This window comes from Molossus molossus, unplaced genomic scaffold (assembly GCF_014108415.1).
Source record: "Molossus molossus isolate mMolMol1 unplaced genomic scaffold, mMolMol1.p scaffold_m16_p_5, whole genome shotgun sequence".
In the NCBI taxonomy this organism is placed as follows: domain Eukaryota; kingdom Metazoa; phylum Chordata; class Mammalia; order Chiroptera; family Molossidae; genus Molossus; species Molossus molossus.
The window spans coordinates 10116604-10357889 of NW_023425388.1; the positions used below are offsets into that span (position 1 = coordinate 10116604).

At 50.1% G+C, this 241286-nt stretch overlaps 1 protein-coding gene across 1 annotated transcript; it reads left to right on the forward strand.

The window, feature by feature from the left end:
- Positions 1-2268: 2268 nt before the first annotated feature.
- On the forward strand, positions 2269-194413 carry KCNJ6 (potassium inwardly rectifying channel subfamily J member 6). The gene is made up of 4 exons (XM_036243632.1): positions 2269-2339; positions 3219-3373; positions 149293-150213; positions 194088-194413. The coding sequence occupies exons 1-4, from the start codon at positions 2269-2271 to the stop codon at positions 194411-194413; spliced, it is 1473 nt and encodes a 490-aa protein (XP_036099525.1).
- Positions 194414-241286: the final 46873 nt, after the last annotated feature.

Below are 241286 nucleotides of genomic sequence, written 5' to 3' on the forward strand. Positions count from 1 at the left end.
CAGTGCCATGGCTGGGTAAAAGCTCTTATTCCATTTCACCAAATTGCCCTCCAGAAAGGCTATACCTGTTTACCTTCCACCAGAGCCCAACACAAGGACACTCTCTGATCCACTGGTCCACCAGCCACATGAGCAACCTAACTAGATGCCAAGATGTTTAAAGAAACCGAACCAGGTCCTTCTCAGCTATGAGAACCTGTGCCCAGCTGAGCCAATCAGCCACACAGACCAGGCCAATTATAAAGAGGAGATTAGTATCATACGTTGGGCAAAAACTTTCTTATGGTGGAACTCAGGTGATATGAGTTTTCAGAAATAAAGTCCCAGCCATTAAACCAGTGGATTCTCTCAAGAACCCTGTGGAGAAGGGGACAGGCTATTGTCCCATTCAGTAGATTATGAACCAAAGACCAAGTTTACATGGGTAGGTCGTGCAAGACAACCAGGACTTGTAATCGGTCAGGAGTCCCCATGTCTGCCCTCGAACTCTTCCCATCTCTGTTCCTTCATCTTGTGAGCATCCAAGATGTGTCCTAGAGAAGAGATTTGAAGAGAGCCAGCAACACTGTGGTAGTATATTAGCTGCTTGAAATACTATCATGACTTTTGGACTCGAGGAGTAGGGAGCTGGAGAGAGAGAGCACAACCCAGCTCCAGCCAGAGGCAGTTTCCTTAACAATAGCTGTGTAGTCTACGTGGCTGTGCTTCAGGGCCAACACAGCTTTTCCCTCTGAGTTCACCAACTATTACTAGTTTCACCTGCGCAGAAACATCATTCAAGAGACGCTTTGATGTCTACTGAGACCGTACACAAAAGATAAAAATAACTCTTCCTCTTGGCCCCTCCCGAGTGCATCTCAGCAAAACATTCCTCAGTAGCATGAGTCATCTATTTCTTTATTAGCTGATTTCCCCCTTTAAAAATAAGAAAAGTACACTCATTTGAAGGTTGGAGGTTTTTACTTCTTAACAGAGTGGGGGATAAAATCTTTATTTTTTTACTATGTGCGATTTTTACCTGTCCTATTTTTAAACACTGAGAAATACTTTCTTGTCTAAACAGGATATTTAAAAGTTTTGTCTACATTCAACTGTCAATGAAAAAAAAATAGTGAAAAGATGACAACCATCATTCACATCTAAAAGTTTTGCATAATCTAATAGGAAAAGAAATCTCTTTCCCTGGCCACGACTTGCATTTCAAAAGGCCAGTTGCGTAGGTATCATAATGACTCAGTTCTGCCAATGCCTCTGGTCTCCGGTGCTTGGGCATCACCCACGGTTAAGAGGTGGAAAGACCGAGGCTCAGAGGAAATAGCTCTCATCCCCCAGCAATGCACAAAGCTCGTGGGTACTCCATTCACCAACTACAGCCTTTCTGGAGCAAAACATACACACAAACAAAACAAACAGTAGCACATTATTGGCATTTTTTTTTTTTTTTAAAGAAATGAAATCCACTGGGAACAACTGTTGAAAGGCATTTTGCTGAGGCCCATCTGGAGTGGAATTTTCTGTGACCAGCAAAGGCTCTGGAGCCAATCAGATGGCTGGAAAACAACAGATTCCATGGTGGCCAGGCTAGAGTCAGCACGGAAGACGCTCAGGCAAACAGTGCTCCAGGGCAACCTTGGTCAACCAGGCCATACAGCTTCCACAAGTCTGGGGCACACACACACACACACACACACACACACGCACACGATGCTCCTCCTGAGCCTCCCTGGCGATTTGAAAGGGCAGCCAGTGTGCACAGCCCACAACAGCAAATGCGCGCAGCCCAGTGTCCAAGCTTCGCTTTCGTGACAGCAGCAGAGTCTTGCTAACCCGTTCCCAGGAGCTCAGGGAGTGCTTCCCCATCTAATCGCATTGGTCTTCACTCCCTCTGCAAACAGGGGCTGAGTCCTACTGGGTCGCAGGCACTGTGGTAGCTCAGGAACCAATGGGAAGGGTGTCTTACTGATGAGTGGAGCAGAGGACAGTGGCCGCATTGCTGAAGCTGTCCCTGAGATGACCATTGTGCCGCCGTGACATCTGCACAGACCTCTGATGGAGCCAAGGGTACAAGCAGAGGTGCACCCTGGCAAACATGGGCATCCTAGGTAGCCCTGGGAAAGGACAGAGGCTTGGTGGCTGAGGGAGCAGGGGGCAGTGTGACAGTGAGGTGTGGCCCAGGGAACAGGGGTGGGGAGGGGCCAGGGGCCGACCTTGGACCCGGTGCTGCAGGACCAGCACCTTAGGTTTCGTCTCAGTGGGAGCCAGTGCACGATGGTAGACAAGGCGGTGGAACGGACAACTTCGCTCCTAGACAATGACCGTGGTGCTGACGCAAGGGCGAGGTCAGTCAGATAGGCAGTTGTGAGGGACAGTAGAGCTTACTTTTAGAACCACCACTTCCTGGGACCCTAGCCAGCACAGCCCTGCTGAAGCCACATGCAGGAGGCTGTTTCCGTATGACCTACATCCAGGGCCTCCTTACGGGGCCTACGTAAGTGAGCTGTGCATGCCGGTGGTTCGAGTGGGGAGCCAACACAGTTCAGGGCCAACCCTGGGCATGGTGTGACAGGTCATTCCTCCCGCCCTAGGCAGCGCTGGCCCGGGCTTCTCTCTCCCCATCCTCAGGACTTCTCCTGGTGACCTGGGCTCTCATCCAGTTAGTGTCCCACAGGTGTTGTTCTGCCTCCTCGCTGGGCAGCACCTTGGACAGGGCCAAGCACAGTGACAGCTTGGGGTCCACCCCCTAAGCAGGAGTCTGCAAGGTGCCACTGTGGGCCTCCTTTTAGAGCTGTCTTTAAAAGACCTGGAGAACCTAATCAGCCTCCTAGAGTGGAGAGAGCCCAGTTCTCCCAGAATGATTAGTCCCAGGGCTTAGATGCTCTGTGTCAGTCCCTCAGCAAGATGAAGCCCAGGCTGGTCCCTCTGGGCATCCCCCGGCCTCCACACTAACCAGATGCCTTCTGGCCCCGGCCCAGCCCTGCCGCTGGCCGCCCTGGGAGAGAGCCGGCCGCCGTGCCCGCCTCCGAGACAAGTTCCCAGCAGTCCCCGCAGCAGACACCAGTCTCTTTTCCTTTTTGAAACGCACGTGCATTTTCCCAGGCAAAGCCCGTGCCCCAGGCACAGTCTGCACTCGCCTGTTTTCGGCAGGGATGTGGCTGCCAACATGGTGTCCTCACAGGTTCACTCGCTCCGAAGGCTGTCAGCTTGTCTGTTCCCGACAGATGCCAGCCCCTGCCGGAGACGTCCCGAATGTTCGCCTGCAAGCCTTCGGCTAAGCTTGTCCGCCTCCAAGCCCACGTGCCGCCCTCACCTCAGGAGGGCAAGGTCTCCAACCAGCCATGCTGGGCCTCCAGGTTCACCTTGAGGCCCAAGAAAGGTCACCTCCGCACCTTATGGCCCACAGGAAGATGCATCTCGCACCCTGCGGCCCCAGCACCACCCACTGAGGCACAGGTGAACCCACTGTTGGGCCAGGGAGAAGCCCCCAGTCCCACGCCAGCCTCATTATTACAAGTGGAAATGAGGGTGTGAGTCGTGGGGCATCACCAAGGGCTCAGAAGCATCAGCGGTTACTATAGGCCACGAGGCACTTAGTAGACCTTTGAGAGACAGCCCTGCCTCCAGCGTGATTTCATCCCGGGAATTCCTAAGAAACTGTGAGTTTCTGTCCCGGAGCTGCCCTGGCCTTCCCATCCTTCAAAGCCGGAGCCACTGTCCGGCTGGGAGTGGGGGTGGTCTCTGATGCCTTTGCCTCCACTTCACAGTCCCTCTGGACCTGACCACACGCCCCACCCCCACCAGCCCTTACACAGCACTCAGAAGGTCGACATGCTGGGAAGGTTGATCTCTTTCACAAGATGGGAGGGACGAAGGCAGAACTTTTTGCATTTTTAACTACAAATGCCTTCCAAAGAATGACCTCCAGAGGGTGGATGGTGAGCAGTAGTGGAAGGTGGTGGAGGTGGGGGATGGGAGCAGAGATGCTGGGTCGTGGGGAGGGGACCTGGGGAGGAGAGTTGCTAAAGCAGAGATGCTGTCTTCAGGCAGAACCAAAGCTGGGTTGTTCAAGGGTCTGGTAACGCTCCCCACCACCGGGAGCACACATCCCCAAAGGGACTATTACAGGGTGATACTAAGACCACCTGCTCCCCACTCTACCCTGGGCAATTCTAGGCCCCTCCCACTTTGGGGAAGCTGAACCTGGTGGGTCGTGATCATTAGACCTTTGAAGACAGAGCCATGGTGCCTCATAAATCCTTATTGGAGTTTTAGGAAAAAAAGCTGACCTGGCATAACATGGAAGTTGTGTGTATTTTTCTTCCTCATATATAATGTATAATTTTAGTTAGAAATTCGTAAATATGACACTGTGAGCACAATTTAAAAATGAAGTGATCCTCTCTAGGTTCCTTTGAAAAACATGAACTTGGGATCATCACTCCTTTGTTAACAAAAAGTGATTTGGAGAAAATGTGGCTGTATCGGTGCTTTTTTTCTAACTACCTTACTTCGGGGACCAAGAGTGGTCTGACAAGTGGCCAGCCAAATTGTCCCGGCTGTACCTGAAGCGTGCGTGTGGGCGCGGAGGGCGCAACGTGGATCTTGTTCCCTAAGTCAGCATTTCCCAAACTTTGTGCCTAGGAACCATCTGGGGTTTTTATCAAAATGCAAATTCTAATCAATAGGACGGGGGGCGGGGGGCTGGATTCCACTTTTCCTTGGTGATGCTGGTGTTTCAAGACCGGAAGTGACGTCCGCGACACTTGCCAAATGTCTGTTCCTTTGACGAGTTCGGAGACGTCAGGGAAGGAGAGAGAAATAAGCTTCTGGAACAGAACTTCCCAGACCATTCCCTGTACCGTTTGTTTTGAATGGTTAAGCCAGAATGATAAGGCTTCCTGAAGCTAGAGCTGAGGAGCGTGGCTGGTTTGATTGCATCACAGTGTAACAGATCTCTCTCGGTTTCAGGGGGCATGATGCCGGGGGTCTGAAAGAACTGGGAGCGCAGAGGGCAGCACCCAGCTCGGCTTGTTTGTAGCTATTTTTGACACTGCTCTGGGTTATGTGCACAGCGTCTCTCTGCCAAAGCGAATGACAGGAACGTGGAAGAGGTTGTTTATTGAGGTATTTGAGAATTAAATTCTACCTTTTACAATCGTTTTTAAAATAAACATCTTGAAATGGTGGGACCAAGGAAATTTCGGCTGCTGTCCTAGGAATATAATTCAGAACCAAGGCAGCACTTGGACAGAAAGGTCAAAAAGCAGCCATTCCAAATGAGGGGGGGCAGTTGGCAGAGCTGAGCAAACACCCCCACCCCGCCACCAGTGACGTGTGGCACAATTTGCCATTTAAATGGGGTGTACTGGAGTTGTTCTGACAAAACACGTCAACATTTTTCTCAAAAAAGAAGGTCGAAGATAAAAGGAATACTCAGGAACTTAATGAAAAGCTCCAAAAGGAATAAGCTTGGTGACAAAGAATGCAAAAATTCCTGGGCTTGCTCCCTTTCCTGAATAGCGGTTTCTTCTTCAAAACTCCTTCATAAAAATATTACAACCTCATTGCGTTGCGAGCAGTAGACAAACCAGGGGTTGCTTCAGACATCCCAAGCCTCATGTCCATGCTGTACCCCTTTTCCTAACTTGTCTCCTCAACTTTCCCCAGCCTTTGATTTCTACCATTGCCTCCACCCAGTTCCCTCGATTATACTAAAGTGAAAATGACCTAGAGGAGACCTAAATGAGCAACATGCCTTCTAAAGACATTTGCCCAAATCACTCCAAACTTCCCTGCTCATTATGTCCACCAGATGTTTTTTATTTTTATTTTTATTTTTTTATTTATTTTATTTTTTTATCCTCACCTGAGGACATTTTTCTATTTTTTGTTCAGGTAGAGTGGGAGGGGGAGAGAGGAAGAGAGAGAGAAACATCGATGTGAAAGGGACACATCGAGTGGCTGCCACCCGCACGACCAACCAGGGCCGGGGACAAACTGCAACCGAGGTACGTGCCCTTAGCGGGAACCGAACCCGGGTCTCTCGGGACCGCAGGCCAACGCTCTAACCGCTGAGCCAAACCGGCCAGGGCCCACCGGATGTTTTTTAAAAGCTACATTTTCAAAACTGGTGCAGGAGACATACGGCAGAGCACTGATGTCCACTAACTCCGGACGAGAGAACACGGGCAGTCCGTGTCCTCCCTTAATTTTTGATATATTTTATAATAACTATTAAGAAATGAAGTGAGTGACTTTATTATTGACCAGATTGATGACAAGGTTGTTCCTTCAGAGGAGGTGGCACCTCCTGAGTCTCCCTCTCACCGTTACCTGCACTTAATCGGGATGTTCTGTTTGACCTGCGGTGGTTCAGCGCCCTGTCTGCACATTAGCCTCTCCTCGGGAGATGTAAAATACATCCGTGTCTGCTTCTCACCCCCAAACTAATTAAATCAGAATCACAGCGAGGAGCAGCCTCTGCACTGGTATATTTTAAAAGCTCTCACATGGTTTCAGTGGGCAGCCAGTGCTGAGAACCACTGGTTTAAAGAATAATCACAAGGCTGCTTTGGAAAAGAGCCTTCAAGTTCTTAAGCGCTGAAGCTCCCAACATGAAAGTATTTTCTTATTGCCAAAAATTATTTGAAAATCATGTGATTTTTATTCCCATCCCTACCATCCTATATTCCCTCTCTACCCCACACCCTCAACCCACACACCCCCATTTCCACCATCACCATCACCACCACCATCACCATCACTATCACTATCACCACCATCCCCATCACTATCACTATCACCACCATCACCATCACTACCTCCACCATCACCATCATTACCACCACCAATACCACCATTATCACCACCACCATCACCCCCACCACCTCCACCATCACCACCACCATCACCATCACTAGCATTACCACCAACACCACCATTATCACCACCACTACCATCACCACCACCACCTCCACCATCATCACCTCCACCATCATCACCTCCACCATCACCACTTCCACCATCACCATCACTAGCATTACCACCACCAACACCACCATTATCACCACCACCACCATCACCACCACCACCATCACCCCCACCACTTCCACCATCACCACTTCCACCATCACCATCACTAGCACCATCACCATCACCACCACCACCATCACCATCACTACCTCCACCATCACCATCACTAGCATTACCACCACCAACACCACCATCACCACCTCCACCATCACCACTACCACCTCCACCACCACCACCTCCATCACCACCACCTCCACCATCACCACCTCCACCATCACCACCTCCACCATCACCACTTCCACCATCACCACTACCATCACCATCACTAGCATTACCACCACCAACACCACCATTATCACCACCTCCACTATCACCAACACCATTATGACCAACAACAACAACAATAACAAGAATTAAAAGGGATAAAATACAGAGCTAAGGTACTTATCTTGAATTATCAACTTTTGTATTGGAGCATTCAACCTTTAAAATTTATACAGGAAGGTGTATCAGGAGACAGAGCCGGAAGCTAAAACAGTTGCAACCTGGACACATAACTGGTATAAGAAACCCTGGAATTAGTCCCACTTATCCAAACAGCCTACAAGTAGTCCATCTATCCATCTCTCCTTACATAAAATTAAAATACATGTTAAAGTTTATTATCTTGAAGCTTTTAGGAACATCTTTCTAAGCAATGGTTAAAAACCCTTGGTTTTCCAGCCAGTGTGAATTCTGGATAGGTGTGAAGCCAAATTTTGATCAATGTATAAAGATATTTTTGCTACAACTAAGATGATACAGTGTAGAGGGTGGGCAGAGAGAGAGAAATCCCGTAACTTGCTTTTGTAAAACAGGTAGGTGTTCACTTTTTAATCCACCCAGCATGGGCTGCCGAGAGGTCTGCCCACGAGCCGTTCTCTGAGAACAAAGAGGAGAACACCCCTGCCCTGTGCCTTTGTCCCTCTTGTTCCCTCCATAACTCGCCTCTCTGGGGTAATTGAACATTATTTACTGAGATTCAGGAGATCAGGGTATGCCCTCAGAATTCCTTGTGTTTCATTTCAGGGAGAAATTTCTAGAATTTAACAGACTTTCAATACACAATGTTTGACAGGAAACATTTTTCTAGAGTTGCCCCCACATGCCATCTTGCTATATTCAATTTTGAAAAGCTTTGGGGGGGAACGCAGTAGGTTACAGCTTCCCGTGGGTTGGCTCTGTTTGCTGTCTTGCCTGGATGGGGGCCGATGGGTAGAATTATAATGGTTCTCTCCTAGCTGTGCCGCCATGGGGTGCTTCCCGTGACTGCGGGACATGCAGGGGAAACCTTTCGACACAGGCTCTCTTTCCTACCGCCACATTCTGCTGCTTTGTACGTGATTACATTTCCATGGCTCTCCCTACCCCCGAAGTCAGAAGTCTCAGGGTGTGTTTCAGGGTGTGTGGGAGGTCTGAGTCCAGTCACGAGTGGGCATGACATCCAGACCCGCGCTTCTGGCCAGGTCGGGGCCTGGAACTCTGCGTCAGATGCTGTCGGTTAAATGCTCTCTGGAAGAAATGGGTCTCCCCTGGTGAGTTCCTGAACAGAGTCGCAGGTCTCAAGCCCTTGCCCTAGAAATGCGAACAGACTGTAAAACATTTTAGAGAAACGTGTGAAGCCCCACAGTCTGATTTTCCGAAACCCGGCACCAGGCCAGGAAGCAAGCAAAACAAATGGGTTCCTGCCGGCTGACCCAGCGTTGTGAGTCGAACTGTGTCCCCCTGCAAGGTGCGCAGAAGTCCTCACCAGGTACCTGGGCGTGGCCTTCTTCGGGAATAGAGTTTTTGCAGATGTCATCAAGTTCAGATAAGGTCATCAGGACGGCCCTAACCCAACACGACAGGTGTCCTGTAGGAAGAGGGGAGACTCTGTGATGAACCGGAGGGAAGAGGCCATGTGAGGATGGAGACAGAGGCTGGAGGGATGTGTCTAAAATCCAGAGAACACCAAGAATTGCCGGCAGTACCAGGCGCTAAGGGAGACCCAGCAGGCTGCCCTGCCGCCCCCGTGGGATCTGCCGGCACCGTGACGTGGGCTTCTGGTCGCAGCGGCAGGAACCCACGTCTGTGGTTCGCGCCGCCCAGCTCGTGGTGCTGTGTTGCAGGGCAAGAGCTTCCTCTCAGGGTCAGCTGGCCCAGAGCAACACTGGGGGTGCAGCCGCCATTTCCACAGCCCTGCCCCCCGCTCTGGCCCCTGCTTCTACACTAACCCACCTTCTCCAAGGACCCCGACACGCGTCTTCGGAGAGCTCGTCCTCGCGGAGCCTGTTTCTCACGGTGAGGAGGAGGCTCGTCTGCCTGCTGAAATGATATGTAAGGAACTGCAGGTAGGACTCTCTTCATCACAAAACTTACAGCGTTCGGAGGGGATCCACCTGCCCAGACCTGCACCCCACACAAGCCCCCTTTCCTGGGAAGCAGCAGAGAAACTCAACCCCCTGACTTATGGCTTCATGTGTGTTGGGACCGCTGCCCACTCAGCCCCTCCCTTCTCCCGTATAGACACACCTGGGCTGGGGGACGCTGACGCAGTGATGACCTGTGTCATCGGCTGCCTGGTCCCCACCCCTGGCGCGGCGTCCTAACCTCACGGTCTCTGCCGTCCCTCCACCCCCCAGTGCCGCCCTAGGCTAGTGCCTGGCTCTCTAACGGGTTTGCAAGTTCCCCGGCCAAACTTGAGCAAAGTGGGCGCAAATCTCCTCTGCATTGCGATCTCCAAATGTATCCCCTGCCCCCTCCACATTCCCGGCTTCAAGAAGACGGCGGGGTGAGGGCCCACACTCTGCTCGCCTCGTCAAGTCTCCACCTTCCTCCCGCCCCCAGAGGAAGGTTCTTCCTCCTCGTTGGTGAGAAACTGCCCCGTCATTGCTCCTCCCCAGATCTGGAATCCGTAAGCTCTGTGCTCCTTCGAGTCCCCCCACTTCGTGTCTGCTACCTGAAGCCAGACTTGGGAGGACGTAAAAGATCGTCCTTCTGGCTCTCACATTCCAGAGCCCTGCAGAGCCTGTTGTGATGGCAGAGCCGAGGACATTGCCATTTGTCTCGCATGTTCCTGTCTGTCGCCCTTCCCTGGGCCAAGGAGCTTCAACCTGTGGCTTGAACAAGGACACGGCTAAGGGCATAAAGGTTTACCAGCACCCCAAAATCACACCCTGTAGAAGGGCTGCCTGCAATACCTTCGCCATCTCTCCCCCATCGACCCTGCTGAGCCCAGGAGAGCCAACCCCAACCCTCCCCCAGATTTCCTCACAGTTCCCCAGACATGCAGCCATGGCAACAAGAAGGTGAATACATGGCCTGGCTGGCCTGGCCGACTGCCGCTGCCCCACTCAGCATCAGAACGCCGACTGTCCAACTGAGGCTGCCACGGATGGCCAAGCAGGTGGAACACTGTAACGTTCCTCATTCCCTGCCTCCTCTATTTTCTTCCAGTTCACCTGACTTTCCTTCCACATTTTCAGGAGGAAAGGAAAGAGAAGCTGTATCCAAGTCATCAAGGCATTTTTCATGGTGAAGTGTTTGAAGTCAAGCTCCTTGTGACCTCAGGACCTTTGCACTTACTATTCTCTCTGTCTGCATCACTCCCCTCCCCCGCAGGAAATGTGCATCCTATATCTTCTCAAATGTCATTTCATCAGAGAGGTGATGTCATCCTAAAATAGCCACCATCCCATCACTCTCAATCTTCTTACCTTCTTTTAATTTGTAGCACATGCCATTTCCTGAAGTTTACATCTATAATATGAAGCTTTCAGTTCCAGTTTTTATCTCCCACCAAAATGTAAAGTCCAAAAGGATAAGAACTTAATCCCGTCCGTGACTGTGTTCCCAGGACCTGGAACAGTGGCTGGTGTAGAGTGGGCACTTAATAAAGATTTGTTGAATGAATGATGACAGCAACCACTGAAAATTATAATAAAACTTGAATGGGGATTAGTTTTGCAAGAAGCCACATTATGATTGATGGATAAGAGTGAGGAGAGTATCTTGGCAGACACAGGACCCTGTGCGGACTCTGGGGTAAGGCAGATGATAAGACAGTACAAACCCCACCACCACCACCACCGCCCTCCCGTCCCACAAAGCTACAGGCCAGTTCTCTCTTTGGAGACTTCCACACACAAACCTCCCCAAGGGTCTCGGCAGCGGGGACAGAAACTCCTTGGTTACGAGGAGACTGCTTCTGAGCACTCCAGCAAGCTCAGTGATGTGAGGTCCTCAAGAGGGTGGGACAGAAGGAACTGGTTTGGGGACGAGAGTGGTGGTCACACTGGACAGAGGGAGAGTAAACTTTAGAAAAGACTAGAAACCCAAAGTTGATTCAGGCAGGGGCCACCATGAGTGAATTCGAACTCGTTAAATCAACAGACCCCAGCACGGTGCTAGGGGCTGGGGGTGAGGCAGCGGAGAGTCACGATTCCAGCCTGCAGGACACGTGGCCGGAGGTTCCAGAAACGGCTGGATGTCGGGGTGAGCTGGACTTCGTGAGGCGGAGCGCAGCACAGAGATGGCCCGGCGGCCGCAGCTTCCCTGCCGGGAGGCCCAGCCCAGCTCCCTCCGGTGGGCTCGTCCGCACACCCAACCAGAGGTTCTATTTAAAAGTAACCCCGCGGCGTGATGCCTCGTTAAGTGGCTTTCGCTGACTATTTTTAGAGAATATTAATCATGTTACCTTTGAATTTGAAATGGGACAGGTTAGCTCTAATTACATGAGATTCTCTGAGGAGCTGGCGAAGATCCAGGCGCTCTGCCCGGACCCAGTTATTGTGGGCGTCTGGGCTCGCTCTCAGGGAAAGGCCACTGGTCAGCAGCAGAGGGGCCTCTGGGGACTGTACACGGGTGCTTGATGTCACCAGACAGGACTGCGGACCACAGGGGTCGCAGTAAGACAGTGAGAAGCCACATACCTGGTCACCATTAAAAACATGACCCGGTCTCGGGTGCAGAGTCAGGTTACCCTGGCGTTCTGATAACAAAAGGGGAGGATCTTTTTTCATCACTTTTTCTTTCCATTTTTGGAGGTCTGAGGCCAGCAGGTCTGTTAGAAGAGCCTCTAGAATGTTCTGAGGACCCCTCCTTCACCCCAGTCTGTCCTGGGAGAATGCTCCCAGACCGTGGCAGAGGGTATCGGGGCCGTGGGAGCTGAGAGGCACCGGAAGCGGTTTCTCTGAGGATGAGACGCTCCGGACCAGTGTCCAGGGGACCAGCGTCCAGGGGACCAGTGTCCAGGGGACCAGCGTCCAGGGGACCAGCGTCCAGGGGACCAGGGAGAGCCGCAGGGAACTGCAGCAGCCGGCGCAGAGGCGGGCGGGCGCGAAGCGTGCACACACAGACACAGACACGCACACCGTGCCTCGGTCACACATGCGTGTGCACGAATACACAGAAGTGATACACACGTGCACATGAAACACACACAGCACGCCCGTGCACACACAGTGCCCGTAGACCCCACAAGCACGTGCATCAGAGGCCATGATTACGGAATAAGGGGACTAAGTTTTCTCTGCGGCCTGGAACATTCCCTGCAGGAAGGCAGCTTGCAAACTCTAGTTCCCTCAGGCAGAGTCGGTTTTTATTATCGCCAGACTCCAGCAGTGTGGGCCCAACGGAGCGTCGGCCACAGAGCGTGTCCTGGGAGAGCCACAGCCACGGCCCCACGACAGACCCGTTCTCGAGCAGGGGCTCCTCGGTCCTCGCAGCCTTGCCTCTCGTGCATCCCCTGCAGTCCATGAGGCGCTTGGCCAACTTGAGAAAACGCAGGGGCATTCCACCTGCCTGCCATCAACCACCGTCCAAAAATGGGGAATGTAAAACTCCAGACATAAACAAGTGTTAAATTGCGCGTGGCTCTGAGCAGTGTAATGAATCCCATGCCATCCTGCTCGGTCCCGCCCAGGATGTGGCCCATCCCTCTGTCCAGCGCATCCTCGCTGGACGTGCTCCCTGCCCGTTAGTCCCTTAGTCGTCGTCTGGGTTATCACAGAGAGAGGTCGCAGTCACACAACTTTTATTACAGCTAATTATAATCGTGCTGTTTTATTGTTAGTTACTACTGTTCATCTCATACTGTTCCTGATGTCTAAGCTAAGCATCAGCATTGGATATGTACATGTAGGGGAATACAGTATATACAGGGTTTGGTACTAACTGGGATTTTTGGCAACCACAGGGTGTCTTAGACTGTATCCTCCACAGTGAGGGGAGATGACTATCATGTGGACCTTGAACCATGTGGTTAACCCTTGCTCCACAGTATACTTCCTCCTTCTTCCTTCACTGTCGTCGCCCCCAGTTGTCAGAACCACATTCCCACCCCTGACATTTTACCAGAAAGGGCCCTTTGTCGGGAGATGTGAATTGCAGAGGACTGCGCTCCCCACCTCACACCCGATTGGGAAGAAGATAGTGACCTTGGCTCAGAGCCCTTCCTGTCCATGGGAATCCGGGATTTCCCAGAACCAGGACCAACTGTCATTGTTTCCCCCAGAAGAGGAGGGGGTGTACAAGGTGTTTGGCAAAGGTTGGTGTGACTCTTTTTTCCCAGACAATGCCTATATTTTGTCGCTTTGAAATAAGAAATAAGGTGTAAGTTTCAGGATCCCAAGAAGCCTAAAGACCTGTCAAAAGGTTCTTCTGCTGTCACTTTGAGCTCTACAAAGAATACCAGGCCACCTCCCAATCCAACGTGCAGAAGCTCTGCTTCTTCTTGAACATGGTCTTTTCCAACTGGTGTTACTGCCCGTCTCTCCTCCCAACCCAGCACGCACATGCACACACACACACACACACACACTCACACTCACAAACACACGTCTTTGCAAGTCAAGCATTGATTTCCCCCCCCCTCTACAGCTAGTTATTTGTTTCAAATTCTATGATTTCACTTTGTCTGAAATGCTAGAAAGCAAACAGAGCCCAAATGTCAGCAAGAAAAAAGGGAGTTGTCACTGTGGGTGACGGGCCTTCCGGAGCAGCGGGTGTCTGTGGTAGCTGACCACTCACTGCTGCCCATCGAGCTGCCTTATTCCGGCTCAGGGCAGCCACATGCTGCAGAGCTTAGTGTTAAGCAGAGCACCTCTAGGAAGCCATTGAGAACATAGGGCCCTCGCCGTCCCAGCTTCCTGCAGAGGACACCCATGTTCTGCTGCCCTCAGAGTCAGCTGGGCCAACCCCCTGACTTGTGCAAATTTTCTATGCAGCTGGTCATTACCTCCAGGGCACTTTCTAGACTGTGATCAATTTGAGGGAAGGGACAGTGTCTTGTTCTTGTTCTTGCTCATGTCCCATCCCTCAGTACTCAGCTGAGTACCAGCCCTTGGCCCCTAGCAGGACGTAATTGTTTGTTGATGGACTTGCTGTTGAAGATTGGATTCCTTTTGTCTTTCTCAATCATTCCTCTACAAACCTTACTGAAGAGCAACATGAGCATAAAACACGATGAATACACAGTGCTAGCCCTCAAAAAGTTCAGTCTGGCACTGGATTCAGGCATACACACAACCAATTCTAATCCTAGGGGCAAGTGGACACAGTGAGGGTATCAGGGAGCATCATGGAAGAGCTACATTTTCAGAAGGGGCGTGTGAGAAAGAAAATAGCCTTCCAGGGGGTCAATGCTGGTCCTTCATCCTCCCCAAACCTCCTCCCAGCACGCTATTACCACCCTCCTTTTCTTCTCTACCCCATCCCCCCATCCTGCCCCACCTTTTCTTTTTCTTTTGTGATTCAGTGGTAGGCACAGTCTATTAAATATACTGAGTCCCGATAGGATTTCAACTACACAAAACTACAAACAAACAAAAAGCATGATTGGAGCAAACGAGTTCCCTGGTTTCTGGTGCTAGGCACAGGCTCTGGCAACATTCTCGCAGGGACACCTGCCATCATCCTCACCAGTCCTGGCTTCTTGCCGGGCTGAGATTTGCTTGAGAAAGGGAACGCTGGTCGACCAGCAAGCTCCCGGAAGATATGTCTGGAGAGGTGTGGATTGAACCTGCTCTGCCACTTGCCTTGCTCAGAATGATGCTCAGTAAACCACTGCAATCCCACAGAGCTCTTTGCTAAGGCATTCCAAGTCACAGTTGAAGAAAAAGGTAGAATCGAAACAGATCTCTAAGAAATACTAGATCTGTTCCATTCTAAAGAAGGTTTAATTCTTTAAAAGAAATAAAAACATAGATGCAACAATGGTCATAATGGATGTGACGTTACAGCTCCAGGCGAGTTTGAAGCTAGCCCTTTGCTGAGTTTTCTCCCTCGAGCCTCGGCTATTGAGAGCTGAACGCTCACTGCTCTGTTGGTGCAAATGGGCAGGGGCCAGGAAATCTCAGAAAGAGCTCAGCCCCTGGAGGAAACCATGTCACCATCCACTCCTTTGAGGACATGTTTTTACTTCAACACTTTCTTTAAGGAAATTTCATGATCCCTTTCCTTCTCTTTCACGTTCTCTTCTCCAACTTTTGTTTTCTCTTGCAAAATGTCAAACTCGGTGCATGGACTGCTGCCGTGCCCCAGAGAACGAGGTAGACGATGCACACTGCTTCGGCTCTGCAGCCTGGAGTTCTGTTACGGTCACACTATAAACAACGAAGTGTGCAAATCCACTGTCGTGGGAAATAAGGCTTCCGGGGCAGGACAGTGAGGCAGGAAGCAGCCTCGGAGCACACCTCTGGCCAGCCCGGCGGGGGTGGGGAGAAGCACGCGGGCTCTAGGAACATTTCTGTTTCACCTCTGTCAGAAAAGCCAGCTCACCTGTAGGTTTCGGTTGCAAGGGCCTGGGAGACTGATCGGAAATTAATGTCACTCACTCCACCTTGGCTGTGATAAGCGAACCACATATCCCAGCTCTTTCCTTTCATTTGGAAAACAAATCGTTCATTGGCTTTTATACTTTGGGGGAAGAGGCAGCTCACAGACCAGCGATGTTTCTCATCCAGCAGAGAGCAGCTCCGATGCCGTTAGATAAAATCACAGCATGTGCTCAGCTCTCCCCTCCGCCGACTGATGTGAGAATCGCAGGGCACGCCGGGGGCAGAAAGCAAGGGTAGTCCGGCTTAGACTTTCCGAGTTGTCAGGAGAGGCCTGGGCAGGAGAGGTGAGCAAGGGGGCTCATGGCTTAGTCATCAGAATTGGCTCGGGGGTTGTTGGTTTTCCAACCAGCTTGGGTCTGTTTGCCTTTTCTGTGATCCTGCCCCTGTGGAGCAGCTGCCGCATGGTCTAGCACTTTTGTTGTAAGGACCTGGACCACACAAGATAAACACAGTGAAGCTAGTGAATTTACAGAGGGGTCGAGCTTTGAGCACTTGCATTTAATAACTAGTTGGGTAGTTGAGGTGAGGGTGCGTCAGGTCTGGTATTGGGGTCAGTGGGACGGGATGCCCTCTGTGTCCCCTCGTTACCAGTGGAAGTGGAGTTCTTGCGATGTCGCAAGGAAGGAACTTCCTGAGACTCACATGGGAGGATGAGTGATCTTCATTTCTGTGGAATTAAACCCCTGGGTTTCCAATGTCCCATTTCCCTCTGTCCCACCATGGGAAACGTCCAGCTGTGGCTTCAGTGGGGCAAGAATTACGGCCACTGCCCAGAGTCTTCATTCCATATTAAAGCACAGTCCAGTCCAGCATGTGGCTGGCTTAGCTCGTGTTCCCAGCTGCAGTCCATTGCAGTGGGGGGGGGGGGGGGGTCTCTGCATGGCCATGGGCCTTGTGGCTGCTTAAGGCCACGTGGCAGGTGAGCACAGGCCAAGTGAGCTCATTGAACAGGAGAAGGCAACAGCAAACAAAAGCAAGAGAGAGAGAGCTCTTTGTCTGGGGGTTATAACCAATTAACCTTTCAAGATTTTGCATGTTTGCAATGACTTCACCCCCTAGCCAGTTATCTTTTTCCCAGGTTAGACTGACAGGCAAGCACCTTCCTTGTGTCATCCCAACTTCACTGTACATGCGTCCATCTCCCCTTTGTTGGACCCCTTCCCCCAGTGATCTGCAGGGAATGGACTGGTGGTCCCCTGGGGAGCGTGAATCTGCAGCTTCCTGGTGAAGCTGCCCAGGTGACCATGCATACAATGTCTGGCCTCCCTTTGCTTTCTTCTTATCATTAATATTAATAACTGGCTAATTACAATGTTAACAATATGTTTGGGCTCTTGTTTGGTCTTTCCAAAATATGTGATTTCGGGAATTAAATTATCCAAAATGCTGCTCTGAACTTGGATTTGGTCAACTTACCTGGTTCACGGCTGGGTTATCCAGATTGTGTTCACATAGGTCTACCCGAGTACATTTCATAGTGTGTGTTTGTTCCGTTATCAACCCACAGGGATGTAAAACCATGACTGGGGTGTTGAGATTTCATATATTTACAGATAGATGTCTCTGAGGATTGTTGAATCCTGACTCTCAGTTATTAGTTGGGTGACTTTGGGCAAGTGATGTAACCTCAGAACACCACAGTTTGCTCATCTGTAAAATGGAAATAAGAAGAATTTCTATCTCAAAAGGTTTGGAGAGAATGAAGTGGGACCGTATGTGTAAAACATGTACCTCAGAGCTTCATGTGGTTGGTGCCCAGTGCTGGCCCGTCCCGTGCATTTGTGCCAGGCCCTGAGCTCAGGGGGGCCCCACACTTGGTCTAACACTCTGCTGGCATCATCTAGAGATTCTCAAAACCCTTTGAGCAAGGAGCCCTGCGTTTCTATCTTACAGTGGGGCCCGAAACTTAGGTAGCCAGTCCCGAGCCTAACAAATGTTAGTTCACACGCATTGCCAAGCTCAGCACAGTCAGAACTTATGGCCCTTTCCTCATTAACTTTTAACTGTATAGCCAGCCAGCAGCACCATGAGGGCTCTGGATCATTCAATAATAAAAGAATAACCTAGGGGCTGAGAGGCCCTCCTTGCACAGAAGCGCCTGTGAGCGAACGTGGGGAGCCCCGTTTTGGGGAAGATGAGGCGCGAGCTGCCGCAGGCTCTGGCCCTGAGCTGTCGGCAGTGAAAAGGCCAAGGCTACCCTTCAACCTTTGAGCCTGATTCAAAGAGAACGTTACTCAGCCTAGATTTGCAGATGAGCATTGACGAATGAGGCTGGTCAGAAGGAAAAGCAAAACCGTGCATCTGGCCCGAACCTCAGGAGCAAGCAGCCACCAGCAATTACCCCAAGGAAGCCAGAGCAGAAGGTGGGGCCACTACTCCACCCCGCCCCCATCTGGCTCTCCAGTCGGGTGGAGACAAAAGCACTGGGCTGGAGGGAGAAGACAAAGCAGGATGGGGTGGGGGCTTCACATTCGGAATTCATCAGAAAGGTGGAGACCCCCCACCTAGAGCGGAGCTTGGGGAGACAGAATGAATGAGGCAGGCTGTAGTCCAACCCTTGGAAGGCAGGCTTCTGCTTTTAAGTTATTTTTCTCTTTGCAAAAGGAATGCCTGTTCATTCATTGGAAGGAGTTGTGATTCACTTTGGAGAATCAGCAGTGGAGACGGAACAGGCCCCTTGGGCCGGGGCTGGGCAGAGGCGATGGGAGAAGCAGGCATCTCTCACCAGTGGGTCACTGCTGTCTGGGACCTTGGGGATCATGGGAAGGGCACTGCTGGGCCCCAGTGTGACTTTGGCATTCTTGAGAACAGAAGGAGGGTTTGGGTCAGAGGATTGCCAAGACGCAACATGTTTTGAAAGGACCACCATGGCTGCAGTGTTGAGAACAGATTTTCAGGGACAAGGACAGACGCAGAGAGGATGGTCAGGAGGCTGTCGTAGAGACAGAGGTTGGACCAGGAGAGAGGTGGTGGGAGTGGAGGCTACGGCTGTCTGATACATGAGTCCGGAGGTCAAGGGAGGTCTGGGCTGGAGATATAAGTCATAAATTTAGCCACCACCCGCACATAATTGGGTATTTAAACCAAAGTGAGAATGGAAAAGAGAACAGGAGTGTGGCTGAGCCCTGGGGCTTTGCAGATAATAAGGAAGAGGAAGGAAGGAAAGAAGGAAGGAAGGAAGGAAGGAAGGAAGGAAGGAAGGAAGGAAGGAAGGAAGGAAGGAAGGAAGGAAGGAAGGAAGGAAGGAGCACAACAATGAGAAGCCAAGTAAAGACAAGGCCTCAGGAAGAGGGACCGATCAAGTGTGTCACCTGCCGCAGACGGGTCAGCAAGGACAGGACTCCTTTGCCAGCGGCGACCCACTGGGCGTGTCAGGAGCAGCTCACAGGCGGGGAGAGGGCACCCCTGGTTAGCTTGAGTTTGAGAGATGGAGGCAAGGACACCCCAGAGGCAAGCTTGCAGGGGTGAGTCTTCTAAGCAGCTCTGCCATCAAGTCGGTGAGAAATGAAGGTAGGAGCTAACAAGCGGACAAGGACGAGAAAAGATTTTCTTTTTAGGATGAAGCAATGACAGTGGATGGGAAGGAGCGAAAACTGCTAAGAAATGCTGAGCCCTGATGTCCATTGGAAGGCAAAGGGGAGGATCTAAGATGCAATGTGAGGACGGGCTGCCTGGGATGAGGACCTGGGAGGATCATGGCTACTGACAGGACCCGGGCAGAGGAGACAGGCAAAGACATGGGCAGGTGACCTGAAACTAATACAGAATAACATTGAATGTAAACTGTGATTAAACACAATAAATAAATAAATAAATAAATAAATAAATAAATAAATAAATAAACACAGGCAGATGTCATCAGGAGACCTGTGGGCGTTTCCTTATCAGGACATCAGCTTTATCAGTGAAAGAGGAAGCTGAGTCTTCAGCTGGGAGTGAGGATGGGGAGCAGGAGCTGGGGGTTTGCGGCAAGAACAGGAGAGTGGGAAAGTGGATAGTTTGCTTGTATTTCTGTCTCTAGTTCCTGTGTAGTGGGTTCTTCATAAAGGTTCTTGAATGCATAAATAAAAACATAGATGTGGAGGTTAGAGAAATGACTCCAGGCCACATAAGTCTGCAACCCTAACAGTGCTGTCCTCGCTGTATAGGGCCCGTGTGTTTCGTGAGCCAGTTTAGGAGGTCGGGTCATTGCATGGTTGGCCCCATCTACTCTGCACTGCCCTGGCTGGCCCAGTCCAAGCTTCCCCACCAACTACCAGCACTGGGATTTCTGGAAAATTAACCTGATTTAGTATCGGTTTTCTCATCTGTAGACTGAGACTGATAATAATACCTGTCTCATAGAGTCACTGTGAGGATTTACTGGAAGGATTCATGTAAAGTGCTTGGTACATGATAAACCAGGAATAAGTAACAAGCATCACCATCACTCCTGGTTATTATGATATTAGGAAATGACTGTGGTGCACAGTTGGGTGGTGATGTTGTCCTGGTGAGTGGTGATTGGAGTCATCACCATGTTCCAGGGTCTGGCCCACAGGCCCTAAGAGCAGCAACAGGGTTTTGTTAGGGACTGTAGAGATGGTTGAGCTCAGGGAGCCAAACTCACATTAACTAAACTCACAGCAGACTGATGTGCAAACCAGAAAACCAACTCAGGCAACATCACTACCAGGAGGACAATCTACTGAAGGAGCCAGGTTCCAATCAAAAGTCTGTTCAAAGAGTCTGGTCAAGTGAAGTGAATGAATGCGCGTTATCAGGCTGCGATAGTCATCTCTACAGATCATGTCTCTTGGGTAAACTGACACCTTCCTGTTGATAATCAGGGTGCCCTGTTTCCTAATGAATGCCAGTGACACAAAGGAAGACTGGCCCTTTGAGTTTCACAGATCCAGACTTCAGGAGGCCGGCTTGCATAGGCTCGTCCCCACATTCTCTCTAGAAACAGTATCAGTTAAGGCTCCTTTAACATCGAGACAGCCTTGATCGGACCTCTAGGCCTGGGTTGTGCTGCTCTGTCTTGGAAGATATGCTCTTCCTCAATGACCCCTGAGGGTGACATTTCACATGTCAGGTAGTGAATTAACCAGCTTAGCTCTCAAAGGACAGCCTCAGATCTCCGCCTTGCCCTGTGCTGACTGATCAGAGCAGCCCTTGGGACTTCCATGCCTTATCCATACTTATTTTGGTTTGTATGTAAGCATTTGTTTGTTTAATAATTTAACACCCCTCCCACCTCCAAAAAAAAAACTAAACTCTATTTTCTTAGGGAATTGCCTTTTATTTAAAAATACACACATTTAATTTTTTTTAATGTACTCCATATGTTTATAACTTATTTATTCTAAATCCATCAAAACATTTTAACAGTTGCCTAATGCCCAGGGATCATTTTGATGTTTTTTAATAGGTTTTTAAAAAGCTTTTCCTTAAAAAATAAAAGAAGAAACAGGTGGTTATACTTTACGAATGGGAAATCAACCCAAACAGCAAACTTCTGTTGCTTTGGACACATTTCATGTTACAGACTCACCTCTCTCTGTCAGTTTACCTAGCAGCCCCCCTTCTGTCTGCCAGTGTACCCATCTGTTGAAAAAGCACATTGTTCTTTGAATGACATTTCCCAGTTTGAGGAGGGAGCCATGACTCCCGTGTGAAGACTACCCGGAGTACAGGTCCTGCTGTTATTCAGGGAGTGACTGTGCTCAGACTCCTGTCCCCTTGTGGACGGTCGAGCTGGCCTCTGGCTCTCCCCTGGCTCTCCGGGCCCTCCACCTGAACATTCTGCTAGGAAGATGGGCGGGGGGCACAGAGACCACATCAGCCTTGCATTGCACAACACGATTCCCGTCCACCCAGAACCCTCATTAGTCTGAGCTCTAGCATTAGTCTGAGGTTGTAGAGAAAGGCAGAGCAGAACAACAGGACCAGAGAAGTGGCCGAAACTCCCATCCAAAGACAACCGTGGCTGCGATGTCCCTCGAGCATGTCTTCAGGCCAGAACCCACAACTTGACCAGCTCGGCCTGTTGTGATTCCCTGTGTTAGTTCTCTCAACGCAAGGCTGTCCTCCACTGAAGCTCGTGTGTCCATGGATGGCCAGTGGTAGACAGACATTCACAGTAAGTGGAGTCCTCAGTCAGGAGGGAAGATAACAGTAGGAAATGGAAGGTAATGAACAAGAAAGATTTGGCAAAGTAGGAAGAGGCCCTGAGCACAGCAAAGAAATCTGGGGAGACAGAGCTACTGGTACATCCCCTAAGACTAGAAATTGGTGTCAGAGTGTGTGAGAAGGACAAGGAATTCCTCTAGATCAACAACGAGGCTCTCGTGCGTGTCCAGACCCAGCTGCAGGGCCAGAAGCAGAACCCAGCCGAGCATCAAGTGTCACAATGTAAGGGCAGAGAGGCCTCGGTGGGCAAAGGCCTCGTCAGATCACCCTTGGAGAGTCGCTCCAAAATTCACCAACTTCTTCACCAATATAACACCTGATAATAAGGAAACGCGCACATTCAGGCATTTCCTGTGTGCACATTCTCCCTCAAATGATTTAAAACTCATTTAAATCCCTTCCTAAGATCTGATTTTGAAAACAAAACAAAAAATTCTCGAATTGCTCCCGTTTCTTTTTAGTGCTCTCTCTGGAATATCGCAGAATCCTTCTGATAGAGCTCTGAAACCCAGGAAGACAATTTTCAATTCTGGCACACTGAATTTTTTAGATCCCAAGAGGCAAGTCCAAGGATGGGTTTGGGTCTTTGCCAGCTAGGTACTTGGGCCTGAGCCAAAAAGATAAATACTGGGCTTCAAGTAAAGCAGATGCTTGCAAGGTCTGTTCCACTCCTGAGATCTCTGCTTAACGGTGGCTAATGCTGACATTATTGCTTTCAAATCTTTAATTTATCCAATCAGACGTATAATGCCACACGTCCATCTGTGTTTCAGCAGGCCAGAGAAATGCCATCAGTTGCGTGCCCTGTTAGCTGTTGCCACATGTACATGAGCAACAGAAAAGGGACAACTCAGCATCGAGCCAAGCCTCCTGCCCTCTACACTGCCAGGATATAGGAAGTTACTGCGTAAGAGGTCCATTTTGGAGATCTGTCGTCTTGGTTTTTCCTCCCCACTTCTTCCCAGGGACCTGTGCCATCCTCTGTCTTGGGGTACCTCTGTTTGTGCTGGGGCTTTGCTTTTGAACTCCTAATACCCAGAGCACCTCACCTCTCAAGCCTGCCCCTCAGAAGAGCACAGGCTCTTCTTTAAACTGCTTAGTGTCTACTAAAGGGGCCACAGCCATCTGGTCAACCAACATGCTTATGGAAGACAGAGTAGGTTTTCCAGGCTCACCCCTTAAGTGACCCTAACTAGAACTTTGCTGCCTTATCTGGCAGTATGAGTGACACAGTAGATTTAAAGCATATGGAAGGAATAAGGTGCCACCTTACCTGAAGGGTGAGAGGAACTACAAAAAGGTAGCTAGAACTTATTTACTGTACTTCCTTCAAATCACTACAGGTCATCAGCCAGCTACATCATATGTATAAATTGTTCCAACTCTTGATGGGGCTTAAAATGAATAGAGGATGGTAAACCCCAATTATACAAACATGTGAAGGCCTGGGGCAAATGTCCCTATCAGAAACCAGTTTAACGCGATGCAAGAATGATTGAGACTGGCAACCCAGGAAAGTAGTTGTACAGCTCAAACACAAACTAGCTGATTTACCTGATGAGTTTATCTACTCAAGTCTGTAAAAACACCTCTTGGATTATTTCTATAAAGTAACACATGGAAAGCATGGACGGCAATGCCTGGCATATAGTAGGTGCTCAATAAACATTACTAAAATTAGAAAAGGGACCACTCATATGAGGAATGTGCCTTGGAGTCCATGGCCATGTTGAGAGCAGCCCTGTATCAATAGTAGCTCATCATGGGCAGGAACTCCTATCCCTTCCCTGTATGTGATTCATTCTTTACTCCCGAATCCTCCAGGCAATTAACTCAGGCTGGTTTGACAAACCCAAGAAACAATCCCCAGCCTAGCACTTAGCTCAGGAACCGCAAAGCCCGGTCTCCTCCTCCCCCCTCCCAGGGCCACGCTGGGTTCTCGCACCACCCGCAAGGTGCACTTTCCCATCCATCCCTACTTGCATGTTCCCATCTGCTAAGATGTGAGTGAGACACCAAACACAGCTGTTGGGAAGCTGTCACTCACAAACAACTTCCAAGAATGTTCTGTACTGTGAATTCTGAACCGGTATTGTGATCCCACCTACTTTCCTTCTTTTTCAAGATTGCTGTGGCTGTTCATGAAGAACACTTTGTTTCATTTGAAAATTGTCAGCTTTTCACTCTGTTCAGGACACTGCCCAGGTCTCGAGCTCTGTGAATTCACACAGCGATGATCCCCAGCTGGTACAGTCCCAGGGCTCCGAGGCTGGTCCCCCGGATTCCCCATGTGTGCCCAACTCCTTCTTCCCTTTGTCTAGCCACACGAGGGCTACTGCCTCGGGACTTTGCAATCTCCTCTGTGTTTTCCCCACTGACCCCAGGGAGACTTCTCCTCCTTTGTCTGGAGCTCAGCTTTTATCTAGATCCTTTTTCTGACAGCAGTCCCTGGCTAGCAAGAGAGTTAATATTTTATCTCGGTTTCCCAAAAGCTCTGCTTGATAAAAGTGTGTTTTACTTCCTGAAGGCACACTGCTTCTTACAGAGCATATACACACTCAGTTGAATCCTGTGATGTTTTCCTTAGAAGGGGCTGTAAGAAGCTATTTTAGAATTATGTCCTGGACAGTACAAATCTCTGTAATCACAGGTCTCATTCAACTCCCCCTGAACTTGGTGGCACGCATGTCTCACGTATATTCGTATATTCGTATATTCCGGGCGGAATGTGCCTCCCTCCGCTTCATTTCTCGCACTGTTTACAAAGTAGCATGTCATCCCCCTCACCGTGGCTCTGGAGGCAAGAAGGCCAGGTAGCAGGAGACCGCAGGGGCAGGAGACCTGGGCTTCAATCTTCCTTCTCCCAGCTGCCTCGGGCATCTTAGGGAAGGGACGGTCCTCATCCCTGCCCCAGTGTGTCCACTCACACAAGAGTGAGCAATGTCTGCTGCCCACCTGCCCTCTCCTGTCCCCGCCCACCTCCAACAGGAAGGCCAAGCGGTACCGAACGCGAAACCACCCTGGGCTCTCTGGAGACCGTAGCCACGTAATCCAAAGTGCAAGGCAGCATCGGTATCTCAGGGCTGGAGACCTTGGGTGACCCTCCGCCCACCTGCCGTGTTTCCTTTCTGTCCATCTCTCTCAGTCGCTGCCTGCCTGTGGTTGAATATAGTTACCATGTAGCCTTTGTTACTTTTATCATTTTGTTTTTCCCCATCTGCTCTGTGGTTCTATAGATGACCTTGCTCTTTGCAAGGTCTGACCTGCCTCCCAACCTATTCTCTCTCCTGTTACCATTTGGTCCATTTCAAATGTGCTTTTTGGAAGCAGGTAAAATATAAATCTCACATACACAAACAAATGTTTGTATAAATAGGAACATAGGAGAGAAACAGAATGGTTGGACCCTTCTTCAAATAAAACTATAAAAGCAACTCTTGATATTAATCTCAAAGAGAAAGAGAAAGGATCTGTATCTTACAGTAATTAAAAAATAAAAACAAAAAGTCACCTGTATTTCTGTCCCTGCTGCAAGCATAGTATCATGGGCCTTCCCGGGGTCGATGGCCCCTCGCTGTCCTCGCTGGCAGATTGTGTCCCTTGCCTCTGAACACAGTGCAGCCTGTGGGATTCCTCTCTGCGTGTACCCAACACACCTCAGGTGTCGTTAGAGGACAACTTTTTAAAAAAGTAAAACCATGACTCTCATACAAATATAAAACATAACATACAGATATCACAACAGATTTCAAGAAGTCAAAGAACCACAAGTTTATGCAGAGTAGTGGAATGTGGGAAGGTCTTTTCCTTTGGGGAGGGAGGCTGGTTCAACCTCCATCTGACACGATGGATGTGCAGGTACACAAGGGTCATTTTGCATCGGCAATGATCACCGCATCGCACGCAGGTCTCCATGGTTCCCAGTGATAAAGACAGCTCCATGGCAGTGAACATCTGGAATCAGAAAGCTTACAAGGGTGTGCTCTAAATAATGCCTCATTTCCCACTGAAAACATGCAGTAATCTTCAGTCGTTATTTTACATTTCCACGCAAAACTTGGCTCTGGTTCTGAGCCCTCCATTGGCTCTCTGGAGGGCCTGGGCTATCTCCAGCTCCCCCGGGGACCTCCCGTCTTGACCACGGCCCTGTGGCAGGTGCATGTGCTTTCTGTACTGAGTTTCTGACCTGCTCTCTCTGGCCCAGTTTTCCCTTCCACCCAGTGGCTGTTGGGCAGTGAATCAATGTCCAGTCATTACATTAGAATTCAACCCTGGCCTCAGTGTCTGGTGAGGGCCAGGTCACTCCTATAACAAGAGGGGCACAAATGTATATGAAAACCCTGGCCAGGTGGCTCAGTTGATTGGAGAGTGGACCCATACACCGAAAGGTTTCGTGTTCGATTCCCGGTCAAGGCACATACCTAGATTTCAGGTTCGATCCCTGGTCAGACACATACGGGAGACAGCCAATCAATGTCTCTCTCTCTCTCTCTCTCTCTCTCTCTCTCTCTCTCTCTCTCTCCCCCTCTCTCTAAGATCAATGAACATGACCTCAGATGAGGATAAAAAAGGTACATGGAAGCCCTGGCCAGTTTGGCTCAGCAGTTAGAGCGTCGGCCTGCGGTCCAGAGAGACCTGGGTTCGGTTCCCGCTAAGGGCGCGTACCTCAGTTGCAGTTTGTCCCCAGCCCTGGTTGGTCGTATGGGTGGCAGCCACTCAATGTGTGACCTTTTCATGTCGATCTTTCTCTCTCTTTCTCTCTCTTCCTCTCTCTCCTTCCCACTCTATCTGAACAAAAAGGGGAAAAATGTCCTCGGGTGAGGATAAAAAAAAAAAAAGGTACATGGAAGATGAAAGTTTCCATAAAGTAAGAAGCATGGCTGTGGCCTCCCAAAGTCTTGCTTTCTCTTTCCATCCATGTACAGAAACCTCAGGATACTCCCCCAGCACACCACATCCACTTTTTAATTACAATTGCTCCCTTGGTGTATGAGTCAAGGTTCAACCAGAGAAGCAGAACCGGTAGGAGATTTATATTGAGAGACTTGTTAGAAGGAATTGGTTTCCGTGCCTGGGAGGCCGTCACGGAGCCCATGGAGCAGGCTGTCAAGAAGGGAAGACTTGCCCGGCCGGTGTGGCTCAGTGGACTGAGCATCAACCCCTAGACTGAGACGTCCTGGTTCAATTCCTGAACAGGACACATGCCTGGATTTTGGGCTCAATCCCTAGTAGGGGGTATACAGGAAGCAACTGATCCATGTCTCTCTCTCACATCAATGTTTCTATCTCTCTCCCTTCCTCTCTCTCTAAACAAATCAATAGAAAACATTTTTAAAAGGAGGGGGGGGTGGCTGAAACTCCCCGGCATGGGCTGAAGCTGCCATCCACAGAAAGACTTCCTTCTCTCAGAGAAACCTCAGCCCACCGCTAGGGCCCATCCTCTGACTGAGTCGGGCCAACCCAGGTTACTAAGGGTACCGTCAACCAGTATAAGCTTCAGTCACATGTACAACACACATTCACAGCAACACTTCAACTCGTGTGTGAGTGCATCACCACGGACAGTAGCCTGGCCACGATGACACGCCCCTCGGGGAAATGAACTACTGAGTTAATGACACAGATCAGGTCGTGCTGAGGTGCAAAGAGAAACTCATGTGTAGTAGTTACACAGCCGGGGTTCTCGGCTCGGCTCTCTGGCCGGAGCCACTTGGCCTCCGGGTACGCCCGCTCCTCCATCTGTAGCATGGGCGCCCCTGGGCTGAGTAGGGTCCCTGTCTGCTGAGCCGCGCAGGGTGTGACGCTTTATGTCTGTGAGGGGTTGTGATAGGCGTATCGACAACACCTGGAAACGCGGTGTGTATTTTCAGGCTTACTTTGAGTAAACCACCTTAACTAACCGTCTCATACTGGGCGTGGCGGCAGAGAGGTGGACTGTGGGACTGGCGAGGAGCAGGAACAGAGCCACCTGATACATTGTATCCTTTCGTCCTTTGACAGGCTCAGGGTAAGAGGAGGGCTACCAGGGTGAGGAGGAAAACTGAACCTGTCTGTGGCTTCGCTTCCAGGACAGGCAAACACTAACCCAACAGACACTCCCCACGTCCCCTGCTCTGAGGCTCAAACACTGGGAGGCTATGCCCCCTAAGAAGGGCAAATACTAGACCCTTAATTTGGAGAATTTGCATGTTGCAAAATGTGGCCTTCACACTGTTGGGATAAAGAACTGTCGTCTGTTTGTTTCCTTCCGTTTTCTTAATCATGGAAACGTCAGCGAGCACGCCCCCCACGCAGCTCTGCTGGTCCCGCAGGGGGCAGTGAGGGGGCGGGGCCTGACCAGGTTGGAGAACAGTCACCCCTCACTCTCTGGGCGCGGAGAGAATCCACTGGCGAATAAGTCCTAGTCTGATGAATCCACTTACCCTTAACGTAAAAAGCATCACTCCCTTCAACACAGACCCTTGGCTTTTAACCCAGCCATGAAATGTTAAGACACACCACAAAAACAGTATGTTATCCCCACTAGGGATAAAAGGGGGGGAAGAGGGGACATCTCTAATACTTTCAACAATAAAGATAATTTAAAAAAGAAAAGAAAGCGTGTTACCCTGTGTTAAAGTGGCCACAGAGCAGGCTGTAGGGTCACGTGCGCCGGTTCCTCCCCAGCTGACTCCCCGTTTCTCCGATGAGTAATTCCATAGGCGAAGGATGCGCGTCTACCTCTGCTGTCCAACGGAGGGGCTGGGGTCCCTCCCGAAGGGGAGCCAGGCGAGTCCTGAAAGGCCAGACACGTCGCTCCTCCCTGTCCCGCCCCTTCCTCCTCCCTCTTCTCTCTGCCCTGGGAAAGGGACTAGAACTGGAGGTAGACGGTGGCCCGTGGGAGTCAGAGAACAGTATCCAGTCACCGGAAAAGGTGCACGATGCCTGTTCCACTGTTTCCTGTACAATGGTCACTTCTGTGCCTCACGTGACTGAAGTCGAGTAAGTCTTGGCTATCTCGGCATCACATGGAAGCCACAGCTTTCTCCCAAAACACACTCGACAACAGTTGGAAGGTATGTTTGCATTTAAGTGTGCACATCACCCGGTCAGTGCGAGTCCGGCCTTTCTAACACCGCCACGGGGTTTTCAGCCCAGAGTTAGGTTCGGGGTTGAGACCAGGGCTCTATCCAGGAGCTAGTTCAGGTCCAGTTCTAAGCAGGGAAGGTGAGAACACCTTCACTTGAAGATTCATGGGCATAGAGCACATCTTTTTTCTGCTTTCTTTTTCTGTTTGTTTATTTGGGGGAGACTGAGGCTGATGAAATCCTAGGGGGGCACTCCTCGGTCCCTTTGCTTTGATAAAAGTAAAATAAAGCATTGTCTTCTCCATTTTAGGAGAACATGGCCAGGCACATGTTTACTGGGGACAAGGGCCTTTGGAGAGGCCACTCTTGGGACAGTCCCAATTATAGCCATCGGGTCACGTGACCTCGGCAGACTGACTTCTGTCGGGAACTAATTCCCCCACCCTCAACCCTGGCCGTATTTGCCAGTCTTTGCACTGTAAGATGCCTGACCACAAACAGGCTCACCAGCACGGGGAAGTGGTTGCTCACCCCTGTAAGCTTTCGCCTCTTCCCTGATTTGCTCTGTAGTGTGATTCAGTTCCTGCTTCGCTGCCAGACATCAGGTATGGACCAATGCTCAACCCCCAGACCAACCTCGACCCTTCGACACATGTGATATTGGCCATGAAAAGCCCACATCTTCAAAGGGTCTCTCCAGGCTCCAGCCAATCCAGACAGTTTAATCAACCTCCAAACTGCCAATATAGTCTAAGCTCCCTTTCCCCACCCCCCTGCCAAAAATATCACAAGCTCCACATTTTCCAGCTGTTTTAAAATGAGACTTTTATAAATCATAGAATAATTTATTTCTTACACAGGTCAGAGCAATGCATGTAAGTAGCAGCTGAACAGAATTTTAGAAGTGAAACTTCTATGTATAATTGGTTACAAACCCATTAGCTCTTAATTCCTGCTAATTATACATTGTGTCACGTGTAGCAAATTGCCTCTGAAAACCTACTTTAACCATATTTAAATGTTATTTTCTTATGCACAAAAATCAATTTTAGATGTCACCCACACACTGTGAATAAAGGAAAATTGAGTCTAAAACATTAAAAATACGACTGTCTGGCACCAGATGTACTTCCTAAAAAATAAACTCCCGAGGACACAATCATAAAAGAGACGCCTTTTCAAGTCTCTGCACCCCTATAACCAGAGCTGTGCTACATCTGCATTGGTACCTGTGATGTGTCATCAAAAGGAAGACATTGAAGGTATGCATACAGCCAGAGAGCTACTCAGTTTCTCCTCATCATCACAGCCACGGTCTTGGTTACTTTTGAGGCTACAGTTCAGGCACTGATACAGGTTCTTATGAGCTTACACAGAGACAAACAAACAAATCAGACATTGCTCCCCTAAATTGCTAATGAATCAAATAATACAAAATAAAGCACAATTTTTAAAGGAAAGAAAAAGGAATACAAAACATGTTTGCATCACCCCTCAAGTTTACCGGATTGACCTTCCACAAGTTTTTCCCAACTGTTCATGTCAAGTGTTGACATGCCCCGTGGGTTCTTGCTCTGCTATTAGTTGTCTTGAAATCATCTTGTCAAAATCTCTTTTGCCTTTTTCAGAGTCTCTGTTCTCCCACCTGGAAAAGTCTTCCAGCTGTGGTTATTCTTGTGTAAATCTGACCCCTTCATCTTTGCCTCAACTCCCGGTTTTTTAGTGACAACAAATAACGTCACATGCCAGTCAAGACGTCTGCCCTCGCTCTTTCCAATTAAACCTCCAGGCTTCTAAGGGAATGACTCCACAACCTACATGTTCCACATTACACTCTTTCAAAAACATCAACTGAACCTGCCAGACGGCTCCAAACAGAAGAGGGAGAATCCCGACTTCTCATTTCTCTGACAATCCCGACCCAGTAACCACAGTCACAAAGTTGAAGTTCACCAGGTCAGTGCCCAGAGCAAAGAAGGATCCCCGAAGCTGGCAGATGACGTCTCTAGGCTTTTCGTGGTATTTTAGCTTGAACTAGGATTGTCATTTTCTCTGCAATTCAAGCTACCTAATAAAGTCTTCCCCTTTTAGAGCTGAGTTAAATACTTGGTCCTCACAGGGGTCAAAGCAAAAATGTGTGTGTGTGTGTGTGTGTGTGTGTGTGTGTGTGTGTAAAGGTCACATTTACAAAATGAAAAAGATAAATTAGGCTTCCTTGCCTTATAAAAACAAGACCCATGTATATGCTCTTCCAGAGACCCACCTCAGAACGAAAGATACACACAGACAAAAAATAAAGGGATGGAAAATCAGTATTTCATGCAAATGGAAAGGGAAAAAGCTGGCGTGGCAATACCTACATCTGATAAAATAGACTTGAAAACCAAGGCTACAGGAGAAGACATCCTTGCTTGCCTAACGAGGCTCGCTGGCTGTTCACTTACATTGGGACCCCTCCCTCCTTGTTCACTGTGCGTTTAAGGTAGACTTGGGTGTCAACTTCACAAACGGCCTCTGTGGGATTTAACTGTCACACAGTGTGAGGTTTACCAGATTGGAATTAAGTAACATAGAGCCCTTTTCTACAGCGCTCACAGGAGATGCTCCCACCGTGGCACGTCTGGCATCACGTGTGTGAATGAAAGCCAGTTGGAGAAGGGCGACTTCCGAGCCTCCGTCGAGGTGTTGGGGAGCAGCCCCAGGGCCTGGACACTGGCTCGTTTGGTTGGAATAGACATCAGGCCTGCTGCGGGGCTCGAACCGCCTACTTAGCTGCACTGGCCTGCAGCCCTGCGACCGCAGGCTTGGAGTGTCGGCGCCTCCTTCCCTTTCCAGTCCCTGATTCACCAGAAAGCCCACCGTCGGCTCCTCAGAGAGGCTGGTGGACCCCACTCGCCACTGGACTGTGAAGGGGTCCCTGAAGCCCCAGTGTGGTGCCTGCCAGGCTCTCAGCAGGGTCCCCGCTCGGTGCCCGCTGCCCTGTGCCCCACGGACAGACAGGAGGCCCAGGAGGCACTCCATGCGTTCAGGAGGTGCTTGTTGAGACCCGGAAATGTGCCAACGACTCTCACTGCGGAGACAGAGTTCAGCAGGCTGTCGTCCTTGTCCTCCAGATTTCATAAACGGAATTGTGTCCCCAAAATCCATCTGCTGAAGTCCTAGCCTCCAATTTCAGAACGTGACCATGCTTGAAAATAAGGTCTTAAAAGAGGTCATTAAGTTAAAATGAGGTCCTTAGGATGGGCCCTCATCCTGAATGACTGGGGCCCTCAGAAGAACACAACGTGTGTGATGGGAGCCTGCAGGGAGCCTGGTGGAAGGACCCGCAGGGCAAGAAGTGGAGAGAGTGAGAGTTAAAGGACAGAGTCCAGAGTCTAGGAGATAAGCTAGGGCGCATTCTGTTAATTCAGAGGAGACGCTCTTGACATTTCGACAAAATAAAAATGGTAACAGAGAGAGCCCAAAGCCCCAGGACTTTATAACAGCATAAGTGAGATTTTGTTTTAGCACTTTTTTAGTTGACTACAACTTTCTATTGAAACGAGAAAACTTCAGACTCGAGTGATTTAATAAGACCATCTGCTGGTCTGCCGAGCCCCACATGAACTAGAGGGAGGGCGGTCAGCATCTCTATCCCTGCCACTGGGTTCAACAGTCACTGGCTTGTCGGAAGCCGAAAAGGAAAACCCAGGGCTGCTCAGCCTCAAGGCAGGTGGGAATTACCTGTGGAGCTTTCGAAGCATTGTATGTATTTCGGGAAAAGTAATGAAAACCCAAGTTAAAATAAAAAATATAAAATCGCAGTGAAAATATTCCCTAGACTCCTGTTCTCAGTCTTCTGTCCAGAGGCATCTGCTGCCAGTTACGGGTCTTCTGTGTATCTTTCTAGAAACTTTCTATTCATGTGTGTTCACACACACGTGTGCATGTGTGTGTTTGCATGTGTTTAGTTATATAGCCTATAAAACTTAAAGTAGATTTATGTCCCTTCTTAAACACAAGTGGAAGGCTACCCATACACTCCCTTTCATAAACAGTGTCTTCATTGAACCATATATCGTGGAGATTTTTTCATAATAATTACCAAGAGCTATATTTTTGTCTTGTATTTATTAGAGTTGTTCTTTCCAGTAAGCCTTCAAATCTTAAAAATATTTCTATCATTCTGTATCTTTCATTTCCTGTTCTGTGTTTGCTTTGCTGTGTTGTGTGTGGTTTTCGCAATTTGCAATTTTGCTAACTTGGCAGATCAATAACGTCATTTTAGTCTCCTATAATCTATACTATCCTCACATCTCTGTTCTTTAGACAGAACCTATTGCCTCCTCACTATCGATGCAGGTTCTTTGATCTTCATCACCTTACCTCTTCCTCCTTCACACCCTGGTTCTGACTAGTGATGCTATTATTCCTACTTGTCTCAGGTTAACATTTATTCCCTTCAATAATGTTCTTATAGTCCTCTACTTGATATTTTCGCTTTAAATGTATCTGATCCTCCTGCTCTGTAAGGTGGGAACTTAGCCCTCTTTCACTCCCTTCATCTTCTCTTCCTGCCCACCACCTGGATTTGTAGTTGGACTATTATTTTAGCAATGCCATAGTTTTCACGTCGCTATTCTGTTCCGTAGTCATAATTTGCAAGACTGTTTTGCCCTTGATCTCCGTGTAAATGGACTCGTCCCTCACAGCAAAGTTTTGTCACTGTTTTTCCTTTCTCTTCTTGGGCAGCTGAGGTTTGCTATCTTCATGGTGGCCTCAAAAAAGGTTCCTGGTGAACTATTTTTCCTGAGTGCTGGCGTCTTTAAAAAATATATCTCAGCTATCTTTCCGCTTGAACACTAAGTGGCTGGGTATAAAATCCTTTGTCTCTCTTTCTTTTTCTGAAGATTGTAGACAATCTTGTAGACACGAATGTTTCCAGAGAGATCAAAAACCCGTCCGGTTTTTCCCCTTTTCGGTGTGTTCTTTGTGCTTAGAAACCTGTAGAATTATTTCTTTTTCTTTGAAATCCAGTAACTATATCGAGATATGTATCAATGTCCAGGAATCGTCTTCCTCCCCCAGGCATGTATGCCCTGTCAGCATTAAGAATTGAGCTGTATCTGCAACTTCTCTTAAATGATATGAATTTTTTTATTAATTTATTCTGTTTTCTTCTCCAAAGACACAAACTCTGTTGTCATCTTTGCATGTCTTTCATGCCCATTATGTTCTGTTCAGTCTTTCTTTTAAACTATTTTTTCTTTTTGCTTGTTTGTTTGTTTTCTTTTTATTTTGCTCTATTTTCTCAAGTCTGTACTCTGTGTCCCTGGTTGTATTTTCCAAAGGAGTGTCCATTCTCATTTGGCCAAATCTGATGTAGCTTCTATTATTGCATGGGTCACATTACTTTTCTCTCTTCTAGGTCATTTTTTTTCATTCTGTTGTTTTATCATTCTTTCCTCTAGCTCTTGAATCTCTGCTTTTATTTCTTGAAATACTGAGGTTATTTTTTCACTGTTCTTCGAGTTTATGAAGCATCATTTTGTTTATCTTTTTATCTGTTGTCACAGAAGGCTGTCTTGAGTTTTCCACGGCAGCCTCTGGTTTGTCTTTGTCTGCAGTGATTGGAATAGATCTGCTCATTGCTCACGAGGAGGGGTTTTCCTGGATCCGCTCTCTGTGAAAGGACGTCTTGAAAGGCTCGGGAGAGCACTGCAGGCGAGCAGGATTCTCTCTGGCTCAAAGGGAAGCTCTCACACTGGCTTCTGTCAGAGGGCTCAGCCCTCGCATCACTACAGCTAACGAGGACCGGCAGCCACAGAGATGCTCACCATCCCAGTTACTCAGCCGCACCGAGAACCCACTTCTTACAGATCCGAGCACGTCTGCGTTTCTCTCTTTCCTCTGCCCCCCTCTGTGAGACTCAAACACTGTCCAGAGGTGTTCCCACAACCAGTCCTACACCTGCAGCGTGTTCTGAGCCCGGGTCCTGCCTGGCTGTGCCCACAAGAGGGAGAAGGCCCAGCGCTGCCATCTCTGCCGGGTCAGGCAGGCCTCCTCGCTGACCGCCTCCACCTGGCCCAGTTTCTGCTCCATATGGTACATAATCCTCTGCATGTATAGTTTGGGCTCATAGACAGTTCCTAGTTTCATCAGAAATGAAGATTTCTCTTCTTGATCTCTTTGTTGTTTTCTGAAGGAGACAGAGAAGCCTTTGTCCTACTGTCTCAACATTGAGACATGGTTTAAAGAGATGTCTACTGTCCCCCAAAGATTTCAGCTCAGGGGGTCAGCCGTGGAGCGTGGCACTGGATTCATCCATGTTCACACCCTAGCCACACGCCTCCCTCATCACAGAGTCAGACCACTGTTCAGACCTGAGGCCAAAGAGAGGCAGCTTGTCCTCACCAAGCAGATCTGTCTAATTATTTGTAATTTTGAAAAAGTTCAAACCAATAGAAAAATCACCAGCATCATACAGTGCACACGGTGGTTGGTACCGTCCCCTAGATTCCTCAACTGCTAACACTGTCACATTTGCCTTGTTCATGCGCTCTCTTTCTCTCTCTCTTTTGGACCCCTCGAGAATGTTGTAGACACCCACATACTTCACCCCTAACTATTCCGGCGTGTATCTCTCAAGAGCAAGGACTTTCTCCACGGTGACTTGAAGTCCACCTGGTCCACAGGCTGACTTGCTTGTCCAGGGAGAACTAGAGAGTCAGGAGCAGACAGGCTGGCTCTACCTGGGCTGCTTCCCACGTGTGGCCAGGAAGTGATGGCGAGGGGCGGAGAGGGCGAGAGCTGATGGCAGGGTCCGCGGGGGAAGGGTCTAGGCCGCAGGAAGGACACCGAGTGTCTGAGCTGCGTAGGCAGTGGTTCCGCCCCCGCCCTCGCGCTAGGGACCGTGGCCCAGTGGATGCCAGAGCACAGCGCACTGCAGAGACCCGCTGCTGATACGTAGAAAGCAGAATGGTATGACTTTAAGATGCAGGGAGCTTGAAGAGCTTCAAACAATGTTTGGACACCTCCACCCTATGCTTCTGGCCGTGGCTGCTGACATGGAGAAAGCAGCACCATCTGCCCGGTGCCCAGTCCCAGGGAGGATCAAACCATAGGAAGGAATTTTTGCCTTGAGCTCCCTGAATGCTCCCTCCATCCCTCCCCCTTGCCTTCTGCTGTCCTCCGGGACAGGGAGCCCGAACAGCTGCTACCTGCCAGAGACCGAGGCGCCCAGCCGTGCTTGGCCGATAGCCCACCTTGTAACTAATGGTGGCTGGAGTCCTTTTTCCTTTCCCACTGATAATTATCAGACAACCGGGGACTGCTCGTCAGTGAGCATCCGTTATTGGGAGTACATGGTCCTGAGAGATTCAGCACGTTGAGCGGGACTGGGCTTCACGGCTCAGCGGCACCAAGAGGGCCGTGTGAACACAGCACGAGCTTATGCAATGACTGGCCCCCAGGGACAGAGGGTCCCCGGCAGATGTTGTCACTCTCCACGTCTGCCTTTTGAGTTGGAGTTTGCAGTTGAATTTTTTGGTCTCATAAAGCATACGGAAAGCTATTTTTTCTGCTCTATTTAATTTTTTTTGTCACAAAAGTGCTTAAATTATACAAACGATGCAAATCCATTTTCAGTGACACAGACTCAGATCTCAAGCATCCTCCTCTCTCCTCTGGTTTTATACACGAAAGTCCCAGGTACAATCAGAACAGAGCCATGTGGGGGTCATGGTAATTCTCCAAGAAGACAGAGCGAGTTCCAACAAAATGTTTATTCCTCTGTTTTCTTTAAAGCCCTGGGACGTGAGAGCCACATTCCACTCCAAAGTCTTCCCCTGAACTCCATTCTCACTGTAATGTGAGCGAGGGTACCCATGGTGGCAGGGGGTAGCGTATGGCATGCAGCAGAAAAACAGGGAAGGAAACAGATAGAGAAAAAAATGAAAGGGAAAATTAACTTCTTGCTGTTTGATTTCGTTGTGGTCAAAGAACGTAATCTGTGTAACTGCAGTTCTTTGATGTTTGTTGAGGTTTGTTTTATGACCCACTATCTTGGTATACATTGTGTGAACTCCTGAAAAGAATGTGTATTCTGTTGTGGTTGGGTGGAGTGTTTTATGATGTTGATTAGATATAATTGGTGATGCTGTTGCTGAGTTGCTCTATCCTTGCTGATTTTCTCTCCAGTGGTTCTAGCAGTTGTTGAGAGGAGAGTGCTGAAGTTTTCAACTCTGTTGGTGGGTTTGTGGGTTTCTCCTTTCAATTCCATCAGCTTTTGCTTTATGTATTTTGTGTCTCTGTTGTTTGGTGCATACACATTTAAGATTGCTATGTATTCTTGGTTGGTTGACTCTATCATTATGTAATGTTTCTCCCCTGGCATTTTTTGCTCTGAAGTATACTCTATATAAATAGCCACACCTGTTTGCTTTTGATTCCTCTTTGAGTGAAAGATCTTTCTCCATTCTTTTACTTTCAAACTACCTATACTGTTACAGAAAATATGATGTCTACTGTATTTACCTATCTATTTGCTCTTTCCATATCATTTCTCCTTTATCATGTTCCAAAAATCCTTCTTTTATGATTTTCTTTTTCTTTAATAACTACTTTGTTTCATCACACTTTTGGCGTAAGTCTGCTGCTGACAAGTTCTCTTTGCTTTCTTTCATCTGAGAATGCCTAATTTCCCCTTAAATTATGGATGGAATCTTTTGTTGGTATAGAAATCTGGATTGATGGTTCTTTTGTTTCAAGAACTGAAATATACTGTGCTATTCCTTTTGGCCTCCATGGTTTCTGATGAGAAATCCACCGTCATTTGGGTTATTTTTCCCGTTGGTAATGTGTCATTTCTCTGGATGTTTTCAAGATTTTGTCTAGTTTTCAGAACTTTGATTGTGATGTGTCTTTGTGTGGATTTCTTTAGGTTTATTTTGTATGGAATTCACTTAGCTTCTTAAGTCTGCAGATTAATTTTTTTTTAATTTGGGAAGTTTTCAGCCACTCTTGTTTTGAACATCTTTCAGTCTCCTCCTCTTTCTCCTTTCTTCCTGGTATTCTGACACAACAGCTAGATCTTCTGTTATAGCCCCACATGTTCCTAAGACTCTGTTTGAGTTTATTTTCTATCTATTGTTCAGATTGAATAATTTCTGTTATTCTATCTTCAAGTTCACTCATTCTTTCCTCTATCCTGTACACTCTGCTACTGATCCCATTCATTGGTTTTTATTTCAGTTATTGGAGATTTTAGTTCTAAAATTTCCAACTGGATCTTCTCTACACTTTGCAAACATTTTGCTGAGGCTTACTGTTTCTTTGCTGAGACTTTTTTAAAAAATGTTTCAATATGTTGTAATTGCTTGTTGAAGCATTTTGATGATGGCTGCTTTAAAATCCTCAGACATTCTAAAGTCAGGGTCATGTCAGAGTCAGTGTTTGTCTTTTCTCACTCAGTTTGATGTCTTTCTGATTCTTGTTGTGGCAAGTGAATTTTTCATTGAAACCTTGACATTTGGGGCATAATTTTATAAGACTCTGGGTCTTATTTAAGTCTCACATTATAGAAGGCTTCCACTCTGGTGGGTGAGCCGGGCTCCCACCTCACACTGCCTTATGTAATGTCAGTCTCCATCGACACCAGGGTGGGGAAAGATCCTTGTTACTGCTGGGTGGGAATGAGAGTACCGGCTTTCCACGGGGCCTCCAGTGATATGACACCGGCTGGAACCAAAGGGGCACCTCATTAATGCCCCCACAATGCTCTCCACTACACTTTGGGGGAGTTACTACTGAGTAGCACTGGAAGTCCTGACTCTACACTAGAAATCTTCTGATATGACCCCAATGGAGATGGAGAGGACTAATTACTGCTAAATCTGGAGAGAAGTCTAGGTTCCCCATGTGGTCTCATGGGGGGCTCATTACCCCTCAGCAAGGATGAAAATCTGGGCTTGCCACTCTGTCTTCTCTGACCTACCCTGTCAGGAGGTTTGGGGTGCTTTGTTATATCCCTGCAGGGTGGGAGTCCAGGCTCCCCACGCCTCCTCTGTCCCTGAGGTGGTGTTGCAGTTTTTTCTGTGGTATTTGGCTGGAGTAGAGTGGTTATTATCTATAAGATTTGTATCTTCCTAAGCTGTCTTTTTCCTAGTCTTTTGGCTGGAGAGGGCAGGCGTTTTTGTCTGTACCAGTTGACATTTCCAAGTTGCCAGCTTCTCCAGTATAATATCCAGTCTGGAATATAAGAAGAAAAAAAATGAACAGAAAACTCACTACTATGTTGTTCCTCGGGCCCCAAGGTCTCTGGCTGGTTTCCTTCTTCTCTCCACTTTTCAGATTTGTTTTCTATATAATGTCCAGAAGGGTTTAGTTGTACTTAGTGGGAGGACTGGAGAAAAGTACATCTACTCCACCTTCTCAGAAGCTGAACTAGACAATGAATTATAAACATAGAGGAAGAATGGACAGAGGAACCAAAAGAAAAGGAGATTGGAGTGGTGTTTTCTTGTTTTCTTTTCTGCTCAGAGATCTGTGCTGCTGAGAATCAGTTATGAGGTACGTAGTGAAGGGGTGACCGTCCCTCCTTTCCCTCCTCTGCGCAAGTAGAAGTTCAAGCCTGAAATACATGGCAAGAAGCACAAGAAAAATGAGATGATTTATATCAATAAATGTTCCTCATTCTCCAGCCCAGTAAATGTCACATTTGGTTATGAAATTGAATTTTGCAAAATAACATTTTTTAAATATGCTTTTGGCTTAGTGTCTTTTATAACTATTGACACAGATGACGGCTGAAGAGTCGCAGCTCCTTGTTACCTCCTCCATTCTGGCATGCACCAGTCACAGGCTGACTTCCCGGTGATTGCAGCCATCGGGGCTCTCAGACCCCTCTGGGCTCCCCTGTGACCCAGTTCAGGAGGGATGGCGTTCTGTTTCCAGGACAAGCCTTCACACCACTTCCCTGGACATTGACAACACTCAAGGGTGGCCTAGTTTTGGACAGAATTGTTATTGTGCTCCACTGGGTTCCCATCTGATTGGGGAATTTCCACATGGGTTATCCAATATTGGGCAGCTTGGTCTTAAACTTCAGCATTCTATTAATCTCCTGTCAAAATACCTGATCACAGCCCTCCCAAAGGCTGTGCATTATCATAACCTCACAAGGCTGAGCCATGAATGAATGAATGAATGAATGAATGAATGAACCCAGTCAGTTCTCGAGGGAGAACATCACAAATGACCACACACAGCAAAGCGCAGCCCTAGGGGAGAAAGCTGGCTCCGGTGAAAACTACAGGCACAAATTAAAAGGCCCAAGAGTCTCGGGCAGTGAGCAGTTGGTTCCTCCGGGTAGCCATGAGCCTCCCACAATGCCTTTGCGCAGTGCTCTCTGGTACAACATTGTATCATTAGGCAAACAAAAGATATTCTAGTGATCATATCAGTCTCACCACTGACCTGAGTCACTTCTTAAAACACGGTCAACCCGCCAAGTCAGGTGATTGTTTTTTCTAAACATCCCTTATATGTCCAGTAACTAACCAGTCACTATTTTGCCAGTCTGTCCCTATTATCAATCCCACTTCATCTCCACCACTGCCCCCACCACCCACCTCTGATTGAAAACAAGAAACAACTCCATATTAACAAAACCAAAAAGAATCAGGAATTTTTTCCCCCTCAAATTATGAGCACATCCCTGAAGCAATATTAGAAGGATTCTTACAGGTCGTTTTATTGCACCACTTCTGGGAGCAGAAATCCTTCTGGAACTTTCTGTACTAATGATCAGTCAGCACCCCACATCAGGAAACTCGTAACTACTCCAGGAAACCCTAATCATTGTCTTCTTTCTTCAGTTTTGTTTGGGGATTTTTTTTTTTATTCTCCCTTGGAAACAAAGGGATTGATCCTTTTTTCGTTTTCCGGTTGTTTCTGAAGTGGTCATAACCACTGCCTCTGGCTTGCTCTGTTACTTTGCAAGTCATGGTTCCAAGAATGACATGCCCTGTGACAGAAGTATGCACAGATGCTGGGGTTCGAAGAGAATGGTCGCTAGGAAAGGGGTCGCCAGGGACAATGTCAACAAGAGGTCAAATGTAAGCTGAGTCCTCAAAAAGACAAGTAGGAGTTAACTTTGCAGGTGAAGAATGGTGGCATGGAACGTTGCAATGTGTTTAGATACCAAAAAGGGCTCGTTTGCCTGGACCATAGTTTAGAAGCCAGGAGTGATGGGAATGGGCCTGGGGAGGGACGTGGAAGCCAGGCCTTAAAGGGAGAAGTCCTGACTGCTGTGGAATGGGGCAGAGCTAGGGGTACAGAGCAGCTGCCGGAGGACTCAATAGGCCCAGAACTTGGATGGTGAGCAAACTAGAAAAGTGAAGGGAAAAGAAAGGAAACAATATGTCACCTGCTCACTTTCTTCTTGTGAACAGAGGGAGTTTAGTAAATCTTTTGCCTCACGTGAAAGTAGGGGGGAGAGGCATCAACCACTGGAAGGTTTAGGATTCCCGTAAGATAGCCCTGCTGGCCCAGAAGAGAAGCAATAGATTGAGTGAGGTAAAACCAGGAGGAGAGTCCCTGCCACCTCCAATCTTCAGCACCTGGCCGTGGAGTCCTGGGGGCACAGGCCACGCCTCGTGTAGATGTGTCCTGAGAAAAGGTCTGCTGATGGTGGCGGCAGCGGGAAGGGCTCTGAGTGTCTCAGTGGCCCGGGTTTCCTTGGTACCTCCCTACAGTCTCGCTCAGTATCTTGTTTAAGGAAACTTCTTGATGTAAGTCTGGTGATCATGCTTGTCCTATATTTTATGGTATTTCTAGGAGCCCTAGGAAAGGAGGAATGAGTCACTCCTCGGAGTTCCAAGAATCCAACCACCTGGGCATTCAGGAAATGTGCCTGAATATTAATGCCGGAGTCTGGAGGGGCCACCGGGTCTCACGCAGGGCAGGACACTTGCGGCTGCGGCGGTGGGGTTCTGAGAAATTCTGGCAGCTCTGGGTCCAGCAGTTTTCTCTCGGTCCCACAAGCCAGTCCTCTTGACAGAAGTTTACGTGTTCCACATGCTTCCAGGAAAACAGCCGGGGTGATGCTCCAAGCAAACCCCGTTTTCCCACCTGAAACCCCCCTGTGAAGCAAGGTGAACTGACGTGATGTCAGTACAAGCACAGCCTTGAGTCATGTTTTACTTTCTGTTTGTCAGACACCCTCATGCCTCGATGTCTTCAGATCCTCCCTCGTCCGGTTAACATGGATAGAGCGAAGGCAGCCCAGGGAACCCAGCAGGGTGACCCCTACGTGAGGGACCTCAGGAGGGGTGCCTGGGGGTGGCCGGAGCTCCCAGGCTTTTGCACAGAAGATTATAGCACCAAGAGCATCCTGCATGGCCTGCCCAGGACGGATTTTATCTTCTCCTCCCAACACTCCCCATCAGATTTTGTTTTACCCCAAATCACGAAAGCTTTAAATCACCCTCGGAGCCTCTTACTGAGTAAATCAAGGATAAAATCGTACCACTTTCTGATGGACGAGTTCTTAATGAACCACACCAGCGTGTCCTCGGCTTCCAGGAGAGAGTACGCTCCCTGGGTTTCCCCGCGGTGCTCGGGCCTGGCCTCTTCCTCCTCCCACAGCCTCCACCCCCAGCTCCAGCCCCGGGCCCCTGAGCCCTCGGCCTGGCCCCGGGCCCCTGAGCCCTCGGCCTGGCCCCGGGCCCCTGAGCCCTAGGCCTGGCCCCGGGCCCCTGAGCCCTCGGCCTGGCCCCGGGCCCCTGAGCCCTCGGCCTGGCCTCTTCCTCCTCCCACAGCCTCCACCCCCAGCTCCAGCCCCGGGCCCCTGAGCCCTCGGCCTGGCCCCGGGCCCCTGAGCCCTCCGCCTGGCCCCGGGCCCCTGAGCCCTCGGCCTGGCCCCGAGCCCCTGAGCCCTCCGCCTGGCCCCGGGCCCCTGAGCCCTCGGCCTGGCCCCGGGCCCCTGAGCCCTCGGCCTGGCCCCGGGCCCCTGAGCCCTCGGCCTGGCACCGTGGCCAGAGAGTTTACACCCGAGTTTTTTAAGCTGGTTCCCTGCGGCTCTTCTCACACGTGGCCTCTGTTCACCTGCCACCTGCTGTTCCTCAGACACCAGTGCCCCATCTCATGCCGTTCTGTGCCTGCCATGCTCTGCCTTGGTCCTCCCCTCCCCCGTCACTCTTCTTACCCTCTGGACACGCTGACGCGCCTCCTCGGGGAAGCCTGCCCGGGTTCCGTGAGTTAGAACTGTCACGAGTTTGACACCCCACGTAGCTCCTTACCAGCCGTGTGACCTGGGGAAATTTGTTCAGCCTCTCTGGGCCTCAGCTTCTCCATCTGCAAAGTGGGAATGGCAGTGCTGATTTCATAGGGTCCTTGTGAGAATTAATGAGCTGGTTAAATAATGCACTTACGGTGCCAGCTACCTGTCAGTTTCTTGCCAGACAAAAAGCTAATTCATGGTCCTTGAATCCTCTGACCTGTGTTTTCCAGCAGCAACTCAAGGAAACATATATAGGGCCATATTATAAGGACATTTGTTTGATTGTCTGTCGAGGACATGAGGTTTTCCTTCTAAATAAGTCCTCGGGTGACCTGCCGCAGCAGCATGTCCGGAAGCAGGTGGCCACGCCGGTGCATGCGCAGAGAACCTGGGAGCGAGGTGGGGGTGAGGGCCCCTGTTCTACCCTGCAGGTGAGCTGCAAATGAGGGCACCAGGCCACGAACGGCACTGCCATCCCCCACGTTATAGAACCGCTTCTTTAAATGGTTGTAACTTGGAAAAATATCACAGCTTTCTGATAAATATAAGCACACATTTCAGAGAGATAAAAATATCTGAGAGGCAAGTATGACTGGTTTGCATACATCAACCCCGCTGACTTTCCTCTCTCCCCTTGAAAGGCCGCTCCAGGGAGCAGCGAGCAAGCCGCCGCCCCGCTCTACATGCAGCCCCACTCGGGCCCCGACTCCCCGCGTGAGTGTGAGGGGCCCGCGGGAGAGCACCCTCCAGCCTCTCCAGAAGCTTTGAGCCACGAGTCTCTCTCTCTCTCTCTCTCTCTCTCTCTCTCTCTCACACACACACACACACACACACACACACACACACCCCACATCTTAGCTTTGAGCTACAGTCAGACTCTGCTATAATCGCCCTCATTAAAAACCCCTGGATCATTTCACAGTCGGAGAGCAGTATGTATCTGGCACGGTTCCAGTAGAAAGCCACAGTCTCCTCAGCCGAAACAGGAGTATGGGTATAAATCACACACTCACATGCATACACGTGCACACACATGAACACACATGTACACACATGTACATGCACACACCAAGCAAACCACTGAGTTTTATTTCCATTTCCATTACAGACAGACAAAAATAAAATTAAATACCCGCTGAGGGTCAGTACTTTTCCCGAGGTGTTTGATGTGATTTCAACAAGACACTTAGGATTTCTTTTTCAACATCTGTGGGCATATTTTGTTCAAACATGTCATCGTGATTCCTCAAACATTAAATGTTCTTCTATTAAACATGTGACAACACAATTGTTAGCAGCCTGCCTCCTGGAGCAAAAGGACCCAGCTCTCCCCAGAGGCTCGTCCAGGCCCCGGAAGGGTGTACTCCGGTGGAGGGTGTTGGAAGTGGAGCTTGGGCTGCGTGGTCACCAGCGGCAGACACTCATGGTGACTAATTCTCTGGGGACAGGCAGCCTTTCAGCGGCAGGGACTTCTGGTCTACCATGCACTGCCTCTCAGCCATCATGGTTGTGCTGGTGGGAACCTCCAATGAGGCTGTTGGGAAGCAAGACGCGGCTACTCCAGAGGTCTTGGAATCTCTTATCCCCGTAACTAATTAGGTAACATGATACATGGCCACATTTGAGCATGAACATTTTTAGAAAGAAAATTCAAAAAGATGGTCAGAAAGAGTAGGGGAAAACTAGAGATTAGTGGTGCCCAGTGGAGTTCTTAGGGTGTATTTGGGGAGCACGGGAGGAAATGGACACTGAGGGGTCTGGGCACAGGTAGCGGTGACTGCCACGGCAGGAAGTTACCTCTAACTAGAGTGTGAGTGCAGAAGACACAGACATCCAGGCAACAGCCCTGGCTGAAAGACAAGGATGGCATCCGTACATGCCAGGGAAGAACTCAGGGACTTGGAGCAGGGGGCTGGATCTCATTTGCCTCAGATAGATCTCTGAGGGCTGTTTCTAGACCCTCCCTCAGTGTTGCAGGTGAGACTGGAGGCAGGAGCATTCCAGCCCCTTTGAGATACCGCAGCTAAGGGAGGTCAGATTCAATATCCTGAAAAGAGGAGGTGAGGTGTTCCACATTTCTGTCTTAGGCACAAGGTGGGTGGTGATCCCATTAACCAAAGACAGAGAATAAAGAAAAGAGCCTGGATGCGAGGGGCTGGGGTGAGGTGGAAGACAGTGTTGGGGAAGAGAGTGGTTTTGCCATGTTGGTTTGGAGCATCCACTGAGCATCGGGGCGGGGCTGTCCAGGAGGAGCCGGACTGTGGGGAGGTCAGAGCTGAGTGAGTGAATGCAGAGGCATCAGCCATTTGTGGGAAGCAGGGGTGCCGCTGGGGATGCGGCTGCTTGAACAGAGGGCGCGGAGAAGACCAGCAGCACCGGCCATTGTAGCAGGAATCGTGTCTCAGTATGTTCATGTGAGGTGGACCTTGAGGTTTCTGGGGCAGCAGATTATCGATAGGGGAAGAGACCAGTCTGATGTAAACTCTTTGCTTGGCATAAACATCAGTTTTGCCAAATGCATCACCCACGGGGTTGGACTCGACAGTCTCTAAAGGAATCTCTTCCACGTTTAAGATGCTACAATTCTAAATCTCTTCCCAGTGTTGCAAATCCAGCATATTTGCTTTGGAGGAAACTCTTGGCTTTAAAAAGGGAAGAGAAATTGCTTGGGATTGAGAATGAAATGTCAATGCTTTAAGGGGAATGTGCCAAGCAATTGCAAACCTCAACTTCCCGATAATGAGGGAAGGACATACGGAGTTTAAAGACACCCCGTAGAATGACTAAACTACTCATCCAGAAACATATGTCATGATTTCCACCATAAGTTATGCTATAGACAAGTCAAACTGCGAGAGTGAAATTTAGGGTTTCTAAGGCCCCTACCCCATCAATGTTGGTAGTTTCTATTTAACTACAGGGAAGAGAAAAATGTTGATGTGTGGTATTTGATGTCTCCAGGACTAGGATATCCAACACTCCTGAATGCAAATAGGCGCAAGGACCACCCAGCACAAAGCTGGGGTACAAAGGGTGGCAGGGTCCTCGGTCACCAGAGGTAAAGTGGTGATGCACAAGAGGTCAGGGAAACTTGACAGGGCTTTGCAAGGATGTCATACTTGGAATCTAGAAGTCTGTGGTTTGGGGAGTCTCAGCACTGGGACCATCAGAGGACCACGCTGAGGGGTCAGTGATCCGGAGTGAGGCTGACAGGCACGGAGCCAGAGAAAGAAAGGGGAGCAAGCCACCGAGCTGGATACAGAAGGGATGGAAGGGCAGCACAGTGCGGGGGGAAGTGGGGAACTTGTGACAGCAGCAGAGGCAGGACGAGGTCCCAAAGGCCAAGGATGAGCCCACTGAGTTTTCACCATGGAGCTGCTTCTAGGCATGGATTGTCACAAACCACTAGGGTCCACCTGTCTCCAAGGAGCCTCTGGGTGCTCTCCTGTGGTCCCATGGGTGCCTGGCTCTCTGCCTTGCTCGGCTACACGCGCTCTTGGCCTCCCGCAGCCAGGCCGTCTCCCCGCATCTCATGTGAAGCACACGGCAGGCTGAACGACCTCGGCTGAATGCCCCGCAGGCAGGGTGGCGGATCACGTTCCTCGGTTCCCTCTGTTCTCACTGATGAGTGTGAGTCAGAGGCGCCCTGGTTCCAGCGCCAGGAATGCAGGGCTTATGGACACCGAGCACTGACATGCGACGCGCCAGGTTGTTTGCTGACACTCAGAGCAGACTCGTGCAGTTTGGGTAGTGACGCTAGACGAGGAGAAGCGGCTTCTTTAACTGGACTCCCACACCCAGGCCGTGACGCGTCACCTGGAGGGCTGGCCGAGCAGCTGTGATGTGCCCAGCACGATGGCCGAGGGGACGACAGCTGCCACCCTTGGCTTCGCAGCGCTCAGTGCTGATGGCGGGGGAGCTGGAGCACTGCGCCAGGAATCCCGGTTACCCGTAAAATAAGGGTCAGAGAGCCTGCCGGTGCGGCTCAGTGGTTCAGCGTCGACCCCTGCACCAAGAGGTCGCTGGTTCGATTCCCGGTCAGGGCACATGCCCAGATTGTGAGCCTGATCCCCAGTGGGGGGGGCGTGCAGGAGGCGACCAATCGATGTCCTCTCTCATCGATGTTTCTCTCTCTCCCTCTCCCTTCCTCTCTCTCTAAAATTAATAAAGGAAAAGGAAATTTTTAAAAAAGAGATATCTTTTTTTTTTAAAAAAAAAAAGGGTCCGAGAAAGAAAAATGACAGTATAAAATAACAAGAGACCACTATTTGACTATCCTTTGGCCAAGACGGAGGGCGACATGTACTAATGCCATTGGCCAGTGACAGGAATGTTAGGAAATAAACACATTAACACACTATCGATCTGAACTTTGTGGGGACAACTGTCAAAATTCTTTTTTTTTTTTAAATCTTTATTGTTGGATGTAGAATGTATTACAGATTTTTCCCCATTGACCCCCTCCTCCCCACTCCCGCCCCCCTCCCACCTTTTCCCACACTATTGTTGGTGTCCATTGATTATGCGTATAAGTTCTTTGGTTTATTTCTCCCCCCCCCCAACCCCTTTCCCTTTGAGGTTTGTCAGTCTAGCAATGAATTTGTACTTCTTAATCTCTTCATCTTTTTCACCCATTCCCCAAACCCTCCTCCCAATTGGCAACCAACAAAATGTTCTCTGTATCTATGAGAGTGTTTCTGTTCTGCCTGTTCATTTTGTTTGTAGATTCCATTGTTGATAGATATGTATTCATTGCCATTTTGTTTGTTCATATATTTTATCTTTTTCTTCAAAAAGACCCTTCATCATTTCATATAATAATGGTTTGGTGGTGATGAACTTCTTTAACTTTTTCTTGTCTGGGAAAGTTTTTATATGGCCATCGATTCTAAATGACAGCTTTGCAGGATAGAGTAATCTTGGTTGTAGGTTCTTGGTTTTCATCACTCTGAATGTTTCTTGCCACTCCCTTCTGGCCTGCAAAGTTTCTTTTGAGAAATCAGCTGACAGCCTTATGGGAACTCCTTTGTAGGCAACTAACTGCTTTTCTCTTGCTGCTTTTAAGATTCTCTCTTTGTCTTGAACCTTTTGCATTTTGATGATGAGGTGTCTTGGTGTGGACCTCTTGGGGTTCATCTTGTTTGGGACTCTCTGTGCTTCCTGGACTTGTATGTCTGTTTCCTTCACCAAGTTAGGAAAGTTTTCTGCCATGATTGTTTCAAACAGGTTTTCGAATTCTTGTTCTCGCTCTTCTCCTTCTGGCACCCCCGAGATGTGAATGTTGGCACACTTGAAGTTGTCCCAGAGGCTCCTTACACTATCCTCATTTTTTTGGATTCTTTTTTCTTTTTGCTGCTCTGATTGGGCATTTTTTGCTTCCTTATATTCCAAATCGATGGTTTGCTCCTTGGATTTATGTACTCTATTATTGAAGCTGTGTAAATTATTCTTTATTTCAGTTAGTGCCTCCTTCGATTCTAACTGTGCATCCATGATTTCTGACTGGTCCTTTTTTATGCTCTTCAGGCCCTCCCTAAGTTCACTGAGGTTCTCAATAAGTTCATTCAGCATCCTTATAAGCAGTATTTTGAACTCAGTATCTGTTAGGTTGCTTATCTCCATTTCACTTAGTTCTTTTCTTGGGGTTTTGTTCTGTTCTTTCATTTGGGACCTGTTTCTTTGTCTCCTCATTTTGGCTGCCTCCCTGTGTTTGTTTCTGTGTATCACTTAATGAGAGGTATGGGGCTAGCTGAGACCAGATGCTGCTCGTTTGAAAGAATTTAGGAAAAACCTGAAGCAGGATCCAAGCCAGGCCAACCCTATGGTTACGCAAGTGGCAACAGCTTGGGTGGGCCTGAAAGTTGGGTGGGGTGGGGCGGGGCCTCAGGGAGTCACCAGGGCGGGGCTACCAGTGTGAGCCAGGTTGCTGGAGTCCCAGATATGGCGACTGTCTGCTGCCCCAGGGAAGGGCTCACCAAAGGAACAAAGGCCTCTGACAGCACGCTTGTCCCAGAGAAAGCCCCCTCTCCAGCCCTTGCTCCAGTGCCAAACAGCTCAGTTCTTCCCTGGATGTCTCTGGTGCCCTCGAGCTGCCTCCCCTCCAAACTTAGAGGGAGAGAGTCCGATAAGTCCGTGCGCGGGCCCTTTAAGGAGCTGCCTGGGGCTCCAACTGCCTCAGCCTCCCTGAGCCTCAGTTCCCGCTGGTTTTTCCAGCCAGAAGTTATGGGGATTCTCTTCCTGCCACTGGAACCCTGAGCGGGGCGTCTGGTGTGGGACAGGGACCCCTCAGTTCTCAGGAAGGACCTTCCCAGCCAAGGTGTCCTGATTTTTATCCGCCACAGGTGGGTGTGGGACCAGCCTGTCCCCTCCGCCCTCCTACCAGTCTGGATGTGGCTGCTGCTTTAATTCCGTAGTTGTAGGACTAACATTCAGCTTGATTTCAGGTGGTTTTGAATGATGGTTGTTCTGTAGTTTAGTTGTAACTTTGATGTGGTTGTGGGAGGACAGATACTGTGTTTACCTCCCGCCATCCTGACCGGAAGTCCAAAATTCTTAACTGTCAAACTTTCTGACCGAACCTATCTCACCCTAAGATGTGTTATCCTCAGTAGTTAAAAGGCCAAGGGCACAAAGACGCAAGTTCAAGGATGCTCGTCACAGCATCGTATAAAATAACAAAACACTGGAAGCAAGTAAACTGGAATCTGGTTGAGGACACTGAGGTTTAACCCTTGGTAAAAGCTTTGCCGTCATCTATGTCACTTTACTGACATAGAAACATGGGTGACAGGGCACTGACTGAAAGAGCAACTTACAATGTTGCACGCAGAGTGCGGGTATTTACACCAATGGGATGGGCGTCTGTCTGTAAGTATTCACAGGTAGAGCGAAGGAAACAGAAAGGTGTTCGCCAGAATAGAATAGTGTGGTTATTATGAGAGGGCTATATATTCTGATTTATAATTTTTCAATATTTTCTGGGTTTTTAAATAATGAGCATGAGTTCCTTTCATAATCAGAAAAGAATAAGGCTTCAGAAAAGTAAAAGAATAGTGGCCAATATTTCAGCTCCTGTACCTGTCAGGGACCTGAAGAAATGAATGAAACACGGAGAAATTGTAGAATCTTGCAGTAGAGACAGCCATTATTCTTCATATCTCCAAAGTAACTTTTTAATTAGGACAGATTTCATTTCTATACATATCCTTGGCCTTCCAACTCCGTGGCTGATCACCAATATATCCCAGTTGAAACAAAATGGTCTCAGCCCAAAATAGAGAAGGTTATCAGCCCACCGAAAGTGATGACTTTTGAAAGATTTCAGGAGCTCAAAAAGGTAAGACAAAGAAAAATGTATAAAATCTATTTAGCTTTCAGGGAAAAAAAAAAAAAAACAGAAACCAAATGACTACAAAAATACCAGCTCCAAAAATACCAGAAAAGCTTCAACGGAGAAAACAGAGAGCAAAGGTTTGGCATCGGGGTGTCAGAACTTCCGTGTCAAAGAGGTGCTGAGCGGCCGTGCGTCACCAATTATATATATCCGAGATCACTGGGACAGAGGCTCCTCTGCAGCCACAGTGGCGAGCGGTTTCATGTCCTAGAAAACCTCTTTTCTGTGACTAGCTGATCGTGTAACTATACGTGAGGTTTTTTTCCATTCCTTTCATCCTCGGTACCCGAATTTTAATGTAGGGAAAAGAAGGAGAGAGACAGGGCTGCAACATTGTGTCCCCTCGTTTCTAAGGTGTGCTTTATCCACCGCTGTCTCTTTTCTTCTTGCCCCCAGGAAAAGCACAAAGAAGACACTGCAGCGATGGCCAAGTTGACAGAATCCATGAGTGAGTAACTTGAAATTTATTCTTGATTTTGGGTTTCGAAGGGAAAACCACAAACTCTCGCGCCAACCACCCCCCTTGCGATGATCTGATTTGACTTTCACTGTTGCGCTAGCCAAGGTCTGGTTGTCATGTAGGCTACGTTATGCATGGTTCAAAAATTCATCTTGCGCCCTGGCCAGTGTGGCTCAGCGTTGGAGCGTTAGCCCGCGGACCAGAGTCCCAGGTTCGGTTCCGGCTAAGGGCACATGCCTCGGTTGCGGTTTGTCCCTGGCCCTGGTTGGGGTCATGCGAGTGGCAACCAGTTGATGTGTCTGTTTCACGTCAATGTTTCTCTCTCTTTCCTCCTTCCTTCCCTCCTGCTCTATCTGAGGATACATGCATAAATGTCCTCGCACGAGGATAAAAAAAAAATTATTCATCTTGCGTGCAAATTCTGCACTGAAACAGTTACTGAATGTATGGAGCTAGAGAACCAACGTGGATTGTATTTCCAGCACTACCCTCGGGATCAGAACCCAAATGTAAACCTGACTCTTCGAAGGTTCAGACTGAGTCAGCTGAAATTTTATGGGCAGATGTTGCATAGGCTGGATAATCTAAAGAGAGGAAAGAATGGTTTATGATCATTAAACCTTTTAGGTGCTGTTCGGAAATTCCAAACAGAGCTATTTGTAAAATGGAGTGTCTGAGGTGTAAGCAGCTTGTAAGGATTTAGGTGGGGAGTAGATCAATGGTGTAATACTCTAAGATCTTAAGCTAAATAAACAGGATGCATATTTTTAAGAAAAGGAAGAATTAATTCAAATAAATCCTCTCGCAAAGTGAGAAATGCAATTTTGTATGTTGGAGTTTAAATATAAAGACCATGTGGATATGAAATAAACAAACAATGCAGACTTTTTTTGTTGAAAATATACATTGTCCCTGGTGACAGATTTCATATCTAAAGTTACCAGGGAAGCTTGCGAACACTCCATTGTTGTCAGGGCCATGAATGCCTCATTAAATTTGACCTACAAAATTCACCGTGAATCTTGCCCACATTTAACTGGGTACCTGCTTTCTCCTTCTACTATCCTTTAAATCATGAAACTGTGAAAAAACAAGTGTTCTTCTGTACTGAGTCTATGAGTCCTTATCCCCATAGGTTCACCCCCTCACCGAGAAAAGGTGTTAAAATGTTCTTTACATTTCGTTTCTTTATTTCTCACTCAAAATTCGTGCCCAGTTTCATATGTCTTGAACACATACTAATTTCACCATTTACACAATGACCCAAAGGGATTGGTGAAGAAAGACCATCTGCCCGCAGTATCACTCTCTTCCACTCACTTCTGTTGCACCCCTGCCCTCTCTGCGCCCCCTTCTTTCTACCTGAAAAATGTGCGAAGGATTTGCCACGTGGTTTAAAGACCCCCAAACTGGCTCTCTGGACGGGAAAGGCTCCTAACTTCCCAGACATGAATGAGGGAAAGAATCTTTAAGTCATAGAACGTGCTCTTCTCAGACCCGAATGAAACGCATGGTGAGGGTACCAGCACCACTGCAAAGCTGACCAGCCTGTGCTGTCCAAGTATGGACTGGGACCACAGACAGCTCAACTAATTCACAAGGCTCAGCCCATCAGCAGATTTCCTTCTAATCTCTAAATCCAAAGACGCCAACACAGAAGACCCGCAGGGTCTCTGAATGCTAGGAAAATGGCTAGCTTGGAACCTAGCATCACTGTCAGTGAGTGGAGTTTTGAGTGTATAAGCGAATGAAACCAGGGTTGCACGTGAGTTGTGATGCTGTTTTCACAATAAGGCTCCTGTTAGAAATTCAGTGAATGTTATTTTTAATTCACCTAACTGACTTGTAAAACATTGAAGGCACTATAAGAGATCTTCTGGTCAATATTTTCAATAACTGTTATCTTAATTTTTCTATCTCTGTTGGATCCAAATGCATGTAAATGAGAGCCCCTCAGTGGACTGCTGATCGGTCGGTTCTAGGTTGCAGGCTGCTCCTGCAATAACTGTGATAACTCTGATCTTTAAATCCATTGGCCTAGAGAAATTCTGTCCAAACTGAATTCCAAACTCTTGGGTAGAGGAAAGGGCACAATCGTTCTTCTAAGTTGCTTTGTCTTTATGAAAAAGATCACACAGATGGGTTCAATTGCACAAGGAAATTTAAAATTGGAGAACAGACCTTGGAATCGCACCCAACTTTCCAGTTCACTGATCCTTACAAAGACAGAGAACATTATAAAATATATAGGACATTCTCTAACTCTTCTAGGTGCTCACTGTGAGATCTCATCAGACAGTCAATACTAATAACTATTTCATCGACATTAAACTCATGCATAATGTTACAGACAACTCCACATGTATTCCAATAGGAAATCTACAAGAAAATAAATGCATAAATATGTAAGGAGATTCTACCAGTAGTCTAAGCGAAGGATTGACATACAATTGCTACACAATACATTTGATGGGAATATCAAATCCGAGGCCGCCAGAGGAAAGGGGCACAAACAGAACCACAAATGGCCAGGACGCAGTGCACTGAATGGTTTTCTCGAGCCAGGAAACACTCTGCTTGTTCAACTGCAGAGCAAGAACAATCTGGGTTCTAGACCTTCTCCGTGTTTAGCTAGAACTGAAGAGACAGAGCGAGTGTCCCATCACGGTGGGATATCAACGGCTGTCGGAGGCTGCCCTGGCGTGGGGCGGGTGACCTCCTTGTCTTCTGGAACAGGGGCGAGGGGCGTGTCTTTCTCCCATGTGCCTTAATCAACTTGAGTCACTTTTTAAAAGAGCACGCAAGAGACACAAATATATTAACAGGCTTTTTAGTGTTCCATTGAAATCAACTTTAATAAATATAAAGTAATACTTCAGAATAGTTTTAGGTCACATTGTTGAAATGAGGAGGGGGCCTCATGAGGAAGAAAAAACACAGACAAAGGAAGAAACTAGATGCAGAGGAAGAAAGAGAGAGACAGCAGAATTACACCTGAGAAAAACACACAGAAAAAAAATATACATGTAAAAGACCCAGACAAGGAGCTGTTAAGGAGCAAAGAGACAAGTCACAGGAGCCAAGAGAAGACAGGCGGCCAAGGGAGGGGGGCAGGAGGGGTGACAGAGAGGCCCTGTGCGTTTTCTGTGAGTCACTACACACTCGAATGAACCGCTGTAGATTTTCGAACTTCCAAAGGTGATTGATTTCTTACCACTGCCCTTTGACACTTTAATCTCTGTATCTTGAAAATGAATATTTTCACACTTAGACCACCAGAAGCCCTGCTCCAAATGATGCAGCTGGAAACCCAATTGGAGGACGCGGCTGTGAGTTTGCCTGTCAGAACCAGCACTGTCCTTCCCCAGCCCCTAACTGCGGGCGAGCTGACAGCCTGACCCCTTGGAGACTCCTGGCACTGCCTCTAAATAGGCAGACAGGGAACCAGCCAAGCAAACCAAACCCTGCTCTGTGCTGTCCTTAGAGGTGACATGGGAGTGGGCAGGCTCTGTCCTGGGTGCTGAAATCTAAGTCTGGTAGGGGCCGGGGAGATGCCCAGAGGAATTGTAAACAGCCTTGAGTCAGGGTCTACACGGAACCTTTGTAGGCTGTTCTTACACAAATGTTTGTAATAATTCGCTTCGTGGTCACAGCTCCCAGGAACATGTCAAATACAGCAAAGGAAGTCTCACCACGTGGGTCCTTTACCCACGCGGATTATAATCGAACATCCGGTCTTGTGCGCGGTGACAGGAAGAGTGGGGACAGGCGGGGAGGCTTGGTGGCGATGCTTCTCAGGCTGCGGGGCCCTGCGGAGGCCCTCCGGGAGCCCCTCTCACTCCGGTCCACGCGTCCCGTGCCCGCAGGGCGGCACCGTAGATGACGGCCACCCCAGCACAAGGCTGGCGGTGCTCACTCTGGGTCTAGACCGAGCTGACTTCCTCTCGCTTTCTGTCCCCATCTGCCCAGCCTCTGGTGGGCACGTGTGCCCCAAGCTTTCCTTCACCAGCCAGAGTCCCTTCCGGTTCATCTACCAGCTGTGTCCACCTTGATGCCACAACCACAGCATGTCTGGAAAGAGAAGAGTCACTCGTCACTGTTTTCAAACAATCAGCGGAGCGGCCCTTTCCCAGCCAGGAGAGGGCTGGGCCACGGGGGCCTCCACCCCCAGAGCCGAGGGCTGCCCTGTGCAGGCTCACAGGCCTGGGCCGTCTGCTTTGATGTAGACAGAATTCCTCCTGCACGTAAAGAGATGGCTCAAATTCACCCCAGACTCGAAATGTTCTAATGTCAAAGGAAATGGAGAGAAGAAACCAATTACAAATGCCAATTACATTAGGTTTATTCAAATGCCGTGGTTTTCATTATTTAGTCCCTCCTTATGGAGCTGCTATTACGACTCTGGTGTGCTTTAAGGGGTGTGAAAAGACGAGAGAACGGGGTCCCTGCCCGCTCATGTGCAGTATTTCGGGGTGCAGGAGGCCGGAGACGGAGAGGGAGAGCTCCAGCCCAGGGAAATGCGCCTGACCAGTCCTGCGGTTGGCGGTGCCCAGCAAGGGGCTCCTTCCCACGTGCGTGTGCCCCACAGAGCACACCAGGCCGCATGGGCTCCACCGGGCAGCCAGGGGGATGTGAGCACCCGGACCCGGGGGCCTGGGGGAGGACGAGGGGTGAGGACGTGATGGGGAAGAGCGAAGCATTGGTATGGCAGCAGTCAGGGCTGGGGCAGTGACACCAGAGGGCTGGGCACACTGGCGAGTCAGACCAGAGGGGGCTGAGTGCACTTGGGGTTTCCTGTGGGTGATGGCGCAGCACTTAGGGATTTTCGGTCGATCAGCATCTTCCAACAGTTGCATGAAGGCTTCGTGGGCTGGATCGCGGGTGGGGGCAGAGGTAGACAGGCAGCCAGGGACGGGGAGTCTCTGAAGGCCAGGCAATTCGTGGAAGAGGTGGAGAGAAGGGGGATGTGGTGGGGAGGGGGAGGAAGGATGTGGGGACACGCCCATGCTTTGAGCTTAGGGGAAGGGACCTGCTGAAGCTCCCTGAGCCCGTTGGCTGGACATGCAGGCGGGGAGAGGGAGCCATGGGAGAGCCTGACGAGGGGGTTCGGATGTGATGGGGTTAGTCGAGGACGTGCACGATGGTGGGGCGCAGGCGTCAGTCATTTGGGGTCACTGGTAGTACACCAGCAGGGTGGCTTAGAAAAGAGTCCTTGGTCTCAAGGTGTAAATGGGGCGGGGTTATGCTGCAGTCATGTTGAAACAGCTCTGTTGTTCAGCACACACACATACGTGTACACACACGTGTGTACACACACATGCACCCTCAGGAACTAACGCCACACCAGGCCCACCAGATGGGGCTCTGTAAACACTCCTTCCCCTGCCACTAAAGCTCAGACACTAAATGTCGAAGCCGCTCAGACTTGCACTCCTGCGGGTGGTTGCAAGGTCATCTAAAAAGTGATCCAACTAAGAGTCAAAGTCGTGGTCCCTGACTACCCAGTTCCCACCAGCACGGGCGTAAACCATCGCTTGGTCACTTCTGACTGTTGTCTCAGTGCCTCGTGGCAGCCGCCTAGCGAGGCATTGCTGCATCTCATACCGGGGCAAAGGGCCCCCTAACACCCTGGGCCCCCCCCTTGCGGTCCCCTCCTTCTCCTTCCACAGCCCCTCTCCTCCTGTGTCTTCCTCCTCAACAGAGCCCGTGGCTCGCTGTGGCTGCCAGTATCTCTTTAAGACTGTCTTTTGACCGTGTCCCCCCCTCCCTGTCATGTGTCCCAGCCTCCTTTGTGCACATGAGCCCCTGCAGGTGAGCTGACCCAGGTAAGCTGCAGGGCTGGGTGCTGGCCAGCACAGGTACAGACAGGAGTGTCACCAGTAGAAGTGGAGTTCTTGGGGCCTCCCTGAGGCCCCCACCCAAGAATGGGGGTTGATGGAAAGCTTTATTGATGTAAAATTAAGGAGGTTCCCCTCCAAGTCTTTTCATCTCACCATGGGAAGAGTCCAACCGTGTCTTCAGCAGGGCCAGAATGAAGCCACTGCTCAGAGTCTCTGCCCCATACTAAAGCCCAGTCCAGCCCAGCTGTGGCCGGCTCAGCGTGTGCTCCCCGCTGCAGGCATCGCCTGCGGGGTTCTCCGGCCACGGGCCACGTGGCTGCTCAGGGCCCCACGGCTGTGGAGAGAACAGGTGTGCGCCCGGGCGAGGGCGGGTCACTGAGCGAGAGAAAACAGGAGACAAGGAGGGAGAGAACTCTGTCTGGGGATTTAACCTTCCAAGAGTTCGTGGGCTGGCATTGGGGTCCACCCTCTAGCCAATCCATTGTTCCCCAGGCTAGACTGACAGGCAAGCACCTTCCCCACATCACCCCGACTTCACTGCGCATGTGCCCATCTCTCCCCCTCCTCCCCCCAACAATCCGGTACCGGATGGAGGAAGGGGGGTGTTCATCCCCTGGAGGAACAATGCTGTGTGAAGCTGTAGCTTCCTGGTGTGGCTTCCCAGGCGACCATGCCCTCAATGTCTGCCTTCCCTTTGCTTTCTTTCCTAATTATTAGTAAATAGCTAATTATGGTGACAACAGAAGTAGCCCTCCCCTTTACCCCGAAGTTCTGCCATGTGCTTCTGACACGAGTCTGGAAGCCCGGCCCAGAGGCTGTTCCCTCGTTCTCCCGTGACCCCGGGTGTCCTGTCCCTCCCGCCCACTCACACTCACCAGCCGGCTCTGTCCTCTGGGCTCTGGCTGGCAGTGTCCTCTCTGCCGCTTCATCCCTGGGGTTGCTGTGCCCGGGGTGAGGGGAGGGGCCAGCTTGCCGGAGCCCCAGGATGCGGATCCAAGCAGAAGACCGTATTTGACCTTTGGCCCCCACACGGCGCATCATTTCAGTCCCGCCATTGGGCAGACAAGCATCCCTGGTCCAAAGCCGAAGGGAGCCAGCGAGGCGTCCTGGCTGTGCTCCCCTGCAAAGCAGGTATTTTTTTCACCGTGAGGCACATGCTTGTCCTTACTGGAAAACACCCTTCAAGTTCAAGGATAATTGCTCCCTGCTTGAGATTATGAGCGTGTTCAGTTGGAGCTGGAGATCCTAGCTCTGAGGTCAAAGGGCCTGACACAGACTAGCGTCCTCGTGCAACTTGGTGGCCTGGGCCACATCTCCATGGAAGTGAGCTCCCCCTGTGCCTCCTGCCCTGTCCCACAAGGTGGGGACTTTCGAGCTTCCGTCATCCCTAGCCGCCGGGACAGCGATGGTGGGATGTGGGATGAGCCTGGGTGGCAGCCCCGCCCCAGGCTCTGGTCCCCAGGATCCGTCCATTCTGCTGCCACCACTGCTTAGTGCGGGACCCGCCAACCCGGACCACACCTGGAGGCCACGCGGAGCGTCCATCTGCCTCCGCCACCTGACTTTGGGGACAAACAAGCCATTGGTGTTTCTCTTTTATTGATGATGCAACGGAAAGATAAAGCCATCTTCCAATGTGGTCATGTTTACGAGGACACTGGGAGACGCCCTACAGTTCTGGGGACTGGCAGAGGTGGGAAGTGCTGGAGAGGGGGGGTGGGTAGTGGTGCAGAGAGGAGGTGGAGACCCCGTTTCTCCCAGAAGCCGGGAGGCGCGTCATACTTTCCAAAGTAGCGTTTTCTAGGACCTGCCCTTTGGCTCGCTCAATAATAATTTTTCTTGTTCACTTTGCCTCTTCAAGCCACGGATGTTGTGAAGCCCAGGGCCGGGTCAGCCGCGTCCTCTCAGACCCCTCTCAGGGGGCACCAGTGTCATTGACATTTCACTGCAGCGACCTCCCCTCTCCTCCAGGACCACAGGGACTTCGGTCCCCCGTCCTCCTCCTCCCCTCTTACAGGAGGCACTCACACACAAAGCAGATGTTCGGTGCATGAGTTGTGACACCAGCCCAGCTCGGCAGCTCAGAGGCAGTACCTCGAATCAGGCTGCCACTGGCGTCCTCTGGGGCCATGGACTCCCCAAAATCTCTCTCTCTCTGTCTCCAACCCCACATGCCCCCGAGCGAGGGCCGTGCTCCTGGGGCCCTCTCTGCCAAGCCAGCGGGGTGTCAGGTGACACCCAGGACTCAGGAGGAGCCATCGCTCCCTCCAAAGACCAAGTGCAACGCCCAGCACCACTTGCCTTTGCTGCAGCCCAAAGTCAAACAGTAAACAAGCCCAGTTCGAAACTCTCTTGCCTCCCACTTCTTCTCCTCGCCCCCCCTGCCTCCCTCCAGCTGCCACCCGGCTCATGTCCTTCCCCTCCCTCCTCCCACGACCTGCCACCTGGCTCGGGGAGCCTGCGCACCCTCCCACCACCTGCCACCTCCTCGCAGCCCGCCCCTCCCCCTCCCACGCCGGTTCCTCCCTTCCCCACGCCAACCACCAGACTGCGTCTCTGTGCCTGTGGGAACAGCAGGTTCACGCAGGAAGAGCAGGGGGCAGAGATGTGTCCACCGGGCTGGGGAAGGCCCGTGCTGGCTGGGGGCCGGCACTGAGGGTCTCAGGCTTTATTCTGTGCCCTCAGGTGGCAGAGAGAAGGGCCCCTGCCCAGAGGGTGACAGTGAGAGACGCCAGGGTGTAGGGACAGATGGCCCATGGGCGGCACGTGTGGCCAGCCCGGAGCAGGAGAACGTGGTTGTGAGCCTCGGATGTGCACACTGGGGATGTGAGTGGGCCGAGCGGGGAGGAGAGCAGAGAACAGTGGGTCCTGGGCTCCAGCCCCCGGAGCTCCCCCAGCGCCCCGGCGGCTTCTCTGACCTGGGCGGGTGCGAACCCCTGGGAGGAGGAACGGGCTTTTCCACCTGTGCAGGGCTCTTTGCCTCATTTATATCCCCCGCGAAAGGGAACAGATCCCTTCAGGGGATTATCGCCAATGATCTGTCACCCACTTGTTCCCCAGCACAGGGTGGCTGTGCCTCCCCCCCAGCCCTGCTCTTCCTCCTGGTGACAGGGGTGTGACTGTGGCAGTGGCGCCCTGAATTTACAGGGGGCGCGATGCCAGGGAAGCACTGGGCAAAGGGGGATGTCACGGGGTGGGAGAAAGTCACCTCCCAGACGTCCCGAGATTTGGCCTCGCCCAGAGGACCGAGCTGGGGGCGGTCGGCAGGGAAAACAGCGCCGCCTACGCGTCTCGTGTGCGTTCCGCGTTGAGTTCATCTCCCTCGCGCGGTGTTAAATTCCGGGCTCAAAGCCTTACAAGGGGAGCATCTTGGTGCTTATATATTGACTCAGAGAATCGCTCTGCAGCCCAAACTGCATTCACAAAGGTTTCGACACAGCGAAACATCCCTGGCACACGTGGGGAGGGCAATCTTACCTGCCAGTCAGCGTGATCTTTCCAGACACAGAGCTGGGTCTGCCGCTCAGCCACCCCTGGCTGGGAACCCGCCCGCAAATGCCTTAATCCTTCTCTTCTGAGTCTGCATCTGGGCATGACAACTCCCTGGCAGTGTCTCCAGAATGTACATGGAGCTGAGGCATGCGTATCGACATGCTGACAGGTGTGTTCATGTACACAGTATATGGAAGCAATTGCCTTTAAATATGTATACACGTGTATAAGCTGTAAGGTCCATTGAAAGTTAGCATATGTACACTGAATATATGCATTCATATATTGAAAGCTAATGTATAACGCATGACAACCTACAAATAAAAGGCCTTTCGAAGTGAGAGGCAACAAGCATATATTTGAGATCAGAGAACAGCTGTTTGGGAAGCAGCGATTCAGGCAGGAGCCAAACTGCTTGATGAGGAGACAGAGCGACGGGTACTTAGGCGGAAGGGAAGGGGTCAGTGTCACCCACAGAAAGAGGGCGTTGCTGTCAGTGCAGCTAACAGCACAGTGATGCTAACCCTAAGGAATGTGTTTAATTTTCAGTCTGCTGGTCCTCACATCTGTTTTCTTATTATCCTTGCAAACAGTTCTTTGGGGCACAAGGTAACTTAGGCCGGGTGCAAAGGTCATTCTTCCCTGTTCTAACGCTCCAAGGCTTGAGGTGTGAGACAGAAGACATGCGGGACAGGGCCTTGGGGATGCAGCTCCGGCTCCGTTTAAAGGGGCTCCGTTTACTTTTTTTGGACACGCATATAAAGCGTTTAGCATAGCAACTGTCCCATAGCAGGTACTCAGAACCAAACTGAGACGTATCATTCCTGTAGCTCATTTTACTTACAGTTTGGCCCAGGATAAGGCTATCCATGTTGTCACATTCTGTCCCTTGTACTACAGTCAACTCTCTTACAGGCCCAAGTGTCAGGGCACAGCTCCATGACTTTATAAGTTGGCCTCAGGTGCTAAAAGTCTCGTTGCCCTATTTCTGCTACCTCGGGGGTTTGGGTAAGCGGCGTTTGTTACCTGTAACTTTGCTCTGACGGGGATGCTGCACCTTGCACGTGGACGCTCGCTGTGGCCAGAGTCGACTGAGGGGTTTCCAGTCAGTACACAGAGACTTCGCTCCCCACGTTGATGGAGTTGGCTCCCCGGACTCACTGGGTCCAGCTCACAGGCTTCCTGACGTCACACCCACGCCAAATGGCCCGCCCTGCTTGGTCGCTAGGGAGTCTCTCTTTGTAGATATTCACTTAGTTCCAAGTACGGCTCTAGCTCTCTCCCAGGAGTACATTTCCCGCCAAGTCAAAGAAGAGCACCCAGTGGTCAGTGTGCCTGACTACCAGTCCCCAACCCCAGATTCTCTTCTCCACGTGGTGAGTCCCTGGCCTACAGGGACTCACCTTAGCTGTCCTTGGTCCCAGCACGTGTTCTCAGCAGGAAGGCTCTCAGGAAGATAATGGGTAGAAAGAAAGGCGTCTAGATGTATTTTTAATCCAGAACACTCCCCTCCCATGTCTGATTCCCATGCTCTTTCTGTGGCTTTGATCAAAGCAAAGCAGGTGTCTGATGCATCTCAGAGACTCTCCCATGGCGAAGGCTCCCCTACCTGTTCCTGCCAGACATGTACACGTTATCCCAGAACCATCGTGGGAGGAAAACATCATTTCCTTAGTAAATCAGGAGTTATGTTCCTCAAAATTGTTGTACGTGATTCTTCCCTGTGTCCTCCTAAAATAGAATCTGAATTTTTTCTTAATAAATCAAGGGTGAGTCTATCACAAATAATTAACCAAATAATCGATAAGCACTTACTAGAAGGCAATGTGTGTGAGGAGGGGAGGTAAGTTCTAAGACAAGAAAGAGCTGTTAAGGCTGACAAGACAGTTCAACACTATGGACAATAAGGCAAGACCTCTTCTTATCTTGTCATAGGAAGTAGATAACATTCCAGATGGCTGGGAAACACCTACAGATCTCCACTTTCTTTTTTTTTTTTTTAACCAAGACACAAAATCAGATGACATTTAGCTCACAACAACCTATTTCCTGGAGGAACCCCAAGGTCATCCCCTCTCTGTCTTTCCACATTGGAACGACAAGATCATTATAGGGATAACCCTGAATCTGTTCATTGTAGAACAAGTAACAATTTGAATATTTCTGTACATGATTATGATTGATCCTGGGGTATCTCAACATTGCAGCTGAGATTTGGAACGAGAGAGACTCTTTCTTGGGGATCCAGGAAGGCTTGGGGAATGGTCAGGGCTTCAAGGGGAGGAAGCAGGTAACAGAGCTGCAGGTTGGGGGAGTGAGGGCGGGGAGCATAGGGGCTGAGATGGGGTGGATGCTTCTTGACTTAGAAGAAAACTATGGAGGCTGAGAGCACATGGGGTGTTTGGAGAACAATGATAGAACATGTTGACTAAAGCTGGACATTTGAAGTAGGGAAATAATAAGAGAAAAATCCAGGAATGGCGGGTGGGGTCAGTGAGAAGTTCGTATGCTATCTTATAGACCAGCATTTTCTTAAGTATATTCCTAGGAACATTGGTCCCATAATATCCCCCAGAATAAATGTTTTAAAAGCAGGGTTGGTGAGGGAGCTGGTGATTGGATAATTTTTGGGAGGTTCTTGTCCCTCTCAAGACCCCCAATGCCTATGAGTATAATAAAGGCTTTAAGAGGTCCAGCATCCAGGAAATCTGCGTAACTCCTACAGTTGGCTGAAAATAATCAGCCTCCATAGGGCATCCACACCCTCATCCCCGGAAGTTGTGACTGGGACCTTGTATGGAGAAAAAGTGGAGGGAGGTCCTTGTGAATGTGATGAAGCAGAGGATCTTGAGGGGGGAGACTACCCTGTGTGACCCAGGTGGGCCCAGAAATGCAGTCACCTGTGTGCTCATAAGAGGGACGTGGAGGGAGGTCGGAACCCACACGCCGGGACTGGCCTTGTGAAGACAGAACAGGGAGATGGGAAGATGCTGGCCTTGAGCACCAGAGCGACGCGCCCACAAGCCAAGGACTGCCAGCTGCTGTCAGAGGCTGGGAGACCCATGCAGGACTTTCCCCTAGAGACTCTGGCAGGCAAGAGCGTGGCCCTGTTGACACACTTGGTCTCAGACTTCTCACCTCCCATGTGAGGAAATAAATTTCTGTTTTGAACCGCCAGGTTTTGGTCATCTGTCATGGTAGCCCTAAGCAAGTGACACAAAAAGTCGTGTGACTTGAATAACATTTTGCTTCAGAATTACATTGGTCTGAGTGATATCATATAAATTATAAATGTCATTATAAATATTGCCAAGGTTTTAAATGTGAGATTACAAAGAAAAGACTTAGCCTATACGAGATCCAGTGGGTTTAAAAACTGAGAATTGTCCTGACACTCAGACCCTCTACCCAGGACCTGCGCTGTTTTGTATAAGAGCCCTTTGCGTATCAGTTCTGCCAAAATTATCTGCCGTCACACGAGACAGCCAAACGTGCGTGAGAAAGGGCTTGGCTCCCAGCTCCGAGGCAGACTGGCCATCCCTCGCTGAACCCCAGTCTGCTGGTGGGGTTAACGTCCTAGCAACGAGAAACGAAGCCACGGAGATGGAGCTCTTCGAGAAATTCCCCACTCACTGGTCTACCCAACCAACTCCAGCGGAGCCGTGGACGCCAGCATCCAAAGTGAGGAAAGGCATGTTCTTGTCTCCAACATCCGCTCTGCAAAAACGTACCTCCCAGTGCTAAGGAGGAAAACAGTCTAGGGGTTGCTTTGGGCACCGTCCCCCACGCAAAACAGTAGCCAGTGATCATTTGGAGGCTATGGAGCGGGGGCTGTGAGGGCTTCCAGCATCCAGAACTCCAGGTTGTAGCAGCTGGTCCAGGGAGACTGGTGGCTGAGCAGGACTGGGGGGACAGAATCTGGCACCTAAGCACCCCACTTCCCCCTCCACAAGGAGTGGAGACAATGCCCTATCCCAACACACTCCTCAGTGTGAAATGGTGTCTGAGGGCCACTCCCAAACTTTCAAACCTTCCCTACCGAGGGACTTGCCATCCTTCATGTGTCCCAGAATGTCCTTCCAACAGCTGGGGCCACCGGGCGGCTAGAGCATCCAGGTTGCAGTTCAAGTCAGAAGCCCCCTTGGAAACATTGTAACGTGCATTTGTAACAAATGGGCAAGGTGCTTCCTGGGTCCCTGTGCCTGCTTTCCTCTGTTTGAGTCTTTGCATTATCACATTTCCGGTTGCTCCAGACTTCCGCCGGCCTAATGAAATCTCTAAAATGATACAACTGTTTGACAATATAAATCCAACCCCGTAACAGAAAACATTCCGCATTTCCTCTGTCCTTGCTGTGCATCTGCCTCTGGCTGAACACACTGGCCGCCCAGACTCCGTGCGGAGGAGTGAGCGATGCCGCGCTGACCAGCCAGGCCCAGCCGGGCAGCATCTCCCTACAACCACACACCACACATGTAGGAGAAAATAAGAGCATGACAAGGGGAAAGCCCCCAACATGCATCCCTAATGCAGTAGGCATAAATCTTTGGTAAGTGGATGACTGAGAACAGAGATTTTGTTTAAAATAATTACGCTCTGAATTCCCTGATGAGTACGGGTTTCCTTCCGGGGTGACAAGCATGATGTAGACAATAGAGGCAGTGGTTAAACACCACGTTGGAAGCGTATTCAATGTCACTGCATCGTCCACTTCCAAATGGTTCATTTTATGTCATGTTGAATTTAACCTCAATTTAAAAAAAAAAATTATTGCTGCCATGGCCGGTTTGGCTCAGCGGTTAGAGTGTCAGCCCATGGACCAGAGAGTCCGGGTTCAGTTCCCACTAAGGGGACATACATCGGTTGCGATTTGTCCCTGGCCCCAGTTGGGGTCGTGTGGGTGGCAGCCAGTCGATGTGTCTTTCTCACATCCATGTTCCTCTCTCTCTCTTCCCCCTCTCTCCCTCCCACTGTGTCTGAAGATAAATACAGAAATGTCCTCAGGTGAGGATAAAAAAAAAATTATTGCTGTTCATGTTATGTCCTGAGGACAGAACAAATTTAGTCACATCTTCACAAAACCACGCCACAGCCCAGCCAGTGTGTCTCAGCACTGGCACCAAGAGGTTGCCAGTTCGATTCCCGGTCAGGGCAGATGCCCAGGTTGTGGGCCAGATCCCCAGTGGGGGCGTGCAGGAGGCAGCCAATCGATGTTCTCTCCCTCCTTCTCCCTTCCTCTCTGTAAAAATCAATAAAGAAAAAAAAATGTTTTTAATGCGCCACCTCGGTTGCGGTAACTAAGAGGCTGAAAAGTTTATAACCCAATAAATCACTGTGCACCAGGAGTCTCTACTCTGACGAACAATTTGAGAGAACGCCCGTACGTCCAGAACAGTCATTCTCGCCATCAGCGTATGACCGTCTGAGCCAGAAGGCTAACCGTGGCGTCTGGACTGCTCAGAGCCTTCCTGTGAGCCTGGAGCCTCACAATGGAAGGAATGTCGGGTCCTTAACTTCGAGGCACCGTCGTCTTTTCCGAAGAGAAAAACCTCCTTGTGTTTGGGGGACACTGACCTGACTCCGGGTGAGCTCATCGGCTGCAGACGGGAAGACTGCACAAACGGAAGCAGCCCCCAGACCTCTGGCTGGGGGAACAGGTTTTTACGTGAAAATCGGGGTTGGAAGAAATCGAGACGGATGAGTAGCACCGAACCACAGGGCTAGAGGGCAGGGGACCCATTTGACAATGACTGCGCCCAGGGCCTGCTGGGCGGGGCGTACAGGCAGACCCTGCCTGGCTCGTCCTGTCGTTAGTGGGCTTTGTGGTAGAACAGAGACTGTATCTGGTCTTTGTCTGGGGTCCTGCCGCAGAGCTTCAACACCCCGTGGGTTTCCCGAGCGATGAGAATGTCTGTGTCCTGTCGGGGGCCACTCCTCATGGCCTCTCGGTAGCTGCAGGAGCGGGGCTGGTCAGCAAACTCCTGAGCCCGGCATCTGTTGGGAGGATGGGCTGGAGATGGAGTTTAATCATGTGGCCAATGATTTAATTAATCATCTTCGGTAATGAAACCCCAATAAAAACTCTGGGCATAAAGCTCAGTGGGGCTATGTGGTTGATGAGCCATTGACATCCCAAGACGGTGATATACCTGAAGCCACGGGCAGAGGGCACGGCTGCTCTGTGCTCCTTCCCCAACCTCACCTATGTGTATCTTTCCAATAAAATAACCTAATGAACAAAATAAACTGAGGAACAAAACAGATCCAGAGACATGGAAGCAGGGAACAGACTGAGGAACCTCAGAAGAAAGGGGGGGAAGGGGAACGGGTAGAGATTAAACCAAAGAACTTACATGCATATACACGTAACCAATGGACACAGACAACGGTGTGGGGAAGGCAGGGCTGGGAGGGGGACCGGGAGGAGGGGGTCTTGGGAGGGGGACATCTGTACCACTTCCAACAATAAAGATAAACTTAAAAAAACTGTACCACTTCAAAATATTTCCACTCCTGCCTCACCCAACGACGACTAACTCCCTTCAACAGGTACAATTTGGACAGTTTAACTGTATGAACCAAAACTGGAAAACCTCCTTCAGAACTTAGTTATGCAATTTATTTTCATTCATAATTATAGTATCTGATATATTCCAAAGGCCGTCTTCGGTGCTTTTCCCCCAGGCAAAAGAAATATTACTTTCATTCATATGAAGTTAAAAATGTAAGAGGGGGTTCGATCTGTTTTTCCTCTCATCATGGTTTCCAGATTTTTCTGCTGGGAAAATGAATTTAGAAATTAATTAATGACTTCATTTAATTGGTGACTTAGCTGTCTTGACGGCCAAATATAAAACATAAAGAATCGACTCTGGGCGATGTTGAACGGCGTACCTGCATTCTTTTAGGGGCCTATACTTACATCAGAACCAACAGCATCAAAAGACAACGAAAGGCCAAATTTTAAGAAGAAAACTGACAGATTTACTAAGAAGAATAACCACATGATTTTATAAGTAGTGTGTGATTTGAGAGGGAGTAAGGTTTTAGACCTTTTTCTTTAAACATAACATTTCCTGTCAAATTCACCTAGTGGGATTTCACTTTCCTAACGCTGTCAAACCGTGACCTCTCGCCCTAAGCAGCCTAATAATAAGGACGGGGGAGGGGGAGGCGGGGGGGGGGTTGCAGATGCCGGGAGATAAGGCATCTAAGAAGCAAACAGAAACACAACCTTAGGTTTGGAGACAGTAACATCCTGATTTCAGTTCTAAAATCGCAGATAACTTAGCAGTTTGTTTCTCAAATTATCTGATCCTACTTTTTATTTGCCGAGGGCTTTCCAGGCAAAATGTCTACCAGATTGAAAGAGATTTGGAATATCTCCCTATTTACTGCCCCCAAACTCCAGAACAAAAGCAACTATAAGCAGAAAGTGAAACAATAACCCTTGCAGGCAAATGTCCAGCTGGTCCAGTGTGGGGGAGACGGAATGAACTGGAAAGCTGTTCAAAGACCCAGACGATACTGAAAGGGTGTTTCTGGGAAAGGAGGTACTGTCCCATAGGTGGGGACACCACCTGTGGCCTCGATGCTTTTTAGCTCATGAAATATGTGCTTTATCACATCCGTTAATATGTGTAAGTTTCTAACAAAGCTTCCAAGTCTGACATCCAACAGTTTATACCTTTCACCATAAGGATTCATAGCTATTTGCTCCCTGTCGAAACTGCGAAAAGATTTAGTATCTATTGTTGAGTGCTGGTACCCATCCTCTACTGGAGAAAAGTTGGAAGAGAGTGAGGGAAAGGTTGGTTGGTTGGTTGATTTTAATGTTTTTTTCATTGAATTTTTTTTAGAGAGAGAGAGAAATATCGATGTGAGCGAGAAACAACAATAGGCTGCCTCCTGCACGCCCCCTACTGGGGATCGAGCCCACAACCCAAGCATGTGCCCTGACCGGGAATCGAACCGAGACCTCTCAGTCCATGGGATGACACTCAGTCCACTGAGCCACACTGGCCAGGTGAGGGAAAAAGTTTTTAAAACTCAGACTATTTCTCTTAAAATCGCCTCCACTTCTCAGTGGACTGAAAAATACACTGCGACCCAAGAACAAGAGAAAACATGCTGAGTACACGGGAGCCCTGGGAGCAACTGGGTGGGGGAGGGAGTCCTCTTGTGAAGGAGAAATAACGTTTTTAGATGGACTATTCAGGTTGCTATAGAGACCTACATTTAATGGCAGGATGGGGAGTGGTGAACCCACCAAGAGCTGCTTGGCAGTCGAAACCTGTGTTCAGTAAAGCTTCCTCAGGGTGACAACGTGGGACTCCGTCAGCATACGGGTGCTGCTAGTAGTTAGGGGTCCCAAGGAAGGGACTTGGTGCTCTAACCTGGTCTGTGCCGTTTAGTTGCATCATCAGACCCCGCCCACCTTGCAGATGACATGTTCCACCCTGCAGACACCCTAGGGACCAAAAGGCTGGTTTCCATGGAGATAGTGAGCAGCTTTGCTGGTATTCCCTACAGAAGGGAGAGAAACGCACACGCACACACATGCACACACTCGCACCCTTGTCAGTTAGACAGACTGGCTGTAACTGCTGTATCATCACTCCCTCACCAGCCCTCTGGGACGCAGCGTGATGGGGAGCAGGCTCACCAGTTGCTTGCTAACCCTCTGGGGCTGCTGTAAGGACCCACCTTGTCCTGGGCAAAGGCGATCAGATTCAATGCTTTCCCCGGAGAGCCAACTTCCCGTGACCTGCCTCAGGGGACCAACTTGCCAGACCCCTGTTCTGGAGACGAAGTCCTGTTCCCTATGGCTTGTGGGGATGACGAAAGCAGGATCCATGGTCACGTTACATGGTGCCAGCACATCCTCACTGTCTCCTCCGCTTCCTTCGTGGCCGAGTAAGAGGACCCCCCGGGTTACTCCCAGCTCCAACGCCAGGCTGACCAGCTTAGCCAGACACTCGGAGATCAAGCGCCTGAGCCTGCTCACCGCTCCCAGCTCTGAGGACACTGGCTGATGCTTGGCCTAGGTGACAGGGCCCAGGTGACAGGGCCAGTGATAGGGCTGGTGACAGGCCCCGAGGAGTCCTGGTGCCAGAGTGACAAGCCCTGGTAAGATTTCATCAGAAAGTTTCGCACAGCTGATGCATTTTATTCACAATTCAGCAGGTAATTCAGCATTCTCACCGATTTCACGGGCTGTGTCCCGCCAGTCCTCAGCCGTCCCCATGTGGGAGGCTGCTCCCTCTCCACCTGGGCCATATAAATAGCCCTGCCGTTGCCTCTCGGGGGCTGGCAGTGCTGCGGGGTAGCCTCCTGGGACCTCTTTCTATTTGCAAAATGTTTTAGCAGTGTTGTCTCTTGGCCAGTCTCCCCGGCTCCCTGGGGTTTCAGCGCGTAATTGGCTCTGGCCCTCCTCGGGGGCGCGCTTCTGTCTTAACGGTGAACGGACAAGTCTGAGGCTGGGAGGCAGCCCTCCCGAGTCCCCTGAAGATCACTTCATTCCAGTGCTTCCTTGTTATGTCAGCTTCAAAGCACATTTCACTGGCAAAACAAACAAAACAAAAAATACCCACAAACATGGAAAATGAAGGACAAGCTCCAGAAAACAAGTATAAATAAGACAAACCCCCCCATAGAAAAACTGTCTAACGATACAAACACGTCATTCACAGACGAAGACATGCACATGAGCCTGAGTCAATAGACTGTGAAAAGATCAATATGAGAAGTAATAAAACAAATGCAAATGAAATCACCAATGTGACCTCTTTTGCCTGCTCTGTGGGCCAAGATTCTAAAGTGTGACCATGCCAGGTGGACACAAGTAGGGAAAACAGGTGCTTTTCCCTGCCTGTTACTTGGCCAGTTAATTATCATAAATCTTGGAGGCAGCACGGCAGTGTGACTCAAATCTCTCTTGCTGTTCTCCTGACGACACTTTATTCTCACGCTACCACTGCACCAGTGCGAGAGAGGTAGGCTCATGTTCCTCTCAGAGTTGCTTGTGATCATGAAGAATTGGAAACAGACTCAGTTTCCTCCGTGAAAGATTATTCATGAAGCAGTCATTCGATGGAACGGCATGAGGCCTTTATGAGGGTGATCTATACTAATGTACTCAGTGCATGGGAATATCTGCGCCAGAAATAGTAGCATGAAACAGATACAGTGTGTCGTATGATCTTATTAGGAAAACATTGTTTGCGGCTGCATTACTCGTAAAGAGAGATCTAGAATGATACGTGGGCAGGCAAAGGTAGGTTTATAGTGGGGAGTACATGAAATACAGTTTATTCTTGCATTATGGTTTGTTTAATAAGTATTGTATTATGTATTACTATTAACCTACTTTTGCCCACCCAAGTATTTATGAAAATGTTACATTGTTATTTCTGAGGGTAAGATACTGGACTAGTCAGGGTAGGATAGGCTATGCTGCATTAAGAAATAAACTCAAGCAAGTAATGATCCAATCTGGTGAAATTTCATTTCTCACACACGTAAAGTCCAAGTGATAGGGGTGGCTGGTTGTGGAGGGAATTCCTGACATTTTCTGCTTGGCTGTCTCAGTGTGTGGACCCCAAGGTCAGTTTGGGGGACCTCTCCATCCTAGTGTGACAGAAGAAGAAGAAAGACTGTTAATATCACAAGGAAGGCTTTCAATGAGCCGCGCCCAGAAGTAGCACACATCCCCTCCTTGAGGTTCACCTGCGTCCGTGAAGCCAGGCCGGCAGCTCACCTGTCTCCACAGGGAAGAGGGAAGGATCTGGTGAAAATCCCAAGTCCCACATACACCAACATTTTGACTTTTTTATATTTTTTGTGCATTCCTTGAATTTTCCAAAAGAGCTTGCTATTATCTTTATAGTCAGAAAAAATTACAGGACATTTTTTTTTTAAAAGAATAACAGTATCTTCATTAGAGAGAGAGAGAGAGCCCTGACTGGTGAGGCTCAGTTGGTTGGAGCATTGTCCCATACACCAAAGGTGGGGTTCAAATTCCCAGTCAGGGCACATATCTAGGTTGCTGGTTCAATCCCTGGTCCGGGCACATAAGACAGGTGCCAATCGATGTTTCTCTCTCTCTCTCTTCCTCTCCCTAAAGTCAATAAAAAACATATCATTAGGCAAGGGTCTAAAAATGTTTAAAAAGAGAGAGAGAGAATAACAGAGGGGTGGGAGGCAAGACGATTTGGAGAGCTAGCCCAAGAGAACACGGGGCTCTCCACGCAGAGCCGGTCGACCCTGGCTCTTGTGTCCCAGAGGACAGGTGTCCTCTCGTCTGAGTGCTCTCGCCTTCAACGGCAGCCAACAAGAGCTTGCACAGATCTTAGCCCGTGAAAATTCATCTTTCTGTTTCGACACCTTAGATCTCCAGGGCACAAAGCAAGGCGATATTATTGAATCTGATTTTTAACACAAGGAAAAGTCAACTGCATTATTAAGGGATTAGTGGCTGTCTATGTAAAAGTGCACACAAGGCCAGGCATAATCTCAAAAAGTGAATGATTTGTGTATTTCTGGGATGGAGCGCTGGGAAAGCGTACTAAGATTGCCATTCAATATCAACAGTCCATCTTTGAGTTGTTCTTCTCACTCGGGACCTCTGTTTAAGTCAGCCTGTAGTCCTTTCAATCCATGTCCAGGATAACCTGGCAAAGCTAACTTGATAGGACCTGACCGAAATAATCAGCCCGTTCAGGGTCACACACAGAGTTATAGCAAAATTTGTTTTTTATCCTCACATTTTTCCATTTCTTGTTCAGATAGAGTGGGAGAGAGAGGAGAAAGAGAGAGAGAAACATCCATGTGAAAGGGACGCATCGAGTGGCTGCCTCCCGCATGACCCAACCAGGGCCGGGGACAAACTGCAACCGAGGTACATGCCCTTAGCGGGAACCGAACCCGGGTCTCTCTGGACCGCAGGCCGACGCTCTAACCGCTGAGCCAAACCGGCCAGGGCGCAACATTTTAAACACAATGCTCCTGTGTCCTGCAATAGATGAGTTCCACGGATTTCAGAAGACATACCGTTAAAGTGTATTCTAAGGACATCTCACCACCAGGTTGTTGTTCATTATTTAATTCATAGGAGAATCCATGCATTTCACACTCATCTTATTATACAGCAAGTGTGTGACCACTTAGGATTCTGCAGAGAAAGGTTTTTGCAGAAGGGAGAGTTACAAATGTCCAGGAAAGGCCTGCAGCCCCCAGGGCACAGCCTGCGCTGGGGCTCCGGTGCGCCTGGTCCTCGCGCTCTGCACTCCCTTGGCGCAGGCTGCCGCGGGGGCAGGTGTGCGTGTTGTCTACGCGAGGCCTCGGGGCTCTGCGGAGACAGCCGGCTGGTGAACCAGAGCTGCCACATCTGGTTTCAGCCAGAAAGGAGGCACCAAGGCTGCCACAGGGGCTCTGGGCCTGCAAAACAAAAGCGTGCTGGGTCACGTGGATATATTCTCCAACGTGATGGCTGCCATTGAGCCCCCCACAATTCTTGACCTTCGGGGTCACATATTTGTGACTTGGGGCTTGAGAGACTCCTTCCAGGGCTAGATGGCTGCATTTCCTTTTACGGGTTTAATTTAATTATAGCATGTACACTTCGGTTCATTTTTCTCAAGGCCCCAACAATTCAGCAGTTGCTCTAATGAAAGTAATTTTTCCAAAGACGATAAAACATTAGTTTAACTACACTCGGAGCTCCTGGATCCAGGGGAAGTGTAGGTCATTAGAAGTTAAAGCTGTCCCCAAATGCACAGATACGCTAGCAACTGCAAAAGAAGCCCATTCTCGTAAGGATTTCCTAGGGAAAATGAAGAAAGAAATGGGGAGACAACCTTTCTAAATTGTTACAGAATATTTTTAAAGAAAGTATGCTGAAAAAAAAAAAAAAAAAAAAATATATATATATATATATATATATATATATATATATCCAATAAAGTTATTTCCATTTAGCCCTGGCCGGTTTTGCTCAGTGGTTAAAGCGTCGGTCTGCGGACCAGAGAGACCGGGGTTCGGTTCCCTCTAAGGGCATGTACCTCAGTTGCTGATTGTCCCCAGCCCCGGTTGGGATTGTATGGGTGGCAACCAGTCGAGGTGTCTCTCTCACATCAATGTTTCTCTCTCTCTCTTCCTCCCTCTCTTTCTCCCACTCTATCTGAAGATAAATGCAAAAATGTCCTCAGGTGAGGATAAAAAAAAGTTATTTCCATTTACTACTCTCAAAATCATAAACCAATGTAACCTGCAAATATTATATACACTTTTATAGAAATGTTGGTCAGCTAGTTCCCTTTGCAAACATTGAACACAACAAAAGTCCTAGTTAAGTTAAAGGCTTAGCTTTCCATATTTTATTAATGGGTTACCATTTTCATCTTGGCAATTTATGACCCTTAAAAAGGCAAAAGATGTTAAAATAGTAAAATATTACTTTATTTCTACTGATTAGAGAAGAGTTTTATAATTTGTGAATTTAGATCAAAATCGTTCTAGTCAGTGACTAGAAAGTGGGGATATTGACTGTTTCATTCAAAACTTGAGTTTATAAGGTAGGTAGATCCCTACCTGTCAAAGCAACTTGCAAGGCCCTCCTGGAGTTGAAAAACTGTGATTACTAAATAGACCCCCTTAATAAGATGGGGGTGGGGCAGTAAGACCTTGATCATGAAGACCTGGGGCAGAATCCTGCCTTTCACTGAGTGATCTTGGACATGATCTCTTGTTCGTGTCCATCGCCTGATTTTCCGAAATGTGGAGGAGAACACCGGACACCCGGGCTGTGGAGAGAATCGGGCCACAGCAGGTGCCTGACTCTGGCGCTTGGTGAGGCTCGGTTCTCTTTTGCACCGAACATTGAAAGATCCTAATTGAATTCCAGGTTCCCTGCTTGCTCCCTACTTGGTGTAAACCACTTCTCTCTCTGGATCCCACACGTCTAAAAACAGGGACCAGCATTTCAACATTCCACCAGCCATTGGCTGGGCTTTTCCATCTCGGCCACGACAGCTCCTGTGGAAGCATTTCATCCATTCGCTCAGCCAGCGGGCCAGGCTCCGCGGTAGAGGGGGACGTTGTTTGCGTGGATCGGCGCAGACCAGGTGGCTTACCCCAGGAGAACCGAGGCTCGCACAGTTCTGGAGGCGAGAGGTTCCCATCCGGTACCACCTGCAGGGCAGGCTGTTCCCGGTCCGTCCAGCCCGGGGGTGGTTGTCGCTTCCTGGGGCTGATCGCTGTGTAGCAAAGTTCTTCCGTGTCTGTCTCCACGTCACGCGATATTCTCCGTGTATCTTTACATTGTCCCCCCTCTGTGCATGCGTCTGTCCAAATGTCCCTCTCCTGAGAACACGATTGACTGGATGAGGGCCCCGTACGACCTCGTCTTACCTGCATACTTCTGCAAAGACCCTATTTTCTAATAAGATCACATTCGCAGATCCTGGGAATTAGGACGTGAATATATCTTTGGGGGACACAGTGCACCCCACAGCAGCGGGGGAATGGAGCAGTAGCAAAGGCCCCGGGGCTGGCACTCAGAGGCTCTGAGAACATGCGGATCAGGTTCAGCCGAGGGCAGAGACCGACCCTGGGCTCGCCTCTCTGGGGCTGGCACTCGGGCGCTGACTCCCAGCAGAGGAAAGAGGTGGCACCCGACCCCGGCAGAGCACGTTTTCCCTTTTGCCGTCACCGTCATCTTTATTAAAATAACACAATTTTCAAAATTCAAGCAGGACGGGACCGCCTTGGAGCCTCCGTATCACCCCTCAGAGACGGCTGTTTGCTCATATAACTTTTTATTGAAATACAGTTCACACGCATAAAATTCACTTCTTAAGCGTACTATGTAGTGTTTTTTAAAATAGTCACAGTTGCCCTGACCAGTTTGGCTCAGCAGTTGGAGCGTCGGCCCACAGACCAGAGAGTCCCAGGTTCTGTTCCCGCTGAGGGCACGTACCTCGGTTGCAGTTTGTCCCCAGCCCCGGTTGGGGTTGTGTGGGTGGCAGCCACTCGATGTGTCTCTCTCACATCGATGTTTCTCTCTCTCCCTCCCACTCTGTCTAAAATAAATATAAAAATATCCTCAGGTGAGGATTAAAAAAAAAATAGTCACAGTTATGGAATCATCATCTCTACCTAATCCAGGAGGTTCCCTCACCCACAAAGAAACTGTATCCATTAGCAGTTAGTACACTTTGTCCCTCCAGGGCAACCACAGGTCTACTTGCTGCCTCTGTGCAGCTCCTGTTACAGATAGTTCACACAAACCGAACTGCGTGCTACATGGCCTTGTATGTCTCGCTTCTTAGCATAATGTTTTCGCGGTTCATCCACGTTCATTCTTTTTATCGCCGGACAAGATCCCAGCATGTACATCCACCACAGCTCACATACACACTCATCAACTGACGGGTGTTTGGTTGTTTTGATTTGGGGGCTATTACGATTAGTGCCTCTGTGACCTTCATGTAGTAGTTTTTGTGAGGACCTGTGTTTTCAGTTCCCTTGGACATGCACCTAGAAGTGGCATTGCTGGGTCCCATGGAAACTACGTTTCACTTTTTGAGGGACTGCCAAAATGTTTTCCAGCCCTGGCCAGTTTGGCTCAGCGGTTAGAGTGTCCGCCTGCGGTCTGGAAAGACCCGGGTTCGGTTCCCGCTAAGGGCACGTACTTCGGTTGCAGTTTGTCCCCGGCCCCGGTTGGTCGTGCGGGTGGCAGCCACTCGATGTGTCCCTTCACATCGATGTTTCTCTCTCTCTCTCCCTTCCTCTCTCTCCCTCCCACTCTATCTGTACAAAAAATGGAAAAATATCCTCGGGTGAGGATAAAAAATAAAAAATAAATAAAAAAATAAATGTTTTCCACAGCAGCTGCCCAGTTTTCCAAACAACGAATGAGGGGTCCGGCTTCTCCGCACCCTCGACAACACTTGATCCCGTCTGCCTGCTGACAAGCACCCTGGTGGGTGTGCAGCAGGCTCTCACGGAGGTTGACGGGCATTTCCTAACGCTGTGGAGCATCTCTTCAGGTGCTTGCGGGCAACTCTGACGTCTTCTTTGGAGGAACGACTGTCTAGATGCTTGCCTGCTTTTTCTCTGGGTGCAGAGCATTTTCGTTCCTCCAGACTTTGAGTGCAGAAATAAAATTCAAAGAGTGTGGTCAGGAAAGAAGTGACGGGCAGACAGCATCAGCAAGCGTTTTCCGCCCGAAGGATCCCCACTCACCGAGGCCACAGCCCCTCCTGCAGGCCCCTGGAGAACACAGCTCGCCAAACGGTGAGCCCGGCGCAAAAGCTATGAGAGGAACAGGCCCAGGGAGAATTGTGTCATTTCTTCCAGTGGAAACGAGCTGTTATCTGTTCATTTGAATTTGAAGCAAACAGGGACCAACCACTCTCTGCCTCTGGTCTGTTGTCTGACATGAGGAGGCTCAGACATCACCGAGGGGTGGGGGTGAGGTCCCCACCCGTTTGAAGGAGACATCACCAGCCCCGTGGTGCCATCCACTGCAAAATCACCTCAAAAAGCAAATTTCCATGATGAAATACTGTGCATCACAGTCCAGTCAGGGGCAGGAATTGTGATAATGCTGCAAGTATGGTTCAGGCAGACTGACCACAACCCATGAATCACTTGCTCGCACGATGGCCCCGGCATCCCATAGACTTACTTCTCTGGAGGAATATGTCTTGTTCTACTAAGTACCTTTGGAGATCATTCAAATGCTGTGTTGAGGTCACATGCTGGATTTGAGGACACAGGTGGTCAGTTGGAACCGTTGCCGGAAGGAAAACACTAAAATGGGAAATAAAGCTTCACAGTTGGTTCAGTGTTCAGTGGTCACTGTGGCCAAAGACACCGTTGATTTATTTTCTTATGTTTTGTTCCCCAACTGGCCCTGGAGAGAAAACAATACTTTTCAGTGTCACTGTCAAAGGCTTAAAGCTTTACTGGGTCCTTATGCTGTGGACCAAGAACATCACCTATTTGAAACTCAGCACCTTCAAAGGTTTTCAGAAATGTTACCAAGCCTGGCAGAATTAAAAGCCCTGCCGAGACTCCTGGGTGAAACGAGTCAGGGGTGAAGGGGCTGAGTGAGTGGGCTGGGGCCGAGGATCCCACGGGCCTCGGGGTGGAAGAGTCTAGTGTCTACCTCCAGAGGATCACGTCGGTGCCGGAGGGGTTCCCTCACCGTGGCAGACACCTCCTGCCTTCCCGCTGCATTGGCTTCCGAGGTCTGTCTTGCGTGGGTCTCACAGGAACCTCTGAGTGATTAATTAGAACATTCTTTCCCAGGGGAAGCTACAAAACACCGAAATGCGTGTGGTTCCTGGCCACTCAGTTTGCGGCAGAGTGTCACAGCCGCAACATGAAGCTGATCGAGATGGATTCTTCATAGCTCCTGCGGTTACAAATGGGAAATGGGTCGGCCCGGCTGAGTTCCCTGTGCAGGCTCAGGGGAGAATCCACTGTCTTGCCTTTTCCAGCTTCAGCCGTTCTCAACCTGTGGGTCGCGACCCCTTTGGAGTTCGAACGACCCTGTCACAGGGGTCGCCTAAGACATAACAGTAGCAAAATTACAGTTATGAAGTAGCAACGAAGATAACTTTATGGTTGGGGTCACCACAACATGAGGAGCTGTGTTAAAGGGTCGCGGCATCAGGAGGGCTGAGAACCCTCTTATAGAGCCTCCCACACTCCGTGGCTCATGGCTCATTCTTCGTCTTTAAAACCATCAGGGTACATCTTTCTCTTCTCTCTCTCTCTCTCTCTCTCTCTCTCTCTCTCTCTCTCTCTCTCACACACACACACACACACACACACCTCTGTCCTCACAGCACCATTTCCATTTTCTGACCATCGTCCTTCCCTTGGGAAGGCCCCTTGGGCTGACATTGGGCCCAGCCAGATCATCCTGAATGGTGTCCCCATCTTGAGATTCTTTACTGAACCCCATCTGGAAAGTTCCTTTTGCCCCTACGGTAGCCAGTCACGTGTTCTGGGCATGAGGGCCTGGACTTTTTTCAGATGGCCCATTATTCAGCCAGTCGCAGACGTCGATGTCGAAGCCGCGACCGCCGGTGTCCGGGGAAAGAGCCGAGAAGGCGGTGTGGACTCGGCCGCTCACCAGCCCCTGGTTTGCAAGCAGCGTCCCTCCAGCGAAGGGCGAGCCTTGATGCGGGGACCCTTGATGCGGGGACCCTTGATGCGGGGACCCTTGATGCGGGGACCCTCTCGGAGCGCCATCTTTGTAGCTGCTATTTCATTAACCCTTTTGTGGGATTATCTCTTCCATATTCACCACAAACAGTGGCCAGGAAGAATGATTTTGAAATGATTTATGTTGAAGGAACTTTAAGAAATAAAATGCTGCCCTGGCCGGTTTGGCTCAGTGGTTAGAGCGTGGGCCTGTGGACCAGAGAGTCGCGGGTTTGGTTCCGGTCGAGGGCATGTACCTCGGTTGCGGTTCGTCCCAGCCCTGGTTGGGCCATGCAGGAGGCCACCAGTTGATGTGTCTCTCACGTCAATGTTTCACTCTTTCTCCCTCCCATTCTATCTGAAAAAAAAAGAGAAAGAAAATGCTGAATCAATGAAGGTTGTTCCATGTTATCCTTTGTCCTGGCCACAGCCCTGTGGATGAGGGCGAGGGCGTGAGGCCCCACTTCAGGGTGCAGAGAAACCAAGAGCTAGAAAGCCAAGGTGGAGACGAGCCTCCGGGGCTCTGCCTCTGATGGCGGGTTGAGGGGACCACCAGCCAGCTCGCCCCAAAATGCTGCTCTGAGTGTCGGTAGGACGGAGTTCTCCAGAAGGTGTTCAGGAGGAACCTCGGGGGCGGGGCCTCAGATGGAATTCTCCAGAAGGTGTTCAGGAGGAACCGTGGGGGCGGGGCCTCTGCAGAATCCTAATTGTCTTTGACTTTTTGATGCTGTGGATACTCAAACAATGTTCACTTGTTATCAAACTTCAGACAACATATGAAGCAGAAAATTGGAATGGCTTGAAAGATTACTCAAGAAAATGAGGTGTACTATGATTCAAACACCCAGGAGCTTGAGGCCAAATGGGTCAAGTGTGAATACCCCGAGCATACAGAAGAGATCCTGGCTATCCGAGTCTCAGAAGCCGGAAGGTTAGCAGGAAGTAGTTGCCATAACAAGAGTACTCACCAAAGAACTGGCTACTTTTAATAACCGATTCTCCCTTAAACATAGCTTTCCCTCCCTTCATCACCAACATCTCTCTTCCCCATCCCCCATCAACCCTCAGCCAAGGCACTCAGTCCTCTGGGGGCCTGTCTCCCTGAGTCGCGTGGTCCTTCATAATCCACGGCAAGTGCATTACAAAGTGAAAGGTGGAATCTTGCCACAGATGTAGGGTTTCATGAAGTCATTGACAGAGATCAAGCTGGGGACATCCTCCGTCTCAGGGGAAGTTGTTGACGGACGATGACCTGGCGGAGAGGAGTCCGTGCCAACCGGAGAGGAGGCAGTGACGGGGACATGGCAAGCAGGACGTGCCTTCAAAGAGAAGGACGTGAGCATCGGAAGGTTATCAGAGGCCTTGGGGAAACAAAGCCCCTGCGTATTTTTGGAGAACTGACCCTCTTTATGACCTTCCTGATAAGCTCAGTGCATAAAATAAAAGCCATCTGATTGTATTGACATTGAGTGTCGCCAGGAAAATCTGCTGGATGAAAATAAGTACTGAATTCCTGTGTTTTCTCTCCAGAACTCATGCCTCACTGTACTATAACCAAAAGCATGTTCGAGGGACGATAATATAAACTTATTTCATAGTTTTTGTTTCAGTTTTCAAGATGAAGTCCCAACAATGATACCTTTTTTCCTCACTGTTGAGCCTGAAGTTTGGTCCCCATTTTATTGAAGTGGATTTCTTCATGGTCTTTCTCCCCTGATGAGGGTTTCCCACACTCTGACGTGCCTGCCCACCGTCCGGCGTGGAATAAGTGGGCAGCTCATGCTCTGCCCAGGTAGCCCTACCCGGGTGGTCCTGCCCAAGTGGCCCTGCCCACATGGCCCTGAGGAAGTCTCTACTCCAGCAAAATGGACACACTGTGTTCCAGCTGTGTCTGCCTTCCGCTCGTGGTAAAGGCTCCATTTCCAGTTTCTTCTAGACTTGAACTGAGAATTATCGCTACGTAATGAGCCTGTTCTTACCAGAGCCTAGGACGGATTTGTCTTGGTGCTATCCTAGGGGCAAGGAGTTCAAGGTTTAATAGATAAAGGTTTTTGGGTGCCTTTCTTGCTAAAAACTGCATTTTAAAGAGTTCAGGGGAAGCTGAGTAGAGTTCGGTGAGAAAAGAGGAGAGTAGAAAATCTGTCACTGCCAAGACCCATGTCACACTGGGCTGACATGTCTCCCTGCTTCCAGCTTCTCCCGACTCCCCTCTTTTTCTTCTTCTCGTCCTTCCCCCTCAAAGTTGCTGGGCCCTGAGCCACCTGTGATGGATGGATGGCTGACATGCTTCCCCTCCTAGAAGCACCATGATGTTTTAACAGTTTCATTAGGATATAATTCACATACCGCACCATTTGCTCACATGAAGTGTACAGTTCCTTGGTTTTTAGTATATTCTTTGGTACATCCAACCAACACTGGAGTCGACTGTAGACCTCACATTTTTATCTCCCCAAAAAGAAAGTCATACCCTGAGCTGTCATCTCCTCTTGCCAGCCCCGCCCAAAGCCACCAGTAACCTGCTGTACGTCATGAGAGACTTGCCTGTTCTGGATATTTCATATGAATAGAATCATACATTATGTGGACTGGACTGTCTGGCTTCTGTCACTGAGTGTGTTTTCAAGGGCCACCTACATTGTAGGATTCTCTGTACTTTATTCCTTTTGATGGCCAGATAATTCTCCATTGTGTGGATGGACCAGGTTTTATTCATTCACTCATTCGTTAGTTGATGGACATCTGGGTCATCACCTTTTAGCTATTGTGAATAATACTGCTCTGAACATCTGTGTACAGGGTTTTGTATGGATGGCTGTTTTATTTCTCCTGGGGCATCATCATTATTTAGCCACATTTAGGTGCACAGGTCCCCAAAAGTCTCCTTAAGGAGATACCAAGGGTGAGACTCATGGGACATGAGGCCAGTGGGGAAAGGGATTCCAGGCAGAGACAGAGCCTCTTCTGGGCCTCTCCAGACCCATGTGGATGGCTACCTGCCTGGACCACAAACAAAAAGTAAGTGGTTTGGAAAACAGGCTCAAATCCTGCCTCAACCACCTGGTCAAAGGCCAGTTACTTCCATCTCCAGACTTCTGTTTCTTCAGCTTTAAAACAGCAGATGCACTTGATGGGACTGTTCTGCTATTAGATGATCAAACAAGGAGCCCTTAGCACAGTTCCCAGTATCGAGTAGTTATTTCATAAGAGTTTGCTCTTGGTGGTCAATTAGGAAGCTCTGAACTATAAGTGAGTAAATGGCTGATAAGTGACTTGAATTTGGGGAGACTGTTAACAAGTCGCACATACAAAAAGTCCACAGTTTTGTTTTTCAAAAATTTGGTTGAAATAATAGCATCCAAAAAAAAAAAAATCCAAAGGTGATTAGGCCAGTTCAGCGGCTCTAGATTTTCAGTGCTCTGATGGGCTCATTCGCCTTTGTTTCTCTTGGCCTTCTCCTCTTGGGGGTAAGAAGGCAGCCACAGCTCCACACATCACATCCTTCTTCAACTGAGTTCCAAGGCAGGATGAAGCAAGAACAGTATTCTCCTCTCTCATCTCATCTCCACCCACTTTCTCTGCGGCCTCCCCTCTCAGGGAGGCGGAGAGCAGATACCCAGCACTGGCAACCTCTGCTGTGGATGATAGACCAGTAAGGGGAAAAACAGGCAGAGAAATGTCTGCTGGTGACAAGTCAATTGTGTCGCCATCTTGTTTTTATTGTTATGATTCTGAATTAAGGAAATGCAACCATATAAATTATTGACTCTGAAACGTTATGGTCTCTTGACCGTTGAATCTCAAGGGTGGGTTTTACAGATCACCATGGGTACACGAGGAATCTCCTTTATTTCACTCTTTATAACCCACACCTCGTAGCTGCAAACACGCACAGAGGAGGATCCAGAGAGGCCACCTGATTGCCAGCTGCAACCATTCAGACAAATACCTAAGGACTCGGTGTGAGGTAGTGAAAGTCACTTGAGGGCAGGTGGTCTCCAAGGAGACCTGACTGAGGCAGGTGTGGGATGGGGTCTGGGGCGGGTCCTACTTTGACCACCTTAAGTCTTGGAATTAGAACCAGGACAGACCTCAGAGACCATCTCATTCAAGCACTTCGCTTCATACAGGGAAGAACTAAATCTGAAACAGACCCAATTCTTCCAAATGAAAGGAAGCTTGTTCTGTCCATAGCTCCTCAGGCCGGGCTACTGGCCTTGAACCTGCTACCGTGGACTCCAAAATAGCCAGCACTTTGCCCCTCCTGGAGGTCACAGGCTCCATCCATCTGAATAGATCCATTCATGTTCAGATCACTTTAATTTTGCTTAGTTTCCAACACCCCAAACTCCCCAAAAGGGCAAAGAAAGGCCACTGATCCAGCTAAAAACAAATGACATCACTGTTGTTCATTGGTCTTGGCAGCACTTCCGCCTTTTCGCCTCCCAGCAGGTCCATGAAAAAGACACGAGGAAAAATCTCTTTGCAGCCCTGTGTGAAGTCAGACACAGAGCCCCCTTTCCGGCCCCATAAAAATGGCCACTTGCAGTCCTGTCTCGTCGTAGCCGATTCCCGCTCTTTCCCGTGTTATTCTTTGCGTTGTTAATCCTCATCCAAGGACATTTCCCATTGATTTTAGAGCGGGTGAGAGGGAAGGGGCGGGGGGGGAGAAAGAGAAACATCAGAGTGAGAGAGACACATCGATTGGTTGCCTCCTGCACGTGCCCTGACTGAGGCCAGGGATCAAACCTACAACCCAGGTACGTGCCCTTGACCAGGAATCAAACCTGCGACCCCTCTGCGCATGGGCCGGTGCTCTAACCATTGAGAAACACTGCCATGTTATTCTTAAAAAGTCCTCCCTCTGCCTCAGTCGCCGCTAGAACCTAGAATTTGTCCACATCTTAAATGCAAGGGACATTTTATCACATTACATCAAACCGGAAGAAATCCCAGACATGTGATGCCTACGCTGTAACCTAGTGCCTCCAGAAAATCCCTTATCCCCTCACACCTCAGTTCCCTTGTCTATAAAATGGAATCATACTGGCTCCAAGAGACTATTTATGACCCCAAAAATTATATAATTTTCTTTCTTTTCTTTTTTTTAATCCCCGGGACATTGTGGCTGACTTTCGTGTGGTGATCCCAAGGAGATTCTCTTTTCCTGAACAAGGGAGACCTCCTGGAGGGTCACCGTGGCCTTTTCCTGTGCAGTGTCCGGCACCGCAGCACCTGCGCCGTGCAAACTGCAACTCAGGAAACTTCCATCGAGCGACCTTCCATCTTCCCACGGGCGTCGGGGAAACGTCTCGCGTGAGCTAGTCTTCCTGACGACAGAATCCACCCCTGAGCGGGCCAGCCCGGTGGTTTCGTGCTATGATCTTGATGGAAGTTTTCTGAAAGCTGTTACGTTCCCCCACCTTTTTTTAAGCAGAGTTTAGACCACGTATAATTTAACCTTCTCTCTGCGAGCTCCTGTCTGTCTCGTGAACGTGTCTGAATTTTAGTTTTGCTGTTTCCTGCTTCATCTCAGCCATCGCTGCCTCTGAGCCCTAGAAAAGGGGGTTATGTGACCCTTGCCCAAACCCCACCTCCCCCGCAGACAGATTGCATTCCTCCTACGGCTGCCCACTGCCCTAATCTCTTAAAAGGTTATTAAACAGCAGGTATGAATGCCTCCCTTAGCAAAACAAATAGTGTTGAAAAGTCACTCGTAGTAATGAGGAAATGAAAACCAACATGAATTAGGCACTTACTGTCACCAGTCTTTGGACAACACCTCATCTGTATCATTCCACCCAGGTGCTATAACAACTCTTTGAGGTGGTATTGTTTTACCATGTCCACTTCTTAGAGGAGGAAAATGAGGCCTGAGGGGTAAAGGAATTTTCTCGAGATCAACCAGCCAAAAGGAGAAGATCTGACCGACTCAGAAGTCACCCCAGAGACATAGCCCCATTAACCGAGGTCTGTGACTAGGGGTCATGGCCTAGAGACTGAGAAATAAAATGAACCTAACTAGCACTGAAAAATAATGAAATAGAGTCAAAAGGAACAGAAAAATATTTCTGTGTAGGGGACATGGTAGAAAAGAAAGAACTGTCCCAGGGAACTTTTGGTTTGGGTCCACACATGCATGTACACCACACACATGCATGCGCACACATATGTGTGTGGGTCCACTGAGTCACAAAGCAAAATATATTTCTTACTGTGAGGTATTGTCCAAAAAAAGTTTCAAAAACAAAGCACTTAACTATAAAACTTGCTTGTTTTCTAATGAATGGATTACCCTTTATTTGCATCTACATGTATGATTTCCTGCCTTCCAGGTGTCTGGGAGGGTGATATGTATTTCCGTCAATAAACTTCCTTGTCAAACGGCAGATTAAGCACCAGCCCTTGCCTGGGCTGAGTGGGGACATGTGTAAGGCCTGAGGCTCCGGAATCAGACTAACCTGCGTTTAAAGCCCCCATTGGCATACTTTGGGCAACCTACTTAACCTCCTGGGCCTCTGGTTCCCTGCAACTAGCACCCCCCTGGCATGGTTCCAGCCAGGATTCCATGAGACGATGCCCGTTGCGTGTTCAGCAGTGAGCCCGGGACTTGGGAGCCCCCTGGCATGGTTCCAGCCAGGATTCCATGAGACGATGCCCGTTGCGTGTTCAGCAGTGAGCCTGGGACTTGGGAGCCTCCCAGGCTCAGCAGCTCTTACTGCTTTAACCACAGTCTTGACCCCAGAGCCCATGTCCCCAGGAAGTGGTGGCTTTCCATTCTGGGGTGTCTGCCTGCGAAGCCCACAGCTGGGGAACATGGGGAGCGGGAGGGGACTCACGGGGTAGCCCCTCGGTTGCACGGACACCCATTCACAACCAACACTTCTCGATGCATAAGTGAATCACTTTGTTTGCCACGAGGAGCCAGCCTTTCAGACAGAAGGAGCTGTCCGCCAACACATTTGGGAACATTCTAGAGATAACTCTTAAACCATGACAATTCTCTAACCCTAGGACGCTGCCCGCTTCCTCAGGATTAAGCCCTCTCATCCTGGTAAATGAATGACTTTGTCCAGATTTAATGGGGTAGCAACATGGGGTGGACAGGCCTTCCATAGCAAGGCTCCTAGTGACCCTGAGGGAACAGGCAGGTTTCCCCACAGGACACCCTCCCCCCGTGGGGCCTCGGCACCTTCAGAGAAGCGGCTCGGGGCCTCCTGAAATGGGGCAGATGTCCACGTGGGAAGCAGCCAGCTGTCCTGGAGCGCTTCGGAGTTTACAGACATGCGTCTGTGCACGTCATCTCGTGTGACCCCGACAGGAAGACGCCCCTCGATGGAAGTGGACGGATGTCTCGTGGCCAAGAAGACACAGGGGCGCAGGCAGAGCAGTAGAGCAGGGGTGTTGGTGGCCTTGTGGAATCTGCGGGAAGCTACTTACCCTGAGGGACCCACGTTCCTTATGCAAAATGCCGCGCTAGCTACACCTGCTGTGAGGAGTCAGTGTCACAACAGGCATGAGACCCGTAGCAGGCAGGAGAGGCTCGATCGGCCATGGCCGCTGACACCCTCTGGTCTCCCCTCCCTTCCCGGCTGGGCTGCGGAACCCGGGCTCTTCCCACGATGTTCATCAGGGTTTGTCTTGCTGCTGGCAAATGTTGAACACTGCGCCCTTCAAAGAGATGGGCAGAGAGACCATTGTGCTTTTCACAGAAGGCCACAGGGGCACACACGGAGAGGGGGACTGAGCTCAAAGGAAACAAAAATAATTAACTTGGTGATTGATCTGGCCGCTGGTGGCCCAGCCAGTGTGTGAGCTGAGCTGCAGAGCCAGACCCCGCCGAGACCGCGGGCTTCGCCGGAGACCCAGGCTCACACCAGAGACGACCAACCGCAGAGCTGCTGCTGACGGCAGGGTGGCAGCTGGCGCCTCCGTCGTGGCTCGCGGACCGCAGTGTTTCTTCACCTGCTGTCATCTGTTCACCTCTGAGGAGCCCACTGGCCCAGCAGGATGCGCGCCGGGGGATCCACGGGCAACTGAAACACGCCACGTGACCCAGCCACTGAGGGGTAAAGCCACGTCCTTGCATCGATCCAAAGTCCCTGCCCAATTCATATGCGGAAAAGACCGTGGGAAGAAATAGGGACATTTTCAAAGCAGACTGAAAAAAAAGTCCATGTATGCCACCAGTTTGAAAAGCAATACTGATGGGCCCATTTACCGGCCCGTCACCTTGGAGAACAAACTCCGAAGGTGGGCGATAAGACCTCCCGTCAAGGAAAAGCCTCTTCAGACATTACGCAGCTATGGCCGAAGCCCTTCTGGAATCGGGTGTTCTTTTACGTGCCCTGGTTCTTTTATTAGTAGTTTATGCCAAGTAAAATATCGCTGGCCCAGGCTGCCTGCCCAATTGCAAAGATATTTCAAAACCTTTCTTTCTTCTCGTCAGAGGACAGTGTGTTTGTTCCCCATCCCCCACCCAGAGCCTTAGCAACCGTGCCTCCAGCTCAGTGCCCAGGACTCTCCGGTATGGACCACGAGGACGGCGACCGAGGACAAGCAGGTGATGCTCGTGCCTGAGTCTGGATTCACAAGCCCCAGATCCAAGGCACTGGAGAGTAACATTATCGTTTTTCTTCCTTTTAGAATATACAAGGAAATGTTTCATTATTTTTTTTTCTTTTTTTAATGTAAGGTTCATCAGATCTGCCCTGGAGGCATGAAAACAGACTAGAGGTGTATTCAAGGACAGCATCCTCCTGTGACCTCGCGGCTGGTCCAGAGGGCGCATGTGGCCGAGGACAAGGTCCCCTCAGAATGTTCCAACAGCACCATGAAGCCAACACTGAGTGATGAGGCACCCAGTTGGATTGTGAGGCAAATCTAAAAATAGACAGGAAAGATCTAGCAAAGGAGAAATCACAACGTAAATTGGCTTTTGCAATCCAACTGCGATAAACAGTGGGAAGTAATGGAAATGTAATTGTGCAGCCTTGGATGAGGTATTAAGCTTTGAACAGAAAGGATTCACATTAGCAAACACCAGGGCAATCCTTGGAGGGGACGGGGGCGATTTGATTTGATTAGCTTTACCCTTTCCGCCTGTTTACAAAGTTCTCTCCAAATGCTTGCCAAGGGGAGGGGGGAATGACGTTCTCCAGTAAAATATTACCCTTGCATTTCAAAGATGCTAGAGCCACAGTCCCCTTCGTCACATGTCGTCACCTACGGGTGTCAGAAACCCACACTGGTTCTAAGTCCCTCGATGTCGTCATGTGCAGCGAGAAGCTGCCGGACGACTCACTCCTGATGGCCAGCTTGGTCCCACCGTCTGGGGCGAGGTGCTTGATTTCTCTAAACCTCCGGTTCCTCATCTCTGACGTGGGGACAATAGCTGTGCCTGGAGCAGAGGGCCCCTTTGAGAACTAAATGAGAGAATGTGTGTAAAGTATTCGGTGATGCTGCCTGGCGGGAAGAGGGCACAAATCAAGGCTGATTCCTGGTTTCCAGGTTCATGGGCATTAAAGGGCTGACGAGCTGCAGCACCCCCCACCCCCACCCCCACCCCCACCCCCGCGCTTCCCCATTTCCCTCCATCGGCCTTTGATGAGAGCATCTCAGGAACTGAGATCTTCTCCCCGAGGCGGGCAAAGCTGAAGGAGGCATGCCTGCCAGTCACAATTCAAGGGATCGCAACCCAAGAAGCCACAGAGGGGACAGATTTCAAATGCAGTTGCCAGCGGGGGAAAGACTACACTGGTCACAGTTGAGACTAGACCGCACTTTATGACACGCTCCCAGGAACCTCAAAACGGTCCTTCCCCACCCGTATTGACCGCCAGCCCTTCCCGCACTCACGCTCACACACCTGGACTTGGGTGGCCTTTGAGATGTCACCAGTGCTATGCAGGTTCAGAGCTGTTTGTCTCCCACTCAGACCACAGACCATGGATACGTGTCCCAAGGTGCTCAAGACCCCACCCTTCTGAGCCAGAGGAGAGTTACACCTACCGATCGCTGAGGAATGCTTTGGGCTGCAAATAACAGAGAAGCTTATGGAGAGTGGACTAAACCATGGAGAGGGGTATGCTTTTCTCACATCATCTGAAAGGAGGGAGGAGCGATTGGCATTAATTCAGCCATCCATGCTGCCATCTCAGCAGGTTGACCTTCCATCTCAACCTGGTCCTCTCTGGGGATGCCTTTGTCTGCTTCAGCTGTCATATATAAGGCCAGAGGCTGGGGGCTTCAACAGAGACTCATTTCCTCATGTCTCTGGAAGCTGGGAGTCTGAGATCAGGGCACCAAGTGGTTGGGTTCCGGAGAGGACTCTCCCTAGCTTACCGACAGCCTCCTTTTTGCTATGTGTTCTCAGGGCCTTTCCTCGGTGAGTACTCACAGAGCCAGGTCTCTCTTCTTCTTCTTATAAGGCCAGTAATCCTATGAAATTAGGAGCCCACTCCTGTGACTCGTGTAACCGCAACTACCTCCTAAAATCCCTAGCTCCAAATACAGTCACATCTGGGGTTAGAATTTTGACATATGAATCATGGGGAGACACAATTCAGTCCATATCAGGGTGTAAAAGTGCCCTGAATTTCTGGTAGGAAGAAGAGAAAAAGAAGTGCAAAAAATATATGTCCGTTTTTTCAGGAAAGAACTCCTTGACTTCCTCTTGTGTCCCATGGTCATGCTTAGCTATAAGGAAGACTCGAACACAAGAGGGAGGTGACTGGGGAGGAAGAGGCTGGAACTGGATGTGTACTCAGTGTGCTAAGGTTGATGTACCTGTTTATCATGATTTTCTTGAGAGTAGTGAAATTGTTGTAACCCAGGAGAATCAACCTCACTCAGACACAAAGTAATTTTGAATATTAGGAGCTTTATTACCTGCGCAGGGACTGCAGCCAACCTACACAGAGGAGAACTGCAGCCCCGAGCTCAGGGGGAGGGTTGCTTATATAGGGCAGGGGTTACTCAAGAGGTTAGCAGAGCAAGCAAGCTACGTGTACAGAAGCAGATATCAGCAGTTAGTAGCTGTACAAGTTGTTTATTTTATATTTCTTAACATTTACTAGACCCTAGCCTTGAATGTCTCATTGCCCTGTCTGGCATCTCCTGAATAGTTAAGCTTATGGTCAATACCCTTATGGTCATGGCTGATGCATACCTTCCTCTTCAAGAATTTTTGCAAAAACAACTCGGGTTCAAGGAACCCAGGAGAGGTTCCTTCTTCTAGCAGATGGAGAATTACTGGGTTATAACAAAATGATAAAGCTTCCAGATGAAGCTCTAATCATTTTGATAACTCTGCAATGAAGGTCATTTTTTTTTTCTTTAAGGTATTCTTTTTTTATTATTAATTTGTTTTTGTTATAGATGTTTCTCATTTTTCCCCTATTGACACCCTCTTCCCCCTCCCCCCACCCCATCCCCAGCTTTGTTGTCTATGTCCATTGATCATGCATACATGCATGTAAGTTCTGTGGTTTATCTCCTCCCCCCTAACCCTCCTCCTCTGAGGCCTGCCAGTCTGTACCCCACCTCGATGTCTCTGGGTTAATTTTGCTCATCAGTTTGTTTTGTGCACTATATTCCACAAATAAGTGAGATTGTGTGATATTTGTCTTTCTCTGCTTGGCTTGTTTCACTTAGCATAATATTCTCCAGGTCCTTCCATGCCATCTCAAAGGATAAGAGAGCTTTCTTTCTTACAGCTGCATAGTATTCCATTGTGTACATGCACCACAGCTTTTTTATCCACTCATCTACTGATGGACACTTGGGTTGTTTCTAGATCTTTGCTATTGTAAATAGTGCTGCTATAAACATAGGGGTACATATATTCTTTCTGATTGGTGTTTCAGGCTTCTTAGGGTATATTCCTAGAAGTGGGATCACTGGGTCAAATGGAAGTTCAATTTTTAATTTTTTGAGGTAACACCATCTTGTTTTCCATAGTGGCTGCACCAGTCTGCATTCCGACCAGCAGTGCACTAGAGTCCCCTTTCTCCACACCCTCGCCAACACTTGTTGTTTGATGATTTGTTGATGGTGGCCATTCTGACAGGTGTGAGGTGATACCTCACTGTTGTTTTAATTTGCATCTCTCTGATGATTAGTGATGTTGAGCATTTCTTCATATGCCTCTTAGCCATTCGTATGTCCTTTTTGGAGAGGTGTCTATTTAGGTCCTCTGCCCATTTTATAATTGGGTTCTTTGTCTTCCTTTTGTTGAGTTGTATGAACACTCTATATATTTTGGAAATTAACCCCTATCTGATGCATCATTGGCGATTATGGTCTCCTATATAGTGGGATCCCTTTCCGTTTTGATAGTTGTTTCTTTTGTTGTGCATGTAGTTTGATGTAGTCCCATGTGTTCGTTTTTTTCTTTGTTTCTCTTGCCTTAGGTGTTGTATCAGTGAAAATTCTGCTGCGTATGATGTCTGAGATTTTGTTGCCTGCATTTTCTTTTAGAATTTTTATGGATTCATGAGTTACATTTAAGTCTTTTATCCATTTTGAGTTTATTCTCATGTATGATGTAAGTTGGTGTTCTAACTTCATTTTTTTTGCAAGTAGCTGTCCAATTTTTCCATCACCATTTATTGAAGAGACTGTCTTGACTCCACTGTATGCTCTTGCCACCTTTGTCAAATATTAATTGAGCATATTGTCTTGGGTCAATTTCTGGGTTCTCTGTTCTGTTCCATTGATCTATCTGCCTGTCCTTGGGTCAGTACCAGGCTGTTTTGATTACAGTGGCTTTGTAGTATAACCTTAAATCTGGTAATGTGATCCCTCCTACTTTTTCAAGATTACTGTGGCTATTCGGGGTCTTTTTTGGTTTTATATAAACTTTTGGAGTGTTTGTTCTAGTTCTGTGGAGTATGTCATTGGCATTTTGATGGGGATTGCATTGAATCTATAGATTTCTTTGGGTCTATGGACATTTTAATGATGTTAATTCTTCTGATCCACAAACAAGGTATATACCTTCACTTTTTTATATCTTCTTCTATGTCTTTTTTCAATGACCTGTAGCTTTCTGTGAAGAGGTCCTTTACTTCTTTGGTTAAGTTTATTCCTAGGTATCTTAATTTTTTTGCTGCGATGGTAAATGGGATTTTTTTTTTTTTTTTTTTTTTTTTTTTAGTTTCTCTTTCTGTGATTTCATCATTTGTATATAAGAATGCCATCGATTTCTTGACATTAATTTTGTATCCTATTACTTTGCCAAATTCACTTATTAAGTCTAATAGATTTTTGATGGAGTCTTTAGGGTTTTCTATGTACAATATCATGTCATCTGTGAATAACGACAGTTTCACTTCCTACTTTCCAATTTGGATACCTTTTATTTTTTCTTCATGTCTAATTGCTGTGGCTAAGACTTCCAGTACTATGTTAAATAAGAGTGGTGAAAGTGGGCATCCCTGTCTTGTTCTGTTCTTAAGTGGAATGCTTTTAGTTTTTGCCCACTGAGAATGATGTTGCCTGTAGGCTTTTCATTTTGGCCCTTATTATGTGGAGATATGATTCCTCTATTGTCACATTGCTGAGCGTTTTTATCCGAAATGGGTGCTGAATTTTGTCAAAGGTTTTTTCAGCATCTATTGACATGATCATATGGTTTTTATCTTTTCTTTTGTTTATGTAGTGTATCACATTTATTGATTGCGAATATTGTACCATTCTTGCATGCCTGGGATGAAACCCACTTGGTCATGATGAATAATTTTTTTAGTTTATTGCTGCATCTGAGTTGCTGTTCTGTCTTCTTGGATTTTTTGGAATAGTTTGAGGTGAATGGATATTAGATCTTCTTTGAATGTTCAGTAAAACTCCCCTGTGAAGCCATCTGGGCCTGGGCTTTTGTTTGCTGAGAGTTTCTTAATTACATCTTCAATTTCCTTTGTTGTTATTGGTCTGTTCATGTTTTCTGTCTCTTCCTGGTTTAGTTTTGGGATGCTGTGTGTTTCTAGAAATTTGTCCATTTCTCCTAGATCATTCAATTTGTTGGCGTATAATTGTTCATAGTATGTTTAGATTATCCTTTGTATTCCTGTGGTGTCAGTTGTTACTTCTCCTCTTTGATTCTGATTTTATTTATTTGGTTTCTCTCTTGTTGTTTTTTGGTGAGTCTGGCTAAAGGTCTATTGATCTTGTTTATCTTTTCAAAGAACCATCTTTTTGTTTCATTGATCTTTTGAATTGTTTTTTTAGTCTCTATGCCATTTATTTCTGCTCTGACCTTTACTATTTCCTTCCTCCTACTAGCTCTGGGTTTTTCTTTTCATTTACTTTCTAATTCTTTAAGTTGGAGGGTTAGACAGTCAATTAGGAATTTTTCTTGTTTCTTGAAATAGGCCTGTAGTGCTATCAACTTCCCCCTCAGGACTGCTTTCGCTGTGTCCCATAGATTTTGTGTTAAGATATTCTTGATAGATGAACAGAAGAATCCCTCTTAAGCACTTTTTATAACAACCCATCTGAAAGCAACATTTCAGTAAGCTGGCGATCTGAGTGATGCTCCTCTAGATGATGTTTCTAGTCCTGGTGGATTCACACGTGCATCTAGGTCAGCTATCCAGTTCGCTGAGGCTGCTGAGCGCACTTGTCTCTGCTCCCCACAGTCTTTCCTCCTCCCCGGGCCAGCCTGGGCTTACGCACATGGTCCCTGAGCAGGTTCCTAAAGGGCAAGAGAACAGGCACCTTCTCTTCTGCCACATTCTTCTAGCCAAAGCATGTCACCAGCCAGCCCAGATTCAAGGGCTGGGAGCAGACACTACCTTTTACTGGTGGTACAAAGTCATATTGCAAAGATCCCAATGTGGAGAGTGTGGTCATTTTTACAATCTGCAGGTACATTGGTCACATGACAGGACATATGCCAACCAAATGAGGAGGTAGAAAGAATTGTGTTGTGTTAATAAAAGCTGTGCAAATTAAAGTGAACATTCTGTACTGGATCAAAAAGATCAAAAAGAAACTGCATATTCCACAACTAGTTACTGGAATTGGGCCACAACTCTGTTGAATCTTCATTTATTCACCGTTCCTCAAAGCAAAAACGGCAAGCACTTTGATGAACAGCATTTGTCTAAATTCCTACAGGACTCGGGAGGAAAACTAGAAATCCGTGAGCACCCTCATTAAGGGATCAGTAGGCACTGGCTGGGCCAAGACCGCAGGAGTCAGAGCCTTGAACAATATAGATCCATCCTCTCGTCTTCTCCTCTCTGGAGAAATGTGAAAGCCAGGCCGTAATCACGTGAGATTTCTGTCCCTGACCGGAAAGAAGAGGTCTCTCTACGTGGATCCTAATGACACAGGAAGGAGGGCAGAGGTCATCCAACCCCATGATTCTTAATTAAAGTCACTGCGGATGGCCTCATGACCTCGAGGAAAACATTTCTGACCTTTCCATGACCAGGCCCAAACTGGTAACTTCAATGAATATTCCCCAGAGTTCTTCTACCAGTTTTTCTAATTCCATTTCGGAGACTCCCAGGCTGACTTTCTTTGGAGGCTAATCCCCTTGTGCTTTCAAAAGTCAGCAGGATCAGATTCCCATGGGCGACAGGCACCACCTTCTCTGTTTTGTTCCCAGCATGACTGTGTCCATTAAAATCCAGCGCAAGTTCCCAAAGAAATACGTTCATGTGTTGGGGGAGGCCCTGGCCGACCAGCACACTCACGTCCTCTTGGACGTGCCCCGTGGAGATTCCACGGCTGCCAGACACCACCTCCTCTCGCAGGAAAATGAACTTTCTCCACATTCTTGTGTTCACCTTTCTACTCTCTACTGCGAGCATTCAGCAAGGCTCCAGACTGTTTGTCTCTGTTAATAGTGCATGCTGACTCACGCACACGGTACCTGTGTTAGCGACATATAAGCAAAATGTAACAATGGTGAGAACCCCGTGCACTGAGGCAACGCAGTTCCCGGCACCGTCTTTCCCGGGGGTTCAGGCGCAGATGCCTGCTAATTATGGGACTCCAGCGGTTTCCTTATGGGGGGGGGTTCCCCTCGGCCTGCACGTGCTCGTCTAAAACCTTTTAAGGGTGTTTTGAGCGTTTCTATAATGATCAGATCTGGCTCGTAACCTAAGTTTTCCTGGTCTTCCTCACTCTTGGGTGCCTATAGGGTCATGGTAACAACGATGACATTGTTTTCACCACAGGTCCATGCTGGGTCTCAGCCTCTGTCAGTGCCCTCGGGCTGTCCCAGAGACAATCAATGACTCAGGAAATCGCTGCCCCGGGGGCGCTCTGTGGTCTAAAGGGGCGCCTCCTTTGCCCCTCTGGTTTTACTAAAACACCTGCTCTAAAGGGGGTGGATATGAGTCTGTGGGTTCTGAGGCAGTAGGGCCATAGGACAGCCCCAAACTGTGCTCAGAATCACATATCCCCTCCAGGGCCGAGGCTGCGATGAGCTACGAAACATATAGTGAGTTTCTAGAGGAAATTATTAAAGGTGCCTGGAAGAACGATTTTATGAGAATCCTGAGAGCATTTCTAAGACACAAGTCATAAAAAGCAGATGGAGAAACTGGGGTGCTGGTTGGGAATTTCAGCATTGACGTCTGCCGGAAATCCGCACATCCCCGGAGCCTGGCAGGTACGCGGTCTGTGCTGAGAAACACGGCCCAGCCCAGACCTCTGGGCAGCAGCAGGAGTGACAGACAGCAGCCCCGGGGACATCCGTGACCCAGCACTGTTTGCAAGCTCATTGGGTGTTGAGATGCTGGAGAGGACCGTGCTAGCTAGAAGGAGGCAGCTGTCCTGAAGGGCAGGTGTGAAATGCGGCACCTGCAGGCGTGGGTGTTGGTGTCCTGGGGCTGCCGTAAGAAATCGCACAGACAAGGTGGCTGAGAACCCCAGCAATGTCTTCTCTCGCAGTCTGGAAGCCAGGACGCTAAACTCAAGTTGTCTACAAGGTCGTCCTTTCTCCTAAGCCTCGGGGGACAGTTGGCCTTGGCTCGTGGCTGCATCACTCCAGTCTCTGCCTCTGTCTTCATGTGGCTTCTTCCTTCTGTCTCTGTGATCCTTCCTCTTCTTATAAGCACAATTCAGGGACCCCCCGAAGTCTGGGATGCTCTCATGTCAAAGACCCTGTCTCCATAAGGTCACATTCTGAAGTTCTGAGTGGACATGAATTTGGGGCACTATGCATTCCCCTACACATGGCATTGTGAAGCCCAGACCTCCTGCAGCATCAGGGGCAGAGGGATGGGTCTGGCTGAGGACCAGAAAGTCTGTGGACAAAGCAGTCTTCCCACAGGTCCGTACAAGGGGGACAGGATTTTAACCTGTGAAGCTAGGAGCAGTGGCCCTGGGGTGGGAGATCACTGATGGTCCCCAGGACAAGTGCAGGCCAGGCCACAGTTTGGACACATCGGAGCCCTGTTTACCAGCAGTGCAGAGTTTGTGTTTGGAAGCAGAGCTCTGAGTAGGAGGGTGAGCGAAAGCTGGAAAGGAAGGGGGTGCACTTTGAGGGTCTTCGATTATGCACTGGTGCGGACTCTGAGGGGGACAGCTGTATCAGTCTGCTCATGCTGCTATAACAAAAATCCACTACAGACAAACAGGACATTCATTTCTCACAGGTCAAGGTGCCAGCCGACCCCATTTCTGGTGAGACTGTCCTCCTGGTTTGCAGACGGCTGCCTTCTCACCGTGTTCTCGCTCGGCCTCTCCTCGTGCATTTCGTGAGGAAAGAGAAACAAAGACAGAGACAGCTCTCTGGTGTCTTTTTAGAAGGACACTGACCTCATAGGATTAAGGTCTCACCTTTATGACCTCTTTTAGGCTTGTTTCCCAGAGTGTCCAACCCCAAATACAGCCACCCTGTGGGTGAGGGCTTCAGCGTATGGGTCTGAGGACAGAAAACATCCAGTCCACAACAACAGCAAAGACTGTGGAGCAGAGGAAAGACACGTGTTCAGGTTGCAGGCCGGGCAGGTGCGTAGGTGTTTTGATGCATCACCTCCTTCCAGAGTCCCCTGAGCAGGAAGGCTGGATCTGAATTCTGTTCTGCTTCTTACCGGCCAGCGATCTGACCCAGTGACTGAGCCTTTCTGGATCCGTTTTCCCACCTGTAGAGTGGGTTCATGGCAGAGCTACCTCTGCTGCCGTCGGATTAAACAAGGTTTATGTTTATGGAGTGCTTCGTCCGGTGCCTGGCTCAGGGGAAGCGTGGCAGAGGTTGCTGCTGTCATTTCTTCCTCATCTCGTTGTCTGGAGCACCCCCTCTGTGAGTCATCTCGTGGTCGTTAGCAGTCAGTTCAGGCCTGATCCGCGGGGAGACCGGCCTCCAGGGCTGCTGTGTCGAGGAGGTGAGCACGCTCCTGTGTCCACCCGACCCTGGGGGACTTGGGAACACCTTTCTGTCTGCCTCCTCACCCAGCCTCTGCCAAGGTTTTGGATCATTCTCGTGCGCGAAAACATTTGTCACACGATCGAGGCAGCTCAGATACTCTGCAGACGAGGGAGATCACACCTGACATTCCCCAGGGGAACATTTGCCGCAGGGAGAAGCTCCCGTCACGACCCACAGTACCCAAGCCTTCGTGAGAGAGCAGGATGGGTGGCGGGTGGGGAGGGAAGCAGGCTGTTCGGAGCCTGGCTGCCAGGAGCTAGCGTGTGCCGTGTGACAGACTCCACGCGTGACGGAGCCGTGCCTCAGCCGTCCCCACGACACCTCCCTCCCTCACACAGTTACAGCTCAAGCCTTTTGTTGGAAGATGAGACAAACAGGCTTCATTCTTCCTTTCTCGCTTTTTAATTAATAGACTTATTTTTTAGAATAGTTTTAGATCTACATTGAACATAAAGGATAGGTAGTTCCCTCATGCCCCCCCTCACAGTTTCCCTGTTATTAATACCTTGCATTAGTGCAGTGCATTGGTTACAATAGCAGCAATGTTGATGAACCAATATTGATACACTTTAATTGATTTTTTTCTTTTTAGAGAGAGAGAGCAGAAGGGAGAGGAAGAGAGAGAAACATCCACCAGTTGCCTCCTGTATGCACTCCAACCAGCATCAAACCCAAAACCTGGGCATGTGCCCTGACAGGGGATTGAACTGGCAACCTTCTGGTGCACGGGATGACGCTCAACCAACCGAGCCACACCGGCCAAGGCATACGTTGTTATCAACTAAATTGCAGTTTACATTAAGGTTCACGCTTGGTGTTGTACATTCTGTGGGTTTTGACAACTATGTAACGATGTGTCCAGCATGTATAAAATGCTCCGTATCATCGGGGTATTTTCACTGCCCTAAAAATCTTCTGTGCTCCACCTGTTGATCCCTCCCTGCCCCTGGACAACCCCTAGCAACTGCTGACGTGCTCACTGTGCCCATGGTTCTTCCTCTTCCAGAATGTCATGTAGTTGGAATCACGCAGCGTGCAGCCTTTTCAGATCGGCTTCTTTCACGGAGTAACAGACATTTCTGGGTCCCCCGTGACTTTTTGTGGCTTGAGAGTTCATTCGTTGCTGAGTAACACTCCCATTTTTTCTTTATCTTCTTCTCCCAAGGTCATAATTTTGATCCACGCTCTGTCTTGAACCCTCAAAGAGGCTGAATGACCCCAGACCAACAGAGGATTAGCAAGCATTCAGGGACGCCCCCATTTCTCCCTAAACCAACCCCCTACACACACACACACACACACACACACACACACACCCCTGTGCGATGACACTAGAGGTCTCCACAACCTGGTCGGTTAAGAATCCAGCTGTGAGCCACCCTGAATCATGGAGCCGACAGAACCACATTCAAAGGCATACACTGTTACATTTTTATTTCAAGAGTAGAAGGTTATAAGTATATATGGCTTTAAATTCGACTCCAAACTGTTCACCTGGGTACCACATGCAAACCTTCAAAGGTGCCGGTCATCCCAGAAGCAATGGCTCACGTGCTTTCACAGAATCCCTCGCCTCTTCGGAAGCAGCTCCTTCCTGCCTGCAACACAAGCTCCTGGGACCCAACCGGTCTTTGAACTTCCTCTGGTCCCCTGAGCGGGTGTTTTTTCAGTCTAATTCTTCTCTCCCACACAGCCTCCATGACTCTCCCATCAAATGAGCACTAGACTTCTGATCAGAGGGAATTCTCTCCGAGATGTGCAGTGGGTTCTGCGGGCAGGCAGGTCGGGGCAATGACTGAGCTTTTTACACGTCCACGGTCCCCACGTGGCTGAATAACTAGCTTCTGCCCGTCACACTGCTGCACCTGGAAGTAATCCATCAACAGGATTCAGTGGGTGCACTGGGGAGGCTCGGAGAGTGCCAGCCCCGGACAGGGCTGACCTACCAAGCTTGGGAGCAGTGGGAGAGGGTGAAGAGAAGTGGGGAGCTCTGGTAAGCAACAGAGCAGGCGTGGCCCCGGCGGCAGGGAGCAGCCTGCAAGGGGTGCTTCTAGCTGGAGCTCAGAGAGGGTCCTCAGAACTCCACGACGGGGTCAGGGAATGGGGAGGGAGGGAGCACAGACGTCCAGGACGAAGAGGGGACAAGTCCAGTGCTGTTAGCCCTGCTGCAGACGGTGGTGCCACACGGATGGCTGGAGAGGAACGAAGACAATGATTGCGGTGTGAGGCGTGTGAATTTCCAGTTTCCACGTTAGGAATGCAATTTCAAAGAAAAGTCGGCAATCACCCCCTCCGAAGAACCTGCCTCCTTTGCGTATACATCCACCACATCTTTGTTCGTTCATGCGTGGATGGACACTTAGATTGCTCCCATATCTTAGCTATTGTAGATAATGCTTCAACACAGGGTTACTCAGCCATAAAATAAAGATGAAACGTTGCCACTTGCGACAACGCAGAGGGACCTTGAGGGTATTATGCTAAGTGAAGTAAGTCAGACGGAAAAGGACAAACACTATCTGATTTCACTCATATGTGAAATAGAAAACAAAAGAGAGACAAATGAAAAAATATAGCGAAACAAAAACAAACTTACAGACCACAGATTGGTGGTTACCAGAGGGGAGGAGGGGCAGACGAGGGGAATAAAAGGGGTCAGATGGAAACTAATCCTTTGGTAGTGAGCACGTGACATAGTATACAGATAGCAAATGATAATGTTGTGAAACTCATATAATGTTATTAACCAACGTTACTTCAATTTTTAAAAATAGTAATAGAGGAAAAAACCACCCTGGCCGGTTTGGCTCAGCGGTTAGAGAGTCAGCCTGTGGTCCAGAGAGACCCGGGTTCGGTTCCCACTAAGGGCACGTACCTCGGTTGCAGTTTGTCCCCAGCCTTGGTTGGTTGTGTGGGTGGCAGCCACTCGATGTGTCCCTTTCACATCGATGTTTCTCTCTCTCTCTTCCTCCCATTCTATCTGAACAAAAAATGGAAAAAAACAGTCCTTGGGTGAGGATTAAAAAAAAAAAGAAAGAAAGAAAAGAAAAAACCTACTCCACGTGGCTGCACCGTCCTGTGTCATCAGGGGAGGGAGGGGAGCGGTGAAGGGGGTGGGACAGAAGGCAGCGATCATCATCCACAAATAGTTCCTTAGCACCAACTGTGTACAATCCGCTGTGTAAAAACACCCCACGAACACAGAAACTTAGGGGCCCTGAGACTGCCCTAGAGAGGCTAATAGTTTGGTAAAGCAACAGATGCACACAGAGGATAGGTTTCCTCACTAGTGGTGACTTTGCTGGTGATGATGAAAAGATCTTCCGAATGAACTCACTCCTTTTCCTGAGAAGGTGTGGTCATTTCACCACCTCCTTGTCGCGTTACTGCTGTGCCACGGCATATACACAGCAGGTACAGTGTGACACTAAGAAACACTGGCAAATGTCTGTATGCTACTAAAATATGTAAATTCTCTATTTGTCTTGTTTTCAATGTACTTAATCAAAGTTATCAAGAATACAAATTTTGAGGGATGAAAGTAAAAGATGTAAAAAAAAAAAACTTTAAAAGATGATGGGAAAGCCAGACAAACTCCCTGAAAGTTTTGGCTGGGAGACAGCGAAGAGCAAGAGAAACATATGCTACACAGATGAAAACTGAAAAATACTTAGGTGGCAGCACCATCTCAAGACATGCCACCCAAATCTCTGCAGCTTTATACTTTAGTCTTTTAAAATTAAACCCATTTCGCAACATTGCTTGTTTTTTTTCCCCATGACTAGAAAGATCAGAGAGTAGGGTTTAAGGCTATGATGCTTCTAAAATAAATAGTAAATGCCTGAATTTTTTTTAAAAATAGGTAATTTTCATCTTCCGCAACCTGTAAATTGGTTGAATTTCTACTGTAAACTGTGTTATGCAAGTGTGCATGCACATGTGTGCATGTGTGTTTGTGTTCCTATCAAGGAACCCTAAATGTACAAACTAGAAGATTTCTGCTTCACCAACTGGGTATTAACATAATAATATCAGCAACTGATAATAAGTTCTCAGCGTGCTCTGTCTCCACTGGGCGTCCTTTGGAGATGAGGGCATGAAACTTCTTTTTTCCAATGTGATTTTGGAGCATGTTTTAGTTTTTGATTCTTTGTTTTTATTATAAAATGTCTTTAAGAGTAGGATCACTGTCTAATTATAATTTACAATTATAGGTGAATTAAAAGGCAAACAAATGGGATAAGATGTTTCCCATTCAGAATTTTACTTATGGGCTATAGATGGGTGGATAAGAGTTTCCTAAAGCATCCCTCATGCAATTCTAGTGTTGCAATACCCGTGGAGTGGTGGGGGGGGGGATAATTACTCCTTATTCAAATAAGATTAGGAGACATCTCATAGTATGTTCACGTTTGGAACACTCACGCCCAGTAGCATTGTGAAGGCTATGAGAACTCCTAAAATAGACAGATCACTTTAACATCATTTCTCAAATGTATTTGGCCAGAGAATGCCCTGCCTCTTTTTTTTTTCCCAAAAAAACATTCTTTGGGAAGTTCAAAATGATGTACATAGAACTAAATCTACCTCAACTAAGAAACATTAGTTATAATCTAGGTGGTCATTACTACATTCTTTACCATAAATCAAAATTGACCCTCTGAAAAGTCTCCTCGGTCCTGAATCCCACTTCGGAGGTTGATGAGAAGATACTCATTGCAGCCCATACTCACCAGAAGTTTAGATCCAGTGTATCAGTCAAGGTTTTCCAGAGAAGCAAAACTAGCAGAAGACATATACTTAGATATGTACTGCAAAGAATTGGTGAATGTCACCCAGCCGGTGTGGCTCAGTGGTTGAGTGTGAACCCCTGCACCAAGAGGTCACCAGTTTGATTCCCAGTCAGGACACATGCCCAGGTTGTGGGCCAGATCCCCAGTGGGGGACATGCAGGAGGCGGCCAATCAATGTTCTCTCTCATCAATGTTTCTATCTCTCTCTCCCTCTCCCTTCCTCTCTCTCTAAAATCAATAAAAAAAAAAAGTAATTTTTTAAAAAGAATTGGTAAATGTTCTTGTGGAAGCAAGTCTGAACAGGAACAGCAAGCTAGAACTCAGGCTCACGCTGAAGCTTCTGTCCACACACAGAACGTCTTCTCTGAGGGAAGTTTCGGCTCTGCTTTCAAGGACTTACAGCTGAATCAGGCCCATCCAGATGATACAGGAGAATCTTTTTTACTTAAAGGCAACTGATCATGAAATGTAATCACATCTACAAGATACTTTCATGGCAACTTTGAGATTAGTGGTTGAGTAACTGGGGGATGTAGCTTAGTCATGTTGATAGACCTAAGAGATCACCATCTTTGCCTACTGGAATGACCCAAATCTTTATTCTTTTTTTTTAAGACACATTGAATTTTTTTTTCTTTTATTGAATTTTTTAGAGAAAGGAAGGGAGAAGGAGACAGAGATAGAAACATCAATGAGAGAGAACATCGATTGGCTGCCTCCCACATGCCCCCCACTGGGGATCGGGCCCACAACCTGGGCATGTGTCCTGACCAAGAATCAAATCAGCTACCTCTTGGTGCATGGGCTGATGCTCAACCAGTGAGCCAAACCGGCCAGACCAAATCTTCATTTTTGAAGAGTTTGGACCATTATCAGTCCTGCAGGTATTGGGTTTTGCAATTTTCCATTGACTCTAAGCCCAGGGCCCAGCAGTACCAGGAGATGCGTGAAAGGATCTCCTGTGTTGGACATACTCTTCATTACCTCCGTTGTGCAGTAGCAATCCAATTTCCCCCTGATAATCAGGACCAAGTGCTCCCATCACTACATTAACCCCCTCTCCTGAATCTGTGGGTTCAGAGGCATGAGGCGTCCAAAGTGGCTAGTGGCAGTCACAACTTCCAGTTCCATGGAATTGTTGTGTACCCTGGTGGAGCATTACTTCCTTTAAGAGTAAGACCTCTAGCCCAGCAGAGCCTCGGGGTGAGGGACGGAAGGAAACAGTTTTCCAGTCATTAACTAGGGGTAATTAATTGCAAGTGAATCTGTGAGCCCAGGTTATGGGAGAATCCGCACCATGTATTGGGTACTGATTTTGAGTTTATTTCACATCCCAGAGTACATTGCCCTACCTGACTACTGGTGTACTCTTTAGAAGGCCATCGCATCATCGGATCAGGCCAGCTGTGTCATGATGACGGGGGGACATGGTGAAACTAGCAAAGTCCACGAGCATGGGCCCACTACCACACTTCATTTGCTGTGAAATCAATTCCCTGGTAAGAAGCGATACTGGAGAAGACCATGACAGGAGATGAGACATTCTGTAATCCATGGGTTGCAGTTTTGGCAGAAGCACTGCATGTAGGGAAGGCAAATCCAGACTATGCATCTATTCATGTAAGAACAAGGTCCTGCCCCTCCCACGATGGACGTGGTCCAATGTAATCAATCTGCTTCCAGGTAGGGGGCTGGTCACCTCCCTAGATTGGCGCCATCCTGGGAAATCTGCACTGACCCCATCCGCTTCTCGTAGACTGGACAGTCCGCAGTGGTTGTAGGCAGGTTCGTCTTGTGAGTTTCTGACTCTCACAACCTCCTTCGCTGCCACGTGGCCGCTTTGTTCCTGAGCCCACGGGACAACGACAGGAGTGGCTGGGGAAGAGGATGGCTGGTATCTACAGAAAATATCATCCTACCCACCTAATTATTAAAATCTTCCTCTGCTGAGCTCACCCTTTGGTGAGCTATTGACACGGGACATAAACAGTTTCACATTCTTTGTCCATTCGGAGAGGTCTATCCACACACCTTTCCCCAGAGTTCCTCGTCACCAATTTTCTAGTCACATTCCTTCCAAGTCTCTGTCTACCCAGCCACCCTATTGCCACGGCCCATGAATCTGAATCGCCTCACCCCTCTGGCCGTTCCTCCTAGACAAACTGAACAACAGGTGTCTGATTAAGCTTATACCACCCTTGTAGATACCCATCTCCTATGTATCACTCCCGTTGGATAGTGGAGGTATGCTGTGTGCGCCCGGTTTTATGGTAATAACCAGTGCATGATGGGCAGCTGAGTACACCCGGTAACCTGGTGGCCTGTGATTAAGTGTTTGGTCTCTCTTAAGTAAGAGAACGACATTTTTTTTTTCCAAAAGGAGAGTAGTTATCCACAGAGGGTGGCATAGTTTTGCTACCAAGTGGTAAGAATCTGCACTGTGATTCAACCATAGATGCCTGCCAACAGCTTCAAACGGCATCTCTATCTGCCACCGACACTTCAACCGTGTGGCTTCAGATATGCTGGCTCATGTGGTCCACGTGGCAGAACAGCTTGTGTGGCAGCCTGGGCCTGCTGCAGCGCCTTCTCTTGTTCTGAGCCCACTTATAATTAGCAGCTTTTCAGGTCACCCAGCAAACAAGCCAGAGTTCCATACCCCACAGAGGAATATGTTGTCTCTGGAATCGAATGAGGCACCCTAGGTACTGTGCCTCATTTTTGGTTGCAAGTGGGGCCACATTCAACAGTTTATCCTTCCCCTTGGCAAGGATATCTCAGCATGCCCGTCCCCCTGGACCCTGAGACAGTTCATTAGGGTATAGGTTCCCTAAACTTTTTGTGGGAATTATTCCCCAACCTCTGGCATGCAAATGTCTCACCAACAAGTCTAGAATAGTTACTACTTCTTGCCCAATCAGCGTGTCATCAATTTAATGAACCAGTGTGATGTCCCATAGAAGAGAGGTGTAATCAAGGTCGAAGACTGTATTAGTCTATATGCCCCTGAGGTAGGACAGTGACACTGTGTGGTTGGCCTTGCTAGTTGAAAGCAAACTGTCCCTGGTGGTCTTGATTCACAGGCTTAGAGAAAAAAGCATTTTCCAAATCAGTAGCTGTATACTAGGTACCAGGAAATGTGTTAACGTTTGTTGCTCAAAGCTATGCAAAGAACAGCAGCTGCCATTGGAATGGGCTGGGGCGCATGGCAATCCGCTGTCAGTCTCCCACACGTCTGTCTGCTGCACAAAGGCACGTTGAGTGGGAATCACCACACCTGCATCCTTTAAGGCCCTCGTGGTGGCACTTATCCCTGCAATCCCTCCAGGGATGCGACACGACTTAGATTTACGATTTTTGTAGGTAGAGGCAATTCTAGTGGCCTCCACATGACCTTGCCTATAATAGCCAAAGGATCAGTGTAGGGATTCTGCCAATTTCTGGGTATATCTATTCTTATTATGCATTCTAGAACTGGGAAAATAACCACAGGATGGGTCCAGGACCCACCGAGCCCACTGTGAGATGCACCTGACGTTGGCCACCTAACCTCTGTAAGCTCCATTATGACTAGGGGACCACAGTGATGTTCTGGGTCTCCTGGAATCATGGTCAGTTAAGACCCAGTGTCCAATAACTTTGACATGTCTGGTTATTTCCTTTGCTCAATGCACAGTAACCCTGGCAGAAGGTTGTAGGTCCCTCTGGAGAAGGCTGGGAGAAAGTCTAAGAGTATAAATTTTGGGTAATGTGCCTGGGTCCTTCCTTAAGGGGACATGGGCTCCCCTTCACTGAAGAGGTTCTGAGTCTATAAACTGGCCCAAATCTGGGAATTGATTGAGGGGCCATGACTCTCTGTTTTGGATTATACCTAGACCTCTTCCATCTATACAGATCAAGTGAAAATTCAGTAGACCGTTCATCTGTTTCTTTTCTAGAGACACCATGATCACTGGCCAGTGCCATAGATCCCTATGAATCAGACTATGACTGCTGCTTGGGCTCCACTGTCCATCAGAGCAACCATGACCACCTTGCATTTTGCAATTAAGCACCAACAGTGGGCCCCTGCCCCCCAATTTTTCTCATTGCACTTGGGGGTTTAAGTTCAGCAGCAGCAGTTACCACCGTCCCTTCTGCACTAGAGAGAAGCGAGAGCATGGAACTCTTCAAGGATGTTGGAGCTCCTCGCACCGGTTTATTTCTCACACTCACGGTGAAAGATGTGTCCTGTGGTCACTCCTGAGTGAGTGAGCAGGTCTCACATGTTCCTTCCTCTTGAGAACTCCGATCTACCCTGCGCCATTGGTTGCCTTCCTCAGCTGAGGCAGCTCTGACATTTCAACTTCATTTCGTTTAGGCCACTTTGAGTCCATGCTTTAGCCAAACAAAGAAACAAACCTGTAGGGGCCCTTCCTAACCCTCAAGATAAAATACTGTGTAGTAGGCCTGTGCCCATGTCAGGATGGTCTTAAGGAGAATCAACAGCGTCTTGCAGGCAGCTACCTTGGGGTGGGGGGGTCATTCCAGGTTCTTCAGGCAAAGCAGGGTGAACAGTGGTAGGAGGGCTGCTTCCGCTGACGAGGAAGACTGGGCAGGATTTAGGGATCTGATGCCGTAGTTTCTAAGAATCTGCTCACGTGGCCCCATGCCAGTTCTGAGATCCAGTTCCCTCCCAGGCCATTCCTCAACTTGCAGCGGGTCTCGAACTCTGTTCTCTGGACTCTGAAACTTTCCAGGGGGAAAGGAAGCTTAAGGCATCAGGCTCTGGGTTCTAGCTACTATCTCATCTACTGATGTTTGCTTTTATCTGTTTCAAACATTGAGTTTGTCTGAAATAAAAATGTTCTGCTACAAAAAAAGTAACATAAAGACAGGACCAAATCAGCTCTAAGTCTTTCTGAAGTAAGAACGTCTGCAGCTGTACGAAGCTGAAAACAAGGCAGTGTACCTGGCAGGGGTGGGTGTATACTGATGGTCAGAGGCATAGATGCATTAGCACCTTCCTGTGCCCTACATTTCCAGGAGGAGTAGAGGGTTCAGTGTTCATCTCTAACCTCACATGAGCTCTTAGGGAAAATGACTTACATGCAGGGCTGTGCCAACTGACAGCATCGATGCAGCTGAACCTCAGCCTGATGCCCTCACTCCACCCGCATCACCCACGCACTTGGGACCATATCACCCACTGGTTAGTCAGCTGGTCAGCACTGGTCTGACCTTGGAACAAGCCAACCATTGTACACTGTGTCTGGGCCTGATGACCCCAAGTTCCTATAAGGTCACTACTTGAATTGTGTTAAGAAAACCAGAGTCCAGAAACGAAAAGCTGAACACTGTCTTTAACCAGAATGCAGGTCAATCTGATACCATCTTCGTAACATTCACAGTCACTTCCTGGGATGGAGTGTGTCAAGCTGATTCATCATGACTGATAGTTTCCCCTAAATACTACACCTGCACACAGGTAAACTTCCACCTGAGCTGTGGCCTCACCTTCAAACAGCTGGGCTTCTCCAAAACGTGTTTCCACACCGACTCCCACTGGGCCGCGCTCTGCCTTCTCCGTGTCACCCACCTTGTACCAAGAGGCAGTCGAACTGAAAAGCACAGAGGAAAGTCCTGTGTGTGAATCCCAGGCCAACTTCACACCAGAAGCACGGATACAGCTCTGCTCTGAGCCTGTCACCTCGTGGGCTTATTGGCGAGAATAACAACTACATCAAGGGTGTATACACGCTAAATGAATCAAGTGTGACAAGCTCGTAACACAGTGCCTGTGACACATCACAGAGATTTGTTTCTCCCTTTACGAAACAGCAGGGAGACAGAGCGGCCCGTGGGGCCACGTGTTGTGTAACTCCAACACCACCTTCCATCTTGCAGGTGCCACTGTTTTATTTTGGTTGCTCAGTTTTGTTTTGTTTTTTTCTTCTTCCTTACTTTTTTCTTTGGCTTGATAGTTGGGTAAGAACATGAGACTGCCAGAAGTCTTAGAAAAAACAAGTGCAGTAACTCCTGGACTACTCCGCCGCTCTCCTATTGTGTTACTATTAATGTGCGAGTGCGGGAGACTTGATAAAAGCACATGGTCTCTCGGAGGGCCCCCCGGATGTCCCAGATGTCCCTGGCTGCCACATCACACAGTAGAGAGCCCCGGGTGTCATGTCGCGGAGACGTCCCTGACTGCCGTGCCACAGTGGCCTGTGGGGTGGCCTCAGGGACTAACCCTCCTCACCCAGCCACCCAGCAGGAAGTGCAGGCTGACATATGGCCGAGAAGAAAAAGGCAGCTAACTCGCCATGACTCATACAGACACTTGAAAATAAAAAATTTATACACAGCCACCTACGGTATTTTAATTTAAAATTTTACCAAGTCCCTCGCAAATATAAATTTCATGAAAGCCCACATTTCTAAAAAGGTTTTCAATCCTCACATATGACTCCCCAACTCCAGACTTCTGTGTCTCCCTCTAAGTTCAAATCACTTTCCAAGCTTCGGTGTATAAAATACAACCTCCCATTTCAGCTGAGATCGAATCAATTCCCTCTTTTAGTGCAAACATGAACATTGAATTTAGAATCTCATCTCAGGATGTTTTAAAAGGCAACTTCAGGATGTGGGAGGGAGGGCCAACACGCCTTGGCCACCGTCTCTCACTGGCGTTTCTACCTTGCCTGCCCTCTCCCCACCTTCTCATTTCGACTGGAAGTGGGGTGGGGGGTGGGGGAAGCGGGGGGGGGGGGGCAGGTCACCAATCTGCTCTGCTTGCTTCCTTCTCTGTGAAGAGTGAAATTTGAACTAGAAGGTTCCACAGTCCCTTGCAGATCTTAGATACCACAATTCTACTCTCTGTTGACCCTCTTACCCCATCCTGTGTTGTCATTCGTCGACTTGAAAGCCAGTCTGGGAACACAAATGATGACACACACCTGGAATTTCTCTGGGGTGAGGACAAAGTGACTTAAATCCTTCTACATCCCTTCCTTCTAACTTGGACGAGGAAGTGTGTCTCTTGAAGTTATCAGATAGTGAGGTTCAGCACTAAGATGTGGTGCACTGGGGACGGGGAGACCCTCAGAATATCAAAGGTGACCCCATAGGAGTCACGTCCCGTTTGTCTAGATTCAGCCTTCACTTCCTTTGCAGCAACTGAAAGGCAAGTGAACCGTGCTTCTCCCCTTCCTTGGGAGCCCCCCTCTCATTCCCTCATGTGCCCTTTTATTGGCACCCACTGCCCAGGGTCCCATCAGAGTGCCCCGTATTGACTTCTCATGCCCCGGGCTTCCCGGCCTGTTTCTGGTGTCAAGTGTATGGGGCCCGTTGGCCACTTCTCCTGACTTCTGCTCCAGATGGACTACAATGGGATCTAATAGAGGAAACGCATGATTAAATCCAGGCAGTTACCATGTTACCCACCAGCATGCCTTCTGTCCCTGCACCCACCCCATTCTAGCCTAGTGACAACCCACCTGTCCCCAAAGGGCCCGTGTCAAGCACTGGAGACAGGTTCCCAGACTGAACGTTTAAGGAGCACAGGTAGACTTTAGTGTGCCCAGACAGCGTTTCGAGAGAGGATCCTACTCCACGCGGCCCTGAAGGCAGCCCCTGAGCACATTTGCATTCACCCCTACCTAGTCCTTCCCGGAAAGTATCTGCCCAGAACTACACTGCTCTTTCTCTAGATATAAAATTCATGAGCATATTGCGTAGTATGCAGAACGAGGGCATCACGTGTAACATCAGAAAACTTCGCAGCTTCTAAGCAACAGTGTGCTGGTAAACATTTACCAACAGGCTCTCTGGGAAAAATAACGTACACACACACCTTTATAATAAGCTTTACTGACCTAAAGGATGTATATAGCACACAATTCACAAATAATGTACCTAATAATTATTCATGTAAATTCCACATAGCCAGTTAATTTTTTTTGCTGAATACTGATTTCTAAAGCCAAACTATGGTTGCAGTTGACAAATGAGTATTGTTCCAATATGAATGTTGGTTGAGATCTTCAGTCAGTGAAACAAAGAAAATAAAGATGCATGTCAGAACTTCACTCATTCATTAATGACCTAAATAACTTCCTTGCTAAATCAAATAATAGTTTTTGAATACTGGAAGAATATTTCTTCAGGTGTTTTTTGTTGGGTTTTTTGTTTGTTTGTTTGTTTGTTTTGGGGGGGTTTTGTATTGACAGTATAACAGGTACAGACAAGAGACACTTTTAAATTGAATCTACATTATTCATAATTTCCCAAGACTTCCTTAAATCTAGACGCGGATTTCTCACCTTCGCTTACTCTTGACATTGCGGGTCGGAATCTGCCCGTTCTTTGTTGTAAACACTACCCTGTGGGTGTGGAAGGTTGACCAGATGCCAGTCCCACCACCACCTCCCCTCTTGTGACCATCAGATATTGCCAAGTGTCCCCTGGGGCCACACTTGACCCTGACCCTGACAATCAACGAAACAAGAAAGCAAGCTTTGATTGGTTGTGTTTGACAACTTCCACAGTATAAATGCTCCCACCGAGGCCAATGTCCAGCCATCGAAGTGGCCTCAGGAACACCATTGTGCAGGGTTTTCACCTCGTGGACACAACAGATGTAAAATAACCTCAAAAACAGAGGGGGTAAAATAAGTAAGAAAGTGATGAGTTTGAGAATTGATTACCCTTATCCTTAATATAATTGGTTTAAATTGTAAGTTTACATGATGTAGTCTTAACAACGAGCTCATAGGCCTGAAAACTTTGCAATCAGCTCTCACCGCCAGTACAGCGGCTGCAGCGTGGCCTCCTCCCCGTGACAGGAGCCGCGTGGGAGTGACGTCTTTGCACCGCCTCTAGGTCTGCACCTGGGAGCAGAGCACCTGGTTGGTTTGCATGGTCTGCTTGTCCCGATGCTGCCCCAGAGAAGGCATGTTCTGAAAGTACTTTAAAGCACAGGCAGATCGCCGGGTGGCCAAGCGCACACTCACCCTTAACGTGCAAGTGCCAGCAGACCGCCTGGAATCTCATTTTGGAAGGTCTCATCAAAAAGTAACAAATTCTGCCCGGCTGGTGTGGCTCAGTGGTTCAGCATTGACCCACGCACCAAGAGGTCACTGGTTCAATTCCTGGTCAAGGCACATGTCCAGGTTGTGGGCCAAATCCCCAGTGGGGGGCATGCAGGAGGCGGCCAATCGATGTTCTCTCTCATTGATGTTTCTGTCTCTCCCTCTCCCTTCCTCTCTCTCTAAAATCAATAAAGAAAAAAATGGTTTTTTACAGTAACAAATCCCTTCAAAAATATTCTTCTGAACATTCCAGGCTAAAGTATTCTTCTTCTTTTTCTCTGTCCTTTATCTGTCATGCTTCCCAGATTCTCTCTGTCAACATAAGAAATGTCCAAACCTGCAGAGACTTTTTATAAGAGTTTATTTGAGCCAAACTGATGATATGCCAGAGAGCAAGATTTCAAGTGCTCCTAAGCGTGGAAGTTCTGCAGCTTCTTTTATGCATTTGGGACTAAGGAGAGGACGTGAGGAAGATGAGTGGAGGTGGAAGAAAGCCAGGCGGGGATGGGTTACAGGACAGTTAACACGCTTGTGTGCTCTCCTGAGGGTGGTTATGGCCTAGAAGAGGGCCTGAACGAAGGCATTTTCAAAGGTGTGTTAACTTAGATGCCCAATAACAATGGACAGGACTGGTTCAAGGCAAAAATAAACCTTTTATAGGCCTCGGGCATGACTATCCACCATGACCTGCCCAGTTAGGATAATCAGGTCACCCTGTGAGGTTACTTTCCACAGACCCTCTTTTTTGTTTATATCTGCTAATGGCCCACGGGGTTCCATTTTCTCCACCTGCTACTTCAGAAGGAGAGTGATTTTTCCAGCCAATTGCTTCTCTACTCATTTTTACTACAAGACACCTCTTGCAACACCAAGTCACCATTCTCAACCACCATTGTCTTCATTAAAGGGACAGTGTCAAGTGTCAGTTTCCAGAGGTGGCATTTGACCTGTGATTCGGCTTTATTTAATTTTATTTATTAAACTTACCTTTACTGTTGACTGTATTACATATGTTCCCCCTTTTTCCCCTGTTGACCCCCTCCTCTCTGCTTCTGCCCCCCTCCTGCCTTCTCCACCCTATTGTCTGTGTCCATTGTTCACCCATCCCCCCAACTCCCCTCTCATCTGGCAACTATCAAAAAGTTCTCTGAATCTATGAGTTCGTTTCTGTTCTGCTTGTTCATTTTGTTTATAGATTCGATTGTTGATATATATGTATTTATTGCCATTCTATTGTTCATACTTTTTTTTTCTTCTTTTTCTTCAAGAAGACCCTTCAACATTTCATATAATACTGGTTTGGTAGTGATGAGCTCCTTTAGCTTTTTCTTGTCTGGGAAACTTTGTATGTCCATCAATTCTAAATGATGCCTTTGCAGGATAGAGTAATCTTGGTTGTAGGTCATTGCTTTTCATCACTTTGAATATTTCTTGCCACTCCTTTCTGGCCTGCAAAATTTATTTTGAGAAATCAGCTGACAGTCTTATGGGAGCTCCCTTGTAGGTAACTAACTGCTTTTCTCTTGCTGCTTTTAACATTCTCTCTTTGTCTTGAACCTTTTGCATTTTGATTATGCTGTGTCTTGGTGTAGACCTCTTTGGGTTCATCTTGTTTGGGACTCTCTGTGTTTCCTGGACTTGTACGTCTGTTTCCTTCATCAAATTAGGGAAGTTTTCTGTCATTATTTCTTCAAATAGGTTTTTAATTTCTTGCTCTCTCTCTTCTCCTTCTGGCACCCCCATGATGTGAATATTGGTATGCTAGAGGTTGTCCCAGAGGCTCCTTACACCATCTTCATTTATTTGGATGCTTTTTTATTGTTGTTGTTCTGACTGGGTGGTTTTTGTTTCCTTATATTCCAAATCAATGGTTTACTCTACTATTGATTCTCTGTAAATAATTTTTTATTTCAGTTAGTGCATCCTTCATTTCTGATTGGTCCTTTTTTTATGCTCTTGAGGCCTTCATTCATTTCCTTGAAATTCTCGGTTAAGTTCCTTGAGCATCCTTATAGCCAGTGTTTTGAACTCTGCATTTGTTAGATTGCTTATCTCTGTTTTGTTTCATTCTTTTCCTGGAGTTTTGTTATGTTCTTTCATTTGGGACATATTTCTGTGTCTTCTCATTTTGGCTGCCTTTCTGTGTTTGTTTCTATGTAGTAGGTAGAGTTGCTATGTCTCCTACGCTTCATAGGGTGGCCTATTGTAGTACGTGTCCTATAGGGTCCAGTTGCACAGCCTCCCTGATCACACCATGTGGGCCCTTGAGGTGCACCCCTTGTATGGACTATCCACCCTTCTGTTATAATTGAGTCTTGATTGCTGTTGGCACATCAATGAGAGGGATTTACTCAGGCTGATCAGATGCAATGACTGACTGTGCCCACTGACCACTGACCTCTGACTGCCTTGGAGGATCAACTGTGCAGGGGGCCACCACCCAGAGTAAGACTTACTTCAGCAGGGCTCTGGTACCCACTGAGTCCACTCCTTGAGTGTGTCGCTTGTGGAGGTGGTTGGGTGGTGGTGCTTCGACCTGGTCTGAAGCTGTCCACTGGGTGTGCTGCTCTGGGACAAGGTCAGTCACTGCCTGTGTTCTACCAGGGCCACCAGGCATAAGCTACTTGTGCTGGGCTTGGAGGTGCCCAGGCAAAGCCAAGTTGTGAACCAAGGCAGGCTGCTTCTACTGCCAGGCCTGGGGCCCCTTCGGAGAAGTATGGGGCTCGCTGAGGCCAGCTGCTGCTTGTTTGAGAGAATTTAGGAAAATTTGGAGCAGGAGCCAAGACAGGCCAATCCTATGATAAAACCACTGGAACAGCTTGGATGGGCCCAAAAATTAGCTGGGGCAGGACCTCAGGGAATCACCAGAGTGGGACAAACAGTGTGAGCCAGGTTGCTGGAGTCCCAGATATGGTGGCCTTCTGCCTGCCCTGTGGGGGAAGGGCTCACCGAAGGAACAACAGCCTCTACCAGCACGTCTGTCTGGGGGAAAGCTGCCTCTCCAGCTCTCCCCCTGATGCCAAACATCTCAGGCTGGAGCCTGGAGGGAGAGGGTCTGAGTAAGTCCATTCACGGGCTCCTTAAGAAGAGCTGCCTGGGCCCTGGCCGGTTTGGCTCAGCGGTTAGAGTGTCCACCTGTGGTCCGGAGAGACCCGGGTTCGGTTCCCGCTAGGGGCATGTACCTCGGTTGCAGTTTGTCCCCAGCCCTGGTTGGTCATGCGGATGGCAGCCACTCGATGTGTCCCTTTCACATCGATGTTTCCCTCTCTCTCTCTCTTCCTCTCTCTCCTTCCCACTCTGTCTGTACAAAAAAAAAAAAAAAAAAGAGTTGCCTGGGACTCTAGCAGCCTCAGCCTCCCTCAGCCTCAGTTCGTGCTGGTTTTTACAGCCAGAAGTGATGGGGATTCTCTTCCTGGCACTGGAATCCTGAGCTGGGGGCCTGGTGTGGGACAGGTACCCCTCAGTCCTCAGGGAGAACCTTCCCAGCTAAGGTGTCCCCTTGATTTTTATTTGCCACAGGTGGGTGGGACCGGCTAGCTGGTCCTCACCTCTGCCCTTCCTCCTAGTCTCCATGTGGTTTCTGCTTTAATATCGTAGTTGGAGGACTTCCATCCAGCTCCATTTCAGGCGGTTCTGAACGATGGTTGTTCTGTAGTTCAGTTGTCATTTTTGATGTGCTTGTGGGAGAAGGCAATGCCGCGTTAACCTACACCACCATCTTCTCAGCTTCATTTTCAACACGACCTGTGTTATAATAATCCACTTTGTTGACTAGAACCTCATTCCACTTCTAGTCAAACGGGGCTCTTGAGTGTGTACAGTTATGGCATGAGTTGGGGGAAAACAGGATTTCAAACAAGCAAAGACCCGTTGTTTATTTAAGACATGTTCACTAACCTTCCCGTGGGCCTAGGACTGTCCACGTGGACACTGTGCCTCCCCTCCTGCAGTGAGTACTCACATGTCTCCCCAATCACCCTTCAAACGCGTCGTCACAAATGATGTGAAGGGTGATGAGAGGGAGCAAACACGAAAGCCCCCAGTGTGGTGTCCGGAAGAGACGCTGTAATTGAGCAGGTCACATGGATAGGATGGTCTAGCTAGGAGCCCTAGGCTGAATTGGGGCCCTTCCCTCCCCCGTTGCCCACTGTGCCCGGAGCACCTCAGGAAGGCCTCAGAAGCCTGAACGCGGCTGTGCCGGCCTGATTTAGACCCTGTCCCTCGGCTGGTCTGCCCCAGGCTGCAGCAATGATTTTTTCAGCCATCGTGAGCCAGAGGAAAAGTAAAATCCTAGGCATGGCTGCGCATCTGAAGTGGCAGAGGATACGCTGAGAGCAGATGACCCCTCCACACCGGGCGTCATGGGGTGCCCAAGGCCGAGCCGCTGTCCGCTGGCCTTCCTGGGGGCCCACCCCACATCTTCGTGGCCAGTCCTCTCCACTCTCATCCGCGGATGCACGCAGCTGTGAGCGTTGGCAACATATGAGTATCAGTCTTGCCGGGGTCCTTGTGGCCTCCTGTGTGAGGAGCAGGCTGTGCCCTGGCAGAGGGGTGCCATCCCACGCGGTCAGCAATGGACGAGGGGCCGCTGTCCCTGTCAAACCTTATCTGACTCGGGTGAAGTGTGAAAAGGTTAGTACAGTGAGCATGCATGACTGCACGCGCACACACACCCCACAGGCATTCTGCACACATGTCACATGCACACCACACACACATGCCACACATACCACACACACAGATACATCACACATACAGTACACAGATGCCACACTCACACACACACACCATGCACACACACAGATACATCACACATACAGTACACACATGCCACACACACACCACACACACACCGATACATCATACATACAGTACACACATGCCACACTCTCACACACACACACCATATACTCACACACAGATACATCACACACACAGTACACACATGCCACACTCACCTTCCAGGCAGACAGAATAGCAAGCTCCAGGGCCCCCCTAAGAGGAAGCTGGGGGCCTGGCTCCGTGGGCTCAGGCGACGGCAGCGTGGTGAGCAGGAGTGAGTGCTCGGGAACAGGGATACAGAGGCAGCATTTCCCTTGATCCTGGGCGTCTTCCCTCTGACTTCATCTCCAGGGTCTCAGTGTTCTGCCACTTGGTGCAGTTCACTTCCGGTGACAGAGGGGCACACTCAAGGACAGTGAGGGGGAGACGTCAGGCCCTGAGGACCTGCAGCAAGCGGTCCAGAGAGGAGGGGGGACCGCCAGCCATGGGCCCTGGGATGGGTCTAGAACAAGTGAGCTCTCTGGGGCCCGTTGGCCCTGCCTGCCCCGGGGAGCGCGAAGCTGAATGGAGAGGGAATCCCCCAGCCTTGAACTTGGGCCAGTTCACCCCTGGGCTGAGGGTCAGACGGCGGCCAGGAGGCAGTGAAGAAAGAGCCGAGTCCGGCCAACCTCGGTGGGTGAGCCGTGTGCCCTCAAAGCCTCAGTCCTCACCTATAAAACCCTCACACTACCTCCCAGGTCCATCAAGTCCCTTACTCACCTCCTGTGTGCTAACACTGCCGGTAAATATTGGGGATTGTGTGCACTGGTTGTTTAACTGCTGATAAGCTTGCAATTAGCAGCGATAGGGGCATTTATACCGTGGAAATCAGCAAACACTTCAAACTCAGGGTTTTTTCTACACCCCTCTCCAGAGACTTGGTTACCAGCCTGCCACTGTGCCTCCTCTTGCTTTGAGAATGGAAGGAGGTGGTAATATTTACAGCATCTGGCACACGGCAACTCCTCCCCAAACAGCTGCTATTATTCCACACACGCTCACCAGTGCAAACCAAGGACCTCGGAACACCTTGTGCGTCTACAGACAATACAGTTCCAGGACCTGTGAGAAGTGACACTGGGTCAGCCTTGCAGACATCTGCAAACAGCCACCTCCGTGGTGACCCCTTGCTCCGTACCCTCGTGCTCTCCGTCAAGGACTTCGCATCCAGGGGCACTAAGGGGAAAGGCAGCCTTCCACCATGGCCAGGGGAAGCAAGCCCCCCAAGCCCAGACAGGGTCTCCCCCCTACCTGCCCATTAGGACCTGGCACCTGCCCCTTGCCAGCACAGTGCAGCCACCAGCCACTCACAGGGCGTGAGCAGATGCAGGGAGATGGAATCAAAACCTGATCTGATCCCCCGATCTGAGATTCGAAGGCTTCTTGTTGTTGTTTTAATGTGGAGTCATTTGCTAAGGGAAGCGTTTTGCGGTAGGCTCGGATTTCAGGTCGGGTGGCCTGGGCTCAAGCAGCCAATTACTAAAGGTGCGACCTCTCACAGGTGGAGGTCACGTTCCTCGTTTCTGCAATAAGGAGCGGTCGCCCGTGACAACAGCGAGGTTACCATGCTGTGCTGGAGCGCTCGCCAGGGGCCAGACACCCCCTTCGGCGTCACTCTGTTCGTAGCCACAGAGCAGGGCAGGGCGACCCCCGCCAGCCAGCTGCCCTCTGAGTATGGGGTAGAAGATGTGGGTGCAGCTCACTGAGTGTTTATTTCCTTCTCACTCTTCACCGAGTGACCGTGTAGAGCCACTGAGCAAAGACTCGGGTCCATGCATTGCACGGGAAGCGTTCCGCCAACACGAGGTCTGCGGTGTGGGTAGTCCCCGGCAGACCCGCAGACCCCCCCCCCCGCTCGGCTGCGCACTGGGCTCGGGGCCTGCACCGCGTCCTCTCTCCATCCCTCCCACTGCCGGCCCGCCCCTGGCAGCACCCACGGCTGTCAGAGAACCAGGAACTGGACGTCACCGCACCGTGGCTCCTGATATGACCAGGAGCTCCAGGTGACACCGCCACAGGAGGCAGGTCCCGCAGTCACGACTGTCTGAGCCATGACCCGCTCAGGCCCCTTTCTCCTTCATCGGCCGCCCGGGGACCAAGTCCGCTCAGATCTGCGCCTCTAAAGCCACTGTGTTTGTTTTCAAGGAAACCTGGCCTCTCCATTTTCCTCTTCTGATCGACTAAAAAAAAAAGAATAAAGAAAAAAAAATGTCTTTCAGCCGCAGATGAAAGGCTCCCAGGCAGCATTTGAAGACTTGCCAGACTTAGAAACAAAGAAACAAGTCTCAGGAAAGCACCTGCCGTCCGCGAGGGCACGGCTCCTCCCGCCTTCTTCGAGAACCTTCCCAGGCGTATTGGTGGGTTTCGTTTTCATGCTGCCGCTGAGCAGAGATGTTCCAGAAACAGAGCCGGGGACTGTGGAGAGTCAGCGGAGTTTCCCTTTGATCTGCTCGTTCCTGATTGTAATTCTGTTCCCTCCACGGCGTCAGGAAATGCTATTTATCTTGACTTTCAATCCACTAAGCCAGTTGCAAACTTTGTTTCTTAGATTTACAAGCGGGTCTCCTGCGGGCCTTGGGGACTTCACGCCTGTCTCTCAGGCAGACGTGCCATGGAGGGGGTCTCTCGGCTGAGCGCATGCTGGCGCCGGCCGGAGAACGTCACTCCGCTGTGTGTGGAGAAGCCCGTCCTTGTCCTTCGGGAACCTTTGGAAGCCCTAGGACACCGCCGGCTCCCATCCCATCTCCACTGTGGCTCAGATGCGCTCGCTGGCGCCCGCCCCGTGGCCGGCAACGCCGCAACCCTGAGCTCTGAGAGGCGGCTGCGTCCCCGGGAGCCCTAGACGGGAAGCCAACTGCTCTCGGCCTGAAGGAAGAGACCCGGGCCTTTCTCCACCAACACAAGTTTGCAGGCAGGAAATATCCCAAATTTCAGGGTAAGGCAAACCCAGCCAGAGCATTTCACCCAGAACAACTCCCTCCCTCCCCTCTGCGCTGCCATTCCTGGTGGGCACAACCCTTTCATGTGCCTCATCCCCAGGACCCCGAACAACCCGTCACACAGATGAGTAAACTGAGGCACGCGATGGCATGCAGTCCAGGTCCGTCGGCTACAGCACAGGCTCAACACAGATAAGCCGGAACCCTGGGAGAGAAGACAGTGTTCCTTCTTTCACTCGAACCTTCCCTTACTCGTCCGTCGGTAAGGTATGGAGCAGGTGCCTCCTGAGCCTGAGTGACAAGCATGAAAAGATACCTCAGTTCCTACCCGGGCTCCGAGCTACACAAGCAGTGCCGCGGTCGCCCGTTTTGTTTGGCTCGGGAAACAGCGGCGGAGAGCTGGACTGCTTTGTCTTGTTGGGCTCCCAGAAGCCCTGCTCTTGGAGAAGCCTCACTGTCCAAGACACAGAAACACAGGCGACAGTCTCAGTAACTGCCTGGCATGGGCTCCGTTCTCCAGGGAGTCCCTTCCTCTAGCTTGTCTGTCTCATACTCAAAACAGAGAATGAGCTCGCAGGTGACACCCATGTGGCCCTCCCGGCTGTGGTAGCTTATGTCTTACCTGAGCCCTCCACACTCTGTTCCCAGTGGAACACACCAGCCAGGGCGGACGAGAACACCCCACAGGAGGGAGGGCACAGCAGTCCCCTCGGGGAGGGGGACCGAGACCAGCCCTGCCTGACCAGAGGGCACCGGTGATTCCGTAAGGCTCACCCAGTGGCAGTGCTCCCTTGTCCTGCGGGTAAGGGGACTTCACAGGGTGGAAAGCACAGGAGGAAGCAGAAGAAAAGGTCTGGATTTCCCGGGCAGCGTCAGGAGCTGAGCCTGTGAGAACGTGGTGTTCCTTCCTGGCTACCAGGCAGCCCACGGTCCACCCTGCAGACTCATCCCTCTGTTCCTGTTCTGTGTGTAGGCTGGGACATACCCTCTGTGTGCACAGAACACCCGGCAGCCCTTTGCCATTTACGCCTGGCTGACACGTCTCACGCCAGAGTCTATCCTCCGACAGAAATCTGTGCTTCCCGGGAGGAAACACAGACGTCCCCTCCGTGTGCTGATTACAGGGCACTAGGGAACATCCAAGACACAGCTGTCACCGGAGCCAACAAATGCCATCTGGGGCGCGGACTGTTCCCTGGTTGTTTGAAAAGTTCAGTGTCGTGCCTGCCCCTCCGGGGCTGCAGGTTTGCAGAGATCCAGGCTCCCTCCTGGCCGTGGTGCTGGCCTTCGCCCTGCGCGAGCACGTGTTTGCCAGAGGCGCTCTGTGGCCACGACACCCTGCCAACTCAGCCCCCGCTCAGGGGCCGCCTTCCCCCTACTCCCTGCCCCACGATGTAATACACACCAACCTGGTGGCATCCGCAACTCAGGTGCTAGTTCCTCCCCGTTTCCTGGAGTCCCCTGGCCTCCCACAGGGCACCAGACTCTAAAACCGCAGGTTTGGGCCGCCCCTTCTAGGCCAGCTCGCTCGCCGTGCAGACCCGGGCCCAGAGGAGCTGAGGGATGAGGCTCCCGGAGGCTGCAGGAAGCCTATCAGGCTGCCTGGGGCCATGGGGCTTGTTCAAATACACCTGTGGCCACCGAGCCACGTTCCCTGGGAAATGAAGCCTTCTTTGTCATCAGGATGTACCAACACCGTTGGGTTCTGGTGGTTCTGGTGACCCAATGGCAGCGTGTTCACCGTGTGTGGGTCCCGGCCTCCCGGCCTGTGCTGCTCAGCCTGCATTCACTCCTGACTCCGCTCCCCCCTCCCACCTTCCCTCCAAGTCCCTCTCAGCTTTTCCCGCCCCCTGGGATGATCCGGCTCAGGTTCAGACTTGCAGGGAGAGAAGACACTGGGTGATCGGCCACCACCCAGCAGAGTCATCCTCTCTTGACAGAGCTCCATGCCAGGCACCCCATAGGCTGCTGGTCAGCCTATAGCAGCTGCCTGTTCGGTCAGGTGTTCCTCTCCGGCTCAATCAGCTGTGAGCAGCGTGTGCAGGCCTCCCGGGACGCATCAGGCCACGTGTCCTGGGAAATCCCCGTGAGGAGGGTTGCAGACGTGGCCGGCTCTGGTGTCCACGGTCAGGTGAGGACACAGAGCGCCACGCCTGGCGGTGCAGCGCTTCTCTGCCTCGCGCCTGGTGAACGAGGGTCCTGGAGACTCCCGGAGGCTGTTCTTTAAGGCCAGGACTCTCCGTAGTCGGGAAAGGCTGAATTGAATTTGCAAAGGAACAAGATTACTGTACGTTGTAGATAGATTTCCGTGGCTGCCCTCTCTCTAACTGTGATAATATGTTCTTCTGGATTTGATCCATCCTGTTCACATGCTGGACAAGTCTCCCTTCCCTCCTTCCTTCTCTCCTTCTTTCTGCGCCAAGGATACATTGAGGACTTACCCTGTGACACCCTGTGCTAGGACCTGAGGGGATAGAATGAAGGAAACGCAGTTCCAGCCTTCAAAGACCTGGTGATAGTGAAAGGGCTTGCGATGCGTGTGTCGTTTTTCCACCTTCTGCTGAGGATCTGGGAGGAGGTGTTTTAAAAGGTGCCACAGTCACACTTTTAAACTCTAACTGAATTGCTTCTAGTCGGGACCCTCCTGTGGCACCGTAAATAATACATTTAAAGGCGAGACCATCTTTGGAACTGGACTCTCCCTGGACAGTTGGATTCCCACCAACTGGGTCTGCTAAGCAAAGAAGCTTCTGGAACTCCCCCCTGCACTCGGCCAGTACAGGCTCACTCCAAACACGGGTTGTCTGCCGACCCTGCCTCACTGCCGGGGCGCTCCGAGGTGTAGCGTGGAAACATGAACTTTGTCATAACGACACCCAGTGCCCACCTGCCTCCTGCTCTCCCGGGTCCAGCATCTCCGTGAGGGAGCCTGGAACCAGCCCGAGCTCATCAGCTGTTCGAAGGGAACACTTGCCGCATTTTGCTAATGAAATGTCCAGCAGCCTGGGACCGTTCCCACGGCAGCCACGCTGTGAGTCCATCTCACACAGCCCAGCGACACTCCCAGTCCAGGGCGTATGGACGGTAGGAAGAGAGCTTGGACCCGGTGAGAGCTTGGACCATGAGCACATTTCCGTGAAGGCAGATGTTACTGAATCCTGTGTGTCTGGCTCTGTCTCGCTTTTTCTTGAACCTGCTTAAGCAGTTTCCTCCCAAAAAAGACTACTTCTTCCTAGCTCTCAGGGAAGTTCTCTCCTTCCAAAGGGTACCATAAAATCCAAACACAAGCAGACGTCTCTCATTTCAGAGGTTTTGTAGTTCGTTTGTTAATTTTTTTTTAACCCATAACGAGGGTTTTTTTGAGTAACAAGCTCACACTGAGACAGTCTTCTGGCTCTTCCCAAGTTTTAGTTTCTAATAAAACTTTTGCATGAATCTATGCTCTGCTACCAATAAAAGAGCAAACTTGTTTTAGCCTATACATGTAAACGCTTTATCCCACAAATCAAGGTTCAGATCTGTGACTTTCTAGCCCAGCTCTTGCCCCTCCTAAAACAATGTCTTGTCGGTGATCCACGCACACTGGTTTGGAGCTCTCTCCACAAAAGATGCGGCTGGCAGGTCACTGCCCTTTGCAAAGTGTCTCCAACTCTGGGACTCTGGTTCCCAACAAGGACAGTGCTCTGCCTGCTTCCCACAATAAATCACCTCCTTGCGACCAGAGAGAGGACTTGCTCAGCACCATCTTCCACCCTCCGGCACCTGTGAGACTCCATCCTTCAGCTAATAGAGCAGGAGTCACTTGGGACCATAACCCATAGACATAATTTTCCTAGTTCCCTGCAGTGCGATGAGCTTCAGCGTGAAGCTTCCCTCTTTGCTGGAGTCTGAATCCACTTGGACAAAGGCCAGGACGCCCTGCGTCTCGACTTTGTCTCCACAGCACAGGGAGTTACAGCTGCATTCCAGGCACGGATGCTGTAAAAGCCCCATCTCACACGCCCGGACGAGTCCAGTCTTGTGTGTTTATGAAGCAGCTCCTGCAGGGCCCCGGCACGGTGCCACGTTCCGGCCGTGGGTGGAGCGTGTGTCTTCAGGCTACACTGGTGTCTGCCCAGCCGTACTCACACACTCACCCTCTGCTCAACGGTTCCCCAAGCAGGGTCGCTCTTGGTGCAAACCACCCTCCTCAGAGTGATGCCAACGCCCACGCCCAACCATCTCTCCTGGGGAAAAGATGCCCGGTGACCAGCTCGTTGGTATCTGCAAACCTGCTGCTGTGTTAGCTACCCACCTCCTACCCATCACCTGAATTACCCATGCTGCAACTCAGAAACTAGAAATTATAGAGAAGAACCTATGCATTTCTAGAATGAGTGTGTCTCATCAAAAAAACATGTCTGGCCCTGGCCAGTTTGGTTCAGCGGTTAGAGCGTCGGCCTATGGTCCGGAGAGACCCGGGTTCGGTTCCCGCTAAGAGCACGTACTTCGGTTGCAGTTTGTCCCCGGACCTGGTTGGGTGTGTGGGTGGCAACCACTCAATGTGTCCCTTTCACGTCGATGTTTCTCTCTCTCTCTCTTCCTCTCTCTCCCTCCCACTCTATCTGTGCAAAAAATGGAAAAAATGTCCTCGGGTGAGGATAAAAAAAAAAAATGTGTCTGTAGGTGTGTGTGTGTGTGTGTGAGATATAGAGATAGAGATAGAGATCGAGATAGAGATAGATAGAGATGATTAACTATCCATTACCTGTTTAGAATTAATTGCTCTTTACCTAATAAGACAGCACAATGCAAAGAACATTCTAAATACGTAACGTGTAACACATAAGGTGTAGTCTCTCCCACAGTCTATCCCCAGACCCTTCCCTTGTCATCGCAGCTTCATGACTCCCCTCCCCCCCCCCCCCGTCTCAGGGGCGCTCGGGCCCCTGGGTTTGTCCTTGGCATTGCAAAGCCAGGTATGAGACAGATCCGAGTGAACAGAAGTAGACAGAGCTGCCAGTCCCGTCAAGCCTCAGGGTGGCACATGGTTGGAACTTAGGAGCCAGGGAGGAGCGGGAGGCCTGGTCTGACGCGGGAAGGGTCTGAATCTTTGAAACTCCCTGCTGAGACCCGGCCCTTTGATTATGAACTCTTCCATTTCCTATCACGTCTACTAATTGTGTCATATTCTCACTGACATAAAACCAAGCTCTGAGAAAACCCGAAGCTTTGTTGAGATTTCTAATGATGGGCGCCTGACATCCGTTCCTTTATGTCTTCTCTCCTCCTATCCTTGAAGTCATTGAGCTTGGTCCCCACCTCCCCACCCACCACGCCCCCCCTGTCCAAAACACAGCTGAAAACCCATCCCTTGTGAGCTTGTTCTAGCAAGTGCAAGTCCACAACAATTAACATATTCTCTTAGGAAAATCTTACCTGGCCAGCACCTGGGCCCACCCACAGCCCTCAGGCCTCGGCTGAGCTAAACTGGGTCTGAGCGCGCGGTCCAGTCGCCCACCTCAGTTGTCACTGAGGGATCCCACCTCTCCCTGGGTCGCACAAATGTCCCAAGAGGCTTGTCACACCTGCTGTGTGTTAGCTACCCACCTCCTGGTGTGTCAGCTACCGCACCCCGTGTGGGGAGCGGCTCCTGGTCTCGGTGGGAGCTGCCGCACCATCCGCTCAAAGGCACGAGACTAGCAAGGCATCCGCTCCTGCTCAGTGGTAAGTTCCAGGCTCCCCTGGGCCAGCCTGTTTGTTTCCGGTCACTGTTATGACACACAACCGCTTAAACAACACACATTTCTTTTTTCTCTTTTTTTTTTATCACCCGAGGACATTTTTGCATTTATCTTCAGACAGAGCAGGAGGGAGAAAGGGAGGAAGAGAGAGAGAGAAACATCGATGTGAGAGGGACACATCGACTGGTTGCCACCCACACGACCCCAACCGGGGCCAAGGACAAACTGCAACCGAGGTACGTGCCCCTAGCGGGAACTGAACCTGGGACTCTCTGGTCCGCAGGCCGACGCTCTAACCGCTGAGCCAAGTCGGCCAGGGCAACACACATTTCTTCTCTGACGACTCTGCAGGCTAGAAGTCTGCGATGGGCTCAGTCAGGTCTGCGTCTCTTCTGCGGGTTCTAGGGACATTCCATTGCCTTGGCCGCTCCATCATCCGGACGCTGCGCCGTGACTCATGGCCCTTCCTGCCTCAGCAGAACCAGCAGCCTGGGGCCAGCTCCTTCCTGCCTGGGATTTCCAGTTTCCTATCCCTCCTCCGATAACACCTGCCACCCGGATGACACAAGACGATCACTGTCTTAAGGTCCCTCCGTCAGGTAACATGACTACTCACAGGTTCCAGGAATCGGAATGGGAACATCACAGGGCCGTTATGTTGCCCACTATATGCCATTCAGAAAGGGCCGGGGATGGGGGGGGGAAGAATATCCTAATTCGGGATGCCAACAACCCAGCCAAATCCCAACACCCTCTCCCTGCTGCCTTCGCTTGTGACAAGTACCCTGCCCCCACCCCCGCCGCCCCTCAGCCTGGTGTTGAACACCCGCAGGACGTATTCCGAAGAGGACTGCAGAGGAGATAAATTACCGGGCGTCTGACTTCTGAGTAGCGTTTTGCGGGCCCTCGGTGCGGCAGCCACTCGGTTCTCTCGCGTGAATGTCACTGTCTTTCGGGAAAGGCTCTGGCTTCGGGGTCCTGCCACCGGGTTGCCGTTCCCCTTCCCCAGGAGGGCATGGCTTGCTGAGTGGATGGGCTCAGACCAGGTGCGACGTTGCAGCCTGCTGGGCCTCTCATTCTTCCTCTTTGTGGCGAATCACGGACCGTCTGCCTTGCTTCCCGGTCACGTCTCCCTACGTTCTTTCATCTGGAGAACCAGGCCTCCGTGCCATCCATTATTTATGGGGCCGTGTGCGCCCTTATTGATTTGGAGAAAAGTGCATTTTCCTGCAAAAAAAAAGTTCAAAGCATCTTCACGAATATGTAACATTTAACTCCCCACAAAATCCTTGTAGGATTAGCATCACCTGTGGAAGGAGGCCCACGCAGGCAGGCAAGGCACGCGGGCGTAGCACTGACCACCTTGAAAGGGCACGAGAAGGGGTTTCTAGCGGTTCAGGCGCTGCCCCGTGAAAAGCCGGCGCTGCGTTTTCTGTTCAGTGTGAGGGATCCACCTGCCATAACCAGTCCATCTACAGACACCTTCACACGATTTCATCCACCCACCAACTTTCTCGTTCCGGCAATGTCTACGGAGCCTCGCGTGTGTTTCCGACACCGTGACAGACACTGGGCTGTGGAGGGAATGAGTGAGGCGGGCCCGCTGACCCTTGGGCGTTCAGGGCAGACTGGCATGGAGGCCAGACACTGTCATGGGACGGGCCGAGCGCCGTCCTCGGGGCAGGCACTGGCTGCAAGGGCGGGAACCAACCGGGTTGAGACCTCCCTGGGGAGGGGGAGTGTCCGCTGAGTCCCGAGGACTTAGGCAAATCATGGGGGTAAGGAAGGGCGTGAAGACAATGGAAGTGTCATGTGGAAGGGAAAACGCATGGAGGGCCACAGTGCCCCAGACAACCCTGAGCTCCTCACAGTGTGAAGAAGAGATGGGTAGCTCAGGCTGAGGGAGAGCCAAGGTCCCATCACCGGCGGCAGGGGGAGCCCTGATAAGGCGCTTGGACCTCATCGGGGGGAACACTGAGTGATTTAAAGCAGGACAGGAACATGGCTGAATCGGCTGGAGAGAACGCACCTGAAACTCCAAGGGAAGGAGGTGGGGTAGGAAAGACTTGGCGGCAAGGGCAGCAATCCAGACAAAAGCTGCTGTGAGGGGTGAGAGGAGAGGCAGGTGCGGACAATCCCGGGGCAGCCCAGCCCCGAAGCGGGCAAGCAGGAGGGGAGGTCGGGCAAAGTCACCGAGAAGGAGACTCGATCACAGACCTAGAGACCAGAATGTCCGTCGGATTTTCAGTCGAACTTTTCAGCAGTGAGGTCTACCAGCAGACCAGGCAAAGACCTAAACCAAACGTATAGACTCAAACCAAACATAATAACTCTTGAGGCCCATGGTCTCTGGGCACCCGGGGCAGGGCAATGGGGGAGGAGTCACTAGGGAATCACAGTGTTGCACCTACTTGCACACGTTTTCCAAGTCGTCCCAGCAGGCGTCCTTGACAAGTTGCTCTGAAGTAGTCGACGTGTCGGGATAGAGCAGGGCGGCGGACCGTGTGGCTATCAGCACAGGTGATGTCACCAGACCTTCGAAGCTGGGACCATGACTCATTCCTGCAGCACTAGATGCCGAAGCCTGGTAACAATTATGTTTTTAATCCCTGGGGAGTTTTTAAAGGCCAAAACATTAAAAGTAAATAGATGAGAGAAGCATTCACCTGAATCAAGACACACTCCCTTCTCTCACCTCACTTCCCAGGCACTGTTTCTATGAGCTGTGCCCCCCACCCCGCTCAGCACCAACACCAGATGCGACCAATGTCTAGTTTCTCCAGCCAGGAGCGAGCTGGGTTGCTGCTGGTGTGCAGAAGCCAGCACAGGTTTGAATGACCCGGCTAAATGGCCACAGCTTCCAAACTAAGATGGAAAATTGTCTACACACGTCAGCGATCTCCCAACCCTTTTTCAACGAGTGTTCTCAGTTCCAAACCCTTATCCAATTTTTCTCCCAATCCCAGGGCCCTTAGCTTAGCTCCTCCCACAGGCAGCCCTTCTGTGCGGACTGGGCCAGCTCGCCGGCTGCTCCCGGGCACCACGTCCTCGAGCAGGAGTGGGCTTTGCTGGGCTCTGGACGACCTGGAGCAGCCCTGTCCCGCGGAAGCACAATGCCAGCCGCCCGCGTTATCTTAAATTTTCTGGTTTGCACATTTACAAGTACAAAGAAACGGGTGATAGTAACATAACGATGTATTTGATTTAACCCAGTGGAAACGGAATGCTGTCATTCTAATGTAGGAATCGATCCGTATCAAAACCATTGATGAGTCCTGGCCGGTCTGGCTCAGCGGTTAGAGCGTCGGCCTGCGGTCCAGAGAGACCCGGGTTCGGTTCCTGCTAAGGGCACATACCTCGGTTGCAGTTTGTCCCCGGCCCTGGTTGGGTTGTGCAGGTGGCAGCCACTCGATGTGTCCCTTTCACATCGATGTTTCTCTCTCTCTCTCTCTCCCTCTCCCTCTATCTGAACAAAAAACAAAAAAATTTCCCCGGGTGAGGATAAAAACCATCGATGAGATGTTTTACAGTATTATTTTTCATATTCCGTCTTCAAACCCCATTTTTTGTAGACTTGCAGCATAGCGCGATTCAAAGCAGGCTCATTTCAAGTGCTCGGCAGCCACACACGGCCCGTGCTGCCGTATTAGCACAGATCTGCGAGGTCACAAGACACCAGGAAACTTCTTGTCCCCTCCTCTGGGGACCACAGCAGAATTTGCTCCAGCAAAAGTCACTCATTTTTCCCAGATGAAGTGAGCCCTCAGCCCCGTCCACGCTGGGATCAGGACGTTATCAGAGGTCATGCTGGAGAATTCGAGGAGACCACCCATCACGCCCCCGAATCGTCAGCAGCACCAGCCCCACCAGCGCAGGGCTCCTGAGAAACATACGCACAGACCAAACCTCTCCTGCCACCTGAGCATCCGTCTGAGGACTGTTTCCTCGCGCTCCGGGAGGGTGTGGATAGGAATACCAGATTCAATGTTGGTGTTCAAGGGTTCATGGCTTCGGTTTCAGGTGAGGCGCACCAGCCTCTCTGAATCTGCGATATAAGCCAAACGTTTGCAAAAGGGGGAACGCACGACTTTCCGAGGCCACGTCCCGGGCAGACGTCAAGCTGCACGGCAAGGCTGAACCGAGAGAAGAGCCCACATTTCTATTTTCCCTTTAAAAAAAAGAGCAGATGTAATTACTTCAGTGTATATACTTGTGCTGAGAATTCAATCAAGTGCCTTTAAAGAAATCGAATGAACCTTCGCTGGAGAACCGAGAGGCAGGAGTGATTCAGCGGGAGGCTGAGCACAGCGCCCCGCAGTGCCGAGGGGCCCCAGGGGAGGAACGGCGGAAAATGTAATTTTAAAAGGACCGAACCCCAGGCACACGGAACCCAAACAGCAGTGCAGCAGACAGACCACAGGGCAGGGAAGCACAGGGCCATTTGTAATCTGTGGGCTATTATTAAGTCAGCCCCAGGAGATACAGGACACCAAATGGAGACTCATAGGTACCCCAGGGCTACCTGTCACCATGGCCCCTGCCAGTTGTCGTGTGAGCCGAGAATCAGAAAGAGCTCACAGTCTCACTGTTAAAAAGGACTCGGGCCCTGGCCAGTTTGGCTCAGCGGTTAGAGCGTCGGCCTGCGGTCCGGAGAGACCCAGGTTCGGTTCCCGCTAAGGGCACGTACTTCGGTTGCAGTTTGTCCCCGGCCCTGGTTGGTCGTGCGGGTGGCAGCCACTCGATGTGTCCCTTTCACATCGATGTTTCTCTCTCTCTCTCCTTCCTCTCTCTCCCTCCCACTCTATCTGTACAAAAAATGGAAAATATCCTCGGGTAAGGATAAAAAAAAAAAAAAAAAAAGGACTCGGGCACTGGCCAGTTTTGCTCAGCGGTTAGAGCGTCAGCCCACAGACTTTTAAAGAGCCTCGGGTTGGATTCCAGTCAAGGGCACGTACCTCGGTTGCGGTTCAGTCCCCAGCTCTGGTCAGGGTCATGCAGGAGGCCACCAGTCGATGTGTCTCTCTCACACCAATGTCTCTCTCTCTCCCTCCCTCCATTACTCTCACTCTATCTGAAGATAAATGGGAAAATATCCTCGGGTTAGGATTTAAGTAAAAGAGAGCATGATGTGAACTTTGAACAAATATGTGTTCAAACGCCCTGGAAGCCACGGGCCTGGGACCGTCCTTCCCCCCAGGCTTCCCCGACAGCTGGGCCCAAGCAGAAGTTCCTCCTGCTGAAGGGGAGGGGCCCCCTCTCTCCAGAGGCATGGCCCCAGAGAGGCAGCTCAGCCACACACCCTCCGTCTCAGCCCACACTCGTTCCGTCATCTCAAAACAGACAACTGAGAAACCCGGGACCAGACGGCCCTGAGGCCCGTCGGGACCCCTGTGGGGCTCCATGGGTTCAGTGCAGTCATTTGCCCCTTTCTGTACAGAAACGGTCCAGGGCATGTGGCTTGGTGGACGGAACCAGCCCGGACCCTGTCCCCCGGGCCCACCCGGGCCTCGGCCTCACTAGGCTGTGAATGGACAGAAGGAACCAACAATCCCCTTTCCGGACCTATTTCCCTTTCCTCATAGAAGATTCAATTCGAGATCAGTGATGGTCAGAGCTGCCCAGAATCCCTCCCCATTGCTGGGAACACCGTTTTTTCCTTTTCGTAAGAGGACACCAGAAAAACACGAACCAGAAACTACCGGCAAAGAACTGCGGAGAAGTGGCCCCCTGGCCTGTCCTGCTCCACTTTACAAACGCACTTCATTTGCAAGAGAAACGGCACCTGCGCTGGAGAAGCCGGAGAGCGCAGATACTCCCGATGCCTGGTGGACATCCCCCAGGACCACAGGTCGAAGTAGGAACTCGCCTCCAGGAGCCAGTGAATGAGAGGCACACGTCCAGCTGGCTTCTGGCCGCCGAGACCCAAATGAGACTTTCTCCTCCAGCGAACCCACCCGGAGAGAGGCCAAAGGAAACGGGTCTTCTCTTAGCATCCTGGAGTGAGGTCCTCGGGGAGAGACCGGCCCAAGGCTTCAGCTACCTGGGAAGCCGGTGAGAGCCAGGTGCAGAGGAGGCTCCTTCCTTTCAGAGTCCCAACCCCAGAGTGCACCCCAGAAGGGAGCCATGACACTGCTCCCTCTCCTTGGATGAAACCCAGCACGAGTGGCCCATGAGATGTCACAGTGGGGACAGCGGGGCATTTCGCTGTGTTTGTGTTTCCCCTAGGAGTCGTGTCCGGCTCCACCAGCAGCGGCTGCTGTCTCTCCAGAGGCGTGGGCTTTGCCCTCAGCCCCGCTGCCAGGTCGCTCTGGGTCTCGTGCAGAGCAGGTGGCCCTTTGTCTGCCTCCAGCCCTGGGTTTCCACCAACAAACCACTTCAAGGACTTCACGCCACTTCAGGCTTTGAGAACCCCTTCCTCCCACAGCCCCCACACTGTGTTCGCTGAGGAAAGTGGGGCCTTGCCTTGAGCCTTTAGATTGGGACCAGTCTGGACACTACATTGGCCTTGGCACAGCCTCCCTAGTTGTCAAAGCCCAGAGCGGCACCCGAGCCCAGAACCGCACCCTAGCCCAGAACCGCACCCGAGCCCAGACCTGAACCTGAGCCTGAGCCCAGAGCCGCACCCGAGCCCAGAGCTGCACCCGAGCCCAGAGCTGAGCCCAGAGCTGCACCTGAGCCCAGAACTGAGCCCAGAGCTGAGCCCAGAGCTGCACCCGAGCCCAGAGCTGCACCCAAGCCCAGAGCCACACCTGAGCCCAGAACCGCACCTGAGCCCAGAGCCGCACCTGAGCCCAGAGCTGAGCCCAGAGCTGCACCCGAGCCCAGAGCTGCACCCGAGCCCAGAGCCGCACCTGAGCCCAGAGCCGCACCTGAGCCCAGAACCGCACCCGAGCCCAGAGCTGCACCTGAGCCCAGAGTGGCACCTGAGCCCAGAGCCACACCCGAGCCTGAGCCCAGAACCGCACCCGAGCCCAGAGCCGCACCCGAGCCTGAGCCCAGAGCGGCACCCGAGCCCGAGCCCAGAGCCGCACCCGAGCCCAGAGCCGCACCCGAGCCTGAGCCCAGAGCCGCACCCGAGCCCAGAGCCGCACCCGAGCCTGAGCCCAGAGCGGCACTCGAGCCCGGGCCCAGAGCCTCACCTGAGCCTAGAGCTGCACCCGAGCCCAGAGTTTCAGGGAGCAGAGCTGGAGGGGGATGAGCTCACAAAAAATATCCAAAGCCCCAGTGCCGAGGTTTGGGGGCTCCCTGTCGTCCTGAGGGGCTGGACCACATTTGAGGATAGAATGCCTCTTGTCCCACGCCCACGGAGGAAATGGGCTGGGAGACAGCGGAAAAGCACCACAAATGTCTGCAGGTAACTCCCAGCCTTGGGCTGTCCCCATTTTCTGGAGATGATTCTATTTTAGAGGCTGTCATTCTACCTCTGAGTCCAGCAACAGAGACGAAGCTGAGCTGCCAGCTGTCAGAATCTGCCTCTGTTTGGATAACATGTCAGTCTCGTCTCCTCTCTGGCTGAGTGACTGAGTCACGGCTCTGCCTCCAGAGCGCCGGCACCTGGGGGGGGGGGGGGGGCGCGTGGGTGTGCGCGGGATCAACGGGGCTCAGACTCGGGCCCAGGCTGCAGCCGGGGCTGTGTCAGAGGGACACTGAGAGCAGGGGCCAGCCCCGAGCAAACTGGGAAGAAGGAAAAGTGGGGACCTGACCGTCTCCAATTCCCATTTTCATTCTAGGAACCACCGAACCAAATGATCGCCCTCCCTTACCCGCGGGGGTGTGCCCACAACCCCTGGTGGCTGCCTGACGCCTCAGATAGTGCTGACCCCTGCATATACTGTGTAGTTTCCTGTTCATCCTTACCTACGGGAAAGGTTAAGTTTTAAATTAGGCACAGTAAGAGATTAGCAATAATCACTAATAATAAAATAGAACAATGATAACAATATAATGTGATAAAAGTTACATGAATGGGGTCTCTCTCTCTCCGATCACGGAGATGGTTGCCAGGTGACCAGGCAGGTAGCGTGTACAGCGTGTACAGCGTGGGTTCGGTGGACAATGGCACGATTCCTGTGTCCGGTGGATGAAGCGGGTGGCACTTCATCACGCGACAGGACAGCACGCAGTTCAAAATTTGTGACTTGCTTATTTCTGGAATTTTCCATTTAATATTTTCAGACCATAGTTGACTCTGGGTGATTAAAACTTCACAAAGCAAAACCCTGGGCATGGGGGTACTGCGGTGTGGCAAGTCTGTGTTCCACAGATCCGTGCTGGGCATAGGTTGTCCTGAGCTTCGGTGAGCTTGAGAAATTCTGAGGGAAACAAATTCAAGCAATTATATGTACGAATCAGAACGCTTCGATGCTAACCGGCTCTAGAACTCTCCGAGAAGGTGACCTTAGTATTAGTAAACTTACCATTTCTTTATGTCCCTCCCACCTCATTGGCCCTCCCCAACCCCTCCCAGCAAAACAGGGTTGCTTCACCCCACAACAAGGACATGGGGTTTGATCCAGGGCGGTGGCACGGTCAGTTGAGACCAGCTCATGAGAGGTGATTGTTAAGGAGTCAGGGGTTTTGAGAGCTGGGCAACAGTTGATGGCTTGAAATCAGCCACGGTGGAAGTTTCTACACCACAGAAATTGGCAGATGCTCAAATCAAGACTTGCTTTGTTTGTTGTTTGAATGTTCTGTAGAGCAGCCTTAACAGCGCACCACTGGACAGAGACCAATCGCGGAGTCTCCTGGGCGTGGAGGGGCCCCGGGGCCTGAGGATTCTCATCTTGCCCCTCCTCCATAGAACCTTTGGCCTGGGCTCCCCTCGGTAGAGTCCATTAGGCCTCAGCAGTGTCCCACTCACACTAGAAGGGGGAGATACACGCACGGAGCCACATGCTGCCACTCAACTCCCCCCCAAGGGACACCCCGAGGCCGTCACCCTACTCTCAGCCCGCCTCGGGTGGGTAACCCACCACATGATGTTTATGAAGTGTCCCCAGCCGGTGAAATATTTTGAGAAGAAAAATGATGTTCCTAGAACTGGCAAAATAGAGACCCAGAAACCCACCTCTCTGAACCTGCAGGTCCAGGCCTCTGCTTGTCAGCCCCTCGAGCCTTGGGTGGGCGGCAGGCCACCGGGCAGACAAATGAGGGAAACGCGCACGCGGAGTCGCGAGGTTGGACGCGCCCTCGGCTGGTGTCTTGCTTCAAGTGCTGCTTGGAAGGGAACGCAGAATCTCAGTTCAGGCTCTTGGAAAACCAGGCGATCCAGCCCTGGCCGGTTTGGCTCAGCGGTTAGAGCGTCGGCCTGCGGGTTCGGTTCCCGCTAAGGGCACGTACCTCGGTTGCAGTTTGTCCCCGGCCCTGGTTGGTCGTGTGGGTGGCAGCCACTCGACGTGTCCCTTTCACATCAACATTTCTCTCTCTCTCTCTCTCTTCCTCTCTCTCTGTCCTACTCTATCTGAACAAAAAAATGAAAAAAAAAATGTCATCGGGTGAGGATTAAAAAAAAAAAAGAATGTCCTCAGGTGAGGATAAACAGAAAAAAAGAAAGAAAGAAAGAAAACCAAATGTTCCAGAAAAGAAAGCCAGCGCGAGGAGAGGCCGGCTCCCCGGGTCTGAGAGGGTGAGACGTTTCTCACACCAGCCGAAACCTGCAGGCGCCTTTTCAGAATTTATGGCTAAATCACATTTCATTTGCTTTCCAGAGAAAATAAGATGCAATTTACTTCATTGAACTAGATCATTCTAAAGCAAATTGCAGGTAGGGACTACTTACCAGAGTGAAGGCTGGGAGGTAGGGTGAGTCGTCGGCCGACAGTCCTTAGCAGAGAAACACAAGACGCGGGAAGTCAGGCCCAAATGAGGGGCCACGCGGTTACCCGAAGAACTGGGATCTTCCAACCCAAATCCAGTGCACTCCCCTCCGCAAAACCCGGGCAGGGAAATGCCCGTTTTTGAGAGCTAAGGAATGACTGACTGAGGGAACAGACTTCTCTTCAAAAGACACTGAAAGGCCAAGTGCAGATTTTTCCAGAACAGCACAGACGTGATGAAGTGCCAATTGTAAGCCTCTGCGTTCCCATCCCGTGTCCCAGGAATGTGAACCACGCCTCAGTCAGAGCGATTCTGTTTGATCGATGCAGGGATTAGTGCGACCACAGAAATAATTCGGAGGATGCAAGTCTTCCTAGACGACAGGGAGCCAGCACTCTGCTGAAACCGCTGGTCTGTAAACTGCAGACGCCAAACGGAACCCACGATGCCATGGAGCGGGCGCCCAAGGGGAAGCCGAGGCGGGAGCCCGGGCAGGGAAGTAGCTGTTTCCTGTGAAATTGAACGTACCCCGTTAGAGCGGAGAAACGCTCTGAAAGTCTGTCCCTCCAGCGCCCCCTGTGGGCTGGCAGCAGGGCTGCCGTCAGCAGGTGTTGCATTGCGGGGTGCAGTGATCCTGAACCCGCCAGTACGTGGTCTCTGCTCAGTGTCAATTACCCAGGATGCGTCTCCTTCTCAAACCCAGTCACTGTCGCCCCAGGAGAGGGACAGCAGAGGACACGAAATTTCAGTCTTCCGCTCGCTGGAGTTCGTCACAAAGGGGTTGGTGGGAAGTGGGCCGCCACGTGTCTGAAACGGGAACCCTGGCTACTGTGAGGGGCGGACTGACTGTTCTTTCCTGCGCTGTGAAAACCCACCGTGTGGTGTGGTCTGAGCGAGTCCCAGCCTGGCGTGCCCCAGAAAATGTACACGGCGGTGTGGCCCATCAGGCAGGGAGAGTCTGGTTGCTCTGAACGGGCGGCCCCTGCCCTCACTTAGACTGGGCCAGCCCTCGCAGGACGTCTGATGGTCCATATGTTAGAGCCTGCCCCGGGGGCCGGGGTCTGCGTCGGCTCCGAGGAGCTGAGAGCCCACCTCCTGGCTTCTCCCTGCCCCTCCTCAGCCCTCTCTGAAAACCATCTATTCTGTGGGCACCATCTTGGCACCCCTGCTGCTCCTTGCACGGTGCCATCAGCAGGCGGGAAGGGGCTAGTCTTCTCTCTGAGGGCAATGCATAGCCTTGCACATCCCTCCTTCCCAACCCCCGGGAGACTTTGATTCCTTCCTTCCAGAATTCTTCGTGGCTCCATTTCCACTGCCTCCTTCCCTCCCTCATTTGGAAGGATCACCCTGCCACCTCCCTCCTCACCTGTAGACAAATGTGCCTCACAGCTTCAGCCCACGGCCGCCCTCTCACCCCACAGCCAGAGTCGCCAGTGTTCTCCTGGCTGCCAAGCCCAGCGGCCTGTCCTCTGCTGAACACTCTGCCTTGGCTGCCCTGACTGGACCCGCCGTGACAGGGGAGCCTGGCGCCCCACGACCTGCTCCTCCTGACCCCTGCCTGTGGGAGCCCTCGGGTGTTTGGGGTCTCCGTTCTTTGATGGTCCCTCCACACTGGCGTTCTCAGGGACAGTTCATCCATCCCCTCAGCACTGCTGGGCTGGGGGGTTCACATTGCTTTTTTTTTAATCCTCACTCGAGAATATGTTTCTATTTATCTTCAGATAGAATGGGAGGGAGGGAGAAAGAGAGAAACATCAATGTGAGAGGGGCACATCAACTGGCTGCCTCCCGCACGAACAACCCTGACCAGGGCCGGGGACAAACCACATCCGAGGTACGTGCCCTTGGCCAGAATCGAGCCTGCAACTCCTTGGTCCACGGGCCGACCCTCTAACCACTGAGCCAAACCGGCCAGGGTGGGGTTCACATGTCCATCCTGTTTGGTTACTGGAAAGAGTCAGGGAGTCAGAGCCCAGACCCTGGACCCACACCCTGGACAAGGCTGGCTGTGTGACTATGGTCACGGTGCCCAACGAAGCGACCACACGGCTTTCGGAAGGACGGGATAAGCTGACATGACGGCGAGGCCACGGAGCTCAGAGCAGGCACGTGGTGGGGACTCAACAGACGCTCTTCCTGCCCTCCAACTGCCACCCCCTCCAATTTCAGATTTTACAAAACACGCCAGGACTTTCCACTCACCAGACTTCTATCTGACACATGAAGTCCTAGGAAAGACATCTGACCCTGCCCCGACTCCCGTCCCCTGCAGGGTTGACCTTTGCCCCAGGCATGACCCTCAAATCATTGCTCCTGCCCTGGCCGGTTTGGCTCAGCAGTTAGAGCGTTGACCTGTGGTCCAGAGAGACCCGGGTTCGGTTCCCGCTAAGGGCATGTACCTCGGTTGCAGTTTGTCCCCGGCCCTGGTTGGTCGTGCGGGTGGCAGCCACTTGATGTGTCCCTTTCACATCGATGTTTCTCTCCCTCTCTCTCTCTCTCTCTCTCTCTCCCCTTCCCACTCTATCTGTACAAAAAAAAAAAAAAAAATCATTGCTCCTTTACTTCCACTTCCACTGGGATCGTTCACTCCCTGAAACAAGAGTGAGGCCAGCTCCTCTTTGCCCCCCTACCCTCACCTCGCACGCACGCACGTCTCATCTGTCTGCAACGGCAGGGGAAGAGCGTGAGCTGCAGAACCAGGCCCGCCTCACGAAGAGCCCCGTTTCCACCATCCGTCAGACAGGTCAGCTTCAGCAAGTGACTCCGCCCTCCGGGCCTCCATGGCCTCGTCTGGAAGATGGGCCAGCACTTCCGGTGTGGCTGTGGTGGCCGCCAGGACCCGACACTCGGCCGCTGGTCAGCAGGTTGACTTCCTTCCTTCCACACTTCAGGCCGCAGCCATTTCCCACCTCCTTCAGGATGCCTTAGCTACTGAGTCCGGCCACCGCTGACCTCTGCCCCTGACATGCTAGAACGTTCTTGGTCTCATGTCCACAGTGTTGAATGCACATTAACATAGGACACTGTGCAGGTCTCGAGTTCCCACATAGGCCCTTCGCTTCCAGAGGGGTGTGCAAATCTGTGTCTTAGGTTGCGTCTGAATTTCCTACAGTTCCCGGGACAATGATGAGCTTATAAAAACAGTGATTATCATGGCTACAAATCGTGTACCTTCTTCGACCCAGACACTATCATGATTGCTACCATTTGTTCAGTGTCTGCCGTGTACCAGGTGCCAAGCTTGCGTGAGTTCTTTCTTTCTCACAAGCACCCGCAAGGTAGGTCTCATTATTCTCGTTTTACAGTTGAGGAAACAGACTCAGAGATGGAGGGGCCTGAACCAATGCATACAGACCGCAGGTGGACCAGCAGGCTCCCAGTCCGGGCCCGCCCCGCCAACGAGAATTCCATCACTTAATTCTCCCGAGAACCCAGCAGGGTAGCATTGCCCCCCGTTTGCTAGTGAAGAACCTGTGGCTCCCAGTGCCCCTTGGTGGGTGGCAGAGCAGGGACCCCGTCTGCCTGACTCCAAGCCCCACCCTGGAGCAATCAGAAGCAGCAGAGGGCTTCTTGCACCAGAAGGAAATCAAGCCCAAGTTTCCTACGGGGCAGAAACTCTGGCCCTGCCTCCTGCCAAGTGTACAGTCTCTTTGGGCCCCACTTTCTTCTTGTGCGACAAAAATGGAGGAGAAGGAACTGAACGAAGCCCGAGGTCCCAGGACTGCTCCCAGCCCACACGGTGCCCTGGAGCAGATCCCAGCAGGTGGTCTGTCCGCTGAGCAGACCCGGCCTGCGCAAGGCGGGTGGCTTGGCGGGCAAAGCACAGACTGCCTGGCAGCCTGCTTGCTCCCCTAGCTGGGCACCCCTGTGCAGCAACAACCCACACATCCGTGTGCAGTGTCCCAGAAGGTTCTAATGGTTCTGTCGAAGGTCCTCATTCCTGACAGCACTTTTAGAAGAGAAACTGGGACACTGAATGTCGGTCTCCTTCGTCCTTCCCACGGTGACCACTCACTTCTCTCCTCTAAGCAGTGAAATGGCCCGTTACCCAGCCATCACCCACACGCAGAGCAGCGACGTGAGTCCTCCGGCCTTGCGGTGGGTCCTGGACATCCTAAATTCAGGTTCGCGGTGAGGCCCCCAAGCTACAGTGGTCACGGGACCCTGCGCCCTTCCGCAGCTGTCTGTGTCCCCAGGCGGACGGAGGGGCTGTGCTCCCAGATGTCTGTGACTTTGAACTTCCCGTCTGTCTGGGTTTCTGATTACAATAGTCTCCCACAGTCACAATAACTCAAGGCGGGGACAAACCAGCTCACCTTCCCAGGCCACATCAGATGTTAGTGACAAGCGTCACGACCAGTCCTCAGAGGGGGAGACCTTCAGGTGGGGACTCACACAGGAAGACCAGCACTGGGCAAAGGGCCAAAAGGAAACCGACTTCACCCTTCAGGTCCCACTTGTGACTGCAGTCTGAGCTGTCGTTCAGGTATGTCTGTGGCGCGAGAGCATGTATCGCAACGTGCAGGAAAGTCCATCGCGAAAACCCCGCCTGAGCTCGGCTGGTAGCATCTTGCCCGGAACCCAGCATCGGCACACCTTCTCCTGGAGCACTGTACCAGCTCATCTTCCCTCGTTCAGAAAATACATATGCTTGTCGTTTTCTAAGACAATTTATTTTTTAGTGTGGTAAAATGTACATCACATCAAACTTACCACTGTCACCATTTTTAAATACAGAGTCCTGCAGCCTTGAGCAGGCACTGCCGCTCCTCCCTCACCCCGTCCACCGCCAGACGCGTGTCCCAAACGAACTCGTCAGATCCCAGCCCTCCTCCCGCCCCAGCCCCGGCTTCCATGCTGCGCCGTCTGGGGAACTTGACCCCCTCCTGTGTCAGCAGAGTCACAGTGTGCCCTCTTGTGTCTGGCTACGTCGTTAGCGTCCGTCCTTGGGTTCATCCACGCCGCAGCAGGTGTCAGAGTAGCGCCCCTTCTTAGGCTGCATAGTCGTCCACTGTACGGACAGGCCACGTCCGCTGAGCCACGCATCAGGCCACGGACACCTGGGTCGCTTCCACCTTCCGGCTACTAGGATGCTGCTATGAACATGGGTGTGCCAGTGCCTGTTTACATGTCTTTTCCTGACCGGTGCAGATGGGGAGAGCGTCGCCTGGTCTGTGATTCTGCCGAATCCCGCTGTTTGCCGTGCTAGACACAGACGTAATTCAGTGAGTCTGCTGAAATGCGGTTTTCTTGAAATTCACGCTGGAAAGTGAGCCAATGTGAAGTTCCTTGAGGCACAACGCCTGAGAGAGCTGTCTCCCACGTTCCCTTCCCGTCTGGCCTCCTCCGTCTCATCCCTGCCTCTCTGGGAGCGAGTTCCACCCGTGTCGGTGCTTCCTGTCCCTCCACCTCTGCTCCTGACGGCGCCTCGTGCTGACGTCCAGCCAGGACCCGTGTCACCACTGCCGCTTCCTGACCGGTCAGCCTGCCCCTTCGGCTCCTTCTCCACGTGCCAGTGTGTGAGACTCCCCGAGTCTGTAACACTCATCCCACACACCTCACACATATGCACACCACACATCACACACACACACACATCACACATACACACACACACACATCACACACACACACACACACACACACATCACACACACATGAGTCTGGCTCCAGCAGCTCCCTCTTTCTTAATATTTTTTTAACATTTTTCTTATCCCCACCCGAGGACATTTTTGCATTTATTTTCAGATAGAGGGGGAAGGAGAGAGGGAGGAAGAGAGAGAGAGAGAAACATCGACGTGAGAGAGACACATTGAGTGGTTGCCACCCACACGACCCCAACCAGGACCGGGGACAAACTGCAACCGAGGTACGTGCCCTTAGTGGGAACCGAACCCAGGACTCTCCGGTATGCGGGCCTGTGCTCTAACCGCTGAGCAAATCCGGCCAGGGCTCAGCTCTCTGGCTTTAAACACATTGTCTCCAAATCCTCTCTCTCACCCCCGCCCTCCCAGACTAATCGCTCCTCCCCCACTGCGACCTGGCTCGAGGGGCCACCACTCAATGGACGCCACTCTCACCGAAGTCACAATTGTATTAGTTTCCTGTGGCTGCCACAAGTGAACACAAATTGGTAGCTTAAGACTACTCAAATGTATTCTCTCAGAGTCCTGGAGCTCAGAGTCCAAACTCAAGGTGTGGACAGGCTCAGGCCCCCTCTGAAGGCTCGTGGGCCCCTCTGCCTCCCCCTCTGGCGGCTCCGGGCTTGTGAGAGCATCGTCCAGTCCCTGCTTCCGCCCTCACATGGTCTCCCTGTGTCTCTGTGTCTTCTTTGCTCTCTTATGAGGATGTTCTACTGGATTGGGGACCTCCATCTACATCTTCAAAGACCCTATTTCCAAATGAGGTCACCATCTGAGGTTCAGAGTGGACATGAATTTGGGAGAGACCCGGTGCATTAGTGAGCCCTAACTTCCAGCCCAATGGACATCATTCAGGGGTCCTATTCCACAACTGTTTTGGTTATTCGAAACAGAAATGGCATCAGGTTTTCCACCTATTTTTAGATGATAAAAGCATATTAAGGGAAAATGTAAATATAGAAAAATCAGAGAGAAAGCAAAAACACCCACGAACTCACAACTCAGAGACGGATCAAAATGCACATTTTGGAGAAACTTCTACACACACACACACACACACACACATTCACAACCATACACACATTATTGCAAGAAGGTAATATATGCAAAGTGGACTATGTGTTCTTTCTTCTGCTTTTTCACTTAGTGCAACGGCACGGCAACCTGCCAGGTCAGTGAACACGTGCCCATTCATTCAACACGCAGTCCTGGGCACTTCTTCCAGGGCCTGAGGTCCGTCTGCGAATGAAGCACACGGAGCCCTGCCCTCGGGGAACTTCCCTTCCCGCAGGGGCCAACAGACAACAGAAAATTCAAAAGGTCAATAACCCCTCATGCTGAAAGGGAAAGTGCTACGAAGAATTACACCGACCTACGAGAAGGGGGACCTGAGAACTGGGCAGCAGTGATTACTGTTTCCAAAGGGGAGTAAATGTAGGCCTCCTTAAGAAGGTGATCTTTTGCCCTGGCCGGTCTGGCTCAGCCGTTAGAGCATCGGCCTGCGGTCCAGAGAGACCTGGGTTCAGTTCCCGCTAAGGGCATGTACCTCGGTGGCAGTTTGTCCCCAGCCCTGGTTGGGTCGTGTGGGTGGCAACCACTCGATGTGTCCCTTTCACTTTGATATCTCTCTCTCTCTCTCTCTCTCTCTCTCTCTCCCCTCCCTCCCCCCCCCACTCTATCCCAACAAAAAATGGGAAAAAAAGTCCTCGGGTGAGGATAAAAAAAAAAAGAAGGTGATCTTTGCACAAAGAAGTGAAAACCCCAAAACATTGGAAAATCATTTTTCATGAATGCATAGTTTGCCACTGATTATATTTGCAACAATGTGTTTAAGCCGTGCTCTGTTGATATTCAGGTCATTTCTAGTTTTCACTGCTATAAAACAAGTTGCAATACAGCCCTGCATACAACTGATGGACGTTTGCGGAATCATTCCCTTAGAATAAATGTCTAGACCCTAATCCAAGACGTCTAATCAGTTCTAAATTATAATACTTTCTGTCACCCTGCCCTCCAGAAGGACTGCCAGTCGACACCTCCAGTAATAGAGTTCACAGTTCCACTCTGCATTTGTTGTTTATTTTGAATTTTGCTAACGTTGGGGTGAAATGTTATTATATTTGCATTGCTTTTATCTTGCTGTGGTTGAACAGTCTTTCCATATGCTTGTTATCTCTGTATTTTTCTTTTATGAATGCCTTCTTTATTTCCTTTGATCATATTTTCTATGAGATATGTATTGCTTTTGTAAATTGGGAACGTATATGTTATGTGTTGCAAATATTTTTCCTGGTTTGTCCTCTTACTTTTCTTACATACATTTAAAAATTTTATATTGATGAAAATACTAGTGTTTTTAAAATAGTTTCTGGATTTCTGTCATGGTTAGAAAGCCTTTCCCAAATTCTTTTTTTTTTTTTAATCCTTAATTCACTTGGAATTTATTCCGTATAAGAAATAAGGAAGAGACTCATCATTTTTCTCCCAAGTGGGCAACCAGTTGTCCCCACAGCATGAGCTGAGCAATGCCATCTGTGTCTGCCCTGATGCGGTCCCACCTGGCTCCCTGCCCCATTCCTCCTCCTCCTCGCCTCTCCCGCTCCCCTCTCTGCGCCTCCTGTGATTCCTCTTACTTCTACTTTGTAATGTGGTTGTTTGCCAGGATCTCATCTTCTATATTCTTTTCTCTCGCCGCACAGTCCCTCCGGAACTTGCATCCACATCCATAATTACAACGTCCCCTCGAATGCACTGATGATCTCCAAATCTGGAGCCATCGGGTCACTGATAAGCGTCCGCTCCACACACCTGATTTCCTGTGACAGAGCTCACCTGGGTGTCCATGGACACTTCAAACTGAACCTGCCCAAACCGGCATCATCCTCGGTCCTCCTTGTCGCAGCCACCCCGCTGCCCCCAGGCCTTCTGCTGCCCACCGGTTCCGCTTCTCATTCATTACCATCTCTTCACCCTCGTGTGGCTCCCTTGAATCGTCACCTAGCCATTTCTCCTTCTAACTGGTGTCCCTCTGGTCTACAGCTCAGCAAACTGCAGCCTGGAAATCAAATCCAGCCTGTGGTGTCTTTTTGTACTGCCCATAAGCTAAAAATAGTTTTACATTTTTAAAGAATTATAAAAAGTTTATTTAATAAAACAAAAAAGTATATATGCAACAGAGACCTATGTTGCCTGCAAAACTTAAAATATTTACCATTGGTCCTTTACAGAAATAGTTTGCTTCTAATCTTTACTCCACACCCGGTCCTCCATCAGAGTTTTTCTAAAGCACATAAATATTCATTCATATCACTCCCCAATTTAAGACCAATCTCCTTAGTCTGACACAAAGGCCTTCAGGGTCGGCCAGATGTGTTCATCTCTCTCCATTTCCCCCATACACGCTCTTTCCCGAAATCTCTGCCACCCCCAAACAAAGTTGTTTAGTACCTTCAAGACTTTTACACCTACTGTTGCCTCTCTTCAAATGCCCTAATATCCCAGCCTTTATTCCTCAGGAAGAAGCATATACTCATCCCCTCCTTGATCAAACCCATCCTGCTCTCCACCCAAGACAGATTTAGGTTTGGTCTCACTGGTATCTTCCCAGTGCCCCTTTCCCTTGCCTCTGTTTATACCAGAGGAATTTCTTCCCAGTGAAGTCCTTTCAGAGCTCATGACATATCTCACATAGCAATATACCCTACATTTTAAATTGTGTCCTCTATGCAACAGTGTTAGAGCAGAGTTACCACACTCTTGATTCACTGGGGGGGGGGGAGGGGGGGCGTGAGCTGTATTTGCTAGACCATCTAGGACTCTCCATACAACTATTGAGCAGGTTATTTTTTTAAATTGTGGTAAAATAAATGTGACATAAACTTTATCATTTTAATCACTTTAAGCGTACAATCCAGTGGCATTAAGTACCTTCACAATGTCGTACAACCGTCACCACCGTCCATCTCCAGAAGTGTTTTATCATCACAAACAAATAACTCCCCGCTTCTTCCTTCCCCCAGCCCCTGGTCACCTCTAGCCTATTTTCTCTATATATGAAATCTGTCTACTCTGGGTTCCTTGTATAAGTGAAATCATACACTGTTTGACCTTTTGTGACTGGCTTATGTCACTCAGCACAATGTCCTCAAGGTTTATCCATCCTGTGGCATGTTGCCAGAACTTCCTTCCTTCTTACGGCTGAGTAATCTTCCATTCTGTGTGGAGACCACGTTGTCCATTCGTGTCCATTCGGATGGTTTCCACCTTAGCTATTGTGAATAGTGGTGCTGTGAACATCAGTGTGCAAGCACCTGTTTGAGTCCCTGCTCTCAGTTCTTTTAGGTTTATATCAGAAGTGAAGTTGCTGGATCACATGGTGATTCTGTTTAACTTTTGAGGAACCCACAGCAGCTGCACAATTTATACCCCCACCGAAAATGCACCAATGTTCCACTTTCTCCACATCCTCCCCCGGGATCATCACTGTGGTTTTGATTTGCACTTCCCTGATGTCTGGTGATCTAGCGGTGTTGAGCATCTTGTCATGAGCCTGTCATTTGTTTGTCTTCTGTGGGGAAATGTCTATTCAAGTCAAGGCCTTTGCCCATCTCCGACTTAAGTTGTTTGTTTTGCTGTTGATGACTCGTAGGCATTCTTTATGTTTGGGACTTTAGTCCCTCCTCAGCTTAGTGGTTTGCAAATGTTGTCTCCTATTCCCTGTACTGTCTTGTCACCAAGTAGGTCATTTCTGATGAGGAAGAAACCATACTGCTGCGTCACTAAAGGGCCCTGTCTGAAAAACTGAAACCGAACTAATCCACCAGAAGGGTTGCCCCTGCCCCTCTGTCCCATAGCCCCTCAGGTCTCCAGGCCTCCGGGCCTCCCTCATCCAGTGGAGGCTTCTAGGCCGGTCCCAGGGACAGCTGACAACCTCAAGTGGTCTTACACCCTCAGGCATTCTGAACCCCCACAAGGACCCCGGGGGGGGGGGGTTAGTCATGATTTTCCTAGATTCCTTGAATCACAGACCAAAAGAGTATTGACATTTTGTTTCAAAATTTCTTTTCCCTTTCTGATTACAGTGGTAATATTAGTTCACTCTAGAAAATTTGGAAAACTCAGAATGTTTAAAAGGAAAATTAAAAGTGTCCGTGAGCCCCTCCCCACCCTACAACCTCTCCGTGCGTGGTCTTCCGATCTGCGATTCTGCACGTGTGGTTGTGATCCATCCTGTTTCACTGTTAGGTTTTCCCCAGGATGTTAAAAATGACCCAAGTACTTCTTGAAGGTTTTCTTAGATGTTGAAAGTTCTACTCATAGAAGACATATAATTTGGCCAGTGCCTGAGCAGACGGGGCCACGGGTGGTGAGAAGGGGGTGTGCCAAGGGCGTGCGGGCGCGGCGGGGGGAAAGGCTGCTTTGCCACAGCGGCGCTCGCCCTGCAAAATGCTCTTGCAAATGCAGCGCAGATCACCCCTCAAGTTCCCGCCTGGAGTCCAAGAAAGAAAGAAACGTCCAGAGCACTCATGAACAGTCCCTCTGTGTCCCCCTGCATGGCCCTGCGCCTTCGAGCTCAGCGCTCAGCCCTGGCACAGCCCACCTCCATGGTCCCGGCCCCCTGTCCGGACACAGACTCCAGCTGGGCCGCCACTCCATCCCCCGCGCCCCTCACCGGCCTGGGCCCTCCAGCCCCTGGCATGACTTCCACCTCTTCCACCCTGCAGGCGCCTCACACTGGGTGTTTTGGTTTCCCGCAACTCCGCCTGCTTACCACCAGCCACTATCCAGCCAGAGGCCCAGCCTCCCCTCCCCAGCCTAAGGAGGAAGAGTTCCCCTCTACCCGTTAGGTTCCCGGTAGGCCCAAGCACTACACTGGCAGAAGACGGGTTGTCCGGAGAAAGGCAAACACGGTTTATTGAATTTTCACATATACATGGGCAGCCACAGGAGACCTAGAGCGGTGACCCCAGCAGGAAGACTGTAGGCCGTTCAGACAAAGAATAAACTGGTGAGGACTTGGCAAGCCAAGGGGTTGGGGCTCTGGGTCGCGGACGGTGAAGGGGTGACAGGAGGTCATGGGTTGGTGAACAGGTTTGTTTTACAGAATGTGTGGCCCTGAATTCCCTGTCTCTGGTGAGCAGGGTGCCTCTCCCTTCCTGCTGCGGGGAGGGCGCTCTCACCGGCATGTGTCCCCTGATTTCAGAGGACAAAGGAGGTCAGAGTGTGCTTCTTACACCAGCTGCTTCTTAAGTACCTTTAACTTTAAAAAATCAGTATGCCAAAGTGGCAAATTTGGGGTGACATATTCTGAACCCCTCCCCCACCTTTCCAAGGTCGCACCTGCAGGGCACCTGAGGGCCACCTTCCCCCTGCACTCCGGATAGGTCCGGCTTTCTTTGTTAGTTTCCATTTTTGTTTGTTTTTAAAGGCATTTAAGTCACGTGTGATCTACATTTTCCACATGTCGGTCCATTACGGACACTGAACACAGACGCTCCCTCCCCCCTCCGCCCCCCCCTCCTTCCTCTCTCCGTCCCCCCTCCGTCCCCCCCCGTCCCCCCTCCGTCCTCCCTCCATCCCCCCTCCGTTCTCCCTCCATCCCCCCTCCGTCCCCCTCCCTCCTCCCTCCATCCCCCCTCCTTCTCCCTCCGTCCCCCCTCTGTCCCCCCTCCGTCCTCCCGCCCTCCTCCTTCCCACATCGGTGCCCACTCACCGTCCCATCCACGCTCCGTGTCGGCACTGCTGCCCACGCAGTTAGAGATGAGGCTCCATCTGAGAACAGAACAAACCTCACAGTGGCTCCAATACAACCACTTTTTTTCTTGTTTCTAGTCGGATGGCAGCCCCGGGCCCCTCCATCAGCCCCGTAGATGGGCACAGGAGGGCACACACAGTGTTAAGGGCACGGGACACGCCTGCTCCAGACAGGCCGGACTCACCCCTCAGTGCAAAGGCGATCAGAGCTGTACTCCAGACCTGAGCCAGAAAAGGGGGGAGCAAATCTGGAGCCGACTGGCCGGCTCCCAGGACTACCCAGAGCACGTACCTCTGCTCACTCGTTAACTGTTCAAACAGGTCCCGCAGCTCGGGGCAAATGCCTGGAGCTCGAAGGCCACCGCTGAGCCAGAAAAGGGGGGAAGCAGCTTCAAAGTGGGTTGTGGGGGGGGGGTGCCTTCCCTCCCTGACCTTTTACGGTATGAAATACCACTGAAGGCTGGTAAAAAAAAAAAAAAAAAAACAGCTAGTCCGACAAACAAGCACTCGTCTTCCACTGCAGGTCTCAGGGAGACGGGCTTGGTGGCTTCCCACAGTCAGCGAGCTTACTACCGGGGCAGAGCAGACCGCTGAGCAGGTCTGCGGAAAAGGCCTCCCCACCTGCCTGGCTTGAGCCCAGAGCTTGTCCACATGAAGTTATCTCTCAAGACTCCCACTCAGAGCAAATCAGCAGGGAGAGCTCAGCCTCACTCCTGGCCACACACTGCCTTGTAGGGGGTGCTGGAGGTAGGGGGACCACCTTCGCTTCCACCTAGGTTCTCACTCCACCTCCATCCTGTCCCAACCTCAGCGGCTGCTCTCTGACTCCTGCCCTGACATCTGTTAGGAGAAGGAGGAGGAGGAGGAGGAGGAGGAGGAGGAGGAGACGATCCTTTACAAATGAAAGGCTATCGAGGGCAGTGATCTAAAAGTCAAAGTTGTCAACCCAACCCCCTGCTCTGCAGACCAGATGCTGTCTCTTCCTTGTGCTAAAATATAAAAACAGATCTATGTGGTTGATCTTTAAGGAAACTAACCAACCAGGAACAAGATTAATCCATAATTAAGTTGGTACCTCTCAACTCCCATCCCCAGCTGTTTTCTTAACCAGAGGAGTGTTTTCTCGACAGACTGCCTTTCTCCTTTAACCAAGCGGGGAACGCATAGTTGTCGTAGACAAAACGCATGACAGAGTCACAGGACACAGAAGGAAAACCTGGGAAAAGAAAGTGCTCATAAGCCCTTTAGAAAGTTTTCAAGTTATTGGCTGAACAAGTAACCTGATGTGGAGGTGTATACATGTGTAATACAGCAGAAATTCCAAATTTCCCTTTGCACTTCGAACAGTTTTTCGAATGCACCGGTAACTAACCATTATACCAATGCATTCCTCATGAGCGCCTTCAGAAAAAAATAACCACACACCAAAACTGCAGGTATTAAATGTTGAAGCAGTAACCAAATCAAATGTGTAAACACTTAAAAAAAGAGAGTTCACCACACTTGTTTTAACCTTGGCATTGAATCGACCAACAAAAACCAGAACTTTTTTTTTGAACTCTGAAAATTGACAATTTAAAGAGCTTGCTCAAAATTCTCGCCCTGAATATTAAAAAAGTAACAAAGGAACAATTTATCGCAAAGGAAAGTCTATTACATGTCAGTTCCAGGCAGGTGTGTGGTTTCATCCAACCTCAGTACGACCCCATGAACTGGGCATGATGTTCACCACTGTGTAAATGTGGAAACTGAGGTTCAGTGAATTTTGGAGAGTGTATCAGTCTACTCCGGCACCATAACGAGCACCACAGACTCGGAGCCTCGAGAAACAGAAATTTCTTTTCTTACCATTCTGGGGGCTGGGAATTTGAGGTCAAGGTCGCGGCAGGGTTGGTCTGCTGGCTTTGGTTGGCTGGAAGACCTGTGTTCCCGGCTTACAGACGGCTGCTCTCTCCCTGGGTCCTTTCCTCTGTGCACAAGCGTGGTGTCTCCCTCTCCTTATAAGGACACCAGCCCTACAGGATTAGGGACCCACCTGCGTGACCTCATTCAACCTTGCTTACCTCCGTAAAGGCCCCATCTCCACATACAGTCACATTACACGTTAGGGTTTCAAGCGATGGGTTGGACAGCGGTGGGCGGGGGACACAATTCCGTCCATGACAAATAGCCTGTCCAAGTGCCCACATTTGCTAAGTGGAAGAACCAAGACTGTCTGAATCCAATCATTTCTTTATTCCATGAAGCGGGAGACATCTGGCTGTAAGAGTTGACCCTTAGACCTTGCTGGCAAGGAGACGGGTTCACGGCAGGGGTCTCTGTCCTGGTGGGAAGGGTGGTGACGTCCTCACACAAAGGTAGACCGCAGAGCACAGGAGTCCAAGTCCATGAGAGGCCAGTTTAGATGACGTCAAATAAAAATGGCTTCATCTACTCTGTTAATAGCTACACAGATGGCATTTGGTTTTGCTTTCATACACCATACACAGTGTGGTTTCCATGATCCCCTAAGACTCAGCATTTCATTTGTATTTCTCTTTTCTTTTCTCCAAACCACCAGCTAACGTTCTAGAGGGCGACTCCATGGATCAGGACGTGGAGAGCCCCGTGGCCATTCACCAGCCAAAGTTGCCTAAGCAGGCCAGGGACGACCTGCCAAGACACATCAGCCGAGACCGGACCAAAAGGAAAATCCAGAGGTACGTGCGGAAAGATGGAAAGTGCAATGTCCATCACGGCAACGTGAGGGAGACCTATCGTTACCTGACCGATATCTTCACCACCTTAGTAGACCTCAAGTGGAGATTCAACCTGTTGATTTTCGTCATGGTTTACACAGTGACTTGGCTCTTTTTTGGGATGATCTGGTGGCTAATCGCATACATCCGAGGAGATATGGACCACTTAGAGGACCCCTCGTGGACTCCCTGCGTCACCAACCTCAATGGGTTTGTCTCTGCTTTTTTATTCTCAATAGAGACAGAAACCACCATTGGCTATGGCTACCGGGTCATCACAGACAAGTGCCCAGAGGGAATTATTCTCCTCTTAGTCCAATCTGTTTTGGGGTCCATTGTCAATGCATTCATGGTGGGATGCATGTTTGTAAAAATATCGCAACCCAAGAAGAGGGCAGAGACCTTGGTTTTTTCCACCCATGCGGTGATCTCCATGCGGGACGGGAAACTCTGCCTGATGTTTCGAGTCGGGGATCTCAGGAATTCCCACATCGTAGAGGCTTCCATCAGAGCCAAGTTGATCAAGTCCAAACAGACCTCAGAGGGGGAGTTCATCCCTTTGAACCAGACGGATATCAATGTAGGGTATTACACGGGAGACGATCGTCTGTTTCTGGTCTCACCACTTATCATCAGTCATGAAATTAACCAACAGAGTCCTTTCTGGGAGATCTCCAAAGCCCAGCTCCCCAAAGAGGAACTGGAAATCGTGGTCATCCTAGAAGGAATGGTGGAAGCTACAGGTAAGGCATTCTCATCCCGGGATACCTGTGGGATCAATGCTCATTTTACACTAGACCTCATGTTCTTGTTGATTGCAAAATGGGGAAAACTGAACCTCACTCACTACTGACACCATCCCCTTGCTTCATGAAATAGTATGCCTATGTGGCTTATAGCTATAAGTCTACTCACCGAGAAGTCTAACCATTTCGTTATTTTAAAGCCCTTTGGAAACCAGTTAATAAATAATTTTTAAAAACTGCTTAATATATGTTAAATTTCTAAATATTTGCTTAAATTAAAATTTATCTCTAAATCGCTTTTTAAATGGCTCCAAAGCGTTGCTTAATTTAAATACGTGAGGTTATTTATCACCAAGCCAGGAGGAAGAAGCTAAGCTTTTCGAAGGAAGCCTGACAAATTGCTTTAATAAAAAGGCATTTCCCTCTTCTTTGGGAGCCATTTGCGATGCCCATGGCACTGGTTTTTCTTTTCTATCAAGTGGATGTTTGGTGTCTGTCTCCATATTCTACCTGCTAAGCCCCCATAGACATAATACTGCAGACCCGGTAAGTAACTCTACCAGGAAAGAAACAAAATTGAAGATCCACTCATCAAAATCTTATTGACCCTTCTGCTGTTAATGGCTAATCATTGATGTGTTTTAGGAAAAGATGATCTGTTCTCAAAATAGAGAAATGGTCTGTTTGCACTGAAGTCCTCACTCATACCTGAACTTTACACGTTACATCCCAACAGCAAGACGGTATTTCTCTGTAACATTCCACAAACAGAGCTGTGAACTCTGACTTAAGCTGACAATGATGTCCCACACTAGAACCCTATACACTAGAACCCTAATGCATTCATTTCTTTACTGTTCTTCTGAGTATCCATTGTAGCCTTGGGACCCCGTTTAGCTGTACAATCTGCCCTTCTGTGCTTTGAAGTCTTCAGTTGGAGGCTTAGGGTTGGTTTATATAACCTGAAAATGCATGGTCAACAGCCTGGCCCCAGATTCTGCATTGACCCGTTAGCTGATCTCAGCCATCACTTCAAAAGAAAGTCACTGGTCCCATGTCTCTGCCTCCCTGCAAAGTCATAACCTCTGACAAATTTCTCTTCTGTTGGTGGAAACTTGTGCAATTAGTTTGTCAACGCAGCAAACAATGAAAATGTCAGTAGCAGGCTCTGCGTGGGGCTCGATGATGTGAGTGGGCTCCTTCCCATAGAACTAAAGGACCATGAACCTAATCTGAAAACGGCTTTAAATAACAAGATAATTATTGTGAACAGAGCTATTCGTAACTTTAGCCCGATGTTGGGTGTATTCGTGAAGCAATGGTTGTGTGTTTGGGGTGACGGGGAGAGGAGGAGGAAGGAGGGAAGGAAGCCATTTAAATAGGGAGCTCTGTCATTTCCCACAGACCAGAAACTTCTCCCACTGGGCTGAGCACAGGGACTCTGGGTCCCCCTGGTGGTGGCCACTGCGATGCAGCCTCTGGCAGCATAAACTCGTGATGCAGTTTTAATACCAGATTTCTCCCTATAAACTCTCCCAATAGGAAGGTCATGAGGGAGGGCAATGGGCAGGTCCTGTTATTATTGTGCCTCTGAGCTCAAGAACAAAAGCCACTGGAAATATGTACCTCTGGTTAGTGGGTGTTCACCGGAGCTTCAAATTGTAGGAGCTGAGATTCGAATTCCCTCAAACCACAGCCCAATCTCAAAATACATACATACATACATACATACATACAGTAATCCGGAATAAGCAAAGTGTCTTTGTGATGCCCCTGAGTCGGCACCCTCCCTGGGCACACCCTCTCTTTCTGATGACAGCTTGGTGATGAGTCAGCCTTGCAAAGGGAGGAACGTCCCTCCTTGGTGATGAACAGTGATGCTCGTCTGAGCATTCCGTGGCCTTCCTACTGCTTTCTGAGAAAAAAAGGGGTAGGTGCCAACAAAAAAAAAAAAATAGAAAAGTAATCAAAACACTTACCCTTGTTCCTGGAAAAGGGCAACCACTATTAATTTTCTTTATAAAAAAAAAAGAAGAAGAAGTAGTTGTTTTCTAACTTCTGGAGAGTGAAGGGAAGCGTGTTCTAGAAAGTTCTGGGCTTGTCTGGAAGCTGGGCATGTCTTGACCCTTTCCTGATGGTGTTCATGCAATTCAGTGCTTCTAGCACGTCTGATCTTTTAAGCTTTAGAGGCTACTTTTCTTTGTGAATGAAAAGCAATTTGGTATTTTATGGGCATTCATTAAACAGGCCCTTGGGGGGAGAAATGCTTCAATGAGTCAAAGTCACAGGAAAAAACTCAATGTGGACCGAATGCACACAGGAAAACCAATTCACAAGGTCTGATCACTCGGCGTGGGGCTGAGGGGAGATCAGAGCCATGGCACAGGACTGCTTCTGCTCCCCCATTTCTCCTCTCAGAAATAGCTCGGTTGTCTTTGAACTACCACCGGTGGCCTCAGTTAGCGGGCCTGTCCCATGATGCGCCCCACGCCGCAGGCGCACATTGATCACAACGCGGTGTTTTCTGGAGATGCCAGCTGCCCGGCCGAGGCTGACCGCGGGGCCCCTTCAGTCTGCTGGGGTTCTGCGCCAACACAGGAAATCCTGGCGCAGCGAGCCAGCATCGCCCCATCACTCAGAGGCCGGCTCATTTTTAGATGAAAGTAAGATCCTTGAAGGCAGGGTGTGCATCCTGCCCAGCTTCAGCGCCCTGCCGTCCTGGCTCCAGAGTCCTTCCCTCCACGAGTTCTCTGGCCTCCAAAAAGACAGACCCACATCCTTGGTGGACGGCTTCAGTCTGGTCCTGCCCAGACTCGGGGGGATGTATCCAGTGAAGAACCTTCCAGTCATGTGATTCTATTTTTGAAAATGAATCAACCCCTGGAAAATTCTGACACCAGCCACCCAGACATCTGGGAACTGGCCGTGTCTCATCTCACAAATGTATTTTTAAAGGGGGCCCTTTATGTTCCTAACACATGGGCGATTTTGAGATAGTGATGTTTACAAAAGGGTTCATAGCTACGTAAACAAACATGCTCAGCAGCTGCGGCAAATGTGCATGAAAATAGTAAAGCATTCATACAGGCTGTTATTTATAGAGGGCAAATTGGCCCAGAGGCTAGATGACAGCCATGAGCCGGGCCCGGTGCCAGCGGCTCCTCACCACAGCCTTTCTGATTGATGAACTCCATATTTACCCCCGGCGATTATGCAACGGTGGTGAGCAGCCTTTCCAACACCTCAGCAAATGTGCCTCGTTAGGATAAAGCCCCACCCAGCTTTTTTTTTATTCATACTCATTTTATTATGGAAACTATAAAATTCATAGGATAGGCCATCATTTAATTTGTATGTCAATTTATGGCCAAGCCTTGTTCCAATGATATCTATATTACCACTCACTAGCTGCCCCCCAGCATCATATTTTATCTGCAAAAATTTCAGTATGTGTCTTTAAAAGATAGGGACCCTTTTGAAAACATAACTATAACACCACTGTGACCCATCAAATAATTAATGATTGTTTTTTCACATCTAACATCTAAACGTGCCCATTTCCAATTGCTTCATAAACGTCTTTTAAATTGTTTTTTTTTAATCTGCTTGTTTGAATCAGGATGCAGATGAGGTTAACACAATGTGATTGGTTGCTATCTCTCTCTAGCCTCTTAATCTATGAGCTCCCCTTCCATCACTGGTTTGTTTTGGGTTTTTTTTCTTTTAAGTTTTTCTCGAAGAAGAAAGCTTCTGAAAGATTTAAATACTCATGACAAACCAGGGAAAGGGGAGGGCTCAAGGGAGCCAAATGAGTGATGACATACTGGCTAACACTTCCTGGAGGAGGAATCACAGCTAGCTTTCCAAGAGTTAGGGCTTATGGGTGACCCAGGTGAAGAGGGGAGTGGGCATCAGCAGCAGGTGGGAGCTGACCAGCAGGTGGGAGCTGACCAGCAGGTGGGAGCTGACCAGCAGGTGAGAGCTGACCAGCAGGTGGGAGCTGACCAGAGTGGTGATGGGAAACCAGAAGTGGGAGGAGGCACTGTCCTTCACTGCAGGAAGCTCAGTTCCATTGCTAGAATAGTGTCATTCCCGTGAAGAACGTCACATGAGCCACATGGCAGGTCATAGCATTTTTTAACTGGAAGGAGTCTTTAGCGGGTCCTTACTTTACAGATGAAATGGACGCTTGGCTAAGACCAAATAACCACTAGCAGGGCAGAAAGCTGAAACCCAAGACCATCGACAATGGTGCTCAGCCTCCAGGTTTAGTGCTTTTTTTTTTTTTTTTTTTTTTTTTTTTGGCATCTCTGGTGCTGTTGGTTCATGAAGATTCTGCAGAGAAATGCACCCCAAAGAGACAACTGGTATTTAATGTCCAGGCAGGTTTCTTCTCTTTGCTTCTACCAGTTCCTCTTTTTCTTCAAGGTTTCTCTGTTGGTCTCCAATGCTACCGATTCATTTTTAAATTCTTTATGCATTCCCATGAATTTCTAAGAACTGTATATTAAAAAGAGATATGCCACCAAAAGCTTCTGAAATTGAAATGAGGTAAGCATTGTCTACAAAAGCGCGCTTGGAAGAATATGTTGTTCTGTCAGGTCTGATTTTCAAGTACCATTTTTCTTTTCTGTAATCAAAATGCTGCTTCTCTGCAACAGGGGATGAGATCACAGAGTTTGAAAAGGCAGTATTTCTCAGATAAGATGGCTGAGGGTTAGCACTGCAGTACTGGAGGCTGGTTCTAGTGATGATATTTCATAGCCATTACCTTTTACAAATCCTTTTTTTTTTTTTTTCCTTTTGATAAGTTGCTGCTAATCCCTCAACTGGCAAGCCATTTTCTCCAGATTCACTATTTTTCTCTTGAGTTATAACCCCAACTACCTAGCCTGGGAAAATAGATAATTGATGAGATCTGAAATGGTAAGCATTTGGGTAAAAATCTCCTGATAAATCTCTATAAGGAGTAATGTTTTTAAAAATGCAAAGATATAAATTTATTTTTCCTAGCTAGAAATCCACCATTTGTCAACGTCAAGAAATCCAACAGTCCCTTCTTCTTTGGGCACTAGGTTCAACTGATCTATTCAGAACCTCCTTTCAAAATACCCACCTCAGTGTAACATACCCAGCTAGTGCCATGAGCTGGATAAAAACTGATAACATCTGTTCCCCAAATATGCTAAACTCTTTGCAGTCCTCAGCAGTTTGGGGACACTGTGTTCTGGTTCATCAAGTGTCCTAACCATCTGAGGTTGGATGCTGTAGGGTACACATAGAGGCTTAAAGTTTTCCACCAGGAGGAATACTGTGACTCTGTTAAACATTATAACTCTGTTAAACATTTCCTATCATTTAAACAGCATTGAATGTCCCATAATAGGCAGTGCATCAAGGTTGCCAAATATCATCATGGTTGAAAAGACCAAACTAGTGGATAATTATAAAATTTTTGTTATTAAAGCACCAGTTCCAGAAAATGTATTGTTCTTCCTTCTCCAAATGGGCCATGAGGAGCTACAAAAAATGGAAGTTCAGTAGAAGTCCATGACCATCACATCATATAAATAATTTAGAATTCAAACCCAAGGGGGGAAAAAATGAACTAACACCTAAAAGTTAGCTCCGATTCAAGCTCTAAAGTTAACACTTACGTTGGGAGGAAACTGCACCATTCAGATAAAGAGAGGATGTCAAATAGTGGGAAGCCTCTAATTAGTGTATCCTTAAATAAACAGCTGTGTCATTACCTGGGGCATTCAGTAATACGAGTACTGACGGCATGAGTCTGGGAAGCAGTTCTACCCAGAGGCTTCTGATGACCGGAAGAGGATCCCTGGGGAAAACCACGTAAATTACACACACACTCACACACACACACCCATAAACAGCCAGAGGTGCTTCTGCCCCGGTTAAGTGTGCCCTTGCTCCTCATCATACACCAACCTACTTGTACATCGTATTTGTTATATTACTTATTTAGCTCACCTCTCTTTGAAAAGTAACCTCAGCTGCAGCTCAGTGTCCCTGTACCTCTTTGTGTCATTTAGTGTTGGACCATCTCAGGTTTCAACCGTCGCTGCTACCCTCAGTGGCTTGCTCAACCTCTCTGCGCCTCACTTTTGCCATTTGTAAAATGGGGACAAGATCGGTATCTACCTCAACGGTGACCTTTCAGTACCTCGAATTCTATCGGAGCATTTCTTCCCCCATAGACGGCACAGCAGCAGAGAGCAAAGCTTTATGAGGGTGGGAAGCCAGGCGGTCAGGAGGGCCAATCCCAGGGAGTGGCCCCACTTAGTGCAGGGACCTTGCAGATAGCGCCTCCCCAGAATGGCAAATGCCTCCCCTCTGAAGCCTGCTGAATGGTCAAAATGGCCAATGTTCCCCTGGGGTGACAGCCAGCACAAGAAGGGCACACTCGCAGCGTGAGCGTCAGCGCGTCTGGCCTCTGCCCCAGTTACCCTCCATGACCCATAAATGAGGATCTGAATCAATGAGGGCCACCGGACTCAGAAAGGACTCTGCATTCTTATAGATAGTAACATTTCATTGCCATCATTTCTGCCGAAAGTGAACATGAATATAGATTATTCCCAGGTCTTCTAAGGCAACTGCTCCATGAGGCCAGGACCGATAGTCTGCATTTGAAAACAACATCTCTCTGGTCCCAACTCCCCTCCTAGGTTCCTCCTAAGAACTCCGAGGTATCCACTGAAACCTCGGCTTGGAGAAGGTATTTTTGTGCTGCTAGTCCAACTCAACTAATATTTACTTACATAATTAGTCTTTATAGATATTTCTGCTTTCAAGTATAGATGTACTTCAACAAAGTGGGCAGGAAAAGTGAATTTTTACATAGCCAAGTCCACTGCTCGCTACCTGCTAAGAATGACAAATACATTGTAGCAGTCTGCTTTGCTGAATCATGCTGCAGTAACAAACAACTCCAGGCCTGCAGACACGCAGGGTCACCTCTCGTTCACCGTACAGGCCAGCCGGGGCTCTGTGCGCGCCCTGCCTGCCCAGGCTGCACACCCAGGAGCCAGCCCTGTGTAGAACACGCTGTTCTTAAGGCAGGAAGAAAACAGAGAAATGGCAGAACACCTCGCTTCTGCTCGCCATTTATTAGTCACAGCAAGTCAGATGGCAGTGCCTGATGGCCATGGAGTGGGCAGATATCATCCTCTGAAATAAATGATCGAGAGCAAAATAATACCATCTACCACAGATACCCACGGGGTTTTGAAAACCAGTAGACTGAGTTGAAAACTTTTTGCAAGATAAGGATTAAGTGTGTGGTGTCATCAGTGTTGTTCCCCAGACAGGCCCGGCTTTCGTCCCTCTAGACACATGTTAGGGTCACACTTTCCTGCTGCTGTTGAGCGTGGTCTTGCGACTCACACTTGCCCCAGCTGTATAAGCATAAGCCGCGATTTTCACTCTGATGGGAACACTGCAAGGTAACATGTAACATGTTTCCTTCCCACTTGGATGGTTCCCATAGAAGCACATGTCTCAGTGAGGCCTCTGTCATCCTGGACCCTTGACTGGCTTTGAGGAGGATATCCTGCCAGGTCCCTTGGGTCACGCAGCGTGACTGAGAAATTGGCTTATGTCGGGTTAGGCCACGGAAATGTGGCTTGTTTGTTACCGTGGTAAAATCCAGCCTGTGTAGCCTGATGCCAGGCGTCACGCTCGCATCTTGACAAGTGGGTCCTTGTCCGCTGCTCTTTGGTCCCCACTCGCCATGGGATACATTTGTGGCTATTTCGCCAAACTCTGGCCTCCTTCAAATTCCATCTTCACTGGTTGGGACTTTGAAGTCAGACGATCTGAATTTTGTCTCCACCTTTGATTATCCATGTGATTGGACATATCCCATTCCTATCACCAAACCTCTTCCACTCCGAAAATTGGGAATGATACATACAGAGAACAAACTGGTGGTTGCCAGATGGGAGGGGGTTGGGAAGTTGGGTGAAAAGTGAAGGGACTGAGAAGTACAAATTGGTAGTTACAAAATAGTCCTGGGGATATAAAGTACAGCGTAGAGAATATAGTCAATAATATTGTAATAACTGTGGTGCCAGGTGGGTACCAGACTTATCGGGGGGTCACTTCATAAGTTATATAACTGCCCAACCACGATGCTGTAAGCCTGAAACTAATATGATATTGAATGCCAACTGTAATTGAAAAAAATTAAATTTAAATTTAAAAAATAAGAATATTTATATTAATAAGAGAAATCCATGAGATAATGCATGCAAGTCATACATCCTGAGACCCAGACCAGAGTGAGTGTTCAGTAAATTTAGAGAGCGAATCAGTGATTCTGTGAACCACACTATTCTCATCCATCATTCATTCGGTGCCTATTGAATACCTATTACTTTATCAGATGCTTTATATAGATTATTTTCAATCCCCAAAACAATTCTGAAAAGTAGGTACCATCCCCATTTAACAAATGAGGAGGCTGACTCTTGAGTGGGGAGTTGGGATGGAGTAACTTGCCCAAGGTCCCCAGCTGGTGAAGTAGCAAGGCCAGGACTCCATGTCAGGGCTGTGCCCGCCTTCCAGCCAGGATTCCATGTCAGGGCTGTGCCGCCTTCCCAATCCGCCCGCCCCCGTGCCTCTGCAGAGGAAATGTACACAGACACACTGTAAGCAGCGGTTGCTGATTCAAGTTTGCTGATGCACTGACCACCAGGCTCAGTGATACATTCGCTTTCTATTCCTGGCCTTGGCTTCCCATCAGGCTCACCAGTCCACAGGAGGCAGGCGGGGCAACCTGCTCTTCCTAGCAGTTGTCACTGAGTCTCTTGAAAGGGCACCTACTGGCTCCTACTCTCAGATTCTGCCCAATTCAGTGTTATCCGGTGACTGTGCCAGTTAACACTCTGGGCCAACCCCATTCAAAAGGGCATGGTGCCATGCCAAGTATGACCCAAAGGGTAACCAAGCAGCCAGCTCACGAGCCCTAGGGGAGCCAAAAAAATAACGTTTAGCATTGAAAGGGAAGAATCCATTTTGACTCTGCCAGAAAGCACTATAATAAAAATATATGGCTTTGACCAGCCTAATTAAACCCAGCTGGGGTTTCTATCTGCAACACATCCAACAAAACGCTTTTTTGAGTTTGATGATGATCATCGTCACTAACATCGCCCTTAGAAGACTTTACTTAAACATTTGGTAAGTGAATACATTTTCCTAAGCATATTTTATAGGGGGTGAGAATTAGTAGAAACCTGTGGAATTAACGGGTCAAGGAGGGACTGTGGATAACGACGTAAGAGGAGAACACCCAGTGGGGGGACCAAGAAGACAAGACCAAAGATTGAATCTAAAATGGACTAACACTACGTTCTCATTGGTCCAAAAGTAACTATATTTTGTACAGCACATAGAGCTAAACTGGGAATAAAGTATTGTCATGTATCTGCGTTAGATATTTGGTTATATATATTGTCTGTCTCCCCAAACAAAGTTGGAAAAGGTGTACAGCCCAAGGAGAACAAAAATGATGCTGGTGCATGATTCTTGCAGAAACTCAGAAGAATCCACAAGGTCCCTCATGAAGCAAGAAAGGCTTCCAAAGACCTCCCTGGGTCTTCCCAGCATGATTCCTTTGTGTTCACCCAGCGGGACCTCAGCATGTTCAGCCTGGCCTGCAGACCCCTTGTCAGCCCCCACGGCTAAGGGGAGAGAGAGGTTACGTTCATTGAACCAGCAACAGATGGGTCATGATTACACGTGAGAAGGCAGCTTGATAGGCCATCAACACATCAGGCCAAGAGCGAAAAAGGGCAGAGACGCTTCCAGTCCAACTTCCCAGCCTCCGCTGCCGCCGGCATCTGAGTTACACCCTGTGTTTGGTAGATGAATTAACGAAAGCCTCACCTGGGGCTGGCATGCGTGTCCCTGACATTGAAGAGGCTAGCTGTGGGCACTTTTTCTCATGTCGGCAGAGCAGGGTGTCCTCTATCGCCACATTGAAGGGCAGAATGACACAGGAGCATTCCTTTCCTTGAGTGCAGTCTGATACACACTCCGCCAGGGGAAGGGGCATCTCATGAACAATGAGCATCCATTACCTGGGAAGTCAGTGGCCCAGGAGACAGAGGATGTGACACAATAATGTGCAGTGGTCTTCGGTTCTGCTCACATGTCCTACCTTAAGTTCTCTTCTTTTTATTTTTTATCCTTACCTGAGGACATTTTTCCATTTTTTGTTCAGATAGTGGGAGGAGGAGAGAGAGAGAGAAACATCGACATAAAAGGGACACATCAGGTGGCTGCCACCCACACGACCAACCAGGGCCGGGGACAAACTGCAACTGAGGTACGCACCCTTAGCAGGAACCGAACCCAGGTCTCTCTGAACCGCAGGCCGACGCTCTAACCGCTGAGCCAAACCAGCCAGGGCAAGGTCTCTTTTCATGATGAAACAAAATCCATAGGTAAATCCAAGAAGTACGCATTTAAATATAAATGCTTAGTCTGGGTTTTTCCACCCACCAAAATCATGATTTCCACTTTTTCTTTTCAATCTTCCAACACCACTCCCTAATAGATAACAACCTGGTTTACACTTAATTGGGAAAATAGAAAAAAATCAGACTGGAACATTGGCATCCTCAAAGGGCCATATCTGCCTCCCCCACCTGAGCCTTTAAGTGCTGTCTGTCTTCCCTCCTGTTTCTGTAGAGCCCTGTTCCACCCAGGGCCGACTGAGCCCATCTCTTCGCCCAACTCAGAGACGTTTAGACTGCACCCTTTCCCTTTTTTCCTCCACCATCAATTCTTTTCTTATTTTTTTTTTATTTTATTATTATTTTAATCCTCATCCGAGGACATTTTTTGATATTTTGTTCAGATAGAGTAGAAGGGAGAGAGAGAGAAACATCGACGTGAAAAGGACACATCAAGTGGTCGCCACCCACACAACCCAACCAGGGCCGGGGACAAAGTGCAACCGAGGTACATGCCCTTAGCAGGAACCGAACCCGGGTCTCTCCAGACCGCAGGCCGACGCTCCAACCGCTGAGCCAAACCAGCCAGGGCAATTCTTTTCTTAATAGTTTATTTCCATGAACATAAAAACATCCCCTAAGATCTACCATCTCTAAGAACAACCAAACATAAAACTACACTTCTTTTGGTATCAAGCCCCTTTCCAGTAATGTCCCGTGTGTCAACTCTCCGTCCGTGTCACTTCTAGAGAGAACTGTCTGTCATCTCCGTTGCCACTTTGCTGCTTCCCGTCCCACAGGGGCTCCCATTCCCAGCACACCCCTGAGACTCGCCAGCCTGTCTTCCCTGGCGTTCGTCACTTTCTGCCCTCGCTGCTTCTTCGGCGACAGCTCCTCCCTGCTCCTCTGCAAGCCGTCGCTCCCTTCCCAGCACCTCAGGCCCATTCCATCCGGAGTCCTGTCCTCCACTTTCCCTCTCGGGGATTTCAGCCGGGCCCTCGGCTTTCATTCCTCTTTTCTGCATGTGACATCCAATGTCTGCGTCTAGTCCTAATTTCTCCCCTGAGTTCTGCACTCGGAGACCCAGCTGCATACTTGGCCCACCTATTTAGATGACTAACAGGCTTGCACCACTACCATGGGCACGGTAGAAACTCGAGAGTCTAGAATCCCCTAGAATTTGTTCCCCTCTCCACCTTCCCCACATTTATAAATGTCATCGTCAATCATGCAGTAACGTATGTCAAAACTGCAGCAGCATCCGTAAGTCCTCTCATTTCCTTACCACCCAGAAGTCCTACAGACGTGGCTTCCCAAATATGTCTGTCTCTGTGTGACACCCCAGAATCAGTTGTCGTGATGTAGAGGCAATGGCATCCAACCGGTCTCCCTGCTTTACACCGGCCCGCGTGATCTTAATGAAGTGCAAACAGGAGCAGTCATTCCCATGCTCAAAGCCCGCCGATGGGTTCCCCCCACACTTGGAAAATTCAGATTCCTTGCCAGAGCCCCCAGGCCCTCTGGCCTACCTCCAGCCAGCCCGCCTGCTCACCTTGCTGCAGCCACGGGGTTTTCTACTCTGAGCACAGAGCTGCTGCACAGGGAGGTCTCCCCGGACCAGCCGGCACAAACCAGATCCCGTCCACCAGGCTGTGTGGAACTCGCCGCCAGCTAGTGTTATCTCACTGGCTCGTGCCCACAGTTCGAACGGGGCTCCGTGAGCGCAGTGTCTTGCCCTGCTCTCTACTCTGCTCCCAGTACCTGGGACAGTTCTTGGACCATATTAGGCCCTGGATAAAAACGTAGGTGCAGAATAAATAATCAGAAGAATGAATGAGTGAAACAGCCTATACGATCACAAACCAGTTTGGTCCCTTAAGCACTAGAGAAAGTCTAGACTCATTTAAAATTGCAAAAAAAAAAAAAAAAATTAACCTGGTCTTGGTCAGCCTGAAGCTTCTCCCTCCTGACATTGGGAATCACTCTAGGAATTGGTTCCAACCACCCCTTCTCAGTCTTCTTCAAAGCCCCCCACTGAAAATCTTTGTGGTTCCCAAGGGTCTGTCCTCATCACTTCCTTCTGCACACGTCCTTCCTCCCAAAGCCACCCATCACTGCTTCTTAGCATCGACTCTACAGGTGTGCAAGTGGTTTCCCAGGTACAGCCAATGAGTCTTCTGGGCTTCAGAACCAGTCACCTAACTGGACATCGGCAGCTAAGTGGACCTAGGGCTCCTCACGTCTCATTTGTCCTAAGCTCAGATCTGCCCCCTCCTGTGTTTCACACCTCGGTCAGTGGAGCCACCAGTGCCCCAGTGGCCGGGTGAGGAGCTCAGCTGTCACCTCAAGCTCCCCCTCCCTCGGGGGTGTAGGCGCCTCACTCGCAGCCATTGCCCCGCGTCCTGGGCTGCTGCCAGCCCATACGGCTCCTTGTGCACAGGAGGGACAGGCGACCCTCCTCAAGACACTACTGACATCGGCTGGGACCCCGTGTGATAAATATACAAATCTGCACCCCCTTAGATGTGGCGAGTTGTGCAGCGTGAGGGCCTCGAGGAGGAGGCGGTGTTTGTCAGACCTCAGGGGGGGGGGGAGCGAACCCCTGAGATGCCCTGATGGGTGTTTCCCTCATTCTAGGGAAAATGATGTTTGTTAAGGAAATTTCTTATGCACTACTGTTACTCGAGAGTTTGTTACAATACTTCTGATCCAAGACCCTGTGATAGACAGAGGTACAGTCAAAGCACGTCACAGGACTTCATGACGTCTTCCCACCCACACTGGGCTGGGTCAGTGACTAGAAGGGCTGAGCGGCGTCTCTGTGGGGACTGTTTCAGCAGCAGGCTGTTCTGCATGAGTTTGTAAGGACACCTTTCTGCGTAGACCGAGCCCCGTCGTTGCCAGAGCCAGGGTGGCACCGTGCGCTGCGGGACTTCGGCCACGGCTGAGTGGCTCCCCGAGGCTGACTCCCACGTGCTCCGCTCAGCGCCCTAAGGACATGGGAGAGGGGGTCTGAACAACAACAAAAAGGCTCTTTGGGGTTGGATTTGCGTTTAGGGTCTTCAACCTCCATCTAAATTGATTTAAGAATAAATATTGCTGTGAAAAGAGATGGGAACCTTTAAATAGCAGGAGTACTTTTCGCCCCAAGAACAACAGAGCAAGCAAAAAAAAAAAAGGAAACAGAGAGTCGGCGCCAACACGTGAGACAGAAACGCTCCCGTTCTTGCACCTTCCCCCGTAAACACGAAGCTAATAATAGTACTTGCTCTTCCCTGATGGGACTTTGCTTTGGACAGAAGTCTCATCTCCGCTGCCTCTCAAAGGTCAGGAAACTCTGCCCCCCGCTATTTTCTCACTGGGACGTGCAAACGCAGAGTACGGCCAACGAGTCCCCCTCCGGGGACACTGCGGCTGCTTCTGGCCCCTGGAGTGACCACGGGGCGCGTGGGGCCCGAGTGGAGAGGGGAGCTCGCGAACCCGCTGGCCTCCTCCCCACGTCAAACGTTCCCTTTATGTCCACTGTGCACGGTACAGTAATGAGCTTTATGTCAGTCCCGTCGACTAGAGCTGGGAGAGCTAAAAGCGCTTTCGACATGTTTTAATGACTCGGGGAGAAAACACCAAAGAAGAACATTTCACGATACGTGAACATCATGCGTCCATAAGTAAAATTGCACTGGGCACAGCCGCGCCCGTTTCTAAACTGTTGCCTGTGGCTGTCTGAGCACAAGGCCGGCAGAGCTGAGTGGCTGTGGCAGGGACCGTCCCAGAGTCTGAAATGTTCACCACCTGGCCCTTTTCAGAAAACATCTGGCCAGTTCCCTGCTCTGACGTGTGAGTTCCCGAAGGGCAAGACTGTTTCTCTGACTTTGCACAATGCCAGGCACATGGAAGTTTCTGGAAAATCCTTGCCTGCAGACTGAGCACACCTCACCCGGGAGCCTTGCCTGTTGAGTTTCTACCTTCAGAAAGGCCTCGAGCAGGGTCCGAGGTGGTGCTATGACCCGACCCAGCAGCCGCCCCATCCTTCCTCACGGCACAGGAGGGCGTTCAGTGAGAGCCGGTCCTGAGGATCCGAACGCGGGGCCGAGGGATCACCCTGCCGACTCTGAGCTTCTGCGAGACAAGGCAGAGGGGAGCAGACCTGTGATTGGAGCCTGGTACCATCAGAGAGGAGTCTCCTGCTTGGAATGAGGCAGCATAAAATCCACAAGGGACATTTGCTCCGGAGTCCAGTCTCCGGCCCCACGAGTGTGCAGGGGACCAGACCCGCTTCCAAAGGGGCACAGGGGTATTTCTGCTTGGCACAGCCTCTCATGTGATTGGACACACAGATTCTGGAACTAGTTTGCCTTTAGGATCTCTGCTTTAAGCGATTTGCATTTCTATGGGATGGAGTTTGTAAGATGCACGGTGAATGTCAGATAGGAAAGGGCCCTGTAGCATAAACAGGCTCTTTTAATAAAACGAGCCTTTAATTTTTAAATGTAATGACAGCACAGCCTCACGGGGAAGGCAGATGCCGCCCTTGGCTCTCGGTGGAGCTGCGATAACACCGTGACAGGTGAAGAGGAAGTGACTGCTTCGGAGTCTGTGGCACGTTTAGAAAGGCCAGACCCTGCATTTAAAAAATCATTTATGTATTCATTTCATTGCGCACCAACCGAGTGCCAGATTGTGCTAATTGTTGGGAACAAAAAAAAAAAATCAAAGGCATAATCTTTATCCTCAAAACTAGAGAGTGCTGAGGACACCAGCCATGTGGTCCATCACCCACAATGCAGTAAAACACCATGGAGATTTGTAGAAATGCGGGGGAAGCGGGGGGGGGGGGGCTTCTGACTTCGCCGAGCGGTCAGGAGGTTTCGCCGGGGGCAGTCTTTGCAGGGAGACCTGGTGGTGAGCAGGCGTTATGGGGAGGGGAGATGGCGGAGGACGTTCTAGGTGGACACAATGTCATAGCGCGTGTGCAGGCCAGAGGCACAATTACCCAGGGTGTGTTGAGGAATGTCAGCCGCACACACACGTGGAGAAAGTGACAGGGGCACCTGGACAGGTGGCATGACTGTCACATGAAAGGAGACTGGTCTTTATTCTTCAGCTACTGAGAGTGTTTGAGTTGGAGAGCAAGGGGATGGGATTTGCAGGTTACAAAGGTTATTTTGACAACTGCGAGGAGGGGAAATTGAGAAACGAGCATCTGCAGTAGGGAAGCCGTGGAATCGTCCAGGGAAAGGACCGGAGGCGGGACCGGTTCAGGGCCAAGACGCTGGAGTGCAGAGGCCGTCTGGATCCTGGGCACGGGCCTGGTTGGAATGGAAGCCTTGGCCAGGGCCGTCTCGTGCGGTTGTACGGGTCATGCGCCGTGCTGAGCACGTAAGGGCCAGCGTGTGTGTTGCTGGTCACTCAGGGACCGGTTAGGTACCTCCTGGCTTGCCCCCACGGAAACCACGCTAGGAGCACTTTAACAACAATGTGATACACGTCAGGGCCAGAATTGGCTATGAGTCCACTTAGAGACGGTCAACCCAACCAACCCACTTCGGGTCCTCCAGTTGATTCTGTTAGCCGTGCTTTCTCACGGGCCGGAGACAGCGGGGACAGTCTTCCACATTTTACCACATTTGCTTAATCCTTCTTTCTACATAGGGACAGAAACCAGCATAGATATATGTGCGTAGCTTCTATGTGCATTTGAGACTTTTTTAATCATTTGAAAGTAAACTATAGACATGACACAAATTCTTCAGTACGTTTGGCCAGTGTGAAGACAGTCTTGCAAAACCACGGGACAATCATCAAAATCAGAAAATTGATGTTGCTACAATGCTATTATCTAATCTACAGACTTGGTTCGGATTTTTTTTCTTTGCCAGTTTTCCGATAATTCTTATTGTCAAGGAAAATCCCAGGTCATACTTCGATGTCATGGCTCAGACTCTATCATCTCCTGGGGCTCCTCTGTCTGTCTTTAACGCCCATGACAATGACTCTGTTGAAGAAGGTGAGCCACTCACTTTGTAGACTGGCCCTCTGTTGGGATTTTTCTCATGTTTCCTCGTGATTCAGATTCGTGACACTGTCCTTGTCTGTCATTTGTCAGGAGCACATGATGGTTTTTCCCAGCTCGGGTGACTAACTCCAATCACTTGTTAATGGGGTGCCTACCAGCTTTCTCCACTGTGACGTTATTATTTCTCACTTTGTCAAATGCATCTTGTGGACAGGTAGTTGGAGACAACGTAAACACGCAGTTCCTCCTCAAACGGTCATTTTAGCATCCGTGGAGTGTTGCCTGAGTCAACCACTTTTACTAGGATGGCTACCAAATGGCAATTTCTCTAACTTGATTCTTTCTACACGGACATGCTGGCTTTCAACTCCAACGAAGAGCTTTCTCCCTGCACTACCAATCTCTGTTCATGTCATCGTGGAGCCTTTGCTTCACATCGTGCTCGAGGGATTGCAGTCTGCTACTGTCCCCATTGGCCTGCAATTCCCATTTATCCCAGGTGGGGCCAGTGACATCCCCGTCAGGTCCCTTCTCGTCCTTGGAACCCTTCTCCACCCTTTGTGAGCTTTTCCTTCCGTTACGGCACCGAGGGTGTTCCGGACGCACTGTGTCATGTTCCAGGCCCTCTGTGCACTCAGACGTTGGTCCGAAGATTCCTCATTCCTCCTAGCAGAGGGTGGTCTTTAGAAGCCAAGGCCTGGGCTGTAGGTGTGCGGAGCCGTTGTCCGTGGTCGGCTCCTCCATTGCAGAGGAGAAGTCAGTCCTGCCCTAGCTCCCCTGTCTGCTAAGTGCACGTATCTGTACCGAACCGATTGCTCGAAACTGCGCTCCAGACACCTGTCAGGGAGAAACGCCAAGCTCATCAACCCCCGAATTTGTTGCAAAGTTGGTCTGGAAGGAAACCCGTGGGAAGGCCTGCAGGCAGTCCACGGCTCCCCCACGCTTCCACTTCACCCCACCGGGGAAGCAGAGACGGCCCCGTTCTTAAAAGCTCGTTGCAGGTTTTGTCGGAGCTGCGCAGTGTGAAACCAGCCCGGACGCTGACCGTGTCCGCAGGAAGGCGGCCTTGGCTCTGGCTCAGCCCCTTATGGAACACTCTGGAGGGCAATCTCTTCGTGCCAGCGCACTGAGGAAGGCTGGACTTCGGCCGCGGTCGACTTCCTCCCCGTGAAGGACGCTGCAAGCTCTGTAACTGGCCAGCTGTCCCTCGCGGCTGGACAAGGAACCCGTCCGCGGGGCCTGTGGCAGGGCTGTGCACCGTTGTGGCGTGTGTTACAGGACAGCTCGTTCCTGTGCGTCTCTGGGTGCTTTTCTCTTCTCCTCGTGACGGCTGCTGTTCACCTGGTCTGTGTACTCATTGTCCAGGGCAACCACGGGAGACACCACCGGCTGGGCGGACTAAACACACATGTATTTTCTCGCGGTTCCCGAGGCCAGAAGTCCCAGATGCAGGGGACAGCAGATTCGCTTTCTGGTGAGAGTCCTGCCTGGTCTGCAGACAGCCCCCTCTCCATCTCTCCACGTGGCCCTCTCTCCGTGGGCTGGTCTGAACACAGCCCCCTCTTGGTCTCTTCATGTGGCCCTCTCTCTGTGGGGGGGGCAGCCCCCTCTCCATCTCTCCACGTGGCCCTCTCTCCGTGGGAGGGACAGCCCCCTCTTCGTCTCTCCACGTGGCCCTCTCTCCGTGGGAGGGACAGCCCCCTCTCCGTCTCTTCATGTGGCCCTCTCTCTGTGGGGGGGACAGCCCCCTCTCCGTCTCTCCACGTGGCCCTCTCTCTGTGGGGGGACAGCCCCCTCTCCATCTCTCCACGTGGCCCTCTCTCTGTGGGGGGACAGCCCCCTCTTCATCTCTCCACGTGGCCCTCTCTCTGTGAGAGGGACAGCCCCCTCTTCATCTCTTCACGTGGCCCTTTACTATTGCCAGGTAGGCCCAATCTCAAATACAGTCACAGTGGGGTTTAGGGTGTCAACATGTGGATTTGGGGGGACACGACTGAGCCCATAACGCTGTGTAAAGTGCTTACAGCCCTGGGACTGAGTCGGAGTAACAGTAACGGACGGTGTTTTCGCCCCACTAAGGATCTGCGCCCTCACGGCAGCTCCCACTCCACCGACACCTGGTGCCGACGCGCCTCTCCACAGGCAGAGCTCGAGACGGGCCGCCTGTGACTTGCTTCGTGGTACTTGATCTAAAACTACGTAAAGCTAAATTCACTGAAACGTGGCTCACTGTTCCATAAGCGGGCGGTGTGGGAAAACCCTAAAACGCTTCATCATCCCTTCCCCTAGGCTGCCCACACCCCTCCTCTCCTCGCTGGGCCCTGGACCTGTGGTTGCGAAGATAGCCATCCGGCGGGGGGTGGGGGGGCCAGGTCTGTGTAAAGGGGCTGCGTCCCTGTCCCAGTGAGAACTACTGGCCCGAGCACAGTGGCCCCTGTGGGTCCCGGCAGGGTCAGCGTGAGGGAACAGCTCCCGGGCTGGCGTCCAGGGCACGCCCCACCTGACCCCGGCGTGGACCCTTCTCCTTCTGGAAACCTCTCTACACTGACTTTCCACGCTCCTCTGGCAGGAAGGGTGCAGTGTGCCCAGTGGCTGGCATAGCACATAACATTGTTCATTAAGTCTGGGAACTCTGACTTTGATCATTAAATCAGGGAACTCTGACTTTGTTCATTAAGGCTGGGAACACATTGAACGGTGTGTTTGCTTTTATTCCAAAATCACGTATTGATTCATTTTGCATTATAAACTGTGCTATGTCACCCGCCCTCCCACAATCCCTCCTGCCCACTATTGTCAAGGGGCTCCGGGTTCTCAGGGGCCAAGCTCCTGCCCTGTGCAGAGACCCGGGCCCTGCGGAGCTCCCACCTGTTGCCGTCGACCGTCCCGCCCGTCTCCCGCCTGCCCGTCTCCCGTCCTGCCCCGGAGCCACACAGCTCGCCTCACCGGCCACCCTTCTCGCCCACAGGACTTGCCATTTGGACAGTGGTTGTCATTTCCAAGCCCCCACCCAGAACTCTGTCTTTCTCTGGCTCAGGCACACCCCCAGGCCCCCCTCCTTCTCAAAGAGAAAGTTGAGACACCATCCCTTAATTAGTGATGTCAATCAAGGGACACCAGTATTCATACCCCTGCTTAAATGTCGCTGGACTAGTCATTGTTTGAGTACTGCCTGAGACATCCATTCTGTCTGCAAGAAGCAAGAAAATCCTATAACACAGCATGATGCACCACTATTTCAGAAGGAAAAATAATGACATTGAAATGGTTGATCTGATAGATTTCCAATTTGGATTAATGTTATTAATACCCTGCTGTCAAAATAGAGAGTATCAGAAGAATACTTCTCTCTACCCAGCAACCCTTCTAATAAAAGCTGGGAAACAAGATAGAACATAAACAGAACAGTTAGTCATTAATGAGATGGCTTTTACAAGGTTGCTTAGAATTAGTCTCACTGTGGTTATTTATAACACAAATGAAGACATATAAAAAGCTATCCTTTCTTGCCCTGGCCGGTGTGGCTCAGTGGTTGGAGCATCAGCCTACACACTGAAAGGTTGTGGGTTCGATTTCTGGTCAAGGGCATGTACCTGGGTTGCAGGTTTGATCCCTGGCCCTGGTCAGGTCCTATGTGGGAGGCAACCAATTAATGTCTCTCTCTCACATCGATGTGTTTGTTTCTTTCTCTCTCCTTCCCTCATTCCCTTCCACTCTCTCTAAAAATATCAATTATTTATATTAAGAGTAAAACTTAACATATCTAATCCAGCCCTTTTATTCTAACTTTAACTAAATAACTAAATTTGAGGGAAGAAATTTTAGAAATCTGGGCTGAACAGATGGTTGCTTGGCATGTTACTGGGGAATTGTGGGTCTCCATGGGCAATCTGTTTCTTAGAGAATTGTCACGTTGTCAGTACTCTTTGAAGGTGAATTGTAAGTGTTCACCCATCTTCCTGTTCAACTTCAAAGCCGGGCTCCTAACTCTGTATTTCAGAGAGAGGGAAGGACTCGACCACTGAGCCCCCGAGACTTGTCAGGACCGAAGAACACGTTAATCTACTCAAGACATGACTCATATTGGCCCCCACATGCCATCATTTTACAGATCTTGTTACTAAATGGGACTCAGGGATATGGGCATCATTCTTACAACCAATAAGTGTGGGAATAGGGGATGGCACGGCTAAAGAAATTATACTAGTTCTCTGTCTACTTTAAATCAATGAGTTTTAAACATAATTAAAACTCATATGCAGCTCATTGGAAATTATTCTAAAAGGGGGAAAATGTATTTTATTTATTGCTCAAAAGCAGAAGGGGAGGAAGTTGAAATACAAAAGTTATCTGGGAATGGGGGTGCCACTCAATGCTTGGTACTCTCTGGAAGAGGACATGTATCAAATTCCATTGCTGGTGACTTTCGAGCTGCCTCCCCAACAGTGGAGCCCAGAGGAGTAGGTTCGAATCAGAACAGCAAAAAGAAAAAAGCATCCAAAAAAAATGAGGATAGTGAAAGGAGCCTCTGGAACAACTTCAAGCGTACCAACATTCACATCACGGGGGCGCCAGGAGAAGAAGAGACAAAGAAAAAATTGAAAACCTATTTGAAAAAATAATGACAGAAAACTTCCCTAACTTGATGAAGGAAACAAACATACAAGTCCAGGAAGCACAGAGAGTCCCAAACACGATGAACCCAAAGAGGTCCACACAAAAACACATCATCATCATCAAAATGCCAAAGGTTAAAGACAAAGAGAGAATCTTAAAAGCAGCAAGAGAAAAGCAGTTAGTTACCTACAAAGGAGCTCCCATAAGACTGTCAGCCAATTTCTCGAAAGAAACTTTGCAGACCAGAAGGAGTGGCAAGAGATACTCAAAGTGATGAAAAGCAACAACGTACAACCAACATTACTCTATCCTGCAAAGCTATCACTTAGAATAAATAGACATATAAAGAATTTCCCAGACAAGAAAAAGCTAAAGGAGTTCATTACCACCGAACCAGTATTATATGAAATGTTGAAGGGTCTTCTTTAAGAAGAGAAAAAAGATAAAAAATATGAACAATAAGCCATGGCCAGTTTGGCTCAGCGGTTGGAGTGTTGGCCTGTGGGCCATAGAGTCACGAGTTTGGTTCCCGCTAGGGGCATGTACCAAAATATATATATATATATATATATATATATATATATATATATATGAACAATAAAATGGCAATAAATTATGTATCTATCAACAATTGAATCTACAAACAAAATGAACAAGCAGAACAGAAACAGACTCATAGATACAGAGAACATTTTGTTGCTTGCCAAATGGGAGGGCACTGGGGAGATTGGTGAAGAAGATGAAGAAATTAAGGAGTACAAAATGGCCCTGGCCAGTTTTGCTCAGTGGTTAGAGCTTCAGCCTGTGGACCAGAGAGTCCCAGGTTCGGTTCCTGCTAAGGACACATACCTCAGTTGCAGTTTGTCGCTGGCCCCAATTAGGGCCGTGTGGGTGGCAACCAGTCAATGTGTCTCTCTCACATCAATGTTTCTCTCTCTTCCCCCTCTCTCCTTCCTGCTCTGTCTGAAGATAAATGCAAAAATGTCCTCAGGTGAGGATAAAAAAAAAAAAAGTACAAATTGGTTGTTAGACTGATGAACCTCAAAGGGAAGGGGGGGGAGGGGGGATGAGATAAACCAAAGAACTTCTATGCATTTATGCATCACCAATGGACACAGACTATAGGGTGGGGAAGGCCGGAGGGGGCGGGATTGGGGAGGAGGGGTCAATGGGGGTAAAAGGGGGGACCCCTGTAATATATTCAACAATAAAGTTAAGTTTTTAGAAAAAGAAAAGGAAGGGCTTCTAGGATTTTATAAAATTCATATTTGTGCCCGAACTAAAGCCATAGGCTATTAACTGGGCTGGATGCCATTCTTGGTAACTGTGGTGCTGTCCCCAGAATTCAGGAATATACTCATAGGCCTTTAGAAAATTCAAAAATCTTGAGGTTTCCTAAGACTCCCACAGCAAACCCCTTTTTACCTTACAATGTCTGATACAAGTACGAAGATATGTAGACAGTTGCTGAAATTGAAAACTTACCCCATAGAATGCCCCATTATTTCAATGCAAAAATATATTTTATTAAAAGTCCTTGGTAAATGGTTCTTGAACTTTTATAAATTTAAACAAGATTCAAGGAGGAACGGCTACTGTCCAGTACATGTTGTAGAGTGGAAAGCCTTGTATATAAAAAAAAATGTCTTTTTACTGGAAAATTGGTAAACCTCTGGACATGGACTAATTCATAAGGATGACATAAAAAATCATAGTCATGGGTAATTTTTGCATATACATGGATATTTTAAATTTATAGCATGCTGATTAAACACAATTTTCATTGTGTAATACTATATTGAGAAGAAAAGGATTTTTATACAGACAATCTCGAGTTGATTGCAGTGGATGTCCTTCGTCTTTCCAAGGCATCCACCCAAAATTCAGTTCCCTAAGGACACATTAGCATAGGCCACTGAGGAAGAAAGAATAAGCTAGTGGCTTGGTCATCTGAGAGCCAGCCTTGGACTTGGCCTGAGACCCAAGACAGCCTTGATGGTAGGGAGGACGGCTGTTTCGCTGGTGTGCACTGGATGGTGTGACGAGCTCCGTCTGGTTTGGCTCAGTGGTTAGAACATCGGTCTCTGGTCCAAATGGTCATAGGTTTGATTTCAGTCAAGGGCACATACCTGGGTTGCAGGTTTGATCCCCTAATCTGGCCAGGGTCATGCAGGAGGCAACCAATCTATGTGTCTCTCTCACGTCAATGTTTCTCTCTCTCTCTCTCTCTCTCTCTCTCTCTCTCTCTCTCTCTCCCACCCTCCCTCCCTCCCATCCATTCTCTCTCTAAAACTCCGTGAAAAAATATCCTCGGGTGAGGACTTAAAATAAAATAAAATAAAATAAATGGTGTGACGGAAGGAGCCTCAGCTCACCCAGTGTCTGCCACCCACTCCCTGGGGCCTGGCATGCGATTCGAAAGAGACCTAGCCTTGTCTTTCACAACCAGCCGTGCTGTTCGAACAGCCCAGTTTGACGTGTCATTAATTCTGACACTCAGTGCTAACCGTTTTCTTACAAATAGGTTATTAAATCTAGAGATGGGGCAAAGAAGGGAGAGAGGGATGGGGGCCGGGAGGACAGGGAGGGAGGCATCTATCGAATGCCTATGTGCTAAGAACTAGGAACTGTAGTTGGATGGGTGGAGAGATAAGTAACACACTGCAAGAGCCAACCTGAGCTATAAATGCCCCCTTCCTGGGAGGCTTAGATAGCAAAGAAACCGCATGAGAACACCGAGCCCCTTAAAAGCAAAGAGAAGCGCAAGGTGGAATCTACTTGAAGGGGAAGCAAGAGAAAAGGGAAACGCACGTTGCCTACTGATTTTTCTTGCCGCCCTTCTCTCTCATAACCCGTCAGACCTTTGAATATTTGCAATCTTTAAGTGACTCCAAAGCAGAAAATCCATTAGATTTTATCTCACTAAGAAGGAGGAGGAGCGGAGGCAAGCATCATTTTCTTCATTGCTGGGGCTCTGTCACTAGAAAGGGATCACTTTATATAAAAGCTGTAGACCCTGACAGTTCTCCTGCAGTTGGGACTTCTCACTTAATTATACTTTCAAGAATACATATACACATATATAATATATTATACATTTATAGACACTATATGCATATATGCATGCAAATATACACATTTATGTATATTCATGGTACATGTATTGAATGATGTCTTCACTACAGTTGAATTATATTAGTTCAGTATGCATGCAAAGATTTATCCCCTCGACCTCTATTATGCTCTCTTTGGATCCGATGTTACTGTGTCTATTAAATACCTTTTCTAAAACAGTTGGACTCACTAAGCAGGAAAGTCTGGTTTCCAGCCAGTATCTGCACAGACAGGTCTTATTAACGAATGACACCAGGCATCTCATCTGACACTGCGTTCCTCTTCCCCACCTCTCTGGCCATCAGAATTCAATATCCCAGAGTAAGCCTTGCCAGTGTTCAAGAAAAAACGGAGCCGGACAGTAGCTGGAGCAGGAAACGCAGATTTTAATCAGGAGCTGTTGCAATAGGGAAAAGAGACCTCAGTACAGAGCTGGGTTCAATTCCAAATACAGCATAAGTGAGCGGGGATTTGTAACACTTGTCAGGCCCTGGCCGGTTTGGCTCAGCGGTTGGAGCGTCGGCCTGCGGTCCTGAGAGACCCGGGTTCGGTTCCCACTAAGGGCGCGAACCTTGTTTGTAGTTTGTCCCCGGCCCTGGTCGGTTGTGCGGGTGGCAGCCACTCGATGTGTCCCTTTCACGTCGATGTTTCTCTCTCTCTCTCTATTCCTCTCTCTCCCTCCCACTCTACCTGAACAAAAAAAAAAAAAAAATGGAAAAATGTCCTCGGGTGAGGATAAAAAAAAAATATATATATATAACACTTGTCAGTGGAGGGTGCCAGTCAGTGAAAAGTACAAAGAGGAATCATCGGGGATCGGGGGGTTCTGGCTCACCTGACCTGACAGGATCCTTGCTAAAGGTAGGCTGGAGGGACTGGAGATCACCTGGGGGGTGAGGAACCTGATTAGATATTGATGGTGATCAGATATTAAGGGTGGGGGATTCTGGCTAAACAGACTTAGCAGGACTTCTGGTAAAATTGGGTGGTGCAAAGACATAGAAGGTCAAGCACAAGTTGGGAAGAGGGTTTGGAGGAGGCCGACGAAAGTTGGGTCAGAGAGGGTGTTTGTCACCAGGAATGGGTAATGGTTCCAGCTCCACTGGGCTGAGAAATGAGTGTGAGGTTCACCAGGCAAAGCTCTGGACTGGTGACCACAAGACGTGCTCACATCCCGAGTCTGCCGCTCATGTCCTGGGCCAAGACATCTGGTCTACCTGGACCCCAGTTTCCTTACCTGATGAGAAGGGATAGGACCTGCCCAGCTTGATTTGGGTGATTATTAAGTGAAGGATATAAAAGAACGTAGCCTAGACTCTGAAATGTAGTAGACAGTCAAGAAAAAAAATAGGTTGCTTTCAAAATACAGGTGTATCTCTGGTGCTCAGAAGTTGTGCTCACCTGTAAAATGAGATGCTTCAAACTTCTTAAAACTGTGAAGTTAGAGGAAGCACTCGCCTCCTTGTAACCGAAGTTCTCCCTTCGGCGGAAATTCAACGAGACGAGCTGGGAATCCTGTCCCGTGCCATTCACGTGCGAACACCTGGGCTCTGAAATGGTCCTCACCCCGTCTCCCAAGCCCTTACAAGAGGCAGCTGTATGAACCCGTCTCTGTTTCCCATTCAGGTGTGTTATACCTGAAACAGGTCAGACAGGAGGGATGCCTTCCATCTGGGATGGTAGGACTCGGGGCACAAACACATGAAAAGTCACCCCGAATCACTGAAAATGCTGTGAGCAGAACGAAACATCCTTCGGACCACCTGGCACTTGTCTATGTGGCAGGTTGCTCCCTCCAGACCCCGGAATATGACCAAGGACCCAGGAAGGAGGGAATCGCAACCGCACGAGACCCCGCGTGTCCACTCACCCCGCATCGTGCGTTTCCCCGGGAGGGGAGGCGCCCGTGAAGACAAGCAGAACCTGCTCTTTCTCCTCTAACAAGAGATCCTGACAAGTTCCGTTGACTGGATTCCTAGACCAGAGAAGATGGGAAGCAGCCAATGAAGAGCAGGGATGGGTTTGCTAAAAGCTGACACGTTGAGGGCAGCGACAGTTGGGTCTGGCACGGAATAGAAAAGGCCCAGAGCTACAAATCAAAGACAGAAAGGCCCAGACGCGTAGCTCTCCGGAACCACCTCTGAGAGAAGGCAACAGCCCTACCGCCGAGCAATCGCCTGAGGTCGGCTCTGCTGAAGGACAGAATGACAGTTGAGGATCCGGCAAGATGGCCTGAGGACTTGAAAACCACGCTCCAGTTACACTCAGTGTAGTTTGCTTGCCAAGGAAGGAACACAACTGCCACCATTTAGAAAGATTTCTGGCCTCGACTGGGAACTGTTGGTTTATCCATATTGCAGTTTGAAGGGGGACCTTGGTCGGCTGTGGCACACAACCCCACCTTGCTGAGGTCCTGCCTAGGGCCCACTCTGGGCTTTCCGGCTCCCACAGCCGACTGTCCCAGCCCAGGCTGTCCCGGGTGAGGGCAACTCCTATGCCACTGCTCTAACCAAAGCCAGCCACGGGAGCACCTCCAAGGGCCTAGGGCCATTGTTTGAACTGGTGTGAGTGAACCGTCCTTCAGCCCCCCCAAGGGGTCTCCCTGTGTCCTAGAAGGATGCTCCTGGCACCCTGCCCTTCTAGGACCCTTGGGTGCAGGCTCCCTGGGGTGGGTGGGCAGTGACCACTCTATCAGCTGCCAGCGTTCCCAGCTCCTAGAGGCCGGGACTGAGCGAGAGGACAGCATGGCCTGGAGGCCGAGCTGCTACGCTGGCTATGACACCACCCCCGAGTCATGCTGGGCCTCACTTCCCTCAGAAGGGACCTTTATTTGCCAGAATATTCCTTAGAGCTCGAACCCACCCGCCTGTAGGACGGGCCTGCACTCCGGGCTTTGCCCAGGCCACCCCACCCGCCCGAGCTCCCGCTGCACACTCGCCCCTCTCTTGGCTGTGCCGTCTGAGTCCTGGCACCTGGGGGCACAGGAGTTTGAGGCTGTCAAGTGCAGAGGTCCATGCCCACATTGTGGCTGAGGGGTATCTGACTGGAGAGGAGATGCGTGCCGGTCACAGATTAAAAACACCAGATCCATGATAGTCTTTACACCAGAGTAGTTCCTCCTTCCCGGATGACAGCCACCTAACCTGCCAACGGCGTAGCCGATTTGACTTGGGTGATGAATCCCCCTTTATCTGCTTCGGTCTACAGCGATTTAATGTTGCCAACCACTGACCTCAGCTGTGTACTAAGAGGAAGTTTCTCAGAGTAGCCCGGAGCAAAACCTCTTTATTGCCAGAGAAGAATCCACTTCTTGTTCCTCATTTCTTCAAGTGTAACTTTAATGTTTTTACACTAAAAGTAACACTTGCACATGGTAAGAAATTCAAATAGTATACAAGAATACATAATGACAAACACACTCCCTCCCACCGTCTGGTCCCCAGCCCCTCCCCCAGACAGAAGCAATGCACGGGTCGCTGTATGCCTTCCAGAAATGCCCGAGACCTCCTGGGGCATATGTCCACATGCATGAATACATCTTTACATTTTATTACAAAATGGGAGCATACATTTTGCCCATGGCTACTGGGTTTTTTTTATGTAATATATGCTATAAATCTTTATTAACACAGTAACATATTCTTTTAAACTGCAAAATACTACTCTATTTTATGAATGTACAGTCATGTAACTCAGCAGTTCTCAACCTGTGAGTCGCAACCCCTTTGGGGGTTGAACGACCCTTTCACAGGGGTCGCCTAAGACCAACAGAAAACACATATTCCCGATGGTCTTGGGAACCGAGACACCGCTCCTCCGTCTGTCTCCAGGCGGGTCCGCCCACGTGCAGATACGCCCACGTGCAGATACGCCCACATACAACATGAGGACCTGGATTAAAGGGTCGCGGCATAAGGAAGGTTGAGAACCACTGTTTGGTGCTCTTTTAATGGATATTTAGATAGATCCCTACATTTTTTCTGTAACCAACAACACTACCAGGAATTTGATTTCCATAGGCTAAATTCTTAGAAGTGAGATTCGTGGGGTAAAAATGCATATGCATATTTTGCCTTTAAAGGCATTGCTCAGCCCTGGCCGGTTTGGCTCAGTGGTTAGAGCATCGCTTGTGGTCCAGAGAGACCCGGGTCCGGTTCCCACTAAGGGCATGTACCTCGGTTGCGGTTTGTTCCCAGCCCTGGTTGGGGTCATGCGGGAGGCAGCCACTCGATGTGTCCCTTTCACGTAGATGTTTCTCTCTTCCTCTCTCCCTCCCACTCTGCCTGAACAAAAATGGAAAAATGTCCTCGGGAGACAATTAAAACAAAAGAGGCTGCCCAGCTGCCCTGCAGGGACTGTGCTGGTGCACACCCGCCCCTCCAGGAGAGCGTGCCTGCGGAAACACGCCTCCGTCCGCACCGCATGGGACAACTCAGTCTCGTGGCGCATCTTGTAATGTATTTATTGCTGTTTCTCCTGTCCTGTGCCCATTTTTTCTCATGGATTTTTAGTTTTCTTGTATTGATTTGGAAAGGCTCATTTTATATGAAGGAAATTAGCCCTCTGTCCATTATAAGTTTTACACATATTTTTCAGTCTGTCCTTTGTCTCATGGCTTTCTTTGTTCATTATACTTGGTGGGTTTTTATTGATTTTTTTTTTTGGGGGGGGGGAGAGAAATAGAAACATTGATGACAAAGAAACATCAATCAGCTGCCTCCTGCCGGCCCTACTGAGGGAGCCTGCAACCAGGACCTGTGCCCTGACCGGGAATCGAACTGGGACCTCTCAGTCCATGGGACAGTGCTCAACCAACTGAGCCATACCAGCCAGGCTATAATGTATTTTTCAATCTTTTGCCTGTAGAATATTTGTGTTTTGTGTAGTGAAATGTTTCAGTATTTTCCTTTATGAGATCTCAGTTTTATGTCATAGGAATGTTTATGTTTTAGGAATACAGTTATGCTACAGGAATAGGCCTCCCCCATTCCTATAATATTTATGTTCCCTTGTAATCCTTTAACAGTTGAATTTTTCTGTGTTAAATGTATTGGGGTGACATTGGCTAATAAGATTACATAGGTTTTAAGTGTACATTTCTACAATGCATGATCTGTATATTGCACTGTGTGCTCACCACCCAAAGTCAAATCATCTTCCGTCACGATATATTTGGCCCCCTTCACCCTAACTCCCCCCAGCAGCTGACCTTTCAGACGGAGATCTTTGACCCCGCTGGACTCGCCGGGAGCCAGCCTGCATTGTGCTCGGAATGGCCGGCTGATTGTCCTAACACTGTTCACTCAATAACCCATTTTTGCTCCACTGACTTGAATGCTCACCAGCTTTGCACTCCAACCCTCTTCAGCAAAAGAAAATAAAAGTCAATAAACACTCCTGCCCTTTGGGCTATGGTGACTGTGTTCAATATCTAAGCTCCCCTAAGCTGCCTATGCCAACACAACGGTCCACACTTGTTGTTGTTGAATTGTGTCCTAACCGCCCTACCGAAGAATGTGGCCTTATTTGGAAATAAGGTCACTGTAGATGTGGTCAGTTAAGGTGAGGTCATGCTGTGGTGGGGGCCCTGCTCCAACATGACTGGTGTCCTTACTAAAAGGGAAATGCACACACAGACATTGCCCTGGGAGAACACGGTGTGGAGGAGGCAGAGATCGGAGGCGTGCAGCAAACCCCAGGCCCAGGAGAGCCGTCTGAGCAGGTTCTCGCAGAAGGAACCGCACGGCCGACCCCCTGGTGTTGGGCCCCCGGCCTCCAGGACTCCAAGGCAGCTGTTTCCGCTGTTCCAGGCATCCAGTCTGTGGCTTTGCTCCGGCAGCCCTAGCTCACAAACGCGACAATCACAGGGAAAGCTTGGTGTCTCTTTGTACTGGGGACCCGTCCGTCTGCTCTCGGAGCATCCCTGTGGGTCGTCCTCACAGCTGCGGTCACTGTGCGTGGCAGGCCACAGAGAGGTGCGCTCCGGGCCTCCTTCCAGCCTCTGCGCACAGGGCTGCTGCCTTCTCGCACCCCAGTGCCTAGTGACAGCTCCTTCAGTGCCACATCGGGAGACAGCCGGCCGGCCAGACCCCCGCGCCCGGAAGGGGCAGCCTCGTCTCCCTAGCCGTGCTCAGCTCACCCCTCCAGGGCTCCGCCCGCCTCGCTTCCTGCGGTCAGCTTGGGTCCAAAGGCTTCAGCTCTACCTTTTCTTCCTGCAAACAAACAAACATGCTGAGCTGGGAAAACAGACCTTCTGACCCTTAAAGAGACAGTGCACTGAGGGCCCCCTGCTAGGAAGTGTTACCTGCCCGGTGCTAACAAACCATAGAGAAGCCACTGGGCCGAGAGGAGGGGAGGAAAACGACGATTGTTACAGGGAACCCTGGAGAAAGATCTAGTCAGGCGGCTCCCTCTTTTTGTTTTTTAATCCTCACCTGAGGATGTTTTTCCGTTTATCTTCAGACAGAGTGGGAGGGAGGCAGAGAGAGAGAGAAACATCGATGTGAGAGGGACACATCGACTGGTTGCCTCCCGCACGACCCTGACCAGGGCTGGGGACAAACCACAACCAAGGTACATGCCCTTCACTGGAATCAAACTCACAACTCCTTGGTCCGAAGGCCAACGCTCCAGCGCTGAGTCAAACCAGCCAGGGCAAAGCTGCTCTCTTTAAATGCTGTTTTTCAAAAACTCAGGAACCTTGGAATCCCGCTGGGAAGGGAGGCTTCTCCGCGCGTGTGGCTGTGCCCCGTGGCCTTCCTGCCGCCGGGAAACCACGTGTGCAGCACCGGCTCACTCCTGCTTCTGGCTTCTCTTCGGGGCCTGCTGGGCGCCCCTGGGGGCACGTCTGGGGATAGTTTGCAGCTGACTTCCTCCCCCTGGGAGCACACAGCTGAGGGGATTATGACGTAATCGGACGGTGATGTGATTCAGAGGACTTGCTCCCTGCCAGAGGCTGAGCTCAGTGGGCGGCCTGCCTCTGCTCCCACCCTCCCCCACCCACCCAGCCCTGGAAACCAATCACCTGCGGGCAAGGCCGGTCACCGCTCTGGCACCAGGCATCTGTAGGTGCTGGATGGGTGGCTCCCTGACAGATATGTTCCCATCCAGTACCTCGCAGTGTGGCCTCACTGGGGAAAAGGTCTCTGCAGAGATCACCCTAGATTCCCACGGGACCCCTACATGCTGTGACAAGTGTTCCTATAAGAGACAGAAGAGGAGCGGACGCAGAGGACAGGGCCACGTGAAGGTGGAGACGAGTGATGCAGCCGCAAGCCCAGGACCGTGGGGAGCAGAGGCCCAGGAGGCAGGGATGCGCCTCCCGCAGGCTGCAGAGGGAGCCGGCCCTGCTGACGCCGGAGCCACGCTTCCGACTTCCCGGCGTGGGAGGGGTGACTTCCTGTGGTGTGAAGCCAACCGCTCTGTGGTCACTTAGAGACGATCCGAACACATATCTGTGGAGCGAAGGGTGCAACGGGACAGTGAAGACCAGGCCGAGGCCGGCCCCCCCGCATGCGGGCACCTTGTTCACTTACTGAGGAGATGGAGCAGCGAGTGGTCTCACCTCCAGCGGGCAGCACAGCCCAGCCGCACCCCGGCCTCACCCCGCACAGGAGCTCCCGCAGGGGCCAGCAGGCCGCAGTGGCTGCCAGAGCCTGACCTGCGGGGAACGTGGTCGAGGTCACCCCTCTCCCCTCTCTCTCCTTGTTGCCAACTGACTTCCCTGGTGTAATTCACCAGCCACAGACCCTTTCACAGAGAGAAAGTCCAATGAACAGCAAGACAAGACCGCGTCGCCCAGGTTTTTCCTTTCGGGATGAAAAGGCTTATGGAGACTCCCACTCCGTGCACAGTCCCCAGGACACAGACCCGAGTGAAGCCAAGAGGCGCGTGTGCACCTGTCAGGAGCTGCTGTTCACAGCCAGGTCTGCGTTCGGCTCAGGACGTGCGGGACCCTGTGCTAGGCTCTCCGATAGGCAGCTGTGCCTCTGCTCGCAGACACGCCAACACAGGAACGATCCAGAGAAGACACAAAAAGGGCCTGACCAGAGCAGCCGACGAGCTATCAGATAACCGCTGGCTTTCCTAGCTCATCCTTCATCAGATCCCATTATCTCTACTACATCGCAGGGAAGTCCCTCCCCCAATGGAAGAGTCTCAAGTTGCTGACAAATGAAAAATGCTAGCAAAGGTGAGGCATAAGGACTCTCGACCCTGGGGAGTTAGAGACAAGAGGAAAGTCGGACCATGGCCTTGTTATTTCTCACTGGAGCCACGGGGACCTGAGCTCTCTGCTCCTCGATGTCTAACAGACAGATTCCTTTGGATTTGTTTGAAATCTTACGGCCGGCTGCAGGGGTCGTAGCTCCCTCCATAGCCAAGGTGATCCTCGGCCCAGAGCCCTCGATGGGCCCTCTGCAGAAACATGGGACCTCGGGGGAGCGGTGAGGTCCCAGAGGGGTCATGAGGGGTGGCTGCAGTGTGCTCAGCAGTGTGTGTGATAGTCTGGGCTCTCCAGTGAGACAGAATCCGAAGACAGAGAGACAGAGATGTGTTATAAGGAATTGGCTCACACCGTGACGGGACCAAGAAGTCTTGCTTGCATTTGCTCAGGAGAGCTGATGGTGTTCAAGTTCCCATCCCGATCCAATCCGAGGGCAAAGACCAATGTCTCGAAGAGGCAGGGGAACCGATTGTCTCTTACCTCGCCTTTCTGTTCAATTCACGCCTTCAGTGGTTGGATGACGCCCCCATACATTGGGGAGGGAGATCTGCTTTACTCAGACCACCAATTCAGATATTAATCTAATCCAGAAACACCCTCAGACACCCACAATAATGTTTAACCAAATATCTGAGCACCCCCATGGCCCAGTCAAGTCAGCGCCCACAAGGAACCATCACAAGACAGATACCCCAGGCTTCAACGGCCGCCACTGGCAGCGCGGGGTTGGCTGCTTAGCTGTTCTGGGGCTCAGGCGGTGGGTAGCTTCGGATGCTGGTGCAGTCTCAGACATCTGGTATGGGGATGGGGGACACATGCTAGAGGTCGTGGGAACACAGGTCTGGGAAACAGCCCCTCGCAGGGACTGAACGGCACGCCCTTCACACAGCGGTTGAGTGTTTTGGAAGCCAGCCCAGGTGGCCAGCACGCTGATGGCCTTTCCTGCAGCTGTGCCTAGAAATGCACTGGGTCAGTTGCTCACCCGAGTCCTGACGGATCGGACGCGATTCCTCATCTCCATGGTGAGGGGCGTTCGACCCCTTCACACACATCATTGCTTTTTGATCGCGTAGTTCACCCTGCTCTGTCCCGAGAGGGCTTGCTTCCCTGGGAATGTCTGCCGGCTGGGGTCTTCACTCCAAACGGCGGAAACATGAGTAAGCAACAGCTAGCAAATGGGTTGTTGTTTCTATATATCCTGACAAGCAGGTAAACCACTTGGGAAGGGGAACAGGATCTACAAATGTAGTTTTTGCATCAGAGGGGAAACAAGCATAGCCCAGCGTGTGCCATTGATATACGTACAACTATCTGGCTACCAAAATAGTTACCACAGTAACCGGCCCTCTGCTGACTCGGGGCGTCCTTGGACACCGATGCTCATGGGTGCCCTCAGCGGCCTCAAAAATGAGGTATGAGGATGTTTGACAGAGCTTTCTTAGGTCAATAATACACAGGAGTCTCTCAAAGTCTGTGAGTGAGTGAGGATGACATACTGAGTCGCTGCAAGGGGCCATGAGAGTTTTCTGAGATACCAGGACGCTGGCCAGACACTCCCAGGGCTCAGAGGCCCTCCCACGGTGCACAGCGGGTCTGCGTTCTTGCCCTCGTTGGCCCGTGAACATGCGACCCCGTGTGCTGAGTCTGGAGTGTTGATTTCCATCCTCCATACACGCAGCTAGAGCTCCCCCTCCTCCCCATTCCCTCCCTTTGCCTGGATGCAAGCAGTTCCCACCAGGGACAGTTAACACTAACCTTTATGGAGCACGTAGGGCAGCCAGGCACTGTCCTGAGTACTTCATATGTATGATCCCACACAGTCCTTACTGATCCTCCACCATGTGGACAACGCTCATACCGCCCCAGTTATGTGGGTAAAAAGAGGCACGGGATATTTAACAACTGGTCCAGGGGCACTTAGCTTCTGTAGATCTATTGTTGCACAACTTGGTGACGGAAAACAACAAGCATGTGTCTTCTCCTAGGTCAAGAGTCAGGAGCTGCTTAGCAGGGTGGCTGTGACTCGGTCTCTGACGAGGTTGCAGACGCAGCCAGGGTTGCAGGCGCCTAAGGCTGGGGCTGCACTTGGGCCAGCGGGTCCACTTCCGATGTAGCCCCCTCACGTGGCTGTTGGCTGGAGGCCTCAGTTCCTTGCCACGTGGGCCTCTCTATAGGCTGCTTGAGTGTCCTGACAACATGGCAGATCATTTTCCCCAAAGCAAGTGGCCCAAGAAATAGAGAGAGAAAGCCACGGAGCCTTTGATGGCCTCATCTCTGAAGCCACACATTGCTTCTGCTCTCACTTATTCAGTAAATCGGGCTCCACCTCTGGAAAGGGGGTATCAAGGCATGTAAATGGAGGAGCGGGATTTGGAGGATTCAGTCTGGCTGCAAAGGCCACGTGCTTCATCGTTATGGTCGAGGTCCCGGAGTTCGCGGGATAACATGGGTCTCTCAACCACATGTGCAAAACTCTGGAGCTAGTAGTTAGCACTCCCTTCCAGGGCCGAGCCGCCCTCCCGCTCCCTACCCTTCTCACGGAGGCTTATCATGGAGGCTTTCTGAGTGTTGCTGGGAATTGTGCAAGGAGCCCATGACCCAGACCGAAGTTTCTGAACCTCCTAGAGAATGTTAAAACACTGAGGAGAGCATCCCCACCTCCCTGTGGTTTTGCGTGGAGAAGCCACCGTTCCCAGCCTGCTATTCCTGCTCCCAGAGGTGTTTATCTGAAATAAACAAAGTGCTGACCACATCATTCACCCCCTCAGCTCTACAGTAGCTCCCCACTGTTGACAGAGTCAATGCACATTCCTGGTGCGTCATTGAAGGCCCTTCCCAATGTAGACCTAACATCTCTGTGCACCCTCACTTCAGTAACCCACGTCTCGGTCCCCATAAACCACACACTAGCTGTTGCCTATGCATAAGTGCTGGTCCCACTGCCCTGCGCTTGTGCTCCAAGGCTCTCCTGACAAGCCCCCTCCTCTCTGAGATCTTCCTGACTACCCCTCGAGTTAGCCAGCAGCTTCTCTCTGGTCCCATAGGACTCTGTACATGCCACTCAAATTGCATTAACATTGTGTGTCATGAATTTCTAGCCTCCATTAGAAGGAGATCTCTGTGGGTGTAAGACCTGTGGGATGGGCAGACAGCAGACACTCCAAAGATTTGCTGACGAGTAGCTGGATGAACAGATAAATGGTTGGATTGTTGGATGGATGATGGATGGATGGATGGATGGATGGATGGAGACTGCTGGGTGGAAGAATAGTTGGTGGTTGGATAGATGGATAGATAGATGGAGAGACACAGCTTCTGATCTCAGGGCGTTTACAACAGTCAAATAAAAACAAGATTAACTATATAGTCTGGAGAAATTTACCAATAAAAAATGTTTTGGAAAATAACCTAATCAGGATAGAACCATATGAAAGAGAAAGCATGAACTTTTAATACAACAGAAGGGGAGGGGGAAGAAAGCAAGGGACGGGCGAAGAAAGGAAACAGCGTGGTATTTTGCAAACTTAAGGATTTGGTTCGCTTGAGCAAAGTAGGGCTTTTTGAGATTGTTTTCATTGATTTTCCCCCAAAGGATTGAAAATGAACTCTCTTGGCCAACCCGCTCTCCGGGTGGGACACGGGAGACTGCACATGCCCAGTGTGCAGCAGGATAGGGGGGCAGGGGCTGCTCTCCAAGCTCTGAGCTGTTGCCATGGAAAAGCCATTGTCTCCCGAGCTGTGTTTACCAGAGTCCTCTCCCTCCTCCACCCCCAGGCTGCCACACTGCTGCAGGTGGAAGCTGGCCTTAAGCGACAGGAGAGACAGGCCCTGCAGTCAGAGGCAACAGTCCAAGGCCAGCAGGGCAGTGAGCACTGCCCACATCCTGGCATCTGGAAAGACGGACTTGAACCAATTATGAATTTCTTCCACTGGACAGTTGAGAGCTCCCAAACACAGTGTCAGCCTGGCCAGGAGCCCTGACCCTATAGTCAACTGGGACCAGAACTGCAGTCACTAATGAGGTCTCAGGTCCTGGCACTGGGAACAGGGGAGTTGGTGAAGGAGATGCCGAGCCACTGTGAGACCAGAAATCTCCAACAACGCTGGCAGAGTCCTCTGCTTTCTCACACTGTCCCTCAACCTTGGCATTGCCCACATGGGGCTTCTTCACTGTGGGCTTGTCCTGAGCATTGTAGAGTGTTTTGCAACATCCCTGGCCTCTGCCCTCTAGATGCCAGTAACACCCTCCCTCTCCCCAGCTGTGACAGTCAGAAGTGTCTTCAGACATGGCCAATGTCCTTGGTGGCCAAAGTGCTCCGCTAAGAACCATTGCTCTGGAGGGACATCAACCCCTCTGCTTTCCCCTTTGCCAATGTGCCAGGGCGCCCAGGCGACCCCAGCTGCCCAGCACGTGAGCACTGTCCACGGCCCTGGGTGCTCCCTTGGCCTCCCACAGGGCACCGTCTACGTTCATGCTTCATTCCACACAATGTATCAGGTGCCCGCTGGGGGCTGGTATCAGTACAGTGGTGAGCAGCACGCACCGCCTGCCCTCAGGAGCTTAGTGCCCACCTTGCCTTCCATGTGCTCCCGGAGGTCAGGGCACACCGCCACCTCCTGGCGGGAGGCCCCTCTGCACTCCCTCTCAGCCGCTGACCCAGCAACCAGTTCCCCGGGGTGCCTGGACCCCACCCGCCCTGCTCACTGCCCGCAGACCACAGGCCCTGCCATCCAGCCTCTGCCAGCGCCTGTCAGGTTCTCAGATGCCCACAATCCCCTGGACATGTAGCCTCTGGTTTCGGAGGTCTGGGTTCTGCATTTCCAGCTCCGGATGGAGACCATACTGAGGGGCGGAGGGCCTCACTCCTCTGACAGAAGCGCCTGCCTCCCACGGACACGGGCCTCCCGCATTCGCCCTAAAGATGACTCTAGCAACAGGAATTTAGGGATGGGGGTAACTGAGAGACAGACTCTTTAGGGGCAAACCTCCAAATTCCCCTTCCCGAACGCAAGGATGGCTGCTCGCTGGTTTGAAATTGCTTCCAGCAGAGGCAAAGGCCCCTCTGACAGCTGCAGAGGTGGCCCGTCCAGATGTCTCCGGAGACTCCAACCCGTGGCTCAGGCTGGGGCAGAGGGAGGCACCCAGGGACTGAGGAGCCTCCCCTCCCAAACCCGGGCTCCCAGGGCAGGAGGAGGAGCTGCCCCTCTCGGCAGCTTTCCTCCACGCCTCGCGACGACATCCTGCGGTGACAGCGGGCTCTTCCCAGCGCTGTCGGCAGCGACCAGCAGGCAGCCCGGGCGCTCTGACCGCCGCCAGAGCCAGGCGAGCGCGAGCGCCACCTCGTGGTACAGCGGCCGCACAGCCCGCCTGAGCAGGCCGCGCTGGGTGCCGGAGCCAGCCAATTTCTGGCACCAGTGAGGTCACTGGCTGAAAAACAACCCCTAATTTTATTCCTTCCTTTCTGAGGTCTCATGGGTGTGGCATGTATATCCCCGAGGTATAGCCATCATCTCTGCAAGTCCAGATAAAAGGAAAGGACTTTGGGTTTGCACTCACCATTAGTTCAAAAGTGGACTGAGCGCGGACTATGGTCAGACGCAGCACACAGTCCCTGGTTCAAGCTCAGTCCGAGGGAGACAGCAAGGGGCACGGAGGGTGTCGACGGGTTAAGCCCAGGGCCCTTGGCAGCTCGGGGCAGGCCTACCTGAGCCCCCCTGGGGGCTGGCCTGGGCTCTCTAGGCCTCTGTAAGGACCGGCTTTGCTCTGAGGGGGACACGTGGGGCTGGAGCTGGGAGTGATGAGATGTGATGTGCATTTCGTAAGTGTTTGCTCTTCAAAGGAGGCCCTTGTCCTGGAGACGCGTAGGGATTACTTTCTTACATCCTGCGTCTGCTGTTTCCGCTCAAGGTAGTACGTGGCGCCCCGATGCAAAGGGTGTCCCCCACCACTGATAATTCTTACAGCCCCTTTGTCTGCAGCCCCGGGATTCCTGCATTCTGGGGCACTGGTGTTGGTGAAACAGGGCACTTCTTGGTCAAGTGCAAGGAGACTAATGGTGAAAGAAAGGGGGAGGGACCACGGGTTTGGCTCAGAAAGTCTGCTGATGGTGAGGCCCTGTGGGTCACACAGGGCCGAACTTCCAGGGAAGTCGCACCCCCAGGTGGGCGTGGGGTCAGCGCTGCCCTGGGGCGGCCTCAGCAGCGAGCCTGCGGCCACCTGGACCTCCTGGACCTCCACTCCCACCTCCTCTCCCGCCTCCCTCCCCCCTCCCCCTGCACCAGCACCTGCATTTCCATCAGGCATCCAGCATGTTAAGATTTTGGAGGGGCATGATAGGGGGAGTTCTTTACACACTATATTGCCAGACACAGAAGCGCTCTGGTGGTTTTACAAATGGCTCTGAATCACTGGCCGCCGGCGAGGGCTGGGAGAAGCCACGAGTGTATCAAAGTCCCAACATCACACACTGGAGGAAGCGTCACCGTACCTGTGACTGCCCCCGGGTGGCGAGGGTGAATGTGTCCGGGTGCTGGGCGAGGCTGGAGGAGGCTGGTTCATTTGAGTCCCACCACAGTCAGGAAACTGAGGCTGGGTGCCCGCCGCTGAGCAGGCCCCTGACGCAGTGCTCAGCACAAGTGCCCTGCCCTTCTGGGGCGCCTCGTTTGCAGTCCTGCCTCTGCTCTCTCCCTCTTGTTCCTCTTTCTCTGCTTAATGCTTCCCTTCTCCACTCCTCTCTTGTCGGCCACATTCAGACCTACCGGTCCACCCCAGAAAGTGTCTAGAGCATCACCAGCACTTGGGGTCACAGAGGATCTCCCCTCTGTGTATAGGGGTGGCCACTGTCCCCGACCCTACTTGGAACAAGGGCTTCGTTGCCAGGGAGGGCATCCTGAGAGCTGGGCTCACTCTGAGATTTCTCTCCCCGCCTCAGTCACGCCTTCTCGGCTCACATCCGTGACTTGACTTGTGCTGAGTTCACGGGCAGGAAGGCCACCTGACAGTTGCACATTTTGCTGTGAACAGGGTCGTCTGCTCACGCCGCTGTCTCCAGGAGAAACTGGAATAAGCCAGAAACCACTGCCCGGAACTCTGCTCTGCGCTCCTGCAGGGGCCGGACGCCGGCCAGCAGCTTCTGACCGAGTTAAGCCTTACGAAGCCGCGGAGGGTCGGAGGGTCGGAGGCCAGGGAACTCCATGAAAACAGGCTCGTTTGAAAACGAGTCTCGAGTATTCCCAGCTCGGTTTCCAGCTAACGTAAACGGGGAACACAGAGTACTCATTTGGAGAGTGAGAACAAGGAGTTTGTGTTTCAAGTGTGGGAGCCAACATTTCTAGAAAGATACCTAGTGCTTTGGGGGCAGGATGGAAAGAGGACCAGCCTGGGAATCGGAGGGTCTGGATGAGCCTCAGGCTCTGCGACCAGTCAGGTGGACGGTCTGGGACAAGCGGACACTGCCTCTGTTTCCCCATCTGTAACAGGAGGAGTGGGGTCGCCTCCAAAGTCCCTTCCGGCCCCAGAGAATTCTCGGCATCAGTACCCTTCCCCTTCCATCTCGGACTCCATCACCGGGGTGCCCCATGAATGAGCACAGTGCTGGAATGCGTCTTCTCTTTGCATCCATTCTGCAGACAAGCAAAAAATAAACTCTCCCCCACCACCCGCTTCTGTGGAGCTTCTTGAACCCTCGCGAGTGGCACACGGGCAGACTCCGTCCTGCTGCACAGTCAGCGAACAGCACTTCCCCAGCCCCCGCGCTGCAGACACTCAGACGATTCCCAGTGGCCGCGCAGCCGCGGTTCCGCAGGGCCCGCACACGTGCCAAGGCATTGCCCATCTCGTTTCTCATCCACGCCAACCGCCACCCGTGTTTGTCGTCAGGGGCCCTTCAGGGACCGCGATCTCTTGGTCTAGCTCACTGTGCGTTCCCGCCATACGCTTGCGATGCTCTGATCTCACTTTTATGTTCCACTTAACCCCTAAAGGAGTGTCTCAGTCACGCTGTGAGACCAGCTCATTGGGTCTGCGGGGTGGACAGCCACGCCCACTGTCCCCGCCCTGCTCTGGGCCTAATTAAGTAAGCGGGGAACACCTGCTGGAGCAGGGGCCTCCTTTTCAGAGAAAACCTGTACACAAGTGAGTCACAGGACAGTCAGTCCAGTACCACCGGGCGTGATGAACTTGGACTGCCACCAGATCTGGGTTCAAATCCCCACCCACCCCTTTGCCAGATTGAAAAATAATCACAGGAAAGACTCTGTCATCAAACCCGGGTTTCAAGGGAGCTGTCCCCCCAGAAGCTGCACCTTCACAGGGCGGGGCCTTTCCCATGGTGCCTGGACGGTCACTTACAGGAAACAGCCACTTCCTCTGTCTTTTCACCAGGAAAAATAATGCAAAACTAGAAAAGAATGATCTTCACCAAATCCAGAGAGTTACGGGTGGCCCCGGTTCATTATGGTCACCCCAACAGGCTCCCAGCCCCGTGGGCAAAGGAGAAGGCACTATGCTCCCTCAGCTCGGGCAGGCTCCCCTGCTGCGAACAGAGAAGGGGGTCAGTGAGGCAGACCCTGCCCATCTGAGAATCCCGGCTCCGAAGAGCTGCCCAGCCCCCTAAGGTTTGTGGGGCCAGAGCAGGAGCACAAATGAAGCCCCCAGGACACACCTGTTCTCTCCTGTCCCATCGCTTACCATCCAGTGGGGTCCTTGGGGCCAGGAGTGGGGAGGGCACAGCCATGTCAAGCTGAGCCCCAGGTGCCATCTCGCCGTCACTGATGTAATGTGTGCGTGTGCCTGCCCCCGCCACCCGTCAGCCAGTGCCACAATGGTGGTCATCACCAGCAAAATCCCTAAGTCCTGGGGTCCCCCGAGGGCTCCCCCCGTGCCTCAGGAACAGAGAGGAGTCCGGGTGATGAAGGTGGTGGTGCGCCCTCTGCAGTCCTCCAGGGCTGTGTGCGTGTGTGCACGTGTGACAGAGACCCACGCCTGAGTCGGAGTGGTGCAGCCAACTGCAGAAACAGGGAGGAAGTGGGGACGCCCCAGGGGCCAGAACCAGGGAGGCTGCCCCTCTGGATTGTCTTGTCCTCCCAGCACTGCCCGGGGACAGCCCGGCCACAGGTCCAGCTCGGCTTCTTCCTCCCCCGCCCGGCAGGCCGGCTCTAGGTCATGATCACAAGTCGCCAGTGCGTCAGGGCCAATGGGAGCTCCTCAGTCATCACTAAGGATCAGGGAAAGCTTTCGGAGGCCAGGAATCGGTTGATTGATAACTGAAGATCACTCTATATGTGAACAAGACCTTTAACGTTCCATTGTACCTACCTGTGCCTCACCTTCTCTCTCGGACACACACTCACACTCAGGCTCTCTCTCTGACACAGTATCACAGTCACACACTCTATCACACACTCACAGTCATACTCGCGCACACAGAACACACACACTCACACTCACACTCCACCAAAAAAGGGCCTCCAGTCCCTGACAGTCTCCAGTCCCCCTCAGACTCTGGAGCTCCTTTATCTCGGTCCCACGTCCACACCTAGGGCAGGCCAGGGCCGGAGGCTCCGAGCCCCGTCTTGGAAACCTCGTCACACACCCCCAGCACCCCCTGCTCTCTACGTTCCTGGTGCAGGAACACTTCAGTTCTCAGAGCTGTGACTTCTGGGGTTCCCAAAGCCTCTTTAGTGACCCTCAACAAAACTGTGCTCTTGCAAATAAACGCAGGTTGCCAGGCGACGGTTGCCACTCTGCACTCGGTGTGTACGGCCAGGTCGAGCTGCGAGCTGGCCCCTCTGGTCCAGGTTCTCCGCCCACCCCCGGAAGCCATGGAAAGCACTGATTGGTGGGCGGGAAGACCCACAGGAACCTGGGTCATCAGGATAAGACGATGTCCATTAACATTCCAAACTACTTTCTCTCTGCATGTCCATGTGTCCCTCCAGGAAAATCCAGGAGTAATCTCTACAGTAACGTCTCCTTGACCCCCAGCGAGGGCAACGAGGCCCATGGGTTTTCCCCATGCCCTGGACCTCAGCATTCGGGTCAGACTTATCCTTAGGGTGTCTGCCATCATCCCTGCATGGCTCTAGACCTGGAGAAAATTTCTACTATCTCCTTCCCAACCCCCTCAAAATCAGCATTTTTATAAAAGAAACAGTAGATCGAAATGACTATCAAGACCAGCTTCGAAGGGGAACTGGAGTTTGCGGGAGGGGTTGGTTGTAAGGTCCTATGCCCTTCAGGAGAATGTGGGCCCATCACCCTGAACTGTCCCAGCGATCATGGAAAGCTCGTTCACTCACTCATTCATTCATTCAAGTTGAATGAGAATGTACCGTCAGTGGTGTTGGGTTGGTAGACCGACTGCAGCCTTCCACTGGATGGTGGACTCTCTGAGGTCAAGGACTTACCATTAAATCCCCATCACCAAGTCAGAGGCTGCCACTATAACGGCATTCACTACATTCAATAAATTCTTGTTGAATAAATGAATATATTAATCTCTACTTAGTTTTGGTCTAGTTGGCAGATCAATGGACCCATGCCTGAACCCCAGGAGTCTGTCTGGGGATGGTGACTCATCCCAGCCCATTGGTGGGTAGTGAGATAGACGGGTTGTTTTGGGATACTGGCGACAACTAGGTTTGAACAATCATAGTGTTTGTTGCCTTTCACAATGCCAAGTCCATGGACAGAAGAGGCACCTGCTCCCAGTCCTAATATGGCCACCAGCACATCAGGGCTGTATGTGCCGTGGTTCTCAGTCATGGGGGACAGCCCCCTTCTGTCCATTGCCTTACGCAATGATCTCCCAGTTCATCCTGAACACACTCTTAAGTCCTCATGTGCCTTCCGGAACCAATGACTGTGGCCAAGGAAATGAAATATAAGCTTAAGCCAAGCAGAAGCTCAAAGTTCATGGGCTACAGACGAGGGGAGTATATAAAATTCTGGGCACTGTGAGGAAGGAGGAAGGAAAATGCATGTGGAGGTATATAACCAACAAATACATGCTGCGAATGCATAATTACCCAGCTGTTCAAATCCTTCTCAGGCACAGTGGTGGGAAGTCAGAGCCATGACCTCAGGGCTCGCCCAGAGCAGAAGGTGCACGAGGCACAAGCACATGAGTGTGCACCTGTGTGCCCGGGCACCTATGCCCTGTGTCTGTGCGCGGCCTGGCAAGTATGGCTTGATGGGAGCCAGACTCTTCCCTTGCTCCCTGAACTCCACTGGGAGTCTAGACTCTGCGCCCCACGCTCTTGTGCATGCTGGCATGTGTCTACAACATGGACAATTCCTCCTTGGTTGTGACACACTATGCAGGTCACAGTCGGAACAGCTGCAGGCAGCAGCCCTGCCCAGCTCCCCGAGGGCCCACACCCACACATACTAAAGCCTCCGCTCTTCTCTCTGCAGGGATGACATGCCAAGCCCGGAGCTCCTACATCACCAGTGAGATCCTGTGGGGCTACCGGTTCACCCCGGTCCTAACGCTGGAGGACGGGTTCTACGAAGTCGACTACAACAGCTTCCACGAGACCTATGAGACCAGCACTCCCTCCCTCAGTGCCAAAGAGCTGGCTGAGCTGGCCAGCAGGGCAGAGCTGCCCCTCAGTTGGTCTGTGTCCAGCAAACTCAACCAACATGCAGAACTGGAGACCGAAGAGGAAGAAAAGAACCTCGAGGAGCAAACGGAGAGGAACGGTGACGTGGCCAACCTCGAGAACGAGTCCAAAGTGTAGTCCCCTGGCCGGGCCCCTCCCCAGCCTCTCCCCTGGCCGGGCCGCCCTGCTCCTGTCGCCCCAGCCTCTCCCCTGGCCGGGCTGCCCCTGCTCCTGTCCCCCCAGCCTCTCCCCTGGCCGGGTCCCCTCCCCAGCCTCTCCCCTGGCCGGGCCGCCCCTGCTTCTGTCCCCCCAGCCTCTCCCCTGGCCAGACCGCCCCTGCTCCTGTCCCCCTAGCCTCTCCCCTGGCCAGGCTACCCCTGCTCCTGTCCCCCCAACATTTCCCCTAGCCGGGCCGCCCCTGCTCCTGTCGCCCCAGCCTCTCCCCTGGCCGGGCCGCCCCTGCTCCTGTCCCCCCAGCCTCTCCCCTGGCCGGGCTGCCCCTGCTCCTATCCCCCCAGCCTCTCCCCTGGCCGGGCCGCCCCCGCTCCTGTCCCCCCAGCCTCTCCCCTGGCCGGGCCGCCCCTGCTCCTGTCCCCCCCAACATTTCCCCTGGCCGGGCCACCAATGCTCCTGTCCCCTCAACCTCTTTTTGTCTCTCATCCTCGTGCTTTCTGTCTTTCTTACTTTGTTCTTCCTTTATTTATATTTAATTTTGGCATTAACAGGAAACAAATCTTCAAGGTGTAAAATATCTACCTGCCCTCTCTCAGTTACTCAGACTGACGAGGTAGACACGGATTTGGTTAAGGTGCAAGGTGCCCCATTGGTTGCCCAAGGCTATCTCCTCCCTAAATACCACACACCCAACTCCTAGAGGTATAAGCTACTTACCTGCATGTGCTGAACAAGACCAAGTCACTCAAAAGAATACATCAAAGATGTGACCTGGGATACACATTAGGTCTCCGGTGCCTATTCTCCCTGCAGTGAGACACAGAGCATAGCCCTCACTTTTATAGATCCTGACACATTTCATCTTCAGGGCGAGGAGCTTGCCCCATGGAGGCATTGCAGGTAGAGGGCCCAGGTGAGGTAAAGACAAACACTGTACATATATATGCCTTATGTAATTATTTTCTTTTGCAGTTAGTAATAAAATACAGCATGTACAAAAGTACTGCAGAACACAACTTCTAAATAATGTATATAGATATATAATTAGTGTAGGTTTAGATATATAACTTTAGAAATAAGATGTAAAAAAAAAAAGAAAAAGAAAAAGATTCTCAACATACAGTAGGCATTTCTGTTCTGATGTCTTTGTTTTCTGAATTTCTTTGGTCCCATTGACTGCTGGCCCTTTAGTGCATGACCTTTGTTCTGTGTCCCAGACTGGCAGCCCATCTGGGTACCTCACTGTGCCCTCGCTGATTCTTTCACTGAATCTAATAAGCCATAGGTCTGGGAGACATCAGGAGGTCCAGTAGATGGCAAAACCCACCACTAACACACTGATATACTGTGAAATGTTTACAAACTGAGGTCTCTCTTTTAAGATAACAAAGGCCTCACTGACTAGCCGGAGGAAGAATTCCAGGAGGACATTCTCTGGCATGTCACCAATGACGTGCTTATGCTTTTCACATGAGCACTCGCCCTTTGTAGTACAATAGTTTGGAAAACTCTTCTGCAAAACCATTGATTCTCCAGCTGTTCCATTCTGTAATCATGAGGAACTGCAGACTATTACCGTGAGCTATGGCAAGTGAGCAGAAGATGGTTGGGTCTAAAGCCGTGAATTTCATGAAGGCTTGTTGCATCATTGACCTTACACACTGACTTTATCTGGCACTCTTCCTGACCCAAGGGCTTATCCATTGGCTTCTTACATTGTTATTTATTCCTATTCTTTTATTTTTATGACATGACCAGAGTTCAACATTCAAAGATTACATCAACAATCTTAGTGACTAAGAAATCTCTCAAGAGTATGCCACAGGTTAGAAATCAAATCCAAAGTGTCTCTCAATCAATAGACAACAAAAAAACTGCAGCCTTAACTCATTTTAATCTGCAAAGATAAGTGTAGAAAGAAAGAAAGGGAGGCAAGGAGAGAAAGAAGGGAGGGAAGGAGGAGAAAAGTATTCGGTACTGAAAGTCTAAATTTCAACATAAAAAAATTTTTCAAAGAAAAGAAAGAGAATCCTAGACAAAACCTCAAGGGCAGGTGGAAATTTTGCACCATAACAGATTCTTTCACATTCATTTTGCAATTTTAAACTGTTCCCTAACGCAGTCGCCCATCATAAATATCCATGAACTGGATTCAAGTTTATTTTCAGCTTCTACAGCCGTGCTCAGTTTGAGGCTTTGCACCATGGAGGTCAAAGAACTCAAACTAGCGGCCCTCCCTGTTGACCTTGCTTTCCCTGACCAGATTGCACAGGCCTTCGCCGTAGTTTGGGGACCTTGTCTACTAAAAAGCGTGTTGCAGAGATAAGGAAAGTGGCTCCCATGGGTCTCTCTCCTCCCACTCCCAAGACTTTGCATCAGGACAACTGCTTCATGACACTGACTTTATGGAAAACAAAACTGTTGGCCATAGCCCTTTCCTGTTTGCCAACATTTCACTTTTTGCATTGAGCATCTGTTGAATCATTGATTCATTCCACACTCGAAGGAGGAGGTTGCAGTAAAAGAGGAGGAGGAGCCCCATACACTTCCTGCCAGGCTGTGGGGAGGTACTGTGGCCTTACCTCCATGTAGCCTTATGAAGGGCGCTCTTGACTCGAGGGCGCTGACCTTGCAGCATCACCAGAGGGGCAGGGCTTGGCACGGTAGCACAAAGCAAAGTCAAGCAGGGGTTGCGAACAGTCTGCTCATTTAGCTCTTGAAGACTCCCTGGGCCTTTTCACATCAGTTACTAAGGCTTAAAGGACAACACACACCCTGTTGTCTGGTTGGAACAGCAGCTCAGGGCCCTGTAGCACAACTGAACAAAGAGCCTTGACAACCCTGTGGTCACGCACACGTCAGTTCTGTACCTGTGACAGGGCACTTGGGGGGTGAGGCCCTCCCTATCCACTGTCTTTAGTGTCAATGTAGTTGGAGACAGAACATGAACCAAATCTTGTTTTTGTAATGTGAGCCTCTGAATCTTTAAATGAGGATGTTCCAGGAGAACCTTTTACTAGAATGCCCCACTCAAACATGTCTATTTTTCTATAATTATTGATAACACAGTTTAACAGTGTATTTTGTGTCAACTGTTAAAATTTGGAACTGAAAGAAGCTCATTAAGACTGAATTTTCTAAGCAGCAAGTATTTAATGGTGTTTTTCATTAAGACAGATCAACAAAGATGCCCCCACGATGTCCAGTCCCCATATTCCATATCCCGTCCCCATTCACCCAATCATTTTGTTAGCAAACCAAGTGCTATGAAAATAAATAAGCCTGTTTTCATGCAACAGTACCCATAATAATAAGAATCACTCTCAATTTGGTATTTTGGTCTGTTTGGTGAGTGTACTGGAGTCTCTTTTCCATAAAACCATGATGGGATCCATTAGCTAGATAAGCACTTGGAGCTAAAGGGTTACAATTTGCTCTAGTTGACCCCAATCTGGAGAAAAGCGCAGATTTACTTCAAAGCATGGCCCCAAGGGCAGCTGAGACTCTCCGATTCTCACTTCCACCTTCCCCAACATGCCTTCTAACTGGAAGAGCACCTATTCATTTATGGTCCACTTTACGTAACTGATACAGTTGTTCATGGCTTTGCAGTAATGTTGGGCCACTGCTTTGCTGTTCCTTGAAATCCCTGCCACCTGTGTCCATGAGAAGAAACTGTCTGTGCCCCGCCCCCATCCTTCATCGGTACCTCTCTGCTCTTTCCCCGTCCTCCAGTTCCAGGTTGGCTTGTTTAGTTCTGTAATTTATGTTCCCTAACAGAAATCCAGCTACTGTCTCTTAAGCACAATTTTCTCTTCCGGGTTTAAACAAGGTAGGGCTCTAAATGTCTATTTTTCGTTGTGTTCTAATTTTAAAAATGTTTATGACTTGATATAAAGCCTAAATTTTGAAGTCTCCAAAGCAACCTCCCTACATGTTCTTACATTTCAGTTTCTTACTTTTTCCCCTTTGCATTTTTTTATTTAGATTTAAGCAGGTGTCTGAGGGATGTTCAGAGACTGTTTATAAAGGCTGGAGCTGGTAGGCAGAGAACAAGACTATAAAAACGCTGTTAGGAAACTACTCGAACTGCTGAAAGAATGTGAAATCATTTGATTAGCTGAGTGATCCAGGATTTCTTAGAAATTTTAAATATTCGTAGTTCTTCCCAAGACAGCTGGCCATTCGTCTGACTAGTTTTCAGTCTTTCTTTCTGGGTGATACTCTGTGTGATTCACAACGCTGAGTCAAAAGGGTAGTTGAAAATTAAATGTCTATGGATATGATAAATTTTCTCTTCTGTGAGTTCCTATCAGTGGATGGCTATAGAGTCGAAAAACACAGGCACCATCGACATAATAGATGATTCACTGATAATAATATTATCTTGTTTCTAGACTTTATGGACAACCTATATTTAAGGAAATGTTATCCTTTAATTTAAAATGGAGTAAGATGAACCTCTTCCTACTGTTTCCGCCCCTGATGTCTCAGAGAGTTTCTGATGAAACATGTCATCTAGAAGTCGCAACTCGGTCGGGCTGCTATGAGATGCTGACAAAGCACAGCATGTACAATTTAACCGCAAAACAGTAGTACGCCCTGCCATGTGTGGTGTCAGAAGCACTCAGAGCATTTACACAAGTTATTTCATCAATTCTAACCCATCAGGAGAGCTTGAGTTTTATCATTTACATATTTACATTTTATAAGTGGAAATCCAGGGTTTGGGCCAACTGGGTCACTTCTCTGCGGCCACAAGGCCTGTACATCATGGATCCTGGTCTCCAATCCAGAGGCTGAGGCTCCAGCCCTGGGCTGTTTTTACTATGAAAGGGTCGGCCAACCAGATCTGCTCATGGTGTCTGGCCCACTGCCTGTTTTTGGAACCCTCGCAAGCTAGGAATGATTTTACATTTTGAAAGTGTTGGGAGAAACAAAACGAAAGGGTCTTTTCTGACATGTGAAGGTGACAGGAACTCCTAATTTCAGTGTCCACAACAGAGCCGTACTGGAACACAGGTACACTTACTGCTTACGCAGGACACCAGCAGAGCTGAGCCCACGCGGCCAGAAGGCTGAAACATTTACTACCGGCCCTCTGCAGGGAAAGTGTGCTGCCCACTGCACCGCACCACCAAATGCCATTAGTACCATTAAGCACTATTAATTATTAAGTATTATGCTGTAGCATTAAGAGATTCCTGGACAACTTAGAACAATGATGTTCTTTTCCAGTATAAATCTATTACAGTCACTCCCAGGTCTGTTCAAAGAAAAACAGTAACACATCTTGTGGTCAGCGGGACAGCTGCCTCAGAGGACTGCGAGAGCCTAGCACAGAGTCAGGTCTCAAAGGAAGACATCTGCCTTTTCATCGCCAGCCCCCAGAGTGGTAAATAGGGGAGACAGCCAGCCAGGATTCAGCAGCCAACCCGGAAAGTGAGGGGCCAAAGCTACTGATGACTGAACAACAAGGGGTGGCAGCTCCCAGGCCAGGGACTGAGCCGGAGCTTCGCCGGTGCCCACAAGCACTGACCTTGTAGCTGGGCCCCAACACTGCTCAGCGGGGTGAGCAGGGCCTGCACCTCCCAGCTCCCCCCACCGTCCCCTCCTGCAGGAGGACTAAACACACTCCTGAGCTGTCCCTGCGTCTCCCTGCCGGTTTCCTCCGCCTGCAGGTGAACATGATACGATGACCCTTGAGCTACTGTTGGGGTTCATCGTACTAGTTCTGGCCCCTTTGGTAGCTCAGCTAAAAGCTTAACATGCAAAATAAAGAATTACGTGCTTCTCTTAGAAACCCAACAGGTTCTTTGAAAAGAGCTGAATGAGAAACGAGTTATAAGGCATTATTACTGGGCCGCCTGCTGCCTCTGAGTCTGTAGCAGGAGATATTGGCAATTACAGCCCTATTGGACGGAAGCAATCCAGACAATGGGGTTTTGCGAAAAGTCGAGACTCAATGGCATTCTTTAGCACCGCCCAGCTGAACTTCTCGCACTCGGAGAAAGGGCTTCCAGAGCCACCGGGTCAACCAAGCTCGGGTTTTCTTTACCTCTTTCTTTCTATTGAAAAAGACATCACGTTTTCTTATAAGTGCTTTCCTAGAAACTACATAAGAGAGAAAAAATGTGTAGCAAATCATGGTGATGTTGTATTGCCGGCAGATGAATGATGGAGGTTGAGATGGATTTTGTCCCGGGTCTGACACTAGCTAGGTGATGATGTCTGCAGCGTGGGTCACGCAGAAAGCTTGCAGCCTGCAGCGGTCGGGAGCAGTTCGATAACTAAGCGGGCGGGGACATTCTCGAAGTTCAATGACATCAAACTTAAATAAATGTAAAAGGAGTCCAACTTGACTTGGCCTCATTGCCTTGGTAAAAGAAAGCTTCCTACATCCACCTAATCCAATGTCCTGGGGAAGTGGGGGGCGGGGGGAGAATAATTGAAGACACACAAGGTCAGTTCAGTGTGGTCCTCAACGTGCCTAAGTGATGGAGATTGATCACCAATGAAAATGGGACTTATAGACTTATTTTGAGATACTACCCTACCCCCATCGGCATGACTCCTAACGTGCTCTGTGGTTGGCCAGAGAGCTGTGACCACATAAGCAACAGATCTTGATTTCAGAGAATGAAATGTTCCTACTGACAAACGAAATTGAGCATTTTCAGAGTAAGGCCCTGTGTTCAATTTCAGTTGAATACTGTGATATCAACCAGCCAATCCTTAATAAGCATATAAAGGGCTGTTTTTCTCAGGCAATGTAATTATCAGGCACTAGTGAAATAGACGTGTAACACATCATCCTAAAATCCCCACAGAAATCATGAAACATCTGTCCAAAGGAGCAAGACAGCCCAGGAGCAGAAGATCAGGCCTCCTTGGCCACTAAAACCCCAGGCCCAGCTCACAGCCCAGTGGAGAATACAAATGCCGGGTCTCTCACCACTGTTCACCGCTAGCAGAACTGGGTCAGCTGGCTCCCATCAGCAGTGTGCGATCAGAACCTCTGGGTCCTGGGCCAGCCTTCTAGAGAAGGAGAAGGCGCACTGCTCCCAGATGCGGCCACAGCAGGTGCCATCCTGGCATGAGCTCTCGTCATTGCTGTCCGTGGGAGAGGGTAGGAGCTATGCCCTCCCTTGGCCCAGCCTTGGGTAGCCCAGAAGCCCTGGCCATGCCCACCTCTCTAGTGGGCCTCCTCTCCTTCCAGGTCTGTTTCCTGCCCATCTAGACAAACACGCACACGCACACTGGATGTCCTTCCAGGAACCCTGTGTCCTTCCAGCTTCTCTCGGCCAGCACTCTCAGCCCCGCAGGGCACCCACCCGTGTCAGGATGATGACTCTCCCTAGAGGAACTAAAGTAGACCTTCTGGATCACCTGTGCACAGGGGTGGCCCTCCCGTTTGTAAGTTAAAATCAAACAACGCTACTGCGTAACTGGAGTGTGAGAAAGTTCAAAAGGGTTCTCATTTTTCCCCTTCCCGTGTCTAATTCTTGAAGCTCTAGGAATGTTCACATTTTGGTATCATGATGCCACGAGAACAAACTCGGCTGGCTCATCGGGTGATCCCAGCCATCTCCCTAGATGGTCTGGCCCGGCTCCCTCTTTGTAAACCCACCCAACCACCAAACAAATGCCACCCTAGTCAGGAAATGTCACATCCCCTCCCTGTCCTCTGACAGAGCCTCCACATGAGAGAGTGTGGTCAAGTCTTCTCTTTATTTGCAGGGAGCTCTGGGTTGCAACTTGGAGACACAACTGATTATGTCCCAGGTACCACATGGCCTTCGGGTCACTGTAGTTCATCCTCCAAGCATTCTACCCCGCTCCCCTTTCTGAACCTCCTCCCTCTGCTCACCGCCGAGTCACCTTTCCTGGCACCTCTTTCTGAGCGCTCACTCCGTCCTTGAGCAGCAGCCAAGAACCTGTTGTTGGGGCTATTCCTATCTCTCACTTTCACTTGTCCACCGCCAGTTTTAATTGAGCATATAATGTGTCCACAGTCTGACCACCTGAGATCAACAGTGTAAAAGAGTTTGTTCCTGCCCCATAGACCTGGAGAGCCCACAAGTGGTGGCTGAGCGTTATGACATTAGCCCATAACTCAGCACAGGGTCAGGAAGGTCTTGCGTCAAAGGCCAGCCAGACTCTCCAGGGGAATCTTCTTGTCCCTTGCAACACCTGAGTAGGCTAGTCAGCTTGCCAAAGATGGCCCCGAATACCTTTCTTCTCCCCAGTGGGTCCACATCTAAAATGAGAGCCACCTAGGGACAACGGTGAACTATCACATGTTACAGGATTCCGAGCTGATGACCCAAATATCTGCCTGTGTCGGCAAAGAGGTCTTTCCTCCCCCACTGTCTGCACAGACTGTGCTCTGGGGGAAAACCTAGCACCCACGTAGTGCCTGGTTACCCAGGACATGGTGGCTGCTGCCATGGCAACCTGCAGCCTATCGTCTGGACCTTTCTCCGTGGGGTCTGAGGAGAACGGGCAGAGGCCTACCCTACCTGCAGACCTGGGGGGAACCTAGGTGGTATGGGCAGTGCCCAGGCAAAAAGGTACTTATTCAGCATGCCAAGTGTAGGATATTCCTATCATTTCTTCCTATGACAGCATGTACTTAGGTGGCCAAACTGCTCCTACAAAAAACTATTCTCTAAGTCATTAGCTCCACATCCAAATCATATTCGCCTTTAAAAAAAGATTCCAAAACTAAATTCCCATTATCTGATGTAGGGCATGTCCAAACAGCTGCCTTCATTAAATAAACTGCCTAAAAGATGATTGACCAGAACAAATAAACAGTGTTCCTAGAATAAACCTAACTACAAATAAGAGCGATTTTTTTTTTTTTACTTACAAATTCTTTCTTAAAAACCTGATTTCAAATCAGAGATGTTCGTGTTTGCTTCCAGGATGCAAAGTCTTGAGAACAGTATTTCTGCGTGAACTGGCCCTTTTCCCCCTGGCTCTGACCCGAGACCAGACTCCCTGACGCTGCATAAAGGGTGGGGAAGAATTCAGCACTGCGCTGCCGGAGCTGAATTCCACGTGGCCCCCGAACCAGGCAGGAAGGACCTCTGCTGGCCGGGAACAGCTCTGCAGCAATCCCACAGGACACCGACCTCAGGGAAACCTGGAACGGGGCGGTGCTTAATATCACGACCTGCTTTCAGAGAGGGTATCAGTGTTCCAGTCCCTGAGTCTCGGCCACACTGCGCAGGTCAGGCCAGAGGAGATCCCAAAGTTTGCAGCCTCCCTGGGCAGCTGGTTGTGTCCCCTGGGGCATTAGGGAGTCATTGAAACTTTGCACAACCCAACAACCGCACTGGGAGGTTTACTTCCCTCTTATTTTCTAATTCTGTTACCACAGGCATCAACAAGACATGGTTCCTCTCCATTTGCATCTTCACAGAGGCTTTTCCCCCCTTTTCTAAAGGAAAGAAGACTCCTGTGAACACTATGTAATGCTGTGGTAGTGTTCCAGTCCTTCGTAATTAACACGTCAACTAACAAATGCAGCGCCTTCCCCTCTGAACCCCGCCCCCCTACACACACACACACACACACACACGCACGCACACACTTGTCCTGGGTAGGTATGAGCTGGTCCACATGTGAGAACCTCCAGAAAACCAAAGCCTTAAGACTAACAGTGACTTCCCCCACACTATCACTGTGGTACCCTCTCTCGAATGTCCCACACGCTTCCCTCACCCTCGGGCAAGGGGTCCTAAAGGAGCCGTCTTTCATGGCTCTGTAGGAAACTGGGTTCAGTCCAAGATGGGCTCCATCCCCAGATGAGCTGTGTGGTCTTGGATAAATCACTGGCCTGCTGAAAGTTTTCTCCTCTTTTTTTAATCAATACACTTAGTTGTTTTCGAGAAGTTTTAAGTTCACAGGAAAATTGAGTAGAAAGTACAGAGATTTCCCCCGACACCCTGCTCCACGCATGCACAGCCTCCCATTATCAACACCAGATGGTGCAGTTGTTACAACCGATGACCGACACTGAACTCACCGTCATCACCCAAAGTCCACAGTGTGCACTGGGGCTCACTCTTGGTGGCGTACATTCTGTGAGTTTTGACAAATGTATAATGAAATGCATTCACCATTATAGAACACAAGGAATGCAGGATAGCTTCACTGCCCTAAACAGCTTCCGGGCTCTGCCCATCCAGCTCCCTCTCCCCCTAACCCTTGTCAAACATTGATCTCTTTTCTCTCACCACAGCTTCGCCTTTTCCACAATGTCATGTAGTTGGAATCATGCAGTGTGTAGCCTTTCCAGATTCGGTTTTGTTCATTTAGTCATATGGATTTAAAGTTCCTCCGTGTCTTGTCATGGCTTGACAGCTCCTTTACTTTTAGGGCTGAATAATATTCCATTGTCTGGATGCACCACAGCTGATTGACCCGTTCACCTGCTCAAGGCATCTTGGCTGCTTCCAAGTTTGGGCAGTGATGCATAATGCCGCTATAAACATTCGTGTGCAGGTTTTTTTGTAGACAGTGTTTTCAATTCATTCAAGTAAATACCAAGGAGCATGAAGGTTGGATCACGTGATAAAACCATGTTCAGTTTTGTCAGAAACTTCCAAACTGTCCTCCAGAGCGGCTGCCCCGTGTTGCATTCCCACCAGCAGTACTGGGAGCCTGCTGCTCCACGTCCTGGTCAGCATTCAGTGGGGTCAGTGTTCTGGATTTGGGGCATTCTGACAGGTGTGCGCTGGTGTCTCGTCGCTCTTTCATTTGTATTTCCCTGAGGACATAAAGTGGAGCATCTTTTCATATGCTTGTTTGCCACCTGTATATCTTCGTTGGTGAGGTGTCTGTTCAGGTCTTAGTCCATTTTTTAATCGGGTTGTTTTTTCCCTTATCATTGAGTTTTAAGAGCTCTTTGTGTATTTTGGATAGCAGTCTTTTTATTGTCTTTTGCAAATATTTTCTCCCAGTTTTTGGTATGTCTTCGCATTCTATTGACAGTGTCTCTTGAAGAGCAGAAATTTTGATTTTAATAAAGACCAGTTTATCAACTCTTTCTTTCATGAATCATGCCTTTGTGTTGTATTTAAAAAGTCATTGCCATACACAAGGTCATTTAGGTTTTCTGGAATGTTACCTTCTGGGGGCTTTACATTATGCATTTTACAGCTAAATTTATGATCCATTTTGAATTAATTTTTGTGAAGATGTAAGGTCTGTGTCTATACTTTTTGTATGTTAATGTATAGCTTTTCCAACACCATTTGTTGTTTTATTATTATTACTCTTTTTCAATTACTGTTGACATTCAATATTATTCTGCATTAGTTTCAGGTGTACAGCATAGTGGTTAGACAACCCGATACTTTGCAGAGTGTTCCCCCTGGCATTTTCCAGCACCACTTGTTGAAAAGACTATCTCCGCTCCAGGGTATTGAACCTTTGTCGAAGATCAGCTGACAATATTTCCAGGGGGTCTATTTCTGGGCTCCTTATCCTGTTCCATTGATGCATTTGCCTATTCTTTCACTACATCATACTGTCCTGATTTCTGTAGCTTTATAGTAAGTCTTGATGTTGGATAGTGTCAATTCTCCAACTTTGTTCTTCTCCTTCAATATTGAGTTGGGTCTTTTGCCTCTCCATATAAACTTTAGAATTGGTTTGTTGACATCCAGAAAATACATGCTGAGATTTTGATCGGAATTGCATTGAAGCTATAAATCAATTTGTTAAGAACCTACGTCTTGATAATATTGAGTGTTCTTATCCATGAGCATGGAATATCTCTCCAACTATTTAGCTCATCTTTGTTATATTTCATCAGAGTTTTGTAGTTTTTTCATATAAATCTTGTACATATTTAGATTTATTCCTAAGTATTTCATTTTGCAGGGGGCTAGTATAAATGTCTTCGTGTTTTAAATTTCACATTCCACTTTTTATAACTGGTATATAGGAATGCGATTCACTTTTTGTATATTAACCTTGCATCCTGCAACCTTGCCATAATGGCTTATTCCAGGATTTTTGTGTTGATTCTTTTGGACTTTCTACATAAACATTCAAGTCATCTGCAAACAAACACAGTTTTATTTCTTCTTTCTCAGTCCATCTAAATACTGCTTTTACTGCATCCCACAAATTTTGTAAGTTGTATTTTCATTTTCATTTTGTACTTTTTAAATTTTTCCTGAGATTTTTTTTTCTTTGACCTACATCTTATTTGGAAACAAGTTGTTAATATCCAAGTATTTGGGGATTTTTCATCTATCTTTCTGTTATTTATTTCTAGTTTGATTCCATTGTGGTCTGAGAGCAGACATTGTATGATTTCTATATTTTAAGTTTGTTAAGTTGTGTTTTATACAGCTCAGAAATTCTCTATCTTGGCGAATGTTCCAAGTTTCCTTGTCTTTTTAGCAAGGATTTGAATCCCACAGTCTCTATTCTGTGATTCTAAGATCGGTTCTGGTGTCACCATATCAGTTCCTGTCTACACCACCCCTGATACTAAATGGCCCTGGATGGTTTAGCTTTAAGTCCTAGCTGTTTTTAATAGCTTCACTGCCCACCCTGCTGACTGATAGCAGTGAAATCTCACTGCCACCCACACACTTGTCTCCAGCGCCCCCTCAGCAACCACGTCCTTCTGTCTTCACCTCCACTACCATGAACCCCACAGCAAGTAGACGAGTTGTGAGTTAGGTGCCTCTGGACAAACAAGGTGTTACTGGACACGCACCCTGGTGTCCTCTACAGTAGGAAAAGTCCCGGGGAAGTCAGCACCTTTGATAGAAAACAACTGGATGATTACAACCTGCCGGCTCACTGTGAACCGCTCAATCAGCTCCAGAGGTTATTGGCAACTTGCTTTCAACTCGAATACAGTTCTACCCTCCCCAAAGCATCCATCTAGGCCCCAGGGGGGAAAATACTAAAAATACCAAACCAAGCAGAACAAAACTAGGGAGGCAAAAAAAAAAAATCTTAAAACATAATAACATTTTAATCCAACTGCTTTTTTTCAGCCATATCACTCTTTTGCAGCAATAATTGAAAGCTAATCCACTGTATTTGCCTTTCCTGATAAAACAGCACAATACTAAGGCCTGAAATATTTACTATGACCCACAAAATACAAGGATGGTCTGTGAGTCATTTCCTAAGACAGACGAAAATCATTCTGGAAAGTTCACTAGGTGAAAAGTGCACAGGAACAGTCTTTTTCGATCCTGAATCCAGGACATTGAAGATAAATCTTAATCTAGTTTGAGGGTTGCATGTTGTAGACATTCATGTTTCTATTGACCCGGGAGTTCCATCCTCACCAAGACACAGAACTGTCAGGGATTTGTTGTTATTGTTAATCCTCACCCAGGGTATTTTTCCATTGATTTTCAGACAGAGTGGAAGGGAGGGAGGGAGAGAGACACATCGATGTGAGACAGACACATCGATTGGCTGCCCCCCTCCCCCACGACCCCAACCTGGACTGGGGATCGAACCTGCAACCCAGGTATGTGCCCTCGACCAGGAATCGAGCCCACGACCCTTCGGTCCGAGGGCCGATGTTCTAACCACTGATCCACACTGGCCAGAATACTGTCAGGAACTTTTTAAACAAAACAAAGCCGTGGCTCTCCCAGGACAGGTGCCAAGCTGGGTGTCTCTGGGGTGCACGCTGGTGTTCCCGTCCCAGTATCCATTCCTAGAAACACAAGTCTTCTAAAAAGAGACAAGGCACACACATACTTGGTCTTCAACACTGTTCCCAGAAATTCTTTCAAGAACAGAGTTTGTGGTGAAATGCTTGCATCCTGCGGAGAGTGAAACGTTTCGTTTCGAGGAGCATGCAGCTAGTTCTCGAGTGCTGGCAGCTGGCGTGCGCTCGTATTCCTGGCCTCGGGCCCCAGCAGACGGAGCCGGACAAGGACGGAAGGCCGCTCGAAGCATTCTGAGAGCTGGCTGATGCCCCCTGTTTTACTGTTTTCCATCTACCTTTGCTGGACAGGGTGCTGGCCCCCAGACACCTGCGGTGCAGTGGGCGAGGGCCTAGGCAGGTCCTTCGGAGGGCTCTCAGAAACAGTGGCATCTTCCTCTGCCCTCAGCAGGCTTCCAACCTCATGCCTCCCCGCCCTCACCCGGACAGCTCTGTGCTGAGGGCCCCGAGCCGCACAGAAGCCCTTGAGCAGATACCGGCCCCGTCTACCGGTGAAGAACCCGGGCACAACACAGGAAGTTCACTTACTCCAGCAACAGAAATAAGGCAACCGAATTAAGAGGGCGGAACAACCGTTCTGAAATTTGAGGATGACAGGTCAGCTTCCCTGTGAGCAATCACAAGTGCCTTCCTGGAGGGGAGGGACATCTGTCCTGACATCTGTCCTCAAGGCCGGGTGGCATTTGGGAGATAAGATCCAAGACCAGGGTCTTCCTTTCCGTTTGAGGGGCCAGCACGGAAGGGGGTCCAAAGACAGACAGGCACAAAGCGAGTCTGGGGGTGGCCAAGGCCAGCCGGGTCGGGATGGCATGGCTTAGCATAGAATTTGATATTTTTTACAAACTGGTGTGAAATTGTTCCCGGCTAAGGAACACTGGCCGAGGAAGGGGAGGCACAGCAGCATTTATTAACAAACCCACCCTGCTGCTTAAAAGGCTCTTAGGTCATTAGGACTGAATTTAAAAAACAAGAATAATGAAATAATTTCAGTAAAAAGAAAGCAAAATCTTCTTGACAAAACTCATTCAGTGAATCTTTGAAAAACGGTGGAATTTCAACAGCCTTTAGTAGTAAACTTCATGTCCTGTATAAAACAAGGGTTATACAGCAGAGATTTATACATATTAACCAACACGATGCCCAAAATGAACTTTCTAAAGCGATGCTGCTTTAGCGATGACCAGAAAGGAAGTCAGGGAGCGCACATTGCCAAACCTTCCACCAGGGCTCCCGACTTTGCTCGTGCTGAGTGACCAAGGCTGCTCCTGAAGTCAGCGCCACGGGCTTTCTGCACAGGAAGGCCAGGCAGGGCTCGCGTACGGGTTTGGCTCCTGATCCACCTTTCGATCCTTTTATGACTCCCTTTGCTCAACTCCAAGTACGTCTGTGCACGGACGATGAGACAAACGCATGCTAAATGCAAAAGCACAAACTTGTATTGAGAAATCACTACAATGCCAAATTTTTTTAGAATAAAACCTGTATCTTTAAGAACTCGCTGTGTTAGGGAAACTGTTTACATATTGAGGTGTTCCTTCTTTTTTTTTATTGGAACAATAAATAAAATTGACATGGCTTTGATGTCTTCTGTGTGTGTCTACGTGCATGTGTGCATGTGTGTGTGTGTGCATGTGGGTGTGGGTGTGTGAATGTGGGGGGGTTGTGCGTGTGTGCGCGTGGGCACGGTGTGTGTGTGCAGATGTGTATGCATGTATGCATGTGTGCGCACGCGTGTGTGTGCGGGCATGGGGTGTGTGCACGTGTGTGTGTGCGTGTGTGTGCACATGTGGACCCAAAGTGTGTGCACATGTGCATGGGCACAGGGGGGGTGTTCATCAAAGAAGAAAGCCTTTCACAGAGGGGAACGTGAACTCTTTCTGAGTTGCCATATCCCGCGACAGGATCACTCAGGATGTCAGACCTCCCACACATAGTTCAAGGACAGTGTCATGGGTTTGCAATTATCTCCTTTCTCTCCCTCCAACTCTGTCTCTCTCTCCCTCCCCCTCCTTTTCTCTCCATCTCTCCATCTGTCTCTTTATCTGTCTCTCCATCTCTCTCCCTATCTCTGTCTCTCGGCCCAGCCACCTCTCTGTCTCCCTCCCTCTCTTCCTGTCCTTCTCTCTCCATCTATCTCTTCATCCATCTCTGTCTCTCCATTTCTCTCTCGCACTTCCCCCTCCCCCTCTACCTCCCCCCTGCCCCCCATCCCCTCCCTGCATGCTCTGCCTGTGGCCAGATCCCAGCAGTGGGTGGGCTCTGCTCCTTCCCACACCTGCCCACTCAGGAGGGACCCCCCAGGAGGTGTTTGCAGTCTGCACCTTATAGAATGTTCAGAACGAACAGGACCTAGGGACTCACACAGCGGTCCATCCTGCAACACTCGCCACACCGCTAAGTGTCCTGACCCGAGGACTTGACAGCACATGGCAGAGTTCAACGCTGAGGTAGAGAAACACCCCAGGAGAGTTGGTCATGTTCTTGCTTTTCCGTTTGGTACGAGGTTGGCTCTGCCCTATGTCGCAGCTCAGCTCTGACTCCTCACCCCGGGAACCTGGTGGCCTGGCCAGCAGCCCTCTCTAGGGTGGCATGAAGGAGCTTGAGTCCAGCCAGGCTTCCAAATGACATGCTGGTCACCTCACACTGCAACATGAATGAAAGAATTCATGTGAAACTATACCTAGGTTACATTTCTCCCAGAGGCTTAGACAATGAGACAAACCCTCCGAACACCACCACCATTTCTTTTATATATTTTTTTTTCTTTATTGATTTTAGAGAGAGAGAAAGGGAGAGGGAGAGATAGAAACATCGATGAGAGAGAACAGCAATTGACTGCCTCCTGCATGCCCCCCACTGGGGATCAGGCCCACAACCTGGGCATGTGCCCTGACCAGAAATCAAACCGGCGACCTCTTGGTGCAGGGTCAACGCTCAACCACTGAGCCACACCCGCCAGGCACCATCACCATTTCATCCGCCTTTCCTAAGTGACCCCACCCAGTGCTGCTGCTGGTTCCTAACCTGTCCTGCTGAGCACTCACATGCCTGGCACACACCCATGGCACACGGCCGTCCCCTCAGCTGCCCCCCCCCCAGCCCTCCACAACACCGCAGAGGGCCTGCCTAAAGCAACCCCGGTCAAAGCACCTGGGGAGCTCAGACATCCTTCCCCAACTCCCTGCCCCACAGGCTTCCGGCTGGAGGTCTTCAGACCCCATGAGCCAACAATGCATGAGAATGAACTCTCCTTGTCTGTGCCCCCAGCAGACAACAAACTCCTGGCAGCCAAAGACCATCTTCATCTTTGTCCCCAGCACTTTCATAACACACGGCACTTAGTTGACGCTCGATACTTATTTGTTGGGACCGCAGTGGCACAACAGTCCCTCCTGGACTATGCAAGAGCCGAAAGCCCGTCCCACGCCCTGACCTTCCAGGCTTCCAGATTTTAATACCATCAGCCTCAGGAGGCCCTACTGGAACAAGCGGCTTCCTCTAAGTCTGGAGTCTTAAGCCCTTTTCTCAACCATCCTTGGAGCAAAACAGGCTGCCTGGTGACGAGGTGACACCGAAGCCTCGGCTGAGGGTGCCTGGTGCTTGAGCAAACCCAGCAGCTACCTGGCCTCCAAATGCCCGGCACTGTGCTGAGCACATCACGGATGTTCATTCCTGAGTCCCCACAGCACCTGCTGAGCTCGGGTTAATTATGCCCATTTTAGAGATGAGGAAACTGAGGCTCAGGAAGCTGCAGGAGCCTGCTCCAGGCCTCTCGCTAATGAACCGAGGAGCCAGGATTCTAGTCTATGCTCTGACCGAATGTCTGCACAAAGCAACCTGGTGTGCTCCCCAAACATGTGCACACCCCTTGCATGTCTGAAACCAAGATCTCCCGGCACCTGGTGCCCATTGGTCGACAGAAATTTCTGGAAGCTCTGAATGCCTGAATGGTAAACATTTAACTAAAATAATTGTTCCTGGTAGGTCTGGCTGTCAAATGCCTGTCGATCCCATCTACCACCCCAAATTAAGAACATCAGTGTTGTTAAGACTGAGGAAGCTTGGAGCGGCCACTTCCAATCATCTAATCAGCGACTTGCTGCTTGTCACCGCTCCGAGACGAATCTTTTGGGCATGAATGAAATTTATCATTGCCTCCCTAAAGTCACTCTCATGTCGCTAATTCAGCCCCTGAAATCAGATTATGCATATTGGGTTTAAAAAGAGTGATCATCTTATGGAATAAGAAGCACCTTCTGCTTTCTGGGAGGGTTCTCAGCGCGCTGGCCCCCTAACTGCATGAAGAGAACAGTGGCTCACGGTGCATCACCAAGCTCGGTCCAGGCTGCCCCCAGCCCCTAGATCCTGGCCACGACACCGTGGAGAAGGGTGCATGGTGGCACACTCCTAAGAATCTTAAAGCGGAAGAAGTTGAACCCCATGTGGTGTTAGTGCCAGGGGAGAGCAGAGCACAGCTGCCCAGGACACCCCAGCACCCTTGACCGATGTGATAGGGCTGAGCCAGCCTGTGGGGTGCTAGCTTGATGGCACCTGGAGCCAGCTTGGCTAATTTACAGTTGGGGAAACTGAGGCTCAGAGAAAGTAAATATGGGGCAGGATTAGGGTGCAGGGCTGCGTGACTCCAAACTCCACTTGTCCTCTGGGGCCAGGCGGAGGGACAGGGCCACTGGCAATTTTACGGAAGGGCTGACACGCTGAGCTGTGTCCTGAGACGGTCCCTCCGAAGGCAGAGGAGGCTGGGGGCCCCCCGAGGCTGGTGCCACCATCCAGAAATGGGAGCAAGAGGCCACATGGGCCATGGCTGGGGGAGGGGGAGGAGCAACGGACACAGGTAGACTCACGGTAGACTCACTGGGACCAGGACACAGCTAGGACGTGGGAGGGAAAAGAGGCAGAAGTTGGGGTGGCACAGGACGGGGATGTGGTGGAGTAACGTGGCATGGTCAGTCTAAAAGTGACCTGAGATCCAAAGCTCACTGAGCAGCTGACATTTCCACTGCAAGCCCTCACTCCCGGACTTCTAGACACAAACCCTGTGTTCAATTAGATTATTAGGAAGCATGTCAGCCTCCTCGGACAGCCTTCAGCTGTCACAAGAGCCTATGCTGTGACCCTCAGCCGGTCCCCAGGCAGCTGGTCCCCAGGTGCTGACTTCCTTGCCTAGCTCAGGGAGTGTCCTTACAGGAAACAGACACCGGAGAGGTTTCCACAAACTGTAGCTGGTCACCCTACTAATCTAAGGCTTTTATGCTTTCTTTAAAAAATAATTATTTCTGGAACTAAGCAAATGTCTCCCTTTTGCCTTCACTGCTAGGAAGCTCAGAGTTAAGGAGACAGGGGGTTCAGTCTCTGATGAATGTCCAAGGCCAGAAAATAGCGACTGCTCGGTCCTTTGAGTAGACACCGTCCCTTGCTGTCCTAACTGTCCTTTGTAAGCCGCATCCGGGCTTTTCTGGGTAGGCAAGGGACGAGCGTCCAGAAAGACCGGGCGCTGTGCCCTGTGCCGCCGCCCCGCGCGCGGACCCTGCTGAGCACACACCCGAGCCTGGCGTTACCAGAGGAGTGCCCACTGCCGGTGGCCCCACCGCATGCCGAGGAAGGGCATGGTCCTCGTGGGGGTTACCTCGTGTCCCCAAAAAAGGCATGTTGAGGTCCTAACGCCTGCTACCTGTGAATGTGGAAATGGGGTCTCTGCAGATGGAGCTGGAATGTATATGAGGACGGTCACACGGGGGTAGGGCAGCTCTCAACCCAACGTGACCTGTGTCTTCATGACGAGAGGAGCCCCCAGCGACGACACACGCCGAGGAGGGCAGCGGGGGAGGCAGGAGTAGACTTGCTGGGGACCTCCAGAAAGAAGTCAGAGCACGGCCCTGCCACACCTGATTTCAGACCCCGTCTCCAGACTGTGAGAGCATGCATTTTGAACACATGAAAACACATGGATTCCCACGAGGACGTTAACCAAATGTTTAGATACCGTTCAAGGTAGACTAAATTTGAAGTGGGGGTTACTTTCCGGGGGACTGGACAGGGAGGAGAAAGGGGTCACGGGAGGGTGGAGGGGCGCTCTGCCAGCTTCTGTGCTGTTTGTTCCTTAAGAAATCAGCAGCCAGTGTGACAAAGTGTGAGAACTCACCAGAGCTAAGGGGTACACGCACTGTTTGCTGGGAACTCCACAGTGGACTTGAAATAGTTAATATTTTAAGAAAACCATTCAAAGGTGTGCCTCCTGATCTGATGAGTCTTTCTTCCTCTCTCAGCGCCCCGCCCCCACAGCCCGGCAGGTGCCCCCCCACCCCTACCCCGCCCCGTGTCTCACACCTTGGCCTTGGCGCTGCCCAGGCCTCTGTAAGTCAGAAGAAAGGATGAACTGGTAACAGTGAAGCCGGCTTCTGCCCTGCAAGAGATACTCTGCGATGTCTCCTGCCTTCCCATGTTTCTGAAATGGGCTACCTCCCGCGACCACTAGGTGGGACAGCAGCTCGCCCATGCCGAGCACACGCGCAGTGAGCGCAGGCCCCTTCTGCACAGGCCCCGGTGGGTGCCGAGCACACGCACAGTGAGCGCGAGGCCCTGCCGCACAGGCCCCGGTGGGTGCCGAGTACACGCAGTGAGCGCAGGCCCCTGCCGCACAGGCCCCGGTGGGTGCCGAGCACACGCGCAGTGAGCGCGAGTTCCTTCCGCACAGGCCCCGGTGGGTGCCGAGTACACGCAGTGAGCGCGAGGCCCTGCCGCACAGGCCCCGGTGGGTGCCGAGTACACGCGCAGTGAGCGCAGGCCCCTTCTGCACAGGCCCCGGTGGGTGCCGAGCACACGCGCAGTGAGCGCAAGGCCCCTGCCGCACAGGCCCCGGTGGGTGCCGAGCACACGCGCAGTGAGCACGAGGCCCCTGCCGCACAGGCCCCGGTGGGTGCCGAGTACACGCAGTGAGCGCGAGGCCCTGCCGCACAGGCCCCGGTGGGTGCCGAGTACACGCAGTGAGCGCAGGCCCCTGCCGCACAGGCCCCGGTGGGTGCCGAGCACACGCGCAGTGAGCGCGAGGTCCTTCCGCACAGGCCCCGGTGGGTGCCGAGTACACGCAGTGAGCGCGAGGCCCTGCCGCACAGGCCCCGGTGGGTGCCGAGTACACGCGCAGTGAGCGCAGGCCCCTTCCGCACAGGCTCCGGTGGGTGCCGAGTACACGCAGTGAGCGCAGGCCCCTTCTGCACAGGCCCCGGTGGGTGCCGAGTACACGCAGTGAGCGCGAGGTCCTTCCGCACAGGCCCCGGTGGGTGCCGAGCACACGCGCAGTGAGCGCAGGCCCCTTCTGCACAGGCCCCGGTGGGTGCCGAGTACACGCAGTGAGCGCAGGCCCCTTCTGCACAGGCCCCGGTGGGTGCCGAGTACACGCAGTGAGCGCGAGGTCCTTCCGCACAGGCCCCGGTGGGTGCCGAGTACACGCAGTGAGCGCAGGCCCCTTCTGCACAGGCCCCGGTGGGTGCCGAGTACACGCAGTGAGCGCGAGGTCCTTCCGCACAGGCCCCGGTGGGTGCCGAGTACACGCGCAGTGAGCGCAGGCCCCTTCTGCACAGGCCCCGGTGGGTGCCGAGTACACGCAGTGAGCGCAGGCCCCTTCTGCACAGGCCCCGGTGGGTGCCGAGTACACGCAGTGAGCGCAGGCCCCTGCCGCACAGGCCCCGGTGGGTGCCGAGCACACGCGCAGTGAGCGCGAGGTCCTTCCGCACAGGCCCCGGTGGGTGCCGAGTACACGCAGTGAGCGCGAGGCCCTGCCGCACAGGCCCCGGTGGGTGCCGAGTACACGCGCAGTGAGCGCAGGCCCCTTCTGCACAGGCCCCGGTGGGTGCCGAGTACACGCAGTGAGCGCAGGCCCCTTCTGCACAGGCCCCGGTGGGTGCCGAGTACACGCAGTGAGCGCGAGGCCCTGCCGCACAGGCCCCGGTGGGTGCCGAGTACACGCAGTGAGCGCGAGGCCCTGCCGCACAGGCCCCGGTGGGTGCCGAGTACACGCGCAGTGAGCGCGAGGCCCTTCCGCACAGGCCCCGGTGGGTGCCGAGTACACGCGCAGTGAGCGCAGGCCCCTGCCGCACAGGCCCCGGTGGGTGCCGAGCACACGCGCAGTGAGCGCAAGGCCCCTGCCGCACAGGCCCCGGTGGGTGCCGAGTACACGCGCAGTGAGCGCAGGCCCCTTCTGCACAGGCCCCGGTGGGTGCCGAGCACACGCGCAGTGAGCGCAAGGCCCCTGCCGCACAGGCCCCGGTGGGTGCCGAGTACACGCAGTGAGCGCGAGGCCCTGCCGCACAGGCCCCGGTGGGTGCCGAGTACACGCGCAGTGAGCGCAGGCCCCTTCTGCACAGGCCCCGGTGGGTGCCGAGTACGCGCAGTGAGCGCGAGGCCCTGCCGCACAGGCTCCGGCTGCGAGCCCCGGGTTGGGAAGCACTGCTTGGGACTCCTGCTGCGGATCTTTATTTGGGGGGCAGTGGGAGTAATCTGTTTCTAATTTACACAAATTGTAACTGGCATTTTCTTTGGTTCATAATTGTTTTTTTTTTCTGGTTAACTATGGTTGGAAGAAAAAAGAGAGAAATGAAAAATAGCATTTGTCTGGTGTCCAATATGTTCCGGGAAGCGAACTACAGCTTTACCTCATGTAACCCTCATGCCCATCCTTCAAGAAAGGATATCATTTCAGTCACGGAGGAGAAGGCCACGTCAGAGGTGCCAGGTGCCACATCCAACCCCACAGTGAGCAGTGGACAAAGGTCTGAAACCACCGCCCCTGTCCACAAGGCTCGCTGTCCTCTACCAGCTCCCTCTCCAGCGCCTGAGAGAGGGACACACAGAGACAGAGAGGGACAGAGAGAGGGACAGGGACAGAGACAAACAGAGAGACGGAGAGAGACAGACAGAGAGAGAATGCAGAGAATACATTTTATATAATTTAAACACTTTTAGGTAAAACTAATTGGAACATTAGTTTTACCTAAAAGTGTTTAGTTCTTTCTCAAAATGAGGGGGTTTTTTGTGTGTGTTTGTTTTTTTGTTTTGTTTTGTTTTGTTTGTAGTATGTGCCCCTAGCAGGAACCGAACCCGGGACTCTCGGGACTCTCTGGTCCGCAGGCCAACCCTCAACCGCTGAGCCAAACTGGCCAGGGCTCAAAATGAGTTTTTAAAGAAAGTGAAAAGTCTAAGGAGCACCCTGGCCAGTTTGGCTCAGCGGTTAGAGCGTCGGCCTGCGGTCCGGAGAGACCCGGGTTCGGTTCCCGCTAAGGGCACGTACTTCGGTTGCAGTTTGTCCCCGGCCCTGGTTGGTCGTGCGGGTGGCAGCCACTCGATGTGTCCCTTCACATCGATGTTTCTCTCTCTCTCTCCCTCCCACTCTATCTGTACGAAAAATACGAAAAATGGAAAAATATCCTCGGGTGAGGATAAAAAAAAAAAAGTCTAAGGAGCTATTCTTAGATACCAAGAGCCCAGGTACAGTCTTTCAACTTGGGATTTCAGCTCAGGACTTCATGAACTGAAAACAGATTCTAGGACCCCAAGTGGGGTGTGTGTGTGAGACAGAGAGACAGAGAGACAGAGAGATTGAGACGGACTGAATGAGTTTGCTAGGGCTGCCATAACACAACCTCAGTTGCTTAAACAACAGAAATGTATTTTCTCAGAGTCTGGAAGCAGAGCCTGAGATCCGGGTGTCACAGGGTTGGTTTTATCCTGAGTCCTCTCCTGGGCTTGTTGCTCTCCCACTTCTCCCTGTGACTCACCTGGAACCTCTGTACCTCCCTGTGTCCCAACCTCCTCTCCTAAGGACACCAGTATACTGGAGTAGGGCCACACTAGTAATCACATTAACCGAGGGCCTGTCTCCAATACAGCCACATTCCGAGGGTTAGGACCTCAACACATGAACCGGGAGGACGCGATTCAGCCCATGACAGAGAAATTACAAGCTGTGAAGGAACCAGGTCAGGGCTTTAGGGGGTCTGTGCAAGCAGTCATAGATGGTGACATGGCCTTGCCTACCCACCAAACTGGGAGAGCACCATCTTCTCTGGAAAGATCCGAATTGACTGGTGAATCATAACTAAGCTAATTTTTTCTTTTATAATCCTTTGAAAATAATTATGACGAGGATTGTGGGGAGATTGTGAGGCATAATATTTTAACATCCCCTAAACTCCCCCATAAAAACACACCAAGCAACTTGTGTAGCAAAATCAAAGACTTCGGAACTTCTACAACAAAATAAGCGGCACTGTTTCCCAGTGACTCGCACAGAATGAGCCTGGGGCGTGAATCACCAGTGGCTACAAGACTGGCTGAGCGTCCATGCTGAAGGAACAAGAAGGGTTCCAAAGGCCCAGGAAACTGGGAAGCAACACTGCTGGCCCGTATCCTGACAGCACCGAGGTCCAGTCTGAGGCCAGAGGATCAGCTCACGGGTGAGTACAGGGGACCACGAGGGACCATCTCTAGGTCCTCGGAAATCACACGCCGAAGTTCTCTTTCCCGACCAGCTCCCCGGTGGGGAACAGACTGTGCAGAGAAAAGGGATTGCACGGGAAAACCATGGCGGGAGGGGCTTAGAACGTCTGATCTCGGGAAACACAAAGCAACTTTTTATTTTTGAGCACTTTGCAAATGCAGCAGAAGAGGGAGCGTTGGAGCCATGAAGCCAGAAGGCCTATCATGACTTATCTCTCCCTCCTATAAATACAGAAAAACTCATCTTACTTAAGAGACAGAGAGAGAGACGCCCTGGCTGGTTTGGCTCAGCTGTTAGAGCGTCGGCCTGTGGACCAGAGAGTCCTGGGTTCAGTTCCTGGTTGCAGTTTGTCCCCAGCCCCGGTTGGGGTCATGTGGGTGGCAACCACTCGATGTGTCTCTCTCACATCGATGTTTCTCTCTCTCTCTTCCCACCTCTCTCCCTCTCTATCTGAAGATAAATGCAAAAATGTTCTCAGGTGAAGATAAAAAAGAAAAAAGAGAGAGCAATAGAAAAGGATCATGGCCAATTCTAACAGTGGAGCCTCCATTCTCGAACTTAATTCTTTCCCAGAGGCTGCTCAAGAAGTGATTTGTTTGAAAACCCAATCATTTTTCCCCATTAGAAATAATGTAAATTGAATTAATCCGTTCTAGACCCCTAAATGATTCCCTTTTGACCTTTTTTTTTATCCTCACCCGAGGACATTTTTCCATTTTTTTGTTCAGATAGAGTGGGAGGGAGAGAGAGGAAGATCGACGTGAAAGGGACACATCGAGTGACTGCCACCCGCATGACCCGACCAGGGCCAGGGACAAACTGCAACCGAGGTACGTGCCCTTAGCGGGAACCGAACCTGGGTCTCTCTGGACCATAGCCCAACGCTCTAACCGCTGAGCCAAACTGGCCAGGGCTGACCTTTCTTATATACAGTACATGTCTAATGTATTGTTTAATCTATAAACAAACTGTTATTTTCTTAAATGTATCAAACCATCCCCTACTGGTCTATTGGTCTATTCATATACCACTGCTCCGAAGTGCTGTCATCGGCTCACTGCTTTTCATTTACCAAATCAACAACAGGTTTCCTGCCTCTTCAATTGCCCATGATCTTTGTTTGGTGACCACTTTCACACCCTTACATCAGCACACCTCTTTACGTTTTTAAATTGTGCTAATCATCCACTTCACCAGCAACAAAAGCAAAAAAAAAAAAAAAAAAAAGCCATGAAAATATTCACAGCACAATTTTCTGAGATGTTAACAACCTGAGGTTTAGCAGTAAACTGACTTGCTGTCTCTGCTCGGAGGCCTGAAAGACGCCTTTTGTCATGCCAATGTATCAGCATGAAAGGGTTGCCAGGTACCGAGCTTAAGTTTTGTTCAAAAATAAAGACATTTTTTCCGTGAACAACTTGGTCAAGAACCAAACTGTTTGAGATGGGAGATGTTCAAGAACTGAGGTTTCATTGTATAAAGCAATTATAAGGAAAAAAGAGAATAAAAACATAATATTGTCCCCACAGAGAGTGAAAGCAGAACAGAAAGACATGCTACACATTGCAGATGAAAATGTAACCTCATATTTGAAATGAGGAGAAAGGAGTTAAGAAAATAATACATGTTATTAAATTGTAACTTAAATCACAATTAGAAACATTCAGAAATATAAGATTTGAAAGGACAGGTGACAGAACCCAGAACAGAATTAGAAGTCCAAGGGGAAATTTTCAGAAATAAAAACTAAGTTAGAAAGGACATCAGAACCAATAAACAAAACAAATACGTAATGGCTTAAAAGTATAAAATGTAAAAGAGGGGATTTGACAAAATCAAAGAGAAGTGAGGATTCTTCCCTTCTGATTAAGATATAAAAGATCACAAAGACCACCGCTACACCATAGCGATGACAACGCACTGGATACGCTTTAAACTTCCTTTCTTTAAAGCCATCAACAAGCTGTAGATCAAAGAAGTCCAAATAAACTAAAATTCAGAGAGGCGTGAGTCCATCTTCGGTGAGCACAAACCCGTAGCCCCTTCCATTCCTGGGGCACACTGTCAGGTACGGGGATGTGGATGGTCAGAAAAGCACGTCAGCTACAGACAGAGAAAACTAAGGGGAAGAAAGAGAAACTGAGTGCTTAACAGCTGATGTTTGGACTCCAATCTGCAGGAGTCCCACCAGAGAACTGAGTATCATTGTCTGCCAACTCTCTCCCACAGAAACTCACTGAGTAAACCTTGGCCAGGGTATCATCGTGCTTAGATCTCACAGCCCTGATGGAGGAAGGGTGATCCCACACTTACGACATTTAAAACCAGAGGTGAACTAAATTAAGTAGAGTGGCAACCTCAGTCCTAATTCAGCCCAACTAATGATGAGACTGAAGAGAACTGATCCTAGTCCAAGATACTTGACTCACAAAAGGGCAATACTTCCTGGAAAAAAAAGTATTATTTATTTCAGTCTCCACTGCTCTATTATACACACACTGCAGCATTTAATTAAAAAAAAAAATCTACAAAATGTGAAAAAAGCCAAAAAATATAACTCATAATTAAGAGAAAAAATAGCCCATAGAAACAGGTCCACTGATGATCCAGAAGTAGCATGTGCTCATTTAAAGATTTTAAATGTAGCCTGGCCAGTGTGGCTCAGTGGTTGAGCGTCAACCCATGCACCAAGAGGTCACCAGTTCAATTTCCAGTCAGGGCACATGCCCAGGTTGTGGGCCCAATCCCCAGTGTGGTGCATGCAGGAGGCGACCAATCGATGCTCTCTCTTATTGATGTTTCTATCTCTCCCTCTCCCTCTAAAATCAATAAAGAAAAAAATGTTAAGACTTTAAATGTATTAAAACATGTGTTAACACTCTTACAGGGAAATATGGGTGAAAATATAAAGAATTATAGCAGAGAAATAAAAAAACCCAAAAAGAACCAAATAGAAATTATAGAACTAAAATATAACTGTACCAGAGTAAATAATTCAAGGAATAGGCTTAAGAGCACACTGAACAAAAGAAAGGACTGGTGAACTTGAAAACATGTCAGTAGAAATTATCTAAATTGAAGAATAGAAAGAAAAAAAGTACGCACACATACAAAAAGCAGAGGGTGAGAGAAATATGAGACAATATCAAATAGTCTAACATACATATACTGGAGTCCCAAAGAAGAAAAGAGAGAGAATGGGTCAGAACAAATACTTGGAGAGATGCTGACTGAATCTGATTAATGACATCAACACATGGATCCAAGAATTAGACCACTGTCTCTGTCCACTTCATTGTTCCCTGTGTCACCCTTTCCCTTCACAACCAGTGGAAATGGATTGGCTGAAGCGAATTTGGAGATCTGGCTAAGGGGAGGTGAAGTTTAGCTTTGCTTTCAGTCTAATGATATAGCCCTGGCCAGTTTGGCTCAGCAGTTAGAGTGTAAGCACATGTTCAATTCCTGGTCAAGGGCATGTACTTGGATTGCAGATTTGATATGTGGCCCCTGTCGGGGTCATGAGGGAGACAATCAATAAATGTGGGTCTCACATCAATGTCTCTCTCTCTCTCTCTCTCTCTCTCTCTCCTTCTTTCTCTCCCTCTTTCTCTTTCTCGCTCTCTCTCTCCCCCTGCCTCCCTTCCACTATGTCTAAAAAAAATAAATGGAAAAATATAATCAGGTAAGGATTAACAAAAGTAATAATAATGATATAAATGTGGTGGTTCACAGTCATTTCCATGTCCAGTTAAGTTACTGACAGGTAGTCTAGGGCAGAAGTGACTCCCAGCCTCGTCCTTCCCACTGTTCCAGTTCGCCTGGCCTGGTGACCCAGATAGCACCACATGTTTGCTCTGTGCATCCCATTTCTTTAATCTCATAGGAGAAAAAAACTGTCTGCACAAGAGCTAAAGCTGTTAACTTCAGTGATGGTTTGCAATAGTTATGTTTTCTTTTCAGGTTGATGGAGTATTTTAAGCACACAAATTAACTGAATTTTCCTTTGAAGAGTCCTTATAGAGAGATGCCATTATAAACCAGACTAAGTCTTGCAATTTGGATACAACAACATTATAAGGATTCTAATATATGTTTTAAAGATTCAAGAGAGAAACCCAAATACAATGGAAATGCAAAAAAAAATTATTCAAAAAGTTGACTATTTGAATATGCCAATTTAACTGGAATTTGAAACAGGTGTTTTGGAATGCTGCAATAAAGCAAGTAAGAAAGTATAGACTCCTTAGTGGAAATGCATAAAAGGTGCCCTTTTCTTGACACTTTAAAATACGTTAAAGTGCTGAGAGAAAACAAACATAAAATTAATAGAATATTTAAAAAGCAATATTATAAGCAATAAAGATGAAAAATGAACAGAAATTATTCCGGTATTGAAAAGAGAATTTTAATAACAAAAAGTTTAGATTCTACCAAAAATTATATAAATCATTAAGACAAAGAAGTACATTTATAGTAGAAATAATAGATTCTTGAATGATTTGCTATCCAATTAATAACGAGAAGCGAATCATAGGGACACATGAAGATAATATTTTGATTTCTTGCTTATGTGACTGAATACTGACACTGACAGAGGTCCTGTAAAACTCCTACCACGCCACTAGGACAAGGACACTGTTGACCATCTGCTCAATGTGGGATGTCAGTTCAAAGACGACTTGAGAGTAGTCATTCATGAGAAATCTGCAAACGCCTTGAAATCTTAAAGCCATAGCATGAAAAGAAACTCAGTCGAGGTTGTCCCGATTTTAACAACAATCCTAAACATGACATTACCAATAATGAGTTCTGAGGCTAAAGTTAATTAACTAATTAATTCATCTTTTCTACCTTGACAATAACGAACGCTGATCATAGGTGCCAGAGGAAAGACCGAATTTATCAATCTGCTCTCTTTTTTTTTTTTTTTTTATCCTCACCCGAGGATATTTTTCCATTTTTTGTACAGACAGAGCGGGAGGGAGAGAGAGAGAGAAACATCAACGTGAAGGGACACGTCGAGTGGCTGCCACCCGCACGACCAACCAGGGCCGGGGACAAACTGCAACCGAAGTACGTGCCCTTAGCGGGAACCGAACCCAGGTCTCTCAGGACCGCAGGCCGATGCTCTAACCGCTGAGCCAAACTGGCCAGGGCTCTCTTTTAAGTATATTTAAAAATTGTTGTCATATGATAAAGGGAACAAAGAATATGCAGCCAGAAAATACCAAGGGGAAAGAAGTGGTTAACAAAATATTATGTTGCTTTTCTGGACTTTTTAATGGGTGTGTTACTAATTGATGGTGATTTTTTTCTCTCCTAAATATTCCCCTCCTACCTAACTCCATACTCAGAATTGCATATTATCTGTTATTAAAATGGGTCCCAAAATAATACAGGCTTTGGGCCTCACAAAACCTAGAATCCTGCCGGGTCCCCGTTTGCCCAGCTGCATTCCCGGTGACAGTGGCGGTGGGCGGGTGTGAGAACATACCCTCTGAGTTGTTTTACATAAATCCCCACCGTCTCTTAGCTTTGGTTTGCTGGCTTTGTTTTTATGATTTGTCTTTTTCCCTGGAAGAGTGGCTCCGAAGGAGAGAATCTTTAATTTCTCAAGTCTGCCCGTCTGGCGTCACCGTTCAGTAATTAAAGCCAGTGGGCAGGACTTCAGGCAAAACCATATCCAAGGATCAGAACAGTTTTCAAACACAGATGTGGGACTACAGGACTAAAGCTCCCAGGACTCGTATAAAACAAGACAGAAATGTAGGTGGTTCTGCACAGAAGACGCCTGCTGGGGATGCCCACCCCTTGCAGAACCACAGTGGCCACCCTACCATGAGGTCCTCCCGGCAGACCACTCATCAGAAGGCCCGGGGCGGACAGGGGATCCAGCTTTGATCCACTGGGACAGGGAAGGCCTGTATGCAATGGGCAGGCACAGCCTCCCTCCTATGGCGACGAGCTGGTACCCGAAACCCACAGAGAGTGCTCTGTGCCGGCCCTGGGGAGGCGCTGTATCGATGTGTCACGGCCTGACACGGGCACAGACCTCAGAGATCATCCCCAGTCTGCACACCCGGAAACCGCAGGCCCGCAGGCCGCAGTGTGAGCGCCGGGCCGGCCCCCGACCCACCGTGGTCCTTTCTCCAGTCAAAGCGTTGGGTGGACTTGCTGAGGTGGCTTCTGCAAAACCCTCCACGTGCCACCAGGCTGAGGACCATACTTCCTCGGAGCTGAATCAAGCCGCGTCATAAGCAAAAGCCAAAACGAAGGGGCTCGGAAGCCAGAGCAGCAGCGAGCTGGAGTGAGAAGATGGGGTTCCAAGCTCCCACAAACACCTCTCGCCAGCCCGGCCCGGCTTCCACCCCTGGCGCCCCCTCCACGAGGGAACAAGAACTCCCCCTGGCTCTGCCGACAGACCTAACCATGAGGCAGGCACCCTCCAAACGCTTAGACACATACCTCGCTGAACCTGCACAGCCCTGCCGTTAGCCCTATCACAGATGGGGAAACTGAGGCACAGAGAGGTTAAGGAACTGGCTGGGAGCCAGGCCTGGAGCCCACAGGACACTGAGGCCGCTCGAGAGTGAGGTCTGCATCGGGGCCTTAGCGCCCGGAATTCGTCAGAAAGGTCAATTCCAGGCCCCACCCCAGAAAGCATGGGGGGCTGGGGGCGGCATCCAGAACTCTGTGCTTAACAAGACATCCGGGTCATTCTTCTGTTTGCTTGCCAACGTTCGAGAACCACTGTTCTACGTGCTCTCTCGGTTTCTTTCCAGAACTGAGCTAAGGGACAGGGAGGGAGAAGGGGACCGGGGAGTAGATCAAAAAACACAAGCAAAGGGAGAAGCAGAGACATGGCAACACACCTCTTCAAAGGCCAGCAGACCTCTGCTGTTCTGGGGCCACTCTGCTCCAAGGGCAGCAGCCAAGGGGGTCCCTTTGGAGAAGCGGAGTCCAGAAGCAAAGTGACCAGGACATGAGCCAACGACGAGGAATCCGCCACCAACGAAGCCTGGCCGGTCTCAGCCCTCCACACAGCCCTCTCTCAGTGCTGTCCTCGCTGTCCTTGACTCTTCCCACCCAGGGTGATCAAAGCGACCGCCTCCCCAAGTGGGAAGCACCCTGGGGACCATTTCACCCCCCAAGACCACTTCTAAAGCAGAAGGTAACAGGTGCTTCACCTCCCACCGGAAGGGCCCGTGGAAAGAACAATACACGCTCCCTAAAGAAATGAGCCAGGCTGTCCAGAGAAGGGTGGCAACACCCAGGAGAGGTTCCAACACCTGGGGCTTCCTGGGTGGGGGCAAGACCTGGAAGTGTGGGGAGCTGTTGCTTTGTGATGGGAATTTTGCAATAAGAGTCAGAACAGGAGGACCTGGTGGATAAACTCTCCCGTCCCGCCCGCCTGGAGACCACCAACCAGCTGGCCTTCCTGGTGAGGCCCGGACAGGTGAGTAGCGAGTCATTTCTCTGCCCTCCCGCCTTCCCTGCTCAATCCCTCACCCCTCCCTCGGGAATCTCTGGGATTTTCACACACACCCCGATAAAGTTAGCTCACTCTATCTGTTCTTCAATGATAAAAAGGGGAATCAAGAAGACCGACCTGGAATTCTAGACACAAAGTTCAGTCCCAGCTCCAAGCAGTTAGCCGGGGAGAGATGATTATAGAATCAGGAAACAGCCCTTCCTGGCGTCACGCCTCAGCTGAAGGTAAAGAGCCTGGATGTGACCACGGCTTGGGACAAAGGCCAGTGTTCTTCAAGGGAGGGGGCAGTGACCAGGAAGGGTCCACGAGTGCGCTGAGTGGGATTAAAGATGGAATGCCGTGAGCAGGGAGCATAGTCTTGCAAATCTGGGTGTAAGAAAATAAAAGTTTCAAGCAAATGCTGAAGTTAGGTCTGGCTGCAAATGACAGAAAAGTGTCAAAATCAACTTTTTCAGAACTTTGGATGCTAACCCAAAGGTTTGCGACAATTTGAAGAGCTTTATTCAAGAAAAGTGCCTGAATCTCAGTAAGAACTGTGAGCTTGGCAGCATTCTAACTTGCCCTCGGCCCATCGTCCTCTCTCCAGCTGGAGCAGGGGGCCATGGAGCTCCCCCAAAAGCCCCGACTCCCAGACAGTGTCATTATCTGCCCTGGCTGGAAGTTCCCTAAAGATCCCAGTGGCCACACATGATGAAGAACAGATGTTCCAGTTTTCAGCAAAAAAGTTATTAGGCCCCAGCTGCTTTTGCTCAGTGGTTAGAACGTTGGCCTGTGGACCGAAGGGTCTCTGGTTCCATTCAAGTCAAGGGCACGTACTTGGGTTGCAGGTTCGATCCCCTGCCCCAGTCACGGTCGCGGGGGAGGCAATCAATCAATCTGTCTCTCTCACATCAATGTTTCTCTTTCCCTCTCTCTCTCTCTCCCTCCTCTTCCTTCCCTTCCACTTTCCCTAAAAATCAGTGGGAAAATATCCTCAGGTGAGGATTAACCAAAAAAAGTTATTAGACATGTAAAGACACAGGAAATATGGTCTACAGGAGCAAAAGAAGAGCAGTCAGTGCCCCTGAGGAAGCCCGGAGGGTGAACTTGCTAAGTAGAGAGGCTAAGCAGCTATTGTAAGTATATTCAAAGAACTAAGGGGGCCGGGTCTGAGGAGCAAAAGGAAAGTGTGGGAACTATGTCACGCCAAATAAATAATATCAAAAAAGAAATATTATTTTCTTAAAAATGCATAGATAGATCATATAAAAAAGAGAAATTATGTTCTTAAAAGCTACACATATACATGTATGTACACACGTATGCACAATACACAAATTCTGGGGCTGGGAACTACAGTAACTGCAATGAAAACCGACCGGCGGGCTCGGCAGCAGGTCCGAAAGCGCTGCAGGTGAATCGGCGGCATCGCGGGCTGAGGAAGGGGAAGGTCAGTCCGCTGAGGCGGCTGCGCCAGAACACCCTAGACTGCGGGCTCAAACAGCAGACCCTTCTTTCTCACGGTCCGGAGGCAGAGCCCCAGATAAGGGTGCAGTGGCAGCCCGCTTCCTGCTACAGACAGCTGCATCCTGGCTGTCCTCACATGGCAGAGCCTCTGGTCCCTTTATCCACTTATAAGGACACTAATCCCATCACAGGGGCCCCACCCCCATGACCTCATCTAGACCTAATCACCTCCCAGAGGCCCACCCCCGAATACCATCATATTAGGAATTAGGGCATCAACATATGAATCTGGAGAAGACACAAACATCAGTCTTCAACAGCCAGAAAAAATTTTTTTTTAATGAACAGGGCTTCAGAGACCTGTGAGACACTATCAAGTGTGCCCATACGTACATAATGGAAGTCCTGAAGGTGTTCCTGCCACAGGACATGTGCACCTACTGTTCCTCAGCCAGAGTCATTCCTCCTTTATCAGCATAGCTCACTCCCTTTACTCTTCCAGGTCTCTGCTCAACTATGACCTCAACACTGAGGCCCTTACCGACTGCCCTGCATATAACAGCAACTTTAGCCTCCACACCCCCCACCAGCACTTCTAATCCTCCTACTGGCTGTCTGTCTCTGTGGTTGCCATCTGTCTGATAGTCTGTACATCTATTTATCTGTTTGGCTGTGGTCTTCTCCATCTGCGGGAGGTAAGTTCCAGGAAGGCTGAGAGTTTGCTGTTCTGTTCCCAGTGGCAGCACCAGCTCCCACACAGTCCTGGTACCCCAACAGATGCGCAACAAATATTTTTTGAATGAATGAACTCGATCAGCTATAAAAACATCTATATGCTTTGACGCAGTCAACTCACTCCTGGGAATTTCAGCGAAGAACTCCAGGGAAGAGAAAACTCCCACGAATGCCAGAGTCAGGTGTGCCGAACTTCATGTACCAAGGGCGCAGGGAAGGCGAGCAGCGGGCAAGCATGTGGGCTTGCATTGTTAGGTTCCTCAGAAGACAGAGTTTTGAACAGAATCTTGAAGGAAGTGGCAAGTCAGAAAAGCCCAGAATTCAGTATAAACATGACAGAGCTCTGCTATCAATAAATATTGAAGGACACCATGATATTGTAAATGTGAAGTTTGCATCTCACGAAAACTGTTTTAAAATACCTGCAAATGTGTAAAATAGCTGTGATTTGCTCCTGCAGCTCAGGAAAGTCATCCTGCAGCTCCTGTCAAACATCCACCCACCTGGGTTTCTGATACAGAACCCGTAATCGGCAGGGCGGGCCCCCCGACTGGAGAACGCCCCCACGCCTACTGAGGATGGCATCAGAGCACCTGGGGGTTGCCGGCTTGTTTGCAGCTCTATCAGAAAAGATGTCAGAGTGATTTCAACAGAAAGAACACAACATCACTCCTCTACACGAGAAAGGTCCTTAGACAGGAAAACTCAGGCAACAATATTTGAGAACACGGTAACAGCAAAATTCTCAGGCCATGGGCTAAAATGATCAGAGGACATTTAGGGGGCTCTATCATAACTGATGAACAAATTACTGAGGCACATGTAAATCTGAGCAGTAGTGTAAATTTACAAACCCCCATTCATGCACTTGGGGGAACTCTATGGGGACCTGTGTGAAATCAGATACCGGGCTGGTCTCAAAGCATATTGTCTCGTGGAGCCTACAGGAGCAGTTTCTGTGTTCAGCATGTCCACAGACGTAGAAGGTCCCAAATCCCTTACCCAAACTCCAGGATGCTTTGCAATTCCAAATATGCCAGATTTCCGAAAGAGAATAAAGTGCACACACCTTGATTTCACAGCAGGCCCGGTGAAATCCACAGCAACCAAACACACGGACAAGCAGACTATACAGAGCCTTGGTTTAGGCCAAGGGTTTGTTGCTGAACAAGTTTTCTGCTTTCTGTTTTTAAAGCTTCCTGGATGTTAGGATGTGGATAAGGAGTGGGGCATTGTGGAAATAAGCTCCATTTCCAGAAAGGCTCGAAACTACCAGAACGCATGTAACAGCAGATGGAGTTGGAATCACAGGACTTCTACTGCTTAGACTCTTAGCCCCAGGCTACACATGACATTCACGTACACGAGTGACTGACCGAGGGAAGGAGACATCTGTGACTTGTGATCACTGAGCCTTTTCAGAAGCAAGGAGCACCAGGCCCTTTGATTTGCTGAGAATCCAAACTAGAGAGAACAGGGTAGAGGGGTTGTTCCAAAGCCATAATTAGGACAGGACCTGCTCAGGAAAGAGGCAGGCAGAGAGAAGGGAGGAGGATTCTAGGAGGGGTCCTGGAGTGGGACTGGAAGCCAGTTTTTGTGCCATTTGCTTTTCAATTGGTAATTTCTTGTCTCCCCACAAAACCATCCCAAACTCTCCATATCTCATTAGTATGTTACAACGTTGGATTTAACTTGATGCATGAAACTGCTGAGACCTGCTTCAAGGCGGCTGTGCACCTAGGACCAAGCCAGCCTCCAAGACACTCGCCCAACACCTGGATCTCATGTCACTTACTGAAATCTACAATACCATTTGACATCCATGACAGGAGCCCTTGCTCAGGCATATTTTGTAAATATACTGTAGAACAGGAAGGCGTGGTGGTGTTTTCCAACCTAAAGATATTTAAATGAGCTTACCAACAGTATACAAAGGAACTACTAAATAACAATTCAGAATGGGATATTTATATGATCCAAAGGAAGCCCTTCTAATTAATAGATGGCACATCAAAATGAAGGGAGATGCCCTGGCCGGTTTGGCTCAGCGGTTAAAGCGTCGGCCTGCGGTCCTGAGAGACCCGGATTCAGTTCCAGCTAAGGGCATGTACCTCAGTTGCAGTTTGTCCCCGGCTCTGGTCAGTCGTGCGGGTGGCAGCCACTCGATGTGTCCCTTTCACATCGATGTTTCTCTCTCTCTCTGTTCCTCTCTCTCCCTCCCATTCTACCTGAACAAAAAAAAAAAAAGGAAAAATGTCCTCGGGTGAGGATAAAAAAAAAATAAAAATGAAGGGAGAAATAAAGCACCAGACGGTGCCAATGGAAGAGATTCAAGAAGTCACTGAAAGGTGGGTCACAAATGCTGGTGCTGGACAGGTATGAGCAAGGTGGTTTGGAGGAAAGAGGGGAAAGGTGGGACCCAGATCAGAGACTTACATTAGAAGTCAAAGAGGTGTCCAGTTTGCTCAGGGAGGATAGGGATACATTGTAGAGGACCTAGGAAGATTTTGTTTCTCATGAAAAGAAAGCCATTGCAACTCTTCCACAAATAGGACAGAATAGAGATGATTCTTCCTATTCTTTCTCCTGAAATTGTTACCAAAACTAATTTGCTGTTTTTCTCCCTCTGGCCTCTGGATCCAGCCTGTACATTCGCACTATTAGTAACAGCAGCATTTCTCCAATGTTGTGTGTGTGTGGACCACCTGGGGAAGCTGCGATAGGCAGGCTCTGATTCAGTAGGTCTAGGGAGGGGCCTGGGATTCTATATTTCCAACAAGCTCCCAGGGATGCCACCTGAGGATCACACTTGGAGTAACAGGATCTAGTGTCTAATTCTCAAATTAGGATTTTAGAACCTTGACCGACGGAGCTTTCTCAGACTCCTTCCATTATTCCTACCTGCCCCATGATCTGCACAGTCCCACATGGTTCATTCATGCACTTTCCACCCCAAAGCTTCTGCTGAGCTTGCTGCCTGCAGACTAATGACAGAGAGAAAAGATTATCAGGTTTTTAAATAGCCAGTAAACAGTCCAATAACTTTTATGCCTCTTCTCACTAACTCCAAAAGTATAACCTCCAAGAAATGAACAGGATGGTCTCCGTTTGTCAGTTAACCAGAGGAGTCCTCCTTTGCAGAAGCTTTGCTCCCTTCCCCACTGTCCGCTCAGCAGGAGACACCAACCGCATGGACACTGTGCTGAGAACTCCCTAAGATCCCATGTCGGACCCTTGTGAGACCACACTCTGCCAGTCGTGAGCGACCCCAAGTCAAACCGGCCATGCACATCTAATTAGACCCTTTGGGGTTGATTTAACATGTAGGTGAGAATTTTCTACCCTCTCATGCTCCCAATCAAGTATACTGGAAGCAAGTCTCAGACAAAGTGTGCCCCTCATAAAGTCAATTGTCAGTAGGCGGGTGCAAACAGTCACACACCCTCAGGTATGAGGACGATTTGCCCTGAAATCCCAGCATCTTTCCAGCTGGCGATCAGAAGACATTTTGCATGAAAGGTTCACCTGAGACTGAATCATGGCAGGATCCGTTTTCTCCAGGTCTCTGTGAGTGCGGCTCACATTGTGCCAGGCCCTGCAAAGAGCTGGAGAAGGATGTGGGGTAGGGAGGGGTCTATTCGGGCAGGGCTGGTGGGAATCCCTGTGATGCACAGCAAGCTCCCTGTGACTGTTCAGACACAGGAATGAGGCCAGCAGCAGCCTGCCACCTTCTGCCAGGAAGGAGAGAAATGTCTGCAACTGTGAGTCACTGTACAGGTTTCACTGCAGATCCGCCTTGGGGAAACCGGGAGTGGGGGTTTCGGGTGGGAGGAAGGGGTTGTCCTCAGGTCCAATCTGTGTTCCCCAGGGGAACATAGAGTAAAAAGCAGTTTGGGACTAGGCTTGGATACTGCAAGCAGGGAAAGATGGCCTCCGCACGGATCCTCCAGGAAGGGTGCCCTCGGCGCGGCGGGAGCCTGCCCCGGCACCACGACGGGCACAGCGAGGATGTGACCCCTGGCCTTGGGCTTGCTTTCCGCACTTGTGGGCCCGGTGCGTTCTCGGGAATGTCCCATTCCGGAAAGTCGCATTGCACGTTGCTAAGCACCAAGTGGCAGGGTCCTGCAGGGTACAAAAGTCAGTTCATCTAAGGTGCCAGGCCAGCCGAGGCCCAGCAGCACACACCGCGACGGTGTCCTACATGGCAGGATACCCAGGGCGGCCCCACTTAAGGGCGCTTGAGGACACGTCGCCGCCGCCAGCAGCACCGCCTCGGGGCGTGGTCCCGGAGCGTCCGGCCAATCGGAGCCGCGGGCGCGTGGTCACGTGGCCGCCGGCCGAGGACAGGCTTTTCCGCCTTTTGCCTGGCAGTTCCGCCCAACACGGCAAGAGGCCGCTGGCTCCACGCCGCCAGGCTCTTCTCGCGAGAGCAGCCCGAGCAGCCTGTTCTCTTTCCGGTCCGACACCTCCGCGCGCCGCGTCCCACCAGAGGGGCTGCGAAGTGCGGCGGGTCCCGGGCGGGGTGCGGGAGGCGCCCGGCGGGCGCGGGCGCCGGTTCTGCAGCGCGCTCGCCGCTCCCGCCGGACGCCGGCCCCGCGGGCTCACGCGCCCTGGTTGCATCGGCGCGTCCAGCCCGCCCTGGGCCCCGGACTCGGACGTGCGCTTGCGTGGCGGGGCTAACGGGCGTCCGTGGGGCTTTGGAGCCCGTGGTCTTACGGCCGTTCTGGGCCTTTGCCACCACTCGCCACTCACCCACCGACAACCTTGCACGAGGGAACGTTCCAGCAGGAAAGCTGGGGTCGGCACTTGGAGCTGTGCCCGGGCACCCCGCGTGCGTGAATCCCGCAGGCCCCGGCTCGACCCCACATCGCCCTGCCCTGTAAGCACCCGCAGGGCGGCCTTCGTCGTCCCTGTGTTAGAGGTGAGGACACAGGGCAGGTGGGTTTGAGGACTTGCCCAGGGTGGCACGAAGCCAGACTCTGCATCTCAGCCGCGTGGCATCTCCAGCCAGAACACCCCCACGCACTGCTTCTGTCCGGAGGTGCCAGCTGCCAGCCCCAGCCCCCGGGCGTAGGACAGGCTGTCACCAGTACCCCATCAGAGCCCCAGGCCTCTGGCTAGGAAGGGGCCACTTCTTAGCCACAGACCCAGCCAGGAGTGAAAAATGGGCTCCCTCAGATACACTTCTCTGAGGGTACTCCTAAGGGGATATTAAAATTGTCCCAACTTACATTCATTTTGTCATATGAACATCTGTCTCAGGCCCAATATGATACCTTGGTAGAGCCAAACCAGTCATCTTCAGCCACCTACAGGTGAGTCAGGCCCCTACCGTTTAAGACTGGAAATCATCTCTAGATTCATTCCTGGACGACATGTACCAAACCCCTGGATTCTGACAGGACAGAAGGTAAACTAAAGTGCTGGGATCCTAAGGAGAGGACACAAACGTGGGGGAAGGGGCTCCCCTCCCGGGAGGGTCAGGAGAGAATCTAAGGGGGCTCTCTCCACTTGGTGCCACTCACACAGGAAGTGTTAACACCTGGTTTGTCCAACTCAATATTCCCCGAGCCTTAGAAGGGAGCTTTCTGCCTTCTGTGGGTTCTGAGACCACATGCTCCTACCGAGGGCTCACAGTCACTGTGGCCACATTCCAGGCACTTAAACAGGAATCCCAGTGCTCTCCACTGGCCAGATGTCCCTCTGAGCAGCCATGCCGTCAGAGAACAAGATTTCAAAACCTGGCCTCTCAGGATTCATCAGAACCGTTTCTGTACCCATTCCAGGAAGAAGAACAAAGCCATATTCAGAAAATAATGAGAAAGAGCCATTAGATTAAACCAAAAAGGAACACAATTCAATAAATCAACTGTGTGTGGCTCTAAACAAGAGACCAAGAACCCCGAGGTGCCACAAGCATTAAACATTATTATTAATATGGTGGAAACTTGTGATGTGTGGACAGGCATTTGACTCATCTCTTCATCTGCCCAGATCTCAGAGAAGAGCCCCAGGTTGGGAGTGTGGACACTGCAGAAGGGGTACTCAGGGTCATTTGTTATCTGAGGAAGCAATTTGACCCCCCACCACCACCCTTCTAGAAATAAAGGGTATATTTAGAGAGCAAGCGCACCTCCATTAACTTTGAGAAATGTTATCATCTAAATGAAACATATGGTCCAAAGAAAATTAAATCCATCTTCAGTGCCCAAGCAGTAGCAGATGCTCAGGAAGTAGCCGTACTTAGTGATCTGATCAGAATCAACCTGATGTGATTCCGTGAAAGCAGAGGAAGTCACCCTCTCCTGATAGCCAGTGACCTGGTTGGCCCCCCCAATAAAGATGCCATAATTTCTGACTACATAGAGGGCCAATGCACCCAGAACTCTCAGGGCCTTTTACATCTTGGTATGAACCATCCCTCCCCTTCCCTCCTCCATCCCACTGCAGGGCATGACACAAGAGTAGGTGCCCACTCAGCCTCCACTGAGAAGCATCAGCACACACAGGGTAGAAGGGGAGTGGCCCCAAGGCCACTGGGCACTGGGAGTCAGCAGAGATCTAGATGGGTTGGTGTCATGGCAGAATGAATTATGTTTCCTGGACAGCTGAGCTGAAGCTGTCCTTGAAGAATTGGAGGATTTTTGATGAGTCAGAGGTATGAGAAGGCAAAAGCCTTGGGAGGGAAGTGAGAATTGTGTGTGCTGGGGGACACTGGAAATCACATAGATGGGGTTCACCCCAAGGATGTGGGGTAGAAGTATAATTCACCACTGCAGATATGCACACCTCTTGTATCCCACTTGGTGAGCAAGGCACGCAGATATCCCTCAGACTCATTCAAAGCATTAACTTGGAGATTTCCTGCTCCAGTGAGCAGGACCCCTTAGAGGGGCAAGAAGGAGCCCATGGCTCTTTCTCTGAGATATCTGGTCTACCATCAACTTGTTTAACAAACGTTCTTTGAACACTTCCCATGTGCCAGCACCACTCTGGGCACTGGGATCTTACAATGATCAGGGCAGCCTGGGAGCCCTCCCCCGGGGCTCATGTTCCACTAGGGCAGCAGTTCTCAACCTGTGGGTTGCGACCCCTTTGGGGGTCGAACGACCCTTTCACAGGTCGCCTAAGACATAACAGTAGCAAAATTACAGTTATGAAGTAGCAACAAAAATAATTTAACGGTTGGGGTCACCACAACATGAAGAGCTGTATTAAAGGGCCGCGGCATGAGGGAGGTTGAGAACCACTGCACTGGGGGCATTGGTGATGCGCACGTGCGTTTCTGCCAGAGGGTGATGAGTGCTTCGAGGAAAAGTAAAGCAGAGTGTGTCGTCGCAGATGGAGGGATCAGGACGTGACTGAGATGACATTTGACTTCCCTCGACTTCCCTGTCTTGGCACCACTGGTAAATCACCAGAACCAGCTGAGGTTCTGGGGTTTATCCTTTGCATCTGTCAGTAATACGAACAACAGTCCCGTTGCCACAAGAAACCATTCCAGATGTTTGCTCCCATTTGCAAAAGTTATGGCTCAGCTCTGCTTGCTACAAGCATTTATCAGCTGTTCACCACACTGTTTACACACAGACAGACACAGACACATGGTGACCTTACATATTAGGGCCGGGAGAACATGGCACATCTGGGCGCTCACTGAACGCTCTGTTCTCCCACAGATCCGTTCTGGGGCCTCCGCTCCCTACGTGAGGATGTGCAGCCATACACACAGACAGACAGACAGAGTGCCCGCACCGTGGGCTTGGTGTTGCTATGTTTGGAAACTGCCTGTCTTTTGGGTCCCATTGAGGGCACGTCCACCTGTGGTTATCTTTTGGCTGGGTGTTAGCCTTATAAAGGCACACACATGCCCACGCCACTCAAGTGGAAAGAATTCAGGCATGTGGCCTTGGAGCGCTGACATAATCCTCCCGGTTTAGGGACTGCGGGGAGTTCAGCTCTGCCTTCTGAGGTTGTCAGGGCTGGTTGCCATCCTTCGGGGCACTTAACAATCCGCTGGGTATGTGCTGAGCTGAGACCCCGCGCTTCAGGCTCAGTCTGAAGAGGAAGCTGGAAATCCGCAATCGACGGGCCCCAGGAGCTCCGCGGCTGGCGGGCCACAGAGCACACTTGAGGAACTGTTTCACAACCAAAGGCAGTGTTGCAGGCAGGTGTTTCCAGACGCCACCTCCCAGAACAGCACGCAGACAGCTGTAAAGAACACAGAACAGCTTCCTTTCCAAACCCAAGTGCAAACCCCTCTGAAGTTTGAGCAGAGAAAAAGTCTGGAGGAGATCGGATGGAGGGGGTGTTTTCTTCAACTCATCTCCAGGGTTCCCACTCTCCCCTCCGGGATTCACCTTCCCTTGGAGGGATTCTTTTCAGTCTGATTTCCATTATGTCCATCGAAATTCCAACCTTACATCTAAGTCTCTTTCCTCTTATCCCCTGAGTATAAACCAAAATTAGTTGATATTTGCAGAAGAATGTTAATACCACTACCACCACAGAAAACTAAGGGGAATCTTATTGAAAATACAAATAGCAACAAATATGCAAATTTCCAAAATGTAGATTTCTGGTGCTAAGATGATGGCCCGCAAGTGGTGAGTGGGTGTCTCCCCCCCTCCACCTCCAGTGTCACCTCCCGGACTCCTGCCAGCCTGCATCCCTGTCCATGTACCAACAAACACAACCACTGCCTCCTCTAAGAACCAGGGCAGGAAGCATAGGTTCTTATCCACTTGCACGCCTCCCTGCCCACAGAGAAACTCCTCGCGTGCTGGTCCCACCCGGGCCATCTGGTCCCTCCGGCCCCTGGGCTCTGGGCTCTGCAGGGAGGCCTTCACACAGATCCAACTCATGGCACACCTGTCGCTTTGTGGGTAAGCAAATATACACGCCAAAATAATCCATGTCCACAGCAGCTCCCACGTGTGTTCCCAGAACAAGCGGTGACCCATGAGACACAACATACCAAATACTGCAAAAACTTGATCTACTTAAATGCGTCCAGCCCTGGCCATTTTGGCTCAACAGTTAGAGAGAGACCGGGGTTCGGTTCCTGCTAAGGGCACATACCTCGGTTGCAGTTTGTCCTCAGCCCCAGTTGGGGTCGTTTGGGAAGCAGCCACTCATTGTGTCTCTCTCACATCTATGTTTCTCTCTCGCTTCCTCCCTTTCTCCCTCCCTCTCTATCTGAAGATAAATGCAAACATGTCCTCAGGTGAGGATTAAAAAAACAAACAAACAAACAAACAGCCCTGGCCAGTTTGGCTCAGCGGTTAGAGCATTGGCCTGCGGTCTGGAGAGACCTGGGTTCGGTTCCCGCTAAGGGCACGTACTTCGGTTGCAGTTTGTCCCAGACCTGGTTGGGCGTGCGGGTGGCAGCCACTCGATGTGTCCCTTCACGTCGATGTTCCTCTCTCCCCCTCCCACTCTATCTGTACAAAAAATGGAAAAATGTCCTTGGGTGAGGATAAAACAAACAAACAAACAAAAAAAAAAAACAGCCCAGCTCACCAACCAGACCTTTAAGTCTAACTCTTTCCTTCACACTCGGCCACACCCCCAACACACGGCTTCCTGAATCATCTCTGGTCTTAGCCTGTAGGAAAAGCACGGCCACAAGCACACAGGGTGGGGCACAAGTAGGCTTACGGTTGTGAGTACGTGAAACAGAGTTTATCCTTGCATCATTATTTATTAATTATTGTACTATTTTCCATTCAAACAACTGTAAACCTACTTGTGCCCCACCCTGTATTTTTATTTAAGAAAAAGGAAATGAGTGTTGACGTGCCAAAGCATGTGTTTGGCTTTGTGGGTTCATTTAGGTGCCATGTCATGTAATTCCTTAACATGAACTTGCATGTAGACGGTTGACAGGTCACCTGCACTGAAAGGGGTCAGACTCCGCGCAGGGACACTGTCCTGAAAATCGGGTGTGTGGTTGCGTAGTCATCGATGCCTTCCAGAACAAATCCATCCTTGGCTAATTGCAGCCTTCTATTTTTAAACTCATCTGCATTCTTCTCCCCTCTCCCCAACATGGCTCACACTACTTCAGCAATAAAATACTATTACTGCTGTTTGTACAGCCTGTGCTGATCTCAAAATAACTTGTTTCCAGCCAGCCCACTGGCGAGCGAGGCGAGGCGCTGGCTCCCTGAACACGGGGCTGGAGGCCAAGCGGATGCCTGTGAGAGCCCCACGCAGACTCCAGGAGGCCGCCACCACGTGAGCGGGCTGGGGTCTCGGGGAGGCCGCTGCAGGCTGCCCACCACCTCCCGGAGCCAGGCCCGGGCCCCACACTGGGGACCACACCACGGAGCTGATGGCAGAGCAGCCCTGAGGCCGACCCGACGGCCACTCCAGAGCCTTCGGGACGGTCAGGACAGCCCCTGGGCTGCGCGTCAGGGTCGGACACACAGCCTGAGAAGGGCCCTGTCAGCCTTCTGTCTGCTCCTGACCCAGAGAGCTGCTGCCTGCCCCTCAGCCCGCGTCCTGCTCACGCCACCCAAGGCCTGTCCTTCCCCACAGGGCTGTGGGCGCTCTGGGAACAGGCAGAGCCCACCAGGGAGAGTAAGCCAGGACTGTTAAGGGCAGGTGTGCAGCCAGGGAGTCACCGGCTGCTTCGGGGGCGAGGGCTGGCCCAGCTCAACCAAGGACCACAGCCTGCGTGCCTTCGCCAGCACAGCGGTACTCTCGCCTCCGGGGGCCAGAAGCTCCCACGGGAGGTGCTGGGAGGAGCTGCCCCAGGCCCCTCGCCCACGTTCTGGTGGTCTGCTGGCCAGCTGTGGCCTTCCTTGGCCGGTCAGCACATGTGACCACATGGCACACTCCCCATGTGCAGGCGTGTGCCCAAGTGTCCCCTTTCATCAGCACACCGGTCCCTGGATTAGGGCCCACCCTATCCAGTGTGACTCATCTTAACTGTCACATCTGCAATGACTCTCTTTCCAAACAAGGTCACATTCAGAGGGACTTCGGATTAGGACTTCAGCAGAGGAATTTCTGGGGGACATGACTCAACCCATAACTCATGACTCAACTTGCCTCTAATCATTTGTAACAACATGGATGGACCCAGAGGGTATTATGCAGCATGAAATACATCAGACAGAGAAAGACAAACACCATATGATGTCACTTACACATGGAATCTAAAATCAAAATAAACAAAAGAGAAAAGACTGATGGTTGCCAGAGGAGGGGGTGGGTTGGGAGCTGGGTGAGAAAGGTGAAGGGATTAAGAAGTACAAATGGCCCTGGCCGGTTTGGCTCAGCGGTTAGAGTGTCGGCCTGCGGTCCGGAGAGACCCGGGTTCGGTTCCCGCTAAGGGCGCGTACTTCAGTTGCAGTTTGTCCCCGGCTGTGTGGGTGGCAACCACTCGATGTGTCCCTTTCATGTCGATGTTTCTCTCTCTCTCTCTCTTCCTCTCTCTCCCTCCCACTCTATCTGAACAAAAAATGGAAAAATGTCCTTGGGTGAGGATTAAAAAAAAATAAAAATAAAAAATAAAAAAAGAAGTACAAATTGCCAGCTATAAAAATACTCATGAGGCCCTGGCTGGTTTGGCTCAGCGGTTGGAGCGTTGGCCTGCAGTCCAGGGAGACCCGGGTTTGGTTCCCGCTAAGGGCACGTACCTCGGTTGCAGTTTGTCCCCGGCCCTGGATGAGTCCTGCAAGTGGCGGCCACTCGCCGTGTCCCTTTCACGTCGACGTTTCTCTCTCTCTCTCCCTCCCACTCTATCCGAACAAAAAATAAAAAAATGTCCTCGGGTGAGGATAAAAAAAAAAAATTAAAAAATAATACTCATGAGGATGTAAAGTATGGCATAAGGAATATAGTCAATAATATTGTAATAACTATGTATGGTGCCAGGTGGGTATTATATTTATTGGGAGGATCACCTTGTATAAATGTCTAATCACCTGAAAATAATATAATATTGTATGTCAATTATAATTGAAAAATAAAAATAAATACATTTAATTTAAAAACTAGGTGTCCAAGCAGGGCACCAACAGACATGATGTAGAATTGTTGAGAATGCCTGGCTGGCTTGGCTCAGTGGATTGGACGTCATCCCACGGACTGAGAGGTCTCGATTAGATTCCTGGTCGGGGAACATGTCTGGGTTGCAGGCTCGATCCCCAGTAGGGGGCGTGCAGGAGGCAGCTGATCGATATCTCTCTCTGACATAGATGTTTCTCTCTCTCTCTCCCTTCCTCTCTCTCTAAAAAAATCAATAAAAACATATTTTAAAAAAAGAATTGTTGAGGAAAGTAAACATACACAAAGATGAAATCAGAAACATTGATCAACTATGGCTGCGTAACAAAGAGCCCTTTACTGTTGACTCTGGTCACTGTGTGGCTGGGTGACTGGGCTTGGCTGATCGAGGCTACAGTTTGGGTTGCGCTCTCTTCCCCTTGTTCTTTTCATGATAAACAGCAGGAGCGAGAGAGGCAAGGAAAACCACACAGACACCTTTACGGCCTCTACTGGCTTCCCAGCTGCTAACACCCCATTGGCCAAAGCCAGCAGACCTGATGGACCCAACATCTATGGGTACATGTGCCTACAGCGAGAGGGGGAGTTGTTGCTAAACAATCACCCACATGATCAATTTGAGGCAGGGACAGAGAGCCCCCGAGACAAAATTTGTGGAGCAGCATCTTCCAGAAAGTTGCAAAATGTATTGCTTGGATTTCAAGTCTGGTATGGAAGACACCTTTGCAAAAGATTTTAATACCATGCTTCTAAAATCATAGTGTCTTGCAGAAATGTATTTCTAACTACATTTTGAAACATTTATTAAGTAGAAAGAATGAACATTTAGTAAGAAAAAACTCTAAATCCAGTCATGGGATCTAAGGACAAGTGAATCGCTCATTCATTCATTTCTCACTCACAGCAGAGT

Excerpts from the sequence above, each read along its gene's own strand:
- KCNJ6 (XM_036243632.1), top strand. The coding sequence starts at position 2,269 with ATGGTAGACAAGGCGGTGGAACGGACAACTTCGCTCCTAGACAATGAC. Across the intron at positions 3,374-149,292 it reads CACCTTGAGGCCCAAGAAAG|CTAACGTTCTAGAGGGCGAC; the intron begins GTCACCTCCGCA and ends CCAAACCACCAG. Across the intron at positions 150,214-194,087 it reads AGGAATGGTGGAAGCTACAG|GGATGACATGCCAAGCCCGG; the intron begins GTAAGGCATTCT and ends TTCTCTCTGCAG.